This window comes from Rhamphochromis sp. 'chilingali', assembly GCF_963969265.1.
Source record: "Rhamphochromis sp. 'chilingali' genome assembly, chromosome: 1".
Taxonomy (NCBI): Eukaryota; Metazoa; Chordata; class Actinopteri; order Cichliformes; family Cichlidae; genus Rhamphochromis; species Rhamphochromis sp. 'chilingali'.
In genome coordinates, this window is record NC_137929.1 from 50,669,584 (window position 1) to 50,957,941 (window position 288,358).

At 40.1% G+C, this 288,358-nt stretch overlaps 16 protein-coding genes and 5 long non-coding RNA genes across 29 annotated transcripts; 10 read left to right on the plus strand and 11 right to left on the minus strand.

Moving 5' to 3' along the window:
- Positions 1–18,718: 18,718 nt before the first annotated feature.
- LOC308408487 (histone H4-like) lies at positions 18,719–19,546 on the plus strand (the record flags this gene model as incomplete). Its single annotated transcript, XM_080900749.1, has 2 exons — positions 18,719–18,760; positions 19,259–19,546. 2 exons carry the CDS (start codon positions 18,719–18,721, stop codon positions 19,544–19,546), a joined length of 330 nt encoding a protein of 109 aa, XP_080756875.1.
- Positions 19,547–21,181: 1,635 nt separating this feature from the next.
- On the minus strand, positions 21,182–21,966 carry LOC308404761 (histone H3.2). Its single transcript, XM_080894962.1, has one exon. The coding sequence runs from the start codon at positions 21,913–21,915 to the stop codon at positions 21,505–21,507; it is 411 nt and encodes a 136-aa protein (XP_080751088.1). The 5' UTR covers positions 21,916–21,966; the 3' UTR covers positions 21,182–21,504.
- Positions 21,967–22,200: 234 nt separating this feature from the next.
- Positions 22,201–23,175, plus strand: LOC308405847 (zinc finger matrin-type protein 2-like). Its single transcript, XM_080896606.1, has one exon. It carries the CDS (start codon positions 22,262–22,264, stop codon positions 22,919–22,921), a length of 660 nt encoding a protein of 219 aa, XP_080752732.1. The 5' UTR covers positions 22,201–22,261; the 3' UTR covers positions 22,922–23,175.
- A 15,053-nt stretch (positions 23,176–38,228) lies between these two features.
- Positions 38,229–72,591, plus strand: LOC308408489 (uncharacterized protein). The gene is made up of 11 exons (XM_080900781.1): positions 38,229–38,659; positions 44,484–44,822; positions 45,178–45,248; positions 50,542–50,686; positions 50,777–50,846; positions 53,563–53,759; positions 56,649–57,008; positions 57,559–57,983; positions 58,351–58,495; positions 58,586–58,655; positions 71,782–72,591. Exons 1-11 carry the CDS (start codon positions 38,371–38,373, stop codon positions 72,185–72,187), a joined length of 2,517 nt encoding a protein of 838 aa, XP_080756907.1. The 5' UTR covers positions 38,229–38,370; the 3' UTR covers positions 72,188–72,591.
- On the minus strand, positions 45,087–51,466 carry LOC308392208 (uncharacterized protein). The gene is made up of 3 exons (XM_080875142.1): positions 50,040–51,466; positions 48,143–48,218; positions 45,087–47,426 (listed from the first exon to the last, which is right to left on the minus strand). Exons 1-3 carry the CDS (start codon positions 50,287–50,289, stop codon positions 47,342–47,344), a joined length of 411 nt encoding a protein of 136 aa, XP_080731268.1. The 5' UTR covers positions 50,290–51,466; the 3' UTR covers positions 45,087–47,341.
- A 6,891-nt stretch (positions 72,592–79,482) lies between the features above and the next one.
- LOC308404299 (uncharacterized protein) lies at positions 79,483–89,430 on the minus strand. Its single transcript, XM_080894296.1, has 2 exons — positions 88,272–89,430; positions 79,483–79,872 (listed from the first exon to the last, which is right to left on the minus strand). The coding sequence occupies exons 1-2, from the start codon at positions 89,042–89,044 to the stop codon at positions 79,509–79,511; spliced, it is 1,137 nt and encodes a 378-aa protein (XP_080750422.1). The 5' UTR covers positions 89,045–89,430; the 3' UTR covers positions 79,483–79,508.
- LOC308403327 (histone H4) lies at positions 81,195–81,629 on the plus strand. Its single transcript, XM_080892648.1, has one exon. It carries the CDS (start codon positions 81,304–81,306, stop codon positions 81,613–81,615), a length of 312 nt encoding a protein of 103 aa, XP_080748774.1. The 5' UTR covers positions 81,195–81,303; the 3' UTR covers positions 81,616–81,629.
- Positions 83,746–85,624, minus strand: LOC308402733 (histone H3.2). Its single transcript, XM_080891811.1, has one exon. It carries the CDS (start codon positions 85,612–85,614, stop codon positions 85,204–85,206), a length of 411 nt encoding a protein of 136 aa, XP_080747937.1. The 5' UTR covers positions 85,615–85,624; the 3' UTR covers positions 83,746–85,203.
- LOC308411600 (histone H2A-like) lies at positions 85,885–86,480 on the plus strand. The gene has a single exon (XM_080905552.1). The coding sequence runs from the start codon at positions 85,939–85,941 to the stop codon at positions 86,323–86,325; it is 387 nt and encodes a 128-aa protein (XP_080761678.1). The 5' UTR covers positions 85,885–85,938; the 3' UTR covers positions 86,326–86,480.
- A 985-nt stretch (positions 89,431–90,415) lies between the features above and the next one.
- Positions 90,416–91,024, minus strand: LOC308399049 (histone H2B 1/2). Its single transcript, XM_080885996.1, has one exon. It carries the CDS (start codon positions 91,016–91,018, stop codon positions 90,644–90,646), a length of 375 nt encoding a protein of 124 aa, XP_080742122.1. The 5' UTR covers positions 91,019–91,024; the 3' UTR covers positions 90,416–90,643.
- Positions 91,025–104,233: 13,209 nt separating this feature from the next.
- Positions 104,234–106,497, plus strand: LOC308393422 (tripartite motif-containing protein 16-like). The gene has a single exon (XM_080877176.1). The coding sequence runs from the start codon at positions 104,312–104,314 to the stop codon at positions 105,983–105,985; it is 1,674 nt and encodes a 557-aa protein (XP_080733302.1). The 5' UTR covers positions 104,234–104,311; the 3' UTR covers positions 105,986–106,497.
- Positions 106,498–124,605: 18,108 nt separating this feature from the next.
- LOC308395738 (uncharacterized protein) lies at positions 124,606–129,246 on the plus strand. Of its 2 annotated transcripts, XM_080880727.1 has the most exons (6): positions 124,606–124,682; positions 126,558–126,762; positions 126,903–127,004; positions 127,949–128,032; positions 128,594–128,694; positions 128,883–129,246. In XM_080880727.1, exons 3-6 carry the CDS (start codon positions 126,914–126,916, stop codon positions 128,955–128,957), a joined length of 351 nt encoding a protein of 116 aa, XP_080736853.1. In that variant the 5' UTR covers positions 124,606–124,682; positions 126,558–126,762; positions 126,903–126,913; the 3' UTR covers positions 128,958–129,246. The 2 variants fall into 2 exon arrangements, with proteins under 2 accessions (XP_080736853.1, XP_080736852.1); XM_080880726.1 differs by lacking the exon at positions 124,606–124,682 and having other exon boundaries at positions 126,760–127,004.
- Positions 129,247–134,742: 5,496 nt separating this feature from the next.
- LOC308391665 (uncharacterized protein) lies at positions 134,743–142,227 on the plus strand. Of its 4 annotated transcripts, XM_080874321.1 has the most exons (8): positions 134,743–135,085; positions 136,994–137,040; positions 137,208–137,303; positions 137,444–137,545; positions 137,836–138,189; positions 139,153–139,236; positions 139,848–139,948; positions 140,132–142,227. In XM_080874321.1, exons 4-8 carry the CDS (start codon positions 137,455–137,457, stop codon positions 140,189–140,191), a joined length of 690 nt encoding a protein of 229 aa, XP_080730447.1. In that variant the 5' UTR covers positions 134,743–135,085; positions 136,994–137,040; positions 137,208–137,303; positions 137,444–137,454; the 3' UTR covers positions 140,192–142,227. The 4 variants fall into 4 exon arrangements, with proteins under 4 accessions (XP_080730447.1, XP_080730448.1, XP_080730446.1 ...); XM_080874322.1 differs by lacking the exon at positions 136,994–137,040; XM_080874320.1 differs by lacking the exons at positions 134,743–135,085; positions 136,994–137,040; positions 137,208–137,303 and having other exon boundaries at positions 137,310–138,189.
- Positions 137,992–143,075, minus strand: LOC308391684. The gene is made up of 3 exons (XR_013970685.1): positions 143,004–143,075; positions 142,234–142,306; positions 137,992–138,128 (listed from the first exon to the last, which is right to left on the minus strand). It is a non-coding gene; the product is annotated as an uncharacterized lncRNA (long non-coding RNA).
- Positions 143,076–150,338: 7,263 nt separating this feature from the next.
- LOC308406566 lies at positions 150,339–153,097 on the plus strand. Its single transcript, XR_013973569.1, has 4 exons — positions 150,339–150,407; positions 152,258–152,374; positions 152,516–152,617; positions 152,982–153,097. It is a non-coding gene; the product is annotated as an uncharacterized lncRNA (long non-coding RNA).
- A 13,156-nt stretch (positions 153,098–166,253) lies between these two features.
- On the minus strand, positions 166,254–172,945 carry LOC308399863. Its single transcript, XR_013972258.1, has 4 exons — positions 172,896–172,945; positions 171,107–171,139; positions 166,808–166,967; positions 166,254–166,588 (listed from the first exon to the last, which is right to left on the minus strand). It is a non-coding gene; the product is annotated as an uncharacterized lncRNA (long non-coding RNA).
- Positions 172,946–204,359: 31,414 nt separating this feature from the next.
- On the plus strand, positions 204,360–244,703 carry LOC308402176 (uncharacterized protein). 4 transcript variants are annotated; one of them, XM_080890853.1, is made up of 7 exons: positions 235,517–235,656; positions 236,980–237,056; positions 237,495–237,595; positions 238,402–238,761; positions 243,535–243,627; positions 243,712–243,821; positions 243,900–244,703. In XM_080890853.1, exons 3-7 carry the CDS (start codon positions 237,508–237,510, stop codon positions 243,942–243,944), a joined length of 696 nt encoding a protein of 231 aa, XP_080746979.1. In that variant the 5' UTR covers positions 235,517–235,656; positions 236,980–237,056; positions 237,495–237,507; the 3' UTR covers positions 243,945–244,703. The 4 variants fall into 4 exon arrangements, with proteins under 4 accessions (XP_080746981.1, XP_080746982.1, XP_080746979.1 ...); XM_080890854.1 differs by having other exon boundaries at positions 243,715–243,821; XM_080890855.1 differs by lacking the exons at positions 235,517–235,656; positions 236,980–237,056; positions 237,495–237,595; positions 238,402–238,761 and adding exons at positions 204,360–204,516; positions 205,552–205,905.
- Positions 214,157–216,248, minus strand: LOC308402110 (tripartite motif-containing protein 16-like). The gene is made up of 2 exons (XM_080890723.1): positions 214,303–216,248; positions 214,157–214,188 (listed from the first exon to the last, which is right to left on the minus strand). Exon 1 carries the CDS (start codon positions 215,933–215,935, stop codon positions 214,508–214,510), a length of 1,428 nt encoding a protein of 475 aa, XP_080746849.1. The 5' UTR covers positions 215,936–216,248; the 3' UTR covers positions 214,157–214,188; positions 214,303–214,507.
- Positions 220,295–222,180, minus strand: LOC308402260. 2 transcript variants are annotated; one of them, XR_013972720.1, is made up of 3 exons: positions 220,725–220,859; positions 220,481–220,651; positions 220,295–220,401 (listed from the first exon to the last, which is right to left on the minus strand). It is a non-coding gene; the product is annotated as an uncharacterized lncRNA (long non-coding RNA). The 2 variants fall into 2 exon arrangements; XR_013972721.1 differs by lacking the exon at positions 220,295–220,401 and adding an exon at positions 221,538–222,180 and having other exon boundaries at positions 220,522–220,651; positions 220,725–221,073.
- Positions 244,704–256,372: 11,669 nt separating the features above from the next.
- Positions 256,373–257,460, minus strand: LOC308402269. The gene is made up of 3 exons (XR_013972724.1): positions 257,232–257,460; positions 257,029–257,146; positions 256,373–256,897 (listed from the first exon to the last, which is right to left on the minus strand). It is a non-coding gene; the product is annotated as an uncharacterized lncRNA (long non-coding RNA).
- A 17,564-nt stretch (positions 257,461–275,024) lies between these two features.
- LOC308402252 (uncharacterized protein) lies at positions 275,025–276,472 on the minus strand. The gene is made up of 3 exons (XM_080890939.1): positions 276,384–276,472; positions 276,055–276,150; positions 275,025–275,915 (listed from the first exon to the last, which is right to left on the minus strand). The coding sequence occupies exons 1-3, from the start codon at positions 276,453–276,455 to the stop codon at positions 275,676–275,678; spliced, it is 408 nt and encodes a 135-aa protein (XP_080747065.1). The 5' UTR covers positions 276,456–276,472; the 3' UTR covers positions 275,025–275,675.
- Positions 276,473–288,358: the final 11,886 nt, after the last annotated feature.

Genomic DNA, 288,358 nt, shown 5'->3' on the forward strand with positions numbered 1-288,358 from the left:
CTTGGATTTTTCTTTTGCCATATGAAAGAAGTTATGAGTTTATTAAGCTCTTTGAAGAAACTTTTAGGAACATTTGTAGGGAGACATTGAAATAAGTAGATAAACTTAGGCAAAATGTTCATTTTAACAACATTAATTCTCCCTATAAGAGATAATGGAAAATTCATCCATCTCTGAATATTAAGTTTGGTTTGCTCCAACAGTTTGATGTGATTTAGTTTGAATATTTGATCCTTGGATTTACCAATTTGTATACCCAAATATGTAAATCCATTATTACACCACTGTAATGGGTCAGTAAGAGCTCTAATACGGCTATCTTGTATATTTAATGACATAATCTCACTTTTGGTATAGTTTAACTTGTATCCTGAGGCTGCACTGTATTCTTTAAGACACTTCATTAAAGAGGGAATTGATTTAAGAGGGTCCGTTATATACAGTAGGATGTCATCTGCGTATAGAGAAAGTTTATGTTCACTTGTGCCGAATTTGATTCCAGATATGGAGGCATTAGTACGGATGGCAACTGCTAGTGGTTCGATCGCAATCGCAAAGAGCAAGGGGGAACTTGGACAACCTTGTCTGCAACCTCTAGTTAAAGAGAAAGTGCCAGAAAGCACATTATTTGTTATGATATTGGCTCTGGGGGCATTAAAAAGTGTCCTAACATAGCGGGTGAACTTTTCTCTGAAGCCCATGGCTTCCATTGCCTGAAATAGAAAGTTTGGCTCAATCCTGTCAAATGCTTTATTAGCGTCCATGGAGATTATTAGCAGTGGGTCTTGGATTTTTTGAGCAGTATTCAGTATATGGAGCAAACGCCGCACATTATCTGCTCCATGTCTGTTTTTAATGAAGCCTGTTTGGTCGGCATTTATTATCTTAGGCATAATGTCCTCCAATCTAAGTGCAATTATTTTAGATAATATTTTATAATCTGCATTTAAAAGGCTGAGGGGTCTGTAAGAGTCACATCTCTGTTTGTCCTTGCCCGGTTTTGGCAATAATGTGATTGTTGCAATTTCCAATGATTCTGGTAATTTATTATTTTCTAAAGCTTCTTTAATCATATTTGTAAGTGGTGTCAATAATTTATTAGAAAAAGCCTTATAATAATCAACTGGAAATCCATCTGGTCCAGGGGTCTTATTATTTTGTAAACACTTGAGGGCTCGAAGAACCTCCATCTCAGATATATCTGCATCAAGCAGTTCTTTGTCCTCATTATGTAATTTAGGAAGGGTTATTCCATCTATAAATCTTTTTGCAGCAGTACTGTCGACCCCTTGCTCAGATTTATACAGATCTTCATAGAACCGTTTAAACTCTGCATTTATGAGTGCTGATTCATCAAGAAGTTTATCATCTTCCGTTAATATTGTCCGTATAAATTTATCAGATGTTTCTTTCTTAATTTGCCAGGCCAGTAGTTTACTTGTTTTGTTTCCAAATTCGTAGTAGTGATATCTAGTTCTGGCCATGGCTGCTTCTGCTCTGCTGGTGCATAAATTATCATATTGCAACCTTATTTTTGTTAATATATTGAGGTATTCTTCCTTTTTGGTAGCAATATATTCCTGTTCCAAGTTTTTAATGTCAATCTCCAATTTAGTTATCTTCTCTCTGACCTTTTTAACCTTATTGGCACCGTATGACATAACCATACCTCTCATATAGGCTTTGAGGGCTTCCCAAATATTGGCATGTGAAGAGGAGTTTGAATTGGCATCTAGGAATATTTCAATATTAGTGTTCATATATGAAATAAAATCAGAGTCTCCTAGCATATAATTTTTAAACCTCCACCTGTAGGTTACACTTTGCGACATATTGGTGGCCCAGGAAAGTTTAATGGGATTATGGTCTGAAAAAGTAGCTGCTAAGTAGGAGCAATCTATCACTGTTGCCATCATATTTTGTGGTACAAGAAACATATCAATTCTAGAGTGTGTATTATGTACTGGTGAAAAAAAGAAGTCCCTCTGGCCTGGATGGAGGTTTCGCCACACATCAATTATGCCTATATCCTTCATACCTTGGTTCAGTGCTGTTGCTGCCTTGGATAGTGAAGCTGTTTTGGGTGAGGACCGATCCAAAGAGGGGTTTAGGACCAAATTAAAGTTTCCACCCACAATATACTGTCCCTCAATTGTAGCCACTTTCATTATTAAGTTGTTAAAGAATAAAGGATCGTCGTAGTTGGGCCCATATATATTTACCAAAGTTATCTTATTTCTATTTATTTCACAATCTACAAGTAAGAATCTGCCATTTTTGTCCTTTTCAACTGAATTTAGTTGAAAGTTCAGGTGTTTATTAATAAGCAGGGTGACTCCTCTTGCTTTGGAAGTATATGATGAGTAAAAAACATTGCCTACCCAATCTCTTCGTAATTTTAAATGTTCAGCGTCTGTGAGGTGGCTCTCCTGGATAAAAGCGACATCTACACTCTGCCTCTTTAAGTATGTCAGCATTGTTTTCCTCTTAATAGGTGAATTAATCCCTCTAATATTCCAAGATATACAAGTTAGATGACCCTTAATTTAAGTTTTTTTTTTTTTATATATATAAATGTCTTGGACAGGTAAGTGTCATGGTATTGAACTCTGGGGATTTCTGAACACATTCCTGCTTTTCTGAGTTTCGATGTGGTGAAATTCTGTACATGGGTATAATAGTAAGATACAGCCTAGACCAGGGAGCTATCTGAATAGTTGTGTAAGTATGAGTAAAATTTTTGGTAAGAGACCATACATAACCCCAAAACGTTAAAATAAAAACCTGCCTCATAAAACCCCTATAACAAAACCACATTAGGTAGGTAATTCAACTAAACAATAGTGGTGGCCCAGGCAGCTGTTAAGGTTGAAACTTTAGCCACTCTTGGTGAAATATTTACAGCAAAGTACTAAATTTTTACAGTTGGATACAGAACGTAACTGTGTAAGGGACAAATAAACTGGTTGATCAAGATGTAATCACACTCATCCAGTAGGGGATTGATATCATGATCATAAATGCACACAAAATCTGTACTTTTATGAATTCGTACACATTATTTTAACTGAGTAATGAGCAAATATTTATATTAGTTATCAAATACTGGATTACTATAAATCATATCTCCAATTCGTCTGACAAGTGGAGGATGGAGAGTTTCTATGTCAATGCTTGATGTTATAGTCTTTTTTTTTCCCTTCATTTCACCACCACCCCCAAATTTAACAGTGGAGGACTTCTCATCTGAGAGTACAAGGGCGAATTGCTTTGTTGAGATCACATTACATCACTTTAGTCTACTCACTTGGAAGATCTTTCAGATAACGTTGTGCTTCAGCAGGAGTGGGGAAAATTTTGATAGATCCCTGGTGCCTGATGCGAAGTTGCGCTGCGTACATCAGAGCATATTCAATCTCCTTCTCTCGCAGCCTCTGTTTCACGTCACGGAACTTGTCTCTTCTGCATTGCAGGTCTGCGCTGTAATCCGGGAAAAAAGATATTTTCTTATTCTCATATGTCATCTCTCCCTTACTTCTAGCCAGTCGGAGGACTTTCTCTTTGTCTCTGAAGTTCAGAAACTTAGCAATGAGGGGCCGTGGTCTGTCAGACTTCTTCCCGACGCGGTGTACTCTTTCAAGGGTAATGTGTGAGGTGAAGTTATCATTCCCCAGGATTTGTGGTATAAATTTCTCCAAAAATCCCACAGCGTCGCGGCCTTCTGCTTGCTCAGGGATGTTCAGTATCCTCAGGTTGGACCTTCTGCTGCGGTTCTCCAAGTCGTCAATTTTGTCTTTGAGTTGCATTGTAAATTTCTCCATTTTATCGACACGGTTGTGTGTATCTTTAATGTCGTCTTCGTTTGCGCTCACTCGCGCCTCCATCTCCTCAACCTGCTCGGAAAGCGCATTAAGAGAGAATTCAATTTTCGTCAGGGTTATTTGTATGTCGGCCGTTTTTTTGTCAATATGTTTCGTGAGGTCCTCTTTAGTTTCTTTGATAGCATTGAGTAATTTGCTAATTGGCAATTCCTCCTCCCCATCTGCCATATTTCTTGTTGCCAATGTGTGCAGGTGTCCTGTAGTTTTGGCCGTTTTCTTTAGTTTTGAGTGTCGCAAATTATAACTTGCCATACAGAAGTTTCTTTAGTAACTTTGCCTCTTGCTATGGTCCAGAATTGTATGAAGGCAAGTCAGGATAAAGATAGATTCCTGGGCCTACCGCCGGGAGCTCACGAATACACGTCTACTCTCGTCCGCTATCAGCCATCTCTAATTTTTCATGTGTCTGAGCGAACACACAAACCCCTTGAGCATCCCTTGGACCACTGTGAGCAACAGCAGACGTGTGGACTGTGGTCACGCCAGCATCGAATCCATCCAAGTTACATGGTTTATTAAAATAATCAAATCACAGCATTTACATTTATGTTAGACTACTTTTAATTAACTGCTTTAGCCCACTTATAATTAACTGGACTGGCCATCGGGCATACCGGGCATTTGTTCGTTTTTACGGGCCAATGGTTTTGTTGTTGTTCTTGTTTTTGTAACGGTATAAACAGTGAAAGGTGGTGGATTGGCCAGATACTGGCCGATGTGTAAAAATACCTGTAAAAACAACTAAATAACACCAGGATCCTTTTCTATGTAGCTGACAGCTGGTAACTGTGCAGGGGCGGGTCTAGCAAAGTTTTGCCAGGTGGGCAGGTAGGGCATTAACAGGGAAAGGAGGGCACAAAGAAATACACATCTCAAACACCGCTGTCACTCCTAACAGTGAGATACAAATCAATTAAAAATAAAGATATCTGTAGCTTTAATTTGAATAATAATATATGCGGCTTTGAGTTTTTATATGTAGCATTTTAAAACTGAACCCAAGTTTTGTCCAGTTAAAAAATGAATAAAAAATGAAAAGGATTTTAACATTTACATTTTCAGAAAGAAAGTGTTTGAACTCAATAATTTCATTCAAATAAATTTTACCTTTGAATGAAAACAGTCAACTCTTGAGCCACAGGGCGATCGTTGGGAGCTCGCCTTGTAATCGGAAGGTTGCCGGTTCGAGCCCCGGCTTGGACAGCCTCGGTCGTTGTGTCATTGGGCAAGACTTCACCCATTGCCACTGGTGGTCAGACGGCCCGGTGGCGCCAGTGTCCGGCAGCCTCGCCTCTGTCAGTGCACCCCAGGGTGGCTGTGGCTACAATGTAGCTTGCCATCACCAGTGTGTGAATGTGTGTGTGAATGGGTGGATGACTGAATGTAGTTTAAAGCGCTTTGGGGTCCCTAGGGTCTAAGTGAAGCGCTATACAAATACAGGCCATTTACCATTCCTGTTATGCAGTTGTAAAAACTTTTAAAAACAAGAATTCAGTTATTAGTCAAATAAACGATAAAATAATTTTCATTTTTTAAACAGATTTGTCCCAGATCTCTAAATTTCAAGTACTTCAGCTCAATACAGCAGAGGATTGGGAGAATGTCATGTGGTCAGATGAAACCAAAGTAGAACTTTTTGGTATAAACTCAACTCGTCGTGTTTGGAGGAAGAAGAATACTGAGTTGCATCCCAAGAACACCATACCTACTGTGAAGCATGGGGGTGGAAACATCATGCTATGGGGCTGTTTTTCTGCCAAGGGGACAGGACGACTGATCCGTGTTAAGGACAGAATGAATGGGGCCATGTATCGTGAGATTTTGAGCCAAAACCTCCTTCCATCAGTGAGAACTTTGAAGATGAAACGAGGCTGGGTCTTCCAACATGACAATGATCCAAAACACACCGCCCGGGCAACAAAGGAGTGGCTCCGCAAGAAGCATTTGAAAGTCCTGGAGTGGCCTAGCCAGTCTCCAGACCTCAACCCCATAGAAAATCTGTGGCGGGAGTTGAAAGTCCGTGTTGCTCGGCGACAGCCAAAACATCACTGCTCTCGAGAAGATCTGCATGGAGGAATGGGCCAAAATACCAGCTACTGTGTGTGCAAACCTGGTAAAGACCTATAGTAAACGTTTGACCTCTGTTATTGCCAACAAAGGTTATGTTACAAAGTATTGAGTTGTATTTTTGTTATTGACCAAATACTTATTTTCCACCCTGATTTACGAATAAATTCTTTACAAATCCTACCATGTGGATTCATGGATTTTTTTTTTCCCCACATTCTGTCTCTCACAGTTGAAGTGTACCTCTGGTGCAAATTACTGACCTCTGCCATCATTTTAGGTGGGGGAACTTGCACAATCGGTGGCTGACTAAATACTTTTTTGCCCCACTGTAAGAACAGAAGCACTGTCTGTCCAAAACACAGAATCCAGAAGTTCCATCTGCAGCTCTTTCCTCCAGAGTACATCCAATCGACTGGCCATGGTTGCTGCAATGAGCTCCATTCTCGGGATGGTAAAGGATTTAAGAGGAGCAACACGAGCCTTTCCCATAACAAACGCACAGTGTCGTTCTGAACAGATGTTTTCAATCAGCAGATAGGTCACTGTTCCATACCCATCCTCACTGGCATCACAGAAATGGTGCAACTGAGCACTCGTGATTTCTCCAAATCCATCAGGTTTCAGACAACGACTCACTTCAAACTTGCTCAATAGCTGGAGCTGCTGGAGCCATGTTAACCATCTTTTGGAAAACAGCTCTGGTACATTATCGTCCCAGCCGATTCCTTCCTGGCATAGATCTCTTAGGATTTTCTTAGCAGTTAAGACCACAGGACGTCACTTGGTGTTCGCTCGCTCTGTGGTAGAGTATCACTTCCTGTTCCTGCTCAAACACAGTGGTGTTTCTGAGTAGCTTATTTGCTTAGCAATTTAATTAACAACTTTTAAATACATTCTTCTTTCATAGTATAATCTTCACGTGCTTCATCCGAAGCACACTTTCTGTGTACTCACTACCTAATTTATAGCCAAAGTATTCACTCACTGTCTCTGTACTGTCTCGCTAGCTTAGCTTAGCTCGTAGCCGACTCATTAGCACCATGGCTACTTCACCTCTCCCTCCTGCACTTTCTTGCTCATTGTGTCAGATGTTTAGTTACTCCTCAGCCTCCTTTAGCAGTAATGATATCTGTAACAAATGTAGCATATTTGCAGCGCTGGAGGCCAGGATTACTGAATTGGAGACTCTGCTTCGCACCCTTCATTCACCCGTAGCTAGCCAGGCCCCTGTAGCTGGTGCAGACGAAGATAGCGTAGGCCCCGCTAGCTGTTCCCCGGCAGATCCCAAGCAGCTGGGGAAAGAGGGCGGCTGGGTCACGGTGAGGAGGAAGCATAGTCCTAAACAGAAGCCCCAGGTACACCACCAACACGTTCATGTGTCTAACCGTTTTTCCCCACTCGGCGACACACCCGCCGGGGGTCAAACTCTGGTAATTGGCGATTCTGTTCTCAGACATGTGAAGCTAGAGACACCGGCAACCATAGTCAATTGTCTTCCAGGGGCCAGAGCAGGCGACATTGAAGGAAATTTAAAACTGCTGGCTAAGGGTAAACGTAAATTCAGTAAAATCATAATTCACGTCGGCAGTAATGACACCCGGTTACGCCAATCGGAGGTCACTAAAATCAATATTGAATCGGTGTGCAACTTTGCCAAAACAATGTCGGACTCTGTAGTTTTCTCTGGTCCCCTCCCCAATCAGACCAGGAGTGACATGTTTAGCCGCATGTTCTCCTTAAATTGCTGGCTGTCTGAGTGGTGTCCCAGAAACGATGTGGGCTTCATAGATAATTGGCAAACCTTCTGGAGGAAACCTGGTCTTGTTAGGAGAGACGGCATCCATCCCACTTTGGATGGAGCAGCTCTCATTTCTAGAAATATGGACAAATTTATTAAACCCCCCAAAATATGACTATCCAGAGTTGGGACCAGGAAGCAGAGTTGCAGTCTTACACGCCTCTCTGCAGCTTCTCTCCTCCTGCTACCCCCTCAAAAACCCATCTCCATAGAGACTGTGTCAGCTTCCAAAAAGACAAAAAACAAACTAAAAACCAGCAACAAACAACTTAAACATAAACAATTACAAAGAAAGAACAATACAGTATCCACATCTGAACCAAAGAGTAAAACAGTGAAATGTGGATTATTAAATATTAGGTCTCTCTCCTCCAAGTCTCTGTTAGTACTTGACTTAATAATTGATCAACAAATCGATTTACTCTGCCTTACAGAAACCTGGTTGCAGCAGGATGATTATGTTAGTTTAAATGAATCAACACCGCCGAGTCATTCTAACTACCAGAAATCTCAAAGTACAGGCCGAGGGGGCGGTGTGGCAGCAATTTTTCACACCAGCCTATTAATTAATGAAAGACCAAGACAGACTTTTAATTCATTTGAAAGCCTGATGCTTAGCCTCGTCCACCCCAGCTGTGAAACTCAGAAACCAGTCTTACTTGTTATCATATATCATCCACCTGGGCCTTACACAGAGTTTCTGTCTGATTTCTCAGACTTTATATCTAATTTAGTTCTGAGCTCAGATAAAATTATTGTGGGTGATTTTAACATCCATGTAGATGCTAAAAATGACAGCCTCAACATGGCATTTAATCTGTTATTAGACTCAATTGGCTTCTCTCAAAACGTAAAAGAACCCACCCACCACTTTAATCACACTCTAGATCTTGTTTTAACATATGGCATAGAAACTGAACATTTAACAGTGTTTCCTGAAAACCCTCTCCTGTCTGATCATTTCCTGATAACATTTACTTTTACAATAATTGATTACACAGCGGTGAAGAGTAGACTTTATCAAAGTAGATGTCTTTCTGAAAGTGCTGTAACTAAGTTTAAGAATATAATCCACCCACTGTTATCATCTCCAATGCCCTGTACCAACACAGAGCAGAGCAGCTATCTGAACGCTACTCCAACAGAGGTCGATTATCTTGTTAATAATTTCACCTCCTCACTACGTACGACTCTGGATACTGTAGCTCCTGTGAAAACTAAGGCCTCAAATCAGAAGTACCTGACTCCGTGGTATAATTCTCAAACACGTACCCTAAAGCAGATGACTCGTAATCTGGAGAGGAAATGGTGTGTCACAAATCTAGAGGATCATCATTTAGCCTGGAGAAATAGTTTGCTGCTTTATAAGAAAGCCCTCCGCAAAGCCAGAACATCTTACTATTCGTCACTGATTGAAGTAAATAAGAACAACCCCAGGTTTCTCTTCAGCACTGTAGCCAGGCTGACAAAAAGTCAGAGGTCTTTTGAGCCAACCATCCCTTTAACGTTAACTAGTAATGACTTCATGAACTTCTTCACAAATAAAATTTTTATCATTAGAGAAAAAATTACCAATAATCATCCCACAGATGTAATATTATCTACAGCTACTCTTAGTACCATTGATGTTAAGTTAGACTCTTTTTCTCGAATTGATCTTTCTGAGTTAACTTCAATAATTACTTCCTCCAAACCATCAACCTGTCTTTTAGACCCCATTCCTACAAAACTGCTCAAAGAAGTCCTGCCATAAATTAATTCTTCGATCTTAAATATGATCAACCTATCTCTAATGATCGGCTATGTACCACAGGCCTTCAAGCTGGCTGTAGTTAAACCTTTACTCAAAAAGCCATTTCTAGACCCAGCAGTCTTAGCTAATTATAGGCCAATCTCCAACCTTCCTTTCATATCAAAAATCCTTGAAAGAGTAGTTGTCAAACAGCTAACAGATCATCTGCAGAGGAATGGTTTATTTGAAGAGTTTCAGTCAGGTTTCAGAGCTCAGCACAGCACAGAAACAGCTTTAGTGAAGGTTACAAATGATCTTCTTATGGCCTCTGACAGTGGACTCATCTCTGTGCTTGTCCTGCTAGACCTTAGTGCAGCATTCGATACTGTCGACCATAATATCCTATTAGAGCGATTAGAACATGCTGTAGGTATTACAGGTACTGCGCTGCAGTGGTTTGTATCATATCTATCTAATAGACTCCAGTTTGTGCATGTAAATGGAGAGTCCTCTTCACACACTGAGGTTAATTATGGAGTTCCACAGGGTTCAGTGCTAGGACCAATTCTGTTTACATTATACATGCTTCCCTTAGGCAGTATCATTAGAAGACATAGCATACATTTTCACTGCTATGCTGATGACACCCAGCTCTATCTGTCCATGAAGCCAGATGACACACACCAATTAGTTAAACTGCAGGAATGTCTTAAAGACATAAAGACCTGGATGGCCGCTAACTTTCTGCTTCTTAATTCAGATAAAACTGAGGTTATTGTACTCGGCCCTGAAAATCTTAGAAATATGGTATCTAACCAGATTCTTACTCTGGACGGCATTACCTTGGCCTCCAGTAACGCGGTGAGGAACCTTGGAGTCATTTTTGACCAGGACATGTCCTTCAACGCACATATTAAACAAATATGTAAGATTGCTTTCTTCCATTTGCGCAACATCTCTAAAATTAGAAATATCCTGTCTCAGAGTGACGCTGAAAAACTAGTTCATGCATTTATTACTTCCAGGCTGGACTACTGTAATTCATTATTATCAGGATGTCCTAAAAACTCGCTGAAAAGCCTTCAGCTAATCCAAAATGCTGCAGCAAGAGTACTGACAGGGACTAGAAAGAGAGAGCATATTTCTCCTGTTTTGGCTTCCCTTCATTGGCTTCCTGTTAATTCCAGAATTGAATTCAAAATCCTGCTCCTCACATACAAGGTCTTAAATAATCAGGCCCGATCTTATCTTAATGACCTTGTAGTACCATATCACCCTATTAGAGCACTTCACTCTCGCTCTGCAGGCCTACTTGTTGTTCCTAGAGTATTTAAAAGTAGAATGGGAGGCAGAGCCTTCAGTTTTCAGGCCCCTCTTCTGTGGAACCAGCTTCCAGTTTGGATTCGGGAGACAGACACTATCTCTACTTTTAAGATTAGGCTTCAAACTTTCCTTTTTGCTAAAGCATATAGTTAGGGCTGGACCAGGTGACCCTGAATCCTCCCTTAGTTATGCTGCAATAGATGTAGGCTGCCGGGGGATTCCCATGATGCATTGAGTTTTTCCTTTCCAGTCACCTTTCTCACTCACTATGTATTAATAGACCTCTCTGCATTGAATCATATCTGTTATTAACCTCTGTCTCTCTTCCACAGCATGTCTTTATCCTGTCTTCCTTCTCTCACCCCAACCGGTCGCAGCAGATGGCCGCCCCTCCCTGAGCCTGGTTCTGCCGGAGGTTTCTTCCAGTTAAAAGGGAGTTTTTCCTTCCCACTTTGGCGACAGTGGGAGTTTTTCCTTCCCACTGTCGCCAAAGTGCTTGCTCATAGGGGGTCATATGATTGTTGGGTTTTTCTCTGTATCTATGAAGCGCCTTGAGGCGACTTTTGTTGTGATTTGGCGCTATATAAATAAAATTGAATTGAATTGAATTGACTTAGCATTCCAAGAGGATCATACATAGAACTGACAATTGAAAGGATTCCTCTTCTGGTGAGCGGTCTGTCCTTGAGCACAATCTTGAACTTAAAAGAGTCTGATTTTATGCACCACTCCACGCCCAAAAGTCGCTCGATCATTGAGGAATCCAATTCCATGTTCAACTCTTTCATTCCTGTGGCTCTGTGACTTTCAGGAATTGATTCCAGCACTCCAGGATTGTTGGTGATCCACTTTTTCAGCAGAAATCCTCCTTTGGCACACAAAGAAACCACCTCGTGGTACATTAACACTGCTTCCTCATCAGTTTCAACGGACACAAGACAATCGTCCACATAAAAACAGTGCAACAACTTCTTCACAGCTTCCTCACTGTAGAGATGTCCAAAGTCATCCGCACACTTTCTGAGTGCAAAGTTGGCACAACTTGGTGACGAAGTTGCCCCGAAGAGATGTACATTCATCCTGTATTCAGATGTTGGTTGTTCCAGATCACCTTTAGGCCACCAGAGAAATCTCAATAGATCTTTATCTTAAGCTGGAACCATGACTTGATGGAATATGGATTCAATATCTCCCATAATTACAACTGGCTCCTTCCTGAATCTTGTGATCACTCCTATTAAAGAGCTTGTAAGATCAGGTCCTTGTAAGAGTTGGGAGTTTAAAGATGTTCCATGATAACTCACTCCACAGTCAAACACAACTCTGAGTTTCTTCTTGGTCGGATGGTAAACACCATGGTGTGGTATATACCACAGCTTGACATCATTGCGATTGATCTCCTCTTCCGGGACCTTTTCAGCATATCCTTTAGCCAGAAGCTCATTCATGAAGACTTTGTACTCAGTATGAAACACTGTGTCTCTCTCAAATCTCTTTTTTAGAAAGCGCAGACGTTGTTGAACAACTTTCTTATTGTTTGGCATACTGATACTGGCATTCCGAAAAGGTAATGCTATCTGGATATGACCACCCACATATTTGGCAGAGTTAGTCACTATTTCCAGATATCTCTGATCCTCTCTTGACAATCCAACCTGCTCATCAACTTTGCTGTCAGGAAAGTCATTCTTGAACTGTTGCTGCCAAAGCTCCTCCAGCGTGACAACAGAAATTCTGTTGACTGTAACTTGTGGATGCTTCTGATCACCTGTAGCTTCACAGTTTCCTGAAAGTGGTCCATTGATGGTCCAGCCAAGCCTTGTTCTTACGGCATACGGTCCTCCATCAACACTACACACCACTTCCAGAGGTTCCAAGGCTTTGGGAATGTTTGTTCCAATCTGAAGTTCTATTCCTGCATTTATTTGAGGCAAGGTTATGCGTTTTAAATGTGCCCATCCTTCAATATCTCCTGGTGTTGTAATATTTCCTTTATGTACAGGCATGGATTCCTGTGTGTACACTTTTGGCAGTTCCAGAAATTCGTCACCACAAAGAGCGGCAACCTCCAGTCCTGATAAAGTGTTGCTGCTCACAATTCTTTCCTGGCCCATGGTTCTGAGGAGGATGTTTCCTTTCCTTCCCCCAAGGTGAAGTCTGCGCATCAGACTCTCAGTGCAGAAAACTGCTGATTATTTTTCATTTCCATTTCCGCAGGCTTAGGTGTACTCTCCACAACTTGCATAGTGGTGGCAAAGCTTGTTCCTTTATTTCCAGGTCTGCCTTGATACTTGGCTTTACTCATTCCTTTTCAAATTCAAATTTTATTTGTCACGTACACAGTCATACACAGTACGATATGTAGTGAAATGCTTGGACAACTGCTCGTGACCTAAAGAAAACAAAAAAGGAAAAGGCTATGAATAAGATAGGAAATAAATATGAAAAATTAAAAAGGGTAAATTTAACTAGGAAGCAATAAAATATAAATTAAGGTTAAAAATGAAATAACTGTACAACACAAATTAGAATGAAGGGTAAATTTAACTGGGAAAGAATAAGATAAAATATATAAATTAAAGTTGAAAATAAAATAACTGTACAACAAAATACACAATATAGAACTATATAAGAATGTATGAAGAAATATAAATAAATATATACACAATAACAGCAGCTGTACAAGTATTAACTAGAAATGAAGAATATAATGTCCAGTGTTGTGCAATCCACATTATGTCTTCTGCAGTGCAAATATGCTTAAAGTGATTTAAGTGATGAAGTGAAAAACAATGTCCAGAATGTCCAGTGTGTGTGTAAGAACCATATGTGTGGGTCAGTACTGTGTGGTGGTGTGATTGAGAGACCGTATCGCCTGCGGGAAGAAGCTCCTCCTCAGTCTCTGTGTGTTGGTCTTCAGGGAGCGGAATCGCTTCCCTGACCTCAACAGAGAGAACAGTCCGTTGTTGGGATGGCTGAGGTCCTTCACGATCTTCCTGGCCTTGGTCCAGCACCGCCTGCTGTAGATTGAGTGCAGGTCAGATTTTGTTGATAAAGAAAGCGGAGAATCTTGAATATTACCGAATACAGGATCAGTTAATATTCTTATTTGCTTCTCCAAAAAGTCTGCAACATCCATAAATTTGGCTCTTCTTTTATGCCTTTCTTGCAGGTCACAAACATGGCTTCTCCATTTGTCCCTAAATTTATACGGCAATTTTTTAATAATGTTCCTCAGCATCCCTGAGGAACAAACTGTAGTTCTGAAGAGCTTTTACTTCCTCTGTTTTAATTGATGGCCATGAAAGTGCCTTGTCCAGATATGCAGCTGCGACCTTCTGTTCATCGCCATAGTGCTCCTTTAACAGTGATTTGGCCTTGCGATAACCACGATCTGAGTTCATTTGTTGACAGCTTCTCACCAATTCCTTTGCATGGCCTCTTGTGTACTGTTCCAAAAAATATAAACGATCGCTGTTATTTTTCGTATTGCACTCAGCTGCATTCTCAAATGCTTTAATAAATGAATAATATTGAAATGGATCTCCATCAAAATGAGGTATTTCTCTCTTTGGTAAAGAAAAGAGGCTTTGTTGTTGGATTAAGAGTGTTGTTATTTCATTTTGTTTAGTCATTATTCCAATAACATGATTTTGTGGTTCCAGTTCCACCATACCATTTGTATGACAGTCATTTTGTCCATTTGCATCAGATGGGTTTGAAGGAATAACTGAATATTGTCGAGGATGCTTATTTTGAGAAGATTCAGTCAGCACGGCTTGTTGCATGACACATTCCTGGGTTTTATCTTTTCTCCTGTTTTGAGTTTCAGCATTAGTCAATGAATTTTGCTTTGCAGAAATGTGAGGTATAAATTCCAATGCATCAACATTAAGAGTTTGTTTAGATCTTTCACTGGAAATGTATGAATTCATTCCATCTGAAACTTTTAAAGATCCTTTTTTGCTTGTTATACTTTGAGCTTTAAGGACATTTAGTGTAGCCATTTTTCCAGCAATTTCAGTGTCCAATTTTAGCCTTTCCTTTCTTTTACGAAGACGTTCCTCCTTTTCTTCCAGTACATGTTTCTCATCCAATAATTTCTGCTTTATCATTAAAGCTGCCAACTCTGCCTCAGCTTTCATACGAACAGATGAAGTTGAAGATCTTGATGAAGAAGTTTTGTCGCTTTCAATATTTGAAACACTATCACTTGGCTTGATATCATCCTCCACTTCTGTCTCAGTATTTGATGCAACATTGTTTTCCAATAAATTGATTTGCTTTGGACAAACAGCAGGATTTGGTTCTCTTTGATTTATCCAGTTTTGAATTTCATTTAAAAACACATTGGTGTATTTCATGATGCTTGAAAACCATTCCTCTTGTTTTATTACTTCTTCCTCTGGCACCAAAGACAACACCTCAACATGTGAACTTGAAGCCTTTTCGCACAGTGCCTTTAAATCCACCAAATACTGCTTAATTTGAGAAAGATTTTCATTGTGTTGCATGAGCGCTTTCATTTTTTGTATTAGTCCTTTCATTTTATTGACATATATTTTGCATTCATTTTGTAATTTTTCGATTTTATTCAACAATGCCTTTCCAGTCATTTTTCTTTCTCTCTTTCCCCCCAAATCATTAGAGGAACAATCATCACCACCTGTTTGACTCATGATTTTCCCGTTTGTTTGTTCGATTTTTTATTTATTTATTTATTTAATCTTCAGTGATCATCCATTAAAACATATATCCACTGGAAGCCACAATAGACTTTGACCATAAAATCCTTTCAACGTAACGGCACTTTAATTGTCCATTTGAACGTCATCCAAGCAGCATAATTAATAAGACGCAGCGCAGACATCATTCCAAGAGCGCAGCCAAAAACGTTGCACATTTAACCAACATTCATTCCATTCAGTGTCTCCTCTTGAACATCTCAGCGCTAATGCAATGTGGCTTCCTTTTCCACAACCAGACATGCACAGGTATTCTTACCTGCGCTCCTCAGAATTGCGTCAGGTGTGTCGGTGCTGCTGGGCTCACTCATTCAGATGCGCTGCACTTACTTGGCGTCTTTCAGGTTCCTTGATCTGATTTCTTTGATCCTGCTTGCGGCTTGGTTCTCAAGAATGCCGTTTTATGTTGACTAAAGATGTAGCGACTTCCACAGTCGCTAGAGGCCGGGGATGGAGCCTGCCTATTTGCCTGACGCGCTGTCAACTTTACGCAATAATGCCAGAGGTGGAATTGTTTGCTTGTTTATTAAAGTGCTTTGAGAGTTTACAGAGTAATGTCATCGGCTCCTGATTCAGACTCTTACAACGTCACAGGCTCTAATATAACGAAGCGAAACATGTTGTGCAGCGGTCAACAAAAACTACGGCTACCCAGCCCTCCTCTCTGTCAAAATCAAAACCCAGTGAATGACAGACTGACAACGCCCATTTATGTCACCGCTAGCACCCACGTGACTCCCATAACAACCAAACAAATAAAAACCCGGTGATCATCAAAATTCAATACATTCAATTATGGCTCCTACGAATATGGTTACGAAAGAGAATGATAGGATTGCTAGTACGATATTCAAAGAGTCCAGGGAAGGCAAACTACTTACACAAATATGTAATGACGCATCTCTTAGGGATTTATATAGGATCTTAAATCCTCAGACAATTCATTTTACAAGGTTTGACTCATTCTCTAGGATTTATATATCTTCCGAGATTGTAGCTTTAAGATATAATGATTTCGTAACTTTGTGTGGCACTGACCCCCCTTCCACTTATTGGAAATTAAATACGAGCTGTCTAAGTGACGGGGCACTAGTTTTGGAATTAAAGGTAGAAATTGAGAAAGTTTTGCAACTTAAAAAACTCACAACATCTGATGTACAATTGTGGGAGATACTGAAAGAACGGATGCGAAACTTTTTAAAATTTAAATGTACAGAAATAAATTATGCAAAAAATATAAAGTATAACGAACAAGTAAATCAATATATATCGTTGAAGAATAAAAAATTTAGAAAAGAGGATGAAGAGAACAAGATTGAAGAACTTATAAAGTCAGTATTGAAAAAGTAAACAATGAAATATTATTTAACATACAAAAATCTATGGGAGGTATAAATGGTAATAAAGATTATATGATTGGTGCTAACCAAAAGAAACGTAATAATGATTTCATTTCTTCTATAAGAGATGAGGGAGGAAACTCCTTTGTAAAAGAAGTAGATAAAAGGCGAGTTATCAGAAGGCTATGTGCCCATATGTTCTCTCCGTTATCTACAAAAACAAGTGCAGCAAAATACCTGTTAAGTAAAATAGAGCCTCTGGACTCCATCCAATATACCCCACTTTTAGGAAATATTACTAAAGAGGAGGTAGAATGTGCGATCAGTCAGTTAAACATAAACAAAACCCCTGGTTTAGATGGGCTTCCGTCCGAATTTTATAAAATAGTTGTGAATGAAATATCCGAATTTTTAGCTACTGTTTTTAATGAAGGCATGCATGAGGGAACTTTGGGTGATTCCTTTTATAATGGATTAATGTGTTTGCTATATAAGAAAGGGGAAAGAGATAATATAAATAATTATAGACAATTGACAATAATGAATGTTGATTATAAAATATTTGCTAAAATAATTATGAATAGGTTTGAAGAGGTATTAGATAAAATTATAGAAAAAGAGCAAACATGTGCAATAAGAGGTCGTCTGATGTGGGATAACTTATGTACTCTGCGTGAAATAATTTATAGTAGAAAAGATACAGAATTTTTTATATTAAGTCTCGACCAAAGGAAAGCCTTTGATTACATCTCCCACTCTTATTTGTGGGAAGTAATGAAAGCATATAATATGCCTGAAACCTTCATCTCTATGATTAAAGTATTATATAAAAAATCCCTTGTCCAGATAAAAGTAAACGGCAGACTGACCGAACCCTTCCGTGTCGAATGTGGAGTGAAAGAAGGATGTCCTATATGTTCTAGCAATAAATCCGTTACTTAAAACAATCAATAGTGATAGCCGTTTTACTGGATACGCCCTAAATGACACCTACAAGGTGACTGCCCTTGCTTATGCGGATGATGTCTCTGTAATTATTAAAGATCAAAAGGAGCTACCAATACTTAAGGATTTGCTAACAAAATACGAACAAGCTTCTGGTGCTAAGCTAAACCAGGAAAAGACGAAGGAGTTTGGTTAGGACTAAACTTAAAATAACCTGTAATTGCTTTAAAAATTAACAAGGAGATGACGATTTTAGGTATTTGGATTACTAAAAATGATCCATGTCTTTTGAATTGGAAAAAGAAAGAGAGTGAAATAGAAAACGAAGTAGCTGAATGGGACAATAAAAATACAAACTATAAAGCGCGTGTGAATATTGCGAAAACACACGTAGTCTCAAAGTTGTTGTTTCTGGCTACTGTCTTTTCCCCTCCTCACAAAACTGTTATTAAATTAAGTAAATTGTGTACCAACTTGATTTGGGGGACAAACCGCGAAGTAACACAGAGGAAATTAATGTATAAAGGAAAAGAAAATGGAGGATTAGGAGCGCCAGATCTTAGCATTATTTTGATGATTCCTTTTCTAAAAAATGTATATGGCGCATTTGAGCGGAGCACCCACTGGATCCAAGGGAAGAAAGCTTTGTGGAAAAAAATGAAAGGGGGAGCCCGAACGGGAGTGCCATACTTTAAACTTGTGTTTGGGGATCTTGTGGATCAGTGGAAATTGGATGGCTTAAATATTTTACAATTAAACTCAAAACAGATATAAAATAAAATCAATCTAAAAAAAATGAAGGTATGATACAATATAAGGCTGTGGAAAAAGAAGAAAATCAGAAAATAGTTAAAAACATATATGACAAAGTAATATCCGAGAACATGAGAGATACAGTGTGGCTTATCTCTGTCGGACGTCTCCCAGTAAGAGCTGTGGTTCTGTGGAGTTGCTTCGTTACTACTAAGAAATGCCCTATGGAGAATTGTGATGAAGACGAAACTCTTGATCATCTTTTGATATCGTGTTACAGGACGGTTGAAATAAGAAGGAGGATGGAAAAACTAGGTTTTAATATTGAAAATAATATAAAATCAGTAAGATACGGTTTGTTTAAAGAAAAGATGAGTGAAAATAAAAGAAGATTGTTTTGGCTGGCGATGTGCGTTATAAATGTACACATATGGAAAACAAGGGCTAAAGGTGTTATAGAACAAAAAGTGTTAAGTAGTTTCACCGTATGTAAAAACATTGTAACTGAGCTGAGAAGAAGAAAAACGAGAGATATGAAATTAGGAAATGACTTGCCGTGGGAGCTTTTATTATTGTAATATGTAAAATAAGATGCGAATAATTTGTGCATGGTGCTTGTATTATGTGTAATTGTGAATTTTGATATTTAAATAAAGTGATTTAAAAAAAAGAAAAGAAAGGGTGGCAAAGGACTCGGTAAAGGAGGCGCAAAGCGTCACCGTAAAGTTCTCCGTGATAACATCCTGGGCATCACTAAACCGGCCATCCGCCGTCTGGCTCGCCGTGGCGGAGTGAAGCGTATCTCCGGTCTGATCTACGAGGAGACCCGCGGTGTGCTCAAGGTGTTCCTGGAGAACGTCATCCGTGACGCCGTCACCTACACTGAGCACGCTAAGAGGAAGACTGTGACCGCCATGGATGTAGTGTACGCTCTGAAGAGGCAGGGCCGCACTCTGTAAGCAAGTGTACTCTCAGAGGTTGTGAGTGGCTCTTAAAAGATCCGTTAGTTGGTTGAGGACAGTCGCTGGATTTTCTTTAGCTTTCTCAGTCTTCTTGGCCTGGATGTTGGGCAGCACACCACCCTGAGCTATCGTCACTCAGCCCAGCAGCTTGTTCAGCTCTTCGTCGCTGCGGATGGCCAGCTGCAGGTGGCGGGGGACGATCCTGCCTACATATGCTATTCTACGTGCTTTTAAACCATTTAAAATTACAGCTCATAGTTTTATATGTAACTTATATAATGCTAAATTACTATTAAACAAACAGACAAGTATTTTAGACTTTAGTTTACTTCAGCCATATTCCATATAAAAATAGAGCCATAACAAAAGAATATGACTTTACGGACTTAACAACATTACTTCAGTTATAGTACACCAACATCTGTTATATTTTGGCACTAAGGGAACACTGAATGACCTGGTGGTTTTTGTCCATAAAACTACTCATCTAAGATTATCGCAAAGTAAAAGATCTCTCAGCAAAACTATGCAATATTTTAGGCACTACTTCCCCGATCAAATCAGTCAGCTGGGATTTTTTTTCTTCTAAACATGAACTACAGTTACAGAAACAGACATGGACTACTGGTGCCCCACACAACAACTCAATGTCCACTATGTGAAGCAGCCAAACACATGCCTTCTCCTCTCGGTAACCGAGATAAACTGGTGGCATATTGGTTTTACATATTTACTGTCCAGTCTCTCCTGGTGGACATGGCATACAGCAGCATTGTTTAATCTCATTTGAGTCATTGTTACTATGTGCATATTAGTATTGTACAGCACTTTAAAAACACACCTGGTAGACCAAAGTGCTATATAAATAAATAAATGATGATGATGATTGTTGACCTTAGCCATGTTTTTAGTCTTGTGAGAGCACTGAAGCTTCTTTCAGCCTCAGCCGAGGATACTGGGATGACTGAAAGCAGCCCGACAATTGTCACGATAATAAATACTAGTTAATCTATAACAGGGGCAGATCTAGAGAAATTTTTTAAGGTGGCAAAGAAATTAAATGTTGTGGCAAAATCAAAGCCTTTTTTCCCCCAAACACATGCAGGTGGTTACATATGGTTTAAATTATTTTTTGGAAAACAATCACATTGTCACATGCTTAAATTACACAATGTCAGAAATCTACATTGTCATGAACAAAAATTGAAACCTAATTTTTCATGATTTCTTGGATTAACCCACTGAGATCTGCAATACAACCGGCCATTTTTGACTCCTTTTGAGTTTACGTTTGTATTTCACCCTCAAATTGTTTCATTTTATTTTTTTCCCCTTGCCTTGTTTGGTGTCATTCTTTTCAGCTCAACTGGATTTAGTGGTTTTTCCTCACTGACATACTGCATTAGTATTACTGAAATCACATGGATCTTAAAATCCTAGTAGTATTTTTTACAATAAAGAACAAAAAACAAACAAAAAAAAAAAAAAAAAAACAACGACATGTTGAGTAAATGTTTATAACTTGAAATGCAAATATAGGTTTAATATAAATATGACATTCTTGAGTCACCAACATTAGACATAAGTTTAACAGCCTCCGTAAACTAATAGCCTGGCTTGAGGCTGCTGTTTTCTCTGACAGTTCAATCAAAATTAGAAATGCTACTCTGGGAGACTGAGAACTTAATAGTAAATGGTCTGTATTTGTATAGTGCTTTATTTAGTCCTTAAGGACCCCAAAGCGCTTTACACTACATTCAGTCATCCACCCAGTCACACACATTAAGACACTTATGATGAATTCAACGTTGATGCCAACTGTAGTTTCTAGTATAGAAACAGCAAAAACATTTAAGTGCGAATACGACATTAATATAAAAAGAATAAAGGAGCGAGCTCTTGATAGGAGTGAAGTGGCTCTGAAAAGAGCCGTTGTTGGTAGGAGAGCGTGCAGCTTAAGCTCTCTCTCCGCGGATGCGGCGAGCCAGCTGGATGTCTTTGGGCATGATGGTGACCCTTTTGGCGTGGATGGCGCACAGGTTGGTGTCCTCGAAGAGTCCGACCAGGTAAGCCTCGCTGGCCTCCTGCAGAGCCATGACAGCAGAGCTCTGGAAGCGCAGGTCGGTCTTGAAGTCCTGAGCGATCTCGCGGACCAGGCGCTGGAAGGGCAGCTTGCGGATCAGCAGCTCGGTAGATTTCTGGTAACGGCGGATTTCTCGCAGAGCCACGGTACCGGGCCTATAACGGTGAGGTTTCTTGACGCCTCCGGTGGCCGGAGCGCTCTTACGAGCAGCCTTGGTGGCCAGCTGCTTCCTGGGGGCTTTGCCGCCAGTAGACTTGCGAGCGGTCTGCTTGGTTCTTGCCATTCTTCGTCTCTTTTCTTTTAACTGTGCTAACAGCAGAAAATGTAGCAAACAGACGAGACTCGCTGCTCTTAAAGTGTGTGACTGGCTGTGACGCGGTGCCGCTCCGGCTCGTGATTGGTGAGGGGCTCCACGTGGTGCTCAGCACCGTTCAGAGGAGCACGGCCCCGCCTCAGTGTGTGCCTCTCATTGGAGAAAAGTGCATTGAATATGCGCGCTGCCGCAAGCCTCTCTGCGATTGGTGCGTGACGAAGCTGCGCGCGCTCTGCGGAAATATAAGCGAGGCTTTGAGCTGATCGGGCCACATTTTCTCTTAGTCTCGATACTACGAAGAAAAGAACCTGTCAAAATGAGTGGTTGCGGCAAGACCGGAGATTTTTTCCGGTCAAAAGTAAACAAGATGGCGTCAGGCAGCGGGTCGAGTAAAAACGACTTCCGTCGGAAATGGGACAAAGACGAGTACGAGAACCTCGCCCAGAAACGTCTGGTGGAGGAGAGGGAGTACGAGCGGCGAGATGGAAAAACTGCGCCGCCGGTCAAGCGGGACCTCCTGCATCACCGGGACTACAAGGTGGACTTGGAGTCCAAGCTGGGGAAGACCATCATCATCACCAAGACCACACCGCAGGCCGAGATGGGCGGGTATTACTGTAACGTGTGCGACTGTGTGGTCAAAGACTCCATCAACTTCCTGGATCACATCAACGGCAAAAAACATCAGAGGAACCTGGGCATGTCGATGTGGGTGGAGCGCTCGTCTCTTGATCAGGTGAAGAAGAGATTCGAGGTGAACAAGAAGAAGTTGGAGGAGAAGCAGAAGGAGTACAACTTCGAGGAGCGCGTGAAGGAGCTGCGGGAGGAGGAGGAGGAGAAGGCGAAGGTGTACAAGAAGGAGAAGCAGAAGGAGCGGAAGCGACGGGCGGAGGAGGACGTGGACTTCGAGGAGGACGAAGAGATGGCGGCAGTGATGGGCTTCTCTGGCTTCGGCTCGTCCAAGAAGAGCCACTGAAGCTCCGCCTCTCTCAGGCAGGAAGCAGGTTTCTGCCCCGCCCTCTCTACATCAGGCGGAGGTTCGGACTTAGGCGGAGTGGCATTAATGTGGCTAGTTAATAGGTATGCCCTCATTGTCATCTGTTGTGATTTTATTTTGAAAGGATGCTTCCTGTTATGCTGCAGAGTGCACGCGAGAGTTCAATAAACAAAGTCACCTTTTGGTGTGATGTTCCGGTGAAAGCCAATGCACCACGTGTGATTATTCCTCCGTCTAGACAATATAAGTATCTTCAATATTCATGCAGATTCCGCTGGGAGACCCGTCTCTGCTAACAGGTTATGGGCCCAGGAAAACATTGAAGCTACGCCAGGGGAAAGTTTACCACCAGAAAAGTCGCAAAGTACAGCGTGTTCGGTGAGGACTAGCATGCTAAGTTAGCACCATGAGTAAGCGTGCTGGTGAACCCAGTGGCCGATGGGCAAGGTTGGTTTTTGACGGAGATGAGGAGAATTATGAACTTTGGGAGACAAAATTTTTGGGACATCTTAGATTACAAGGTCTAAAAGACACAATATTGAAAAGTGATGAGGACGACGATAAGAATGCCCAGGCCTTTGCAGAGTTAATACAGTTCCTGGATGATAAGAGTTTATCGCTCGTGATGAGAGAAGCTGCCGATGATGGACGCGAGGCACTGAAAATTAAGAGATTATTATGCGGGAAAAGGTAAATCAGGAATTATCAGCCTTTATACTGAACTGACTTCTCTGAAGAAAGCAAGCACTGAGAGCGTCACGGAGTACATCATACGTGCAGAGACATTTATTACAGCCCTGAGAAATGCTGGAGAGACACTTAGTGATGGTCTGCTTGTAGCGATGGTGTTAAAAGGTTTACCAGAAACATTTAAACCTTTTTCTGTTCACATTACGCAAAGTGAATCAGAAATCAAGTTTGCAGAATTTAAAACAAAACTCCGCAGCTATGAGGACACTGAGAAAATGCGCTTAGTGGAACAAGAGGATAACATCATGAAGGCGAGAGTGGAACCCAGCGCGAGACCAGCAGCAGCTGCTAATGACCACAGGAGAGACATGTCAGACATAGTCTGTTTTAAGTGTGGCCAGCGGGGACACAAGGCCAGAGCATGCTGCTACAAACAATGGTGCGGTCACTGTAGGAGCAACACCCATCGAGAGTCGACTTGCAGGAGACGACAACGGAATGATGAAGCACGCATAGCCTCGGAGGAGGGCGGCAACGCAGAGAGCGACGACACCTATGTCTTCCGGATGAGCGATGACTACGAGGAACCTCAACAGCGACAGGACATCAGGACGAAAGGCCTGATGGTGGATACTGGCGCAACATCACACATCCTGAATGATAAAACAGCGTTCAAGAAATTTAATGACGACTTCCAGCCGGGAACACACTGTGTGGAATTAGCTGATGGCACCAGGTGTAAAGGAGTGGCTGAAGGCAGAGGAGATGCAGAGGTGTGCTTGATTGACAGCAGAGGGAGACAGTGTAAAACAACACTGAAAGACGCTCTATGCATTCCCTCATTTCCACAGAATATCTTCTCTGTGAGAGCGGCCACCACGAACGGAGCCACTATCATCTTTAAGAAAGGAAGGAACGTCCTTCAACACAGAGACGGTACAAAGTTCTACATCCATGAGCACAACAGACTTTATTACCTTGAGACTGTAAGTGAGTATGATGATAAGTGTAATAATTGTTTTGATGTGCAGACATGGCACGAAATTTTGGGACATTGCAATCATAGTGACATTCTGAAGTTACAAAATGTGGTTGAAGGTATGAAAATCAAAGGGAAAACTGACAACCAAAGTTTGAAGGTTATGGGACTGCTGTGCTTTTGTGTTCACGGAAACATGGCTCAGCGACAGTGTCCCGGACCGCGCCATTCAGCTCGACCAGCTAACATGCTACCGTGCTGACAGAGTCATCGTCGCGGGAGGTAAGACCCGCGGGGGAGGACTTTGTGTTTACATCAATGATGCCTGGTGTCGCGATGCTGTTGCGGTCTGCAAACACTGCTCACCAGTGCTGGAGTTAATGGTTATTAAGTGCCGGCCATTCTATCTACCGAGGGAATATACAGCCATACTCCTGTGCGCTGTGTACATCCCTCCCTCCTCCAATGTCAACAACAGGAATGAGGCACTGAATGAACTGTACCAGCACATCAGTGAGCAGCAGACAGCCCATCCTGATGCTTTTCTCATCCTGGCTGGGGATTTCAATCATGCAGACTTAAAGTGCGTGTTTCCAAAAATGCAACAACACATAGACTTTCCAACAAGGGGAAATAACACACTGGACTTTGTTTACACCACCCAGAGAGGAGCTTACAAAGCTTTTCCCCTCCCCCACCTCGGCGCCTCAGACCATATCACTGTCATGCTAATGCCTGCTTACAGACCGCTCGTTAAAGTGACCAAACCGGTTCGTAAGCGGATACAAGTGTGGCCAGAGGGGTCTTCAGAGGCTCTACAGGACTGCTTTAATACTACAGACTGGAACATGTTTAAGCAGGCTGCCACCTATAACAACACCACTGACCTCCAGGAGTACGCAGAGACTGTTACTGCCTACATCAACAAGTGTATCGAGGATGTAACAGTCACGAAAACCATAACTGTCCGGGCCAATCAAAAACCATGGATGACAGGAGAGGTCTACAGGCTGCTGAAAGCTCGGAATGTTGCCTTCAGAGTTGGAGACGAGGCAAGCCTGAGGACAGCTAGGGCCAACCTTTCCCGTGGCATCAGAGAGGCTAAGAGACAGTACTCCAGGAAAATATCTCATCACTTCAAAGACAGCAGAGACTCACGGAGCCTGTGGCGAGGCATTCAGACCATCACAGATTACAAGCCCCCACCACAGACCTGTGATAGCACTATCCCCCTGCTGAACGAGCTGAACACTTTCTTTGCTCGCTTTGAAGTCCAAAACAGCACCACTGCACAGAAGACCCCACCCCCTCCTGGTGACCAGGTGATGACTCTGTCACCGGACAGCGTGAGGAGATCCCTCAGCAGGATCAATGCACGTAAAGCTCCGGGTCCTGACAACATTCCTGGTCGTGTACTGAGAGACTGTGCAGTGGAACTCACTGATGTCTTCACAGACATCTTCAACATATCACTCATCCAGGCTGTCGTCCCCACATGTTTTAAAGCCACCACAATCATTCCGGTTCCAAAAAAGTCCTCTCCCTCCTGCTTTAATGACTACCGTCCTGTTGCACTTACTCCCATCCTGATGAAGTGCTTCGAACGACTAGTCATGCAACACATCAAGACTGTCCTGCCCCCCTCCCTGGATCCCTTCCAGTTTGCCTATCGGCCCAACCGCTCAACCGATGATGCCATCTCCACTGCACTCCACTCGGCACTCACACACCTGGACAAAAATGACTCATATGTTCGAATGCTGTTCATAGATTTCAGTTCAGCATTCAACACCATAATCCCCCAACAGCTCATTCAAAAACTGGTCCAGCTGGGGCTCAACACCTCACTGTGCAACTGGCTGTTGGATTTCCTCACCGGAAGACCTCAAGCAGTACGGGTTGGCAGTAATACATCCAGCACCATCATTTTAAACACGGGGGCCCCGCAGGGATGTGTGCTGAGCCCCCTCCTCTTCACTCTGCTGACCCATGACTGCACTCCATCATACAGCTCCAACCTCTTCATCAAGTTTGCGGACGACACAACGGTGGTGGGTCTCATTAGCAACAGGGATGAGACCGACTACAGAAGTGAGGTGAGACGCCTGGCCACGTGGTGTGCTGACAACAATCTCTCTCTGAATGTGGAGAAGACGAAGGAGATTGTTGTGGACTTCAGGAGAATGCACACCCAACATGCTCCTCTGACCATTGACGGAGCGTCTGTGGAGAGAGTGAGCAGCACCAAGTTCTTGGGTGTGCACATCACAGAGGATCTCTCCTGGACGTACAACACCACAGCACTGGCCAAGAAATCACAGCAGCGTCTCTTCTTTCTCCGCAAACTAAGAAGAGCAGGAGCACCAGCCCCCATCATGTACACTTTCTACAGAGGCACCATCGAGAGCATCCTGTCGAGCTGCATCACTGTGTGGTTTGGAGCCTGCAATGCGTCCTGTCATAGGACCCTCCAACGCATAGTGAGAGCTGCAGAGAGGATCATTGGTGTCTCTCTCCCCTCCCTCCAGGACATTTACAGCACCCGTCTCACTAAAAAAGCCCTTTGCATAGCGGCTGATCCCACACACCCAATGCAAAGCTTCTTCAAGCTGCTGCCGTCGGGGAGGAGACTGCGGAGTCTCCAGGCCAGGACCAGCAGGCTGAAGGACAGCTTCATCCATCAGGCTGTCAGGAAGCTTAACTCCCTCCCGATTCTGCCCCCTCTCCCCTCTCTCCTCCACGGTCTCACTGAACTCTGTCACACACACACAAACACACACACTCTCTGACTCACTCACTGGCCTGCACCAGTTACCAGTCACTTTGTGGAGCATTGGACTGCCATTACCTCATAAGACTTTGTTGTTACACTTTCTCTTACCGTACACTACTAAATCTCCATTTGCACTATTTGCCTATTTGCACTACTCTGCCTGGTTTACACTCAATGTCACTTACCCATTATATTGTATATTGTATAGCTTCCTTGTTATATGTAAAATTGTATTTATTTAAATTTTTACTTTTTAATTATTTTACTTGCATTTTTTTAAATCACTTTTATATTTAAATATATTTAAATGTTCATTTGCTATTTATCTAGGGATTGAAGAGTAACGCAATTTCTATTCTCCGTATGTCCTGTACATGTGGAAGAATCGACAAATAAAGTTGACTTTGACTTTGACTTTGACTTTGAACTGTGAGGTGTGTATTCAGGGAAAATTTGTCCAGACTAGGAATAGAAACCCTGACAGGAGAGCTGAGAAACCTCTCGAGCTGGTACATACGGATCTAGCAGGGCCGATAGATCCAGAATCACGAGATGGACACAGATATGCATTATTGTTTACCGATGACTTTTCCGGTGCAGTATTTGTATATTTTCTCAAAAACAAAAGTGAAACAATGCAAGCAACTGAAATCTTTTTGGCCGATACAGCCCCACACGGGAAGGTAAAGTGTATCAGGTCAGACAACGGCACAGAGTTCATGGCACAGAGTTCATGGCAAAGAGTTACCAGGTATTGTTAAACAAACATGGAATAAGACATGAAACTTCAGCCCCATATTCCCCTCACCGGAGTGGTACAGCAGAACGTGGCTGGAGAACACTTTTTGATATGGGAAGGTGCGTGCTTATTGAGAGTGCCATACCAAAAGAATTATGGACGTATGCAGTTCAAACAGCGGCTATTGTGAGAAACAGGTGCTTTAACAACCGGACAGGACAGACACCTTACTTTTTGCTGACTGGGCGGAAGCCCAATCTATCCAGAATGCGAAAGTTTGGGTGTGAGTGTTATGCTTACAAGCAAGACAAGGGTAAGCTGGATTCTAGGTGTACAAAAGGGATTTTTGTAGGCTACGACAAAAACAGTCCAGCATACAAGGTTTATTTCCCAGACAGCGCTAAAGTGCAAAAGTTTAGGCTGGTTAAGTTTGTAACCAAACACAATGAGGAAAAGCAAACACAAACTGATACGACATCTGAGGATGAGGACATACAGGTGAGGGAGAGACCAAACATGGACAGGGAAAGCCCCAGTACCAGTTCACAGGAACCAGATACTGACAACCAACCAGAAGTGAACAGTCAGATGCCACTTAGTGATGAGACTGAAAACTCCAGAAGGTATCCTTCTAGAACAAGAAAGAGACCAGATTATCTAAATGAATATGAGTCAGGAGAAGACATTGATGATCAAGTGCTGACTAACATAGACTACTGTTACAGACTGATAAGTAACTCACCCGTGACATTCAGTGAAGCTGTAAAGTCACCCAACTGTAAAGAGTGGAAAGCAGCTATGGATGAGAAAATGCAATCCTTAAAAGAGAACATCACCTTTACCCTAACAAGCCTACCCGAGGGAAAGAAAGCAGTGGGGGGTAGATGGGTAAATGTGAAGAAAAACAAAAAAAACAAACAAAAACAAAAAAAAAAAAACAGTGGTGATGGATCAGAAAAATATAAAGCACGGTACGTAGCTAAAGGTTACAACCACTGTTTTTGGATAGACTATGATGAAACTTTTTCTCCGACTGCTAACCTGACAAGCATAAGAGTATTGATGCAGTGTGCAATACAAGAAAACCTGATTTTGCATCAGATGGATGTAAAAACTGCATACTTGCATGCACCAATAGATTTTGAAGTTTATGTTGAGCAGCCAGACGGCTATGAAGTAAAAGGAAAAACAGATGAGAAACTGGTCTACAAGCTGGAAAAGTCACTTTATGGGCTTAAACAGTCAGGCCGAAACTGGAACAGGACATTACATGACTATTTGATAGAGAACGGTTTCATGCAGAGTCCTGTAGATCATTGTGTTTACACAAGGAAAACAGGAAAAGAAAAAGTGATCATGATCATATGGGTTGATGATATTATTATTGCAGCCAGTGATGAAAGGGTTCTGAAAACTGTGAAGGGAATGCTAACTGCAAGGTTCAAAATGAAAGATATGGGGAAACTCAAACATTTTCTTGGTATTGATTTTGAGCAAACCAAAGACTGTAAAAATGTCACAAGAGAGATATGTAGAAAACATACTGGAAAGATTTCAAATGCAAGACTGTAAACCAAGATCAACTCCTTGTGAACAAAAGTGGAACTACAATGATGATGCTGAGAAAATGAACAATGTCAGAATGTACAGAGAGGCAGTAGGTAGCCTTATTTACTTGACCTCTTGCACACAACCAGATTTGAGTTTTGTTGTAAGTAAGCTGTCACAGCACTTCAAAGAACCAGCTGTGGAACATTGGACTACTGTGAAACATGTTCTAAGGTATTTGAAACAATCAAAAGACAAGACATTGTGCTACAGGAAAAGTGACAAAGATTTGAGAGTACAAGGTCACAGTGACTCAGACTGGGCTGCAGATGTGACTGACAGGAGGAGTACTACAGGTTACTGCGTAAGCCTGAATGAAGAAGGTACTTTGGTGTCATGGCGAACAAAGAAGCAGCCAACTGTTGCCTTGTCAACTTGTGAAGCAGAGTACATAGCTTTGGCAGCAACAACACAAGAATGTTTGTACTTGACACAACTGTTGCAAAGCATGTATGAGCATCAAAAGGGACCACCAAAGATTTTTGAGGACAATCAAGGGACTATTGCATTGGCAAAGAATCCTGTTAACTAACAGAGGTGTAAGCATATCGATATAAGGTATCATTTTGGGAGATCAACAGTTAATGCTGGAAATTTGATATTGGAATATTGTTCGACAGGTCTGATGGTGGCCGATGTTATGACAAAGCCAGCAACAAAGGGGAAGTTATTGAAGTTTGAGAATGTTTGGAGTGTAAACAAATAATAAAGAAAAAAACTGTTTCTTTTGGAATGCATGTAAAGCTGACAATGTGAGTGCAAGTGGGGGTGTTGAGCTAGTTAATAGGTATGCCCTCATTGTCATCTGTTGTGATTTTATTTTGAAAGGATGCTTCCTGTTATGCTGCAGAGTGCACGCGAGAGTTCAATAAACAAAGTCACCTTTTGGTGTGATGTTCCGGTGAAAGCCAATGCACCACGTGTGATTATTCCTCCATCTAGACAATATAAGTATCTTCAATATTCATGCAGATTCCGCTGGGAGACCCGTCTCTGCTAACATTATTCACAGCCAGACTTTTATTTTGTTAGTCCATTCAGATGTAATCAGCTGCTTCCTGCCGCTTACTGGATGCTGATTAAGTGTTTCTTGAATCCTGCAAGCAGTAAATACAACAGGTCAGAGGTCGGACAGGAAGTAGCTGTCAGCAGTGAGGTGTTTGATTTCCTCGGGTTTGTGTTTGGGCTTCTTCACAGAAAGTTTTGATTCAAACACACAAAACGTAAAACTTTATTTAAAGCACAGCTCAGACAGTTTGATCCCCGTCTGTATCAGCCCCTAGGCATGCTGGGAAATTCAAATTGTAATAAACAGTTTTTGTTTTTGTTTTTTTGTTTTTAAAAAAAAGAGAGACTGGAGGCAAAGCCAGAGCTAAGGCTAAGACCCGCTCATCGTGTCCACAGACTGCTGCGCAAAGGCAACTATGCGGAGCGTGTGGGAGCCGGCGCCCCCGTTTACTTGGCGGCTGTGCTCGAGTACCTGACCACTGAGATCCTGGAGCTGGCTGGCAACGCAGCCCGCGACAACAAGAAGACTCGTATCATCCCGCGCCACCTGCAGCTGGCTGTGCGCAACGACGAGGAGCTCAACAAGCTCCTGGGGGGAGTCACCATCGCTCAGGGTGGTGTGCTGCCCAACATCCAGGCTGTGCTGCTGCCCAAGAAGACCGAGAAGCCCGCCAAGGCCAAGTAAACGCAAAGCGCTCGGCTTCACCAACAACAAAGGCTCTTTTAAGAGCCACACACTTCTCTCTAAGCAAACATTCTTCTTGATGTTAATGTGTTTTTAGCAAGTTGTGTACTGGGAAATGTAGATTATGCATATTGATTTATTTTGAAATGTGCGTTCATTCATGTCATCTTACATAGTCACGGACTGAAATCCACCTTCAAAAAAATACTGTGAGTGCTTAAGCAGAGTGTTTGTTTTATTCACAAGACCAAAATAGAGGGTCTTAATATAAAGTCAAAATAAAACCAAAGCAAAATGCTCTCTGTCTCCTGCTGTGTGGTTAAGGTTCAGTATCACTTAAGCTGCCAAAAGGAGTGGACGCGGAAAAACCGGAGGAGTAGTTGGTTATGTAATCATGCCCCCGTATGCCCCATTATCGTTTGCTTCAAACTTCAGCAGTCTATGGGTGAGACTTAAGTACATCGGAAACGGGGACCCCCCAACCCGTGATTATGTTGCTGAAGAGCTGTTATTGCAAACATCATGGCTGAATGTGCAGGACATATACTCTTTCATTGCTCTGCCCAGTAAACGGGATTTTGAGCTGTGTTTCACCCAAGAGGCGCCTTTACGTCGCTTCTTAGAGATCTCTCTTTCCAACGCATCGCATCCGAAATGGAAAGACTGGCAAGTGGAGTCTTCTGTCCAGGTCGAGGTAGTGACTCTTGTTGTTAAATTCTGGACTGGAAGGATTCCAGACCAAGATATCGAACTATCTCTTAAAAGGTACTGCGAGATTCTTCAACCCCCAGTCAAGCCAGTGGATAAATTCGGATTCTGGTATGGAGTCCGAAAATACAAAGTTCGGATGCGTAGAGGTGAAGCTGGACATATAATCTCCATCCCTAATTCCATCTCGTTGGGCCCCTATAATGGCAGGATTATTTATCCTGGCCAAACGGTGAGGTGCTTCATCTGCCAAGGTCCAGACCACCAGGCGAGAGAATGCCCCACTGTCAAATGTTGGAAATGTGGTGAGTTGGGCCACAAGGCTAAAATTTGCCAAAACGAAAGTGAGTGCTCCCTCTGTGGTGCGAAAGGGCACACCTTCTTTAAATGCCCCAAGTCCTTCGTGAATATACTTAAATCTTCCCAACAACCTCGACTTTCTGACACCATGGATTTCCCTTCCTTGGAGGATCCTTCTCAAGTTATGGATCCCCCCGTGAATGACCAGGTGAGAGAGCCCCCTCCCTCTCCTCCCCCCCCCCTCCTCCGACAGCTGCCTCACTGTCACTCCCAGTTTCGCTTGGATTGGATAACCCACAAGTGGATGATCAGGATAACCAGTCTAGCCCTGTTCAAAATGAGTTACCATCTCCACTGTCTCAGTCAAGTAAAAAAAGTGACGAGAGTGATGAAGAGCTAGATGGTAACCTAATCATAGAGACATCGGATGGTGAGAATGAAAGCGATAGTGACGACGAAGAAATTGACAGCGAGCAGACACCTGATGACGACGGAGATAGCGAGGACCATGGATCCTTCCCTCTCTCAGAGGCGGCATCTCTGGCTCTTGCTTCGCTGCCCGGGGAAACGAAAGTAAAACGGAAGATCATCTTTAGTGGAAGTCACCCGGCCCTCGACGAGCTCGTCAACGAGGATACGAGAGGAAGCAGAAAAAGGAGCGTTTCTGCTTCTAGCTCTGGAAGAGATAAGCGGAAGGATAATAGTTGGTCTGGTAATATTGGTAATATTTCTGAGATGGTCTCCCCTTTAGTCAACCTATGAGTAACATCAAAATAATAACATTTAATGTCAGAGGTCTCCAATCAGATAAGAGCAGGAAAAGGAAGGTTGATTTCTTAAAAAGACTTGATTATGATATTTTGTGCCTTCAAGAGATGAGATTAAAGACACACGTAGATGTATGTGAATTAAATAAAATGTGGAACACTGCCCATTCAATAATATCGATAGGGGAAGACAGCTCTGACGGAGTGGGTATTTTCTTTAAAAAAGATACGGTGAATATAATCAAAAGAAGAGACATAATACCGGGACGACTCCTCCTTGTTGATTGCTGTTATTACGGGCAAAGGTTGCGTATTATTAATGTTTATAATGCACCCGAACGAACGAAAAAGATACAATCATTGAAAAAACTTAAGTATTTATTAGAGATTGGTTTTAATATAATTCTGTGTGGAGATTTTAACATTGTTACTGAAGCAACTGACAGAATATACAAGGTTGAATTTAGAGAATTGCGAGAAAGCAAATTGTTGGTTAAAGTTTGTAAGGAAGCAGCACTTCCTGATTTATATAGGCACTTGCATCCACATACCGTCCATTACACTATATTCGATTCATTAACTAAAACAAGGATTGATAGATTCTACATATCACATAATGTTCAAGGTCTGAAATATGACACTCTTTTAACAGACTTTTCTGATCATACGGTGGTTATGGCAACAGTATCGTTTTGTCCCCATGAATTTTTGAACTATTGGAAATTGAATACATCCTTGTTAGCAGACGAGTTGCTTGTGTCCGAAGTTAAATCTGAAATTAAGAAAATATTACATCTTAAGATTTTTACTACTTCTTTCTCGGAACTCTGGGAGCTCCTTAAACTATGTGTCATTTTTTTTAATTTAAAGCGAGAGAATTAAACCATGCAAAGAATGTGAAATATAATGAAGATGTGAGCAGATATATATATTTAAGAAATAAGAAGGAGAAAGAAGAGGAGGAGGAAAATCAAATGATGTCTCTTAAAGAGGACATTGATCGAGTCAATAGAGAATTTTTATTTAATATGTTGAGACGTACTGACTTTCATGGGAATAGCGATTATATGATAATCAAAAGAAATGTCGAAATGATTTTATTGTCTCAATTAAGGATAAACATGGAAAGTCTGTTTTTAAAGAAGAGGGGAAAAGACAAGTAATTAGAGACTATTGTGCGGAGATGTTTTCATCCATAGCTACAAACAGCGACGTTATTAACAATTTTTTGAGTGAGGTTGAACCATTAGATTCTGTCATTTATGAAACTTTGATTGGAAAAATTAAAAGAGACGAAGTGGAGTCAGTAATTAACCAACTTAGTACCGATAAAACACCTGGTCTGGATGGACTCCCCTCTGAATTTTACAAAATTGTGAGTAAAGAACTGTCTGAATTATTAACTCAGTATTTTAATGAAGGAATAGAAAGAGAAACAATGGGTAAATCGTTTTATGAAGGAGTTATGTGTTTATTATATAAGAAAGGTGATAGAGAAGACATTAACAATTATAGGCAACTGACAATAATGAATGTAGATTATAAAATCTTTGCTAAAATAATTATGTCCAGACTAGAGGGTGTATTAGATATTATCATTGAAAAAGAACAAACATGCGCAATTAAGGGACGACTGATGTGGGATAATTTAAGTATGTTAAGAGAAATTATTTATAATGGAAAGGATTCAGAACTCTGCATCCTAGGCTTAGATCAAAGGAGAGCTTTTGATTCTGTTTCCCACTCTTATTTATGGAAAGTAATGAAAGCTTATAATTTCCCGGACCAATTTATTTCTATTATTCAATTGAGTGCTGCGTTATATGTCCTTGCAATTAACCCCTTATTGAAAAGGATAAATGATGATAAACGGATCAAGGGATACGTCCTTGACAAATCCCATATAATCGCAGCTTTGGCGTATGCAGATGACGTGACGGTGATAATCAGAAACCAAAACGAACGGTCTTCAGTTATGGAGATATTACACCACTACGAACAGGCATTAGGTGCCAAGCTGAACCAAGACAAAACTGAAGGGGTGTGGCTTGGACATCAGTCCAGACAACCTAAAATGATGATCTCTCTATGTAGTGAGATTAAAATTTTGGGTATATGGATTGATAATACTGACTCTCTTTTACTAAATTGGAATAAGAAAGAAAATGAAATCAAAATGGAAATTATGAAATGGGAAAATAAAGATACAAATTATAAAACACGTATTAACATTGTAATAACACACACAATTTCAAAACTTCTTTTCCTTGCTGCAATACTTCCTCCTCCGAGAACAACCGTAATGAAAATAAGTAAGATGTGCATTAAATTTATCTGGGGATCCAATCGAGAAGTGACTAAGAGATAATTTATGTACAAGAGTAGGAAGCACGGGGGTTTGGGAGCCCCAGACTTAGAGATTGTCTTGCGAATCCCTTTTATTAAAATTACTCAAAGCGCAATTTCTCGGGGTGCCCCGTGGGTTCGAGGGAAAGAGGAATTGTGGCAAAAGAAAAGAGGCAGGGCCAGAGCGGGTGTTCCATACCACAGACTTATGTTTGGTGACTTATCAAGTCAATGGGAACATTATAGTTTAAATATTCTCCAAGATAATATGAAAAATATCTATAAAAAAATTAATGAAACCAAAAATGAAGGTGTAATTCAATATAAGTATGCAAATAAAGATGAAAATCTTTCAATAGTTAAAAATATACAAGATAAATTATTATCTGAAAGCATGAGAGACGTGGTATGGCTCATCTAGCTCGGGCGCCTCCCTGTGAGGGCGGTGGTACAGTGGAGTTGTTTTGTTACCACCATGAAATGTCCTATGACAGACTGTGATGAAGATGAGACCCTAGAACATCTTCTATTGGATTGTTATAGGACAACTGAGATCAGGCAGAAGATGACAGAGATTGGCTATGATGTGGATGTTAATATTAAAGCAGTTAAATATGGTTTGTTTAAAGAAAAAATGGGTGAAGACAAAAGGAGACTCTTTTGGTTAGTAATGTGTGTAATAAACACACATATTTGGGAAACCCGTACCAAAGGAGTGTTAGAACAAAAGATGATAGGTAGTGATGTTGTGAGTAAACATATCATTACAGATCTGCGGAGAAGACGAACAATGGACCTGAAACTTGGGAAAGTTTTCCCCTGGAACGAATTAAAACTGTAAGTTTTAAAAGTGGTTTGTGGACTCAGATGCTCGATTGTCCTCCTTGTTCTCCTTTTTCATTAATGAGTGGTGTGTGATCACGGTTTTGTATATGTAATTGTAAGTGTATGTACATTTTATATGTAAGTTTGTTTACTTTAAATAAAGAATTTAAAAAAAGAAAAAAAAGAAAACGTAATATGTTGACGATTTGTCACCTAGCATAAAATGGTATGCTTTGGGAGTGAGAATGTGTTGCAGCACCCGGCTTTCTTTAGACCGCAAAGGCCGGGTCCCGCTGTTTCCGGGCCGGCCAATAATAATGGTGACATTTAACGTATTTTAGCCGATAAATAAAAACTGTAAAATGTATTTATCACCCCCAACAGTCCTTTTGAATGTCTCCCTAATTCTGAGGTCTCAAGGTTGGCAAGTATGGCCACAACACCTCACTTTTTTGCCACATGTATCGCAAATAGGGTTGCCAACTCCCTGAAAAATAAATAAGGGACACCTCGTGGCCAGGGCCGGGCGACCCAGTTGTCTTCACCCTTCCCAGTGTGGTGAATTTTCTAGCTCTTTTTTTGTGTGTGAAATTATTTTTTTAACCATTTGACTTGAAGTTGATTTAAGTAGATGCATATTCTATTCTTTGTGATATGAACACATGTGAAACAAATGATCATTTAGCCATTTATTTTTAGCTCAAAATGACAACATTAACACAGTAAAACAGGTCTCTTTCTTAAACAGAAGCCTGTCATGCTTAACTTTTGAGAATATAAGTAAATCTTTCTTTAAAAGAACTCTGTCCTGCTTAACTTAAAATTATATAAATTAATAGAAAGCAATAGAAAGAAAAATATTCTTGTAACAGTGCACATTTAGTGCATTTAGTACAATTGGCTTCAGTTGAGGTATTATTTCAGCTTTTCTAATGCTAATCAGCTGCTCCTGTTTGTAAACCCGCTTGTTCCCATGATTACGCATCATAACTCATCATCATTATTCATCTATGTATTACTTTTATGTATTAGTGATCTATTTGTTGTAATCATCTATCCTTGCAGTTGTTTATTACACAAAATAAGTTATATTATCACACTTCTGGCCACATAGCGCTGATTTTCACTGCACATGCCCATATTAACTTTTTCCAGCCAGGTGTTTTCCTTTTCCCATTCTTCCCTTTCTCTGAGCGAACAAACATTGCTGCTCTAATGCTGGGCTCACACTGTGCGGTTTTAGGCCCATTTTGAGACGATTTTTGAGTCGTGCGACTGATTTGGTGATCGGCCCGATTTTGGCCTTCATCGTGCGTCGTGTAGTATACGTGGGGTAACGAGAAGCGATTAACACCTCACGACCAGCTCCCGATCATCAATCGCTCGTGACGTGTCACCGCAGCCGCTCACACTGCTCACTCGCAAACACGTAAACGTCGGTGAAAAAGACGGAGCAGCACAGCTGTGCAGCGTGTGATCTGGACACAAGCAATGGAGGCACAACTTGTAGAACTTTGGAAAGCTCATCCGAGCCTTTTCGATGTGGCATCACAAAATGATCACGACCACAACAACCTGAAAATAGTTGGATTTACATTGCTGTTCAATCACAGCTGCCTGATCAGTGTTTTTCATTAGCAATTTAGCAAAGTTGATGTGGTGGTGTGTCTGTGTGAGTGAAAGACAGAGAGAGAGAGCGAGCGACAGATTTTCTGTTATAACCTTCATGTTATGGAGGCACAGTGTGAGCACTCAGGTCGCATCAGAGCATCGGGCCGTATAGTGTGAGACCCTGCATCGTGACCTACCAACTTCTAACCCCTGCGAGTCAATCGTGCAGTTTGAAAATCGCACAGTGTCTGCCCAGCTTTAGGTGTACTGTCGTCCGAGACTTGCACCGCAGTGTCGGCGTTTGTTTCCCTGTTGGCCATGCTTCTTGTTGTGGTCATCTGTTGTCTTCCGGTATTTTCTCCGCAAGCGACCTTTCCTCGACCAATGAGATGAGCGGTAATCTGAATTGTCATACTCGAATTGTCATAAGTGTGCTGTCAGCTCATTGGTCACAAAGCAGGAGAGGGGCTGGGAATTATGTTTTCAAACAAAGCGTTAATTCCATTAACATTTATAGACTACTTTTGATTCTCACTGTATTACGGGACAAAGTGCGTCCCTTATTAGCTCAATACGGGACGTGTACTTTTGTTTCGAAATACAGGTCGATTCCGTATTTTAAGGGACGGTTGGCAACCCTAATCGCAAACCACCACGATTCAGCACAGGAGGGAGGGGGTGAGTAGCTCAAATGTGTTGTTAGCATGTTAGCAGAGCGATGCTACTGTGAACGGAGGAGCTATTTTCTTGATGTGAGCTTCTACTCAGGGTTTTTTCTTCCAGTTCAGAGCAGAAATTTTTTGTTAAGATACTGGTTGTTGTGTTTTTTCTCCACAATTTTAATTATAAGCTAGATACATTGCTGCTAACAGCAACAGGGATGAGTCAGTGAGTCCGTTGGGCTTGTGAATCATGATTCATTAGTCAGTAAAGTGATTCTCGAGTATTGAACGATTCAATTCAACAGACAGATCTGTGTCTACAGTTTGAAACAACTCACATCCAAAAAATGTGAAATGTGGAGCACTGCTTTCAAATGAAAAAGGTGGAAAACAATAACTCACTAAAAACCCCATTCAAAAAAGTAAAATTCTGATATTTTTCAGGATTTTCAAAATGTTTTTTAATGTAGTTTTAAAAATAAGTAAACTTCAAAATCAAATTAGGGATCATATTTTTATGTTATCAATAAAAATTTACTTTGCAGTTTACTTTCCTTTTATTGGTTCTGCTGAGGACGTTCCAGTAGAAACAACCTGACGGAGGAATGTGAGCTATGCAGTGATGTAAGGAGCTCTCTGATTGGTTAGAGAGAAAGCGCGTCACCAGAGTTACTTTAGGCTCTGGTTTCTTGTTGCGCTGCAGAGTACAGGCTGTTGTTTCTGCACGTGGCGTGTTATTCACACTTGTAAAATCTTCAGCTGTGACATATGAAGAATAAGACGTGACAGTAGAGCGACACAGAGTCTTTATCCTCACAGTGCAGCGGTGGATTCAGCCTGTTTAAGGTAACTAACAATGCTAATGCTGTCAGACAGCACTGAGCTGTTACATTCATACACAGTGTCTTTAAAATAGTGATTAAAACGCTGCCTGTAAACAAAGTGCCATCAGACAGGATGTCATCACTAAACTTTCAAACACATCAGATTAAAATGAGCTGACAGCAAATCGTTCCTTGTATTACTGCACAAGGAAAAGACTGGAGATGACAATAATGATTTAATGGAATTTGTTTTCATTACATGTGTGCACACTTTCAATCTGAATGTAAAGTTGTGTGTAGTGTAGTTTTAGAAAATGTAACAGACCAGCACACAACAAATGAGACAACAAGCAAGAAGGATTTAGAAGTTCACAAGTGTTTCTTTCTTAAAGAACAGGCTCTGGTAATACGTGCAGCAATGGCAGAGGCTCGAGCATCCTCCACTGCAACCACTAAACATCCAAGGTATGGACATTGAGGCTGTGGACAGCTACAGGTACCTTGGTGTTCATCTGAACAACAAACTGGACTGGACTCATAACTCAGACGCTCTCTACAGGAAAGGGCAGAGCAGGCTGTACCTGCTCCGGAGACTCAGGTCTTTTGGAGTGGAGGGCCCACTCCTGAAAACCTTCAGTTACTCTGTGGTGGCCTCAGCTATCTTTTATGGTGTGGTCTGCTGGGGCGGCAGCATCTCTGCTGGGGACAGGAAGAGACTGAACAGGCTGATCCGAAGGGCCAGCTCTGTTCTGGGATGCCCTCTGGACCCAGTGGAGGTGGTGAGTGACAGGAGAATGGCGGCTAAGCTGTCATCCCTGTTGGACAACATCTCCCACCCCATGCAAGAGACTCTGACAGCACTGAGCAGCTCCTTCAGTGGCTGCGGCACCCACGGTGTGGGACGGAGAGACTTCGCAGGTCTTTCCTCCCCACTGCTGTCAGATTCCTCAACAAAGACTTTTGCAGCTGATCAAACCCACATGTGCAATAAGACTGTTGGCCCCTCTGGCCAACACCAGTAGGTGGTAGGGTAGTGTCTTGCCCAAGGACACAACGACCAGGATAGCGAGAGCAGGGGAATCGAACCGGCAACCTTCCGGTTACAAGAAAAAGTAAAAGTAAAAGAAAAAGTCACTTTTAAACTAAGAATCACAAAAATCGTGAAGCACAGAAAAAAGGCAACAAATTTGGACTTGACTGTGTCTGCAGAAGTGAGAGGAGGTACTTTTACCCTCCATGAACCATCTGACTCAATTTGCCTTTCCAAACCTTGGTCTCCATGGTCGCACTTCTTTGGTGAAGGAGACTCTGACTTCAACAATAACACTCAGGTATTCCTCCATTTTTAAACATACAAGTATTTTCAAAATAATCTTTTATTCAATATGACTGAAAACAAGTGACTGAGTCCATGAACTCAGCAGTAAAGTGTCTTCTTACAACCACATCTATCGCCATCTGGTGGCCTTTAGAGAGAATACAGCAGCTGATTAGTACTGGCATTAGTACAGGGTGGGATGTACACAGCAGAGATGGAGGAAATCCACTCTGGAGGAGCTGAGTGTAAACTCCACACAAAGAGCCCAGCAGGATTTGAATCAGCAACCTTTTTGCTCTGAGGGGACAGAAACTGGGTCTGTGCTAAAGCACCACCTCTCCAAACATGCTCTGACCTCTGTATGACCTCTGTGTGACCTCTGCTGTTTCACTGTTTAGAGACTTTCCCATGATTTTCAAAGACCGTTCCCATGACAACCTCAGGTTCTCAGTTGACCTCTGTCACCTCAGTTTTCCCTAAAACTAACATTGTCTCATTGATTTGAGATGTAACATCTGAACAGATTCAGGTAAAAGTGACCAGGAACAGCTTCAATGTGTAAACATCTGGAACATCTGTAGAATGATATAAATGTGTAAATCTGTCATTTTGGTCACTTTAGGAAAAGTCTTCAAATGTCAGACAGCATGTACGACTCATACAAGCTGTGACTGAGCACTCCGTTCATGTAACACATGCTGACCACAGTGATAAGCTTCCCTGAAGCAAATACAAAAGCTTCAGATCGACAAACTCGTTACAGCAATGATGTCATCACCCTATTCAGAGTGAACTAGAGCTGCTGTTAGAGAGAGAGTGAAAGAGTGATGCGTTCACTGTTGGCACTAGGGGTCGTGCCTCACATGCAGCTTCATTTATGAAATTAAATACAAAAAGAAATACAAGTATAAATGTCAAATTAAACAAAAATATAACTACAGGGATCCTGAGTGTTTTATAGGTGACGTTCAAGAAGAATCTCTGCAAATCTAACTTTTAAAATAATTTTCAAACAAGAAGCTGCTGAGTGCCGAAATGATTGCTGGTGAGAGAATGAGGATTTTCAGTTTCAACAGTCGTGCTGTGTAAATGTGACCCGTCAGACTCATTTACAACAATCAGCCTTTTTAAGTCTATTTTCAATCTGAGTTCAAACAGTTATGATATGGAATGATTCACAATAAGGGAATATTTCATATATCGGTCCAGTCTTCATTCAATTAATCACAGCTTGAAAGTTTACTCTTATAAGTCAGCTTTCAGATAAATGTAGTGGTGCCAGTATATTAAAAGAACAACATTTGAATATAGAAAACAGAAATAAAAGCACCTTTAATGTTTCCTGAAGATCAGCATTTCAAACAGAGTTAAATTTCACTGCTGTAAAATTTGATTTAAATAAATAAATAGCAGTGAGATAAATTTCACTGTTGACATATTAGATTTTCATTATGTTATTAAAGTGTGATGTCATGAAGTTTATTAGCTAACTGTTGTTTACTTGCTAATCTTAAATTCACATAAAAGAAAGATTTTCTTCATGTCTATCAAACAATGCTGTAGCGGGCACTTTAAGGAAACCTGAAGCCGTGAGTCACAACTGTACAGTGGATATGTGTGGAACCTCTAGCTGCGTTTCCGGCTCACTTCACTAAAGTTAGTTTGACACCGAAACCTCTGGGAGTGACTCCGCCTTTGGGAGGACTCACTCGTCTACCGGGGAGGCACAGCCAGTGTTAGCGAAACAGTGAATAATTGACAGCAGGCTTATCCAATAACAAGCGCGGACGTGAAGCATGAAAAAAGGAAAACAAAAAACAAAAAACAGCCGGCTCCACTCTCCCACATTAATTCACTCGTGCACTTTGAATGTGCCTAATGAAACATGTTTGCTGTAACATCTCCGTGGCTCTGCTGGACTTTACTGTCTGTCTCCCTCGTGGGCTTTACCTGTGCAGGTGAGTTTTATTTTAAATCCTATCGATCTATTTCTTACCCGCTGTTAGATGTTGGAGCTGCTTTAGTTTCAGCTGCTCACAGAGGACGCAGGTCTCAGCTGTCACCAAACCTCTTCTGTCGTGTGAGAAAGTGGATGTTAGTGTTTAGACTCACACACGTTTACATAACAGTTTGTATAATGAAGCTGTGAAGAGAAGAGATTTTATTACTGTATTAACTTTAAAGTGGTGTCAGATAAACATGGACAAACTGCTGTAAAGGTTTATTATTGATTCATTGATTAAAAGTTCTTCTCAGAGTTTTTATTTGTTTATTTTTTAAAGACCATGTATCATTTTTGTACCACTTTACAAGTTTGTGCTACTTTGTGTTGGTCTGTCACAGAAAAACTCAGTGAAAACATTTGAGTTTGTGGTTGTAAGGCGACAAAATGTGTAAAAGTTCAAGGGGTATGAAAACCTTTTCAAGGCACAGTATATGCAGGTATGTGTATGTTTGTTTCATATGCCTGACATGACAGCTCATCATCACCTTGAGAGCATTTTAGTAAGTTTGGGCACACAGATAAAGGCTAATAACACATGAAATTTCACAAATATGTCATATATTTTATTAGGTGCTGTAACAAAGTGGATGAGCAGTTGCAATGCTCTCCCTTTGTCCCATGTGAGTTGACCTTTTTTTTTTTTTTTTTTGCACATTTCTCTGTTTCTATTTATTTGCTTTGATTTGCCATTTGTTGAGTAACATTGCTGCACTCACTATCCCGGGTTTGTCTGTTGCCGGCAAAACAAACATTCTGCAAATTGAGACAAATACCCAGTTACATGTTTCTTTATATTTTATTTCATCACAGATTAAGTCATTTGTTCATACTTTGTTGTTTCTTTCCAGTCTTCGTGTGGGAAACGCCGCCTTCTTCTGTATAGGGTTTATTGCCGGTTGGTGCAAATGGTGCATTATCGCCACCAACTGGTGTGCAGGTGGGAAACGCCTGCCTAGCATTTTGTTGTTTTAAGTCCTGCTGATGTGACATCAAGCGGAGGGGTTTCTTTTTCCATAGAAATGCTTCATTTTGTTTGTTTCAAGTTCTGAAGGGGTTTGTTGAATCTTGTTTATGTAAACGGAGCCATTTAGTTACGTAAATGTGTCAATTAGAAGTGTGAGGAGGTTTTGTGTCTTTTTAATCATCTGTGTAGAGTTTTAGATCCCTCAGTTTAAGTGAGAGGTACAGGCTGGGCTAATTGGAGGGAAATTGATGGCCCTATTTAAAGCCAGATTCAGAGGAGAGGTGAGCTGTGTTACCAGGTCCATGAACTGATGGGTTTTGTTAATCGAGTTACTTTTGGGGAAAGTTTTGTTAAGTTACGTTACACATTACGTTACACATTAAACGGAGTTCATTGTAAATAAATTGCTCACCTCTGCAAACCTGAAATTTCTGTGTAGTCTGCTTCCCTACAACCTTCCCTACAACCTTCCCTACAACCTTCCCTACAACCTTCCTTGACATTCGAGTCGGACTACCTCAACATGTTTGTTTGATTCATTTCTTAATGTGAGAACAATCAGGACACAGTTTGTTTCACAGATGCAGGTTCATATTGTGTGTGTGTGTGATGAACATTTAGCCTAATGTGCTGAACCCAGTGTGTACAACTCTTTTCTGATTGGCTGGTGTAGAAGTGAACAGATCAAACTTTCATCTGTAACCTCTCTGCTCTGTGTTTCCTTTTCAGACCACAAAAACGTCACAGCTGAGTCTGGACACGACGTCATTCTGACATGTCGAGCTCCAAACAACAACAACAGAGTAGTACAATGGAGCAGAGCTGATCTGGAGTCAGAATATGTTCTTTTGTACCGGGACAATCTGTCTATTCCAGAGTACCAGCATCCATCTTTTAAGAACCGGGTGGATCTGCAGGACAGACAGATGAAGGATGGAGACGTGTCTGTGATTCTGAGGGATGTGACGGTCAGTGACACTGGAACATACGAGTGTCATGTCTTTGTGAGAAAAACACTCTCATGGACATCCATCAGCAGCACCATCAACCTTCATGTTGATCCTCCAGGTGAGTGAGTAGAGTTGAGTGTGTGTGTGATCAGAGGTGAAGCTGCTTCCTGGTTGTTGATGTTTGTTTCTAAAGATGTTGTTGATGAGACTTTGTAGAAAGCAGCTGGTCTGAGTGATGTGATCAGAGTGCAGTAGATAATGTCTGACAGCAGTTTGAAGAGGAAATGGATTCTGTTCTGTTCTTCACTCATCACCTACCTGACAGCTGACACCTCACACCTGTTTCTCACCTGCAGGTCAGACAGGAGGACACACAGAGGATGGAGGGAAGGAGGATGGAGTTGGTAGAAGTCATCATGGTCGACTGATGGCTTCTGTTTTATTACTTGCTGTGATCATTCTTGTTTTTGCAGTTGTGATCTCTAAAAAACACAAGAAAGATCCTCCTCTTCATCCTCCTGATGAAGAAGCAAAGAAGGAAATGGTCTGAAGCAAAGCACCATGGAACAAGAGAGAGAGCGAATACATTAAACTAGTTAAAAACGTTTAACTATAAAAATGACATATTTATACGTATAGATAGATAGTTGTATGAGGGTAACATCACGAGGAGAACAAACAGAGTATAAACCAGTGTGTTTCACACTGAATGTGTTCAGGTCGGAGCTGCTGTGTGGACTATTTTAGTTTAATATCAGAAGCTGTTTGAGTGACATTTCATTACCCAGATGGTAACAGCTCCACACCATCTGATAAGTTTTGGTTGGAGATTTATGTAAAGCAAAGAAACTTTGGTTTGGTTGGTTCCTGAAGTGTGTACCTCTGGTGCAAATTACTGACCTCTGTCATCATTTTAAGTGGGGGAACTTGCACAATCTGTGGCTGACTAAATACTTTTTTGCCCCACTGTATGTGGGAATCAGTAACTCAGAAAGTCTGTTTGACATTAAACATGCGGGTCAAACTCAGTTTAAATGTTCTTCTGTGTTTCAGTGTTTCACAGTCTTTGTAAGTGTAGATGGACTTCATCTAAAAGCAGACAGAGACATGAGGAAAGTTTCTCAGGTATCAGAAAGCTGCTTCCACCCCGTGAGCTCCAGATGTGGCCTCAGAATTTCATCTTTTGTTTTTGTGGCCCACATTGGCTGTGATATAGACATCAGTGTGGATTATACGATGATGTTATGACTGATGGATGAGAAACAGGACTTCTGTATTTAAAGTCTGTACTGTACATATTTGTAGGCTGAGCGCTGACCTCATCCACAGAGCACTGAGGTGTGAGAGAGTAACTGAGAGTCAAAGCCGTCTGCACTCTGAGAGGATGATGACTGTACAATTACTTTTTCTGTGGGTTCATTGGTGCTGAAGTTCAGTACAAAACATCAGAGGAATGTTTGCAGCACTTTGTTGAATCTGCTGTGAAGAATTATAGCAGCTCTGAAAGTAATAAAAAAAAAGAAGAAAAAAAAGACCAAATTCAGTACTAGGAAGGTGTACCTAATAATGTGGCCAGTGAGTGTATATGATTGTAATGAAATAAAACTTGTGAACTTGTTTGTATATTTTTGTGGTGTTCAGTGTGTGACAGAGATTTTCTTGTAAAGAGCTGAGCACTCCTGATCCTGTGTGATGTGTGTGAAGTGTAGACATTAAGTTTTCAGTGCTGCAGACTCAGAGGTGGGCAGCCTGTTGTTGCACTTTAATGTGGGTAGATGGCAGCACAGACCACTTCATCTTGGCTGGATCAAATTGAAAACTCACGTTAAGTTTCTTATTAAAGAATAAAACTTGGAGAAAAAAAACAAATGTTTGTATGTGAACAACAACCTGATTTCAAATCTGTGGGTCAGTGAAGAATAAGTACTGAGTATGCACAGAGAAACAGAAACAGAAGCATAGTCCAACTCCCCTGGAGGGCGCGCTAACATTAACACGTGTCTGCTGAAAACAATTTCACTCAAAAAGACACATTGCAGATGAAGGACGTTTATTAATGAAGTAAAGTATCTCCATCATAAAACAAACCACATTTGAACCTGTTAAAATAGAGAAATGTAAATTCATTCATATCTCACAGTGACACAGACAGCTGTAACATCAAACATCACATAAACAGTGATTCATTCCTCTATGAACTTTAAATAAACACATTAAAGAGATTTTGTCTGAGTCCTTCTTTCACTTCAGTCTGACTTCATGAAAACTTGCTGCTGAGCACTTTAGTTATAAAGCAGAGGTTAAAATGATCGTCTGAGTCTCCAGGATTCTCAGGCTGAATGAGGACACATGTTACAGATGTTCTCTTTATGACTCCTGAGACAAAAACTGACCAAACGTTCCTGCAGGTTTTACTTTGTGGCTGAAGTCGACTCATGTTTGTTCTTTGTTATCTCAGACAGGTGTGTTTGTTAGCCACAAGAATTCATGTTTCCATCAGACAGAAACAACCAATGAGGGGCAGACACACACTCACATTTCAGATCTTCTGAGGTTTCCTTCATGAGGAGAACAAACAGAATATAAACCAGTGTGTTTACAGTGAATGTGTCAGGTCTGAGCTGCTGTGTGGACCAGTTAGAGAGCAGCAGCTGGATCCCAGTGGTTGGACTGGTGGACGACTTCAGTGAGGAGTAGATGACATTTGGCTCTGGTAGAAACTCTGCACACACAAACACACAGGAGGAGAATATAAGCACAAAGCAGAGCCTCTCTGTTCTCTTTAGATACAGCAAAGCATCAGGACATGTCAGTGAACGCATCACAGTTACAATAATGTAACTTATTGAACTTTGACACATTTTGTGCTGGTGTGTCAGATCACACAGCATCTGCAGAGACACACAATCTTGTTTTGATACATTTTAACTGCAGGATGAAAAATAAACTGATTAAATAACATCAAATTGCTCCATCTTAACAGGTTACTGGCACCAGAATATTTAGTGGAACTGGTGCTTGTGTCCCAGTCAGTGTGTACATCCTGAGATGCTGCAGCCACAAACCCGTTCACTGTTCCCAGCTCACACTTAAAGACGACTGAATGTTTGCTGTGAGGACTCCTCGATCCTGGGACGACCTGCCTGAAGAAATCTGGCTCGCCTCATCAGTGTCGTCTTTTAAATCCTTGTTAAAGACTAATATATAAACTTTAACTCATCTTATTCATCCAGCTGTTGGAAGTTATTCACCACATGACACTTTGAGTCTGTGTGGCCGTAGTTTGATTCATATTTTACTCTTTGCTCTTTCACTCATCGTCTCTGGGAAGCACTCGTAACGATGGTTTGAAAAGTGACACAAACTTAAAAGTAAAGGAAAAGTTTGATTGTGAGCAACAGATTTATGGTGTTTGTACTAAAAGAAGAGCAGCTGTACCTCTCAGCTCTGACTGTTTTTCCTTCTCTTTGACTGACGTCTTCAGTTCTCACTGCTGAGCCGACTGCAGCTGCATCTGCACAATAAAACACACACACAGGACGTCAGTGCACGATTGACTTTACCCAGAATCCTCTGCAGGAGAAAATGGAAGGTACTCATGTTTAGCTGGACAGAGAAAAGTTACAGGAAGTCGTGATGTCGCTCTGATGTTGTTCAGTTTGTCCTGTACAACATTTTTCTGAAGTCTCATATAAAGACGTCGCTTCTCTGTTTTCTTAACAAAGTGGATTTTCTACAACAGTTTCAATGATAAGAAACAAAATGAATGACATTAGTTATGGAGCCTTTGGTAAATATTCAGAGAACAAGATGGAAAAACAATCAGTTACAGGAGCAAACATCATGCTGGCTTGAACACATATTTGTTGTTGAAGCTTCTCAGTATTTGAAACATGAAGATTTGTTAGTGTTTTTTAATGAGTTCATCTTTTAAACCATTTTAGCCTCGATTGTCCTGTTAAACACTATTTAAACTTCTGTCTCTATAATGCAACAAAGAGTCAAGTTTAGCCTCTCTGCTAACTTCAGGCTAAAAACACTGATGACCTCCAACGCTGCCCCTCAGCCTCCTGGTAGAGGCTCCTATGGACCCAGCAGGGTGACAACAACACCCCATCAAAGGGACAAAGACACTGAGCAGCATGCAAAGAAGCCCACTCACTATAAACAGCATGTAACTAATAAGAACTACAATGGGATCATTGATGGAGCTGGACTGTTGTCAGAGTGCAGCTTAGAGGAGATTCTGAGTTTAGCAAAACCTCCTCATGGCTTAAAAAGTCTAACAAGTGTTAAGATTTCCTGTGAATATTACTGTGAACACTGAGACGCTCACCTGTTTTCAGTGCAGCTCACTTTGTTATTGTTACTCATATAGAATTAAATAAAGTATTCAAATAAAAAGTGTAAATATAGACTTTAATTAGCCAGTTTGTTATGCTGCACCGAACAAACGCACTACTCTCACATCTGGTGTGAGTGACGGCTGTGACGGGACACGAGCTCCAGCTCAACCTCTGACTTTACTGATGAACGAGTGAAAGTGAATTCCTTTGTTTAGTTTATTATTAGAATATGTTTGTTTGTTAGAAAGTGTTATAGATGCTATGTTATGTCCTACAGAGCAAATATTTCATATTCAGCCTTCATGAAGCGACCAGTTAAGTATTAAATCTTCTATAGCAATAATTCATCTTTGACGTTACATTATTTATATCATTTCAATGTATTCTTCATTTCACACATTTACATTGTTCTAAATATAATGTTTAAATAATTTTCATATTATTGAAGTCAGGATTATAACAGAAGGGTCACAATCATGGCTGCAGCAAATATGAAGACGAGGCTCAATCAATATCAAATACAAACAATATTTAAAGTGAGTTACTGACTCTTAAACTTGTAACTTTATTCAGTAAAAACTGTTTATTCTACCAGTGTTGTAATAAAATAAGTTGTACCATCAATAAATAAACAGCTGCTGAGGACTCGTTGGTGTAGCGAAGGACTAATGTCCTAAAGAGTAATATAGCACACACTCCTTCCTGAGACGACTGACATTTCCAACACTTGCACTGTTGACTCTGTGTTGCACACTGCTCAAAATAAAGGGAACTCAAAAATAAGAATCCCAGATCTGAATGAATGAAATATTCTCATTAAATACTTTAGATAGTTGAATGAGTGGAAATCCAATGTAGCAACCCATGGAGGTCTGGATTTGGAGTCACACTCAAAGAGGAAAAACACTCTACAGTAATGTCCTTACAACAAGTCAAAGTGAAGCTCGACAGTGTGTGTGGCCTCCACGTGTCTGTATGACCTACAACACCTGGACATGCTCCTGATGAGGTGGTGGATGGTCTCCTGATGGACCTCCTCTCAGACGTGGACTGAAGCATCTGCCAACTCCTGGACAGTCTGTGGTGCAGTTGGTGGACGGAGCGAGACATGACGTCCCAGATGTGCTGGGTTGAATCAGGTCTGGGGGAACAGCTGGACCAGTCCACAGCATCAATGCCTTCGTCCTGCAGGAAATGCTGACACACTGCAGCCACATGAGGTTCAGCATTGTCTTGCATTAGGAGGAAACCAGAGCTGCCCGCACCAACATATGATCTCACAGGGGGGGTCTGAGGATTTCATCTTAGTACCTAATGGCAGTTAGGCTACCTCTGATGAACACATGGAGGGCTGTGCAGCCCCCCCAAAAGAAATGCCACCCCATACCATAACTGACCCACTGCCAAACCATCATGCTGGAGGATGTTGGAGGCAGCAGAAGGTTCTCCACGCTGTGTCCAGACTCTGTCACGTCTGTCACATGTGCTCAGTGTGATTCTGCTTTCATTGCCAGGGGCAAACTTGCCATCTCGGTGTTCTCTGGCAAATGCCAAACGTCCTGCACGGTGCTGGGCTGTAAACACAACCTCCACCTGTGGACGTCGGGCTCTCATGCCACCCTCTTGGAGTCTGTTTGTAACCATTTGAGCAGACACGTGTACATTTGTGGCCTGCTGGAGGTCATTTTGCTCTGGCAGTGCTCTTCCTGTTCCTCCTTCCACAAAGGTGAAGGCAGCGGTCCTGCTGCTGGGTTGTTGCCCTCCTACGGCCTTCTGATGTACCGGCCTGTCTCCTGGTAGCGCCTCCATGCTCTGGACACTACACTGACACACAGCAAACCTTCCTGCCACAGCTCACATTGATGTGATCCTGGATGAGCTGCACTACCTGAGCCACTTGTGTGGATTGTAGACTTTGTCTCAATCTATCACTAGAGTGAAATCACAGCCAGCATTGAAAAGTGACCAAAACATGAGCCAGAAAGCATCAGCACAGAGAAGGTCTGTGGTCACCACCTGCAGAAACACTCCTTTATTGGGATGTCTTGCTAATAATTCCCACCTGTTGTCTAATCCAACAGTGTGTGGCATTGATTGTCAATCAGTGTTGCTTCCTAAGTGGACAGTTTGATTTCACAGAAGTGTGATTGGCTTGGAGTTACATTGTGTTGTGTAAGTTTTCCCTTTGTTTTTGGAGCAGTGCATTTATTCTGTGTACTATTGTATTTATGTATTATCATTCTTTTCTATCCTTACTAGGGCTGTGCGATATGACCAAAATCTCATATCCTGATATAAAACATCTATCGTCCGATAACGATATAAATCACAAAAATGTAACATTTTCTGTAAATTCTGTGAATCTCGGGCAGCTCGACTTGCTTGAAGTGTTTCCAGCTGCACGTCGTGTACCTGGAGTCGAGTGTTTAACCGATGAAACGATACATTTTTAGACATAAGTTGTAGCTGTTTTGCTTCTCATCCGTAAACACTGCATACTCTTTCACGTGATTCAGTTTATTTTGAAAGGTCTCAACAGGATCTTGAGCTTTATTGTGAAAGGTTTATGTGGAACATAAACAAGCGGACACACGATGGTTTTACAGTTGTTGTTGCTAACGACGACGCATAAAAACAGGCGCTTGTGCGTCCGTAGTGTGGTTATATTGAATATAAGAGAAAGAAATGAATATAGCCACTACAGCGACCGTCAAAACCATGAAAAAATATTGACGTAAACAGTTTATTTTGCGACACCACGAAACAAACGATAGCGTAAACTGAAACGATAGACGTTTTTATATCGTCATCTGATATATATGGTTATATCGAACAGCCCTCATCCTTACTCTCTCTATTCAAGCACAATACTGTTGAACTTATTCTCAGTTTATCTTCTGTATAGTTGTAAACATGTATATTTGAATTTGTTATATTTTCATGTCATTTTACAGTGTTTTTCACCTTTGAAGGAGGACGATGTTTTGTCCCACTGTTACCTGAGTGTGTATTGTTTGGTTGACAATAAAACTCGACTAAAGCAACAGAGTACTGGTACAGTACTAGGTTTGCTAGTACTACATTACTGTATATTGCTCACACAAACACACACACACTCTTCATCAGCAGCAGACAGTCTCTTTGATGTTGATACATTTATCCATAACTGTGTGAAAACAGCACATGTGGAGGTGCAGGGAGGGAAACCCCGGGTTAACTGAGTGAGTTTTATCAACTCATATCAGCTTCATATGACAGAATATCCTGATTACCAATGTTAGCGTCAACTAATCTGAATAACAGAAATATACCCTGGGTATAATAAACCTGCTCTGTAGTGCAGGAGATTCTACTTACAGAGCAGACACAGCACAGATGTTTCCTTCATCGTCCTTCTCACTCATTTCAGCTTTTTCTCATTTCTGTCTCTGACACCAAGTAAAGTCGCCCTCTTCCTCCTTCCTGTTGGTACAAAGAGAGTCGAGGTCAGATACATTAGAAATATATACAACTATTAACACACTGTAACGGTTACTCTCTTCTAACACGTGGTATGAACGCCCTGTTACTTAAAGTTGCTACAAAAACACACAGATAGTTTTTTTTAAAGAATATTTCCAAGATGGACGTCTGATCGACATCACGGATGTTACACCAGTGTCCATTTGATGAACCTCTTCAGCATCACCTGCCTGTCACCCTGTCAGACTTGTTACGACTCATCAAGCGACGTCACCGACCAGCCAATCGGTGACATCACAGTTTAGTACCTGCTCAGATCGCTTGGAAACCCGGCCGAGCAGATACTAAAGAAATACCAGGTGGTGGATGCAAAGCCTGGATGTCACCATGTGGCCCTCTTAAAAATGTATTTAGGTACTTTAAATATACACAACATGTAAACTATAAAAATAATAAATAAAAGTTATAATGCCACTTCTGTCAGCTGTAACTCTCATCTGGACTCTAATTTTACAGTTTTGTTTTTATTATTAAGTGTCAGTGCACTTATGTTAACGACAGTGAATCCTTAAGCTGTCATCATCGATTTTCACCTGTCAGTCTCATTCTGTCCTTTCTGAAAGTCTTCAACAACTCAATTATGATGTGACTGAAAACACAATGAAGACAAAATATTAGATATAAAATAACTGACTGGAATATTAATTCTGTTTTATCAACATATATAAACACATTTAAGGATCTGACTGCAATGTTTAAAAAAAACAAACAAACAAATGAACAGTTATTAATAAATATAACAAACATACAGTCTTTTAGAAAGTAGAGCCGATCAATGTATTTATGGATTATTGGAGTTTTTACAAAACTGATCATTTAAACAGAAGTCATTTCCAATGTTTCTATTTATTTTTATGTGTATTGTCTTTACTTATATTGGTAAGTAGAGTTCAGTGAACATGATTTATGACGGGTTATATAAAATTTAGAAATTAACTGTTTTGCAAAGTATCTCAAATCCTGCGTTATTTGACACGTTTCACATATACACCAACAAGTCATTTACAACAATGTAAATACGGCCAATCATTTTAATGCGGAAACCAGGAAACCAGTTCGGGGCACAACCGTATTTGGCACCGTTACCGTCCCGAGCGAACGTCTTCACGGCGACAAGATGGGTAGCGGTGTTCGTACGTCGCTCTTCGGGATTCTTCTCGTCTGTTATTTCGCGTTTGCGTCAACAGGTGAGTATGTAACTCTTAGATTGCTGATGAATTGATTTGCCGTTATTGGCATATTAAACACACGCAACCGGGACGTAAGCGTGATTAGCGAAGCTCGCCGGTTACCGGGCTTCGAGCGCAAGTTAGCTCGCTAGTTGCGAAGTAGAAGCGGCTCTGTGTGGTGTGAGTTTTCTGTGTGTTTTGCTTAGTCTTAGTATTTGTGTGCAGTTTAAGTGATCATTGTTAGAGCCACCGAGACTTGCTGAACATCGTTTTTCGGCTAAAACCTCACATAACAGAAAACATTCACTTGGCTCAAAGCACGGCTACCTGCCGAGCTAGCGACAGCAAAGCGACACGTCAAGTTAGCATAGCGGTACAAATCAGAGTAGCGGGCAAAAGCGGACTGGTCCCGGATTACTTTCACGTCATAACAGGGGTTTTTAATCCGGGAAACCTGAAGTTGGTACTAATATAATGCTATTAGCATGTGCAGTGCTCTGCTACGGGAGAAAGTTAAGGATAAAAAAGCTCGAAACAGGCGTTTCGACACGGTGTCGCACTTCCGTAACGCGCGCTATGCTAGCGATCAGCGAAGGAGGAGAAGCGCTACCGCGAGTCTTAATGTTCGCGGCGGGTAACAGGTCGGCTGGCTTCACCCCGGCGCACAAATCACAGCTCACTTGACCGCGTTATCTCAGGAGAACAACCAAGCCACTAAAGAAGTACTAAAACTCGAGGAGACGCACAACTGGAGCACTGTTTGCGCGCACTGTGTGTGGATTATTTAACCATCAGAGCCTGGTTAAGGAACAGTCATTTTTTGTCTCGCATCAAGTACCTGCTGAGAACATCACTGTAGTGAAGTTTATCTGAGTTTTCCCCATCCAGAAACTGGATGACAGCGAAGGTCATGGACAAAAGAAAATAGGTCCTGTTGATATTTGGGCTTCGTTCCGCCTGTTCCAATAAGAAGTCATCCCTCACTTGAGAATGCACTCAAACTTTAACATTTCCGCAGCAATTTGCTGAAACAACCTCTGAACCAACAACAAGGATGTAAGACTTCCTAAAACTATAACTTCTTTTTCTAGGAGGTTTCACTTTATGGCAATGTAACGACATCCAACTGTAACTTTGTCACCAAATTAAAACATCACTACTTGACTAGCTGGTTGTAAAGAAAGCGGAGTAACCTGGATCCTGACCAGTGCGCGCTCCCGACGCTGGGGAACGCTCCGTCGGTGATAAATGGCACAACGCTCAACCAGAGCAGCAGCCATGTTTCAGCGCTACAACCAGACGTGAAACACGACCTTCTTATGCCTCTGCGTGTCTGTGTTTTACTTACCCCGACATGCAGAGGCTCTAAAAACATACTAGCAGCTCCTTTGTGCCTGATCCCACACGTCAGCAAACATGAAGACGGTGAAAGCTGCTGATAAGCTTCGTTTTTGTCGACGTCACGATTAAAAACAGGCTCCAATATCCAAAGTTAAGCCCACGTCGATTTCGAGTAAAGGGCATCATTGTTTAAAGCTCCTAGCAAAGCTGTTTTCCACCGTCCACGAACGATAACACAAACGTTAATAACACAAACAGCTTCTCTTCTCACGGAGAGAAACCGTGTAGCGAGCTCACAAAGATTGCAGCGGAAGCGCGTTCCCTGTGTGCCTGCAGAGCGAGCCGATGACCGATAGGGGGCAGTGTACAGTATGGTACATACTACAGCGCGCCCAGGTTGGCACGGAGTCGTGGGCCTGATGTCTGAACTGGGAGCTCATTGCATCATTTAGTCAGCCCTGTCACCTGCATCTATCTGATACTGATTTCTCAGAGGGAGCAGTGTAGCAGATGAAGAGCTGATGGTGAAATCAGGAGCAAAAACTAACGAATGTTGGTTGAATTGAATGTTGGCCTGGTCAACACAAGTTCAATTCAATTTTATTTATATAGCGCGAAATCACAACAACAGTCACCTCAAGGTGCTTTATACTCTAAGGTAGACCCTACAACAATACATGTCCAGGAAGTTCATGTCGTGTTCACAAAGATGATGATTATGTGAACAGAGGTGGACCTACAACATGGCTTCATGTCTACAAACCCACAAAGTCTTACAGCAGTAAGGATGCACCCGTGTCATCCATGTGATCTGCGTGCTCAGAGCCTGGCTCTACAATCACCTGGACACAGAGAAACCTTGATGTAGATGTTTGATGAGCTAAAGTCCACAATATTAAGATTATGTGTATATTTTACTTTAACGATCCCTGTGGGGAAATTACTCTTTCTGCATTTGACCTGTTCACTCAGTGAAGCACTGAGCAGCCACTGAGCAGGCGCCCGGGGAGCAGTGTGTAGGAACGGTACCTTGCTCAGACATACTTCAGGGTAGCCGTTCAGTGGACTTGAACCCCCGACTTTCCGATCATGTGGCGACCACTCTGACTGACAGCCTATACAGACATAAACTTATTATCATAATTTCGTTCTGTGGTCACCAGAAAAACAACCTGAAATAATAACCTGAAAAACATTGCATATTTCTGAGCATAAGAACAAAAACAACAAATATGCAGCTGTTCAAAGGTGTTTGCAAAACATCTTTTTTTTTAAAAACAAAAAAATCCTTTCAAATTGTGTTTTTGTTTGATTTCTAACACTGGGAGCTAAACACAAGTTGTTCTGTTTGCACTGAGATATGTTTAGACTTTGTTCTTTATCAAGAATTTATCGCTTTGTTGTTCGTCTGAATTCTGTGATTCCTTAACAGATTTTAACAGGTCTATGGTCACGTTTGTGTGATTCAACCAGCATAAACCAGAGAGCAGTTGTGTCTGTTCCCCACTCTGATTGGCTGCTGTAGAAGTGACTGTTTCCTCTCTGCTCTGTTGTTACATCTTTCAGACCAGAAAACCATCACGGGTCAGTCTGGACAGAACGCCACGATGACATGTCGAGCTCCAAACAACAACTTCACACTTGTACAGTGGAGCAGAGCTGATCTGGACCCAGAACATGTTGCTGTTTACAAGGGTGGACAGTTCCTTCCAGATCACCAGCATCCATCTTTTAAGAACCGGGTGGATCTGCAGGACAGACAGATGAAGGATGGAGACGTGTCTTTGATTCTGAATAATGCAACGAGTGCTGATAGTGGAAAATACGAATGTCGTGTGTTCAACAGAGGAACTATGCGCAGGAAGAGAGCCCTGTCAAAGATTCCTCCCATCAGCATTATCCACCTGAGTGTTGTTGTTCCTCCAGGTGAGTGAGTAGAGTTGAGTGTGTGTGTGATCAGAGGTGAAGCTGCTTCCTGGTTGTTGATGTTTGTTTCTAAAGATGTTGTTGATGAGACTTTGTAGAAAGCAGCTGGTCTGAGTGATGTGATCAGAGTGCAGTAGATAATGTCTGACAGCAGTTTGAAGAGGAAATGGATTCTGTTCTGTTCTTCACTCATCACCTACCTGACAGCTGACACCTCACACCTGTTTCTCACCTGCAGGTCACACAGGAGGACACACAGAGGATGGAGGGAAGGAGGCAGGAGGGAAGGAGGATGGAGGGAATGAGTTGTCTTGGGAGTTGTTAGCGAGGGTGGCAAGAGGGATGGAGTTGTTGGCAAGGGTGGCTAGAGGGATGGAGTTGTTAGTGTTGGAGACAAGATGGATGGAGTGGTTGGCGAGGGTGGCTAGAGGGATGGAGTGGTTGGCGGGGGTGGCTAGAGGGATGGAGTGGTTGGCGGGGGTGGCTAGAGGGATGGGGTGGTTGTCGTGGGTGGCTAGAGGGATAGAGCTTTTGGCGGTGTTGGCTATAGGGATGGATTGGTTGGCGAGGGTGGTTATAAGGATGGAGTTGTTGGCAGTGGAGACTAGAAGGATGGAGTGGTTGGCGAGGGTGGCTAGAGGGATGGAGTGGTTGGCGAGGATGGCTAGAGGGATCGAGTGGTTGGCGGGGGTGGCTAGAGGGATGGGGTGGTTGTCATGGGTGGCTAGAGGGATAGAGCTTTTGGCGGTGTTGGCTACAGGGATGGATTGGTTGGCGAGGGTGGCTATAAGGATGGAGTTGTTGGCAGTGGAGACTAGATGGATGGAGTGGTTGGAAGAAGTGGCTAGAGGGATGGAGTGGTTGGAAGAAGTGGCTAGAGGGATGGAGTGGTTGGAAGTTGGACTGAAGCATCTGCCAACTCCTGGACAGTCTGTGGTGCAGTTGGTGGACGGAGCGAGACATGACGTCCCAGATGTGCTGGGTTGAATCAGGTCTGGGGAACAGCTGGACCAGTCCACAGCATCAATGCCTTCGTCCTGCAGGAAATGCTGACACACTGCAGCCACATGAGGTTCAGCATTGTCTTGCATTAGGAGGAAACTAGAGCTGCCCGCACCAACATATGATCTCACAGGGGGGTCTGAGGATTTCATCTCAGTACCTAATGGCAGTCAGGCTACCTCTGATGAACACATGGAGGGCTGTGCAGCCCCCCCAAAAGAAATGCCACCCCACACCATAACTGACCCACTGCCAAACCATCATGCTGGAGGATGTTGGAGGCAGCAGAAGGTTCTCCACGCTGTGTCCAGACTCTGTCACATCTGTCACATGTGCTCAGTGTGATTCTGCTTTCATTGCCAGGGGCAAACTTGCCATCTCGGTGTTCTCTGGCAAATGCCAAACGTCCTGCACGGTGCTGGGCTGTAAACACAACCTCCACCTGTGGACGTCGGGCCCTCATGCCACCCTCTTGGAGTCTGTTTGTAACCATTTGAGCAGACACGTGTACATTTGTGGCCTGCTGGAGGTCATTTTGCTCTGGCAGTGCTCTTCCTGTTCCTCCTTCCACAAAGGTGAAGGCAGCGGTCCTGCTGCTGGGTTGTTGCCCTCCTACGGCCTTCTGATGTACCGGCCTGTCTCCTGGTAGCGCCTCCATGCTCTGGACACTACACTGACACACAGCAAACCTTCCTGCCACAGCTCACATTGATGTGATCCTGGATGAGCTGCACTACCTGAGCCACTTGTGTGGATTGTAGACTTCGTCTCAATCTATCACTAGAGTGAAATCACAGCCAGCATTGAAAAGTGACCAAAACATGAGCCAGAAAGCATCAGCACAGAGAAGGTCTGTGGTCACCACCTGCAGAAACACTCCTTTATTGGGATGTCTTGCTAATAATTCCCACCTGTTGTCTAATCCAACAGTGTGTGGCATTGATTGTCAATCAGTGTTGCTTCCTAAGTGGACAGTTTGATTTCACAGAAGTGTGATTGGCTTGGAGTTACATTGTGTTGTGTAAGTTTTCCCTTTGTTTTTGGAGCAGTGCATTTATTCTGTGTACTATTGTATTTATGTATTATCATTCTTTTCTATCCTTACTAGGGCTGTGCGATATGACCAAAATCTCATATCCCGATATAAAACATCTATCGTCCGATAACGATATAAATCACAAAAATGTAACATTTTCTGTAAATTCTGTGAATCTCGGGCAGCTCGACTTGCTTGAAGTGTTTCCAGCTGCACGTCGTGTACCTGGAGTCGAGTGTTTTAACCGATGAAACGATACATTTTTAGACATAAGTTGTAGCTGTTTTGCTTCTCATCCGTAAACACTGCATACTCTTTCACGTGATTCAGTTTATTTTGAAAAGTCTCAACAGGATCTTGAGCTTTATTGTGAAAGGTTTATGTGGAACATAAACAAGCGGACACACGATGGTTTTACAGTTGTTGTTGCTAACGACGACGCATAAAAACAGGCGCTTGTGCGTCCGTAGTGTGGTTATATTGAATATAAGAGAAAGAAATGAATATAGCCACTACAGCGACCGTCAAAACCATGAAAAAATATTGACGTAAACAGTTTATTTTGCGACACCACGAAACAAACGATAGCGTAAACTGAAACGATAGACGTTTTTATATCGTCATCTGATATATATGGTTATATCGAACAGCCCTCATCCTTACTCTCTCTATTCAAGCACAATACTGTTGAACTTATTCTCAGTTTATCTTCTGTATAGTTGTAAACATGTATATTTGAATTTGTTATATTTTCATGTCATTTTACAGTGTTTTTCACCTTTGAAGGAGGACGATGTTTTGTCCCACTGTTACCTGAGTGTGTATTGTTTGGTTGACAATAAAACTCGACTAAAACAACAGAGTACTGGTACAGTACTAGGTTTGCTAGTACTACATTATTGTATATTACACACACACACACACACACACACACACACACACACACACACACACACACACACACACACACACACACACACACACACACACTCTCACTCTTCATCAGCAGCAGACAGTCTCTTTGATGTTGATACATTTATCCATAACTGTGTGAAAACAGCACATGTGGAGGTGCAGGGAGGGAAACCCCGGGTTAACTGAGTGAGTTTTATCAACTCATATCAGCTTCATATGACAGAATATCCTGATTACCAATGTTAGCGTCAACTAATCTGAATAACAGAAATATACCCTGGGTATAATAAACCTGCTCTGTAGTGCAGGAGATTCTACTTACAGAGCAGACACAGCACAGATGTTTCCTTCATCGTCCTTCTCACTCATTTCAGCTTTTTCTCATTTCTGTCTCTGACACCAAGTAAAGTCGCCCTCTTCCTCCTTCCTGTTGGTACAAAGAGAGTCGAGGTCAGATACATTAGAAATATATACAACTATTAACACACTGTAACGGTTACTCTCTTCTAACACGTGGTATGAACGCCCTGTTACTTAAAGTTGCTACAAAAACACACAGATAGTTTTTTTTAAAGAATATTTCCAAGATGGACGTCTGATCGACATCACGGATGTTACACCAGTGTCCATTTGATGAACCTCTTCAGCATCACCTGCGTACCCCTGTTAGACTTTCTAACAAGAAAAACTTTGTGTTTATGAATCATTTTCTCAAAGAATAAAACATTGTAAATATTAAGAGTTGGAGAAAAAAGAAGAAAATGCAGCAGTCCTCCAACAATTTCTTATCCTACTAGTGAAAAAAGTTCCATCCCTGGATTTATAATGCTGATGTCAGGAACAGAGAAGTGATATTTGTACAAAGCCAACATATACAGATGAACATATATATGAAAAGCTTAAACATGTTGTTTACTTCTTTAAATAACAGGCTGCGGTTTCTGCTTTGCATACATGAAGAAGAAGTGCTGCTTTCTCTTCACATTCACATTAGATGTTTAAACTAAAATGAACCCATCCACTCTCATCCACTTCAGTCTGTCTCAGGGACACATGACGCTGTTACGACTCATCGAGCGATGCCACCGACCAGCCAATCGGTGACATCACAGTTTACTACCTGCTCGGATCGCTTGGAAACCCGGCCTAGCAGGTACTAAAGAAATACCTGGTACCAGGTACTGATGACCATTCACACTCACATTCACACCTCTGGGCGATTGAGAATCACCAGTGAACTTAACCCCACTGACTGCATGTCTGTGGACTGTGGGAGGAAGCTGGAGTACCTGAAGAGAACCCACACAAACACAAGGAGAACATGCAAACCCCCCACAGAGACTCCCCGACCAGGTGGTGGATGCAAACGCTCAGTGTCACCATGTGGCCCTCTTAAAAATGTATTTAGGTACTTTAAATATACACAACATGTAAACTATAAAAATAATAAATAAAAGTTATAATGCCACTTATGTCAGCTGTAACTCTCATCTGGACTCTAATTTTACAGTTTTGTTTTTATTATTAAGTGTCAGTGCACTTATGTTAACGACAGTGAATCCTTAAGCTGTCATCATCGATTTTCACCTGTCAGTCTCATTCTGTCCTTTCTGAAAGTCTTCAACAACTCAATTATGATGTGACTGAAAACACAATGAAGACAAAATATTAGATATAAAATAACTGACTGGAATATTAATTCTGTTTTATCAACATATATAAACACATTTAAGGATCTGACTGTTGACTAGCATGCAATGTTAAAAAAAAACTTAAACTAAAACAAACAAACAAATGAACAGTTATAAGTAATAATAATAATAATAATAATAATAATACCAAACATACATTTTTATACAAAGTAGAGCCGATCAATGCATTTATGAATTTATGAATGATCAGTTTTTTCTAAACTTCTAAAGAAGTAATTTCTAATGTTTCTATTTATTTCTATGTGTAATGTCTTTACTTATATTGGTAAGTAGAGTTTAATGAACATGACTTATGACGAGTTATATATAAAATTTAGAAATGAGCTGTTTAGTAAAGTATCTTAAATACTACGTTATTTGACACATTTCACATATTATACACCAACAAGTCATTTACAGCAGTGTTGGCCAATCACTTTTATACAAATACCGGAAACCAGTTCGGGGCACAACCGTATTTGGCGCCGTTACCGTCCCGAGCGAACGTCGTCACAGCGGGGACACCGGACAAGATGGATACCGGAGTTCTTACGTCGCTCTTCGGGATTCTTTTCCTCCGTTATAACGCGTTTGCATCAACAGGTGAGTATGTTACTCTTAGATTGCTGCTGAATTACTTTGCCGTTAGAGCCACCGAGACTCGCCGGACATCATATTTCGGCTGAAACCTCACATAACAGAAAAGATTCACTTCGCTCAAAGTACGGCTAGCGATAGCGAAGCGACACATAACGTTAACATGGCGGTGCAAACCAGAGTAGCCGGCAAAAGCGGACTGGTCCCGAATTACTTTCACATTTATAACAGGGGATTTTAGTCTGGGAAACCTGAAGTCGGTACTAATATAATTCTATTAACACGTGCAGTGCCCTACAACGGGAGAAATTTACGGATAAAAAAAAAACTCGAAAGATACTTTTCGACACCGTGTCGCGCTATGCTATCCATCAGCAGCAAAGGAGGAGAAGCGCTACCGCCGCGAGGCTTAATGTTCGCGGCGGGTCGGCTGGCTTCACCCCTGGCTGCACAAATCACGGTTCACTTGACCGCGTTATGTCAGGAGAACAACAAAGCCACTAAAGAAGTACTAAAACTCGAGCAGACGCACAGCTGTAGCACTGTTTGCTTATATTGTGTGTGGTTGATTTAAACATCAGAGCCTGGTAAGGTAACAGCCTTTTTTTCTCTTGCATCAAGTACCTGCTGAGAACATCACTGAAGTTTATCTGAGTCGTCCCCATCCAGAATCCCTGGCAAGGTCGGGGGCAGATCTAGAAGGTGGCATGTGCCACCCTAAAGTAATCTCCTGCCACCCCGAGTGCCACCCTAGTTTTGCACATGACAATGTTGTTTACTAAAGTAAGATAGCACTTTGAGCCTAGCTACAGTTATCAGTGAATATAAGTTCTAAAACTGAATCTATTGCTTACTGTTACCCAATGTTCCCTCTAATGTTTCATGTGTCTGAGCGAACACACAAACTCCCTGAGCGATCCCTTGGACCGCTGTGAGCAACAGCAGGCGTGTGCACTGTGGTCACGCCGGCATCGAATCCATCCAAGTTACATGGTTTATTAAAATAATCACATTACAACATTTACATTTATGTTAGACTACTTTTAATTAACTGCTTTAGAATGCAATTTTAAAAAAATCTCGTTCATGACTTGTGTAGTATGTTAACACTATTGAAAGTAAAAATAACTTGAACTCCAATTTTGAAAACACAACTTTTTTTTTTTTTATAAAGCTCTGACTTGTAGTATGAGTCTGTGGTCTGGGGGAGAGTCCTGTAAAATACAGTAAATAATGACCGATGTTGGGCAAATAATAATATAGTTACTTCTTCAAAAAAGTTACTGAGTTTTAAATAAACATTTCAAACTATTTACAGAACAATCAGCTGTTCTGCGTCAAATCTGATGCCACACAAATTATTTGTGTCACTCCAAAAATAATTTCTGTCCACTATGAAATAAAGGAGAACATCACAAACCTGATACCTGCAGGCCTGACAACAGGGGATGTATCACTCCTGTAACACCTGTAACATTCAGCAGTCGCCTTATTGTTCTGACACACACAACAAAACTATTGACTACACTAGGGCTGTACGATATGATCACAATTTCATATCCTGATATAAGACATTTATCGTTATTAACCCTCTGGGGTCCACGGACACGCTGCACCTCCAAATCACATGACTGATTTAAGCTGACATAACAACAAGCTGCAGCCACACTCAGTCTCTATTTCAGACAGTGTTAAAACTTATTGCAACACCTGATTGTTCTCTCATTTTAGTTATAGTAGTATTTTTAAATGGTTGTAGAAAATTTAAAAAAAAAAAAAAAAAACAGCAGGTGTATTGGCTGCATTTTTAGATAAATAGTTGAAAATGTTTACAAAATGTACAATATATATTTGCATTTAAAAAAAATAGTACTCGAATTTTATGTTTTTTGCGTGATTTCAGATGAGTTGTGTTAATACAGTATGCCAATTTAAAAAAAAAAAAAAAAAAAAAAAAGCTAAATTCAGACACATGAGGTTGAGCTGAGAAGAATGACACCAAGCAAGACACGGGGAAAAAATAAACAATTTAGAGGTGAAATACACATGTTAAATCAAAAGCAGTTAAAATGGCCAGTTATATGTTGGACCTCAGAGGGTGAACACAAGAAATCATGAAAAATTAGGTTTAAATCTTTGTTCATGGCAATGCAGATTTCTGACATTTTGTGTAAATTCAAGGTTCTTCATTCGTCAGATGCATAATTATACAAGTATAACACAGTGAAATGTGTTATATAAACGCTCCTTGACTTGTGCAAAAGGGGGGAGAGGGGGAGAACATTATAAATAAATATATATATACACATTTGGTGAATGTGCAGTAGTAGCATGTATGCAGCAAGCTTCTCGCAGTGGGGATGATCTCCTCCGCTAGCATATTGACAAAACATACTGCTTCTTCCGTAAACTCGTTGATGTCGACTGCGCATGCTCCGTCTACATCGTTGAGTGCGTCCTGTAGCGTAGCTTCTGATTGGGCAGACCAACGTTTCACCTCCCTCGTGGTTACTTCTTCCCTCCGTATGTTTTGTTTATACTGGGGAATGAGGAAGATGGCGTTGTGGTCAGTCTTCCCGAAAGCCGGGTGTGAGACAGCTTTGTAGCCCTGCTTGTACTGCGTGTAGCAGTGTCCAAAATCCGATCCCCCCTCGTCGGACACCAGACATGCTGGTAGAAATTCGGCATGACTTGTCCGAGGTTCTCTTTATTAAAGTCTCCTGCTACAATGAGGGCTGCGCCCGGGTCCTTGTTTTGAAGCGAACTCAGCACATCATGTAGTTCGGACAAAGCCATACCTGTGTCCGCTTGGGGTGGGATGTAGACCACCGTGGCGATGACCGAGGTGAACTCACGGGGCAGATAGAAAGAGCAGCACTTAATGCTCAGGAATTCCAGATGTGGCGAGCAGCCGCTGCAAAGAGTAGAAATGCACCTGGCATCACACCACTTTCTGTTTACCATGAAACACACTCCTCCACCTTTGGTTTTGTTTGACTCTGCCGTTCTGTCCGCGCGGAGCACAAAGAATGAATCCGACGGAGTTACGGCCTGGTCCCAATGGCGTGTCCAGCGGGGTGGCCAGGGGGGGGGCACAGGCCACCCCCCCAACCAGACTGGCCACCCCAGGTGCCACCCCAAAGGTAAAACAATAAAATTCAATCAAATATCAAATGTACGATTATGTTTTCACGGTGAAGCTCAGATATCCGAGTGTAAGTGAATGCAGCATCGGCTTCTGCGCTATGCGCATCACGTTAGCAAAGGTAGGAGAGCCAAGCACGAAAGACGGCACTGCAGGAAACAATTTTTCGGTGAAAGAAAATGAGGACAGAATAAATGTCCCGGTAAGTAATATTAAGTTTGTTGAGTTTAGTAAACTTCGGTGAAATTAGAATACCAAGGAAAAAAATAACACTTGAAGAATTATTGCAGCCGTCGAATATTTCAGACAGTAGCTACTGAGGGGAGCTAACATAAGAGTTATGAGTTATAAGATATAATCTAAGTCGTAACATTGCTGTATGGAGCTGCAGATTTGGTTGCAGGTTAACATAGCTGGACTGGCCATCGGGCATACCGGTGTTCCAGATCTACTGGCGTTTAGATCAACTGGCGTTGGTCGAACAGATGTGTGGCAGTCTTGCGTTTCAGGAGCTGCTACCGACAAACCAGCACAAAAACGCCAAATGTGTCATCTGTGACACATGTGAGGTTATCACAAACACACTCCGTCAGTCTTGATGCTGTTGAACAACAAAATGTTTAAAAATGTGGCGAGTTTACCTGGTGATATCCTCATGCGCGACGCGATCGCGAAAACAGCAAACAAGTAACACCACGCCGATGTTGTTCACAGGACAGCAAGAGTAAACGATCGGGAGACTCTTGTCGTCGTTATCGTTCCCCTCGCACGGTTTATTTCTCCGGTTTCAGCGTTTTTGCTTCACAACTAAAGCGAGCAGTTTACTTTGTGTACTAACATGGAGTCGAGTCAACCAGCGCCACCTCTGGCCAAGTGCCACAGCCTACAGCCAGATCAACCTGTGACACACATCTGCACCACGTTTGAATTCGTGTCATGCACATTTGTACCTTTCAATTGTGTCTGTTTGTGCGTCATGCAAATAAACCTTTGAAAAGAATGAAATGACACTAATATTTCACTAGTGTTGTAACATCACATGTCGTTAGCGTAGTCTGTCTGCGTCTTTTCTCTGCGAACAAACATGTTAGAGTTGGTTGTTATATGCAGTCTGTATAAGTGTGGTTAATCTAATGAACATTTGTAAGGAGATGGCAGTTACTGTGAATGTACAGCAGGTGATTAGTAATAAACAGCCAGTGAGAGTGGGTGGATATAAGAAAGTCAGTGACTCAGGTGTGTCGCTTGGTTTGTCATCTGTTTGTGAGACTGGAGGAGACGTAGAAATCCTTTGTTTTAAATCTTAGTTAGGAAGATTCCTGTTTGAAAACAAGAACTTTTTGTGAGAAATGCAAGAAGTACATCTGCAGAAAGCACACAGTTACATTCTGTCCATCATGAGGACAAAATTGTAAATGTTGAACATTGGAAAACTGAGAACGTTGGGCAAGTTCAAAAGAAATGTGTTTGTAAGAACGAAAAACCAAATTGTTCCTAAAATAGTTATGTTGTATGTCTGTGTTCTACATGTTTATCTAATGGAAAATAAAGTTGCTATTGTTTCATTGCAGTTTCTTGACAATTCTGAGTGGATTTACACAGTACGGGTCAAAATGACCTGCAACAAAATCAATTTCATTTTTTTGTTCTTCAACATGATACAAGGGTTCATTTCCAAAACTTGCCTATGATCTTCAATTTGTAGCAGATCCACTATCACACAGCAGCTGGAGCAGTTTCAAATGGAGGTCAGTCCAATGCTGCCAACTGTGGCCAAGTACCATAGCCCACTACTAGATTAACTTGTGACACACCTGCTGCTATGATCACATTGAGTAGAGGCTGAGTGGCTGCACTTACCCCTGGTACATCCAAATCTACCCACAAACATGTTGAAAGATGCAATGGCAGCAATGTGGATTGTCAACACTAAAAACAATCGGTAAGCAAAGACAACAGGGATCAATTTTTTCTGTTTATTTAGCACCCACAACATTTGTAGTCACCTTCTGCACAGGGGAAGTCCACACACACCGTGTGGTACCACTTTACACAGAAGGTGCATTCAGTCTGCAAGACTGAATGAGATTGTCAGAGTCATTGTCTGACTGTTTATTACTAATCACCTGCTGTACATTCACAGTAACTGCCATCTCCTTACAAATGTTCATTAGATTAACCACACTTATACAGACTGTATATAACAACCAACTCTAAAATGTTTGTTCGCAGAGAAAAGACGCAGACAGACTACGCTAACGACATGTGATGTTACAACACTAGTGAAATATTAGTGTCATTTCATTCTTTTCAAAGGTTTATTTGCATGACGCACAAACAGACACAATTGAAAGGTACAAATGTGCATGACACGAATTCAAACGTGGTGCAGATGTGTGTCACAGGTTGATCTGGCTGTAGGCTGTGGCACTTGGCCAGAGGTGGCGCTGGTTGACTCGACTCCATGTTAGTGCACAAAGTAAACAGCACGCTTTAGCTGTGAAGCAAAAACGCTGAAACCGGAGAAATAAACCGTGCGAGGGGAACGATAACGACGACAAGAGTCTCCCGATCGTTTACTCTTGCTGTCCTGTGAACAACATCGGCGTGGTGTTACTTGTTTGCTGTTTTCGCGATCGCGTCGCGCATGAGGATATCACCAGGTAAACTCGCCACATTTTTAAACATTTTGTTGTTCAACAGCATCAAATTTGTCGGAGTGTGTTTGTGATAACCTCACATGTGTCACAGATGACACATTTGGCGTTTTTGTGCTGGTTTGTCGGTGGGAGCTCCTGAAACGCAAGACTGCCACACATCTGTTCGACCAACGCCAGTTGATCTAAACGCCAGTAGATCTGGAACACCAGTCCGAGTGTCAGGTGAACTGAACTTCAGGTAAGAAGTTATGACCTGCAGTCTATCTGGGTCAGATATAAACCAAGTTTAGGTGGAGTTTATTTTCGTTGTGCTGACTTTTTACCGTCAGTTGCAATAACTCGTACTGCGTTCTAGCCAGCTTGACGGAGTTTTTAGGTGGGTGGGTTCTATGATGTTACTGATAGTGAAATTTATTTTATTCATAAGGTTAGTTAGTAGAGTTGCCAACGGCTCCTTAAAAACATGGGATGGTCCCTCATTCAGAGAAAATATTACACGTTTCGTATTGAGCTGAGAAGAGACACAGTTTGTCCCGGACTTTAGCTATAATGAAAAAAGACACAAAGCTGGAGTTATTGTGTCGTTACGCTGTCAGTTGCCTCTTCTTCTCTCATTCTCTCCCCCTGCCTCTCCTGTTGCTACTTCAATCATGAAACTCATCAATGATCAGCTGATCGTCTCTCTTGTTTATTTATCGCCCACTTTGCGCCAGAAAGAGGAAACCAGCAGATGTTGCGCTAAACAACAGCAGCACGTTTAAGCTTGATCGGCTGTTGTTAGAATGTATTTAATATTAATTTCTAGTATCAGCTGATGTTTGCTGGAGCCACAGTTGTAAAGCTGCTGGTCATGATGTCAGTTTGGATATGTGGTGAGAGGGAAACATGAAGATGAAACTAGGAGATGTCCTTACTGAATCATCAGAGCTGAACAGGTGATGGAGAAACAGGTTTACCTTTTAGGTGACATGAATGAGTTGAAGTTATGAACTGTTTCTGAGACACAAATAACACCAGGATCCTTTTTTATGTAGCTGACAGCTGGTAACTGTGCAGGGGTGGATCTAGCAAAGTGTTGCCAGGGGGCAGGTAGGGCATTAACAGGGAGAGGGGGGCAAAAAGAAATACTTTTCTTTCTTATTCTCATTTAAAATATCTCGCTTTTATTAAATAATTATCTAAATCTTACAACCAAAGTTTTTATCTGACATAAAATGTATAGAAATCATACATATACCAACAAGACTGTACATCACTGTCACAACAGCATTTGTTTTCATTCAAAGTCTTTATGGTTTTACTACCTGTTGGGCCGGTCTCTAGTCAAAATGCCCGATTTTCTGTCCCAGTCCAGTCCTGCAGGTTAATACTGGCAGCGTCACCATGCCAGCTGACTGTATTTCATCATCAGCCAGTGTTGTTCTTTATCAATATTACCAAAGTTTACCATAAGGCAGCAGAGAAAGTATTTACTTGCTTTCAGGTTTTATTCAAATGTTTATTCAAATTCAAACTTTTTTCCTGTTTCAAAATCAAACACCAGTTTGTGAGAAGATTATCTTCTTTTTTTTAACAGGCAGATAAAGTTTTACATTGGAACTGGCTAATTTGTCAATTGTTTGTTACAAATGTTCGTATTTTAATATTCAAAAATGTTTTTGCCCAAAACATATGTGCACTACATGTCAGTAAAAATGCTATGCAAATATTGCTGTCCTTGAATGCTGAGTAAACACTGACAAAGCACTGATTGTATCTCTTGTACTTTATCAACGCAGTATCTAAAAACTTTGCACCGTAGTGGTTAAAATCTCATTCTAATAAGAGTTAAAAGCGCATTCGGTTATTAGGTTTATAGGATTATTGAATTATGGTTAATGGTTGGTATAATTTTTTTTAAACATTATCTGCCAATTATATCTGCCACCCTTCTCCAAATCTGTGCCCCTACCTGGCCCCCCCAACAAAAATTTTCTAGACACGCCACTGCCTGGTCCGGCACGGTGGGGTCAGCCATGTCTCCGTGAAACACACAATGTCGCTGTCCCTCATGTCACGTTGGAAGGTGACTCTTGCTCTTAGGTCATCGAGCTTGTTCTCCAAAGCAGTCAGGAAGGAAAAATCGCCCCATGTTGTTAAGCTTTCTGGATTTTATATTTATTGGGCTACAGATTTATTCATTATACGGACTACACGGTACATAAACCCAAAATTTCACGTGTTTATCTAAACTGTATAGTTACGTGGACTGCAGAAAATAATTAAGTTGTAGACTATATTTATATGAATAGCATGTATATTGAATCATTTTAACCATATGTAACCCATCCCTTTGTGTTTGAAAAAAAAGACTTTGATTTTGCCGCACATTTGATTTCTTTGCCACCTTAAGAAAATTTCTCTAGATCCGCCCCTGGTCATGGACAAAAGAAAATAGGTCCTGTTGATATTTGGGCTTCGTTCCGCCTGTTCCAATAAGAAGTCATCCCTCACTTGAGAATGCACTCAAACTTTAACATTTCCGCAGCAATTTGCTGAAACAACCTCTGAACCAACAACAAGGATGTAAGACTTCCTAAAACTATAACTTCTTTTTCTAGGAGGTTTCACTTTATGGCAATGTAACGACATCCAACTGTAACTTTGTCACCAAATTAAAACATCACTACTTGACTAGCTGGTTGTAAAGAAAGCGGAGTAACCTGGATCCTGACCAGTGCGCGCTCCCGACGCTGGGGAACGCTCCGTCGGTGATAAATGGCACAACGCTCAACCAGAGCAGCAGCCATGTTTCAGCGCTACAACCAGACGTGAAACACGACCTTCTTATGACTCTGCGTGTCTGTGTTTTACTTACCCCGACATTCAGAGGCTCTAAAAACATACTAGCAGCTCCTTTGTGCCTGATCCCACACGTCAGCAAACATGAAGACGGTGAAAGCTGCTGATAAGCTTCGTTTTTGTCGACGTCACGATTAAAAACAGGCTCCAATATCCAAAGTTAAGCCCACATCGTCTTCGGGTACAGAGCATCCTTGTTTAAAGCTCCTAGCAAAGCTGTTTTCCACCGTCCGCGAACGATAACACAAACAGCTTCTCTTCTCACGGAGAGCAACTGTGTAGCGAGGTCACAAAGATTGCAGCGGAAGCGCGTTGCCTGTGTGCCTGCAGAGCGAGCCGACGATCGATAGGGAGCAGTGTACAGTATGGTACATACTACAGCGCTCCCCCCGGTTGGCACGGAGTCGTGAGCCTGATGTCTGAACTGGGAGCTCATTGCATCATTTAGTCAGCCCCGTCACCTGCATCTATCTGACACTGATTTCTCAGAGGGAGCAGTGTAGCAGATGAAGAGCTGATGGTGAAATCAGGAGCAAAAACTAACGAATGTTGGTTGAATTGAATGTTGGCATTAGAACAAAAACAACAAATATGCAGCTGTTCAAAGGTGTTTGCAAAACATCTTTTTTTTAAAAACAAAAAAATCCTTTCAAATTGTGTTTTTGTTTGATTTCTAACACTGGGAGCTAAACACAAGTTGTTCTGTTTGCACTGAGATATGTTTAGACTTTGTTCTTTATCAAGAATTTATCGCTTTGTTGTTCGTCTGAATTCTGTGATTCCTTAACAGATTTTAACAGGTCTATGGTCACGTTTGTGTGATTCAACCAGCATAAACCAGAGAGCAGTTGTGTCTGTTCCCCACTCTGATTGGCTGATGTTGAAGTGACCGCTTCCTCTCTGCTCTGTTGTTACATCTTTCAGACCAGAAAACCATCACGGGTCAGTCTGGACAGAACGCCACGATGACATGTCGAGCTCCAAACAACAACTTCACACTTGTACAGTGGAGCAGAGCTGATCTGGAGCCAGAACATGTTGCTGTTTACAAGGGTGGACAGTTCCTTCCAGATCACCAGCATCCATCTTTTAAGAACCGAGTGGATCTGCAGGACAGACAGATGAAGGATGGAGACGTGTCTTTGATTCTGAATAATGCGACGAGTGCTGATAGTGGAAAATACAAGTGTCGTGTGTTCAACAGAGGAACTGTGCGCAGGAAGAGAGCCCTGTCAAAGATTCCTCCCATCAGCATTATCCACCTGAGTGTTGTTGATCCTCCAGGTGAGTGAGCAGAGTTGAGTGTGTGTGTGATCAGAGGTGAAGCTGCTTCCTGGTTGTTGATGTTTGTTTCTAAAGATGTTGTTGATGAGACTTTGTAGAAAGCAGCTGGTCTGAGTGATGTGATCAGAGTGCAGTAGATAATGTCTGACAGCAGTTTGAAGAGGAAATGGATTCTGTTCTGTTCTTCACTCATCACCTACCTGACAGCTGACACCTCACACCTGTTTCTCACCTGCAGGTCAGCCAGGAGGACACACAGAGGATGGAGGGAAGGAGGATGGAGGGAAGGAGGATGGATCTGTTGGACTGATAGTCGGTCTGTCTATTTGCGCTGTGCTTCTTGTTGCTGCTGTTGTTGGTTTTTTGATCTACAGAAAACATAAACAACAACAGAATAAGGATTCCTACCAGCCTCCTCGAGCTGAACAGCAGCCTGTTTGAAATGTGTTAGAGCTTCTTTTTTTCCTCATCTGAGTCTCTTGCTTCTCTTCCAGCTTCTCCAAGGTGACACTGAGCATTCAGGTTATAATAATAGTTTTAATAATCAGAATCAGAATCAGAATAGTGTTTATTGGCCAAGTATGCAGACACATACAAGGAATTTGGTTCTGGTAGATGGTGGCTCTCAAGCACAGCAATGTAAATCTCACACACACACACACACGCACGCACGCACGCACACACACACACACACTATGTGCGTCTATATATACACTACACATGCATACACATACATACACAAAGCTGTGTAAACCAACTATAAATAACTCATCTAAACTTATATACATAAAATACAGAAATGAAATGAGGTGGAATGAATACTACAGAATGTACATAATAAACAGAAACAAGAAAAGTGCGAGAGAGCGCAGTACCAAGGCTGCCATCCACGGCGCCATCTTGAATGACCAATAATAATAGTTTTTAAGAAGTAGAAAACTGTCCCAAAGTTAAAGTTGAGCCTTTAGCTCCTCACTCGCTCATCGACCTTCATGAACACCAGCTGAAGTCTTCATAAGTAGTTTAGTTTATCAGACTAAACTTGTCTTTATACTGTGAGCTGTAGCTGCTACTTCCTGCTCTCGACCTCCTGCTGAGCTAATATCAAACTACCTGCTGCTTCACTTTAAACACATAAAACACTCATGTTTATATCACAGAAGCTTCTAATGTTTATTATATTTAGCTTTAAGCACTGCACACTTTTTTACTTTATTATTGCACACTGTATGTAATATATTTATTTCTATGAGCAGGAATCTTGTTTCGTTTTCTTTCTGTAACAATAAATCTGTTTTCATCAGAAACTTTCTGACCTGTTGACTCATTTCATGCAGTTTTCAGGGATTTTCTGTTTATAATGTTTTTTTTTTTATAAAAGAGCCTTCAGATGGTTGTTGTTTTCTGGTGCTTCATGAATAATCTTGAACTGAAGCTGAATAATTTGAGCTGGACTCAAACAAACCTCACTGAGCAGATGTGTAAACTGGATCTAACTCCACTTTCTCTGGTTGGTTAACCAGCAGCTGCTTATCACAGGATTGGCTCAGCTGCTCCAGCCTGATGACCGTGACTCTCTGAGCAGCACAACAGGACTTTACAGTGTTTCCTGTTTCCTTTGAACACTCATCAAAGTGTGGTTGTATGAGGGTAACATCATGAGGAGAACAAACAGAATATAAACCAGTGTGTTTACAGTGAATATGTCAGGTCTGAGCTGCTGTGTGGACCAGTTAGAGAGCAGCAGCTGGAAACAGTCGTCTGAAAACAGATTTATCATCTAAAAGAAGAGCAGCGTCTTTTACTGTAAGCTTCTCTTTAGTGACGATGTCATCCATAACTAATGTCTCTGCAGGATCACTGTCTGCACGGTAAAACGCAAAATGCAGGCAAAATAAATCACATATGGATTTTTTTTATTATTCAAAGAGAACATTTACAGCATAAAAACATCAGGTTGTTGCTGCAGATAACAAAACGTCTACAAATAATTTATTATAATTGATAAAGAACAGATTTGTTGAAACTTTAGTAGCTGAACTGGGAAAGAATGTTGATCCCTTTTGTAATTCAGGGATTTAAAACAATGATTTCCTGACTCTGTCTGTCTGAAATGTAACACTAGTTACATTTCATGCAAAAACTGTTAGGTCAAAGTGGAAGGCAAGGACTGTACAAACATGGCTTGTGCTTGGCCTGACTCATAGAATTAAGCTTAGAGTTTGAATGTGAGAGGACTGTTGTGAAAAAAACAACAACAATTCACTCTAAAGGTCGCCCAGCAAAACATGATAACAACATAATGACTTGTGATCATTTGTCAAGGTTTTCAGAGTTTAAAGGACAGTCTGGATTCTGTTAATCTGACAGTTACAGCCTGCAGTGGATTTGATTTGTTTGGATTTTGGATCTGAGCAAAGATGAGAAAACTGCAGTCTGTCCTCGTGGAGTTTCTTACTTTGATTCAATGAGAAGAGCAGAGCCAGGAAGGAAGAGCCTGGCTTAGAACAAGGACTATGTTCAGGTGTGAACTACACTACAGTAGTGATGGTAAATTTGATTCTTTTTACTGAATCGAGTTTTAATGAGTCACTCACCAAAGTGAATCGGGTTTTTGAGTCATTTGATTCACTGAGTCAGTTGACCAGAGAGTTAAAAAAAAAAGTACATTTTCACTCAAACTTAATTTGTTTCTCTTTTCATGTATATCCTACTGCTAAGATGAATGATTCTAAAAAAAAAAAAAACCCAACTATTTTATAGAGCAAAAAAGAGCAAAAACATTTCTAAAATTAAGCAATTTCCTATCAAAATTGCTTAATAAACATTTATTTTGTTTATTTTTTTTTATTAGTATTCTCCTTAAATGTGTTAAATATATATTTTCTCATCTAAATGTCCACTGAAATGTGCGCCAGGGGGCGGTAATGCGCCTTAACATTGGTTGCCAACCAAGAAGAATAAGAAGCTGTGAGCCAGGAGGGAGGGGGTGAGTGAGTGAGTGTCACTACCCGATCCGTACCGGAAACCCGATCGGTACCCCGCATGCGCAAATCTTACGTCACTTCCTCTCTTTGCCAACATTGCGACATTCAATATATTTGAATGATGCGGTTAGCGCCCAGTTAGCTCCTAGCATTTCTCAACAGCTCTGCCTCCTTTTCGACTGCCCGGGACATTTAAACAATGGATAATCCGTATACAAAGAAATTCATGCTTTTCTCCTCAACAGAGAGCGTCCCCCGATTGAGCAACAGCGCCGTAAAATAAGAAGAATGGCGCCTAATTACAGAGGCCGTGTCCAAATTCATGGGCTGCATCCTCCTGAGGACCCGGCCTTCGCGGTCTACGTGGGCCGGGTCCTCAGAAGGTCGGGTAGGCCGGAAGTAAACGGCCGTGAAATTGGACGGTCTAGCCTTCTGATTAGCGTTATCGCTGTCTCGGTGGAGTTTAATAAACTCAGCCGTCTGCTCCTTGCTATCTAAAATATAACAGGACACTGGCGTAAATTCTCGACTGTCTCATACTTCTGTTTAATCAGTTTTCTGTTTGACGTTTAGTCAGCTGTGTAAAAACCAAGGAGGAACCCACTCGGGGGATTAATAACGTTTTATTTTATCTAATCTAATCAAATAACTTTAATCTCAGCCAAACCGATTTACTCACGAACAAACAAAACACTGAAAAAAAGCCCAACAATAACATTTTTAGGTTGTCTAAGTGACTTATATATTACGTTTAACCCGAGCAGCGAAAGTCCGCGGTGATCTGAAAATGATGTGCCATTCTCGGCCGCATCAGTAACCCTCGAGCTCCCGGCTAGCTATCGAGCTAGGCTTCTGGGTAGCAGAAGCCTCCGAAAACGTCAAAGCACTTTTGCAAATATGCGATATCTTGATAAACCGAGCAGATATTTGATGTTTACAAAGGTACTTAAAATATGTTAAAAGTTTATTTTGTGAACCAGAAAGATTAGTATGAGTAATTTTAAAACTTAGTAGCGGCCGCTATTGTTGGAAACTGGAGTTTGGCTGGGCCGCGCTATGAATTCTGGGATATGGTAGGCCACGAAGGACACACCCGACCCATCCTTCAAATTCGGGGAAAAGGAGGACGCATTTGTCGGCTGCATTCTGAGGAGCCTACGAATTTGGACAGCCTTCTGCGCGTCGCTGTGACGTAATCGGTCTACAAATGCGGCCTCAGGAGGATGCAGCCCATGAATTTGGACGTCTGCTGTTTGTGGAGGTAAAATACGTCCAACTACGCTCAACCATTGTTGTGAGTGCGCACACCAGCGGCTGCAAGACATTTATACAGCCGTATTTCGCACATAACTATGAAAGGCAGAAGAGGAAGTAGTTCCTTTGCATGTAGACAATCCGAATGTTATAGTTTCTTTCCACTGTGTTCCTGTTAATGATAAACTACAAATTTACCCTAAATTACTAAAATATCCATATTTTAATGCGAGAATCGATTCTAGAACATAAATGATTGGTATCGGAGGAATCCATATTTTAGGATCGATCACTACTGCAAACTTAGCTTTTTCTTACTTGGTTTTCAGACACTCCCCCCCCCCCCCCCCCCCTTTTTTTTTTTTCTTCTTTTTTTTTCAAGCGACCTTTTCTGGTATTATTGGAGACTTACTTATGACGGATAGTCCTCCCCAAGCTGCTATCAGGGCAGGAAATTTTCACCCCTACGCGTCCAAAAGGCAAATGAATCGCATTTAGTTTTATGCTGTTTTGTGGATCACAAGGTTTAAAACTATGTTTAAACACCCACTCTCACACACAAAGTAACGCCACCAAAGTGCCGATTTCGGGTTACCTTTGCCGGTCTAGGCCCGGATAAGGTTTGGAATTGTGACATTAGAAAGGAATTTAAGTTGTAGTTCTAAACTACATTTAGGACGTCTTTTACTCTATGTACTTCCACGATGTTATTTCTCTCTCCAACAACGTAGTTTACAATTACATTAGCATGATCAATTATGAAAATTAGGCCGTGATGTTTTTTTTAGCGACTTTTCGGACAGCCAAAAGCGATTTTCCTTACTGAGGAGTTGGCAACACTGCAACCTGTAGATGATCACTAGCTGGAACCCTCATCCTCTCACCCGGGCCACTAACCCCTCCTGTGCCAATAAGTACAGTTATAGTTCATGATTCATTCACAACCGTTCTTCACAGAAACACCTTATGAACTTTGTCTCCTCTCATTGCAGGCATTCAGAAACTTCTGGTTTCGTTCCCTGGCCCGAAAACTCCCTTTTCCCTCACCTCACAGAATCCCTGTGTCCATAGTTATTCTAGTGCCTTATGTTATTTTTTACAGTTCATGTTTTCTACTTGCTTTCAAGTAAATCACACATCTCTCACAGGTCACGTCACACCATGATTCACAGTTGACGGTCAAGCCATCGCTATTACACTCTTTTGTAAATAAAGTCTTGTAAATCCCATTCACCAGTGCCTCCGTGTGTGATCTAAGGAACTGGGCGGGGGGGGGGTTGTCTCTGCACTACTTATGGTACGATAAGGTACAAAAACATATTTAAACACAAGAGTCACCATAAGTGCATGCTTTGTTGTGTAGTGTCATCATGTTTTTGTGAGAGTTTGCTCTTTTTGTAGGGTGGCTACAGTCTGGCTTTCCTCTACAACCGACTCAGATGAAATTCTCTTCATGTGCACCAGTGACTGTAAAAAACCGTAGATGACCTAATAGCTCCCAAAGAATGAAGCCAGTCTATATCGCCACCCGGTGTCTCGCTGCAGCATAGGTTAAACACCCGCCTTCTTCATGATAGCAGATGGGACTGGAGCCAGACTAAAATAAAAAAATTCTCCTCAGATAAATTTTCCTAAAGATTTTTTCATTCATTATCAGCAGTTCTCATGATGCATATTTGTCCTCAAAGGCGCTCCTTTATAACATGTTTGATTCTAATTACTAGCATAATGCTGTTAAATTGGGCTGTGACGTCAGCTTTAACTGGCAGCTGCAGTCACAGAGAAACTTGAGCCTTTCTGTTTGGGAATAGCAGATAGAGCGGGGACGCTGAGAGGAGGTCCAGTGTTTATGTTACAAAACCACGACCGACTGTTTCAACCTGACAGCCTGAGGTGTTCTTCAGTAAACTGGACTGAATATGTGCAAACAGCAGCATGTTTTCTGTCTCTTGCCACAACTGTATTTACATGCTGAAACCGATTACAGCCATTTGGCAGCTTAAGTTCAAAGTTATGTTTAATGTTTTCACTGATCAATAATTTTAGAACTGACAACTGACTCTGTGTGTGTTTGTTTATTTATTTATTTATTTTACTGAGTTTTTATTAAATACTAAGGTAAAAAAAAACAGTCTATGAGCAATACCTCATTAAGAATCATTCAAAGCTACATGTGCAGTACTCCGTACAGCTTACATCCTTAGAGAGTAACCACTTCAAGCATTAACCCTTTGAGGTTCACACCAAGAAAACTGCAATTTAAGAAATAATTCTTTGCATTGTTTATTCCTTTAGAACAACAGCAACAAAGTTTAGATATTTTTTTAACCAACTCCAGCTTCTCGTGTTCCTTCTTCCTGATGTTGCTGTCATTCGGAACCGCTACATCGATCACTACGGCCGTCTTCTTCTGTTTGTCTACCACCACTATGTCCGGTTGGTTAGCCACCACCATTTTGTCCGTCTGTATCTGGAAGTCCCACAGGATCTTAGCTCGGTCATTCTCCACCACTCTTGGGGGCATCTCCCATTTTGACCTCGGGACTTCCAGGTTATACTTGGCACAGATGTTCCTGTACCCTATATATATATAGAGAGAGGGGGTTCAGTCTAATATGTGTGCTCCAGTGAGACATTAGACTTCAGTAAAACTATGCAGTTACCTAATTATGCCCAGTGTTTAATCTCCACTGAGAGCTAAAACTCAGTTTTAAAGCTGTGTGCTGGTGAGCGTAAACTGTGACTATCACCATGTTACATGGGCGCTACAGAAACATGAAACAAGGCAGAATTGTTATTAAAATGATTGCATTGTTGTCCGAAGACATTACTGCTACTAACACATCCATATCTGCCACACAGAGCTCCACATGTACTGCTCATTTAGAACAAATGACTGTCAGCAAACGAGGACACAATCACACAGCCCACTGTCTTTGTTAGATGCGCGCCTGTTTCAGCAAAGTTCACAAACTCCCTCCAACACAACGTCCGGCCCACTGTGCGGCTCCACCAATGAGATCCGAGGGCCCGCGCAGTGGTATTAGCATACAGCCTGTATAAAAAGCGCCGCTCTCGGTCACGGAGCTCATTCGTTACTACAGAGTATCGAGGAACGAAAATGCCTGAACCCGCCAAGTCCGCGCCCAAGAAGGGCTCCAAGAAAGCCGTGACCAAGACCGCCGGCAAGGGCGGCAAGAAGAAGAGAAAGACCAGGAAGGAGAGCTACGCCATCTACGTGTACAAGGTGCTGAAGCAGGTCCACCCCGACACCGGGATCTCCTCCAAAGCCATGAGCATCATGAACTCGTTTGTCAACGACATCTTCGAGCGCATCGCAGCCGAGGCATCTCGCCTGGCACACTATAACAAGCGCTCCACCATCACTTCCAGGGAGATCCAGACCGCAGTGCGCCTCCTTCTCCCCGGTGAGCTGGCCAAGCACGCAGTGTCTGAGGGCACAAAGGCCGTCACCAAGTACACGAGCTCTAAGTAAACTGACTGCATATCATACGTCAACACAACGGCTCTTTTCAGAGCCACACACTAAACTGACGAGCAGAATTCCAACTGTTAAACATGCAGCTCACTGTTACAACTACTGTAATCGCGGATGTGCACCTTTGTGTCACTGGGTGCTATCAATCCGCTGTACCGACCCCCAGTCAACAGAAATGTGTTCCGGTTTTTACTTTGTAGTCACTTTGTCTTTCTAAGAACACAATGCGACTTTTTATTTAACACTTGGTTTTAGTTCAAAGTGTACTTTTCTTCTTCTGACATGCAAAGTTGAGCAGTCATTAGATTAAAATGCTTTGGCACAAAATTAGTAGCAACATTCATGTTGCAGCTTTTCATTGCATGGTCGTGTCTGTATCGTTTCAGTCGTCTGTATTCATCTTGTTGCAGTTTTCTGCTTCTGCTGTGAGGTCCCACCTCCATGCACTTACACAATTATTCGCTAGACGGGTATTTCTTATAAATGATATCATATTAGGGAAATTTTCCTATACATATCTTTGACCTGGAGTAGAATTGATTATGAAATGGAAAGAAAAAATGCTTATGAACTTACAAATTAGCAACCTGATCCGTTTAAGGTAACCCTTTTCCATTTTTATGGAATTTGGAATTAAGAGAATTTGTTCCACTGTGCGAAAAGGCTGGAGTGCAGAAAAACTGGTACAGATGCAGTTACAGTCTACCTGGGCCCCACCAACTATCAGCTAAAGAGAAGAAATAAAAAAAATTGCTGCACATTTTCTAGACCCATCTGTGGTCCTGTCTGTTATATGCAGCACCATGCTCTTGCTTCACTGTTAAAAGTTAGCAACTACATTTTAAAATATGCTATTAAACACATAATACATTTATAGATGCATATTATTATTCATGTATGAAATATTGAGTTCTATTGTTATTTTTAAAGCCTACACTGGCTGTTGTAGTGGAGGGACACATTTTATTCCAAGCTGAGCGCGTACTGCTATTTATTTTACCATGTATTTATTTCATTACTCGTTTCATAACCATTTTGATTCATGTACATTTGAACATATGGAGTTCTGTAGTGTTAAGGCCCTCCCAGCTGGAGGAGAAGAGTCAGTGGCTGCCCTGTGTCCCCCTCCTCAGTACTTTTCCACTAAAGCTGAGGTTGAAAGTTGCGATTTGGTGCGAGCCTCCCTTCGGTTAGACTTAATTTGTCATTAACAAAAGACAACATTTCCACATTTAGAGAGTAGAAGAGTGGGCGGGGCCACTGAGCTTCGAGCGGTCCAGCGAACCGTCTGTTTTCTTTTACGTCCGCCGAGCACAGATAATAACACGGCTCCGTGGGGTTGAGATTCATTCGACTTTGTTCGTTCAGACAAGAAACTTTAACCATGAGTGGACGAGGCAAGGGCGGCAAAGGACTCGGCAAAGGAGGCGCCAAGCGTCACCGTAAAGTTCTCCGTGATAACATCCAGGGCATCACCAAACCGGCCATCCGCCGTCTGGCTCGCCGCGGCGGAGTGAAGCGCATCTCCGGTCTGATCTACGAGGAGACCCGCGGTGTGCTCAAGGTGTTTCTGGAGAACGTCATCCGCGACGCCGTCACCTACACTGAGCACGCTAAGAGGAAGACTGTGACCGCCATGGATGTGGTGTACGCTCTGAAGAGGCAGGGCCGCACTCTGTACGGCTTCGGCGGTTAAACTCCTTCACCCCAATCCATCAAACGGCTCTTTTAAGAGCCACCCACTTTCACTTTGAGAGCTTTGTTCTGCCATCTTGTTGGGTGTGTTTTTTTTTTTTTTTTTTTTTTTTTTTTAATCATGATTCAGGCAAGTCTTGAAAGTTATCAAAATATCTGCCAGTATCCCCCAAGCAACTTCTGAAGTAATACGTTATAACTTAACAATTACCAACTGAGATTCCTAAAATTAACTCTTCATTTTTCTAGAGTCTATAAAATTAAGCGTTTATCATGTGTGCTTTCCTTTCTCCTTAACTGACAGAGCCACAAACTGAACTTAAAGTTACAGACCTATTCAATACCACTATTTCATTAAACTTCCCTATAGCAGGAGTGTAGACCAAACGAAAGAACTGAAAGGTTTCACTGATTAATCAGTTTATTTGTAAATGCCTTTCTGCCACAAATCCGCTTAAAGCAGAAGTACTTATTAGTGATGGGATTTCTGGCTCGGCTAACTAAAAAGAGCCAGCTCTTCAGGTTGTTTTGTTGCTTTAATTTATTAACAATAACAAGAAAATTATTCACAAAAGGAATTACTACTGCAAAATAAAGTGTTTTTATTTATACATGTTTATATATAAATATATGCGGTGGCCCCTGGAGACAAAGCATGTACAAACTCCAAAGCATATTCCTAGCGTTAACTGAACTTCCAAAACAGAGCTACCTAGATCACTTAATTACAGAAATGAAAGCATATGTGTATTGTTTGTGTATTTATACACAAGCACTCATATATATTCAAGTAATTTTTTAAAAAAAAGTTCATTTACCTGCTACTACCACACACTAAATCCGGTCGTTAGTACTTCCTGGCTTGTGTAGCCACTAGGTAACAAAAGCTCAACACCGCGCCGAGCATCCTGGAGCACTTCTGTTGTGTTTTGTACGTGTTTTGGAGTTCGTATGCGCTTTGTCTCTAGGGTCCATCGTAAATATACTTTTATTTATTCACTCCTAATAAAATGTAATAAATCATATATTACAAAAACCAACTATTCAGTTCAACTTTTAACTATTTACATTTTCATCTTTTTCCTTTTAAACAAATTTAAAGTGAAACAACACCAAACACTGCAAACCACAACACAATTAAATATAAATTCTAATATGAAAACAAAAAGATGCATATATTCTGTCATATGGACCTGCATGAATAAACTTTCTGAATCCTTTATCATCTACAACTGAAAATAGTTGTGGATGATTACTATACCTTTCTAATGTGACGTTGTTGTCCGTGGCTCTCTTTCCCCCTCTCTTCCTCCTGATCTGTTCCTGTGCTACTGAGATTGTGACTACCGCCCTCCCCTCCTTCCCAGCGCAAAGCACAACCCACAATCATAAGAAAAGTGAAAGAGAGAGAGAGAGAGAGAGAGAGAGAGAGAGAGAGAAAACAACCCACATCTTGCGATAAGGAGCCGGCTCGCATCGTTCACATCAAAGATCCGGCTCTAAGAGCCATTTCGTTCGCGACTGACACATCACTAGTGCTTATGTAGTAGGTCTTTTTTTTTTTTTTAAGATAACCAACCCACCTTTGATCTAGTACAGCAGGGGTCCCCAATCCCAGTCCACGAGGGCCGGTCCACGAGCCGGTGTCCCTGCAGGTTTTAGATCTCACCCTGGATCAACACACCTGAATCACATGATTAGTTCATTACCAGGCGTCTGGAGAACTTCAAGACATGTTGAGAAGGTAATTTATCCATTTAAGTCAGCTGTGATGGATCAAGGACATCTAAAACCTACAGGGACACCGGCCCACGTCAACTGGGATTGGGGACCGCTGTAGTAGAGGGTGGACATGCGTGGATGAAGCCCTATGAAGCTTTTGAAGCCTCTTCCTGATGTGTGCCTGAAATTTTATTTCCACCAACATGCAACATGTCTGTTTAAACTGCAAACAAAGTATCAAAGGCAACTGTTAATGCTCTGTGATGAAATGACCCACATCGCAAACAAGAAGTTTTGCCAGATTGTCTATGTTGACGTGCTTCCAGGTAAAGAAAAAAAAAAAAGAAAAAAAGGAGAAATATACTTTCCTACATTTGCTATTCTACATGCTTTTAAACAATTTAAAAAGTACAATTCATAGTTTGTGAATTACTTAATGTTTAATTACTATTGAACAAATGACCGACTAAGAATTTTAGACTTTAGTTTACTTCAGTCATATTCCATATAAATCAGGTATCATACAAAAATTAAAAAAAAGCTTGAAATACAATCATGACAATAAAAGAATATGACTTTAAGGACTTAACATTACTTCAGTTATAGGACACTGTGTTGGTTCTGTCACCTGACAATAGGACATAGATGACAAGAATAAAATGGGTAGCTGCTTCAGTGTTTCTGTCAGTTTGTGCAGATCTTGATATTTGTCTCAAAAATGAACCCTATGAATATGTCAGTACCATTAGGATGAAATTGTGTCACCAACATGTTAACGTTAGATAACATTTTAACAGCCTCTGCAAACCAATAATAACATGTGTAGTTTAGAGTATTTTATAGCACATTTAAACAATAGGAGTCTACGCTTTATACGTCAGAGCACTTGGCCTATCATATCATCTAGTACAAAGCACTGAAATGTGATGAGCTTTGGAAAATAATTAATGAAACCAAAAATGAAGGTGTAATTCAATATAAGTATGCAAATGAAGATGAAAATCTTTCAATAGTTAAAAATATACAAGACAAAATATTATCTGAAAGCATGAGAGACGTGGTATGGCTCATCTAGCTCGGGCGCCTCCCTGTGAGGGCGGTGGTACAGTGGAGTTGTTTTGTTACCACCATGAAATGTCCTATGACAGACTGTGATGAAGATGAGACCCTAGAACATCTTCTATTGGATTGTTATAGGACAACTGAGATCAGGCAGAAGATGACAGAGATTGGCTATGATGTGGATGTTAATATTAAAGCAGTTAAATATGGTTTGTTTAAAGAAAAAATGTGTGACGACAAAAGGAGACTCTTTTGGTTAGTAATGTGTGTAATAAACACATATTTGGAAAACCCGTGCCAAAGGAGTACATGAACAAAAGATAAGTAGTGATGTTGTGAGTAAACATATCATTACAGACCTGCGGAGAAGACGAACAATGGACCTGAAACTTGGGAAAGTTTTCCCCTGGAACGAATTAAAACTGTAAGTCTTGTGAACGCTGTGTGGACTCAGATTTTCCTCCTTGTTGTATGTGCTCATGGTTTTGTATATGTAATTGTATGTGTATGTGCATTTTATATGCAAATAAAGTTTAAAAAAAAAGAAAATACATGAATAATTAAAGGAGGAAGCCATTACAACAGCATACAACAATTCATGCTTTTAAAAAAAGAAAAAAATTTTAAAAGAAACGTTTTGTAATGGAAGTCGGTGAATTCCATGTTCATGCCGACTGTAGTTTCTACAATAGAAAGAGCATGAAGATTGAAGTGCGAGTATGAGCTGCTACTACTACTGGACCGAGCTCTTGGTGTGAGTGAGGTGGCTCTGAAAAGAGCCGTTGTTGGTAGGAGAGCGTGCAGCTTAAGCTCTCTCTCCGCGGATGCGGCGAGCCAGCTGGATGTCTTTGGGCATGATGGTGACCCTTTTGGCGTGGATGGCGCACAGGTTGGTATCCTCGAAGAGTCCGACCAGGTAAGCCTCGCTTGCCTCCTGCAGAGCCATGACAGCAGAGCTCTGGAAGCGCAGGTCGGTCTTGAAGTCCTGAGCGATCTCACGGACCAGACGCTGGAAGGGTAGCTTGCGGATAAGCAGCTCGGTGGATTTCTGGTAACGGCGGATCTCGCGCAGAGCCACGGTACCAGGCCTATAACGGTGGGGCTTCTTGACGCCTCCGGTGGCCGGGGCGCTCTTACGGGCGGCCTTGGTGGCCAGCTGCTTCCTGGGGGCTTTGCCGCCAGTGGATTTGCGAGCGGTCTGCTTGGTTCTTGCCATTCTTCCTCACTTTTCTTTCCCTGTGATAAGAGCAGAAAATGTAGCGAACAGAGGAGACTCGCTGCTCTTATAGTGTGTGACTGGCTGTGACGCGGTGCCGCTCCGGCTCGTGATTGGTGACGGGCTCCACGTGGAGCACCGCCCGCCTCGGTGTGTGCTGCTCATTGGAGAAAAGTGCATTGATGTTGCGCGCTGCCGCAAGCCTCTCTGCGATTGGTGCATGACGAAGCTGCGCGCGCTCTGCGGAAATATAAGCGAGGCTTTGAGCTGATCGGACCACATTTTCTCTCAGTCTCGATACTACGAAGAAAAGAACCTGTCAAAATGAGTGGGCGCGGAAAGACCGGAGGCAAAGCCAGAGCTAAGGCCAAGACCCGCTCATCCCGTGCCGGGCTTCAGTTCCCCGTGGGTCGTGTCCACAGGCTGCTGCGTAAAGGTAACTATGCCGAGCGTGTGGGAGCCGGCGCCCCCGTTTACCTGGCAGCTGTGCTCGAGTACCTGACCGCTGAGATCCTGGAGCTGGCTGGCAACGCAGCCCGCGACAACAAGAAGACTCGCATTATCCCACGTCACCTACAGCTGGCTGTGCGCAACGACGAGGAGCTCAACAAGCTCCTGGGGGGAGTCACCATCGCTCAGGGTGGTGTGCTGCCCAACATCCAGGCTGTGCTGCTGCCCAAGAAGACCGAGAAGCCCGCCAAGGCCAAGTAAACGCAAAGCGCTCGGCTTCACCAAAAACAAAGGCTCTTTTAAGAGCCAAACACTTCTCTCTGAGCAAACATCCTTCTTGCTGTTAGTGTTTGTAACAACTTGTGTCCTGGGAAATGTAGATTATGCATCTTGATTTACTTTGAAGTGTACGTTCATGTCATCTTAGTCACGGGCTGAAATCCACCTTCAAAAAAAAAAAAAAAAACTAGAGCTGTGTGCGTTTAGTCTATTCTTTTGTGAATAAAACAAACTTTAGGTCTTGATATAAAACTGAAGCAAAAAGCTCTGTCTCCTGCGTTGTGGTGTGGGGTCGTGTTCAACCTCATTGCTCATCTTACTGATTAAGAATACATTGGATGTCACTAATAGCTTAACTGACTGGACACTCATCATGGTTCACTCGCTTTATAATTAAAACAGTTTCTAAGCTCATGGAAACAGACAACACGCAGTTCAAACCTTGTTAAACACAGGAAAATATAACAACGTGAGGTGGAGAGGGACAGGTGGACTTCTTTGCTACAGAGGGAGGAAAATGTGCAGCTGTTTGCGACGTGTTCAGCGCTGCTGCTGAATTTGGGACATTTTCTCAAGGCACTTACATCTACGCTTAGGGTTTAGTGTCTATTGTGAGTAGAATAAAACAATTCGAAGAATAGAATGTGTTTAGGTTTACTTGGATAATAGGGGGCAGCTGGTGATCAGAAGAACAGGAAATGATTCCTAAGTGTGGGTTTTGTTAGAATGACTTTGTCAACCTGTTTTAAGGACAATAGTGGATTTTTTTTTCTCAAAGCATTTCATGCGACCTTAAAGCTCTCAAGAATGACATTAAGTTGCTGAACCCTGACCTCTGACGTGCCAAATCAGTTGGTTCAGCTATAAACTTTGGTGTGCAACTGTATAGTATGAAAAATGCATTGACAGTGGGGGTCTGCCTGTTATAAAGTGAGTGAAATCTGCCTCAGCCAAGAACAAGAAGCCACAGTTACTAACCTGGGAAGAGGACAGTGGAGGGGGACACAGGGCAGCCCCGGACTCTTCTTCAGCTGGGATATCCAAAGAATCGGTGAGGTCAAGAAGTAAACTCAAGACTATATTTTGAAATAATATATAGTTTTTTAAACCTACAAATGATTAACAGAATGGTTTTATTGTGTTATTATAGGAGTTGTGTCGCCAAATAACAACATAAATCGCCTTGAGGCGACTTATGTTGTGATTTGGCGCTATATAAATAAAATTGAATTGAATTGAAAATAATTTAATTCCCCTCATCCTTCACGCTACAGAACTCCATGGTAAAATAAATAGCAGTACGGGCTCAGCTTGGAGTAAAATGTGTCCTTGAAATCACACAATATCAATTCAACTGGACTAGATTTAGTCAGGTGAGGTTGTAGATTAGAGCATTTCAAGTGGATTATATTAGCTAGGTATCATTAAAATATACAGTGTACTTCCAGTACAACAGCCAGTGTAGGCTTTTAAAAAAAATAGAACTCAATATTTCATACAAGAATAATAACATGCGTCTATGAATGTATTATGTGTTGTTTAATAGAATACTTTAAAATGTAGTTGCTAACTTAAGTTTTTCTTGTATGATGTTTCACAGTAAAAGTGGTGTGATGCTTGTATTACAAAGGTGTGATTGTAAATAGAGTTGTTAATATTTGTATTCTTGTAGTTGCAGACTTGCTTAGACAGCACTAATGTGCACCATGATAAGAAGATAAGATAACCTTTATTAGTCCCACACGTGGGAAATTTGTTTTGTCACAGCAGGAAGTGGACAGTGCAAAAGGGGAAAAAAAGCGCTTTAATAATAGGACATTATTGTGAATGACAAGAGTGGTGAGTGAGTGAGAGGAAGGAGCTCTTGTGTGTTGCTGTGGTGGCTCTGAGAAGAGCCGTTGTTGAGTGTGAGAGCGGTGTCAGCTCACTTCTTCTTGGCTGCTGTGGCCGCCTTCTTGACTTTGGGCTTGGCGGCCTTCTTGGCGGGGGATTTCTTTGTTGCGGGAGCCTTCTTGAGCACCTTCTTGGGGGTCTTTGCTGCTTTCTTGGGGCTTTTGGGCGCTTTCTTGGCCGCCGCTGCGGGCTTCTTGGCCTTCTTGGGCGACTTCTTAGCGGCTGCGGGCTTCTTAGCTGCTGCCTTCTTGGGCGACTTCTTAGCAGCTGCTGCCGGTTTCTTGGCTTTGGCCGCGGCGGGCTTCTTGGCTTTAGGAGCGGCTTTCTTTGCGGGCTTCTTGGCTTTGCTCTCAGTAACCTTCTTGTTCATCTTGAAGGATCCGGAGGCCCCGGTGCCCTTGGTCTGCACCAGAGTGCCCTTCGCCACCAGGCTCTTGATGGCGGTCTTGACGCGGGCCTTGTTCTTGTCCACATCGTAGCCTCCGGCAGCCAGAGCCTTCTTGAGCGCGGCTGCGGACACGCCGCTGCGCTCCTTGGAAGCGGCCACGGTTTTCACAATCAGCTCGCCCACGCTGGGGCCGACCTTCTTGGGCTTGGAAGTGGTCGTCTTCTTCTTCTTGGCCGCCTTGGCCGGGACGGCAGCAGGTGCAGGAGCTTCCTCGGACATTTTCCTCTTTCGCGTCTGATCGAGATTCACGGTACAGTGATGGCAAGTCGGAAGCGCCACGCTGCACTTAAACGCATCATGAGAACCGTTGAGAGTGAAGGCAGCGCGCGCAGCTCTTGCGCGTGCCTCGCAATGCTTCATTTTGTGTTTCGTGTCTCGGGATCAAAGAGCTCAAAGTGAGTGTGAGAGCAGCACTGCAGGTCGACAGTGGAGCCGTCCACAGCGGGCTTGTGTCTCCTCGTGCAGGCCTCGTGTCGGGCTCTCGTGCTCTCTGCTCTCGGTTCGTGGAGCTCCCAAAGCTCGGCGACTCGGTGCGGAGCTCAGCGCTGCTCGGCGGCTTCTTGGACTCTTTTCTCTGCTAAAACCGGTGGAGCCGCAGCAGAGCTCCGTAAAAAGCCTTTTCTAGCTGATACACATGTTTGTTCACGCACTCAGAGTTAAAAGCAGCATCTGGTGAGCGCAGCTGTGGGACAAAGTGACGCTGCGAGCTCCCAGCAAACACACCGATGCTGCTGCAGGCCCACGGAGCAGCGAGACCTGTGTGACAGCTGCTCACTTCTAACCAAAGCACAGTTTCACTCACATTGTTGTACAGAAGCTTCATTAGTGACCTTACAGCAGCTCGCTTCCACACTTTGGCTTTGAGCTTAGTCTGCATTGACTCAGTTTCCTTCTACAGTTACCGACTCTACAACAACAGCAGTGAATGAACACGTGACTACACACATCCACAAACTGATCACTGAGTATCTCAATGTGTAATACTCAATACCTGCTAAAAACACACAGCCATCTCACTGTTAATCACTCTTTCGCTATTAGTCAAAAATTATTTTATCCTTGTATCTATTCTATTTATTATTATCATAATATAATAAGGTTGTTGTTATTATTTGTTATTTATTTTATCCTGCTCTGCCCATGTCGGTGCATTTCCCAGCTCTGGCACTAATAAAGCTTGTCTCATGCCCAGTATATCTGCTCCTCTTTCTGGAGGATTCTGTTATTATCCCACCTACTGAAAAATATGTGACCACAGTTTTTTTTGTGCATAAGTCAAATCCTGAACAGTCACCGGAGTGTGTTTAGTGAGAGACTGAGATGACCAAAAATCCCCTCTGAACACCACAGGAAATCATTCCTACCTACCTCCTGTACAACTCCATCTTATGCACAGCACTTACTACAATAGTTGCATTATATAAAAGGTGGCTATGGAGCCATCAAATTAGGAGTTAGATTGAAGAAAGCTTTGATGGAAATTCCTCTGGGAATTGCAGAAAGCTGGATGTGAAGGACACAGCAGGGCCTGCCTGTGGCATAGGCAGTATAGGCAAATGCTAACAGTGTCATCCATCCAGGGGCACCACAAGTGAGGAAAAAACAATTAAAATGCTTTGTTGCTACTAATTTTGTGCCAAAGCATTTTAATCTAATGACTGCTCAACTTTGCATGTCAGAAGAAGAAAAGTACACTTTGAACTAAAACCAAGTGTTAAATAAAAAGTCGCATTGTGTTCGTAGAAAGACAAAGTGACTACAAAGTAAAAACCGGAACACATTTCTGTTGACTGGGGGTCGGTACAGCGGATTGATAGCACCCAGTGACACAAAGGTGCACATCCGCGATTACAGTAGTTGTAACAGTGAGCTGCATGTTTAACAGTTGGAATTCTGCTCGTCAGTTTAGTGTGTGGCTCTGAAAAGAGCCGTTGTGTTGACGTATGATATGCAGTCAGTTTACTTAGAGCTCGTGTACTTGGTGACGGCCTTTGTGCCCTCAGACACTGCGTGCTTGGCCAGCTCACCGGGGAGAAGGAGGCGCACTGCGGTCTGGATCTCCCTGGAAGTGATGGTGGAGCGCTTGTTGTAGTGTGCCAGGCGAGATGCCTCGGCTGCGATGCGCTCGAAGATGTCGTTGACAAACGAGTTCATGATGCTCATGGCTTTGGAGGAGATCCCGGTGTCGGGGTGGACCTGCTTCAGCACCTTGTACACGTAGATGGCGTAGCTCTCCTTCCTGGTCTTTCTCTTCTTCTTGCCGCCCTTGCCGGCGGTCTTGGTCACGGCTTTCTTGGAGCCCTTCTTGGGCGCGGACTTGGCGGGTTCAGGCATTTTCGTTCCTCGATACTCTGTAATAACGAATGAGCTCCGTGACCGAGAGCGGCGCTTTTTATACAGGCTGTATGCTAATACCACTGCGCGGGCCCTCGGATCTCATTGGTGGAGCCGCACAGTGGGCCGGACGTTGTGTTGGAGGGAGTTTGTGAACTTTGCTGAAACAGGCGCGCATCTAACAAAGACAGTGGGCTGTGTGATTGTGTCCTCGTTTGCTGACAGTCATTTGTTCTAAATGAGCAGTACATGTAGAGCTCTGTGTGGCAGATATGGATGTGTTAGTAGCAGTATTGTCTTCGGACAACAATGCAATCATTTTAATAACAATTCTGCCTTGTTTCATGTTTCTGTAGCGCCCATGTAACATGGTGATAGTCACAGTTTACGCTCACCAGCACACAGCTTTAAAACTGAGTTTTAGCTCTCAGTGGAGATTAAACACTGGGCATAATTAGGTAACTGCATAGTTTTACTGAAGTCTAATGTCTCACTGGAGCACACATATTAGACTGAACCCCCTCTCTCTATATATATATAGGGTACAGGAACATCTGTGCCAAGTATAACCTGGAAGTCCCGAGGTCAAAATGGGAGATGCCCCCAAGGGTGGTGGAGAATGACCGAGCTAAGATCCTGTGGGACTTCCAGATACAGACGGACAAAATGGTGGTGGCTAACCAACCGGACATAGTGGTGGTAGACAAACAGAAGAAGACGGCCGTAGTGATCGATGTAGCGGTTCCGAATGACAGCAACATCAGGAAGAAGGAACACGAGAAGCTGGAGTTGGTTAAAAAATATCTAAACTTTGTTGCTGTTGTTCTAAAGGAATAAACAATGCAAAGAATTATTTCTTAAATTGCAGTTTTCTTGGTGTGAACCTCAAAGGGTTAATGCTTGAAGTGGTTACTCTCTAAGGATGTAAGCTGTACGGAGTACTGCACATGTAGCTTTGAATGATTCTTAATGAGGTATTGCTCATAGACTGTTTTTTTTTACCTTAGTATTTAATAAAAACTCGGTAAAATAAACAAACAAACAAACAAACAAACAAACAAACACACACACACAGAGTCAGTTCTAAAATTATTGATCAGTGAAAACATTAAACATAACTTTGAACTTAAGCTGCCAAATGGCAGCTTAAGTTTTGAACATAAGAACTGAGCTGACCAAAGTTTGTTTAGTTGCAGAAGTTCTTTCAAGCACTAAGCTGCCAGATTTAGCACCTTCTTCCTTTATGTTCTCTCAGCATTGTTGGTGATCAAAACATTGACATGTGTCACTGTGTGGCAGAGTCTGTCAATGGTTGTTCAGAAAAATAAAAAATCACTACTGAGAACTCATAAATGAGACGCGTGGGGCGCTGGTTTGGCTTACAGGTTGAGCAGGTCACGATATTCTGTAAAGATAAATGCAGGACAACCTTTGGTTAAGATTGCTGGTTTTAGGAGTTATTTTGTTGCAGAAGTGATAGTGTTCTCTTCTTGCATTGATGATTGCACGGTTGATCTGGAGCGTTATCATTTGCAGGTTCAGTGGAAATAGTTCCAGTGATTCATTGTATATGTTGCAGTAGTTGCAAAATCTACAAGGAAGGTGCTGCAGCTCCTGAGGTGGTTTATTACAGGCAGCTTTAGGAGTTCCTGTCTTGTGTTTTAAGTGTTGTATTTAAGGGTTTAGTTAAGATGCAAACGTTGTGATCTGCAGTTGTAGGTATTGCTATGGTTTAAGGTTTATTTAATTGCACACAGCAAATCCAGCATGTCCAAATTAACACTGTCGGATTTGATTTCAACACTATTAAAGTGTCTATATGGGTCCACACCAGAGAGTGTTAATTTTTTTATTTTTTTAACTTTTTTCCTTTTTATTTTCACAAATAGTACATAATTACATAACATAATACAGTGTACAATTCAAAACCAAAAAATAAACAAACATAAAACAAACATAAAACAAACAACAAACTGATAACTAAAACACAAAAAAAAAAAAAAAAAAAAAAAAAATAATAATAATAATAATAATAATAATAATAATATTTTATATATATATATATATATATATATAATTCATTCTAAAAAGTGGGAATGTTACTGTTCTGAACTTCTAGAAATTTCTTTTGGAAATAAACATTTACTAAAAAGATGCAATGGTTTTTGAAAACATTTATTCTGAACTGTGCACCACAATTTCAAAACATTTTCTGAAAGATGTAACAGTATACATGTTCTCACTTTCATTAGAATTTTGTTTATCAAAAGGTCTGACATGGTAAATGCAAATAACAGCATTCTCATCACTTATTTCTTCAATACAATATGCATGTCCTTCATTCATCCCTTTGTGGAACTTCAACGCACTTCTGCTCTCCCCCATATTCCATCTTCACAAGCATATCCTGTGCGGAGATCGAATAAAAATTAGTTGACACTAATTAATGGCACAAATAATCCAGTAAACAATTGCAGCACAGTAAAAAAAAAAGGAATCCTCTTTGAGCCATTACTTGTGTAAAGTATTTTCCCAAAAGACAAAGACACAGGCAACAGGTAGTACTGAACTAAATGTAAAACCTCAACCTTTTTAATTTTTACCTAAACCGTGTGCACAAAACTCTGGAGGGATCTATGCTAACGTAGAACCCAGTCAGGACGCCTGCTACTGCTGTTTGCTCGTTTTTGTTTTTTTTATGGGCGATCGTTTTCAGGCTTCAAGTAGCACCATTATACCAACATTTCACATTCTACACATTGTTTTAGGTGTATTTGACCAAAGATTTGACTGAAAATTCACATGCAAGCTTTTTTCAAGGCTGTGGTATTTGCCCGCAAACAATACCTTTCAGCTAGCTAAAACAGAATATTATGCTATCACCGAGCAACATGGCTAATGCCTTTCACACAGCTTTGTCTCAACTCCAAAGAGCCACAGAAGTAAAAGCTAATAATAACAATTGAAACAATCTTTGAAAAAATGACTTACCAAGCATGGCAAACAACTCAAATATGTAGAGCAAAATGTTCTGAAACGGCTTCACTTCAGCTTCGATTGGAGCCGTGCTGGGGGCGGAGTCTGTGAATTTACTCTGTTGGTGTCATAGCCCCTCTAGGAGTTCAGAGTTAAGAGGTCAAGAGTTAATGTTTCCATTTTAACACCTCCAGATTTGACAGAGAAACACTCATTTTTAACACTCGATTTTAACTACTATCATTTTACACCTCAGAGTTACATTAAAAGAATGTGACTCTACTTAGAGTAAAATTAACTCTACTTTTGCAAGAAGACTATTAACACCAAAACATTTAACACTTTTGAATTTGCTGTGCAGGTGTTGTTAGTTTATGTGGAGATGTTACTGTTTGTTTGCATGGTTTGTTTAGCTGGGTTTATCAGTGTTACTTGTTGGCAGAAAAGAGCAAATGCATGGCAGTAAATTTAAATACATTATTTTCTCTTATCGTCTTATATAACCAAAGTCCAGTCTTCTACAATTTAAATGAGGGTGACACATCTTGGCAAAGTTCAGAGTGATACATATTTAAATGTAGGGTGTAGGAAACTTTTTTTTTCTGGAGAAAAACACCATGTTTACAGCTTTAGTGGAGCAGCTGAAGAAGACTGGACTCCAAGCTGCTCCAGCTGATCTCTGCTGGACCTGAAAATGTGGCCTGTGATGTTTGTACTGGGAGGAAGCTGAAAGCCATCAAGTCCTGTTTATCTTGTCCAGCCTCTTACTGTGAGAAACACCTCCAACCTCACTATGATGCAGCTCCAATAAAGAAACACAAGCTGGTGGCCCCCTCCAAGAAGCTCCAGGAGAACATCTGCTCTCGTCATGATGAGGTGATGAAGATTTTCTGTCGTACTGATCAGCATCTGTTAAGCAGGTTTATGTTTTGAGTAGCATTTCTGTTTTTATCGTTTTTTTGGTTTGTTTTTACTGTTTTGTCATCATTATTGTTGCTTTAATTTTTACCAGGAAAGAAACAGATGCAGGGATGCAGTCGTTGTGGATCTACTTTTACCAAACATCTGCAGCATTTTTACATTTAAAAGAGGTCCAATAAGGATTTCTTGATGATCTCTTTAATTATGTCTTTAAATATTTAAATGTTCACAATAATATAACATACTTACTGTGTCATTAAAATATATGAATAGACTTTATGTTGTCATCATAAGTTGGAAATCTTGAATTGCTTATTCAATCAAATATTTGAATCTAAAAGTGTTATGATTTATTAATTTATTTTATTTCATATGTATTTTATTTTTTAAAACCTCTCCACATCTTTCAGAATGGAAACACTGATACAGACAGTTTGCAACTAGCTTGATACTCATGTTTGTGCAAATGTAGTCACATGATCACGCTGCTCTAAACCCGTGTAGTCAGTAGATGGTGATGTTGGACTGTGTTTGTCTTTGTGAACGCTGTAACGTCAGAGTTAGGATGTACTTAGTTTAACACAGAAATATGTGTACGAGTTTTAGTTTAATTAATTATAACTGTTATATAAACCTACAGACGTGACATGAAACTAAATGTTATTTCTTGTTTTTTATTTCCTCTTCAGAGCAAAGCTCAATGCACACTCACAGATTACAAAGACTGTAAAACCTGTGCTGTGCCCTTCATTACTGTGCTGTGTAAATATCTGAGCCAACGAAATAAATGACTGCACTGCATTTGATTGGCTGCTGCTTGTTCTGATCGACACCCCCAGAAAGACACAACACAAAGAGCTGCAATACGTACCAGTTATCAATATTCTGATTGGCTGACCTCCATTCCTATTGTCTCTGCTTTCAACCACACAAATTCCCTCACCACCACCTGTCCCCCTTCAGCTAGAAGTGCAAGTTTTGTACCAGATTTCTCTTAAGAAGAGCTGCAAAGTGGAAGCTCACAATGTGTGAATTTGTGACTCGAGAGGGAGAAGTCAGGCTTTCAGGGCCGAGAGGCCAGCATGAAAGTGAACCCACAAGCAGACTCAAGTCACGGCTGTTTCAACCTCAAGCTGATTTTATTAAATACAGAGAGAGAGCTGTAAAATGTTACAAGGAGGAAACGTCTGAGAGGCTGGATCCATTGTAACAGAGGAGACCGGTATTATTTCCAGTGCAGGTGAGTTGTATTGCAAGGAGAGTAAAGAAGATTGCTTCCTTGGCAGGTCTGCTAGCAACTAAATCAGTCACAGTGTGGTGTTCGGTGTAGCTCATATACCTCTTTGGAACCAGTTTCACCCAATCTTGTCAGAAAGTACACGTTTCTATAGCAACCGGTGTTTCCCAGTCCAAAAAATATACAAATTAAAAATGAATAAATTCTCAACTTCATCATCATATAAAATGATACAAAGAAGTTACAAAGAAGATATTTTTAGTAACTGACTTAATTATATATTATGTGGTTTTTTGTAGTGTCAACATTTTAATGTGGAACTAACAAACAGATTAAATACATTCACATTTCAGTAGAAAAGACGCTAAATGAACTGTAATGGTGCAGGTAGATGCAGTATTCACTGTGTTATTAAATATTAAGAATAAATATATAAGTACCTGAACTTTATTTATGTCCTCACCTGTTATCACATGTCTGTGGCTAAACCAATCACGTCTTTGATCCAGGTGGAGTCGTGTGGCGAATCAGAGCGTCCGACACTCGCCTGGTGTGCGCCGCCGGCAGCAGAAACGGCACTGAGGAGACCAAACTTCTCGTGCTGGACTTTGACCTGGACGAAAAGAAGAAAGAGACGGACTGAGGAGGAAGTGACATCATCAAACGCGGTTAAAGCCCAGATTTTTTTTTTTTTTTAAAGGATTTGGGGGTCGGCTATTTTATTTCATTTTTTTTAAAGAAAAGTAACAGAAACTCATCACACTTTGACTTTTTTGACCAAAGTCCTGACTGGATCCGACTCTTCTCGTCAGTCAAACTGATAGATGTGAATGTTACAGCTCGTCTCTGATTGGCTGGCAGAGGCGGGTGGATGAACCCAGTGTGGATAATTCAAACAGTGTGACTGATAAATCCACAAGGACAAAAAACATGGATGTAAATGGACAAACAAGTGCATTTATTTCAATCAAAATGGCCCAGAGAGGACGGCTTGTAAGAGAAGTGTTGGATTTCTTGAATGTATCCAATGAGAGGAAGAACGAGGGCAAACAATTTGTTTTTGTTTGTTTGTTTGTTTTGCGGCAGAGTTACATGCTTGGTGTTTGGGATTCGTTGGAAACGGTGAAATTCGGGAATTAAAGCTTCTTTTCCCATCATTAAAAAGAGGGAAGACTAAACCCTCGAAACATGTTGGCCACAGGCAGAGCCTCACATCTGCAATGGTTGTAACACTGGAAACTTTGTCAAGCTTTACAGAAACATTATTTTTAAAGAGAGAAAGGCGATTACTCTGGTTTACTGCACGCTAAATCACTCGCAGACGCACATGTCCAAATGATTTATGCCGCAGTTTTACTTGTAGTGCAACAACTTTCTGCCAAAAGCCTAAACATTTTCAAAGGGGTGGCACCGGCTGCTGCTCAGCTCTGGCATTAGCCTGTTTCTGTTGAGACACTGAAGTATTAAAGTGGGGAAAGCACAGGAGTTAACAGTTCAAAAGGTGGCTGACTTCCATTTAGCGCCTTCAGTTTCAGGGTTGTGGTTATTTACTCGCCGTCAGGGCTGGAGGGGGTGGGGGCTGCACACACGAGCTTTTGTAAGTACGGAGTTATTGTTGCTGTTAAACTCATTCTGTGTGTGAGAGAGGCCTTTTTTCTGCTCAGTATTAATGAGAGAGTCTTGAATGTTTTAAAAGCTTAGGCTTCGGTCACGCAGGCTTAGAGAGCAGTTGTTGATACTATGGAAACCTCTGGTTGCTAGGGGAAATTGCATATTCCCCTGACTGGTTGCTAAGTGATTGCTGACTGCTGCTAGGTAGTATTTTATTATATGTATCATTTTTCTTCCTTCTGCACACCTGTCATTCATTCAGCTGTGCAGAGGTTATGAACCACTTACCTGTTGTGAAATTGATCACGAAGGCTGAGCTGCACCACCTTGTGACTGTATTGCTAGCAAATTGTTGTGGTCACCCGTAGTTCGCTTGGAAGTTGCCAACTTGTCTGCAAACACTAGCCAACTGCTCCCCAACACAAAACAGAAAATTTGCTTCTTACTACGTACATTTCAAAAGGTTCAACTTTTATTTCGAAGGTGAACTATCTCTGTTTTCAGTTTGTGTTGTGCTTCTCAGTTTAACAGCTGCATAGTTGGTGATGTTTGCAGACAAGGCGACGCCTTCCTTGCAAACTACAGGCAGTTGCTAGAAACTACTCTCCAACGAGTCTGGGAATACACATTTTTCCATAGCGACCAGTAGTTGCCACGGAATCGTACACCACTCTCTAAGACCTGAATGACTGGGGCCTCTCCTGCCTTTACACATAGCTGCTAACATTAGCATTAACACAGTTTTTAAAATAAAGAAGAGAAAAGTGAAAACGACCCTTGAACACTTCACATGACCTCGGTGAACATTTTCTGCCTCCATGGATAAAATATTTTTATACCTAAGTAATTATGTGCTTTTACTTTAAGTCATATTACAGACATAAAATAAAACCTGTTTTGTTTCTCATTAGAGAACAAAGCAGGTTTTAAAGAGCCACATTTATGCTCTGAGTCTGCTCTCCACATTATGTTTTCCAGCCACCTTTTGATGTCTTTCTATGATTTATCAGATAATCAGCATTAAGTCTGATCAGTGGTTTGTGTATATTTTTTAGGACATTTTTCCACCCTGTATTTTGTATCATTTTTCCCTCTCACCTTCTTGTGCAGGACTAAGTTGATTGATGAGGAGATGTTTAGCAGCCTAGTGTTAGCTACAGTTTTTGTTGTTAAACTTTCCTCAGACTGTGTGTTTATGTAAAGTGCACAAAAACTCTTTCACGTGCATCGACTTTATTGTTATTAGTTTGTACTTTCGTCACGACTTCACATTAGAAACTTGCATTGCACTACATTATATGTTCCATTACTTTTTAAATTTGTGTTTTTCCCAACCCACTGCCGCAGCACATGGGGTCACTCCGCATGTTTTTCTAAGCTTGTGAAATATTTAGAAAAATAAGATAAATAATTAAAAACAATTCCTCTTTACCGATATTAATCCGATAAGCTGCTGTTGCCAGGCAACAACCCACGAGCAAGTTGCTCTATTGTTCATTTCCCCTGACAACAGGTGATACGTTTCAGGCAGGAGAGTTGACCTTTTTGCAGGTGTGAGGCTCTCTGACGATGTAATCATGTAAAATAATGTAAATACAAGAGGATGTACATATTCAGCTTTTTATAAGAACACAGCAGAGAAAATATTGTCGTGGATGGAGGGATGACTCTGAATCAATAAAGATGAGTTTTATAAAGTGCTGACTGCTTGTCTTTTGTGTTTTAAACATTGCTTTTGAAATGTGATGGGAGTTTTCTGCTGCTTTTCTTACAGCTCCTTTGACTTTTATTATGAAAAACTCAAACCAAAGTGACCCAGAAGAATTTGTAACTCAGTTTTATGGTAGTTGGATTTCACTCTTGATGCACACCTGTGTTGTATTAACACTGCAGGTTATGTGTCTGCAATTTACAGATGTCCTCTAAACGTTTCACCTGCAGCTGATCATAAAGAGGAGAGCACCAAATGTCCAAACATGAGTGAGCTGAAGGTGTCTGCCACTGAAACCAAATAATTTAAAAAACAAAAAACAAAAACAAAAACCACTTTAAATGAGGCTGTGGTCAGAGTTTTAGTTAAGCACTTAGTAGTACTTCCTAAATACACGGGGAAACCCACTGATGTTGATGAATGTCCTCACAAAGACGGCCAAATGCCGTGTACACAGAGCTGCTTTGAGGTAAACTCTGGTTTACCAAAGTAAAAGAATGGCTCATACGACCTCAATGAAGTCGTCACTTGAAATTTACAGGTGAGCTGAATGCTGACAAGCACACATCGTTCTCTTCCTTCCTTCCTTGGTCATTTTAATGTTTGTTTACTGCAAACGCTCATATTCAACAAGAGGAAAAGAAACTGGCTAGAAGGGGGACAAGGAGAGGAGGGAGAGAAGGAAAGGAGGAAGGAAAAGATGGGGGAGGAGGGATGGAGGAAGGTAGGAAGGGAAAAAATGGGAGAGGGAAAAGGAAGGAAAAATGGAAGAGGAGGGAAAAAGGAGGAAGGAAAAGATGAAAGAAGAGAGTAAAAGGAAAAATATGAGAAAGGAAGGAGAAGAGACTGACAGATGGAAGTGAACGTAAAGCCACGTTGAACTTGGTAATGTAGCGAGCTCTAACGTCAGCTTGAGGTTTTTCGGACCAACTTCACTGGTACGAGACTGAATCTGATCTCCGTGGAGGAATGTAGAAACTGCGCTTCATTAAAGCAGCGGAAACCCAGACTTTAATGAGTCGAGTTTATTTTAGCAGCGTCTTGGAGTAGACTCTACTACACTCAGAATCCGTTTAAAGGAAGCTTATTTATTCTCAACCAGGATGAGACGAACTCTGACTTTGAATCTCTTCCCACACATCTCCTGTCTGAGCCTCGCACCGAGCTTTCTGCTTCAGTATGTGGGAGTTTGTAGGAGAGCAGATAATATTATGCAACCAGAACTGGCTGCAACACCCCGTACGAGGAAAACTGAAGCATGTAGGTGTTTTTTTTCCTTTTCTCTGAGCTTCATTGATAAAACTAATGAATTAAATCTAAGCTGTGCAGCAGGTCCGTGCTGCTGCTCATCAGTGCTCTGCACATGTGGATGGTTTTCTTCCTGCCTAATGCTCCGACATGAAAGAGTCAGATTTTATGGGCTTTCTATTTTTACAACCTGCTGGAAATGAAAGGTGCAGCGTGAAAGTGTGTGTAGAGTTTGATGTGTGTTTGTAGTAGCCTGATAACGTACCGCCAGCCGACACAACAACAGGCAGACGACTGCAAAATCCCAAACAAAGAGAGCAAAAACAGCTGAAGAGTGAAAAAAATGAACCAGAAAGACCAAAGATGGGAAAGAAGAAAAGACGAAGGAAATGAAGGGAAGAAAGTGGCAGAGGGGAAGAGGAAACAGAAGAGGCAGAAATGGAAGGAATGAAAACATTGATTAGGATACAAAAGAAAGATGAAGGAAAGAAAAACAATTCAAAGAGGAGAAACAAATGAAATATAGGGAAGGACAAGTGAGGAAGGAAATAAAGCAAAGAGAAAAACACATGAAGACAAGCTAAGTAAATGAAGGTGGAAGCAGGAATGATGGAAACACCGAAGACAAAGGAAAGTGGAATAAGATGAAGAAACAAAAGTACATTAATGTGAAGGATAAAAAGAAACAAAAGAGGAAAGAAGAAAAATAAAGTAAATAAGGACAAAGAGGTTATAAAACAGAATAGGATGCAAAGTAAGGAAAAGGTAAATAAAAGAAAGCAAATGAAAAGCCGTGGAGGCTTCAGCTGAGACTGAAGAAGTCATCTATCCATCTTCTGCTTATCCACTCTGGAGTCAGAACACCAGCCCAACATAGTGCTATAATTTGTATCCAGATAATTAAAGTAACTAATTAGTCGCCTTAAGACTGAATTCTGTGATATTTACATGACAAATTAAAGTTGGAGATCTACTAAAAGACAGAGTTAAACTCAGACTCCATCCTATGATTTAATGATTTATATTACAGGGGCCTGTTTTTCTGTCCCCAAAGGGTGACAACATAGAAACGTCCCCACTAAAATAGTAATACGGCTAAATGCACACACATGTACCCCTAGGAAAAAGTGTGTGTGTGTGTACCATGTTTACATACCTGTGTGGGGACCAAAAATTGGAAGTTTACCATACTTGTGGGGACCAACAGCCCTTATGGGCACAGAATAGGTTAGACCAGTGTTTCCCAACCTTTTGGAGCCACGGCACATATTTCACATTAGAAAAATCAAACAGCACATCACCAAACAAAAATGTCTCAAAAAGCATTTTGATCATTTATCTTAGCAAAATAGGCTCAATTTGTCCCCAGTATACCTTTTTTGCTTTCTTCTGACCATCACTCATGACGGCCTTCATGTGGGCTGGAATTTTCTCCAGGACCCAGACTGACTGCTTTTTCTCTTCAAATATTTATCTATTGCTATTATGTGCTGTGTTCTCACAGCATGACTATTATGTAATATCTTCTTCTGTTTGACAACCAACTTAATTAGAACAGGTGGTTGTACCGCCCTCTAGTGGAAGAGAATGTAATTGTTCTGCCTGTTACTCACTGCGGTCACTTGGAGTACTAATCAGGTGAAACCAGATAATCTTCTACGGCACACCTGTGTGCCACGGCACCGTTTTTGGGAAGCACTGGGCTAGTGTTAGGATAAACATCTAGGGAAGGATATGAAAACATGACTGTGTGTGTGTGTGTGTGTGTGTGTGTGTGTGTGTGTGTGTGTGTGTGTGTGTGTGTGTGTGTGTGTGTGTGTGTGTGTGTCCCATATTTTATTTTTGTAGCTTGCACTGAGGGCTGATTGATTATGTATGTTCTGCCTGCAGCACTGCGGTGTGTTTGTTGACCTTCTTGTAAGCGACACACACAGGGAAGCACGAACTGTAGCACGTTATAGGTGAATAACACCAGCGCAGTCTCTAATGCAGCTCAGGCAGCTTTGCAACTCAGCGCCATCACTGTTGTGAGGTGTTCCTGTTATTTTGTCCACCCCATCCTCATATAAAAATAGAGAGAGAGAGGATGGCATTTGTGCTTTCAGTGAGATGAAACAATAATAGCTTACAGACATGAACACACACGTGCATCTATGCTTGTGGACCTTCTGTGACATGATGCGTAATCCACACAGCTGTGAAGGTAAGTCATACCTTAAGAAAACAGTGATTTGAGGTTAAGGGGATTCCTCTGAAGTGGTGCAAAAGTGTGAAACAAGTCAGAAAGAAGTTGTTTAATGTTTGTGTACATGGACATGTCTGGGGATAAATGTATGCTCACCACCTCAATGAACTCAAGCAACAAGGAGCAAAAGTCCTTACTGATGCGAGACCAGTGAAGTCATACAGGAAACAATTACTTCAACTTATTTGTATGTTTGTTTGCTGTTGTGAAACTGTAAGTAAAGAGTGGAAGGTGGATCTAGCTGAGAATCTGCACGTTTTCTGAGCAATGTTTTGTGATTGACATGTCATTAGCTAAAAACTATGAACTAGTTACCACTCTTTCCTGATGCCTGAGTGTAATATACAAAGAGAACCTAATATTTTGTTCAATATGACAACAAACCATTGAGCGGTGAACACATCAGAAAAATGCTTGCTTGATCTTGTCACATGGTCATTGGTCATTTTACCATACACTCCTTTTTGACTTGACCAGTAGTCTTTTCACAATCACAAGGGTATTTAGCAATGACCCTGGTGAAGGCCACAAGGGGAAATGTGTTGGTCACGCATTAAAACTGGTTCCTAATACTTTAAGTTTCACTGGAGTCTTCATGTCATTAGATCTTTGTCTTCGCCATGAACCTTGAAAGTTGTTCCAGAAAGGTTTGTTGCTATTTTAATGTAAAGAACATGGTTATTTCTGTTGCAGCAGCTGTTATAAATGCAAAACTAAAATGCAAGATTCTTTTGAGTAATTAACTTTTTGCAGGAATATCTGTAATTATATGTGCAGACTCTGCTGACTGTTCAAAGCAATGCAGTGGCATTTATCTAGTTCTCATCCTGTTACAGCAACATCGATTACTGCCTATAAAAGCAATAAATAAATAAATAAAAGCAACCAGCATATGTCTGCTAACCTAACCCTGCTCTCTACATATGCTTTGATTAGGTCAGCAGCCTCTGCTGTTCTGACAGTTATTGTTACCTGAGACGTTTCTGTCCAGTGTTCATTAAAGCTGGATTTTTAAAAATTATTTATATAGAAGAAGCAGTAAATAAAAAATGGTTAAACACACAGTTTCACTCTCTAACTGCTCCTCTTCCTGGAGTGAAGCACAGCCTGATAACCTCCCTCTTCTTCCTGCTCTTAAACACAGCACCTCCTCTCTGTCCACGTGTTTCCTCGTTCCCTCCCCTTTAGATCTACAGTTTGAAGATGGGTGTAACCAACATGTGGTGACGTGTAAGAGCTGACAGGCTCCATTCACTGCAGAAACATGTTGTTGAGATCAGAGCTCAGACTACTTTCAGTTATAAGGAAGAGAAACTCACACAGTCACTGACACTGAGAGGAGAAATGGCGCAGAAAGGAGTTCAGCTGGAGAGTGAAACAATTTCTTGTTCCATCTGCTTGGATTTCCTGAAGGATCCGGTGACTACAGCCTGTGGACACAGCTACTGCAGGAACTGTATTAAAAGTTTCTGGGATGAAGAGGACAGGAAGGGAATCCACAGCTGCCCTCAGTGCAGGAAGACTTTCATACCGAGGCCTGTCCTGGAGAAAAACGTCATGTTTGCAGCTTTAGTGGAGCAGCTGAAGAAGAGTGGACTCCAAGCTGCTCCAGCTGATCACTGCTATGCTGGACCTGAAGATGTGGCCTGTGATGTCTGCACTGGGAGGAAGCTGAAAGCTATCAAGTCCTGTTTAGTCTGTCTGGCCTCTTACTGTGAGAAACACCTCCAACCTCACTATGATGCAGCTCCATTAAAGAAACACAAGCTGGTGGCCCCCTCCAAGAAGCTCCAGGAGAACATCTGCTCTCGTCATGATGAGGTGATGAAGATTTTCTGTCGTACTGATCAGCAGAGTATCTGTTATCTCTGCACAATGGATGAACATAAAGGCCATGAAACAGTCCCAGCTGCAGCAGAAAGGACTGAGAAGCAGAAGGAGCTCGAGGTGAGACGACTAAACATCCAGCAGAGAATCCAGGAGCGAGAGAAAGATGTGAAGCTGCTTCAACAGGAGGTGGAGGCCATCAATGGCTCTGCTGATAAAGCAGTGGAGGACAGTGAGAAGATGTTCACTGAGCTGATCCGTCTCATCCAGAAAAGAAGCTCTGATGTGAAGCAGCAGGTCAGATCCCAGCAGGAAACTGAAGTGAGTCGAGTCAAAGAGCTTCAGGACAAGCTGGAGCAGGAGATCGCTGAGCTGAAGAGGAAAGACGGCGAGCTGGAGCAGCTCTCACACACAGAGGATCACAACCAGTTTCTACACAACTACCCCTCACTGTCAGCACTCAGAGAGTCTACACACTCATCCAGCATCAATATTCGTCCTCTGAGCTACTTTGAGGATGTGACAGCAGCTGTGTCAGAGACCAGAGATAAACTACAGGACATTCTGAGAGAGGAATGGACAAACATCTCACTGACAGTCACTGAAGAGGATGTTTTACTGTCACCAGCAGAGCCAAAGACCAGAGCTGGATTCTTAAAATATTCATGTGAAATCACACTGGATCCAAAGACAGCAAACAGACGTCTGTTATTATCTGAGGGGAACAGAAAAGTAAGAAGAATGGAACAACAACAGTCTTATTCTGATCATCCAGACAGATTCACTGTATGGTGTCAGGTCCTGAGTAGAGAGAGTCCGACTGGACGTTGTTACTGGGAGGTGGAGTGGAGAGGGGGAGCAGTTGGTGTTGCAGTCGCATACAAGAATATCAGCAGAGCAGGGGGGGGCAGTGAATGTGGATTTGGAAACAATGACAAATCTTGGGCATTATATTGTTACACAAACAGTTATACATTTATTCACAACAATGTCCCAACTGTCCTCTCAGGTCCTCGGTCCTCCAGAGTAGGAGTGTACCTGGATCACAGAGCAGGTATTCTGTCTTTCTACAGCGTCTCTGAAACCATGACTCTCCTCCACAGAGTCCAGACCACATTCACTCAGCCGCTCTATGCTGGACTTTATATTTGGGGAAATGGAGCCACTGCAGAGTTCATTAAAGTCAAATAGACCTTTGAAATTGTATTCAAATCAATGCAGCACTTTTTCTCTGTTGAATCTTTGTGAACAGATCAGAGTGACATGAGAGAAATTTATTTCAAAACAGTTTCCACTAGACCCCAAAGTAAGTAAAGTAAGTAATTATCATAAACATAATCAAGCAATAATTCAACAGTTTTAGGGTTTCATTGCTTAAACGACAATAACACTGGAACTTTATTTATTTTTATTTCTTAAAGATTTGGATTTTATAGGTGGCCAGTCTTATGTAGTTTAAATAGAACAAACTACATATTATGTAGTTTGTTCTATTTTCTGAATTGGCAGGATTTCTCTTCCTTTCTGTTGTTTATTTACTTCCTTTACATAGAAGAAAATATTGTTTTAATACAAGAAAACCTGCACAAAAAGTAGTTCATGTCTCTCAGTCAGTCCAGTGTGTGATGTCTCGTGAACTGAGTAAGATTGATGGAGGGGAGTTTGTGGCAGAAATTAACTGATAGATTAAACGTTGTGAATAATTCTCAAACTGCTTTGACGCTGTGTTGATGAGAGTAAATCTAAGTTTCATAGTCTTTTAAAATCAATAAAATGATGAATTCTGCGATGGTTTTTATCTTGACCTACAGAAAGCTTTTCATACAGTAGATCTGATATGATCTACTATTCAGGAAACTAGAGAAATATGGAATAAGATGTTTAGCCTATTCCTGGTTAGAAAATGGACAAGTGTGAGTGTAACAATCTAAAACCCAAATTATTCTACAATGCATTTGTATACACACTAGAGAAACTAAAGGCAAGCAGTGATGGGAAATATTGCACAACTAAAATTGCTGCTATTGTGTGCAGTTAATTTGCAATATCATCTCTCATGTGGTTATTTCAATGATAGGATGAATGAATTCATAAATTGGTAAACAAACAGACACATTTACTACATTTCATGAACACCAAACGTTCCAGCAAGAGAGCAAATTTGTAGCTAAAACATGATCTAATGTACTAAGCAGGGCCAGATCTACAGTGGTGGCATGTGCCACCTTACATTAACTTCTTTCCACCCTTGGTGCCTCCCCACTTTTGCATGTGAGTATGTCGTTTATTTAAATAAACTAGAATTAACACTTTGAGCCTAGCTAAATTTAACACTGAATATAAATTCTAAAACTGAATATATTTCATATATATTGCAAAGCTGAATATACTGTACTCTCATGCTCATTAATTTGACTATGTTTCCAATAATTTTTGTTCTTTGCTGACTATGAAGAAAAGTTTTATTATATATTTTATTTGTATTTATTATTATTATTATTTTATTTATGTGTTTTAACAGTCTGGTTTTTTTTTTGCACAGTAAGTGTTTTCCCTGACAGGTGCAATTATATTTTTTATAGGCAAATTGAGAGTGACTACCAGTATAGTTTAATGTGCAGTTGTACCTAATCAAGTGGCCCATGCATGTAGAAGTTTTTGTCCGTAATTGTAGTTTTTACCACAACATCTAGAATACATCCTACTTATCACTGCATGTGTTGAAATTATGACTAAATCCATCTTTTAAACTTTTCTTCTGTAGGAGACATAACCAATCATCTAAAAATATATAAGGTTAATTTCAATATGGCAAAAAAAAAAATGAACATACACAAAGTAAAATTAAATCCAATGTTCATACTGTATAAACCACTGAATACATGAAGTTTACAGGTAGCAACATTCCCAAGATCAAGGTTTTGGTTGTGATATTATTTTCACTCTTCGTGAAATGTTTCTTTGTTCTCTATTATTCGCCTCTGTCAGTGCGCCCCAGGGTGGCTGTGGCTACAATGTAGCTTGCCATCACCAGTGTGTGAATGTGTGTGTGAATGGGTGGATGACTGGATATGTAAAGCGCTTTGGGGTCCTTAGGGACTAGTAAAGCACTATATAAATACAGGCCATTTACCATTTACCATTATTTTAATAGTTTGTATCTCTTTTTGCACTGAGTCCAGTGAAGACGGAGCGCTTCTGACCAGGGGCGATTTTAGCACATTTTAAGCACCCCCAAAGATTTCTTACTTTTTTTGACAATATTTGCTATTTGTGTGACACACTACTAAAAACATAAAAAGCATACAATACCTGGTTGAGCCATAACATTTTAACAACAAATGTATAGATAACCCCCCCCCCTCCCAAAATGGTTTGTTCCAGCTCCCCCCTGCTCTGGCTCTAGCGGTGTTGCTGCCAGAGCGATTAGTGATGGGATTTCCGGCTCTTTTTAGAGAACCGGCTCTTTCGGCTCCCAACCGGCTCTTCAGGTTGTTTTGTTGCTTTAATTAATTTATTATTAACAATAATATAAAATTATGCACAAAAGGAATTACTAATGTAAAAACAAGTGATTTTATGTTTATATATAAATATTTACGGTGGCCCCTAGAGACAAAGCACGTACAAACTCCAAAACACATTTCTAGCGTTAACTGAACTTCCAAAACAGAGCTACCTAGATCACTTAAACTGACAAAGACAAAAAACCTTATTTTACTCGTACAATCTGGAAGTTGTGTCCTTCCTATATTAAAGCTGCTATACAGAATCTGCAAAACAAACTGGGTTGAAACATTTTTGACCCTCTTTAACAACATTCCAACATAACATTATCATTGATTGGGGAGTTTAAAATTAATGATATATTTTTATGTGGTTCAGCAACAACTCTACTAAAACTTATGACTGCCGCAGTACATACATCACATTTGCACAGAAAATGCCAAACGGTTCCCTGGTGGAGTGAGGAGCTGTAAAGAGAAGCAGAGTGCTCTTTTTATATTCTAAAAATGTTTTATGCTAGCTTGTTTCAAAGATTCTGTACTGCAGCTGTAAATGTTTTCCAAAAGCACACATACACTTACCTTATCAGTGTTTCTCAAACTTTTTACAGTGTGTACCACCTGAGAAAATGTCAGTTCTCCCATGTGCCACTATGAAAGCATGAAACTCATAAATCTTAAAACACAAAATTAGTATCTGCAGCAAAGATTTTTTCATACATTGTATACATTCTACCACAGGCAAAGTTGCCTCCATTTTTATAGTTCTTTTATTAATATTTTGTAATAATTTATTTGTAATAATTTTTTTCTGTTTTGGGAGTGTTTTTTTATTTATCTGTATTATACTGTTTACTTTTTACTCACTATTAGCATAATTCATTAACCTTCCCCCCCCCTCCCCGGTCTAAAATAGACCACAGGGATCTGTTAGTTTTAAAACACTAGAATAACTTATAAGAACCTTAAAAAAGTAGATGTTAATAATCATGCCCAAGTTCAATCTTTACGTCAAAAGAATGAAATGTCCACAAAATGTACTTTAATCGCAAAAAAAGATACTTTATTAAGCAATTTAGAAACAACAAATGAAACAGCTCAATCAGTTAATAATATTCACATTCAAAATGTAAGAGTTTAAAGAAAAGTTTAAAAAAATTATCTCTAGTGGGTATAAAAAAAAAGACTATGTCAACCAGAGTCTTCCAGTCTTCTGCTCACTTTGACAATGCCCCCAGGGAAACTGCGAATAATCATTAACTGCAGAGGTTTTTATGATACGAACAACATCTGATGTTAACAATCATCCACCCCCCCCCCCATTTTATGCATAACTGCATTTCATGATTTCTTATAATCTCAAACAGAAATTTATTATTCCCCTTCCGTCATTCAATACATTTTTTTTATTTCTGAGTACTTATTCTATCTTTATCTTTTTAACACCCGTTATTGAACTTTACTTGAACATTAGTGTTTATCAATCACAACACAAATTACTTCTTCCCATTGTTATACATAATCAAATCAAAAACCTTCCTATTTCTGTGTATCTGTGCCTGCTGTTTAGGCTAAATCCTAACACACATACAAGCTTTTGTCTGAGCCGAGGGATCTCAGTCTTATTGATCATATGTAATGTGAGGAACATCTGATTTGGTCTATTTGATGAAACATGTCATGCAAGCAGAAGTGACCATTTTCACCACAGTGCTCATTAGTTATAGAAAAGCAGGTTATACATACCACCCAATTTCATAAATATCTTTAAACAGAACATTTTTTTAAGCATAAACAGAAAATCGATTGACTACAACATTCAAGCATACAGATTTTTTTTTCAAAAGAGATATAAGAAAGACAGATATAACAAGTGTGCTAAAAGCTATTAAAAACAGTATGAATGAAAAATCTTTAGTATCCAAAAGACAAAAAATCAAACCCTTTTATTCCGTTTTTTGAAGCAGCTCAGAGCATGCCATTGCGAGCTTAAAAAAGGGTTTGCCACAAGATTCAAAGATTTGCTCGTTCGTTGCACCTACACACACACACACACACACACACACACACACACACACACACACACACACACAGAGACAGACAGACAGTCAAAAGTGGATGGACAGTTTATAGTAGCTTGTTATTTTGGATAAACAGAAAGCTTAAAAATAATCATTCATAGCACAATTAAAATGAGAGATTTATCTGAAAGGCTAAAAATGTCAAATTTAGCCAAAAGGTGAATATTACTTTGCAACAAAGAAGCCGATGTATTTTAGTTTGTACAGGTTCTAAAGGTAAAATTCACTGTGTTGCAGGTTAGCACAGTTGGATACTTTTTAGAAGTTACCTTATAATAATCACAAAATAACTTAGTGATTTTGTTTTGATGTATTTTTGTCATATTAGTGATATTGGTAAAATATGAATATGTATTATTTTGTGTATTTGATATCATGGCATATAATCCTGTATATCTTTTGCATGTTTTTTTTTCCTTTTTAGCTTGTTTAATTCTACTTATAACAAAGTAGTTAACATGCACACATTTAGCACACAACAACGGCAACAACAGCAACAACTCCCTAATGCAAGAATAAACTTACCACATCTCCGGGCAATTACATAGAAGATTATCACAACCACAACGGCAGCAATGGCAGTGCCAGCAATGATGGCAAGGCGTGTGTTAGCTTGAGAACCTAAAAAATATATGCAAGAAATGGCTTGAAAATAAACTTTTTACTTAAATGCAATTAATCTGATTACGTATAAATTTTCTATGTAATTTTGTAGCAAAAGTACAATGTCAAATATTATACTTGTTGGAATCGGATCAAATGAAACCAAATATTCTGGTTTCTGTTTAAATATTTACTTTACTGGAATACATTCAGTTTATGCCAAGTATATTTTCCTTAATAATTATTTGAATAAATAAACTTTGCAATTGCTATTTTTATTTAGCCTCAATATATAAATAATGTGGTTTCCCAACATAGTTACTTAAACTTCCTGTTGGTTTTGGATCACCAACTGAAACACTTACATCTGTTTAATGTCTGCTGGGATCACACTGAAAGTAAAATAATATTTTTTCACAAAAAGAAGAATTTGTTGTCATAACTGCTCTATTAATATTTAAAAATAAAAATACCACAATCAGAGTAAATTTAGACTTTTTGACATGTTTCTTGGAGCTGTTGAAACAATGTCAGAAATGTTTAACTACTAAAATCCTTTTCTTACTCTCATCTGTTGTTGAACTACTTGTAGTCTAACAATATAACTAAATAAGGTTAGATGTTAGTGGGGAATTAGTTTTCCCCAAAGGTTATCTCAGCCTTCATTCTGTTCTGTGGCTGTAGCTCAGGCCGTAGAGCAGGTCATCTACCGATTGGAAGGATGGTGGTTCGATTCCTGGCTTCCCCTAGGCTGAATACCAAATGGGCATGAGGAAGATACTAACTCCAAATTGCTCTCCGATGCATCCATCGGTGTATGGATGCATGTGGATAATAGTGAGGAAAGCACTTGGAAAAAATGTGCTTCTGCGAACACACACACCATTTCCCATTTACAACCCCTGCTGAGTGCTTTACACTGCTGCCCCTGGGACTTCGACCCAGATAACTGGTAAAACATGGATAAATGCAAGGGCGTAGATTTGGCATGGACGGAAGGGACATGTCCCCACCAATATTCAGCGATTATTGAATTGTCCCCACCAATAATTTGATCTCTTCGAGTAAAGAAAAACAAACCCAATAGAAAGAAAAAAACGATCTGTCAGCGTCTCATTCACCCAGCGGTGCAGAAAGAGTTTAATTACGTTCTCTACTGGAGTCCGACCTCATATGACAAATATGGACAATGTGATTGGCTGTGGCTTTCAGGGAGCTCTGTTTAGCTTTAGCAGCAGAAAGCCTGCGCTGCGAGGAGGAGAGGAGGACGGCAGCAAAAAGGAAGAACCTGGATATAAGAAAGTATTTTTCAAAGAAACCTGTAAGTCACTTAAAGCTAGGGATGGGTATTGATAAGATTTTCACGATTCCGATTCCATTTTTGATTCTGTTTAACGATTCGATTCTTTATTGATTCTCTTATCGATTCTTATTTTTTAAAAAGGAGAACACTAAGGTCGATTAGCTTAGAACTTTGTTTTATATCTTCTCTTTGAACAAGACAGACATTTAGGAGTAACATGGCCTTACAAAGCCTTACAGCCTTACAAAGAGATCCACAGCCTGGCTCTTCAACGGGGTGTCACAGGGTCCCCAGGAAACAAAAATTGTAAATGTAAAATAATAAAATAAATATTCGTCTGTAGCAATAACAAAGTATAACATAAATTATTCTGTAGCAATTACACAAGAATATCCAGTAATGTCCCTGCCTACAATTAAACACATTCACTTACCAAAAATCGGGGGCATCTGCTGTGGCAAATGGGTGCAAGCCTTTAACCACAAACTTAGTCACTGCTCGGTGACATTCGTCTATCCTGGCCTGAAAGGAGACGCTACCGGTAGACTGCAGCGAGAACTGCCAGCATCTGAGCCAGACTCTGTCTGTCTCTCTTATCATGGTCACCTAAATGCACAGTAATGGCAGGTTTTGTAATAAGGCAGATCGCGCTAACACAATATGCACTGTTAGTTGATTATTTACCTGCCGCATTAACGGGAGAGGACATGCAAACGTTACCGCTGCTGCTGGGTTGAGATTCACGAGTCCGGAGCGGAATTAAAAACACGACATTCATTTAAGGTTATCGCGTGTTTTGTGAGCAAATGCTTTTGCATATTCGTAGTGTTTCCTCCCTTAAATGAAATATCTACATTGCAAGTATTGCAAGTTGCCCTGTTGTCGTAAAGTATATCCAAACTTTTGAGCGTTTGAGCTGCTTAGGCGCCGTGTTTCCTGCCAGGTAAATGACGCTCCGCAACGTGGTGACGTCATTCGGGGCGACTGGAATCGATAAGGGAATCGTTTGCAAAAATGGCAAACAATTCCAAGGAATTGAAACAGTGGGAACCGGTTCTCAACAAGAACCGGGTTTTGATACCCATCCCTACTTAAAGCCAAATTAACTCATAAAATGTGTCCGTCATAATAACGTTACAGGCTATGCTAGGCTTTGGCCCACATCAGTCTAAAACTGTATGTACCCATTAATAACGTGTTTTGGAAACTAACTGCACAAGAGGCAGCACTATTAGTTATCTCAGTCTCTCAGAGCAGCATTTCTAATTTTGATTGAAACTATCAGAGAAAACGGCAGACTCGAGCAAGCCAGGATATTAGTTTACTGAGGCTGTTAAAATTATATGTCTAACGTTAAATGTTGGTGACACAATAATTTCATCCTAATGGTACTGACATATTCATAGGGTTAATTTGTGAGACAATATTTTATGAGGTGGTTTTGCAAATATCCACCTTGTAATGCAGTTTGCACAAATTGTTTTAAAAATGCACTCACCCCACAAACATTACTGATGAGTCAAGATCTGCACAAATTGAGAGAAACACTGAAGCAGCTTCACATTTTATTCCTATTGACATGTATGTCCTATTTGTCAGGTGACAGAGGCAGCTCTGCCATGTTGTAGCTCAGACAGAGGTGAAGAGGCAAGGTCAAGGTTCAAGGTTCTTTATTTGTCACATGCATAGTTATACAAGTATAACACACAGTGAAATGTAGCCTGACACACTCCTCGACATGTGCAAAAACGGGGGGGGGGGAGAGGAAGAACATATATATATATATATATATTATATAAGTCTGTGGTCAGACTTCCCAAAAGCCGGGTGTGAGACAGCTTTGTAGCCCTGCTTGTATGGCGTGTAGCAGTGATCCAAAATTTGATCCCCCCTCGTTGGACACGAGACATGCTGGTAAAAGTTTGGCATGACTTGTCTGAGGTTCGCTTTATTAAAGTCTGCTGCTACAATGAGAACTCAGCACATCATGTAATTCGGACATGATGTGCTGAGTTCGCTTCAAAACAAGGACCTGGGCGCAGCCCTCATTGGGAATTCTGATCACAACGCCATCTTCCTCATTCCCCAGTATAAACAAAACATACGGAGGGAAGAAGTAACCACGAGGGAGGTAAAACGGTGGTCTGCCCAATCAGAAGCTACGCTACAAGACGCAGGTGACTGACTGATGATTTGGTGCTATAGATGAACTAGTATTTATCATCATAACAATTGTTAGGCTGCTGATGTAAATTGATTCATTAGTGTATATTTGACAAATAATCTGAATTGACATGTCTCACTTTTTATATGGCACAAATCAATGTGTTATTTTATCAGGTAGCAATATGTCCTAGTGCAGTCAGAGGGGAAGAGCCAGGGCCAAAGGTGAGGCACATCAAGCACAGAATAATAATTTTAATCTGAGGATAAAACGCATGTTCTTAGGATGAAAGATACTGCAGTGATCTCAGAAGACTAAAAGGATGGCTAAGGCCAACAATGACTCAAATGAGATTAAACAATGCTGCTGTGTGTCCACCAGGAGAGACTGGACAGTATAGATGTAAAACCAATATGCCAGCAGTTTATCTCAGTTACCGAGAGGAGCAGGCATGTGTTTGGCTCCTTCACATAGTGGACATTGAGTTGTTGTGTGGGACACCAGTAGTCCATGTCTGTTGCTGTAACAGTTGTTCATGTTTAGAATAAAAAAATCCCAGCTGACTAATTTGATCGGGGCAATAGTGCCTAAAATGTTGCATAATTTTGCTGAAGAGATCTTTTACTTTGTGGTAATCTTAGACGAGTAGTTTTATGGACAAAAACCACCAGGTCATTAAGTGTTCCCTTAGTGCTAATGTGTCAGAGATGTTGGTGTATTATAACTGAAGTAATGTTGTTAAGTCCTTAAAGTCATATTCTTTTATTGTCATGACTGTATTTGAAGCTATTTTTATTTTTGTATGATACCTGATTTATATGGAATGTGGAAGTAAACTAAAGCCTAAAATACTTAGTCAGTCATTTGTTTAATAGTAATTTAACATTATATAGTTCACATAAAAAAACTATGAATTGTAATTTTAAATGGTTTAAAAGCATGCAGAATAGCATTGTGGCAGAGGTGTGGTCCCGGGCGCGGCTGCAGGGGAGGAGTGGTGTAGTGAGCTCAACGGGGCTGTGCTGGAGACGCAGGTGAGAACAGCTGATGGCGTTTGGACTGATGATGGTTTCCTTCCCTTTTATAGTGAGACGGGAGAGGAGCGGAGGGGAGGCTGGAAATCAGCTGAGACCGGAGCTGTCAGACGGTGGTCGGTCATAACAAGTGAAAACTATAAATAAATGTGGCATCTGGCGACAAACAACTGTGCGTGTGTCAATGGAAAATTGTATTTAGTAGTCAGTATAATCTTTTAATTATATGTTTGCATAAGGTAGAACACTGCATGTAATCATTTGTGTTTAGAAGTATATAGTTGGTGACATATTTAAAGAATGTCTCATCCTAGGAAGTCTGTAACAACGGTGTGTACTTCCCAGGGTGTTCTGACTTCACCCCCACATCCTAGGAGCATGGGAAAGGTTGTACCTTGTCTTATTGTTTTACGGTAGGATTAACATAGCTGTGTCAGTTTTAGTCTAAGTGCCTTTTTACATATAGATGAACTGTTGGATTTTCCAGACCAGCAGGTTAAGGGAAGTCGTTTATGGGGTCACACTCTGACACACACACACACACACACACACACACACACACACACACACACACACACACACACACACACACACACACACACACATTCCAATGTAAGGAACAACCACCCACTGAAGTATAAATAAAGACCGGGGTAGTCTCTCATTTGCGAATCTTGGAGCCTCACTCTTGGTGTGTGAGCTCTGGAGGCTACCCTTGCTAGCAAGAAAATCTGTCTGTTTCTCCTCTCTGATTCTCTGCTGAAGAAGTGTTTTAGAATATATCTCTTAACAGCGTGTGTGTACGTGTGTGAAGTGCATTTCACAAGCATATGTAGACAAGTATATTTCTCCTTTTTTTTTTTTTTTTTATCAAGAAGCAAAGACAAAAAGGAAAAAAAAAAGAAAAAGGGCAGAGTTCGGTGGTTGAATCATCCGTCCCCACCAATGCCAAAACCAAATCTACGCCCTTGGATAAATGTTATTTTCATTCATTCTATTCATTTTTAAAAACATTTTTAAATTTAATTATACAAATTGAGTTCAATAAAATGCTCTTACTGGTATTTCCATCCACCGCTGAAGTATTGATGGTTAGAGCCCTGACAGCTGGAGCCTTGACAGCTGGAGCCTTGACAGCAGAAGCACTGACAGCAGAAGTAATGACGGCTGTAGCACTGACGGCTGTAGCACTGACAGATGGAGCTGTTGAAATATTGAGAGAAATATCAAGGTACTGATCCACAATTCTAAATATTTTGATTAAATATTTTTTACTTGTTGCGGACCCTACATCCATTTAAACATTTACTTTATATTGCGCACATTTTAAAGATGTGTAATTCCCTTGGATATACAAAATCATTGATGTTTACACTAGAAAAAAAAATACTGTGTTCAGTGTTGCAGCTGTAAAAACTGTTGGGTAGTAAGCATACATACCTGCTGAGGCTGAATAAGTGAGAAGCAAAAGCAACAGTCCCACTAAAGTCTCCATTGTGCTGAATGAAATCAGAATGCTGACAAATGGCTAAATGCTCGATTGACTAGCGTTTTCTTTGAGCTGCTGTTAGGGTGATGAACTGTTACTGAAAATTGACAAGTATATTTCCTCTTTTGCTTTTGGCAATAATTGCCTAGCTTTCACATTGCTTTATACTTTCTTCCTCATTTTATAGTGTGTCCGTTTGAATTAGATGCATTTATTAGATCATATATGCACACACGAATGAATATCAGTACAGTAAGAAGAGTATAAAATTGTGAGTGTCTGTGAATGAATCAATGCAGCTTAACAGTCGCCTCAAAACCCTTTATATTGTAAATTGGCCTGTATTTGTATAGCGCTTTTCTAGTCCCAAAGGACCCCAAAGCGCTTCACACTACATTCAGTCATCCACCCATTCACACACACATTCAAACACTGGCGATGGCAAGCTACATTGTAGCCACATCTGCCCTGGGGTGGACTGACAGATTGTACCGTAAAGGCTCTGAGATAATACAAAGAAACCCCAACAATCCAATGACCCTCTATGAGCAGTTCTGAATTCAATTCTGGATTTAACAGGGAGCCAATGAAGAGAAGACACTGTGGAAAATATGCGCTTTAATCTTCACCCTGATTCTCAGTCGGACTTGCAACAGGTTGTCTTGCCCATGCACATAGATGACTCTTCAGGACTTGAAATGTTGAAGCTCAAATTCAAATTTTATTTGTCACACACATAATCATACACAGTACAACATGCAGTGAAATGCTCATTGCTGTGCAATGCCCGACCATTAAACTACACTACAGAAATGTTCAAGATTTACAAAATTACAAATTTTACATTTAGAAATTTAGAGAAAATTACAAAAAAAAAATTACAGTTAAATAAGAAAGGGTCTAACAGATGTAAACAATAAATTAAGAATTTAACCTAAGAATTAAAGACTAAACTAAGAGTTCGATGTAAATTATAAAGATAAAAAATAGGATGTCCAAATGAACAATTTAAGAAAGAAATTATAAGAAGTGTGCAAATAAACAGAGTGTGTGTGGTGCTGTGATGTATGAGAGTCCAGTCATAGACCTAACTAGTGTTAGAGGCCATTGCTCTAACACTAGTTAGAGTCCACAGTTTGAGCGGCTTAGAACTTCTGAAGAGCACATTAGCTTACTAAAAACAGTAGCTAGCTAATACTGCCAGATGTATTCAAAATCCTGAAATACAACTGGCAGTGAGGAAACAAAAAAAACAACAACAACAATAATTTGTTTGTCAATATAATAGCTAATCTGTGAGCTAAAAGGAAAGGGACGACCTGACTAGATGTCAGAAATAAATTTGATAATTTTTTAACCCTTTAAAACCGGTCAGAGCAGGCACGCTCCGTTTTGCGCAACTACTTTTAAATCCTTGTAGAACTGCAACCACATAAGCTAGCGCAATCATTTTGTAGTTGTAGTTACATCTTATGCCATCACTTTTATTTATGTAGCAAATACTTAAAACACTTATTAAGATAAAGGGTAACTGACCCAAAACACTTTCTAGTTGATGTAGAGGGAACAATAACCTCAATCTAAATCCTGAACAGTTAATCAGGAACTACAGGTTCATCTTCAGCTTCAGAACCATTTTTGTGCTCAACTGAAAACTCATCATGTGCTTTCATTTTTGATGAGCGCGCGCACACACACACACACACACACACACACACACACAGCAAGTACAACAGATGACCTGACAATGAACAGAGGAAGACAGGTGATTAAATACACACAGGAAGTCGTCAGAGGAAGTGAGAACACGTGAGGAAATGTAATGACACCACAGAGAAGTAAAACCCAACACAATGAGGAAAGAACATAAGAGACTTTCAACAAAAAAAAAAAAAGGAAACATGGAGAAAAACACAGTAATCAGAGAATGAAATTAAATTACACAAAACACTGGGTTGCAGACCCACTACTGTGACACACAGAAAACAACAAAAACAAAAAACGTATGCACTATCGTTATGGTCAGAGGAAGCTTTGTGAAGCTTTGAAACATGTATTAAAGTTTATTACTCAAAACTTTTCAACATGGTCCTGTTTGGTTGCCAAAAATATGTAGAAGGACTCTACAACTTGAAATAAAGTGCTTCATTATGATTGCCCACTGCACAGAGCTGAATTGACAGCTTCAGTTTTTCAGATCCTGGTTTAGCAGATTGCTGCCATCTACTGGCTGGCTGGAGTTTTTATTGTGTTTTCCAGTATCTGCTGCACCACCAAGTTCCGTATTTAGTAACCCGTGTTGAGTTTGATGAGCAGCTCACAGCTGGAGCTCTGTGTGTTCAGTCTGAAGGTTTCAGGTAAACCAGCCTGTAGCTCCAGGCCGGCTGCACAGTTTGTGACAAACATCAGAGCTCCTTCTGTTCACATCAGGCTGCTCTCGTCCTTCCTTCTAGTCCCACATTTATACTGTGAGCAGCTCTGACTGACAACATGCTGTCACACTGAAAACTTCACATCTGCTTCTTCCTCCTCAACAATTCATCTTTACAGTCTGATCTGCAGCTTCAAGGACCTCTCTGCTCCTGACTCTGTGCTGCTTTCATTAATGTTTAGACCTTCTTCATCAAATGTTATGTTAGTTTCTGATGCTACGGTTCAGTTTTCTATGGTGCTGATCATAGGGTGTGCACTGGTTAAATGCTAGTATGGCCCTCAAGCAAATGACAAGGCCAGGTGATGATCTTCCAGTCCTTTAATTGGCAGATTTTGCAGAACACTTACGTAGGTGGGTTTGGCTGTGGTTGTTCTAGAAAACAGAACACAAACTACAATCCCATGTAAACCACAATAATCACATTATTCATATTTCTGCATTTTCTTTTTTTCTCAGAACATAAATCCACACTTGGCTCTGTTGTCAGCTTAATTTTTTGTTGTGATCATGTGGTGACCTCCATGTATTATTATTATTATTATTATTATTATTATTATTATTATTAATAATAATAATAATTATTATTATTATTAATAATTTATTTATTTATTTATTTAATTAATTAATTAATTTCTATTTATTTGCATATTTTATTTATTTATTTTTTATTTAACCTTTATTTAACCAGGAATGTCCCGTTGAGATCAAAGACCTCTTTTTCAAGGGAGTCCTGGCCAAGAGGCAGCACATTTCAAGACAAATACATACGAACAAACAAAGTTAAAATTACACAAAACAATTACACATTATTGAGGCAGCCTGTAGGCCTTTGAGTTTAGTTTTAAAAACATTTAAAGACAACAATTCAGTTAGTTTCCAGTCTTTCTGTAACATGTTCCACGAAAAAGGCGCAGAGTGGACAAAGGCTTTCTTACCCAGCTCTGTGCGGAAAAGGGGAACAGACAACAGCAGCTGATCATTTGAGCGCAAGGAGTAAGAACCACTATTTGTCCTTGTGACCAAAGTACAAATATAAGGAGGCAGCAATCCAAGCATAGCTTTGTAAATAAAAGTGTACCAATGCCCCTGTCTTCTAATGGCCAAAGAAGGCCATTTTACTCTTAAGTACAAATCACAGTGATGGGTCAGGTATTTACAATTGGTAATAAACCTCAAGGAAGCATGATACATCGTGTCCAACATTAGAAGACATGAAGAAGAAGCGTTCATATACAGAATGTCACCATAATCTAACACAGATAAAAAGGTTGCAGTGACAAGACGTTTTTTTACTGCAAAAGAAAAGCACTGTTTATTATGGAAGAAAAAACGAAGTTTAAGTCTCAGTTTCTTTACTAGTCTCTCTATATGTGGTTTAAAGGTGAAGGAGTCATCAATCCAGACACCAAGGTATTTATATTCATGAACTATCTCTATGACATTTCCTTCAAGGGTGGACACCACTGCAATAGGCTCCGGGACCTTCTTTGACTTGGAAAACAACATTAGCTTAGTCTTGTCAGCATTGAGAACTAATTTTAGCTGAATAAGTGAATGCTGGAAAGCAACAAAGGCTTTCTGTAAAGTTTCAATGGCCTGAGCAAGAGATGATCCATAACAGTAAATAACTGTGTCGTCAGCATAAAAATGCAAATTTGTGTCTGAGACATTTTGACCCAAGTCATTGATATATAAAAGGAACAGAAGGGGACCCAAAACTGAGCCCTGTGGCACCCCCTTGTGGACAGCAACAAATTTAGAACAAAGACCTTCAAGTTTAATGCACTGGGTTCTATTTTTCAGATAATTTGAGAACCACGCTGATGCATGTTCTGACAAGCCAAGGCTGAGCAGTCTGTTTTTTAGGACTGCATGATCAACAGTGTCAAAAGCTTTTGAGAGGTCAATAAAGAGTGACGCACAGTACAATTTCTTATCAAGTGCCACAATAATATCATTTATCACTTTCATAGTGGCAGTGTTAGTACTGTGTTTTTTTCCTGAAGCCTGACTGAAATTTGGAGACAATATCATTAGAGTACAAAAACTCTTTCAACTGGTCACAAACTAGAGATTCCAGGATTTTGGATAGAACACACAAATTTGATATTGGCCTATAATTAGTCAACACCGATGGATCACCTCCTTTCAATAAAGGCAAAACGAAAGCTGATTTCCAAACCGCTGGAATTTCTTTGGTTTTAATTGAAAAATTAAATAGAATTGAGAGTGGTTCTGCAATAAAATCAGCTGCCAACTTCAAAAAATAAGGTTCCATCAAGTCTGGACCAGGAGGTTTTCTGTGATCCAAAGCCTTTAAAGCTTTATGCACTTCATAAACACTAAAAGGTACAAAGTTAAAACGGTCTCCAGAAAACATAGAGAGTTCTGGGCAAGTATTTGTTAAAAAAGTTTCTGCAGAAGCAAACAAGGAACCCACTGATAGAAAGTGATCATTAAAACAATTCAAAATTTCAGTTTTATCATTAATTGAGACTGAATCTTTTACAACAGATTTAGGAAAGGTTTGAGTCATTTTATTGGCGGAAAAAGACTTGATTACTTTCCAAAATTTCTGTGGATCATTGAGGTTCTCAGTGGTGACAGACAAAAAGTATTCAGATTTGGCCTTTTTAATAAGAGAAGTACATTTATTTCTAAGCTGTTTGAAAACAGACCAATCAGTGGAAGTATCTGTTTGTCTCGCCTTGTCCCATGCTCTATTACGCTTGTGTATGCTATCTGCGAGTGTCTGCGAAAACCAAGGATTTTCTCGACCTTTAATTCTAACTTTCCGTAAGGGGGCATGTTTATTAACAATTCCCATAAAATTTTCCTTAAAATATGTCCAAGCTAGCTCTACATCTGGTAATAGTCCGATTTTTTCCCAATTAACTAATGACAAATCATGATGAAAAGCCTGTTCATTAAATTGTTTAAGATTCCTTTTGCACACTATGCGTGGCTTACATTTTGGAATTTTAGCATTTCTGCAAACAGCAACGACACAGTGATCACTTAGGTCATTACAGAAAACACCAAGCTAAGAGAATTTATGAGGTACATTTGTTAAAACCAAATCAATTAATGTAGACTTTTCAGGGCATTTAAGATTTGGCCTGGTAGGAAGATAGACTAGCTGGGTAAGATTAATTGAATCGCAGAATTCTTTAAATTCACCAGAAGTTGCATTTAGCCAGTCCCAGTTCAAGTCTCCAGCCATTAGTAGTTCAGTATAATTTAGTTTAGCCAAAAGGTGCTTTAATGAAGATAATGCCTCTTTTGAAGCAGATGGGGGCCTGTAACACCCAGCAATGGTTATCGAAAAAGTATTAGCAATATCTACATTCAAGGCCAAAAACTCCATTTGTTTGCATATCGATTGGGACAGAACAATCGAAGCATTAAATCTTGATTTGACATAAATAGCTACACCGCCTCCTTTTTTTGGCCTATCAGTGCGATATACATTGTACCCATATATGTTAATGTCTTCATTAGTAATAGATTTAGTTAACCAAGTTTCAGAAATTATAACAACATCTGCATCTGTAGATTTAACCCAAATTTTGACCATGTCCATCTTCGGTAGTAGGCTGCGCACATTAAGATGAATATATTTGACACCAGACATTATTTTAAAATCAGAAGGAGTCTGGGAATATTGCAGTTCAGGGCCAGGATTTGGTTGCACATTTCCTGACAAAAGTAGAAGCAAGACAATCAACAACCCCTGTTTCGCCTTTGATTTGGGTTCAATGCTTTGATATGTTGAACCCGAGCTGAAACCTCCATTAAATGGGCAAATGAAATAAGTATGCAAGGCCAGAATAGACTGAAGTTTAGATAAGTCTCTGGGCAAAACATGCATGAAACTAATGTCATGATCCAACTGAGTTGATAACTGCTCTGATTTTTGCAACATTATAGAGCGTGTTCCTTTTTCAAAATTCTCTTGTAGATAAAAATCATTTTCAGAGGTTCCCCTGCTATGTGTCCATAAGCAATTGCTTATCCGAGGGTCCAAAAAGGCCAAGAGGCAAATTAGAATAGTAAATACTGCCATCATCCACAATTTTAGTACTTAACAGAAGTGAACAGTACAGACCTCTGGGTGAAGCAAACCAGTTAGCTCCAGGAAAATGGCACCGGACCAGACCTAAGCCAGTTAACTCCAAAAGGATAGCGCTGGGCCAGGCCTAAGCCGGTTTACTCCTGGAGGACAGTGCAGGGGCAGATCTTAGCCAATTTGCTCCTGTGGGAAGATGCTGGATCGGGCCTAAGCCAATTAGCTCCTGAAGGACGGTGCAGGGCCAGGCCTAAGCCAGTTAGCTCATGGGAGATGGTACAAGGCCGGACCTAGGCCAGTTAGCTCCACAAGGATGGCACAGGGCCAGGCCTAAGCCAGTTAGCTCATGGGAGATGGTACAAGGCTGGTTCTTAGCCTGTTAGCTCCACAAGGATGGCACAGGGCCAGGCCTAAGCCTAAGCCAATTGACTCCTGGAGGACGGTGCAGGGCCAGACCCTAGCCAGTTAGCTCCTGGAAGATGGGATAGAGCCGGGTCTAGGCCAAATAACTCCAGGAGGACGGTACAGGGCCAGGCTAGGCTTGTTAGCTCCAGGAAGATGCATCCATCAACTTCCAAAGCATCTACCAACCACACGTTTTTCCAAACAATCCATGCAATATTAACTGTCTGGTTAAAAAATACGTTAAAAAAATTAGTTAAGAAATACGTTAAGAGATAGATTAAAAAATCTTTTAAAAACAACTAATTAGACGGACACGTAACAAACAAAGAGCATGCTGCCATCTTGAATTCAATATAATATAATATAGTACTTGTGCAACATTCATTTGGTTTAAGTAAAATTCATATAAATGTTTACATCATGAATATCAAGTGAAAAAAAATTTGATCTTTAGACACATTACTTACTTTATACTTAATACATTTTAGATGTATTGTTTGTTGAAGGTAAGAAGAAACTGCTGAAACCATATTGAGTTTGTCTTTGGTTTACACATGATCTGTACTGATCTGATGCAATATGTGATAAAGCTGAATCATCCCTGTGTCTGTAGTGCTCAGTGTTTATCTCATGAAGCAACCAATGAATGCGCAGCAATGAATATTAGAAACTGATTGGACTGGAGTGACTGGTTTTTCAGCGACACATTAATCCTGTTTCCTGCTCGGCTCCAGCGACTCCTTTCACTTTGACAGCGGCAGTTTGGATAATTGTGTCGGAGTCTGGGGTCTTTATCTGTGGTAAGTCTTTTTATTTATTTTTGTTTGTCTTGTTTTTGAGTCAGAGAACGAACAAACAAGAACCTTATAACAAAAAGCAGGTCAACTTCATAATAAATATCATAATCTAACTCCAACCCTGGTGACTCTGATTCAGTGATAGGACTAGATGTTACAATCTCTGATAATGCATAGCTTTAAATGGAGAAAATCTTAAGGGAGGACTGTTACAAGGAAAGGCAGCCCAGAAACTTTACCAGCGGGACACATCGTTGTGTGCCACGACTTCACAGGGTGTTTCGATCTTTTACCCAAGACCAGCCCATTTCTTTCCTTCCTTGGTTAGGTTTTGGTATTAGCCAATAAAATCTCAAATATACAGGACCAATTTAATAATGGAACATTGTATTTGATGCTTCTTTAGAAAGAAACAAGTGTAAACCAATTCTTTTGTATGCTATTGTTTAGTTGTGTATGAACTGAACAGTGTTCCTGGTGAGTATTTAAAGGATCACCACCAACTTTGCCAGAGTCTTTGCACTTTTCTTTAATATATTTAGCAAATAGAGACAACCACAGAGCTGACTGCAGCAGCATCTTTGTTTTTTCTTTCGAACTCAGGAGCCCAGCTGTCTGATATGGCTGAAGATGAAGCACGTTTGCTAAAATTATGAAACATAATTCCAGGATTAAACTGAGTAGTCACGTGCCTGTGTTGAACTGTGACAATCATCAGTGAGCTTTTCAGCTGTTTGGGGCAGGGTCAGTTTCCTCCCCTGACTTTGAAAAGATCCTGGTTTTTGACCCGGTTGACTTTTAAGCTGTAAGGTTTTATTTCTACACTGTTAATGAAAGCTAGAGAGCTTGTTCTGCTTTCAAAGGAAAATGTTGTAGCAGCTCAAGGGGTGAGAGAACTATCCCAAAGACTCACTGTTCACACAAATATAAATGTGCAGACTTACAGTATTATAACACTTATTCCGGTAACGTTGTTCATTTTTAATGTGACTGTAGCTGTTTTTCTGGTATGAGACTGCTCTGCCAGTTAATGAGCTCTGGTAAGCACTGGTTGAATTCCTTACAGCATGGTGTATCAGCTTTAATTAGTTGTGGAAATATGATAGTCAGACAGTACAATTTCAGGAATTTGACTCTAGTCAGTCACTCGAACCACAGAGCAACAACTGTTTAGTACACTATCATTAAGTACATTAAGTGGAATGTATTTATCCCTCCACTGATAAGAATCAAGTTCATCCAGCAGACTCTCACTCCTTCATTTATGTTCAGGACAGGACTATTAATCTGGCAAACCAGGCATTTACCTGATGGGTCAATATAATCTTTTCATAATTGAAATAATCATACAGGCTACAGTTGGCTTAAAGGGTGAGTGACAATCAGCCCTACAAGTACTGCCATCAACCCACTGGTTCATGTTTATTACTCCCCTGCTGTCCCCATGTTCTTGTGCACCTTGTTGGAAGAACTGGTTGGTATATATAGACACACAAAAGCAAAAACAGGATGGAGCTGAAAAAAATAAATAAATACAATTAAATGTTCAAGTTAACTGACGCTTAAGCAGCTGCACCATCAATATTAATTCGAACAACAGCACTGAAACATTCAGAGCATGTGTGCCACAGAAGAGCTGTGTGTGGTGTGCTGGGCAGGAAAAGGCAGCTGGAAGCCTGTAAAAACAAAACGTGCAGAGAAACACCGTAAACAAACATACACTGTTTCACAGCATCTGTGGGCGTGGGGTCTTTTTGTGTCAGAGCAAAAAAAAGGAAAGAAAAAAATTCATTTTTGGGAAACGGCTTAAATATAAATGGGATCAACACTGAAACAACTCCATTGGGACTGAACCTATTTTTTCTGTTATTGCTACAGAGTGGAGAAACTCACTGATCAACAGTACAGGATTTGCAGTCTGGAGATGTTGCTCAGAGGGACGAAGAAACGCATGAAGAAACGCACCACAAAGAAGCTCTGAACGTGAAATCCTTGAAGAGATTTTCTCTTATCTTTGTTTGCACTTGAAAGTTTTTCAAGAAGCAGCACTCTTTTCCAGTGGTCACTGAAATATTTCTTTGAGGTAAGATTTCTTTAATGTTGTTAAAGGAGCAGAAACATTGACATTTAGAATAAAACACATGATGTTATATTAGACTGCTGGGCTGCTTCCTGTGAGATGCAGAGAGTAACAGGAAGCTTGTTTTGCTTGTTGATTTTCAGAGTAATGAGTGATGGCTCTTCAGGAGATCAGTGTGATCTTTACACACAGACCCTCGGCCTTCTCTGCTGCTGTGCTGCTTCTAACACTCGTCCTCTGCAGAGGTGAGTATACAGATGTTTAGCAGAGTCACACTTTATACAAATGATTAAGCTCAGAATCTGAATCATGAAAAACTCAAAGAATATGAATTAAAAACAAAACACTGTGTAACAGACCCAGGACCCTGACACCTTTAGGATTGTAGGTCTGTGTAGTAACCTGTGGTTATTTTTAAATCTCATTCTTTTTGCCTGAAATTAGATTTTCAAAAAAACAAACAAACCATAAAACACACCAATGAAAATATGTTAAACATTTTTACAAATTACAATCAGGATGAGAAATGAGGCAAAAACAAAAAAGGAAAAGAAAAGCACAAACAGTAACAAGGATTAAAAACAGCATTAGACAAATATCGGAGTCAATGTTTAAGAAGAGTGAGCCAGTTTAAACAGATGGGTTATAAGTTCTGACTCAAACGAGGGAAGCGAGTCAGTATTCTTGATATCAGGAGGAAAATAATGCCAGAGCTGAGGAGCAGAGCAACTGAAAGCTCTGCTACCAAGTTAAGCAGAGTTTTACTGTCAACCCAACAATATACACTCAAGTATACAGTGGGATAAAATATTGTCCTCCTGCATCGAAGGTGCAAACTGTAAAAATAAAATGAAAGATTTAAATATATGACTATACAGAAATAAGAGGAACTAGGAATGAATACAACAGTATGGTACCTTAATAGAAATAGAATAAGAAATAGAAAGAATCAGGATGAGCTTAAATACCAACACTGAAGAGCTACAAACTGTTCCTCTGATCACAACACTTTTTTTTTTTAGTGTCTTCATGTTTTCATGTTTCAGTTTTGTAAATTTCCACGTGGTAAAACAAAACTATGTACAGAGCCAAGAGCAGCTTAATTCACTGATATAACATTACATCCGTTTTTAAGTTAATACAAAATATTATTAAAACATATATTATGTTTTGTTTTGTTTCATTTTAGAATCAAAGCCTGAGAAGACAGAAACAATTCAGCAACCTGGAAATGTTCAGACGCCGGATCAGAGTGAAGATACCAAAGAAGCAGGTAAAAATATATATAGAACAGAAACACAAAACCAGTTTTCTAGTCTTGGATTCCTTTTAGTCCAAGACTAAAAGGAATCCAAGACTATGCTCGTTCTATAGAAGTGAAACTGAGTCTGTGTAGTGTTGGCTTAATGAAAGGTAATGGTAGGTAGGAAATGAAATATCAGGCTAACAATACAAACAGTTTTCATCTTAGATCTACTTTGAAAATCTGGAAAACAAAGTAAAATCCTCCCATAAACCTGCAGCTCTTTCAGGTAAACATACTGAGGTTCTGCTTCAAAATGTCAAATATCAGTTTTATCCAGTTCTGGGTTTCGGGGGCTCGAGTCTTTCCTGGTTAACATTGGGCAAAAGGCCCGATGTAACCTGGAGGTCACCAGACTGTAAGTGGAGATAAATGAAATTCTCTGTGCATCAGAAACATGTAAATAAAGTCTGGTGCTCACCTCTCACAGTAACACTAGTTATTTAATGGTTAATTCCATTTCCTGTCTTTAAAATGTGCTCGTTTATATCATTAACACTAAATTGTGTTTGTACTGTTTTTGCACCTTAGGAATTTCTTTGTCAGGCTGGCTAGCAATCGTCGGGGCTGTATTCATCTGTATCTCTCTGATCTCATGGGGATTTATGCTTTATCAGAATTGCAAAGAACCCGTAAGTCTGTCAGAAAAACAGGATTTTCTTTTAAGTGTTGTAAATATAAAATAATGAAAACAAATTTTTATGGTTTGTGTCAGAATATCATTTGCTCTGTCACAGTTTAAAGCAGCTTAAAGTTTCTTAAACTTGTCGTGTTCAGTATAACTCAGTGAATCTTTGAATTGTCTTTCATTTTTAAACAGACCGCCTCAAGCAAAACCAGGAAGTTAATGAGGAAGAAGCTCTCAGCAGGTGAAACTTCTAGCTCAGACTCATGACGACAACAACAGCTGGAAGTTGCAGATCTCAGACTGTGAATCGAAACTCTTTATAACACATCATGGCAATAAACCAGATTTGAAGTCTTCAGTTTGATGATGTTCAGTAAGTTGGCGTCGAGAACAAACAGAGGGGGAAAACACCCAACATAAAAAAGAGAGAAAAGATTTGAATTCAGGGCTTCTGTCCAATATTGATATCCTTCAACTCATTTGAAATATAAATATCATGAGCTGTTAAAAAACCCAGAATGATTTGAATTAAAGTTAAAGGCAAGTAGAAAACAATATTAACGGGATGGGGCTTCATGTTTTGTTTAATAAAGTCTTGTTATCATTTTCATTCACAGTAAAATGGTTTCTGTACTTTTGTTTTCACGCGTCTGCTAAAAAAGCCCCCAAAAGTACACACACACACACAAACACACACACACACATATAGGCCTTATATAGAACAGCTGGCAACTCAGTGGCAGGGGAACAATATGAGAACAGCACCACCAAGGCTGAAGACGGAGCAATACATGAAGAGCATATAGTAGAAGGACACAACCCATAACGGCAGTGCTCAGTGGCTAGTTGATCTGACTGCAGACCACAGCGACCTCCCTGAACAGGGTCCAGTAACCATCATAATGGCAGACATCCAAGAAAGGATCTCCAGTATGAAGAGTTGGACAGCACCAGTCCCCGACATGGTTCATGCCTACTGACTGAAGATCCTGACTGCACTCCATGAGCATCTGGCAGCACAAATGAACCAGCTCCTAGTTAAAGAAAGACACATAGAATGGTTAACCGAAGGCCGGACAGTCCTGATCCGGGGTCCTGGGGGTCCCGGGGTCCTTGAGGATCCAACTACCATCCAACTACCGACCAATAACCTGCCTCAGCACCACGTGGAAGCTCCTGTCAGGCATCATATTGGCTAAGATGAACAGACATATGGGTCAATACATGAGTGGGGCACAGAAAGGGATTGGCAAGAATACCAGTGCAAAACACCAGCAAGACCAGACTGACCAACCTGTGCTCTGCCTGGACTACAAGAAGGCCAATGACCCACGCATGGATCCTGGAATGGACCTGTACAAGATTAACAGGAGCCTTCATCAGGAACTCAATGGGGATGTGGCGTACAACACTAGTAGCCAACTTCAAATCCATAGCACAAGTCACCATCAAGTGCGGAATCTACCAAGCAGATGCTCTGTCCCCACTGCTGTTCTGCATAGGCCTGAATCCCCTCAGTGAGATCAGTGATAAGACTGGCTACGGAAACCGACTATGGAATGGAGCAGTTGTCAGCCATGTTATTGCTCCCCCAAGGGTGATGGAGAATGACTGAGCTAAGATCCTGTGGGACTTCCAGATACAGACGGACAAAATAGTGGTCGCTAACCAACCAGACATAGTGGTGGTAGACAAACAGAAAAAGACGGCCGTAGTGATTGATGTAGCGGTTCTGAATGACAGCAACATCAGGAAGAAGGAACATGAGAAGCTCGAGAAATACCAAGGGCTCAGAAGAGCTCGAGAAGCTGTTTTAATAAGAAGATGTCGAAAAGACGCTCCTCTGGTAGAGGACCCGAATTTGAAGGATGCCTGCAGGGGCGAGCGTGGAATTTAGTTCAACTTTCAGTGAGGAAAAGCGTGAGGCAAATTTAAACTAATTATTGTACTGTTGCCTTTTTATAAAGACCTCTTACTGTACAATATAAAGCTCCTTGAGGCCACTGCTGTTGTGATTTGGTGCTACATAAATAAATTGAATTGAATTGAATTGAATTGAATTAATGTCTGTGGAAAGCTCTGCCCGGTGTTTAAAGCTGGAACTACTCCTGCACCAGCACTTATGTCATCCTGTCTATCTACACTCACATTTATGAACTTTCAGAGGTCAGAATCACTGCTGGTCACAACTGATGATCCAAAACTGAGCTACAGGTTGGTTTATATTGCTTGTTGTGCACTACAGTGTTACAGTGTTGCTGCCTGTCATGCATTTGTTTTATTCACTATTTTAAGACTGTGCATTTTTTAATATACCTGTATGTTTGCTTTTTATCTTCGAATTAATATGTGTTTGGTTTCCATGCTTAGTGTGTGTGTTTTTTTTTCTTTCTTTCTTTAACACAGTGAACAAAAAAAAGTCAGTTCTTCAACGTCATAAACAAAAGCATGAAGTGTTGCATCACATTACAGCTGACTCTGTGCATCAAATGCATCCAAAAGTTTGAAATTACTTTTAAAGCAGCAAAAACATTTTTTAAAAAGACCTGGCTCAATGAAATAAATATTAGTTTTCAGATTTTTCTCACCTCTGGTTAAACATGAAGCTCTCGTGTTCTGGAGACTTTGCTTTGGTTCATTATTGCGGCTCAAGGATCACAGCTAACAAACTCTGATATCATAATGGAAACTTTTTTTCTTTATTCTCATTTTTATTGTTTGTAGGAAATCACACTTAATTATTGACATATTAGTTTTGTTGCTCTAATTTACTACATTTACTGTTGTGACATATTACAATGCACATTACATTCAGGCTAAATTTACATCACATGGGCTTAACTGTGAACACATTTTTGATTATTGCTTTTTAGTCCATGGGAATTATGACCACTTGCTCCCAAATTCTCATCCGGGCTAAATATGCATAAGCAAAGTCATGAAACATGTCTGTGTGTAAAGGCAGCACAATTTGAAACACATATAAACACATATAAAATACATTTTACCGTTTTTTTACCATTTGATACAGTGCTTTCAGTTCGGTACGCATATGTATCAAATAATACCAAATTTTTAATTTGTTTTATCAACTTTTCTTCTGACGATGCTGTCTGTGTCAAGAGCTCAGTGTATCTGCATTCGACTACTCCGCATAGGCTGCACTGTCGAGCGCAGATCCACTTACCCTGGCTGATTGGGACCCACACCCATTTTCACACCTTGGCTCAGGCGATTAGAGGATCATCAGGGGGTCCTTTTGTCCCTCTGTGTGGGGATACTCCCACTAGGTTTAAATCTGGGACTCCCCACCATTTGACCTTAGAACTGAAGAAGCTTCTTGGATGAGAGGCGAAACGTCTTCAAGCAACTTAAAGAAGTCCAGACGCTTTTCTTTGAAAGCTCCTTTGACTACGATGACCTGGATGACTCAGAACCTACACAGACATGTCCACTGAGTGCAGCGCAAGCTAGTGAGACAGAAGCTAAGCTCATTGGTTTTCATGTGAAGTATGACCCTGATGGACAAAAGTAAAACAGTATGTCGGATGTGCCATGCAGTGCTCAATTACATTGGTGGGAACTAGTGTGTTAGCGCAGTTAGCTTGTTAATGTGTTGACGTCATCCAGCCCCACGCACGGGGCGATCCGCGGTAACTCGTTAATGGAGATTTGCCGCGTTATGGCATTAAAGTCATTTTAACGAGATTAACGCTGACAGCACTAGTGGGAACACAATAAATATGACTGCACATTTACGCCGACATCATCCTAGTGCAAAGACAAGTGGAAGCAGACAAAAACAACAAGCATGCCACTAACTTTACCCGAGTCATTTAGACAGCCGTTAGCACATGATTCTCCTTATGGGGACCTGCTATGTTTAATATGCTGCTGAGAATATAGCCCAGAAGAAGCGTATAGTATAGCTTTTATTTTGGAAAGAGCCATTTCTCTGTAATAAACTCTCTTTTCCAAAGATGAGTGATTTCTCGATAAGATAGATTTTTTATTTTGTTGTTTCAGCAACATTAAATTTAAAAACTATTTTTGAGTTAAAATATATATTTATACATGTCACTCTGCAGTGACATGTGACGAGTGCTACGCTGTGGGCTCTTGCTGAATGAAGCTAGGACAGCCACTGATGTTTCTTCATTAGTGACAGTTTTCTTGCGTACACATTTTGAGAAATCCAACACTGAACCAGTTTCACGAAAATTAGCAAGCAGTTTGCTAACTGTAGCATGGGAGATGGGTGGTCTCGTATGGTGTCTTGCGTTGAAATCTGCTGCAATGACCCGGTTACTGCGTTCACCAGATATCAACACAATTTCGATCCACTCTTCACGTGTTAACCTCTTCGACATGTCAATGGCTGTGAACAAAGAGAAACTTGCAAATAACTCATGAAAGAATAAGGTTATGTTGAAACCAAGCACGCCATTGTTTTTCTTGTAACATTAACAATAAGTTTGATGTGTCACATGGCCCTCTTCCTATTGAAAAAACAAAAGTTGTATCCAAGATGGCCGACTTCTAAATGTCCACCATGGTCACCACCCATCTTGAGGAGTTTGCCCCCTCACATATACTAATGTGCCACAAACAGGACTTTAATATCACCAACCATTCCCATGTTATTACGGTATATCCATATAAATGGCCCACCCTGTAGTTTACTGTGTATGAGATCAATGAGAAGCAGGTTAACTGCTTACATGAATTAACTGTGAACTTTTGCTGCAATAGGAGGTGAATGACGTGAGGAGCTGTGTATGAATCTACACTGACACTGCCAAAAACAACGGTGCATTGAATGTGTCATTGTGTTTCTTAAATTTGTAAGGTCTTAGTTCAATCTATAGGATCAAGACATTCTTTTGTCTCTGACCACCTCTCCCGCCACTCTGTGCTGGGGGAGGTTTTATTGCAGATACATCCTACCTGAAAGATCTGTTTCTTCTGTTGTAAGCTTCCTGCTTTTATGACCCTTTTGGTCAGCAGGAGGTCACACACACACACACACACACACACACACACACACACACACACACACACACACACACACACACACACACACACTTTCTTGCACATGCATACATGTGCTTACACATACACACACATAGTGCCTTTTATGGTGGGAGGTGTTTGTGTTGTATTCTGTATTGTAACTATCATGTCAATAAATAGCTGCAAGGGAAGCTGCTCTTTGAAGGATTTTGGGCTGGAGACAGGAGCGTGAGCTCCAAGAGCTGGTTCTTGACCAAAAACTTCCCTCGCTAGCGGGTTGAAGATGTTCTGTTATGTCTTGTTTCATTCGTGATGAATAAGTCTCTAAACTAGCGGGGCTTCTGGAAACACAGACCCAACACAGACCGTGATCTGATCACAAAGACCTCTGATGTTTGTTGTTTGAGGTCAGAAACTCTGCAAATGACCTGGAGCTACAGGCTGGTTCACCTGCAGACTTCAGAGGCTGAACGCACAGAGCTCCAGCTGTGCTGTGTCCTTTCTGTGCAGAATTCATTTGATTTTAAGAAAAATTCATATCAATTTCTGTTAATAAATATCTTTGTTTCGTGCATTACAGTAATGCACATGGTAAACAAAGTCATGCAAAAACGTCACCGATATAGAGGCAGCAGAAAATGAATTACAGATAAAAATACATGTTATGAAAGTTTGACCATATTTGACCCTAAAGAAGAGGTCGGAGTTCCATCTTTCACCAGCAAACACAGTAAGAAATATAGTTTTAAATAAACAGTTTTATATATAATTGCTTTGACTTTCAGGTTGATCTATTGGCCTTAGGGAGAGTTCAGAGGTAAAATGTGACATGATGTTTTAAATCTTTATACGTGTAAATGTTGACATTACACAGTGCTTTTTGTCAATTTTTTAACAGCAAGTCATAAAGTTGACCATGAAGACCTCGGTGGATGTAAATCAAACTTTAGTGGATCATTATAACATGATCCTGCTACAGCCTACAGAGTTTTATCAGAATACATTCAAAACTTTCAGAGCTGTTGTGTTTACAGACAGAATGAAATGCAAATGCTAGGAAAAACGTGAGCTTTTTGTTGAAGATGAGAAGAAACTGCTGAAACCATTTTAAGCTAATTTTTGGTTTACACATGATCTGTACTGATCTGACGCAGTATGTAATAAAGTGAAACCTTCCCTGTGTTTGTCATGATCAGTGTTTACCTGATGAATAGGCTTTGCATCAAGGAATGTTAGAAACTGATCCGACCTGAGTGTCTGGTTTGCAGTGACATGTTTATCCTTGTCTAAGTTCCTGTTACCTACTCGGCTCCAACAAACTCGTTTCACTTTCACAGCAACAGTTTGGATCACTGTGTCGGAGTCTGGGGTCTTTATCTGTGGTAAGTCTTGTTTTTTGTTTTTTTTTGAGTTGGAGAACTCAAAAAACAAGAAACTAATAATGAAAAAAAAATGTGTGATGGAAAAACAAAGGGATTTTTTTCTACATGTTACCGAATAAAGTCAGACTGTTGTTTCTCTGTCAAACCGTGAGCACATACAAGATGATAAATGTTTCTGTCAGTTGTTAAAAGCTCCCACAAAGCTCCAAATGTAGCAGCAAAGTGAGAAAAGCTGTATTTATGTTTATAAAGACTTTGGACTTATCGAGGTGACTTAAAAGAAACTCTGAGCTTTCAGTTATGGTTATGAGCTTAAGTTACACTGATATGGAAAGAGGTTAATTTCAAAATAAAAGGCCATAACCTAACCCCAACCCTGCTGAATAATCTCAGTTAAAGATGATCATTTTAACAAGTGAACACAGTATCACAGTATCTGCTTCTTAAGAAAAATAAATGTAACCTAATTATTTTGGATGTTAGTGTTTTGTTCTGAATATGCAGATTGATGTTTCTGATGAGTGTTTCACGGACCACCATCAGACACTTTTCTTTAATATATTTGTCAAATAGAGTTAAACACTGAGCTGACAACAGACTGTTGCTGATTGGTCTGCTGTTTACACAGTGGGTGGAAAACTCACATGAATCATTTCAGTTTCTCCTTTGAGAATGACTGCTTGATACAAACTCAGGAGCCCAGCTGTCTGAGACGACTGAAGATGAAGCACATTTGTTGAATTTGCATAGATTAAACTGAGTTTGCACCTGTCTGTGTTGAACTGTGTCAATCATCAGTTAACACGACTTTTCAGCTTCCTCAGAAATAATCCTTAAAGTTTGAAGGTGTTTGGGTAAATTCGTCATCAAATCATCAGATTTGTTCTGCTCTCTGTCAATCAAAGCTAGAGAAGAAAATATAGTAACGATTCAAGAGGAAGCACTATGCCAAAGACTCGTGCCTCATTCTGACGTTCATGTTCAGTATCACTTATTCCAGTAATGTGTTGGTGTCTCATAGTTATTGTTCATTTGTAATGTGATTTTCAGCTTAAAACTTTCCTTTTTGCTAAAGCATATAGTTAGGGCTGGACCAGGTAACCCTGAATCCTCCCTTAGTTATGCTGGGTAAATGCAGTAAAATATGTCCAATAATTGACATTTCAGCAGCTGCACCACCAATATTAATACCAACAACAACACTACAGCATTCAACGCATGTGTGCTACAGAAAAAGTCTGTGTGCTTTGGTAAGCAGCTGGAAGCCTGCACAGACAGAAAAGTTTAGAGAAACACTGCAAACAAACACACACTGCCTCACAGCATCTGTGGGATCAGCCTGGACGTTTTGGTCCAGGCTGATCTTTTCTCCCAGTACAAGCCTGACCAGAATATTTAAAATCATCATTCTCTGTTATTGAATCAGTGATGATCTAATGGTCTGTTTACATATAAACTATTTTGAAACTGCTTAATAGCTAAACACTGAAACAGCTTCTTGAATGTGACTTCTGTCACGGTTTGTCTGGGCAAAGGATCCAAATGCTGCGGTGAACAGTGCGTTTATTTACAGTGCAGTAAATATTCACACAAACAATCCCGATGCATTCCCCTGACTCCCGTGCCGTGTCTTCTTCCCCAATAAGTCCGTGCCTCGTGCTCTCCGCTCCCGTGTGTCTGCTCTCCACGTGCTCGCTGGCTTTCCAGGCTCTTTTTGAAAGAAACGATAGAAGCAGCTATCAGGACACTCAACTACTGTGGGCATACACTCACTGGACTTGACACTAACAACACTAATGTGGAGTCTCATGCAACAGTCCAGCGTCAAGGAACGCTCGGACAAACTATTAAATAGCTCCCAGACGAGGCTTGATCAACTTCAGGTGTGTGTGCGTTTCTCGTCCTCAGGTGTGGCCAGGCTCCTGGCTGACAACCCCACCAGGGCTGAGGAAGAGGTGCTCTGCCACACCCACATACACACCCAGCTATACACAAACATTAGGAAGCAGGACAGCAGCACAAAAAATACACGTCCATACTTATTCAAAGACCCTGGGTCCTTCAGACACAGGTCCGTGACAATTTCACTGGAACTGAACCTGTTTTCCTGTTATTGTTACAGAGTGGAGGAACTCATTGATCCACAGTACAGGATCTGCAGTCTGGAGATGATGTTCGGAGTAGACAAATGAAGAAACGCGCCACAGAGAACCTTGAGGTGAGATTTCTTTAATGTTGTTAAAGAATCAGAAACAGTAACATTTAGAATAAAACACATGATGTTATATTAGTCTGCTGGGCTGCTTGCTGTGAGATGCAGAGAGTAACAGGAAGCTTGTTTTGCTTGTTGATTTTCAGAGTAATGAGTGATGGCTCTTCAGGAGATCAGTGTGATCTTCACACACAGACCCTCGGCCTTCTCTGCTGCTGTGCTGCTTCTAACACTCGTCCTCTGCAGAGGTGAGCAAAAACTGCTGAGCATTTAAACTCATCTATGATCATTTTTGGTTGTTTTGTTTAAACATAAAAAAATGGTTCTCAAATTCACAATTTTTTGGAAACTAGCCAGAACGACCAAGAGGACAATATAGAGTTATGAAAGAATGAACGACTGAACATGGCTGGCTGTGTTGTGGGGGCCTTGAAGTTCTTTGGATTTATAACAGAAATGATGCTTCGTTTATTGCTGTGTTTTACAGTTCTGATGTTGTATAAAGTTGTGTGTCTGCTCATCTCTGTCTCCTCAACAGGATCATTTGTAGTGGATGTGACACAGAGCTCCTATCAGGCAGAGGAGAACCACAACATCACACTGGAGTGGACGTTCACCACCAAACCAGACACGTCCATCTCAGCACTGAACATCCTCTGTTACATGAAAAAAGATCAGAAACCCTCAACTCTGTATTATCTGCTTGATGGTGTCGAGTTCTCAGAGGATGAAGAGTTTTCAGGACGAGTCCAGAGTGACAAAGACGCCCTCAGAGAAGGACGAATCAGACTCCAGCTGTCCAGACTCAGGACTGAGGACTCGGGTCTGTACCTGTGTGAGGTGGACACAGGTTATGGCCGCGGCTACAACAGCTGCAGAGTCACCGTCTCTGGTAAGACAATTCATTTATACACATGTGATCACTGTGAGCTGTTAACGTCAATCATGGTTCAAACCTGAGATAAAATTGGTGTGTATAATTGTTACAGGGTTTCAAAGTGATGAACACAAATCTTTAGTTTCCACTTTCATAACAACAGTGTCTTTATAAATATCCTGTTTGATTGATGGAGTTTCAGACACCAGCAGCTGTAGCCCCACTTTCACTGACTCGAACATGAACTGGATCTTCTTCACTGTTCTAGAGCTGATGTTTCCTTTTGGAGCATTTTTAATAGAATTACCAGAAAAACTGTGTAGTTAGAAAATTACATCCATAAACTGCATCACACAGACACACACCTGCTAATTAGTGCTGAGTACAGTAACAGACATATAGGAAGTCTACACAGAGATGATATGAAACTATCCATGGAGACCAACACTGGTTGATGTAGAAGACTGTAAACATGATTATTTCTGCTGTAAGTTGGACTTTTTAACACAAGAGTCTTTGTGGCTTCCACACACGTGAGGCTAATTCTTCATGAAGCTGCTGGTCCAGGTAACATCCCTGAAGGAGGCCTCAGAGTCTGAGTCGACCACAGAAATCCACAGTGTCCAACCTCAGTGACACTGTTACTGAGCAGCTTCATCAGGACATGTGATGAAACCAACACTGAAGAGCTACAAACTGTTTCTCTCATCACAACAGTTTGTTTGTTTTTTGGTTCTTCATTGTGCTTTACACAACTTGTACATTCACCCATTGACACGAGCCCTTTTTGGTCTATACTGTCTCACATGTTCACAGTGTTTAACATTCACACACATTCATACTGTGATGATGCATCACAGACAAAAAAAATATTTAGCACGCAAACTGGGACCGAACTACCGACCTTTTGATTAGTAAGTGACCTGCTCTACCACCTGAGCTAAAATTTAAAAAAATATGTTATTTTTTTAATTTCAGAATCAAAATCTGGGAAGACCGAAACAACTCAGCAACCTGGAAATTTCCAGAGGCCAGATTTGGATGATGTGACCAAAGGCATAAGTAAATATATATATATATATATATATATATATATATATATATTAAAAAAAATAATAATAACTTTACAGTTTACAAAAACACTAAAATCATTCATTTGTTATATTGTTTATACACAGTACAGTCAGGAGATATGGGCCAAATCTGAGCACTGTATTAATTTACCAGAACAGAATACACAGTTTTCTAGAAATGGATTTAGTTCAGTCTCAGACTAAAGAGAGTCTAAGACTAGGCTCGTTCTATGGAAGTGAAACTGAGTCTATATGAACAACAAAGTAAAATCCTCCCATAAACCTGCAGCTCTTTCAGGTAAACATACTGAGGTTCTGCTTCAAAATGTCAAATATCAGTTTTATCCAGTTCTGGGTTTTGGGGCCTCGAGTCTTTCCTGGCTGTCATTGGGCAAAAGGCCCGATGTAAGCTGGAGGTCACCAGACTGTAAGTGGTGATAAATTAAATTCTCTGTGCATCAGAAACATGTAAATAAAGTCTGGTGTTCACCTCCCAGAGTAATACTGCTTATTTAATGGTCAATTCCACTTCCTGTTTTTAAAATGTGCTCGTTTACATCATTAACACTGAATTATGTTTTTCCTGTTTTTGTACCTTAGAATTTTTCCTGGTACTCTGGTTAGCAATCGTCGTGGCTGTATACATCTGTATCTCTCTGGTCTCATGGGGATTTATTGTTTATCAGAATTGTAAAGAACACGTAAGTCTGTCAGAAAAACAGGATTTTCTTGTAAGTTTTGTAAATATAAAATGATCAAAACACATTTTTTGACACATGGTTTGTGTCAGAATATCATTTGCTCTGTCACAGTTTAAAGTTTCTTAAACTTGTCGTGTTCAGTATAACTCAGTGAATCTTTGAATTGTCTTTCATTTTAAACAGAAAACAGACCTCCTCATACAAAACCAGGAAGTTAATGAGGAAGAAGCTCTCAGCAGGTGAACCTTCTAGTTCAGATTCATGATGACAACATCAGCTGGGAGCCGCAGATCTCGGATTGTGAATAGAAACTACTTATAACATCATGAGGAAAAACGAAATTTAAGATTTTCAGTTTGATGCTGTTCAGTAAGTTGGCGCTGAGAACCATTGGAGAGAATAAAAAAAAGCACACAAACAACAGAGAAAAGATTTAAATTCAGGGCTTCAGTCCAATATTGTTATCCTTCAACTCATTTGAATTATAAATATACTGAGAGGTTAAAATAAAAACAGGATCATTTCAAGTAAAACACAAACAGCATTAACAGGATGGAGCTTCATGTTTCATGCTTAATAAACTCTTGTGATGACATTTAAAGAATCAGCATTTTAATTGTTTCTGACGCTGGGAAACAAGAAAGGGTTAGAAGATAAACTGCTGGGTGCTGCTAACAGAAACGTTTCTAATCATTGTTTCAGCTTTATAATCTTAACATAAGTAAAGCATAATATGATGGAATACTCAGAAATATTATAAAATATTTAAAATACTGCAATGTAAAAAATACACAGGGCCTGTGTCACACCCTCATACTCATACTACACGAAAACTGTCTTAGTTTGTCTTGGAGTTGAAAGCTTCATCATGTAGTTGCTGCGATTCTCTCTAGAAGTTAAACAGCTTTAGAAGATTGAAAAAAAAAAGCTTATTTTTTTTCATAAAAACCAAAACCTACAGAGCGCTGGAGGGCTTGTTTCCTTAGGCCTTCCCGGTGGTTAGGAACAAATACAGTCACATGGCAGGATGCTGTAAACGGACTAAACTTCAGTCAGGAGAACAACTGCAATATGTGGTTAGTCATTTATACGTATAATATAATATATATAATAACATAATGCTGCATGGGCTGCGCTGTAGTTACATTGTAAGGTTTTAAAAACTGAGCTTTAAAATGAAAAGTGATGATAAAAACAAGAGAAAGGCTGACAGTGATCACTGACTTTTTTCAGGGGCTTGTTCAAATTAAATAGAACAAGATACAAAGCATTAAAACATGTTAGAAACACAACCGCCTTAATAAATGCAGAGTAGTTTGGAAGCAGCTTTCATCATGTCATCACTTAAAGACCGGATAACCCCCTGTTGTGAATGTTTTAATGCAGTACAGTTGTTATTATTATCATTTGTCACATCCTGTTTATGACAGTTAAAACAAGAAAAACGTTCATATAAGAAATGAAATTGTCTCATGTAAACTGTATGTGGTGTTAAATAGGCCTATACTACCGTACTTTAATGACGGTCATAAGGGTACTTCAAGAGCCATATATTTTATGAGGTGGTACTCATTGTGAAAAGTTTGAGAACCACTGCTTTAGTAAAAATTGAAGTACTGACTTAACTTCTTTACTCAAGTAAAAGTGAGAAAGTACTAGCTCTGACATATTTCTGTTGTCTACATTGTAGACGGTGATTTTGCCTCTAAACAGGAAAATTATTACAGTCAGGGGTTAAAGTGGATTCAGCAGGTGGAGGAACCCTAAAATTGGTTGTAGTGGCTCAGTGGGCAAACAAATCAGGACTCAGAATAATTACTGCTGAGAGCTTCAGTAGATTTTCGTCATGTACAGGCTGTGATCATCCGACCTGCTGCTCTTTGTGGATTTACACAACTTAATTCAACCAGATGTCAGCAGATGTTTGATGAATTGTCCTGGCTCATTTTTCATCCTTTATGCAGACAGTACAACGTTTATACTGTCTTTATGTTAGACAGTATGTAGTTGGTACAAAAGTGAAGTTCAGTCAATGGATCTCAGGATCACCAGTTAAAATTCATATGAATCTCTGCTACACTTGATGTAACCTAACTCTGAGCATGAATCCACAGCCACTGTGCACCAGTCACACACATTAAAGTTGTTTTTGTTTTCTTTGGCTGGCTCAAGCTTAAATACATACAAATACATATAAACGAATTATTGTGCTGCTGCTCTAATAATCTGTGGAAAGCTCTGTGTTACGGGTCCCAAGGATGAAGACCACGATGACAATAAGTTACCTGTAAAAGCAGGTGAAGAGCGGAGTAAGGAAGACACGATGCGTCTCTGCTTTCCTCCAGAACGTGTCTGAGTCTGATTTATTTCACACAAATAAATGCTATAAAACACTAAACATGAGCTTTCAATATACTGTTCAGCTGGTTCCTCATTCACATCAATTACATTCACTTATTTCACAACATCAGTGAAATATACTCTTTTTAACTGGTTCAGTTTCTTAAGTTCACACTTCTTTCCATAACAACTACATTCTTTTATCATATCCATAAACACATCACATTGTCTTCTGCAGTGTCTTACTGGCTAAACAGTTATATTCAATAACAGCATTGGTAAATACATTACATTTGTTCCCTCCAGTAATTTACTGGCAAAATCACTATTTAGTGCATCATGAAACACAGCTTGTTTAATTAACCCGTGAATGCCTCTGTTAGCTACACAGAGTTGCTCAGAGTGCTTGTGTTACACTAGCTAATCTACTCAGTCACTTTCAACATAACTATTCACATTCACATCTCACAGAACTGATTCGATTGGAGCATTACAACACGTTTGCACAGAGCATAGGAGCGCACTGACTCTGCTTCACGAGCGCTCCACCTAACGAGCGGGCTCGCGGTGCGGTCGCACGGGACACTCCTCTGGTTTTCTCCCGCGTTTACATGTAATTAACTCGGGCGGACCGCCTTAACTCTCTCATTCACGTTAACGTGGGTAACCATGGTAACAATAAACAACATTTTCGGTGCGAGCACCATTTACCGACCTGTAAAAGCAGGTGAAGAGCGGAGTAAGGAAGACACGATGCGTCTCTGCTTTCCTCCAGAACGTGTCTGAGGAAGCAGCGGAAGGTGGGCTCCACTTACTGCACCCCCAAACCCCGGAGCAAGCACCAAAGTTCCGCCCTCACTGCTTTCTAACATAAAATGAATCCCTATTACATGGATTTTCTATCCTCTTAAAGAACTGAAAATAAATACATATAGCAATGAAAAATGTCCCGTTACATGAGTGTTTTACACAAAATAACATTAATGTGGTCATTCCCTCACAGGGGTGCCACATCTGCAACGGCACTGCTGTCATCCTGTCTGTCTACACTCACATTTATGACCTTTCAGAATCACCGCTGATGATCCACAATTAAACTACATGTTAGTTGTAATCCAATTTTTTTTTTCAAGTAACAACTAAAGTAAGGGATTACTATTGCAAAAAAGGTAATTAGATTACCATTACTTTCCCATAAGCACGCTGCATTACTGCGTTACTAAAACCTGCCCTACTCCTGCTATACAGGTGAAAATAGAACAACCGGACTGCTGAGTCTTGGATTTTATTTATTTTCTGCTGTGTTTCACTTGCATCTATTTGAAAGACTGACTGTAAACACAAAAACCTATTTTATTTTATGTGCAGAAATGTGCATAAAATAGGATTAAATGTTAAACTAATTTCTTCCAGTCAGAGAATGTTGCATATAATTTAATTTTTGTTTTATGCATTCACACTCCTACCATCTGGAAAAAGGTACCGAAGCATTCGGGCACACACATCCAGATGTGCAACAGCTTTTTTCCACAAGCCATCCGTCTCCTCAACAAAAAGGGACTGGACTGATAAACACACACACGCGCACACACACATATACACACACACACAACATTATCACTCAGCTTAACTTAACTACCTCAAGCATTGAGTCTAAACTGACTAATCAACACAAGCGCAAACACACCGACCCACACCGACCTACACCATCAAACTATCGTATACACCAACCTGTAAATGCTCTTTTGCACAATATTATTACTGGTCTTTTTGCACTAACTTCTTTACTTCCTAGTCTTCCTTAGATAGTTAGATAGTTAGTTTTTTTTTTGTTAATTTATGTTGTAATTTATGTTAGGTCAGTCTGTCTTGTCTCTGCTAGCCAGCTAACTAGGCCTCTTAGTTAGCTAGTTTAGTGTTAACTTATGTTGTAAATTTATGTTGCATGTAGCACTTTGGTCCTGGAGGAACGTTGTTTCGTTTCACTGTGAACTAAATGTATATGGTTGAAGTGACAATAAAGCCAACTTGAACTTGAACTTGAAAGTTAAAATATTAAAACTAATAAAACAAAATTTAAAAACTGACTTTTTCCATTTGATTACATAGTAGATTTGGGTTGAATGATTTATTGCTTTATCACATATTTAGGTTGTAAATCATGTTTTAAAAAAGTAACAAAGTAACTAATTAATTTCGAAAAAGAGTAATCAGTAAAGTAATGGGATTACTTTTTAGGGGAAGTAATCAGTAATTAGTTACTGATCACTGATTACTGATGATACAACACTGATCAGCATAAAGTTAACAAGCAAGTTTGACAAACTGTTACAGCGCAAACATATCAGCACTTTCAGCACCAACTAACACCTGCAGTCACATTTGGCGCCCCCTCCTGTCACTCTGTAATAACTGCAGGAAGAAGGTCTAAATGTGAATGAAAGCAGCACAGAGTCAGGAGCAGAGAGGTCCTTGAAGCTGCAGATCAGACTGTAAAGATGAATTGTTGAGGAGGAAGAAGCAGATGTGAAGTTTTCAGTGTGACAGCATGTTGTCAGTCAGAGCTGCTCACAGTTTAAATGTGGGAGTAGAAGGAAGGACGAGAGCAGTATTACTGCACATCAGCCAGTAGAGGGCAGCGCTCTCATGAACTAACATCTGCGTCCATCATCTCACACATCAGCACTTTGATTGTTTATATTTTATGCTCTAGATTGTTTTAAGGTAACAGTGTCTTCCTAATATACTGAGGATGAGGACCCACTCACCAACAAATAACTTCAGTCTGAGAGCTGAAGTTTGTCTTTCAGCTGAATCAGACGGCTGATTAATTCATAAACAGATGTTTCTGTTATTGTAAATAAATAGTTGTTTCCTGAGTTTGAGCCTCTTCCCGTCTCTCGTTGCTCTTTAATGTGTGAGTCCAGCTGTGACAGTATGTCAGTACATACATCATGTTGGACATCATGTGTATCATAATCAGTGATTGTCTTTTTCTTCTATCATTATTCTATAGTGAACTTATAAATAATGACCGAGACTAGACTTATCATTACTTTGAGTTACAGGTTAATCTGTTGACTTTAGGTAAAAGTCAGAGGTCAAAGGGGTCTTTTTTTAAAATATATTTTAAATCTTGGTACCCTACTTTCTAAATCTTGACCTTACACAGCACACTAGCAAGAATCATATCTAAGTTTTAATGCTTTTCTGCTGAAACCATTTTGAGCTCCTCTTTGTGAAGCTGTCCCTGTGTTTGTAGTGCTCACTGTTTACTGATATATACACCATTAAATGTGCAGCAATGACCTTTAGAAACTGATCAGACAAGAGTTTCTGGTTTGGAGTGACACATTAATTCTTGTCTCAATTTGTTACCTGTTTGGCTCCAGTGACTCATTTCACTTTGACATCGACAGTTTGGATCACTGTGTGAGAGTCTGGGGTCTTCATCTGTGCTAAGTCTTCTTTTTATTTGTTTGTTTGTTTGTTTTGGTGTCAGAGAACTCGACAGACAAGAACCTGCATCTATGTTTGTAAAGAACTGTTCTTGGGGCAAGACTTGACTTGAAGCTCTGAACTGTCTGTGACCCAGTGTTGTATTATTTTTGTGGTTTGTTATTCTTTAGTGCTTAATATGAGTTTGGTGCCTTTGAGTTTTGTCAATGAATTTCCTGTTTTACTTTGAAGGTGTGTGTCTTATGTTGATGTTTCCTCTTTTGCGTCCACCTGGTCCCTTCAGTTAATTTGTATCAGCTGTGTTCCCCTTCTGGTCCTTGTTCCCCGTGTGTTTGCCTCTGTATTTTTCTGCCTCCACAAGTCCTGCACTTGGGTCCTTTTTATCCTGCCTGCCTACACACAGACCATGACATGTACTTTCAGTATTAAGTTAGCTTCAAAATCAAAGGTCATAACCTAACCTTACTGACCAATCAAATCTTAGGTAAAGATGATCAATTAAATAACTGAACAGTTTTAATTAATGCTTCTTTTAAAAAAAAAGTAAGTATAAACTAATTTTGGAGGTGTTTGGTTGATTTTGAGGTTTAGACTAATCAGCTTTGTTCTGCACTCAATCGGAGCCAGAGAGCTCACTTTTTCTACTTTCAAAGGAAAATCTTGTAGTGCTGAAGGGCAGAGGGCACTAGAATCATGGTTCACGCTGGCGTTCATTTGTAGAGTTACAGTGTTATAACCAGTGTTGGGACTAACGCGTTATTAAGTAACGCGTTACAGTAACTACGTTATTAATGTGGTAACGAGCACGGTAACTAGTTATTATGCCAAAATCAGGAACACGTTAGTCGTTACTGGGATTTAGATAGGCTCGTTACTCGTTACTACGTGTGGTGGCTATCGCGGAGCTTCCACAGATTCAGTAACATTAGCAAGTGGTGGAGGCCAGCAGGTGGATGAGAGAAAGCAACACGTTCTCGGGCTGGAGAAAGGGGACGCAGAAGGAAAAGAGACCCGAGGCGGCCGGTCCAAGTGTGAACTGAACTTCAGGTAAGAAGTTATGACCTGCAGTCTTTCTGGGTCAGATATAAACCAAGTTTAGGTGGAGTTTATTTTGGTTATGCTGACTTTTTCCGTACTGCGTGCTAGCTAGCATGACGGAGTTTCTATACAGCTGGGTGGGTGCTATGAAGTTAATGATGTTGAACTTTATTTTGTTCATAAGTTATTAGAGTTGTCAACCGTCCCGTCTGGTATTCAGAGAAAATATTACGCGTTTCTTATTGAGGTGAAAAGGAACAGTTTGTCCCGTAATTCAGCTACAATGAAAAAGACACAAAGCTGGAGTTATTCTGTGTCTTTGCTGCACAGCTGCCTCTTCTTCTCTCATCCTCTCACCCTCCCTCTCCCGTTTCTACTTCAATCATGAAACTGATCAATGATCAGCTGATCGGCTCTCTTGTTTGTTTATCGCCCACTTTGCGCCGAAAGAGGAAACCAGCGGATGTCGCGCTAAACAACAGCAGCACGTTTAAGCTTGATCAGCTGTTGTTAGAATTTATTTAATATTAATTTCTAGTATCAGCTGATGTTTGCTGGAGCCACAGCTGTAAAAAAGCTGCTGGTCATGATATCGGTTTGTATATCTGGTGAGAGGGAAACATGAAGATGAAACTAGGAGATGTCCTTACTGAATCAGAGCTGAACAGGTGATGGAGAAACAGGTTTACCTTTTAGGTGACATGAATGAGTTGAAGGGAAGTTATGAACTGTTTCTGAGAGACAAATAACACCAGGATCCTTTTTTATGTAGCTGACAGCTGGTAACTGTGCAGGTACGGATCTAGCAAAGTTTTGCCAGGGGGGCAGGTAGGGCATTTACAGGGAGAGGTGGGCACAAAGAAATACTTTTCTATCTTATTCTCATTTAAAATGTCTAGCTTTTAAAAAATAATTATCTGAATCTTACAACAAACGATTGATGGATTGATGCATATATACCATCAAAACAGTGTACATCACTGTCACAACAGCGTTTGTTTTCATTCAAAGGCTTTATGATTATTCCTATAATGGTGGGCCGGTCTCTAGTCAAAATGTCCGGGCCAATTTTCTGTCCCAGTCCAGCCATGTATGCAGCTCATCTGCAGTCTGGTGTTACCAACATCTTCCTATTCAGAAGGCAGAATTTCCGAGTTCTGAGTACAATCGAAAGCACCACGACTGCAGTTTTTGTGTTGGATGTAAAAGGCGCACATGACGCTGTGACGTAGGCTAGAATCATGGCAGCAGTCAATGACGGTCCAGGCGTGGGATTTCTCTCGTGGAAATATGCACATTATCTTTTCCTTTCTATTGGTAGGTGGCACAGTGCACTTGTGGCAAGTAAGCAAGCTAGAAGACTGGCAAAGTTATGGAAGCAACACATTAACAAGAGAATTCTGAGTAAAACCAAAGTTACTTTCCCTAGTAACTAGGTACTTTGAAAGTAACGAGTAACTTGAAGTAACTGGGTTACTTTTGAGAGAAGTAACTAGTAATGTAACTAAGTTACTATTTTAAAGTAACTTACCCAACACTGGTTATAACACTTTTTGTTCATTTGTAATGTGAATTGTACCCGTTTGTGTGATATTGAGTGTGACTAACAATGTCCACCATGACTGAGACTGCTGTGCCAGTTGATTAGCTCTGGTCAGAAGTATTGAGTCACTGAGAGACAAGTAGTGTTGCATAATGAACATGTGCTACTGAGTATGTGTCTGTGAGCTAAAAGCAATGATAGTAATGTCACCTATGCAAACATCAGTCCATTCTTGTTGCAGTGGTGTGATGTTTAAGATGACTTTGTGTCGTTTGTCTGGCTTCAGTCACAATAAACAGATAAGCGCACTAAAGGGTTTGCCACTTTGCAGAAAAGCAGGACTCAATTGCAGGACTTCTTTAGCAGAGACAGTGAATTATTTACTGTGAAATCGGTGCAAAAACAACCGTTCCAAAAATTTGACATTCACAGCAGTGTAATCCCAGCTCTCTCAAAAACACTCCATCCACAGCTCCTCCAATTTACAAAGAGTCTCTGAGCTTTCTCCATCTCCACTCCACAGGAGAACACAGGTAAGTAATTCTCTTTTTTTTTTTTTTTTTTTTTGGCCTGTCCCGTTTGGCTCTTTTTCCATCAGAATTGTTGTCTAAAGGCAAAGAAAGATGCCCAACGGATTTACTTTACCAAATTGACCATCCCAGCCTTGCCATAATGGTCTATTTGATTCACCTTTTATTGTTTATTTTATTTTCACTTGCTGAATACGGGACAGATTTGACTGGGGGAAAGAAGGGGAGAAAGAAAGAGGGAAAGAGAAACAGCTGAGAAGAGGGACGGGGGAGAAGGGCAAAAAACAAAAACCAACAGAATGGGCAGAAAAAACAAAAAAAGAAAAAGAAAATGCATATATCGATCACCTGGATCACCTGTTGAGAAAGAAAAAAGAAAACAAGCAGAAGAGAACAAGAGTAATAGAATAAACAACATCACAATGATATATGGGAATATGACAGTAAATACTAAATATTAAACATTATTGTGCAGCACATAAGATCAACAGAACACAGTGTGCTTTGAGGTAGGAGCCAAAAAGGGTGTAGTTTGTGTGTGTGATCACCCGTGTGTACACCTGTGAGCATGGACGCGCTTGTTTTTAAAAGGTTCCTTCATGTAATGATCTGCTAGAGGGTGTGGGGGGGCCACAGCCCCGTCCTCCAGGGCATGAAGCAGGTATGGAGGAGATCAAAACTCCAGACATCCAGAGGCCCCCAGAACACAAGAGACCAAGGAAGACCAACAGAGGGGCAGCCGCGCCACTGTCCCAGAAAGAGCTGAGGAGAGTCCCAGATGAGGGCTCACTCAGCAGCCGCGGAGCAGAAGCCAGGGGGAGTTGCAGTGACGCGCCCGTGAGCTCCGCCGGCAGCCAGCCGTGCCTGAGTGACCGAGCCCCAGGCCGAGAGGCCGGGGACACCCCACCTCCGAAGTGGCCCGAGCGAGCCCCAGGCTCCAGGCCCCGACAAGCGGCCGCCAAGGAGTGAGCCGGTGTGTACCTGGACGCCCATCCCCAGGTAAGTAATTCTCACATAACAAGACTGTCTGTTTGTTATACAACAACCCAGCGCTGACTACAACTTAGATACTCTCCTGAATATTGTCTCTTAACCAGGCAGGAACGTGCAGCCCCGAAACTGAAGCTCAAAGTCCTCACTGCACAAAGACGAGAACACCGGAATGTGCACACACAAAGACACACAGATAGTGAAGGGAGAGAGGGAGAGCTTGAGGAGGACAGAAAGACAGAAATGGCAAGTCAGACCTGGAGAATGACAAAAATACAATATATAAAATACTGCAAAATCATGATGCATTAAAGTGGTGTTTGTGTGGTTGAGAAAGTGAAGACACATTAATGTGTTTGCTGTGATGCAATCAAGGTCAGCCGTTCCTGCCTCCCTCATGCTCAGTGTTTACCTGATAAATAGATCATGGAATGTTAGAAACCTGCAGTGACTCGTTAATCCTTGTTTCAGTTTGTTACCTGCTCGGCTCCAGAGACACATTTCACTTTGACAACAACAGTTTGGATCACTGTGTCGGAATATGGGCTCTTTATCTGTGGTAAGACCTCTTTTTATTTATTTGGTGGGGGGGGGGGGGGGGGGGGGGGGGGGGGGGGGGGGGGGGGGGGTTGTTTTGTTTTCTATACTTATGTTTATAAAGAACTGTTCTTGGAATCATGCAGAGACCTGCAGGACTTTGTCTCATTAAGGTGACTTAAAAGAAACTCTGAGCTTTCAGTTTCAGTTATGTGCTTAAGTTACACTGATATGGAGGATTGTAATTTCAAAATAAAAGATCATAACATAACTCTAACCCTGCTGACTAATCTCACGATCATCATTCAAATAAGTGAACATCGTATCTGATGCTTCTTTAGAAAAAGAAGTGCAACCTAATTATTTTGGATGCTGGTGTTTAGTGGTGTATGAGCTGATTGATGTTCCTGGTGAGTGTTTCATTATTCACCATTAAACACTTTTCTTTATTGTATTTGCCACATAGAGATACAACACAGCTGACTGCAGCAGCAAGGTTGTTTTTTTTTCAGATTTTCTTTCTGTCATGACAGCTACATTAAAAAAGACTCATTGACACAAACTCAGGAGCCCAGCTGTCTGAAACGACAGAAGATGAAGCAGGTTTACTGAATTTATGAAACATAATTCTAAGCTTTAACTGAGTATGGACCTGTCTGTGCTGAATTGTGACAATCATCAGTTACACAATTTTATTTTAGCTTTTTTAGTTAAGACAATTATGGTTACATTCATCAACAAGTCATCAGGTTTGTTCTGCACAGGGGCGGATCTAGAAGGGTGGCATCTCTTGCCACCCCTAGTGCCACCTTTTTGCATATGACAGTGTAGTTTATTAATATAAGATTAGCATTAGCTTAAAGCGCATTACCACGTTGAGCTTAGCTACAGTTAACACTGAATATAAATTCTAAAATTGAATGTATTGCATAGTGCAGTGCTTCTTAAACTTTTCACAATGAGTACCACCTCATAAAATATATGGCTCTTGTATCATCTTTATGACCCACATTAAAGTGATTTGGTTGTTTAGGAAGAGGGGAAAGTTTTGGGAGTGACGGCAGCGGCCCATATTGCCCATATCACAAACCGCCACAAAGTAAAATACGAATGTAAAATCAAAAGTAGTCAAAATGGCCGATAACATTTTGGACCTCAGAGGGTTAACCGAACAACTCGTGAAAAAAGTAGGTTAGAATTTTAGTTCATGACAGATTTCTGACATTTTGTGCAAATTTAAGCAACAATTTGATTTTTTTCTAACAAAAACCAGTGAAAGCGAAGTTAGTTTTGTGTTTATAAATGAACCACACCGTGTTGTGTAGCTTTCTGGATTTTATATTTATTAATAATACAGGCTAAACAAACACACACTGTCTCATAGCATCTATTGGTGTGGAGTCTTTTTGTGTCTCAGGAAGGCAAAAAGGAAAAAAAAAAAAAAAAAAAAAAAAAAAAATATATATATATATATATATATTTATATTAATTAGTATATTTATCATCCAAATTAAAAAGTTGCTTTTCTTTTTACAGCATGTTAGTGATGGGTTATAGTGAGGATGGCATCACTTCTCATTGAAAGCAGAGGCAGTTTTTAATTAGATATTAATAATTAGATATATTATTTATTTATTTATTTAGACTAATAATGGTGACCTGCTTGGACCAAAGCCTCCAGGCTGATTTTTTTTTTGTCCCAGTACAAGCCCGACCAGAATATATCTAAAATCATTACTCTGTTATTTAATAAGTGACGATCTAAAGTTTCATAGTAACTATTTTTAAAAAATGCATAATTGCTCAACACTGAAACAGCTTCTTGAATGTGACTTCACTGGGACTGAACCTGTTTTCCTGTTGATGTTACAGAGTGAAGGAAATCACTGATCAACAGTGCAGGATCTGCAGTCTGGAGATGTTGTTCAGAGTAGACAGATGAAGAAACACATCACAGAGAAGCTCTGAACTTGAAATCCTCGAAGAGAGGTAAGATTTCTTTAATGTTGTTAAAGAATCAGAAACAGTAACATTAAAGAATAAAACACATGATGTTATATTAGTCTGCTGGGCTGCTTGCTGTGAGATGCAGAGAGTAACAGGAAGCTTGTTTTGCTTGTTGATTTTCAGAGTAATGAGTGATGGCTCTTCAGGAGATCAGTGTGATCTTCACACACAGACCCTCGGCCTTCTCTGCTGCTGTGCTGCTTCTAACACTCGTCCTCTGCAGAGGTGAGCAAAAACTGCTGAGCATTTAAACTCATCTATGATCAGAGCAGACACAGATCAGGGTATATGAATTATGATTATTTATATTTTGTACTGTTTACTTTTTGTTGTTTTGTGTAAACAAATGAGTCGAGAAAATGTGATTCTAGGCATCATGATTGTTGGAAACTTCTCAAATCTTTAGGATGAACCAGAACCACCAGGACCAGATTGTGGAGTTATGAATGAATGAATATAGCAGGCTGTGGTGTGGGGGCCTTGAAGCTCTTTGGATTATAACAGAAATGATGCTTCGTTTATTCCTGTGTTTTACTGTCTGATGTTGTATAAAGTTGTGAGTGTGTCTGCTCCTCTGTCTCCTCAACAGGATCATTTGTAGTGGATGTGACACAGAGCTCCTATCAGGCAGAGGAGAACCACAACATCACACTGGAGTGGACGTTCACCACCAAACCAGACACGTCCATCTCAGCACTGAAGATCTCCTGTTACCTGAATACTGATCAAACATACTCAACTCTGTATTTTCTTCGTGGTGGTGTCGAGTTCTCAGAGTTTCAGGATGAAGAGTTTTCAGGACGAGTCCAGAGTGACAAAGACGCCCTCAGAGAAGGACGAATCAGACTCCAGCTGTCCAGACTCAGGACTGAGGACTCGGGTCTGTACCTGTGTGAGGTGGACACAGGTTATGGCCGCGGCTACAGCAGCTGCAGAGTCACCGTCTCTGGTAAGATGATTCATTTATACACATGTGATCACTGTGAGCTGTTAAACTGGATCAAGGTTGGATCCTGACATTGGTGTTTATAAACCTAACATTTCATTTTTTGAAGAGAGAAAAAGAAAAATAGCTCTCTTAAGATAGTTTCCCCCTTCAAAAAACTGTGTCTTTATAAATATCCTGTTTGATTGATGAAGTTTCCGATTCCGGACAAAAATGACCAGAAAAACTGTGTAGTTAGAAACTTACATCCATAAACTGCATCACACAGACACACACCTGCTAATTAGTACTGAGTACAGTAACAGACCTGTAAGAAACAAACCACAGAAATGATATGATGGTAAAAGTATCCATGGAGACCAACACTGGTGTCACGGCTGCCGAGGCGAGCCATGTGGAGTTAGAAGGACCCAAGATGCAGGCAGTGGATGAGATGCCGGTGAGTTTTATTTACAGAGGTGTAGTGGCAAATAAACAGTGGGGCATAACAAATAACTGAAGACACCTAAACTGGGAGAACTAAAAAAAATAACAGACCTGGGAGCATACGACAATGGGATGAGAAGCAGAGAGACGCAGACGAGGAACAGGCCACCGTGGGACAGGCCACCGTGGGACAGGCCACCGTGGGACAGGCCACCGTGGGACAGGCCACCGTGGGACAGGCCACCGTGGGACACCGGGGAACACTGAGCAATACAGACGAACTGGCAACAGGCAGGTGAACACACAGGGCTTAAATACACACACCAGTAATCAGGGGATGAGAGACAGGAGGGCAACACAGCTGGGAGGAATCTGAGCTGACGGGACAGGGGAAACGTAAACTGAGCACACTCACATATGACACAGACCTTCACAATAAAACAGGAAACTCAGACACATGGAACCAGACAAGACATTGAACTAAACAGACAGATTCACAAACAGATGGGGTGACACCATAGACAGACAGATACAGACGCAGACTCAGAGGCAGACCGAATATAACACATAGAACCTAAACAATCATCATCATCATCTAGAAAATGATAACAAACTAAAAGCACTGGGTCACCGACCCAGGACCATGACAACTGGTTCATGTAGAAGACTGTAAACATGATTATTTCTGCTTTAAGTTGGACTTTTTAACACAAGAGTCTTTGTGGCTTACACACACGTGAGGCTAATTCTTCATGGAGCTGCTGGTCCAGGTAACATCCCTGAAGGAGGCCTCAGAGTCTGAGTCGACCACAGAAATCCACAGTGTCCAACCTCAGTGACACTGTTACTGAGCAGCTTCATCAGGACATGTGATGAAACCAACACTGAAGAGCTACAAACTGTTTCTCTCATCACAACAGTTTGTTTGTTTTTTGGTTCTTCATTGTTGGTTTCATGTTTCAGTTTTGTTTCAGTGTTCAGTTTCCACTTGGTAGCAATAAAACTGTGTACAGAGCCGTGCAGCTTAATTCACTGCTACATTACATCAATTTTAAGTTAATAAAACAATTTATTAAACAATATTTTATTTTACTTTATTTTAGAATCAAAGCCTGAGAAGAATGAAACAACTCAGCAACCTGGAAATCTCCAACCACCAAATCTGAATGACGAGACCAGACGTAAAAATAAAGTCTTTACAGTTTACAAAATCATTCTTTCATTGTATTGCTTATACACAGTACAGTCAGGAGATATGGGCCAAATCTGAGAACTGGGTTAATTTACCAGAACAGAAAACACAGTTTTCTAGAAATGGATTTCGTTCAGTCTCAGACTAAAAGGAGTCCAAGACTAGGCTCGTTCTATAGAAGTGAAACTGAGTCTGTGTAGTGTTGGCTTAATGAAAGGTAATGGTCAGTGTTGGGGAGTAATGGAATACATGTACCGCCGTTACGTATTTAAAATACAAAATATGAGTAAATGTATTCCGTTACAGTTACCATTTAAAAAGGTGGTATTTAGAATACAGTTACTTTGTTGAAATAAATGGATTACACGGCGGTATTTTCCTGTTTCATATTGTCGTGGGTCAGGACTGTTTGAGTTTTGTTTGACAGCTATGTTCCTGTGTGTTTCCTGGGTGAGAGAGCGCCTTTTTGTTGTTGTTGTTGTTGTGCTAAGCTACAGAATGCTACAGGCATAGCCCTAAAGAATGTAGCCTCATAGACAGTGTAGTCCGTGTTGCAGGGAGAATGGACCGCCATACCTGTTATGTGTCTTTGAGCGCGAGGTGGGAGAAAAAGGAAGTAGAAAAGTACGAGCAGTCATCGAGCAAAAACGGGAGCTGGAAGCATGTAAATATAATAATAACCACTGCAGCCAAGAAGAGTGCCTGACGAGCCCAGTTGTAAGTAAGCTATTAAGACTCGACTGTACACCGTGTTCATGTTTTCCTCCGAAACAATAAGTTCCGTTGGAGCAGCCTTTCAACGCCTCTCTCTGTCTCTCGCTAGCAAAGTTGACCCAGACAACAAAGTAAAGCTATTTTTTGGCAACGAGCCCGACACAGAACCCGACGTATTAGCCAGAGGTCCCTTTACTACAGTTTACTTTACTACGGTTCGGAGTAACCTTCCCAACACTGGTAATGGTAGGGAGGTAATGAAACATCAGGCTAACAATACAAACAGTTTTCATCTTAGATCATCTTTGAAAATCTGGAAAACAACAAAGTAAAATCCTCCCATAAACCTGCAGCTCTTTCAGGTAAACATACTGAGGTTCTGATTCAAAATGTCAAATATCAGTTTTATCCAGTTCTGGGTTTTGGGGCCTCGAGTCTTCCTGGGGCAAAAGGCCCGATGTAACCTGGAGGTCACCAGACTGTAAGTGGAGATAAATTAAATGAAACATGTAAATAAAGTCTGGTGCTCACCTCTCAGAGTAATACTGGTTATTACCTAATTCCACTTATTGTCTTTAAAATGTGCTCATTTACATCATTAACACTGAATTATGTTTTTACTGTGTTTGTAACTGTGGATTGTCTTTGTAGGCCAGGGAAGAATCGTCATGACTGTATTCATCTGTATCTCTGTGTTCCCGTGGGGATTTATGTTTTATCAGAATTGTACAGAACACGTAAGTCTGTGATTTTCTTGTAAGAGCTGTAAATGTAAAAATATCAGAACATTTAACAGATTTTTACAGTATGTGTCAGAATCATTTGCTCTGTCACAGTTTAAAAGTTTCTTAAACTTGTCATATTCAGTATAACTCAGTGAATCTTTCAATTTTCTTTCATTTTTAAACAGAGGAGGACTTCCTCACGCAAAACCACAAGTTCTTGATGAAGACTTTCTGGACCTCGCTCAGGTTCATGACTGTTAGCATCTCATCTCAGACTGTGAATAGAAACACATAACATCCTGATGATAAACCAGATTTGAAGTTTCCCGTTTTGATGCTGTTCAGTAAGTTGGTGCTGGGAACCAACGGAGGGAAAAACAACAACTTAAACAACAGAGAAAACTGTTGAATTCAGGGCTTCAGACCAACATCGATATCTTTCATCACATTCTGAGATAGAACAGCGGGAGAGTGACAGTCAGAGTAGTGCCTTTCTCATGGACAGAAGCCCGAAACCGTACTAATCACTACTGTCAATAAAAGCACTGCTAAAACGGCAAAGCTGACGTGTCCATCCTTGGATCCTGTGTCACACCCACATTCTCACCTGAGGTTTCAGTGACGTCATCACACCTGTCAAAAATCTGATTTCTAACAAATAGCATTAGTGCAGATCAGCCAGTAGATGGCAGCATCTTGTTAAATCTACCTGCATGAGTTTACAGTATGATAATAATAGCTGAACTGTCTGTACAGTTGTTGTATTGTTTGAGTTTAGTATCAGGTAATTATGATGACAAATAAGAACCAGTTTCCTTATCTGCATGAACTTGGCCACCAAAACCACTTCAGGTGTTTGATGCATATAACTTTGACACATTTTTAATCACTTGTTGTGCTGCTATTTTTAAATGTGTGTGTTTTTGTTTTGTTTGTTTTTTGGTGGTGTGAAGATTGTACAAAGACAAAATATCAAATGTTTGTAGATGTTTATAGTGACGTTTATGCTGGAAACAAGGCAGTAACAGGCTCTGTGCTGCACTGGGTCGGCTCTGATCACATCTGAGGGCAACATTATTTTTTTTTCCACATTGCGTGACTTGATTTTATATATTCAGATGTAACTAACCGTATAAATGTGATGTTGATGATTTTTTTCATGTGAGCTGGTGATGATATAATGTATGTTTCTTTTTATCTGTTTTAGCACATCATCTTAAATCCAACCTGCTTTTCATCATACATGTTGAAACAATGAGAATAAGACAAATTAATCTTTAAATGTTTATTTCTGTAGGACACAACACGACTAAATAGAGTTTAGAAAAATCCACAAAGCAAACAGAGATGTTAAAACAGATGTTAAAATAGACACAGGTTATTGCAGCGGCCACAACAGCTGCAGCGTCACTGTCTCTGAGAACTGAAGGCAGTGGAGCTGCTTTATGGCAGAAATGTGTTAAACAACGAAGCATGACACAAACAATATAAACAGACATGACTCAATATCTGTGCCACTTACATCAATATATACAGATATCCATTGATCTTTGATTACTTAACTATACACCTTTCCAAAACTGTTTGTTTATAAAATCTATAATTATACACAATAAGCACATAAATATTTAATGCCCCACTTCATCCCTTGTTTATTTTAAATACAGCTCAGCTCATCCCTGAACTCATAACTGTCATGTGACAGCTGCGTGCAAGCAAGATAGGACCCAAAGTGCAGACTTATAGAGGAGGAAGGTAAATTCAAACTTAGATTTACTGCAAACACAACCAAAAAACCTAAACTGAAAACTGCAAAAACCTGACAGGCTGACAGGCAGATGACACAGCATGGTAAGATGGTAGATCGCAACACAGACAGAGGAAAACACAGGGCTCAAATACACAGAGGGAGCAATCCGTGAATGAGAGACAGGAGGGAAACACAGCTGGGGCAAATCAGGGCTAACAAGACAGGGGAAGCAAAACCTGATACATTAACATGAGACAGACTTCAAAGTAAAACAGGAAACGTAACACAGATGCGGACTTGATAAGGGGATTCACAGCAACTAAGGAACACCTGTTGGGAAGAGTGTGAGTGAACGAGTGTACAGTAGACCAGCAAACTGCCCACAGTGTATGCCAGCTTTGCCCCAGTGTGAGAGCTGGATTAGCCCTTAAAAATATTGCTTAAGAATCTGTTGTTTTTTTTTTTATTTATTTAGTCCATGTAAATAATTGCATATTTATCTGGACACAAACTGTCAACCTGCAAAACAGATTGTCAAAAATTAGTCTAGTTTTACCAAATACAATATATAACTGTTTCATCTACTTTCAAAAGCACTTCATCAACAGCTTTTTACAAATAAAGTTATTTTCCTGAAAGTTTTACACATTGCAAAGTCAGCCAAGTTGGAAAGGCTTGGAACGGAAAAAAGCCATTAAAGCAATACTGTCGCATTTGCTCTTCATGGATGACATCACTGTCGGAGCCAGAATGCAACACAACTGGTTTTCATCCTGCGGTTAGAGAGTCTTTCAGAAGGAGTGAATAAACTTTGGCAGGTGATATCAATCTGGATTCCTCGCTGGGAGTGTCAGCCGCAGTAACTGCATAGGGCACTGCGTGCTTCATGTAACTGAAGGAAGGGTGAATGGAAAAATGCACTGAAACATTCCTGATAAAAATCTGCTGCCATCCACCAGGACGATGAAGATGAAACCAGAGTGGATGCTTCAGCAGGACGATGATCCCAAATAGGATTTGAAGACAGTTTGTGTGGAAGAATGGGCCAAAATCACACCCAAGTAATGCACCCCACTAGTTTCTCTATAGAGGAGCAGGTTAAATACTTTTCTTAAACTCTTTTATGTTTTACGTCTATGTTTTAATTTCTTTGCATGTTTGGATTGGATTGGTTGTTACTGACATCTGGTTAGAATTTCATGTCAGTAGAACCTTTAGAAATATATTTACTTACAAACTTGGTGGCGTGTTCAATGCTTATTTTACCTGCTGTATAAATGTAAACTATTTCAAGATCTCTTTTTTGGAAGTAGCTCCACTGTGGTCTGTACTGCTTCAATGACAGCAGATTAAATGTGGAAAAACAGGCAATAAATAACACCTTCATCTCTTAATCAGCTGTTTGTGAATGGATGCGTCTGTGTTTATTTAATGTGTGTGTGCTCAGAGTTCTGTGGAAGTAAAAACTACTTTAACATCTTTCCATCTTTTTTCTTTTTTTCCTTGTCATCATTAAGACTTTCTGCAGCTTCACTTTAGCTTTGATTGCTCCACTTCCAGTGTATTTCAAACAACTGGATGGGGTGGGTACAGTATACTCTGCGGTGGGGTTGGGTGGGCTGCCCCAAGTTCTGTGGGACTTGGTGGTGTTGCTATACTGTGGGCCTGGGTCTGGATGGGACTGGGCCCCCTGGGGGAGATGGCCCCAGGGAGGGGCTGCCTGGCACCTTCCTTCCCTCCCCATCCCCGACTGCCTCCCTCTTCCCACTCCACCACAACCACCCACACATGCAGGGCCTTGGGGTGCAGGTGTGTCACCAGGGTGCAGGGGAGGCATTCTGGCTGCCTGTGCCTCAATTTTATTTCACAAACTAGACATCCACATTACTCACACTCTCATAACACATACATATGGACCTTGGGGGTGGGCACGTATGCATTCAACCTCACCTCTCAGTTTTAAATGCATGTAGACATTGAGGGTTGTCGGGAGTTTGAAAAACTACAGTGCATTTAAAACCCACTCATGTGTAGTGTCGCTGTGTGTTGTTCTACAACGCATTTAAAATCCATGTTTTAGTAGCAATAGTTGCCTTGTGATGTAATTCACCTGCAGTGACAAGTGTCGGGCTTGTTTACTTTACCTCAGCAGACAATTGAATCTATCTTTATCCTTGTCTTATCTGCACACAGTCTAACAGTCCAAACTCGCAACTGTTTAAAGCCCAAACTGGCTAAACTGGTCTTGCAGCAGCTCACAGATCAGTTTATCAAGAGAAAAGTGCATCTTTGAGTTTGTGAATCAGCCGACTGCAGGTGTGTAATTTCCTATTTTTATTTCCACATGACATCTTTATAAGCTTTTAAGCAGTCTGTTATCACTGCTTTCGCAGCTTTTGTGTGTTGCTGTACTAACAGCAGTGCGTGGAATCCTTTTTCGTTGTCCAGTATCTATTCTAGTCAACTTTTTTTTACTTCATTAATGTTCAATAGTAAAAACACATAAATGGAAATGAGCAAACAGAACCAAAAAAGAAAAACTGGCATGTAAATGTGAATGAATTATTGTGTCCATTGCAGATGTAAATAATAAGATATTAATTCATTTTGTCCGCTCAGTCGTTACAGTCTCATAGAGAGAGACGTCACAGACAAAACGATCAAAGAAGAGACTACAAGCACTGTTTCCATAGCAAACTGAAACCTTGACTTCAGCAGACTCCTTCAGCTTAAAAGCTCTTTAGAAAGTTTCTGTGTAGAAACTGATTGGATCTTATTATGACATATGTACCTGTATACACTAGACATGTAATCATAGTTACCTTCATAAATTGTGTGTAATCATATACACTCGTATATACTATGCATGCTGACAATGAAGTGTTTATATATGGAGTCACTGTGTTAAGCATTTAACCTGCATGTTCAAATCACATGACCCATATATTTAGGTCATATATATCTCCCAGTATGTTACAAAAAATTTGTGCCACTTGTTGTATGACCAAATGTTGATTAATACTGCTTAAAAATGTAACCCTTTATGACCTACTGTCACTAGTCCAACAAATGGTTAATTCAACTTGGTACTGCTAAGGTATGTGCATATGACCCTTCTTGGCATGCAGCTGCATCTACAGTAACTGTACAGTAGAAGCACGCAGTGGTTCGAGATGGCTGTGCAGCAGAAGCAGGCAGCGGGGTTTGACTGGACTGCTTCATGGCATGGGCCGCTCTTTAGTTGGCTGTACAACAGAGGCATGCCGTTGTTTGGATGGCTGCCAAGCAAGGGCCTGCAACCTTCTCAAGTAGCTATAGGGAAAAACATAAGCCCCTTGAACACCTATAAGAAAAAAAAACAACCCTTACTCAGCATGGATAGCAGCTTATGTCCAGCATGCGTGCCCAAGGAAAGTGTTAGATGGATTAACTGCCTTTCTGTAGACTTTCAGACTCACTTTGGCCATGAAACTATCAAACGGGCCAAATGCAGTGATGGATGAGAGATTGTTCTGCAAGAAGTTATGGTGTCATTTTGTCATGTATATCATAAGTGGAAGATGAAGAGGGAAAAAAACGAGGATGAAATGATACAGGAGGGTGATCCCTGTTCCAATATAAGACGAGGCTGATATATATTGTCTCTCTCTCTTCTTTCTGCTGCTTCTTTCCTGTCTGTCTTTTGTGTGTGTTTGTGCTTTAAGGCTCGACACCCTGGGGTTGCTTCGCTTTTTGGTTGCTTGCTTTCTATGTGTTATTTCCGCTTTTAAATGTACTGTTCTGCTGTTCGTATGATGATGTTTACTAAACTCTGTTCTAAGAATTCTGCTCTTTTCCAGAGGATCATTTTGAGTGATTTGATTGTAATTGGATCTGAAAAGTTGGACCTCCACAGCGTTGGTGGGATAAGGTTATCATATTGGCTTCAAAATTTGCGACCCGACAAAACCGACAAAAATATTAACTCGCTCAGTGAAACAGGAACTGAATGAGAGCAGAAAAACAAGAGGGCAGACTTTTGAGCTCATGTTTAAGGGTTCATATGTTTGTAATGCAGCCTTCTGTTTGCACTGCTTATCCTGTGAGTGTTTATACGGCTGTTTTGTTGTAACTTGTTGTAAATGTCTGGTTCTGTCAAACTGTCATCAACTCACTGACAGCAGCAGTTTCAGCTTTGACAGTCATATTTTAATTTAAGTTCCTGCTTCTAGTTTCAACAATGTCAATTCTTTCCCCTCACTTTATCCAGCCTATCTGCCTCTGTATGTTTGAGTCTTCCTCTTGGTGAACTCTAACATAAACACAGGTTGTGTTATTTATTAAGTAGAGTCATTAAAATGTGCTGGATACAATGGTCTAATGGCATTGATTTAAATTTGTAGATATTTTTGAGCAGGAGTGGTTCTGTTTGGGTGTTGCTGTGAATTTGGAGTGAAAAAACAAACAGAAGATTTCAAAATGAACTGGAATGACATCTGACTTGATTAAGCTAAAAATAATACAAATGATGGACGGATACCTATGAGGGGCCGTACAAGCCAAAATTCATTCTTTCACTCTCACACACATATACTTTATACTTGCATTCCTACATTTTGTTCTCATTTACATGCATTCAATATGCATTTAATCTCACAAATAATATATGTATGTAAGAAGAGAATGCATACATGCCTGAAGAAAATATATGTATGCAAGAGAATAATGTATGTGAATGAAAGAGTGTAGTGGAAACGGAAGCAGTTTAATGAAAACGGAAGAAGAAAAGCTGAATTTGAGTGAACAAAATTCATTGCTGCGTGCAAAAAATATGTGATGTGTTGATGAATCGAGCAGGTATTTGAAGTTTACACAGCGTCATTATCGCATGAAAATATCTTAAAAGTTTATTTTGTGACCCAGAAAGAGTAATATTTCAAACTCCGCCACTCTGTGTTCCTCCACCACTGCCTCGTTTGAGTTTTGGACGAAATGGATTCTGGGATATTGCATTTCGTCATTTCGAGCTGATTGGAGACCAAAACAGGTAATCAGATAGTTTTGCATCCAAGTCTGTGGTTGGCTGGTTTTGTGGCAAAAGTTGAAGTTTCTTCTCCCCCCTCCATGCTCTCAGACACTTGAAAGTGACCCGCGTGTGCTTCTCAGCCAATCACAGCGGTACAGACACCCAGCCTTCCGTTTCCACTATACTCTTTCATTCACATACATTATTCTCTTGCATACATATATTTTCTTCAGGCATGTATGCATTCTCTTCTTATATACATATATTATTTGTGAGATTAAATACATATTGCATGCATGTAAATGAGAGCAAAATGTAGGAATGTATAAATGAAAATGCATGTATGTTAGAGTGCAAATGTGTAAATATGTAGATTAAAATACATGTATAAGAGAGCACAAAATTGCAATGTGTGTGTTAAATATGTGTAAACATGAGAATAAAAATATCTAAATATTTAAATTTTAATAAAACTATGTGAGAGTGAAAGTATATGTGTGTGAAAGAAGAATGTATGTGTGTGAGAGAGAAAGAATGAAATTTGGCTTGTACGGCCCCTCATAGATACCTCTGACATAGATAAACTTCTACAAAAAATACAACTATGAATAGTTGCAATGTCATGTAGGTAATTTGCAGTAATAAATCTGTCTGGCTTTTTTTATTTGACCTCATCACAGTTTAAGGTGCCAAACTTGCCATTGTTTTAACCCCACCTGACCAGTTTATTCAAACAAAAGTGCAAATTTGTGAGATTTTGATGAAGTTTGAATGTATCCCAACTGCAGATTCCTTGAGTTCGTAGATCAGCTGACTGTAGGTGTGTAATGTCACATTTTGTTTCCACCAGACATCTGTGACCTTCTAGCACTCACCTCAACATCTCAAAAGTACTGTTTCAGTAAGAATCCCGGATCATAGTTTTGCCACTTTTGTTCATTTCTTCATTAGTCACAGATGATTTTCTTACAACATGTACCAGTTTTCTTCCTTTACTTAAGACTGAACAGGGGTAACAGGGGGAGAGAAGCTGCAGAGAGGCATGTAAGACTGCAACTCAGCCTCCTGGTCCCAACTCTGGATAGTCATATTTTGGGGGGTTTAATAAATTTGTCCATGTTTCTAGAAATGAGAGCTGCTCCATCCAAAGTGGGATGGATGCCGTCTCTCCTAACAAGACCAGGTTTACTCCAGAAGGTTTGCCAATAGAGCTTTGGAGTTGACGTCACACATCTATGAAGCCCACATCGTTTCTGGGACACCACTCAGACAGACAGCAATTTAAGGAGAACATGTGGCTAAACATGTCGCTCCTGGTCTGATTGGGGAGGGGACCAGAGAAAACTACAGAGTCCGAGATTGTTTTGGCAAAGTTGCACACCGATTCAATATTGATTTTAGTGACCTCCGATTGGCGTAGCCAGGTGTCATTACTGCCAACGTGAATTATGATTTTACTGAATTTACGTTAAATAAATAACGTAAATTCAGTAAAAAAAATAAATAAATAAAATAAATAAAAACACTATTTCATGTCTGTCAAACCCTGTCATCTTTGGCATTTTTCATAGGATCAACCAAGGGAATGTTGACAAATGATGTATTTTGACAGTCTGCTAGTAACAAAGCAACTAAAGAAACATTAAAATTGGTTCTTCACTCAGAAAAATAAAGGTGCCAACTGGAACCAAAAGTAGTTCTTTAGACTGATGCCATAAAACAAGTGGTTCCCAAACTTTTTTTGCTAGCTCCCCCTTTGTTTTACAAGAAAAATGTTCGTGCCCCCCCCCCTCCTGCGCGTGCACGCGCACAAACACATCCTCCAACCACACACACCCTTATTTTGCTCCATTGCGGTTTATTTCACACCTCAAACATTTAGTAAACAATTAAGCAAATACAAGTAATCTGCAATAAATTACAGGTAGTAAGAAAATAAACTACTAACTCTTTTATGCTGCGTTCACACCTACGCAGGTGTTTTTGAAAACGCAGCTGTTTCGTCCACACGTAAACGGCGTTTCGAGTCACAGAAAACGGAGATTTATTAAATCTCTTTTTTTTGCGTTTACTTGTGGACGAGGAATACAGAGTTGGTCACGCAACGTCAAAGGTATGTGCCTTTTTTTCACGTCATGCTGTGCGCCACGTTATTGTTTACATGAGATGAATTGCAGATAGAGACAAAATACTGTTAATCTGACTATCTTTGGTTTTTACACGCTTATATATACACATGCAGTTTCTGTCCCTCCATTAACAAAGGCAGAGGCGTCACGGTGTGATTAGTTGTTTTTTTTTCCTGTGTAATAATATTCAACATTGCAATCAAATCAAAAAATGCCTCTGTGTGCAAAATGGGTCGAAAAACATAAACAACTGTGAGATACTGTTAGTCTGGGATTTAGACAGGGGGAACAAATCATGGCAGGATCAGCCTGATCTTATTTCCCAGCCAACATTTATATGTGGGGCCCATATGGTTTGGAAATGGGCTGAAAAATGGGCCCCATATAGGATTGTCCGCGGGTTCCGTAATGGCCCCACATTAAATGCCCATATAGGTGTTATGTTAGGAAAATCTGGGAACTAAATGGGCCCCAACTGGGCAAAGTACACAGAAACCCACCTGGGCCCCATTTTTCAGTTTGTTGTGGGTTCCATGTGGGAACAACATAGGCTAAAAAGTGGGTTTTAAGTGGGATTGTCCGCGGGTTCCATAATGGCCCCATTTTATAAGCCCATTTTGGTGTTATATTGGTAAAATCTGGGAACTAAATGAACCCCAACTGGGCAAAGTACACTGAAACCCACCTAGGCCCCATTTTTCAAGTTCTTAGTGGGTACAACATGAGGAAAACATGAGCTAAAAAGTTGGAATGGCATTAGCAGTAGGTTCTGTATTTGCATCTTACTTCTAGTTTGAATTGACTAAGTTCTGGCACTGAGTGGGCCCCATGTAGTAAAACAGTCACAAAATCAATTTTTTAGACGGCTAATACGGGTTCTGTGACACAAAGACACCAAATATATTAAAGCTGACCGCAAACAAAATCTAATTTGTAAATAAAACCATTTCAAAAATCACGAGGGTACACAAAACAACATTTTTCACATTTATTTTGTCCAACAACTGTGATTTTACGTAACTGTATTCCAAAGTGCGTAAACGTTTAAAAACTAGAAATGTCAAACTACAGCAAAATTCCTTAGATATTTGGAACTGTAGCAACATGGGGAAAAAGTCAGATGGAAAACTCAAAAGCTTATCTTGAATCAGCAGGGTTTCTTGTTTTGTATTTCTACAGAGCCGTAAGTCTATTTTGTACCCTTGCAGCCCTCGGTCCTCCTCTGTCTTTAGCTCCAGTGAACCACTTTGACAGAGCCTTCTCTGCTTCTTGAAGTTGACTTTTGATGTTAAATAATTCTTCAGTGCCTCTGCAAATGAAGAAGAAGAAAAATGGGCAAGCCAAAGTAAAGTTAATCTTAGCTTACTTCATTTGGTGATGATTTGCAAAGAACAATGTTTATTTCACTTTATTGCCTCAAAAAATATATACAAATTGCATGATAACCAATCTCAATTACACTTTCAAACACTTTATTAAAAAAGTTTAGTTTTCTAAAGTTCAAATGTCTCAAGTGAAACTAACTTACCATACACAACATTAAAAAGACGCAAATCTCTGAACTTTTTTTTCCCATGTCGGCCAAGCATGTTGTACTCCACAGCCAGCTCAGGTGATATGAGGAATTTCATCATCCTTCTTGTGGCATCGTCTACACTTGTTTCCCCTGTATCTGCTACCATGGCAACCTGAGGGGAACATACAAAAAGGACAGATTAGATACTGGCATCTGGTTAGGATGCCTCCCTGGTGACGTGTTTTGGGCACGTCCCACCAGGAAGAGACCCAGAACACCCAGGACATGCTGGAGGGACTATGTTTTTTGGCTGGCCTGGAAATGCCTTGGGATTCCCCCGGAAGAGCTGGGCCAAGTGCCTGGAGAGAGCGAAGTCTGGGCCTCTATACTTAGTACCGGATTGGGTCGAGGGGCAACAGCCTAAGCTTAAGATAATGGTTGCGGTTCCTTAACCCTTATCCCCAATAATATTACGCAGGATAACTGGTAGGTCTGGTAGGTTTTTTCCTCTACTGTATACTATATGAATGTAATCAAGGATTAATAACAGGGGAAAAAAAATTGAAATTTTGCCATTTTTACTAAAGGCAATCAAAATGTACATGAATAAAATATTTAAATTAGTCAATTCAAATTAATAACTCTAAAACACTGAACAAAATCAAGTATTTGACCCTGTGGTTTATTTTCGGACATCTCCTTTCTTCTAAAAGTCCAGGCGTGTTGGGCCCCTGGCAGAGCTCAGGTTTGACGAGACAAGTTTGGAAAAACCTGTCGCAGGCGACTTTTTGGGGGCTAAAGGGATAAAATAAATAGGAATTGGCCAAAATTTGTATAAACTATGAAATAGCAGAACAAAAGTTAAAAAAAAATCTTTATCTGTTATCAGAATCAAATATTTGATTAGAATATTAGAATAAGGGGTGGCTGTAGCTCAGGTGGCAGAGCAGGTCAGCCACTAATCAGAAGGTCGGTGGTTCGATCCCAGGCTGCCTCCTGGCTGCGTGCCAAATATCCTCGGGCAAGATAATAACCCCATGTTTGCCTACTGGTGGTGGTGGTCAGAGGGCCCGGTGGCGCCAGTGTCCGGCAGCCTCGCCTCTGTCAGTGCGCCCCAGGGTGGCTGTGGCTACAATGTAGCTGCCATCACCAGTGTGTGAATGTGTGTGTGAATGGGTGAATGACTGAATGTAGTGTGAAGCGCTTTGAGGTCCTTAGGGACTAGAAAAGCGCTATACAAATGCAGGCCATTTACCATTACCATAAAAAAATTTAACTTTCTGGAAGATTTCTCGTTACATCTGTCATAAAAGTAACAACATCTCAGAAAAGAAACATGATAGCAACAGAAAAATATGATAGCAGTGTAATGTGATGGTCCCTGGCCAGATTTTTACACATAAGCCCTGTGACACAAAAACCACTGAACTCTGACACGCACAGACTGTTTTACTTCGAGCTAATGAAGAAAAATGCTGCTCTGGCATGTAAAAGGGAATTTATTCTTCCATGACCTGAAGCTCCGTAATGCAGCCCTCCAACAGCCAAACTTATCTGTTCTCTGATTGTCTTGATGCATGCTCAATCATCCAGGTAAGTAAATCTCCAAAAGTTGATTCTCTTCATCTGGACGTAGCGCTTGCAGCATTTTCTCCCACTGAAAATGCTACGTCCAGATGAACAGAATCAACTTCTGGAGATGTTCTCTGATTGGATTGTTTAATTGGTGATTGACATGAAATTGACCAATCAGCTAAAAGAAAGAAAAATAGGGTCAAAATTTGGATGTGTAAGTTTAAATCCACACACAGCCAGGAAAGCCGAGCGCAGAGTTGTTTGTAGCACCAATTCAGCCAGAGTGGAGCCAGATGGATTTTCCCTCCATCCACACTGTAAAGTCTATAGACCAGCAAGTGATAAATTAACAGTGTTGTTGGTATTTTCTAAAACAGTTGTATGCAATAGGAATTGCTGTTTATAATCCTCCTGTATATCTGCATGTTGCCTCCCAATTAAAACCTGTGATAATGGAGATTCAAATTCATGTCATACCTATACCAACAGTTATCAAGTATCTGGGTCGACCTTTACTGATGTGCTTAAAGGAAAATTGTTATTTCCATGTATTTTCCTGTTCTGCCTTCAATTTTGAGGACTTCCCCCCACATTTCTAGTTGTGACAGTGCACCTACAACAAAAAAAATCTGCTGTGATTTACATTTGTTGAAAGAGCAATTTTGTAAAATAGTCTATTTTTGTATGCACAGTTTACAAATCTGTCCTGTACAGCATGGACTGATTGCATACTAAAAAGTTGTTGCTTAAAAATAAAACAATAAATTTTTAATTGATAACATCAGCAGAAAGCCTCGTTAATAATTAGATGTACAATTTCTATAGAATACAAAACAACTAAGTTCATTTTTGATCATATCAATACCAGCATATTACACAACTAGTGATGGGATTTTCGTCTCTTTTTAGAAAGCCGGCTCTTTCGGCTCGCAACTGGCTCTTCAGGTTGTTTTGTTGCTTTAATTAATTTATTATTAACAACAATATAAAATTATGCACAAAAGGAATTACTAACGTAAAAAAAGAAACGTGGTTTTATTTATATATGTTTATATATAAATGTATATGGTGGCCCCTAGAGACAAAGCATGTACAAACTACAAAACCCATTTCTAGCATTAACTGAACTTCCAAAACAGAGCTACTAGATCACTTAATTTACACAATTGAAATCATATGTGTATTGTTTGTGTATTTATACACAAGCACTCATATATATTCATAAAAAATTCCAAAAACTGTTCATTTACCTGTTACTACCACACACCAAATCCGGTCGTTGGTACTTCCTGGCTTGTGTAGCCACTAGGTAACAAAAGCTCAACACTGTGCCTAGCATCCTGGAGCACTTCTGTTGTGTTTTGTACATGCTATAGAGTTTTTACGTGTTTTGGGGTTTGTACGTGCTTTGTCTCTATCGGGCACCGTAAATATACTTTTATTTATTCTCTCCACATAAAATGTAATAAATAAATCATATAATACAAAAAACAACTATTTACATTTGAACTTTTAACTATTTAAATTTTCAGCTTTTTCCTTTTAAACAAATTTAAAGTGAAAACAACACAAAACACTGCAAAGCACAACACAAATATAAATTATAATATGAAAACAAAAAGAAGATGCATATTCTCTGTCATATAGACCTGCATGAATAAACTTTCTGAGTCCTTTATCATCTGCAATTGAAAATAGTTGTGCATGATCACTATACCTTTCTAATGTGACGTTGTTGTCCCTGGCTCTCTTTCTGTCTCTCTCCCTCCTGCTCTGTTCCTGTGCTACTGCGTGTGTAACTACCGCCCCTCCCCCCTCTTCCCAGCACAAAGTACTAGGCTTGCTGCGGAGTGAAGCGGGGAAAAGTGCGAGAGAGAGTGAGAGAAAAAAAAAAAAACACATGCTTGTGTCATTCACTTCAAAGAGCCGTTTCATTTTGACCAACACATCACTAACAACCATGATGAAAAACGCTCATCTGCTCCCATCACCATGAGCTGATTAACATTGAGCTGCTGCAGTCAACACCATCAAACTAATTTAGTGTTTAATGTTATGTTATTGAATGCTTTTATTTTTAAATCTTTACCAGCGCTTAAAGACTGTAGATGTTCACACCTGGTGTTAGAAAACCGAGCTCACAGCAGTATTTTTTTTTATAACAGGAAATTTTAATTTTTATTGGTTACCGTGTTTATTACCACTTTTATCAGTAATGTACTTCCTATAAAATATGGATTTAATAAGTTACCGGTTTATTTAAATCAGCTAGTGAACACATCGATCACTTTATTGAACAACACGCCTTACACTCTTGTGAGCTCTGGTTACTAACAGCAGGTGTGAATGTTTGGAGTCCAAAACGCAGATAAAGATTAGAATAACAAGGCAATGTAAAATCAGTTTAATGCAGTTGACAGTAGCAGCTCAGATGGAAATCAGCCAATTGTGAGGAGAGCAGAGGACCAAAACTGTCAGAGTTGTGGGACAAGTGAAGAGAACACTGTTGGCATTATTGTTAGCATAAAAGATGGAAATTTAAATAAATGTTAAATTTTAAAATTGATCATATACACCTGTGTGTGTATATATATATATATATATATATATACACATATACATACATACATACACATTGAATACCAGTAAAAAAAAAATAAAGGATGCCCCAAAGACCATCACTTTTCAAAAATAATAATAATAATAAGTAATACAAATAATATGAAAGTTACTTACATGTCAAAGATGGTGCTTGTGATCTTGAAGAATCTAAACGTGATAAGGAAATGAAAGACAGTGCATGAGAAAATAAAAACATTTGTTTTTTCCCAGGATAATTCAATATAAAAGATTCTCTTACTAATGCATAAAATGAACAGTGTAATTAAAAGTTTGAAAGGCACTGCATGTGTTTATATGATAAACTGACTAATTCAAGCAGCAAACACTAGCAGTGCAAAAATGTATCCAACTAGCTGACAGACTTTAAAGTCACAGGAAGATATATCAAAATGGTGACTTATGCCAGAACAAGTGACTTGACAGACATAAATCCTAAATTCCTTTAAGTAAAAAATTGGTGACATAGTAATAAGTGGTCCCTAGTGGTTTTCAAATTATCACATGGCTTGTTAATTTTTTATTAAATTATTAAGAAGCCAGATGAGTTCAAAACATTTACAAATTACACTATCCACTATACACTAAAGCACTATCCAAACTTCAAATCAAGTGGCAAAATCTCCAAATTAAAAGTACTTGCAAACTATAAAAATTTGATTATACTTAAAAATATGCAAAAACTAATTTAGTGGAATTTTTACCTGCTCAAGAATACATTAAACATGCACTATTTAATTGAAAAGAACAAAATTTGTGTACTTTTAGAAAGGATTATTAAATATTTGGGGATACAAGCCATAAAGAGGGTCTTGTACATTTACGGGCATCTAATTTCCTGGATTTAATGGTTTAAAAGTTTAATAGGTCTTTGAAGTTGATAATAAAATTGAGTCCATTATTAGCTAAAAGAATTTTAAAAAAAGAGCAAAAAAAATGCTTAATATATAATAATTGTTTTAAACTTAAGCTTTGTAATTGTAATTCATGTTCTGCATTTTCCTACTTCACCATCTGATCTGAACAGCTGCACTCTCTTAATTAATTAATGACCTAACATTTCTCAGTAACCAATACCTAGATGGAACAGCACAGTATCTAAGAGAGTGATCAGACAGTGTTTGAGCTAAAGAAGCTGTGTGTTTCTTTTGGGGGCTTTTTGCACACTGATCCACCACCGTTTTCCTATAGTACAATGCATATCTGGTAACATTACCGTAAACGTGACCAGTAGGTTTACGTTCAGATCAGAAAACTGTTTCAGCTGCAGGCTGATTTAAACAATCACCTCATACGCCTCATGTTTTACACCCCTATAAGGTGAGCTTGCTACACTGCACATGAATATTATGTAACATGGTATGACTAGCTCATGTTCAGACATTTAAAATACTGTTCAGCCATCTTGTTTACTGGGTAGTGCATAATGGCCGAGTTAGCTGAGCGGGAATCCACTAAAGCCAAAAAATAATATACATTTTTTAAATTAATTACAAAAACCTTATAGGAAAACCTAAGAAACGGTTGCAGAAGCACAGAAAAAAAAACTGCCGTGTACGTTATAGTGTGTAAATTCAAAAACTGTATAGAGAGAATGGTGCAATGAAAACAGAATAAGATAAGATGAACTTTATTGAGTAGAATATAGGCAGCAAGAGTCAAAGGAGCTTGCAAAGAGCTCCTTTGACTACGATGACCTGGATAACTGAGAACCTTCACAGACATAGGCAGTAAGAGTTTTGTAATTAACTTTAAATTATGTTTGCCAAAGACAATGCAGTAAATTAACCCAGTTCTACCTGCTAGCTAAAGATGTTATGCTTCTCCCCCTTATACCGTTTAGGACGACTATAGAAAGTTACTAAAATAACCATTGATGAAAACGTATCAAACTTTAAGTATTTACCTTTGTCATAGTTTTCGATTCTTTGGTATCCTTTTGTCCTCCATGTTCTCAAACACCAGGGAGAGAAAAGGCCGCAACAGACGAAAGACCGCGAAGACTAGACGCTAGGCGGTGCAATCTGCTCCTCCCTCTTTTTAAACGAGCCAATAGGAGCTGCTCACGTTAAAAACAACTTTATTTAAAAAGTCGTTTTACACCTGATACAAAAATTTTAAAAGTCAAACAATGCACAAGTTTAAAAGAACAATTTTGTTTTTAAAAGTTTAAGCATAGGGATGGTTAATATGTTTAAAAAATTAATATATAATATTTATCAAAAATTGTCACCCAAATCAACATCATAATAAAAATATAATTAATAAAAATATCATAATGATAAGAAGAAGAATAACAGTTTACCTAAAAGCTCTTCTAACATTAGACTGCTTTTGAAAAGTTTCAATAATGTCAATACACCATAAGGACAAGGGAGTTTCACAGTTGAAGTGTGACTGCTTGAAAGACCCCATTCCCTCTCCTTTCCACTAGTTCAAAGATAATATAAATTATTTCTGGTTATATAATTTGAGGGCACAAGTTTGAAGAGTAACATTTTAACAGATTGGTAATATACTTCAGGAGCTTTACTGGATCTGATTAACCAAAACTTCCATCTTCCATGTAGCTAACTGTCTTTTCTCTAATACAGTAGAGTGTGTCTGATCTACTAAAAATCCTCAACTGCATGTTTGCTCAAGTAAATAGTCTTAATTGTTTGAACAACCAGTAATCCTTAATTTGCAAATGCCAAATCTGGATTTTGTCTGTGTAATTCACTTTTATCTTAGGTTTTTTATTTGTATTTTTTGCTTTTCTTTTTTTCTACTCTTGTGTCCGTTTTAATCACTTATTATTGCTGCTGTGACAAGTGAATTTACCTAAGAAGAATTATGAAGTCCTTATTTTATCTTATCTGATCCTCACCATGCAGCCTACCATGCAGAGTGCTGAAAGTTCACATTAAGTACTTAAAATGAAATCTAAAATTAAAAAGTAACCAGTTATTTGGAATAGTGTGCAGAGTGTTTTGAGTAACATTGAATGTTCAAAAACACCAAAGTTCCTATAGTCTCACTTGACAGCTGGGTAGTGTCTGATAACACATAACATCTTGAGGTCTCAGTGTGGACTTTGAGTACATTTGCCAGCCAAGGCTAAATACTGAGAGGGTCAAAAATGAAGGGTAAAGAACATCTGACTGTACGTAAGGGTAGCAAAAGTGATAGACTGAGGTTGTGCCAAATATGTTAAAGTTAGGGTGATTTGTTAGAGAATGGTACCCCATGGGTGCCGTCTGCAGGTTATAAAAGAGAGTTATTTATTCCTTTGGCTCAAACCTTGAAAAGGCAATAGAATCTTTGCAGAAAGTTTTGACGTGGTTCAGCACACACTTCTGGAGCTGAAATTGGTTCTCAATGCTCAATGCAGGGTCTGACTTGCATTTGCCCATGTGTGACCCATGTAGTTCGACCAGGTGGGCCCCACCTATGTCATCGATACTAAAACATATATTGATTACCTAACTTTGCCCCACCTGGGGCACACAACTACAGCCTATCCTTAAATGACTGTGTTTGCCCATTTCTATCCCAGGTGGAAAACCCAAGTGGGTCCAACATGTGTTTCCCATTTTGGACCAAGTTAAGTGTTTCCCATGTTTGACCCAGCTAGGACCTACTAAAAGTGCTCACTTGGGATGGCCCATATGGGTTTAATGTGAAGAACCCAAGTAGGCCCCATACAAAAAGCCCAGTTTGAGACCATGCCCACATGGTACCCATCCAGCCCGAGCAAAAACCAGGTGGGGCCCATATATACATGTTGGCTGGGTTGTATCCCGCTGTGACTTTACTGTATAAAGCGCTAACATCTCCAAAATGTCAGGAGTAGTTAGTCATTACAACGAGTGTTTGAACTAAAAATCAAGAATGTGGGATTCTGTTTGTCCATGATTTGAAGAGCCCAGCGAAAACCAATTCTGCAGGGGAGACCTACCTCGGCACTTGTGCAGGTGAAACCAAAGGGCAGACATGCTTCACCATATTTTCTAGTTTTTGGCTTAGAATGAAGTTGGTTTGGAAACATATTCAGCCATGCTTCATCTCCTGCTTTGCGTTTCTGTGGCCGCCCCGTGCAAGCAGTGTCCTGGATGATTGAGAATGCATCGAGACACATAGCCATTTATTATTGGTTTATTGTAATTTTCGTAGGTGAACTACAAGGTCGTCGAGACCATTCCCCACACCAGAAACATAAACTACAGTCTTTTTATACTGCAGACACTTTACTCACTTACAGTTGTTTATTCACCTTTCAGTCACTTTAATTTTAAAACTGTGTAATTTGTGTATATACTGTATATTCTGTGTATTTATTATCTCACTCTTATTGCCTGTTTATGTCATGTCCTTATCTTCAACGCCATGCTGCTCTGTTGTATGTTAATTGCCCCTTGGGGATAAATAAAGTCTTTGTGATTCTGATTCTGATCCTGACTTCCATCCAATTGTAATTCAATCTAATTGTTTTTCTCCCTCCTCTTCCTCATTTTGTTGGTTCTGTGAACAGAATTAGTGTGAATCTGAATTAATTTGTGCAAACAAGAAAAATCTACAGCTTTTCAGTCAGAGGTGGTCTTGTGATTTAAGCGGGATAGAGTAGATTTATGTGTTGATGCTTCCTGCTTCAGCTCTACGACTGGCTGCTGAGTGATATTTACACCCTGGCTGGATTACAAACTTTAACCACGTGCTGAACTTTGGCCCAGCGTTGATGCGACTTGTTAGTATAATGAACTCTAAGCTAAAAATAGAACAAAATCCTCTAAAAATAACTATGACAACGTCATCTTCAGGTCCACGCAGAATGCTCATTTTAACATTCTTATATTAACAGGATTTCAACATTCACGTCAATCATTCACATAGATATAACTTACCACGTCCTGGTATCTTTCCGTTGTATAGTTCTTGGTGCAAAGGTTATCACGTCATCCAAATCAGTTGGTTGTTTTCTGAACAGATCCAATTCAACGCGTCTTTATAAACACCGGATCTTTATGATAATGTGGCGATACTAAGCTAAAACTCACAAGTATTTATTTGCCATTAATTTGCCACTTTATTGTCAAAATTGTGTATTTTATTCTCGCAATTTTAGACCCTCCAAGCTTTGCCGCTGATTGTTTTCTACCTTCAGTGGTAGATCTAATAGTGTAAACCATTAGATCAAGGCGCATAGAGACCACTTTGACTTTGTTGTGTAATGTTCATTAACAATGAACAAAATTATAAACATTTACAAAGATATCAAAGCGAATTTCTAGATGTTGAGCCCACAGCCTCAAACTGGAGCTGTGGGACTTCATAAACTGGACCAACAAGAAGCAAATGATTTAAAATTAAGAAGAGAGCAGGTATTTTTGCGGTTACAAGTATTTCCAAACAGTTTATCTGAAGAGTATTACGCACGTTGCATGGCGCGTTGTGACGCGTATAAAAGAGCCATCTGAGAGCCGCTCAGCAATCGCTTCGAAGAAAAGAGACCGAGTCGCTCTGTCAGTCTCTGCACCTGTTACTATGTGCGGGTACAGCTCGCTCTGTAGGGAGTCTTCTTGCACTTTTCTACTCATGACTTTAATCCTGTGATCTGCCTTCGTCTTAATCACACCTGTTCAAGGTAAACCGACCTTTTACTTCAACTCTAAGCTCAGCTTAAGGCTAAAACTTTGACTCTTAAATGCCGTAAAAATCTGACATCGATCGGATACCAAATAAATGCACTATTATCGAAACCTTTACCTTTTAATAGCATCTTACCTGGTTGGAGGACTGTGCCCGGATCTCTGATCTGGATACATCATCAAAATACTAAATGTAAAAACATTTTAATGAGCATTAAATACAAAAACTTGTAAACAAAACCGAAACTTTTCAGCTGAAATCTAATTAGAATAAATTCATCTGCAAGTGTGTTGCCTCTTAACCTGGTTAGACTGACACACTGACTGCGTGGCACGAGTGGGCATCCACGCTGCGTGCCGATAATATAAAGTGTATCCTGTAGTTGTGGCTGCAATCCTCATCGAAGTGTGTGAGAATAATGACAACAGCATTGTTAACAGGTATCAGCACCTGTGTCATTTCTTACAGTGTTGAGCATTGTAAGAAAAAACCCTAAACTCTAGTAAAAACCTTGCAGCAGGATTCGTCAGCGCGTTACTGTAAAACTTACAGCAACCTCACTGTAATTTATTTAACAGTTTTACTGTGTTTTTTACATGTAACTACTCAAATTTCTACAGTATCTACTGATGCTATAGATTTTTACAGTAGGGAACAAATTATTTAAACCCCTGCTGATTTTGGAAGATCGGCCACTAACACAGAAATGATTATGATTTCAGTGGTAGGTTTATTTGAACAGTGAGAGACAGAACAGCAACAAAAAAAGAAAACAATTCAGAAAAAGTCATTTCAAAAAAGTTACTTACAACTTACAAAATCACCATGGGCTCAAATATTTTTCCCTGACTGTATTAACAGATTCTCTAATAATTTGGTCTTAAAAACACTGATAGTATTTCCACAGAATTATATATTATTAGTTGAAGCAGTGGGAGCTGGGACTACATGATCATCAGTGTGTGTGCACAAAAAGGTGGCAAACAAGCTTCCTCAAATATTTTCATATAACATACTACAAATACTAGTAGAATTTTTATTTCAAACAAAAAACAAATATATGCACTAACAGTAACAGTAAATACTATTTTATTGCCAAGGCCGAATATTCAGAATCTATATCAGTCCATCGCTACATGAAAAAAAAAAGCAGGAAGTGATACTGTGAACATTTCAGAAACAAACCAACAGGGTGAACGTCAAAAATAGCACAAAGTGATTGTTGACACCAGGTCCAGATCTGCAACAGGGTCAAAGAATGACTGCAAGTGTAATAGAACCAAGAGAGACATCGGCTATCAACACACACGTATCTCTGTCTGTCTGTATGTCTGTCTTATTAAAAAGCTGAAGGTAAAAGATTTGGTTTGAAAGGTTCTCTGTTGGTTCTCTCATTTCCACAGAAGATTCCCATTAATGCCCAGCTGTCTTTATATAACTGTCCTGTTACAGGGTTATGGGGGAAATGACTGTAAAAGGTTTGCACTCACCATGAGCAGCATTTCTCCTGTGACGTTTAACGCCTGTAGTTTTATTTTTAATAAAGGCCAAATATCATTATATAAAGAAATTGTAATGTCTTCTGAAGACATGATTGGCCCGTCTGTGTTGAGATTTAACAGAATTCATTGTGTCTTCAGTCTCTGTGTGTAATGAGGAAGAAGCTCTGGATCCCCACAGACTGTGAATAAGATGTCAGTGTGGATTTCATGCCTTTCCTCATGGCCTCACTGTGGACTCTGATCATCTACCTGAGTTCAGTTAAAGGTAAATAATGTGTTTCTATTACAGACTCTACTTTTAGACCATTTTAGCCAACAATATTTAACAAATGCTAAAGTCACCTGCAGGTCTTGATCCATTCTTTGCATGTTATATATTTTTATTTATGATTTAGAAATGGAGGTGTCCAATTATAGCAGGTCTGCCAAGACCATCACGTTAAAACGCTGCAGTTTCAGAAGAAGCAGAAGTCAGCAAACAAAGACAATTTCACATTTCTCTCTGCTTAACGTGCAAGTCCAGTTGTAAAATACTGAATTGCTGAATATATGTTTTATCATGTTTTTATCTCAAGAAGTAAAATGTTATCTTAATGTCAGTCTTCAATATAATTTGTTTTCATATTTATCAAACCTCAGTGGGAGTGAATGTTTGATGTGAATGTTGAAAAGCTTTTAATATGACAATGTCGTGCTCACAGTTTAACTGGACCAGGTTGAAGCTGAGTTAGTCACCGAACTTAAAGGTTAAATCAGTGCGGTGTTAGCACAAAGCAGACAACTTACCAAAGAACCGATTTCAAAATGTTTCTTTCGACACTTTGTTACAAATTGTTTGTTCCCATTTCTTTGGTTGAGCCTATAAAAATAATACCAAAGCTCAAACACGTTGACGGACATAAAAATGTCTTTGCACAAACAAGATCATTCCCAAATATCTATCAGCTGAAAACTGGGGCTATCTCAGCACGGAGGCCAGTGTGTGCTTAAACTATCTACAGCAGATGAACAGTATCTGAAAGTCACCTCCTTAAGAAATAGGAAAAATCAAAACAAAACAAAGGTCTGACACAGGATCTGACAGATTCATCTGGCCAGTTCATCAGAAATGGTCTCAGCTTTGGTTCAGATCAGTGTGTTTGAGGAGCTCAGTAATGAGTATCTGCAGCCATCTGTAGGAGGGTGGAGGCTATGTCATGGAGTTCAGCTGTATTTCATGGAGATCTTGTCGAACTGATGAATTATGAACAAAGAAAAGTAACATCACATTTTGATCCACCATGCTGTACCATCTGAAAAACAAGGACTAGAAAGTGAGACCATGTTTCTCCCATGCTGATTTCTCTTTATTGGCTCCTGTTTTAAATCCAGACTTGAATTGAAAATCCTTCTAATCACATACAAGGTCTCGAATAATCAGAGATTAGTCAAAACGAGAGTAAAATGTGGAATTATACTGTGGTGGAAGAACATGAAAAACTATCGTGTGGGAGGCTGTCAGAAAGACTGTTTGTTGTGCTTCACAGTTCTGATGTTGTATAAAGTTGTGTGTCTGCTCCTCTGTCTCCTCAACAGGATCATTTGTAGTGGATGTGACACAGAGCTCCTATCAGGCAGAGGAGAACCACAACATCACACTGGAGTGGACGTTCACCACCAAACCAGACACGTCCATCTCAGCACTGAAGATCCGCTGTAGACTGATAACTGATCAAAAACCCTCAACTCTGTATTATCTTTATTATGGTGTCGAGTTCTCAGCGGTTCAGGATGAAGAGTTTTCCGGACGAGTCCAGAGTGACAAAGACGCCCTCAGAGAAGGACGAATCAGACTCCAGCTGTCCAGACTCAGGACTGAGGACTCGGGTCTGTACCTGTGTGAGGTGGACACAGGTTATGGCCGCGGCTACAACAGCTGCAGAGTCACCGTCTCTGGTAAGAGGATTCATTTATAGACATGTGATCACTGTGTATAAAAAAACAAAAACTGCCAATTTCATAGATTTTTATTTGTTTGTTTTGTTTGTTTTTCTTTTTTCCAGATACAGATTTTGCTAAAACCTCAACAACAGAGACATCACTGCAAAATCCAGCTCCTCAGAAAAAGACTCAAACAAATGGTGAGAAAATGCTCCAACTTTTCTCTGCATCATTCCTGCTTGAGTGTTTTTTGGTCCATTTGTGGTGACTATGTTTATTTCTGTATTCATCATCAGCAGGTCGATCCTGGGTCCCTGTGGTGATTGTTGTCATCACCGTAACATTAGTTTTGGCTCTCGCTGGTTTTGCTGCATATTTCTCTCTCCACATCTTGCAGAAACTTAAAGTAAGAAACAAACAAACACAAACATGTTGTTGCTTCTTGCACCGTCAGACTGACTCATTACTCTACTTCTTTCAGCAGAAGCATCCAGAGGATGACGAGACACAAAAACAACCACTATCAGTGTAGCTGCTGTACTCAAAGGAGCGTTGGTCTTAATGGAGCTGAGAGAGATTTATCTTTCCTGGATCTTCACATTTATGTTGGATTCAAACCATCAACCACAGGGAGACACTCGGGCCCAGCAGCACTGAGATCATCATAAGGTCACTCCTACAAAAGGATGTGAGATTGACTTGAACTTTGACCCCAGCTGAAGACTCGAGCTTCATCCAGCTTATTTATCGAGCTCATTTTCACACAAACAAAGTGACGTACAAGAAAACCCAGAGTGGAAGATCAGAGGATGTAAACAGGAAATATTTCTTACAGACGTCTTCAGTCAGAGTTGCTGCTGTCAGACTCTGGAGGATCTGCTTGGAAACATCAAGCAGTGAAACTGATGGATTTCCTCCTTCAATACAAAACTGTGACGTTCAGCCTGGAGAAGAAACACTCCTCTGCCTCACTGTCAGCGTGTTTAATGAATTTACTTACTGGTTGTTTGTTTGTTTGTTTGTTTGTTTGTTTGTTTGTTTGTTTGTTTGTTTGTTTGTTTGTTTGTTTGTTTGTTTGTTTGTTTGTTAAAGGTGAACTTAAACCTTTCAGGGAGACCTCAAAGTGTCTCTGAGGGACTAATTAAAGGGTTAAAATCCTCCCTGATGATCACTGTGCTGGGCTGACATAGATCATTCCCAAACAAGCAGTCTTTTCCATTCCATTTGCATTCATTACAGATGACAGTGGATATTTCCAGCACAGTTCATGTGGAAAGTTCGGGGGGAGTCACCTGAAAATTGTGTTGGTGACACAAAAGACTGGAAAAGCACCAACAAGTTTTAAAGTAGTAGAAAGAGAATTTATGGAGCTCATAAGGAGAACTCATTTGTTTTACTGATCTCACTGTATGAAAGCAGACTTTGTTACCACAGCTGATGAGCTCTGATTGTTTTTTGTTTTCTTTCTTTCATCTTTACTGTCTGAGAGAACCTGAGCTATAAGCTGATTACTTTAAACACCCTTCGTTAATCATCTGCTGCACTTTATAAACATCCAAAACAAGGTGATTTACATCTCTGGATTTTTAATGCTACAAATAATTCATTAAATTTAATGTTAAACTTCCTGCTGGTCAGGACTCGATGTTCAGTCTGTAAAGTTTAGTCTGATTTGTGATCATGTTTTCAGTTTAGTGCTGAGAGTTGCGAGTGTAAAAGTGTCCAACGGTTTTATTTGTTAATTTTTATTAAATCTTTGGATCGTTTTTAAGTCTTAAGTTTTATATTTACAGTGTCTTCACTGTGTTGCTGAACAGACAAACAGGAACTTTAATGCTCCATGTTCATTATGTGTCACTGTAATTAAGTAGAGATGTCTTTTACTACCGAATGTAAGATAGAAGATGTAAGAAATTATAAAATGAAATGAGAGATGATAAAAGCTTCACTTGTTTTACTGGAGATGAAATGTTGATGTTCACCTTAATTCTGACTCATCTTTTCAGTGCAATACCAGAGCTGGACACTAGAGGCCACCGTCTGATTTCTGTTTTAAAGCAGTAAACGTTGTCACTGATTTGTTCCACACATGAGTGTGAGTCTACGCTTCCTACGTACAAACACGTCTCTCCAGCCTCTGTGACTGCTGCAGTCAGTGGGAGTTATTGTTAATGTCCTGCAGGCCTGTAGGGGGCGACAAACAGACTTTAAAAGTAGCTACAGCCCTCGAGGCCTGGAGTTCGACACCCCTGAGCTACAGTGATCAACTTCCTTTTAAAGTGTTTTGAATGAGCGTTTTGTCCATCACCATCAACAGATACAGCAGTCCCCTGTCAATCACAAGTTAGGCCTACCGTAAAGCAGGCCTGTCCTCATGTTCTTTACTCTGATGGGACCATCGTTACCAACTGAAGGTCATGTTGTATCAAATGCTCCTTTTATCTGTTGCTCATGAGGAAAATAAATGACCAGACAAACTAATTCAAAAAGAAAAAAATACAGAGAAAATGACTCTTCTCTCTTTTTTTTAGAGTCGAGTCTTCAGGAGCTAAAGTTTGGAGATCAGTGACAGAGATTTAATTTTGACAGTCTTGAGTTTGAGTTTGCATTCATAAACATTAAAACAAATCTTCTTAACGATGCAGAATTCACTCGGCTCCACAGCTTCAGGATGGAACAGGATGGATCTGTATTAGGTTTGTTTACAGCTGGAGCTGCAGAAACCTATTTGCTGCTTTTTTCTAGACTTGGGCATCACAGTTTGATCAGAGTGTAACTCTGACTTGTTGAGATATTAGAATTACTTCTGTTACAGTCTTATTTTATATTCATGTAGCACAATGAGTACTGTATTTCCATATTGCATTATTAGCCACTGTTAGTAGCCAATCACATTAGATATCTGAGCATCCCTGACTCACTCACCTGTTGCCGTGCGCATCCAGCTCTTCGGTCACCTGACGTCCCAGCTGTCACTGGTAGGACTTGCCTACATGTAGCTGCTGCCTCAGCCTGAATTGGCTACACTTTTGTTGATTGGTGCCACTCATGTTTTGTAAAGATCATTTCCAGATTATTTCCCTGAAGCCTTCCATCGACTCCTGACATATTTTTATTTTGTGCCGTACCTTTATTATTTTACTTGGTAGTAAACAAGTGTGTTTGCAAATTTGGTGACGCTGTTTGTTCAGCATGTAACTTTGTTTTTTTACGATCTTAGCCTTACATCCATTATTGTATTTTTGCTATAAATGCTAATTGTATGATACATTGCAGGAAGTCGGGGCCGAGCGAGCAGCTGATAACTTTATAGCGAGGCCGCCGCTGCTTCTCTGGGCTACGTTTACAGAATATTCCTCTTTGCCTTGTGTTCATTTTACTTTTGCCTTTTTCTTTGTGCTTTTTGCTTTGTTTGGCCTTCTCACTGGAAGTTGGAAGTTTTAGAATAGTAATTGAGCCTTACATGCAATATATGGAAGCCTGTTAATGTATTAAATTATTAAGTTAGATTCAGTGAAGCTATCTGCTCTAAACTGAAGGAATTTTTTTTTTGTTTGTTCATTTGCTTTCTGAATGTTTTGATTTGTAGATTCTCTTTTGTGTGACACCACTGAAGACTGAAGGAGGCCCTTTTTCTAGCTGCAGATCACCAGTGTGTTTCTGCAGTACAGTTAACCACAGAGGATGCATTTGTTTTGGAGTTTAATTACTTTAACAACTTGTGTTTCTTTTATTCAGAAGCTGAAGGCCAAAAGTGGAGGCAACTGTGTGCCTTGGTGGTGGGACCATCTGTGCGCAGTGCTTATTTATGCACTCTTGGTTTGAGTGTGTGAAGATGAGCTGCATGTATGAGTTGGTGATCTTTCTGGACCTTCTCATCTGGTAATCCACAGCTCGGAATTGTGCATGTACAATCAATTCATTGGTTCACTTATTTCGTATTTTAAACAGCTGTCAAAATGTTTATTTTACACTGAACCACGTCTGTCTCAAGTATAACTGACCTGTGCGCCTTCTTCATAATTAACATCGTCTCAACTCAGTATTCTGTGGTTGAAATTCCCAGGGTGACACTGTTAGGTTTTCATTGAATTGTAAAAGTTTTGAGCTCCTAATTGTCCCACCACCATTTTAATGTGTGAGTGTGACATCACAGCAAACATAATGATGGCATTTGGAGAGAAATTGTATTAGAAGCAAAACACTCAAGGGAGAAAAAGGTTTGCTTCAATCTTTTTGGGGGGAGTGGGGGTGTTTCTGCAGTGGGCTTAACTACAGAGGGAGTGTTTTCATGTTTTGGAAATATTAATAACTTTTCTTTTCTTTTTTTTTTTTTTTAGAAGTCTTAGGTGGAGGTGGCTGGGTGTCTTTGATTATGGGACCTTCTTCCACGTTCCATTTTATTACTTTTATCATTAGTAGTGGTATTATTAACCAAATGGTTCAGGTTCTGAAACCCAAGTGAAATGAAATGCTGAGCACAGTTTCTCATGGCTCAGAAGAATTTCTATTCAAGAAAAACATGTTGAAATTTGTAGCAGCAAATATAGAGACAGCCATCCTGAAATGCTACTGGTAGGTTTTTGTGCAGTTTTTTTTTTTTTTTTTTTTGTTATTTATTATTTACATTTTCTTTAATTATAATTTGCACAGGACATAAACGTCCAGCATTTTTCACCAGCAGTAAAGTTTCCTCCACCAAAGCTTTTGTTTTATGTCAAATACAGCTTTTCTCCAATGCAATCATATTTGCTGTGTCAAAAAAAAAAAGGGGAATAGATTTAATAATATTAGTGACTCAGTGGTTAGTAAGTGCATCAAAGCAAGAAGGTCCTGCAAAGAGATAAAGAGTGATGACATTTAACTTTAAAATTGTTTCAGTAAATGACACAGAAAGCAGCGGCCTCGATCATCTACATCAACAAGATGAAACATGTGCTGCTGTAACATTTTCATTCCTGATGAACACAAACTCTTTTCCAGTCTCACTGACCCTCACACAGTCATACAGCATGTTTACTACTAACCTGCTGACTGTGCAGAGCTTTTCCTCTCACTGTTACTGTCAGTCTGTGTTGTGTTTGTAAACTCTTTATATTGTTATAGTTTTACAGTTTTATGTTCTTTGTCTCGCTGCTGTCAACTTTAATGTTCTTGTCTGTGATTGGTCAGATGCTGCCAGCTACACCTTCATGTAAATGTGTTTGCAGCTACTCTGACATCAGTGACCAGCTTAATGTCACTTCTCATCAGGAAGTGTAACTCTGACTTGAGTCTCAGTGCTGTTTCTGTTCTCTGTGTTTTTTCAGTGTTTGGGTTTTTGCTTATATGGTGAATTTCCCTAAAATTCAGACATGATGACAGCCTAACATTGACCATCACTGCATGCAGGAGGAGATTATTGCTGCAGTCTAACTACAGTTTTTTGAGGATGATGTTTGTCAGAAAATCCACTTCTGCTTCACTGACTCAGCAGACTGACACACTTTTTAAATTGAATCAAACATGTTCTGGTTTTCAGAGACAATATAATAAAAAAAAAAAACATTATCAAAGATGAATCATTCAAAGTCTAAGATCAATATGTTTTATATTCAGACAGTCACACCAAGAATCTGTTTTTATCAACACAAACTAACAAGCAGAACTCTTTAACTGATAACTTAACAAGCAGTGAAAACTAAACTATCACATTTCTCAGGACTGAAGAAATGTAGACTCCACTCAGTCCCAAATTCAAACCACCAAAATCTCAGTTGCAGTAATGTGGGTGGAGCAGTTCAACAACAAACTGCAGGTTGGTACCAGAGCCAAAGCTCCGTCCTACAGTCAATATGTTCTTGTACTGATCTGTGTCGTGTCCTTATACTCGCTCTTCTGCTTTCAAGGTAAACAGCTTTTATTTAGAATCACTCTCAGTCACATTAGCAGCTGTGTAGATTATAGACTATCACAGCTGATCAACTAGATTTAATCACATGTTGGTAAATTAATTAAATTCACTGTGAACATTTCTTCTTTGCTGTTTGATGTGTCAGTGACGACAGCTGTCAGCGAATCACTTAAACGGAGCTAAAAGGAGCTGAAAACTGTTGCCTGATGTTTCTCAGGCAAGTTCTGCACTTTTAGGAGCAACTTAATTCTGTTTAACACTGACATTGAATTTTATTTTCAAAAATATTTCTAGAAATTTGAGGTTTACATCTGTGTGTTGAGATTTCATGGAGTGATTAACTGTCTGCAGGCTGATTGTGAAGAGGAGACATGTACTGACTTCAGGCTTCAGACTGTGGGCTCGTTCTCGTCCATCATCTGAGCAGTCATCATGGACTGGTTTCACTCTGTTTCTCTGTGGAATTTTATTCTCAGCTTGGGTTTTGTTAAAGGTTATTTGTTAAATAACTATAATTAACCGATGAGTAGGTTTTAAGTATTGATTCAGTTTCATTTGTTGAATATTTCCAGTGTGACTTTTTTAATGTTCACATGTAATTTATAAAGGATTTATTTCTTTAGTTTAAAAAAGCATAGCAAGTTTCCCGTGACAACGAGTAGAGACACTTTAACTTCCTTTAACTAAAGACCTCAGCAATCATGCATGTAAGAGGAAACAGTGAACTCCCTCAGTTCACATAAGTGGAAGTGAAAATCCTGATCAAACCATAAACAGTAGTTTCCATTTTTCATGTCCACAGTGAAGAGTTTTGCTTTGTTTCTCCAGCAGCACAATCCTGAAACAGTTTCAGAGTCTCTGTGTTTCCAAACTGAGCTGATAAATGTTTACAGTAACATCTGTGTTATTAGTTGATGTTGAGCTCCATCTGCAGGAGGGACACCGTTAAAATGTCACCAGTGTTTAGTTTCTCTCACATTTATCATGTAGCAGATCTCAGTGGGAGTGGATGTTTGCTGTGGATGTTTACAGGCTGAAATAAATAAAATAAAAATAATAAAATAAAATAAAAAAAATCTGATTTGTGGTTAGAAACACTTCGAGTGGGCAGTAAGACTGAAATGAAAGCTGAGCTCATAAGATCCACCTGAGCAGCCATTTTTGTTTTGTGTTTTAACTGTTAATGCTTAGTTAATACTGATCATTATGGTAGTTATAAGGATTTGTTATGATACAGCAGTGAGGATAGAGTTTAAAATCTCTCTCTATATAAATTATAACTGAATGTTTTTTTTCACATTTTCACATTTGATATAAAAAATATATTTAAATCATCATGAAGCTGTTATGTTTTCATGTAAAACAGGACATGATGTCATGTGATAGTATGTTTGGTTTTTTGTTTTTCTCGAAAAATGAACCAGAGTATTAGGAGATAAAATAATAAAATAAGGATTAAATAACAATAATAAAATCCAGAAATATTCATACTGTATCAAACACTCGCCTGATTGTTGACTTCAGTATTCCCTACAAAGGTGAGCTGTCCTGCTTCTTTCTACTTGTTAAACTGCAACTCAACACTGGAGCTGCTGTCTGCAACATCCCGTGGCTATGAAGGCGTCTCTGAAGTCTCTTTGTTGGCCTTACAGCTGATCGAGAGGAGCAGAGACACTGTTGTGTAAAAACTCAACTCTAATCTAACCATCATTCTGTGCATTGTTCACAAGTTAGAACTGGTCTAAGATGCTGCAGATACTCTACAGAGCTGAGTTAACATAACAATATATATGTACTAATCCTCAACCTCTGACGGTCTACTGTTGATTACAGTAAATGGACAGTGTGACTGTCCCTGAGACAGTTAAATAAAGGTGTTTGTTTTTTTATGTTTCTGTGATAGATTCATGTTTAAATTAGCTCATTTATTTGTTGGAAAATGTTAAGATTTATTGGATAAGATAATAAAAAAAGGTATAATTGATTAAAACTTGTCTAAAATATGTGGCAAAATAAGGGTTTTGTTACAGGTGTAAAGTGCTGTAAAGTTTGTCTAAGGTAGAGTTTCTAATGGTCACATGATCATAGTTTAGCTGAGAGGACAACCATGGCAATTTGGGTCTGAACAGAAGTTTTTTCTTCTGTTTCCACAGTCTCTGAAGAAGATGAGAGAGAGAAATAAACTAAATAAACATCAGTATGATGTGTGGCTATTGTTTGAAGGAGCCCTGCATCCCTGTGATTAGATTTGCAGACATGATTAAAGAAGTTATGAAGCTTTTGGTTAGAAAAAGCTGCTGAACTGATAAGAGATGAAGCACGTCTTTATTTTAGACAAACTGATTACACGTGTTGTCTTAAGCAGGATTTGCGGTCCAGCAGAGGCAACACTGTTGGCTCTGCCTTAGGGCAAAGTTACAAAAAAACTCATTTTTTTCTGAATTGTTTTTTTTATTTCCTTTTAGTTTCAATTCACATCCAGAGCAGATTTTCTTATTTCAACTTAGTTTTTATTGCTTAAAAATCTTTCATTTTTATTGGTTAAGTGCTACTTTTATTTGTTTTAATTATTTTAATTTATTGTTGTATACAGGGCAAATGTCAGAGACAAGATATAGGTAAACCAGTCGAGGTGCTACAATAAAAACACTGAAGTTGATTTCACTATAATAATCCAGGATTGTCCAGGCCGCCTGCAGTGACATTAGTTCTCAGCAGAGCTACGCCCATTCTGTGCTAAATGCGTGTCCTGGAAGAGGAAGTGAAAGTGAGTGTTTATCCCTATTGAATGTCATCTGCTTCCAGTCAAGCACAGACTAGACTAGTTCTCAGTAGAAAGACTCAGTTCTCAGTCTGAGTCATTAATGACACAGCACGTTTGTGTTGTGTCATTAATGCATTTCATGTTTCTCCATCATGAAAGTTCAGAGTCACCTACTTCACCTGACAGCTTAGCTTGTTTTTATTTGTCATCAGTCAGACACATTATAATGTCTGAGTCTTCAGTACTGAACAGAAAGTAAGACAGAGCAGAATTAGTTACATGAAGCTGAGACTTGGAGTTTCTACAGAAATAATTCAAATACAAAGTAATTTAGGTGGTGCATTAAAGCACGACAGGCAGGAGGTCTTATGCAACAAAAATACGCTTTTTATCAATTCCCGTCATTACCTAATTCAGTATAAAATTGTACACAGGTTACATTACTCAAGGGAAGGAATTCACAAAATGTATCCAGACTGCTCTCCCTTCTGTGAAAAATGTATGACACATTATGGAAATCTGTTACATAGTTTTGCACTTCGTCCAAGGCTTCAGAGTTTTGAGTGTAACATCTTTACCTATCTGTCTAATATTCTTAAAGTCAAGATTGATCTAAATCCAACAGTAATTACCTTTGGGATCTTTAAAGAAACACAAAGCTTTACAACATGTTCAAAAAAGTCTTATGTCATATGCACTGATCATTGCAAAGAAACTGATCCTGCAGCTTTGGAAAGGCAAGAAGGTTCCTGCACTTCACCTTGAAAAAACAAGATATACCATGAATGGCAATGTTGTTTTGCCTTGTTTTGTTTAGGGAAGGGGGGGGGGGGGCATATGTTCTATTAACTTGTAACAACTGTGATACTTGCTTCTAATAAAAGATATTTGAAACGAAAAAAACAAAAGGAAAGCATGACAGGCACGCAAGCGTCACATTGAGATTTTCCCTTACTTATTTAGGGGGACTTCATAAGCATCTAACCCCACCCTGAATGCAGTAGGCGGAGTCTGTTTTATATAAAGAGCGAGTGAGCCTCACAGGTCATTCATTCAGAGCAAAGCAGTCAGGGACTGATCGGACTGCAGCTTTCCAGAAAACTTTCTTCAGTCAGAAAACGGAATTTTTAATCATCGATCATGTCTCTGAACAACTTCTACTTTAAGGACTCTTCCTTTTTCTCACTCCCGACTTTTCTCCTGTGCTCGACTTTGTTCGTCTGGACTTCTGCACAAGGTTACACTGAATTTTAATCACATACTGGGGGGGGGGGGGGGGGGGGGGGGGGGTGGAAAGCTGAATTGAGTATTATCAGCTGTGCTGTGTTGTCCGTCACTAACAGTGTGACAGCTGTCAGTGAGTTACTTTAAAACCGGAAGAAGCTTAAATCGAGAAGATAGTCAGGCAGGTTCTGACTGTGTGAAGCGACTGCTCTCAGTTTACAGGTTTGTTTATAACGGACACGATGGAGATGATTTATGGCATTATTTTATGCCATTGTTTTTGTCCCTCTATTCTGAGTGCATGAGTGCAAGTGTTGCATTTTGAGGAGACAATTATTTTTGAGTGAAGAAAATTCATTTCTGCGTGCAAATAATGTATTTCAATGTTTGTTATTACACACACAGTAACAGCCCCTCTCACTTAGTTGTTGGCATTTGCTCTGCTCTGTGCTGACAGACATTAGTGGACCTGGTCTCAGTGTGTCCTTCCCGCTCTCAACATCTGTGCTCCCTGCACGCTCAACTCTTTCTGTACACGTTATAAATGCTCCACAAACCAACCAATCATAGATTTGGATGCAAAATTTCTGGTTGGCTGTTTTGGTTTCCAATCAGTTGGCTAGCTACTGAAATGATTTCAGGACGTTTAACTTTTTGTCTGTTTCCAGGTGAGGTTCTGGTGATTGGTTCAAATCTTCCAATCATCGCTGCTCCAGGTGATGATGTCATCCTGCCGTGTCACCTGGAGCCCACGTTCGATGTCCAGGGTATGACGGTGGAGTGGTCCAAACCCAACCTGAAGCCCGACCTGTCAGATGAGTACGTTCACCTATACAGACATGGAAAGGAGGTCCCCGACATGAAGATGGCCTCGTACTTCAGGAGGACGGAGCTGTTCATGGACGACATGAAACACGGGAACATTTCACTGAAGATCCTGAACGTGTCGGAGGAAGACAACGGCAGATACAGATGTTTCATCCCCAAGCTGCAGAGCAGAGCGAAAGCTGCTGTTGTTGAACTTGTAGTCGGTCAGAAGATTTGTTTTGGTGATGTTTGGGGTTGAAAAGTCAAATACTCTGATTTGTCTTTTAATTTTTTTTTGACTGTTTTGTCTTTTAGATCAAAACTTTGCTAAAACCTCAACAACAGAGACGCCGCTGCAAACTCCAGATCCTCAGGACACGACTCCAACAAATGGTGAGAAAACAGTCTGTTATGTTCCCCTAAAAAGGTCCAGGGGATGAGGGGGAAAGTAACAAATGGTGTCAAAGTTGGGGGGGGAAAGGAGACAGGGAGGCAAAATGCTCAACGGGTTTTATTAATGTTTCTAATAATAACCGAACTAAAAGAGATGGACAAGCTGCTATCACCTTTTAAAGGAAGAAAACAACAAAACTCAGCTGTTGGTCAATAAACTGAAAAGCAAGTTAAAAAAAAAGGTTAGTTACCAACCTGCCTGTTTGGTGCCCTGGGTGAACACACCCTCTACTTATTCTGATATTTTATTGTGAATCCTGTTGTCAGAACCATACTGAATTTAACCAGATAAATATTTTATGTAGTGTGTGTGTGTGTGAGAGAGAGTATGCAAATGGATAACAAACAGCCAATATAATTCATTATACATTGAGAATAGCAGACAAATCAACGATATACCTCTTCCAATAAATGGCTAATTAATATTGGGCTGAACACAGTCAAAAAGATTCAATAAGCCACATCAGTGTCTACTGTTTACTATCATAGCCAAGTGGCTAACAAAGGTTAACAGAAGTTTTCACTATTCCTACTAATGAATGTTATCTTGTTTCGGGATACATAATACCTGCAGTTATCCAAAGACACATCTTCTTACATTCATCTTTTGCTCGTTTCTCCTCTTCTTTTCTCTACTTTTCTAAACAGACCTGATGGCTTTGATCTTTTCTTGTCCATCTTCCATCAGTAATTTTGCAGTATCAACATCCAACCCCACAACACAAATTAACAGATCTACACCTTAGTGCACAGATTCGTTTTTTTTTTTTTTGTTTTTTTTAACTGTTCAGGAGACACAGCACGGAGGAGACCATTGTTTGACAATCAGGACGCAGAATATAATGCGCTGTTAAGAAAGAAAAAAAAAATCTGTGAAACGGTGAAGCCATGAAAGGTGAAGCACGTTATAGCGGGGGACCACTGTATCCAGAAATAGATGCACACCTATACGATTTATGGTAAAGTGAGCTGCCTTGTATGTACATGTGTTGAAGTTTCCTTGTTTGTTTTCTCTGAGGCTGAGGCTGGGGGATGGCTTTGTAAGCATCTGGAATGTTGGTATACCAGGTCCAGTGTTATAGTATATTACCTCATCGAAAAGCTCACAGAATCCAGGCAGGACAGCTTTCAGGCTTGCATGGTAAAAATCTCCTGCCACAATTACAGCACAGTACGGGTGCGTCGTTAACTGTTTATTAATGGCTAGCTTAGCATCAGTTTGTGGTGGCACATAAAGTGCTATTATTGTGATTGCTGTGAGCTCTCTTGGCAAGTAGAAGGGTCTACACCGTGGTGTCCAGGCCTCAAGAGCCAGTGTCCTGCAGGTTTTAGCTATCACCCTGGGTCAGCACACTTGAATCAAATGATTAGTTCATTACCAGGCCTCTGGAGAACGTCAAGACATGTTGAGGAAGTAATTTAGTCATTTAAATAAGCTTTGTTGGATCAAGGGCACATCTAAAACCTTCAGGGACACCGGCCCTTGAGACCTGGCGTTCAACACCTGTGGTCTACACCCTAGACCCCTACTCTGCTACCATACACTGTACCAGCATATATTCTATGTTTGGACAGCAGTGGGCAACATTAACTGTGGTGTTGTTACACGGGTTATTGTTCACATACACTAGCAGACCTACTCCACGTTTCTTACTGGACTCTTTGTTCCTGTCCACTCTGAATGATTAGTTCATTACCAGCCAAGTCTCTGTCACAATCATATCACAGTAATCCAAACAACGTGAGGTGATCCGCAGTTGCAGGTCATCCATCTTGTTGTTTACTGACCATGAGTTGGTGAGGAGGAGACTTATAATAGCAGGTCTGTAGGCGGTTAGTGCTTAGCTCTCAGCCCCGCTCTCTCCCCCCTCTTCTGTTTCCCATGCCTCCCTCACCTGCGCCACTTCAGATGTTGTATTGTGAAGTTGAAGTCCCTATTCCTTTGGATCTCAGGGGGGATTGAGTGCCAGTCACTGTTGGCGAAAGTGTGCAGGTTTGTGTGATTAGAACCGTGAGCAGTTCAGTTTTACTGTACTGCTCCTGCTAATTGGAGAAGTGAAATGAAATACACAAGATAAAAAGAAAGCTGCTAAATTGCAACTGCAACTGCTCTCGCCACGATCTTGCAATTGCTATTTTTGCCACCTTTCTTTCATTTTTTGCCATGTTTTACTCTTAATATCTGTCCTACTAACACTGATATCCATATCCAACAAAGGTCGGTCTCTTTGTAGCTTCCTTTTCCTGTTCTGTTTGCCTTCATCTCCCTTAACTCCATGATGCGCTGGTACCCATAAGAAGGTGACCATAAGCCCCATCATAGTAATTCTGTATAATATTTGCTGAACGTCAATCAGAATGTCAGGTCTGCAGGTCTGAGTGACGATCTTGCAAACTAGGCAATGATGAACTCGAGTCGGAGCATATCACAGATCTCAATGGTCTTTCATCTTCAATCCACTGGACCGTAAACTGTATTGAAACCCTTTTTCCCTTTTTCCTTTTTATACTGATAAACAGTCACTAAAGCCTTTCCTTACTTTTGTGTTAAACTCAGGAACAATAAATTCTATCCCACTTTGGTTGGCTGTATTCCTTGATGCATCTGTGTATATTTTGACATAACTGTAACACTGATATGCAGTGTATGTGAGTTTAAGATAAAAGCCCTATCTGTGTTCTTTTGTTCAATAGTGTGAAATCTAATACCGCATTGGGGAGTATCCATAGTGATAGCTCTTCATAACTCTTCAATTCTCTTTTTCTTTTGCAGCAGGGTTGAAAAATTGTCTTTTATGCATGATCTTGACCATATCTTTGTAGACTTGCCCAGTGGTACTAGAGCTCACCTTTCTCTGCCCTTAAGTATTTTTAATTGCTGATAGGAGTCAACTGTACAAAAAAAGGTGGCCCCTAAGGCAGGAGATATGGCAGGACACACCCACACAAGGTCAATTTCAGGAGGAGACCTGTCTAGGGTCGTAACACAGTCCAACTTTTCTCTGCATCATTTCTGTTTAGGTTTTTGTGTAATTGTGGTGACCTTGTCTTTTTTTTACATCAGCAGGTCAATCCAGGGTCCCTGTGGTCGTCGTTGTCATCACCTTATTAATAGTTTGGGCTGGTTTTGCTGCATATTTCTCTCGCCACATTTTAAAAAAACGAAAAGTAAGAAAGAAACACACAACCATGTTGTTGCTTCTTGTGTCATCAGAATGACTTATCACTCAACTTCTTTCAACAGAAATATCCAGAGGATGAAGACACACAAAAACAATCACTACCAGTCTAGCTGCCTTGCTGAAAGGAATGGTAAATGGACTGGTTCTTGTATACTGCTACTCTGTTTGAGGAAAATACACACTTTAAACTTTCACCCCAGAAAAAGACTCAAGCTGCGTCCAACTTATTTATTGAGCACTTTCACATAAATAAAGTGTTATACAAGAAATGATCCTCCCTGATCACCCACTGGACCATCTGGGAACTCTTCTTGTTTAGCACTCGTAATAACACAAACACTAAATCCTCCTTCTTTTGTGCTGTTTTGTAGCAGTGTATACACCTGAGACTGTCACCTGTCTGTCTGTCTGTCCTGCACTCTCTCTCTGTTTCTTTCTCTCTGATTGTGGAATAAAAGTATGAACATGTATTTATAAGTCACACTTGTGTTTGAATCCTGCAGCTTATCACACATTTGATTTCCATGTGTGACGACTGCAAGTGTCCAGAGTGAGGACAGACTGAGGGACCCACTGCTGCACATCATCTGTGAGGCTTTGCACCCCTGATGATCCACCAGGACAAACTCAACAGTGTGTGAGGAAGAGGAGGAGGAAGAGCCAGCAGCAGCTGACAGATGGAGAGAATAGACAGACTGTTCCCTGTTTGTGAAGGACTGCTAGAAAAGTTTAACATAACTAATTGTCTGTCCTGAATCAGTCTTATTAGGTAATGTTCAAATAATTTGATCATTCCAGTGTTTTCAGTGTGGGAGAAAGTACTCAGGGCCTTCAAGTTACACACTATGAAAGGAAGCAACAAGTGTAATATTCAGAAACCTAAAGTATGTATCAGCAGCAGAATGGAGCTAAAAATAAATGTTTGTTTCAGTTCTATGAAGCTTTGAGTATTTTGGATTAGTAGCACTGCTGTGTTTGTTGCATCATATTGCTGTAATTGTTTATATGCTTTAAATATTCTGAGGTAAGTCGATCTATAGTGTTACATCATATTCTATAAGGATGTTATGTGTTTGTAGACTTTCTGCCCAGTTTGACCCATTTAGCAGAAGTCAGCCTGTTTAAGGCTCTGATATCTATTCTGTGTGACTTAAAGCAGTTTTGACATGGTCTGATTTTCTCACCCAATAAAGGAATATTTCATATATCAGTCTACTCTTCATTCTATCAGAAACAGTTATCACAGCTTGTACATTTTCTTTTCACACATATATGTAAGCATTGAGCCAAATGTAATCCCAACATATTAAACGAACAATATTTATCTCTTATGTATAATACATCTGTATATACACTGTCAAAGATACCTGTCTTTGAGTGAAGATTTAAGGTGATAAGAAATATAAACAAGTGCAACTTGAATCTTTGACCCAGAGTTCAAGCTCACTGCTGTAATATATCCTGTAATATACCACAGTGAGATGAAATGAATCAAATGACTGTTCAGCACAGAAATGAAGCCCAACTATCATGTTTCACAGTCCCGTGGTCTCAGCCTCAGATACTGAACTAATCAAAGTGATGTCATGACAAAAATGAACGACCAACAAAACATTTTTTTCTCCTTCATTTCTGTCACACAAAGCTGTATGAAACGTTTCTCGCGGTTAGTATCATGGTTGCTAGGCAACCTGAACAGCACGACGAAGGCTAGACTGTCCCATTCCACAAGCCTCTCACTTCCGCACTTCTCGTACTTATAGTACACACTGTACGTAGTGTGCGTACTTCAAGCGTGCGGTCTCTTAATTGGGACACAGCAACAGAGACCGCACGCTAATGACATCATAAACCCTTGACTTATGTTACATTAACCCTTTAAGACCTACCATAGAACCAAGTCCGCCAGAGCTTATATTATATTTTTACATGCCGTGGAGCCATTTTTGGGAGCATTTCAAGTTGATATACATCAATACAACCATTATAGCCCAAATTTCAATAATATGCATGCATTAAGTGTATAGTGCAAAAAAGTGCAATAAACTACAAAAGAATTGAAAATCCTTTTTGTTTTTTTTAACATATATTTCTAGTTAGAGAAATTTAAGAGGCTTATCCCTCAAAACTGTTAATACAAAAAAGTTGCACAAAATAGTTTCCCACCACTGGAAATTTATTTTGAGTGTCTTCATAATTTTATTTTTGAAATACACCAATCTATACTATGGACAAACTCTGTTGCTGTTATTAGATACCTCCAGAGTCTGTGTGGCCAGCAGCAGTGTTGGTCAGCAGTTACTGATTACTTGAAAAAAGTAATCAGTAACTAATTACTGATTACTTACTACTTTATGCATCAAGCAAAAATGTAATTATATGCAACATTCACTGACTGGAAAAAATTTGTTTAATATTTAAACCTATTTTCTGCACATTCCAGCACATAAATTTATTTATTTATTTTTTGTGTTTACACTCAGTCTTTCAAATAGATGCAAGTAAAACACAGCAGAAAATAAATGAAGTCAAAGACTCAGCGGTCCTTTTGCTCTATTTTCACCTGTAAAGCAGGAGCAGGGTAGGCGGAGGTTTACCCTGGTGCAGGTGTGCCGCAGCGGTCAGTGGAAGGATATGGCAGCTCTGTGAATTTCCCATTACGTCGTTGCGCACTCGATGCTTGCTTGGAAGTTTAGGGTTTTTTTCGCTGTAAAAAGAAGTTTTCTTCCCACGCACAACGGACGCTAATGTTTTTGTCACTTTTTATGGACTCAAACTCAAAGTAAGGTCAGTACTTCCACGCTTTAAACACTGCACGCTCATACTCTCTCCAGTACTCCATGTATTATCCATTGTTGATCTGCACACAGCTGTTGTCACAAACGTCGCACTTGCTTACGTCACTGTCATGAGACATTCTCGCAAAAAAAATCACGGTTTTAGTAACGCAGCAACGCAGTAACGGTAATCTAATTACCGTTTTTGCAATAGTAATCCCTTACTTTACTCGTTACTCAAAAAAGTAACCAGATTACAGTAACGCCTTACTGCCCATCTCTGGCCAGCAGTAAGCACACCTCGCAAACTGAGGGTGAGCTCTCAGCTGAGCTCTGATAGAAGGATTAGACTTCATAGATTTTTATTTCTGATGAAGATATTTGACTTTTTTTCTCAAGCATTTTGGTCAGGCCTTTGTTAGAGCACATTCACATAGTCCCTGTACATTTCTGAATCACACGTCTGAGTCCACAGGTGGCAGCTGTTATTTAAAATAGTTAAAGGACTGAGGAACATTACAGGGAGTCCAGCCAGTGCCCCGTGACTGCACTTACTGAGCAGAATCACATTATAACAGGTTCAAATAAAAAAGCAGCCCTTTTATCAGAATCATCCTGATCTGAAAAGCACACATACAAAGAACTGGGCTCATTTTCTTCACCGTGACACCGGCAGATGAAACCAGCTCCCAGTGACCCCTCCAAACACAGCTTGAACATTTTTTATTTCATTTCATAAGATTGAAAAAAAAAACAGCCAAACATAAAAAAAGACCTGGCTCACCTGACCTGACATCAGAATGGGAACCCTGTTTTACTTTGTTCTCATATTTAATGTTTTAATTTCAATGTTTTGGTGTATTTTTGATTCCTTGTTGTAAAAAAATGTTGTGAGTTCATTAAAAATGTCTTAAATAAATAGTTGATAATTTATAATATAATACATGCCTCCTGGGTAAATAAACAGATCAACACAAATGTTGTGGATTTAACTCCTTTAATGGTCGATAATTATAAAACCAAGTTGAAATCTACGAGGCTAATGTTGCAGAAAAACTATCTTTGTGTCTGTATATAAACATGCACATATATTAATCTAAAGTTAAAATGTTAATGTTTGCATTTTCAGTGTTTCGAGAAAAACAAATATGGAGCAGACCATGTGTAACAGGAAACTTTGACTCTGGTCAGATGTTTACAGTTTTTGTCCTGATGTTCAGTGAATATGTGAATATTTGAGCTTCACCTTGTTTTAAAAACACTGAAATGTTTCATGATTCCTCTTCTGTGTGTCAGGCTGAATGAAAAGACCAAAGTTAGAGATGAAAATGTTTTGTTTGTAAATATCACAACAAACAGGGACGTGGCATACGAACCATGATTTGTGCTCTGATTCCAAAAAAGTTGTGATGTTGTAGAAAATATAAATAAAAACTGTGATTGTCAAATCACATAAACTCATATTTTATTCATAACAAAACATAGAAAACATCAAGTGTTTAATCTGAGACGCTTCACTGTTTATTAAAAGCCATCAGTTTGAAGCTAATGGCAGCAGTTTGGACGAGAGCAAAAATACTTACTAAAAAACAGCTGGACGGATATTTTGTAACTACCTGGCAGGTTAGTAACATGAAATAAAAAGAGTTTCTTAGAGAGGCAGAGCTTCATCTGTCAGCAAAAACCTGTTTCTACTAATCGTGGAACAACTTCAGAATAAAAGTGCAAAGACTTTGAGTTCTTCACTAATATCTACTGTGTGAGATGTTTTTATCTTTAGGTGGAGGAGGACTGATCACTCCTGCTGCTGCAGTGGGTTTCTTGATCTAGCTGATCCTGGGTAGAGCAGGTGGATACTGACTTGGACAGAGGTCAGTCTCTATCAGAGCACTTTCATCAGATCTTACAGTTGCTGTAGTTCCATCTCTACTTTAATGTTATTAAACTTGTGATATTCAGTTGTGTTTTGTTTTCAACAGAGTGACTCCTGCTCACACACTGTGAGGTTTTTTCCCATATTACTAACATGCTAATTTATTTCGTTGTGATTTATTATCAGCCAGACTCATATTTGCTTTAAATGACAAATATATTTAAGACGGAGTGATTTATGTAAGTCTGGGATGGTACGTGTTAACAGCCACTCATAGATCCTACCTGCCGGATCTTCTTTTCATTGATATTGCTGTTATGACTGATGAAGCCGAGCTGGTGAGTTTCTGTGTTAACTAAGTAACACGTTAAAGCTATAAATATGACTATTACTAAACTGTACTGTCATTAATAGTGTTGCTTTGTTAATGTTGTATAGTTGTTTTATTTTGTGTCTTTCAGTTGATTACCTGGCTTCTGTAAAGGCACGGTTACTGTACTGGTGTAAGCTTATGCTTGTGCAATAAAGCTTATAAAAGGCAGCAATCAGATGTCCGAGCCTGAGTACGACACAGTTTCATCAGTTTAAACACACCCTTACGGTGGGAGTTTACTAAATTAAAGCTAGTTAGCTTAGTAAAAATCAGTGTAGAGGCCTTGATGAAGAGAGCCTCAGCATTTGGAAACCAAAAGCTGGACACAAAGAGTCAGAAGGAGAGATCCTGGAAGCTTCTGAAGAGAAGACCTGAACATTTCTTCTTCAGTAGAAGTTTGGATTTTAGCTTTAATCTTAACACCAGTCACTCATTAGAAGCTGTGAGCTGATGTCAGAGTCAGGAATGAAAGGAAGGACACACAGATCCTGATCTGATCACAAAGACCTCTGATGTTTGTCTTTTGAGGTCAGAAACTCTGCAGCTGACCTGGAGCTACAGGCTGGTTCACCTGAAGACTTCAGAGGCTGAACACACAGAGCTCCAGCTGTGCTGTGTCCTTCCGGTGCAATACCAGAGCAAGACGCTAGAGGTCACTGTTTGATTTCTATGTCAAAACATTAAACACACTGACACTGACTTGTTCCACACATGAGTGTGAGTCTCTGCTTCCAGCATACAAACATGTCTCTGTGTGACTGCTGCAGTCAGAGTGGGAGTTCTTACTGTGGGTGAAGGTGTTTCAGGCCTGTATAAAAGGATCCAATGATGTCACACACTCGCTTTTAAAGTGTTTTAAAACTAATCTTATGAATGAAATGAAATACATTTTATGAAAGTTTGATAAAGACGAAGACATCAGAGTTCCAAAGTAACCTGATATGTACAATCCCCATACATCGTTCCCTACATGCTGTCAGTACCATCAATGATATAGTTGTAAATAAACGGCTCTGTATAGCATTATTTTGACTTTCAGGTTTATCTGTTGAATTTAGGAAGAGATCAGAGGACAGTTGTGATATGATATTTAAATCTCTATATTTGACTATGTTGACATCACACAGTGCGCTCATCTGCCCTCGTTTATCACCAATTACCCTCCAGAGGCGATATAAGCTGGAGGAGAGCAGTGTGGGTGTGGGGGAGGCTTCTGGTGGATTTCCACTGTGCTGGTCAGTGTGTGCTTCTGGTCTAGGTGTGGGAAAGGCCTGCTGTGTGTGTGTGTGTGTGACCAACCCCACCATGCGTGGCTTGTTGTGAGTAACTCAACTGAGCAGTGGTTTTGCTTAGGTGACGGCGGCCTCCATTACTTGGTTTGGCCTGCCTGGTTATTGCTTTACCTTTAGAGCTGTTGTGTTTACAGACAGAATGAAATGCAAATGCTACCAAAAACATTTTTAGCTCCTCTTTGGTTTACACATCATCTGTACTGATCTGATGCAATATGCAATCAAGGTCAGCTGTCTCTGCGTTCGTCATGCTCAGGGTTTATCTGATGAATAGACCGAAGAATGTGCAGCAATAAACATTAGAAACTGATCTGACCGGAATGTCTGGTTTGCAGTAACTTGTTAATCGTTGTCTCAGTTTTTGTTTCCTGCTCGGCTCCAGCAACTCGTTTCACTTTGACAGCGACAGTTTGGATCACTGTGTCGGAGTCTGGGGTCTTTATCTGTGGTAAGTCTTCTTTTTATTTGTTTGCTTTTTCTGGGGTTTTTTGTTTGTTTGTTGTTGTTTTGTTGTTTTTTTCAGTCAGGTGACAAACAAATAAGAACCTTATAACAAAACATCAAAATTTGTGATGAAAGCCTGGGATTGTTTTTACATGTTCCTGAATGAATTCTGAATAAAGTCAAACTGTCAGCACATACTGACAGGTTCTTTACTGTTTTGTGATTTCTAGTTCTTGGGTAAGTCATGTCTCATGACGCAGTTTGTTACTCCCATCCTGTGTTCCCTCTGTTTAGTATCAAGTCTGTGCCTGTCGTGTGTTTCCTGTTTTATTTGATAGTCCCTGTCCTGTGTGCAGTGAGTGTTTCATGGGCCACCATTAAACACTTTTCTTTAATGTATTTGCCAAATAAAGATAAAACACAGAGCTGACTGCAGCGGCATGTTTCTTTCTGTCATGACAGCTACATACACACAGACTACTGCTGTTTACAGAGTGGGTGGAGTCAAATCACATCGATTGTTTCGGTTTCTCCTTTGAAAATGACTCTTTAGCACAAACTCAGGAGCCAAGCTGTCTGAAAGTACTAAAGATGAAGCATGTTTACTAAAGTTACTAAACTTATTCTAAAATTAAATTGAGCATTCACCTGTCTGTGTTGAACTGTGACAATCATCAGTTAACACGACTTTTCAGCTGTTTGGGGGCAGAGTCAGTTTGGTCCTCAGACATAATCCTTAAAGTTTGGAGGTGTTTGGTTAAACTCATCATTGAGTCATCTGGTTTGTTCTGCTCTCTGTCAATCAAAGCTAGAGAGCTCGCTTTTTCTACGTTCAAAAGAAAATATAATATTGGCTCCAGGGGAGGGAGCACTATGCCAAAGACTTGTGGTTCATGCTGACATTTATGCTCAATGTTATATCACTTATTGCAGTAATGTTGTGTTGGTGTCTCATGGTTATTGTTCCAGCTTCCAGTTTGGATTCAGGAGACAGGATTGGATTCAGGAGTTTTAAGCCTAATCTTTCAAGATTAGGCTTAAAACTTTCCCTTTTGCTAAAGCTTATAGTTAGGGCTGGACCAGGTGACCCTGAATTGCCCCTTAGTTATGCTGCAATAGACGTAGGTTGCCGGGGATTCCCATGATGCACTGAGTATTTCTTCTTCAGTCACCTTTCTCACTCACTATGTGTTAATAAACCCTGTGCACGAGAAAATACTAACTTCCTGTTTTAAGACCAAATGTAGAGTTTTACGTTTCCGGTAGCTTTATTTTGCGGTCAATCGCTACTGCAAAGGTGGACTCCAAAATCATGTACAAAATACAAAAATGGAAAGATCGCATTAAGTTACAAAGAGCAGAAGGTGGGAACACTCACCATTTCTGTGTCATAAAAAAAAAAAAGTCAAATGATCGGAAGCAGAACTGCTTCACAGAATCAGAAGCACATCTCTGTATAGTGACAGTTCTTATGATTTAAACAGGCAAATGTTCAGCATTCAAACTACAGGTGAACATTAGTGAAAGCCAGATGTTTCCCCCGTAAAGTTGATATCAGCTAGAAATTTCAAGTACACACCTACACAGCATCAACAAACTGTGAATAAAAAGCCACAGGATATAAAAAAAAAAATAATGAATGATTGCTGGTAAGTGTCTCTATATATTAGTATTCATGAAGGGTATGTTGTGACTTACCTTCAAGATTATACAAATACTGAGAAATGTAAAATTTGAATCCTTTCTCTCTTTTGCTCTGAGGCGCAGGACAAAAAATATTGACAAATCGATGAACATAATGTACAGATATATCCGGTAAATGACCAAGACATCATGAGAAATGTAAATCGCCATTTGATTCATCCATTTGGTTGACTTGTTTTCAAAAACCCGACTGTAAACAAGGCGTGAATATCACACTAGAAACGAAGCGCCCTACAGGAGTTTCCCCACCGGAAGTAGCATATGCTAAGGCGCACAGACCTCTCTGCACCGAATCATACTTGTTATTAACCTCTCTTCCACAGCATGTCTTTATCCTGTCTTCCTTCTCTCACCCCAACCGGTCGCAGCAGATGGCCCCGCCCCTCCCTGAACCTGGTTCTGCTGGAGGTTTCTTCCTGTTAAAAGGGAGTTTTTCCTTCCCACTGTTGCCAAAGTGCTTGCTCACAGGGGGTCATATGATTGTTGGGTTTTTCTCTGTATGTATTATTGTTGGGTCTACTTTACAATATAAAGCCTTGAGGCGACTGTTGTTGTGATTTGCCGCTATATAAATAAAATGAATTCTATTGTTTTGAATTGAATTGAATTAAATTCATTTGAACTGAATTGAATGTGTATGCAACACAGACATAAGTAAAAAAAGAAAAAAAAAGGTGGAGTCGAAAATAAAAAAATGCAATAAAATATGTTAAATAACTGACATGTCAGCAGACAAAAAGCGCCAAGAAACACTGTAAACAAACATACACTATCTCACAGCATCTGTGGGTGTGGGGAGTTTTTTTGTGTCACAGGAATAAAAAAGAAACTGAAAAAATCCATTCGTCATGTAAATTAAAAAAAAAGTTTCTTGCAAATAATGGATGTGCTTTATAGCTTTTCTTTTTACAGTATGTTAGAAATGGATTATAGTGAGAATGATGTCACGTCACGTCTCATTGAAAGCTAGATATATTAATATACGAAGATATATTAGTTATTTATTCTTTTTTTTTTTTTTTAAATGATGGTGATCTGCCTGGACAAAAACTTCCAGGCTGATTTTTTTGTCTCAGTACAAGCCTGACCAGAATACATTTAAAATCATTGCCCTCTGTTATGTAATCAGTGATGATCTACAGGTCTCTTTACACATAAACTATTTTGAAATCGCTTAATAGCTAAACACTGAAACAGCTTCTTGAATGTGACTTCACTGGGACTGAACCTGTTTTCCTGTTATTGTTACAGAGTGGAGGAACTCATTGATCAACAGTACAGGATCTGCAGTCTGGAGATGATGTTCAGAGTAGACAGATGAAGAAACACATCACAGAGAAGCTCTGAACTTAAATCCTCAAATAAATGTTCTCTTTTTCTTGTAACTGAAAGTTTTCAGAAAGCAGCACTCGTTTCCAGTGGTCACTAAAATATTTATTTGAGGTAAGATTTCTTTAATGTTGTTAAAGGATCAGAAAAATTTACATTTAGAATAAAACACATGATGTTATATTAGTCTGCTATATTAGGGCTGCTTGCTGTGAGATGCAGAGAGTAACAGGAAGCTTGTTTTGCTTGTTGATTTTCAGAGTAATGAGTGATGGCTCTTCAGGAGATCAGTGTGATCTTCACACACAGACCCTCGGCCTTCTCTGCTGCTGTGCTGCTTCTGACACTCGTCCTCTGCAGAGGTGAGCAAAAACTGCTGAGCATTTAAACTCATCTATGCTCAGAGCAGACACAGATCAGGCTATATGAATTATGATTATTTATTAATTTTGTACTGTTTGTTTTTTGCTTTCTGTAAACAAATAAGGAAAGATTGTTAAAAAATAAATGTGTTAGGGTTCCTGGGTCGGTTGACCCAGTGTTTTGTGTTTTTGGTTATTTGATTTTGTTATTTCATTATATTCTAGCGTTGCTTTACAGGTTTTTCTTAGTTAAGGTCCTCTGGGTGGGGTTTGGTTAGAGTTTTAGTGTTTTGGTTTTCTGTCTGTGTTCCTTTGTTGCTGTCTTCCTTGTCTGCTGTATTTCCACGTCCAGTCAGTGTCTGTGTCTGCCCTGGTCCCACGTCTCTGTTCCCTTTGTAGTGCCTGCATGTGAGTCTGTGTCTTTGTTCAGTCTGTGTTATGTGTTTCCTGTTTTACTTTGAAGGTTTCTGTCTTTTCTCAGTGAGTTCAGGTTACGCTTCTTTGGTCTCGTCAGTTCTGATTTGTCCCAGCTGTGTTTCCCTCCTGTTACTCATTCCCTGATTGCTCCCTCTGTGTATTTAAGCCCTGTGTTTCTCTGTGTCCGTGTCGCGATCTACTGTTTATTTTGCTGTGTGTTTTGTCAGTCCGCCGGCGTTAGTTTATTTTGACTTTTTTCCAGTTATGTTATGTTTGAGTTCAATATTAAAGCTGTTTTGGTTTAAGTTTCTCTCTGGAGACTGCATCTTGGGTCCTATCCCTGTCCGCACACAGCCGTCACCTAACAAAATGTGATTCTAGGCATCATGATTGTTGGAAACAAAATGTTGGAAACGTAAAGCATCTTCAGCAGGAGCCAAAACAACAAGGAGCAGATTATGGCGTTCTGAATAAATGGACAAATATGACAGGCTGTAGTGGGGGCCTTGAAGTTCTTTAGATTTATAACAGAAATGACATTTAATTTATTCCTGTGTTTTACTGTCTGATGTTGTATAAAGTTGTGAGTGTGTCTGCTCCTCTCTGTCTCCTCAACAGGATCATTTGTAGTGGATGTGACACAGATCTCCTATCAGGCAGAGGAGAACCACAACATCACACTGGAGTGGACGTTCACCACCAAACCAGACACGTCCATCTCAGCACTGGAGATCCTCTGTTACATGAATAATGATCATAAACACATAACTCTGTATTTTCTTCATGGTGGTGTCGAGTTCTCAGAGGATGAAGAGTTTTCAGGACGAGTCCAGAGTGACAAAGACGCCCTCAGAGAAGGACGAATCAGACTCCAGCTGTCCAGACTCAGGACTAAGGACTCGGGTCTGTACCTGTGTGAGGTGGACACAGGTTATGGCCGCGGCTACAACAGCTGCAGAGTCACCGTCTCTGGTAAGACAATTCATTTATACACATGTGATCACTGTGAGCTGTTAACGTCAATCATGGTTCAAACCTGAGATAAAATTGGTGTGTATAATTGTTACAGGGTTTCAAAGTGATGAACACAAATCTTTAGTTTCCACTTTCATAAAAACTGTGTCTTTATAAATATCCTGTTTGATTGATGGAGTTTCAGACACCAGCAGCTGTAGCCCCACTTTCACTGATTTGAGTCCATGAACTGGATCTTCTTCACTGTTCTAGAGCTGATGTTTCCTTTTGGAGCATTTTTAATAGAATTACCAGAAAAACTGTGTAGTTAGAAAATTACATCCATAAACTGCATCACACAGACACACACCTGCTAATTAGTGCTGAGTACAGTAACAGACATATAGGAAGTCTACACAGAGATTATATGAAACTATCCATGGAGACCAACACTGGTTCATGTAGAAGACTGTAAACATGGTCATTTCTGCTTTAAGTTGGACTTTTTAACACAAGAGTCTTTGTGGCTTACACACACGTGAGGCTAATTCTTCATGGAGCTGCTGGTCCAGGTAACATCCCTGAAGGAGGCCTCAGAGTATGAGTCGACCACAGAAATCCACAGTGTCCAACCTCAGTGACACTGTTACTGAGCAGCTTCATCAGGACATGTGAGGAAACCAACACTGAAGAGCTACAAACTGTTTCTCTCATCACAACATTGTTTTTGTTTTTGGGTTCTTCATTGTTGGTTTCATGTTTCAGTTTTGTAAGTTTCCACTTGGTAGCAATAAAACTGTGTGAGCAACTTAATTCACTGTTATAATATTAGATCAGTTTTCAATTTATTACAAAGTATTTTTATTTTATTTTATTTTATTTCAGAATCAAGACCTGGGAAGACAGAAGCAACTCAGCAACCTGGAAGTCTCCAACCACCAGAGCTGAAGGAAGAGACCAAAGGTAAAAACAAAATAACTTTACAGTTTAAAAAAATCACTCATTCATTATATTGTTTATATACAGTACAGTCAGGAGATATGGGCCAAATTTGAGAACTGAGTTAATTTACCAGAACAGAAAACACTCCCATCCACTTTTTTTAGAAATGGATTCATTTTAGTCTCAGACTAAAGAGAGTCTAAGACTAGACTCGTTCTATAGAAGTGAAACTGAGTCTGTGTAGTGTTGGCTTAATGAAAGGTAATGGTAGGGAGGTAATGAAACATCAGGCTAACAATACAAACAGTTTTCATCTTAGATCTACTTTGAAAATCTGGAAATCAACAAAGTAAAATCCTCCCATAAACCTGCAGCTCTTTCAGGTAAACATACTGAGGTTCTGCTTCAAAATGTCAAATATCAGTTTTATCCAGTTCTGGGTTTTGGGGGATCGAGTCTTTCCTGGCTGTCATTGGGCAAAAGGCCTGATGTAACCTGGAGGTCACCAGACTGTAAGTGGAGATAAATGAAATTCTGTGTGCATCAGAAACATGTAAATAAAGTCTGGTGTTCACCTCTCACAGTAACACTAGTTATTTAATGGTTAATTCCACTTCCTGTCTTTAAAATGTGCTCGTTTATATCATTAACACTAAATTGTGTTTTTACTGTTTTTTGCACCTTAGGAATTTCTTTCTCAGGCCGGCTAGCAATCGTCGTGGCTGTATTCACCTGTATCTCTTTGATCTCATGGGGATTTCTGTTTTATCAGAATTGCAAAGAACCCGTAAGTCTGTCAGGAAAAAAAAGTATTGTCTTTTAAAAAACCCAACAGGATGAATTGAATTTGAGGTAAAACACAAAACAGCATTAACAGGATGGAGCTTCATGTTTTGTGTTTACATTGTTTAATACACTCTTGTTGGCACTTTTGTTGACAGTAAAACGGTTTCTCTACTTTTTATTTGTCATGTGTGCTGAAAAAGCAAAGTAAGAAAAGTAGTTGGACTGATATTTACACTCGTGTCTCGTTTTAATGCAACATCAAAACAGCAGAAACCTCAGTGAGAAGAACTCTGACTCACATAAAGATTCATCAGTTTGTGACATTCAGAATACAACTAATCACCAAAGCTGCAGATTCTGTGTTATTAATGTGTGTTTTATGGGAGAAACTGGATTTTCTTCTTAGATTTTTCAGTGTCAGCTCATCAGTGAACTGTTCCTCTCACAAAGACTCCAAGACCTCGGTCAGGTTTATGTTCCCAATCCAAAGTTTTTCCCAGGATAGAGCTGCTCTCAGCTGCAGCTGATCCATCTCCTGTGTCTAACCCTCGATCAGAGTCCAGTGTAGAAATACTCCTGTTCTTGTCGTTGTATATAAATCTTTGTTCTATTTTTTTCTCTTTTTAAAAAAATGTTTACTTTTGCTCTATTGCCTGAATTTGTCATCACTCGGATGTGTCCGTGTGTTTATTTCTAAGTAACTCTGTAAGTTTGTCTTTCACTGTTCAGCTCTGCCTCTTGTGTGCTGTATCTCTGCACTGCACACAGCTGTGACAACAACTCAGTGTGAAACACCTGGTTAAACGATGGACATGGAAATATTATCATTTATGCAAAACGATATATAATATATTTTGAATATGTAAACAAAATTAATATAAAAGAATTTAAATTGAATTCAACTGAATTTTGTGTCAAGAAGTTTTTACATCACATGAACATTTAAATATCACAACTCTGACTTCCTGTAACTCGTCCTCCAGTCTGGAATAAATACGACCAATGACAGACTTAAATCAGATTTACACCATGAAGGCTGATGGGGTGATGTCATAACTCCAGTGGGTCGGCTGAATGGACATCCAACACTGTAAACATGTTAACTTGAGAACGAGGAGATGTAGCATTCTCTGACTGATACCACAGGTGTATCTGTGAGGCTGAGGTGTAGCACTGACAGCTGTCAGTAATGTTTGTAAAACACTGCTGTCCTCCTGGGAGCAGCACAGACACAGGCTGTATCCCAATTCAGGGTCTGCAGCCTTAAAGGCCGCATTTTAAGGCCGATTACGTCACAGCGACACGACGAAGGCTGTCCCAATTCGAAGGCTGCTCGAAATGCATCCTTCATTTCACTGAATTTTAAAGATGCGGCGGTGTAGACTTCGTGGCCCAACATATCCCAGAATGCATAGCGCGGGGGTGGGTATGGATAATTTTGCCGAAAAAAAAAACGGCAGATGAGGGGCGCCCGAAGAGTAAACTTTAAGTAAGTACTGAATATTATGTCACTTATTTATGTGCAAATGTTTAATAACGAAGAACATTAAAACATTACTGTTGGCCACATGCCGGCAAAGTTATGTGACATTAGCGACGTTTGTACTAACTTGGTTTTAAAGCCTTTACTTTAAAATACACGCCGTTCAATAGCTGAGCTTAATCTTACAGAGAATGATCAAAGCTCATGTAGAAAGAAACAAACAAATGAACAGATTTTCTCCTTCATTTCTGTCAAACAAAGCTGTATGAAACGTTTCTAGCTGTTAGTATCATGGTTGCTAGGCAACCTGGGCAGTGCAACGGAGGCTAGACCGTCCCATTTCACAAGCCTCGCACTTCCGGCCTTAGCGGCCCTTGAGGATCGTTGAGACTGCGTACTTTAAGGCTGCAGACTCTGAATTGGGATACAGCCACAGTCACAGGATAAAAGATGGATGTGAGATGATATTTATAGGTTTATATGAGAGTTTGAAGCTGACTTGGATTTAAAGAGGTTGAATGTGAGGAATTAGAAGCAGACCTAAAGCATCCTGACTTTATTGACTTATTTTGATTCTAGAGCCCATAATTTGCAAAATAAACAATTACAAATGTCAAAATTTTTATATAGCAGCACCTGGAGATCATGAAGTCACCTGGAAAGTTTATAATGAGGTCATAGTGAGATTGAGGGTCCTTCTGTCATAGACTTCAATATAATCTGGTCTGTTTTTCAAGATAAAGGAGTCTCCCCCTGCTAGTCATTAAAACAAATCCAGGTTTAACCTTTCAGAGCTGAGTGTCAGTCTTTAACAGTGTAACAATGAAACAGACTGAAGAAATAAATCAAAACTCCAATTTCCTTCTAGAAGTCACTAAAAAACACCTGAAGGATTGAAATGTGTCCATGGTGGGAACCAAAGATGGGCAGTAACGCGTTACTTGTAACGCGTTACTGTAATCTGATTACTTTTTTCAAGTAACGAGTAAAATAAGGGATTACTATTGCAAAATCGGTAATTAGATTACCGTTACTTTCCCGTAGGAACGCTGCGTCACTGCGTTACTAAAACCGTGATTTTTTTGCGAGAATGTCTCACGACAGTGACGTAAGCGAGTGCGCTGTTGGTGACAACAGCTGTGTGCAGATCAACAATGGATAATATATCGATTGTGGGAGAGAGTATGAGCGTGCAGCGTTTAAAGCGTGGAAGTACTGACCTTATTTTGAGTTTGATTCTATAAAAAGTGACAAAACATTAGCGTCCGTTGTGCGTGGGAAGAAAACTTTTTACAGCGAAAAAAAACCCCCTAAACTTCCAAGCAAGCACCGAGTGAGCAACGACGTAATGGGAAATTCACAGAGAAACTCGCGGATTCTTCAACTGACCGTGGCACACCTGCACCAGGGTAAACCTCCGCCTACCCCAGTCCTGCTTTACAGGTGAAAATAGAGCAACAGGACCGCTGAGTCTTTGACTTTATTTATTTTCTGCTGTGTTTTACTTGCATCCAGGGGCGGAGCGTGGGGATGGCTTACTGGGCTTAAGCCCGGGTTGTTTTGTTAGAAGCCCGGGGTCTTTTGGAGTTTAATTTTTCATAGTTAGATGCCTGGCTGACAACTGTATAAAACAAAAAGTACACACAATATTCGAAGCACATAGTGCACACTGTGGGAATTTACGACTGTGCGTGAATCCCCCCTGATATTGGTATGATCCGAGCTCAGGCACTAAGCGACTGAGCGAGGGGGCGGGGCAGCTGCTACCTGTGAGTGCGCTGTTGGAGAAACGGAGCCAGCCATACTAAGGAGAGCTTAAGTTTGACCAGGTACCAAAGAAAATCATTCGTACTGTACAAATAATGTAAATATGACGGTGCATCACGAAAGATTGATATGAAACTGATCACTTGACCAATATTATTTTACTTGCTCTTCGAGTGAATCAACAAATGGCGAAATGAAAAGCTGAACAAATGCTATTTTTTTAGAGAGTCTTAGCTTACGTGTGTTTATTTCATATTTTCAGTTCTTACCCTCCCCGACTAAATCGGTTTCAGTTATGTACTGAAATATAAGAATGGACATTAGAGGGTTCTTTCAAAGAAAAAACTCAGGTAAATGTTATTTTATATATAATGCTTTGTATGTTGTTCAGTATATTTGTATGCAAAACAAGAGGGATTTCAGTACACAGCAGGATATTTACATTTGTAACCAGATATTTACACTTTAGGGAGAAAACATAAAACATTTTTACTGTACAACATCAATTTAGAGTAAACTTTTGTTTTAGATAAATATTGAAATATATTTTGAATTAGTTAAATGTCAAAATAAAGAGAGACAGAGCTGTCTATTTTTTATCACTTTCATCATATTAAGGAGTACATATACACTAAGTTTATTGTTAATTAATAAGAAAAGTCCAGACGATTCCATTCTGAGCTGAAGAAGCTTCTGATAGGTTAGTAGAGTCCATGTGAGTAAGTTGGTGGCACACCTGTGGATGCATATAAGGCAAAACACAGAGCCTGTTTCTGTGACATGGGAAAATCAAGAGATGTCAACCAAAACACCAGGAAAAGAACTGTGGAGCTCCATAAGTGTGGCTCAGTTTTGAATACAATTTGGTGCCATTTGCAATTAAGAAATACAGATAGTTTCTCTCTTTACTCTTAAAGTTAACAAATATGTTTTTATATTTATCAATCTAAAAAAATAAACATTTTGTCTGATTTGATGTTACAATTAAAAAAGTGTTTTTATCTGAAGAGTAAATATCTGGTTTCAACTGTATATTTGATGATTGTCAGCACAAAGAGGGAGAGAGAGGAGAACGAGGACAGAACAGATGAACAAGTGCAGGTGAGACACATGTTAGTCAAATGGTTGTTTACCAAAATTATCACCGTATCATAGGTCCTCATCTTGTACCTAGTGTTTCTTTTTAGGTTTGCTATTTTTCAAATTCTATATTTATTAAGTTCTGCAGGCTTGTTTGCACAACAAGGCTAAATAATTATATAAACTTTTCTCAAACTAAATAGTGGACTTTGGTAGAATTAAATAAATAAGTGTAGTGCAGGTCTATGATGATTTTTAGTGCTACTATCATCTAGTTCTGATTGTGGTTATGTCTTGGTTAAGTCCTCAGTAGTCCTGATTTTGAACTGTTGTAGTCCTGTTTTAATTCTGGATCAGTTCTGGGTCTGGTTGAATTGGGGTTTAGTCCTCGTGTCTTGATACAGCCCTGACCTTGTTCTGCCTTGCTGCTTAATTAAAAAACTAGTTTAAGGTGTCCTGCACATGTGATATATATTTTTCCCTATATGAAGTCATTCTTTTTTAAATAAAGCCTATTAATCTTTCAGTCATTTCTACCCCCCCCCCCCCCCCCCCCCCAAAAAAAAAAAAAAAAAAAATCCCACATGCATACTACTCTTTGGGCTAAGCCCCGGGTGTTTCAAATGTCTGGCTCCGCCTCTGCTTGCATCTATTTGAAAGAGTGAGTGTAAACACAAAAAATATTTTATTTTATGTGCTGGAACGTGCAGAAAATAGGTCTAAATATTAAACTAATTTATTCAAGTCAGAGAATGTTGCATATAATTAAATTTTTGCTTGATGCATAAAGTTAAAAGATTAAAACTGATAAAACAAGTTAAAAAAAAGAGACTTTTCCATTTGATTACATTTTGTATGATGGATTATGCAGAAAAAGTAGAATTGGGCTGAAAGATCTATCACTTTATCACCTCTTCAGGTTGCAAATCGTGTTTTTAAAAAGTAACTAAGTAATTATTTACTTTTGAAAATAAGTAATCAGTAAAGTAACGGGATTACTTTTTTGGGGAAGTAATTAGTAATTAGTTACTGATTACTTTTTTCAAGTAACTTGACCAACACTGGTGGGAACTGAACACATTTCCCACCATAGTTCCCACCATAAAGGCATATACTAAAAAAATATTACTATTAGTATTTTTTTTCCAATACCACATACACATTCATGTGTGAAATTCATGTGAATCCCGCACAAACTGCAAACGAACAGATACAGAAAAAGATTATTTATGTGAATATGAATTTAATCAGATTTCAGAGGAAAGTTTACACAACATGACACTGAAAAAAGGTTTTACCAGAAAACTAACTAACTTTCATGAGGCTCAGATTCACGCATGCGCAGATCACCAAGTCCTCCACAAGAAGTTCTGATGTTTGTTTATAAACACTCCCCCACGTGGCTGGGAAAACACAGTCGTTACTGTGTGTGTCGTTACTCCCACGGATACGTTTACTCACTTTTAATACACAGAACCTGACATTACAGGTAACATTCTCAGATTTACATTAATGTGTTTTCATTTATTTCATTAATGTGTTTCACCCATGTCTACCCACTGCAGACATGGATAGTTAGCATATTATTATTCTATGCTAACTACCCAACTCAGAAAAGCTAAGCAAAGCCTCCTTCACAGAGGGAGGAAATCGAGTTAAATGCGCATTTATTGGGGTGAATAAAGCAGAGCATCATCTACCTGGGTGAGGCATGGTGATGGTGTCGTTCGTGTTGGTGGAGCCCACATTAAAGATGACCACCGCAGAGGCGTTGTGGGCTGCAGCGTGGCGGATCTTGTCCTTGTAGGTGCAGTTGCCCCGGGCTATGAGCGCCACCCAGGCCCCGGCCTGAGCGGGCACCGCGAAGCGGGTGTTGGGGTCGCAGGCCTGGCGGTCAAGCGGTGCTGCGGGCAGGACCAACACCCCCTTGGTGTCCCGCTTCGGAGAGTGCTCGCCATATCGCCCGCACTCCGTCTTCTCGGTGCGCAGCTCCGAGGTGGCCGGGTCCACGTAGGTGATGTTGACGAAGGCGGTGAACCACTCCTCCCCCCCCGGCCACGGTGAAGTCCAGGCACAGCAGGTGGACGAAGCAGAAGGAGAGCAGCCACGTAGAGAGGGCCAGGCTGCGGCAGGCCGCCACCAGCGAGCCCGGGGCCATGACGAGCCTCCCCGGGGTGAGAGCGAGCTGGGTGTCGGCAGGTCGGAGGAGCCGCTTCAAAGCTGGAGCCTCCTACTCCACCATGCTACAAGGCAAAACCACCAGGAGCGTGTTTAACTCGCTTATACTCCCCTTTTTTCACACGAAAGAAAAAAAAATCTCTGTTTTTAGCCGCTCCCCTCCACTACTCTCAGGCTACCTAGCAGCAGACGCCTGTTAGCAGTTTCCATTTCCAGCCTCCACCGTTAACTCGATGAGAAACACCCACGAAAAAACTCCTAAATGCGCACAACTGAAAGGAGAAATCACCACAGGAGTGACGCAACGTGAGCCCACCGAAGTGAAGCACCAGGCGGTTGGCTGTTGTGCCAAAATTGAAAATTTTCTGTGTTACAAGTTAAGACCTAAGTTTTGTCATTCCACCCAAATCCACATTCATCTGAGCTCCCTGCTCTCCTGATATTCTTGTATGCAACTGCGACATAAACTGCTATCCCTCTCCACTCCACCTCAAAGTAACAATGTCCAGTCAGACTCTCTCTACTCAGGACCTGATAACATCCTGTGAATCTGTCTGGATGATCAGAATAAGACTGTTGCTGATTCATCAATGTTACTTTTCTGTTCCCCTCAGATAATAATAGATGTGTGTTTGCTGTGTTTGGATCCAGTGTGATTTCACGTGAACATTTTAAGAATCCAGCTCTGGTCTTTGGCTCTGCTGGTGACAGTAAAACATCCACTTCAGTGACTGTCAGTGAGATGTTTGTCCATTCCTCTCTCAGAATGTCCTGTAGTTTATCTCTGGTCTCTGACACAGCTGCTGTCACATCCTCAAAGTAGCTCAGAGGACGAATATTGATGCTGGATGAGTGTGTAGACTCACTGAGTGCTGACAGTGAGGGGTAGTTGTGTAGAAACTGGTTGTGATCCTCTGTGTGTGAGAGCTGCTCCAGCTCGCCGTCTTTCCTCTTCAGCTCAGCGATCTCCTGCTCCAGCTTCTCCTGAAGCTCTTTGACTCGACTCACTTCAGTTTCCTGCTGGGATCTGACCTGCTGCTTCACATCAGAGCTTCTTTTCTGGAGGAGACGGATCAGCTCAGTGAACATCTTCTCACTGTCCTCCACTGCTTTATCAGCAGAGCCAGTGATGGCCTCCACCTCCTGTTGAAGCAGCTTCACATCTTTCTCTCGCTCCTGGATTCTCTGCTGGATGTTTAGTCGTCTCACCTCGAGCTCCTTCTGCTTCTCAGTCCTTTCTGCTGCAGCTGGGACTGTTTCATGGCCTTTATGTTCATCAATTGTGCAGAGATAACAGATACTCTGCTGATCGGTACGACAGAAAATCTTCATCACCTCATCATGACGAGAGCAGATGTTCTCCTGGAGCTTCTTGGAGGGGGTCACCAGCTTGTGTTTTTCAAAGGCAGGAGACTCCAAATGAAGCTGAATGTGTTTCTCACAGTAGGAGATCAGACACACCAGACAGGACTTGATGGCTTTCCGCTTCCTCCCAGTGCAGACATCACAGGCCACATCTTCAGGTCCAGCATAGCAGTGATCAGCTGGAGCAGCTTGGAGTCCAGTCTTCTTCAGCTGCTCCACTAAAGCTGCTAACATGGTGTTTTTCTCCAGGACAGGCCTCGGTGTGAAAGTCTTCCTGCACTGAGGGCAGCTGTGGATTCCCTTCCTGTCCTCTTCATCCCAGAAACCTTTAATACAGTTCCTGCAGTAGCTGTGTCCACAGGGAATAGTAACCGGATCCTTCAGTAGATCCAAACAGATGGAACAAGAGAAGGTTTCTCGGTCCAGCTGAACTCCTTTATGCGCCATTTTTCCTATCAGTGTCAGTGACTGTGTGAGTTTCTCTTCCTTATAACTGAAACTAGTCTGAGCTCTGATCTCAACAACATGTTTCTGCAGTGAATGGAGCCTGTCAGCTCTTACACGTCACCACATGTTGGTTACACCCATCGGCAAACTGCAGATCTGAAGGGGAGGGAACGAGGAAACACGTGGACAGAGAGGAGGTGCTGTGTTTAAGAGCAGGAAGAAGAGGGAGGTTATCAGGCTGTGCTTCACTCCAGGAAGAGGAGCAGTTAGAGAGTGAAACTGTGTGTTTAACCCTTTTATTTACTGCTCACTTCAACTTAAGCTTGTTAACACTTTCTTCTATATAAATAAATAAATCACACTTTGTGTGTTTTTCTTTCTGTGATTTGAGATCATCACATTTTTATTTTATAATTTTTATATGTTATACGCACAAAAGAGCAGTTTTTAAATGTTCAATGTTCAGCTGGAAATGAATGTGAAACTTTGGTGATGATCTCAAATCACAGAAAGACACAAAGTTCTGCTCTCTAGGTGAACCAATCCTTGTCCACCTTCCTCTTGGGCAAAAAAAGTACTGCCTGGAGTACCCAGTGTTGATTGTCCCAAAAGAAATAAACCAACAAAACTTGAAGATCATGTATCACACCAGGAGGGGGTTCTATACAAGCTAATTGATGCCATAAACAGAAGTGGCCAAGTTATTTATAATCAGCACTCTCCCTCTATGACATTTGGGGCAACAGCCACCTCCACTTTTCCAATTTTCCCCCAACTTTCTCCACCACCCCTTCCCAGTTCTTACATTCTGTAGCCTCATCTCCCACGTACACACCCAGATACTTCAACCCTCCCTTTACCACTTCAGCTCACCTGGAAGTCGTGGGAGCCCAGTAAGCCAATCACCCACCGCCAGAGCCTCACTCTTAGCCCGATTCACCTGTGCAGCTAAAAATCTGCAAAAGTTCCCAACAATTATTCCCAACTTATTCACATCTTGGTGACTCCTAACAAATACAATAATATCATCAGCATATGCAGACAAACTAAAAGACATATTGACATCAGATAAAACCAACCCAGTAATGGATGACCTCACATTGTGCAACACTGGTTTGATAGACAGAGCATACCCGACAGTGGACAGCCCAGCCTAATGCCTCTAGTTAATTTAAAAGGTTTACACAAACGACCATTTATTTTCAGTACATTTTCAATTTCCTCGTACAAAACCATAATCTTAGCGATTAAACCAGAGCCGAGACCAAACCTTTCTAGCACACTCCAGAGGTAACGATGCTCAACTCAGCCAAAAGCTTTTTCTTGGTCCAGAGAAATCAGATCAGTATCATAACCCAGTGAACTGGAGACTTCCAAAACACCTCTAACTAATGACACATTGTCGACAATAGACCTACACAGCACACAGTAAGTTTGCCCTGGATGTAAAATTTGATCCATCACCATCTTCAGCCTGTTTGCCAGCACCTTTGATAGCAACTTACAAATATTAACATTATTAATCCCCTCTACGAAGCGAGAAAAACGTGCAGTGTGTTATATTAACATTATTAATCCCCTCTACGAAGCGAGAAAAACGTGCAGTGTGTTAAGCTTGAAACTTTAGTTTTCTGTTTGGTGACAGAGGCTCTTTTGACCCGTTTATTAAACACATGAAGGTGAATACATGACCTGCCAGGACCAGGTTATGTTCGATTTAAAATCGAGTGAATAAATCCACATTTTCACTGATTCTTTTGTATACAAGTTTTTTAGTACGATCGATCTTATAATGCGACTAAAGCTGCTTCCACGGGCTGTGTGACGTTTAACATGTAAACGTATCCAGTTTAAAGTGTCAGAACTCCTGACTGCTGTGAGAGCGGTGCTTCTTCCAGGTTGTAGTAACTGTGTTGCTTCAGCCACTCGCAACATTGCGATCATAAAGCTAGTAAAGTAGTTCTAATAACAGCTCGAAATTTAACTCTACTCAATATAATGTTAATTTCAAAAAGGATGGTTGGATGACTTGTTGTAGAGTCTGACAATGATTCAGAATGAATGATCCCAGTTTTAATTATAATGCACATATTTTAAGATGAACCCTTCAGTTATCAAACCTGAGGCAAAGGTACTTTCCAGAGTTAAAGACGTATTTGCAGCAAAGAAAGTAAAATGTAACACGTGGAGCATTGTTTCAGTTTCTTAATATCCGCATAGAGACAATATGTTTCACTTTAAGCAATTACTGTAGCATTATTCAGTACAGACATTAAAAAATAAAATCATCACATTGCTGACTGGAAAGTCCTCCAGGGCCTGAAGCAGCAAAGCAGCCCCAGAACAAACCTAAAAAGTTCATCTTTTGTTAGTCCACAGAACATTTTCCTAAGAGTCTTGCTGATCATCATAAAGGCCTGCAGTTCTTTACATGTTGTTGTCGGATATTGTGACCTCCTGGATGAGTCATTAATGCGCTCTCGGGGTAGTTTTTGTAGGCCGAACACGTCTGTGAACATTCACCACTGTTCCAATTTTTTCTCCACTAGTACATAATGACTGTCACTGTGTTGCACCGGAGTCCCAAAACCTGAGAAATTACTTTTTTAGACTGAAAGATGTTTGTGTTATTTTTTAAGCTCTTTTAGCACAGGTTGGATTGTCTGCTGCAAAACTGTGTTTTCAAATTGGCTTCCCAATATTAAAAATAGGTAACAGAAAAAAAAAAAAAAAAAACCAACAACCTGGAGACATGTTAGATTAAAATATTGTTTGGGTATTTAATATAATTTAATAAATTCAACACAGACAACATTATTCTGTTGTGATGATCCAGGAAGATTAAGTGTGGTTGATCAAAGTACACGTGTGTTTTATTGTTTCAGGAAGCAGAAGACAGATGAAGAAGGACGTGCACGAGAGGCTGAAGCTCAGCGTGCTCTTTCTGTGTTGACCCTCAGTCTCCATTGTTGTTTTCCTGCTTCTAAAACTTCTCTCATGCAGAGGTAACATTTATAGCAGCACATTTGAGGTTTTCTGTAAACCTTTAAACGAATTTAAGGAGGACTTGACTATTTCACAATTTCATTTCTATCTTTATGCGACAAACTGAGAAGCCATATAAAATTCAGTGCTCATTTACATATCTGACACGGCCTTCCAGATTGTTCCCAGAGCATCAGTGAAATATCGGATCTGTTTCAGGTTATTTTCAGGGAGGACCTCTGCAGCAAGTGGTGGCTCTCCTGGATGATGATGTTGTTTTACCCTGTTCTCTGGAACGTCCTGTGGATGCTTCATAGCTGCAGCTGGAGTGGGCGAGAACTCACCTGACACCAGGATTTATCTACATGTGGGAGAAAAATAAAGAAAACGTGGACGACAAGCAGCCGTCATATGTTGGAAGAACCTCACTGTCCTTTTATAAACCGGAGCATGGAAACATCTCACTGACTCTCTCTAAAGTACAGCTGTCTGATCAAGGACCGTACAGATGTCTCATTCCAAAGCTGGGTCAAAGGTCACATGTACACCTTATTGTAGGTAAGTGGATATCTTTGTAGTACAAATACATAATAAAGTCAGTTTATGGTCCTGACTGCACATTTCTAAATGTACAATACAGTGTTCCCTCCTTTATCGTGGGAGTTACGTTCTAAAACTAACCTGCAATAAGTGAAATCCGTGAAGTAGCCAGCTTTATTTTTTAATATTATTATAGATGTTTTAAGGCTGTAAAATCCCTCACTACACACTTTATACACTTTTCGCAAGCAGGCATGAACATTTTCACACTTTTTTCTCTCGTTTAAACACTTTCAAAGTTCAAACCTTTGTAGAAAAATAAGTCCAGTATTATAGAGCGAAACCAAAGGAACCCATGTTGCCTTTGACGGTGCAAGACGTTTCATCGACACTGTTGTGTTCGTTTGGGAGAAAACTTACAAACATACTGTACAGCATTTCAGAGTAACACTGCTAACAATAGAAGACTTATGTAAATTTGACAAGCTGAACGCTTTCTGTACTGACAGGAGACACGGCACAAGATTGATTGACAATGGTCTACAGCCAATCAAGACGCAGAACACAATGCACGGTTAAAAAAAAAAAAAAAAAAAAAAAAAAAAAAAAGCCTAAATTATATGTTATTATGTTCTTAACATATCTGTTAATTCACTCGAAGTTGGCTTTTATTTTGAAATCCGGTTTCCACATCCATTCCCGTAATACTTTGAATACACAGGGAACGTAAAACAAACTGGAGGCTGGCTTGACTGCAAGTCTCGAATTGGAGGCTGGCTTGACACAAGTTAAACAAAGGTGAAACACAAAGCGACGCCACCACACTAGTGGCGCGTAGGATTCGTCGGTGATAATGAGGGCGACCTAGACACCTCTAGGAGACGGCTGAACAGCGGGGACAGCGGGGAGGTAGAAACAGGACTAGGTAGGGGCCGGGGGCACTGGAACAAGAGGAGATCACGATCAGAGGGATCCAGCAGACAACCAATAATCCTCCGCAGTTGAATTGAATTGCCTTACTTGGTTTCAGATGGAGGGGACAGGTGGAGCGGAAAACCCGGAAGCGGTCGAGGCGTGGGGAGGCAGGCAGGTGAGCGGTGGGCCGGCAGGCCACGTTGTGTAAGCAGCTGGCGGCCCAGGTCCAGGAGGACGGGAGCGAGGGGAACAAGATCTCCACTCCGGGTGCTATCGCTGAGGACAAGAAAAGACAGGTCAGTCATCACACGGCGTTAAGACAAGGTTTAGGATGCTCCACTGAACTAACATGGGAATAGCAGATACTCAGGCGATGAGTGGTTGAGAGCGCAGGTCTGATATACCGCTGGCACGATTGCTCACAGGTGGTCAGCCAGGGAGGGGCAACCGGACTCCGCCTAAAGGAGGAGGAGCCGCTGTCTGAGACCTGCAGGTGCCCAACCAGACCATGGTCGTGTCCAAATTCATGGGCTGCATTCTCCTGAGGACCCGGCCTTCGCGGTCTACGTGGGCCGGGTCCTCAGAAGATCGGGTAGGCCGGAAGTAAACGGCCGTGAAATTGGACGGTCTAGCCTTCTGATTAGCGTCACCGCTGTCTCGGTGGAGTTTAATAAACTCAGCCGTCTGCTCCTTGCTGTCTAAAATATAACAGGACACTGGAGTAAACTCTCGGCCATCTCACACTTCTGTTTAATCAGTTTTCTGTTTGACGTTTAGTCAGCTGTGTAAAAACCAAGGAGGAACCCACCCGGGGGATTAATAAAGTTTTATTTTATCTAATCTAATAACTTTAATCTCAGCCAAACCGATTTACTCACGAACAAACAAAACACTGAAAAAAGCCCAACAATAACATTTTTAGGTTGTCTAAGTGACTTATATAATTACGTTTGTCACGGCCGGGCGGGTTACACACAGTAATTCGGCGTGCCCGTGTGGCGTGCTGGCTAGACCCAAGCGCGGCGAAGGCTAGCGGTGGGTTTGGAGCAGGCACGCAGTTATTCTAGTAACGATCAGTGCACGAAGCGTGGCTTCGGAACGGTCGTTACCGACAGAGAGCGAGCGGAGCCGGGAAGAGAAAAAGGATTGAAGGGATAATCACTCACGGTTGCTGAATCAGGCGGAGACTGACGTCGGCAGAGTTTCGGAGCTCCTGACACGAAGAGAATGATGTCTGAGCGGCGAACAGGTGGGTGGCGTCTCTCTTTTAACCCCGGCCCCGTGATCAGCTGATCACAGCTGATCACCGGCTGACAACGTTTAACCCGAGCAGCGAAAGTCCGCGGTGATCTGAAAATGATGTGCCGGGAGTTGTGCCATTCTCGGCCGCATCAGTAACCCTCGAGCTCCCGGCTAGCTATCGAGCTGGTGGGTAGCAGACGTCTCCGAAAACGTCGAAGCACTTTAGCAAAGATGCGATATCTTGATAAACCGAGCAGATATTTGATGTTTACACAGCTACTTTCTCGCCTGAAAATATGTTAAAAGTTTATTTCGTGACCCAGAAAGATTAATAAGAGTAATTTTTAAAACTTAGTAGCGGCCGCCATTAGCCGGAAACTGGAGCTTGGCTGGGCCGCGCTATGAATTCTGGGATATGGTGGGCCACGAAGGACACACCCGACCCATCCTTCAAATTCGGAAAAAGGAGCACGCATTTGTCGGCTGCATTCGGAGGGGTCTACGAATTTGGACAGCCTTCGGCGCGTCGCTGTGACGTAATCGGTCTACAAATGCGGCCTCAGGAGAATGCAGCCCATGAATTTGGACACGACACATGACACCGCTGACTAATACGGCGGGGTCCCTGTCGGCTCGTAGCCGAAAACTAGCTTTACTTTGTTGTGTGGGTCAACTTTTCTTGCGAGAGACAGAGAGAGGCGTTGAAAGACTGCTCCAACGGAACTTATTGTTTTCGGAGGAAAACACGAACACGGTGTACAGTCGAGTCTTAATAGCTTACTTACAACTGGGCTCGTCAGGCACTCTTCTTGGCTGCAGTGGTTATTATTACATTTACATGCTTCCAGCTGCCGTTTTTGCTCGATGACAACTCGTACCTTTCCACTCCCCTTTTTCTCCCTCCTCGCGCTCACAGACCCATAACGTGTATGGCAGTCCATTCTCCCTGCAACACGGACTACACTGCCCATGATGCTACATTCTTTAGAGCTATGCTTGTAGCATTCTGCCTGTTAGCTTAGCACAACAACAACAACAACGAAAAGGCGCTCTCTCACCCAGGAAACACACAGTCGCAGAGAGAGAGAGAGCGTCGCCCTGTAACCATGGCAACCGTAACGCTGCCGCCTGGAACAACAGAACGTAGCTGTCAAACAAAACCCAAACAGTCCTGACCCGCAACAAAATGAAACAGGAAAGTACCGCAGTGTAATCCATTTATTTCAACAAAGTAACTGTATTCTGAATACCACCTTTTTAAACGGTAACTGTAAGAGAATACAGTTACTCATATTTTGTATTTTAAATACGTAACGGCGGTACATGTATTCCGTTACTCCCCAACACTGACTGTGGAGAAGAGACACAGCAACAACATCACCTGCATAGTCCAACAGAGCAACACCAACCAGAGCAGAGAGATACACAGACATGTTCCAGGTAATAATGACTCACATTCAGAAACAAACTATTTCATTATTTCTATCATTTCTGTTTTAGGTTTTAAAATATTTTTGCTTTCTTCTTGAAAGTGATGTCATCAGGGAATCTGGATTCATTGTCTTTACCATCATTTTTTTTTCTCGCATGGTTTTTCTTGTCGTGGTTTTTCTGTGGAAGTTGAAACAAACCCAAAGTGGTAAGAATTTTATTTTATGTACTGTAATAAAGCAGAGTCTGAAACTTAGGTTTGCATTTAATTCAGCAGGTAGCTGCTGAATTTGTAAGAATCTGTAGGTTTGCTCAAAAAAAGAAGTGGACAGTCTCGAATTTTATGGCAGTTTCATTTTAATAAACAGAGAGAGAATTACAACCAAAACTACAGACATAAAAAAACATTACATAAAAGATATAAATGATCTTGCCAGTTATTGACTGACATAAGTGTTTGATCCACGAATAAAGCATGACCTAGTATTTGGACACTTGCTGGTGAGTACAGCGCTAAGACATTTGTTGTAGTTGGTTACCAGGGCCGTGCAGATATGTTTGAAGGGGCAGGTGGTCAACCGCCCTCTGCACGTGCCTGTTGGCTACCACGTTTGCAAACATCTCAACTGCCTCGTTTGAGTTTTGGACGAAATGCATTCTGGGATATTTGCCTGGGTTTGGCTACAGTGGCTAGCGAGCCAATCGGAATTTTTTCATCCAAGTCTGTGATTGGTTGGTTTTGTGGCACAAATATAACACTGTACAGAAAGAGTTGAATGTGCAGGAGCAGAGATGTTGAGGGTGCGAGCAACACATTGCGAGGGGGTCCGCAGAGATCTGAGAAAGAGCAAATGCAAAACCTGAGCGAGAGGGGCTGTTATTGTGTGTGTATATGGATAAGAGCAAACACCGAAATACATTTTTTGCACGCAGCAATGATTTCTGTTCACTCAAATTTAGCTTTTCTTCACTCAAAATAAATTTCTCCTCAAAATGCAACACTTTGTAAATGATTTTTTACAGGGGCTCAAAATAGTGGCACAAAAATAACGCCATATTTATTGGCTTTATTGAGGATTATTTGTTAATAGATATCAAGTAAAATGGAAGTAAAAGTTCAGTCTGATCTTAAAATATGAGTTTCATGTCTGTGCGTTGAGATTTAACGGCATTATTTACTGGTTATCTCACTCCTGAACCACACCCTCCTCTCCTGTTTGTCTCCTGGTTTAGTTGTCCAATCTGACACAGATGCACTTTTATACCTGTGTCCTGTGGCTGTGTGGTTGGACATTTGCGTGATGTGTTTTTATTTTTCTTTCTTCTTTAGAGTACCAGAGTCTCTGAATGCCTCCATTTGAAAGCGGGTTGCTGCCGACCCTCCATGGAGGGGTTTCCCTCTGGATTTTCATCCTCTGCTTCAGTTTTATTAAAGGTAAATGAATTTCTTTTTATCAGACTCTACTTTGAGTTCATTTTGTATTTAACTGGTAAGTAATACTAACAACCATTTTCCCCATTGAAATGTTTCCAGTATTATTTTTCTAATGATTACATAAAATTTAACAACCCTTCCGGTAATGGCGGCAAAGTGAGGAGACCCGTGCTTCGCGTGCTCAGTTGTTTTTTCTTCTTTAAATACTCTCTATAAGTCCAAATAGAACTTACGTTTAATATAGCTAGCTTGGGATCATAAGAGAACGCTATCATGCCTAAAAAATTGAACAAAGACAAACAAAAAACTACGTTTGAGGCACAAGATGAAAGCGGGGTGGAGGAAGGGCAGATGGACGCTATGCATGAACACGAACAAGAAAAACAACCGGCAAATTCAGATATGCCTTCTACCTTGGACTTATTAAACGCTATTCGTTTGTTCAAGCAAGAGTTCCATACTGAAATGGGCGGAATTATGTCAGCAATAGGAGCTGTTCAAGTTGATATACAAAAATGTGGAGGGCGAATTGACGAGGCTGAAAAAAGAATCTCTAACGCGGAGGACGAAATCACCTTATTGAAAAATGATATGGAAAGTCTTGAAAGACAGGCTAAATTTCTTTCCAAAAAGGTGGAGGACTTGGAAGGAAGAAGTCGGCGTAATAATATTCGGATCCTCGGCATTCCTGAAAAAGAAGAAGGTACAGATCCACGATCTTTCATGGAGAAGTTTATATCGGATACTTTGAAAATTCCCCCTCCTGTCTTGGAGAGAGCGCATAGAATAAATACAAGGCAAAGCTCCATTGCAAACCGATCGAGAGCCTTTATAATTAAGTGCTTAAGCTACAGAGATCGAGAAGGCATTTTGAAAGCCGCTAGGACAATAAAGGAATTGTCGTATAAGGACAACAAGATAGCCTTTCTGCCGGACCTACCTGCAGAGACATATAGACAACAGCGCCAGTATGATGGTGTGAGGAAGAAGCTGCGGGAGATTGGATTATGGAAACACAGGATCATTTACCCGGCGAGGTTGCTTTTGACTAACGAGGAACGTACGCAGGTATTCGATACTCCAGCGGACGTGGACGTCTACATTAAGAGCCTTGAACAAGCACAAAATGCCTGATAAGGCATATGATGGTAGATCAACAACTTTGCTCTAAGTGTATTTACGCACTCTAATGGAAAGAACAATTTATTATATTGCCAAAGGATTACTACATAATGTTGGGCTAGACATTGGCTATTTTGTTTTCTTAATAAGAGTTACTAGTAATTTCACTTATTGTGTTAAATGTGGGAGAGTTAAAACTTGATAAGGTGGATTTATTTCTATTGTCAATATGTATATATATTTTTTTTCTTTTTTTTTTCTCTTTTTCTTTTTTTTATGTAACAACTGTTGCTAAACGCGGGTAATTAGTTCCTCGGCCTAGAGTGGTCATGTTTCAAGAAGAGAACGGAAGTATTTTTGGGGTTAAGGGATACCTGTATGTTCGTATTCAGGCTGGGGGGTGGGAAGGGTTGCTCTCTCAAATCGATAAATGCTCAACATGGTATAATATTTTTCCTTTTTTTTTTTTTTCTGTGTATATATATGTGTGTATTTAGTTAATAGTATAGGTTAATATAAGTAAATATACATGACAGAAGTCTTGATTGACTGTGCTTCTTGGAATTGTAGAGGTTTGCGCACGTTAGTAAAAATAAAACAAGTCACTAGTAGGATTAAGAATTTAAAGGCCAAAATAGTGTTTCTACAAGAAACTCATATGCTAGATAGTGAGACAAATAGAATGAAACGTAGATGGCCAGGTCAAATATTTTCAGCGCCCTACTCCTCCAATTCCAGGGGCGTCATGATAATGATTCATAAATCTATACCTTTTCACGTTGAGCACGTGATTAAGGATAGCAATGGACGTTTTCTAATAATACAAGGTAATCTACTCTCCACTAGACTAAATTTAATTAATATTTATGGCCCAAATGAAGATAATCCAAACTTTTATAGCAATTTATTTCTTAAAATCTCAGACTTACAAGGTAAATGTATAATTGCTGGGGACTTAAATTGTACTCTGAATCCACAGAAGGATAAATCCTCAGGCATGGATAATACTCACAATAGAACACGAAAGGTGATCAAACAATTCATGAAGGAGTTAAATTTAAGTGATATATGGCGAGAGCAAAATCCAACCAAGTTGCAATATTCTTGCTGGTCAGGTACACATAAAGCGTACTCTAGAATAGATTACTTCTTGGTATCAACTGAGTTGGTTCATTTTATAAAAGATTGCCAGTATAAGGAAATAGTAATTTCGGACCATGCAGCCGTTACTTTGACTCTCATAGAACCAAAACTGATCAAGACTCGATTTGAATGGAGGTTTCAACTGAAGTGGATGCAGGATAAACAGTTTCTTGATTATTTAGGTAAGCAAATTAATGAATACTTTGAATATAACTCAGATCAAACATCGGCAAGTGTAAGATGGGAAGCCTTTAAAGCATACTTAAGAGGGCAAATTATAAGCTATACTAGTAATAAAACAAGAGAAAGAAATCAAAGGATAAAATATCTGGAAGTAAGAATAAAAAAGTTAGAAGAGATTAGCTTTCAATCAGGTCAAAACAATGAGTATATTGTAAAAGAACTATTACTGTTGAGAACGCAATATAATGAAATGACAAGTGAAAAAGCAGCTGTTAATTTATTGAGATTAAAGCAACAATTCTATGACCAAGGTGAAAAACCCAGCAAACTCCTGGCATGGCGTATAAAAAAGATGGAATCTGAAAGGGCAATTACAAAATTAGAAAATTCAAATGGTAATACTATAGTAGACCCATTAGAGATAAATAATGCATTTAAAAGATTTTATGAAACGCTATATAACTCTGAACTCAATAATGTAACTAGAATGCAATCTTTATTTCTAGATAAACTTGAAATACCAAAAATTTTAGAAAAAGACAAAGTAAATGTTGATAGGCAAATTAGTATACATGAAATTATAGATGCAATAAACTCCTTAAATGCTGGCAAAACAGCTGGTCCAGATGGATTGCCAATTGACCTTTACAAATATTTTAAAGATAAATTAGCACAGCCCCTCTTAGATATGTATATAGAATGTTTTAATAATGGCAATCTTACTGACTCATTAAGGAAGTCTCTGATAATACTGCTTCCTAAACCTGGAAAACTAAATAATAAGTGTGAAAATATGCGCCCTATAAGCTTAATCAATACAGACACTAAAATTATTTGTAAAATTTTTGCTAAAAGATTAGAAAGTATTCTTCCACTTATTATAGGGGATGATCAAAATGGATTTGTTAAACATAGACAGGGTTTTCATAATGTAAGACGAGTTTTAAACATTCTTCATAATCAAAGTGAGCAGGACGATACAGCCATTCTCTCGCTTGACGCGGAGAAGGCTTTTGATAGAATTGAACGGTCATATCTTTTTGATGTCATTGTTAGATTTGGGTTTGGAAACGTATTTCTGCATTGGATCAAGCTATTACATTGTCATTCTGTGGCTCAGGTTAAGACAAATGAGATAATCTCTGAACAATTTGATATTAAAAGAGGGTGCCCGCAGGGTTCACCTTTATCTCCACTCTTATTTCTTTTAGCTATTGAACCTCTGGCAATAGCTGTTAGAAACAGCAGACAAATACAAGGTGTTAGGATTGGTAGAAAGGAACATAGAATTGCTTTATTTGCTGATGATATCATAATATTTTTAAAGCAATTAAAAAATTCTGTGCCCGCTGTAAAGGATTTATTAGATCAGTTTGGGGTTTTCTCAGGGTATAAAGTTAATGTAACAAAATCGTCATTAATGTTACTTAATCAAGGGTACATTCAAAATGTAAGTCAGAATATATCTGGCTTTACTGTTAACTCTGAATTCATCTATCTAGGTATTAAAATAGTTCCTTCATTAAAAGATGTGGTGGTACTTAACTATAATATAATACTACAGAAAATTTCCAAAGATTTGGAGCGTTGGATAAGTCTACCACTATCTATTATTGGAAGGATAAGCGTTATTAAAATGAATGTATTACCTAGACTGTTGTATATGTTTCAAAATGTCCCACTGGCTCCTCCTGCTGGATTATTTACTAAATTAACATCACTAATCAGAGAGTTTATCTGGAACAAGAAGCAGCCACGTATTCGTTTGTCTTTGTTGTACCTTCCCTTTGATACAGGGGGGTTGAAATGCCCCAACTTTTACTGGTACTATTTGGCTATTCAATTAAGGACAATAAGATTTTATTTTTCATCCCAAAATACCCCGTCATGGGTGGGGATGGAAGCAAATGCTCTTAAAATGCCATTAAATTTGTACTTATATTCTGCGAAATCCAAACAGTTAAAGAAAGAAACAAATAATCCTATAGTTCAAAACATGATTGAAGTCTGGTTTACAATAAAAGAAATGATGAATATTAAGAACAATCTCTCTCAGTTTAGCCCCATCTGGGGAAATGCCTTATTTGTACCAGGAAAGTTGGATGCAGGGTTTCAGGATTGGGCAGTAAAAGGTGTTAAGAAAGTGGGTGATCTGTTTTGTAATGGAGTAATGGTCTCATTTGAGGATTTAGTCTCAAAATTTCAAATCCCCCAAAAACACTTTTTTAAGTATTTACAAATTAGAAGTTTTATTTCATCTATGCAAAATAAATCCCTTAATTTTCCCCAATTAAGTAAGCTAGAGGAGTTTATGGTGAAAAAAGGTGGTAATAAAGGCTTAATTTCAACATTTTATAATTGGATTGTTTCTGCCTCTTCAGAAACATCAGTTTCTAAGTTGGAAGCTTGGAGAAAGGACCTAAATATCAATATTTCTGAGGAGACATGGAAGTTAATTTGCTTAAAAGCACAAAAACAATCGATTAATAGTAATTTAAAATTATTACAATACAATTGGATTATGCAAACATATGTAACACCGGTGAAACTGAATAAATATAATAATAGAATACCAGATACATGTTTTAAATGTGGAGAAGCCCGTGGAACATTTTTTCATTGTATATGGGAATGTAGAATTGTTTGTGCCTTTTGGCAGGAGGTGATGAACAAAATAAACCAAATTTTAAATAAAAAGATCACTTTGGATGTAGAAATGATGCTACTACAAGTGTATCCTAAAAATATTAAATTAACAACCTATCAAATTAAGTTTATGGATTACTGTACATTACAGGCAAAACGTATGATTGCAATAAATTGGAAAACATCAGTTCCTCCTGCTATTGGCGCTTGGATAAACTCCTTGACACAGTGTATGGAAATGGAAAGGATTACGTACTTTCTGAAAAATAAGTTAATATATTTTGATGAAATTTGGAAGCCATTTAAACATTTTTTAAAAGTAGTAAATATAGAACAACTTATGTAGGAGAGTGGAGTAGGAGGAAATTGTTAGCATTGTGCATGCTATTTTTGTTTGTTCCTATTGATTATATTTTCTTCTTTCCCTTTTTTTTTCTTTTTCTCTTGAATTATGTATAAATGCCACATATGGTACAATTGTATATATATTTCATTTGAGCTTGTTTTTTTTTTTTTTTTTTTTTTTTTTCTTTGGTCGGAAGAGAGCAGAGCGGGAGGTGAGGGTGGGGGAAAAGGGTTTCTATTACAACAGCATATTATGGGAAACTACCTTTGAATGTTGTTGAAAAAGTAATAAAAATATTTAAAACAAATTTAACAACCCTCCCATTTTCTAAACAACCAACGAGACTGTCAGGTTACATCAGAGACTCAAGGGAAGAAGGTTGCATTTTTATGCAGTGCACAAAAGGAAGACTAGATGTCTGTAAACACCTGATGACTATGTTAAACACAGCAGTAGTTTGTGTTTCCTCATTGTTCATGTCCACAGTGAAGAGTTCTGCTTTGTTTCTCCAGCAGCACAATCCCGAAACAGTTTCAGAGTCTCTGTGTTTCCAAACTGAGCTGATAAATGTTTACAGTAACATCTGTGTTATTAGTTGATGTTGAGCTCCATCTGCAGGAGGGACACCGTTAAAATGTCATCAGTGTTTAGTTTCTCTCACATTTATCATGGAGCAGATCTCAGTGGGAGTGGATGTTTGCTGTGGATGTTTACAGGCTGAAATCCTTCTAATGTGACATGTTTTCAGAGCTCACATGTAAATTACAACCATCCAGTTTCTTCTTCATGATTTCAAAACATCTCGGTGAATCAAGTTTCCTGTGAGCTGTTTAAATTGACTTTAAATTTTGGTGGATGATCAAACTGTGGCTGCTTAACTGTGCTGACTGCAGAGATACTGAATAAGTCTGATCAACAGATTCATGATGAAAGTCATGGAAACAAAATCATCATCACAGTTATCTTGGTCATCTTCATTTCACTGACTGTGGAAACAAAGTGGATTTATTCAAGTTTAAGTAGCTCATCAGTTGAAAATCAACATTTTTTGTTTAAAAATAGCTGATAACTATTCGCTGATAGCTGCCAACATCTGCGAACAAATATAATTCTATGAAGTTGTTCTATATAGTGTGTAAATGTTAATATAGAGCATTATTAAATTTATTGCTAATGCAATCGTATGGAACATTGACTTCTAAAGGAAATTTTAGATGGCACTCGTCATCAGAAAGGTTGCGGACTCCTGGTCTACAAGGACTGGGTCACTGTCCTCGTGTGGACATTAGAGGAACTGCAGCTGTGGATTTTATGTGAAGCAAATATAAAAGTATTAATTTCACATTAACCTTAATATGTCTAAAAATCAGCTTTAAATGAATTAATTCCCTTTAAAATATAAATAATTCAAATTCAGTGTTTAGTGGCACATATTTTTACTGTGACACATGCTGTAGGTGTGGCTTGTTTCCATCAGTGGCTCTGGAAACACCTTTATGTTGTAAGCACACAAGTTGTCATGGGGATGCGGCCCCATTTGTGAGACTGCTGTATTATTACTTAGTATTCATTTATATGTAAATTTTGTTCTTATTTCAGAACCACAGGCGACAGAAACAACTCAAGCAGAAAAGAAAGAAAGAAAAGCCTGAATTCTTCATAACTTTTATAAACATTATGATCATGCACTCACTATGTCGTTATGTACAGTACAGATAGACCGGGTGATAAATTCGCAGCTGTATGTTTTCACAGTAAGGTAAAACAGTTTATCAGACATGGATTAATCCTAGTCCCAGACTAAAAGGAGCACTAGGATTATTCCACATGTGTGTAAGTCTAACAGAGACAAAGTTTATTTTCTTCTAAGTTTTATAAAAGCTGTAAATATAAGATAATCAGAGCACTTTTAACAGATTTTAGTTTTATTTGTGTCACAGTTTTGAAGTTTGTTAAACTTGTAATATTCAGAATAATGCTGAATTTTAAATTGTCTTTCAGTGTTTAAACAGAGTGACTCCTCCTCACACACAGAAGTGTTGATGGTTTGATGAAGAAGGTTTAAACGTTAATGAAAGCAACACAAAGTCAGGAGCAGAGAGGTCCTTGAAGCTGCAGATCAGACTGTAAAGATTAATTGTTGAGGAGGAAGAAGCAGATGTGAAGTTTTCAGAGTGACAACAGTATAAATGTGGGAGGAGAAGGAAGGACGAGAGCAGCCTGATGTGAACAGACGGAGCTCTGATGTTTGTCACAAACTGTGCAGCCGACCTGGAGCTACAGGCTGGTTTACCTGAAACCTTCAGACTGAACACACAGAGCTCCAGCTGTGAGCTGCTCATCAAACTCAACACGTTTGACTAAATACTGAACGATAGACTCTGATCCAGGGTCAGTGTTTAACATTGCACATGTGCACAATGTCAATGACAAAAAGTTTCAATTTTGTGTTTTGGAAAATGTTTTATTGGTGAGTAGGGCTGCCACTAACAATTATTTTGATAGTCGACTAGTCACCGATTATTTTTGCGATTAATCGACTAATCAGATCATCATCCATTGGACGTAAAACGTACAGCTTATTGCACCAGCATGCATCTGCTCTTATGTAACTTAGCTTACAGCTTTAAGTGTTTAAGGTATGTGCTAACTAAAAAAAAGACAAGATGATAGTTTATTAAACTTTTAATGAAATTTTCAGATTGTCTCTGTCAGGGACCCTGGGTCTGAGCGACCCAGGCCGCTAAATTTGGACACAGGTATGAAACCAGATGCTGCTTCTTCTTCTTTGGGGTTTAACAGCTGGCATCCCTGGACATGCAGTGCTGCCCTCTTCTGTTTCAGTTGGTTATTACACTCTTAAATCCTACTACTTATTCTTGCGTCTTTCAGGATTTTACAAAGCTTCAAATGACATGTCGACAATTAAATTAGTTGTCGACATTTTTAATAGTCGACTAATTGTGGCAGCCCTATTGGTGAATATGTTTTTTTTGCACTACAGTGTTTAAATATATGTTATATTCTAAACTATGCAATATATTTAACCTTGTTAATATAAAGTAATTAAATTAGTTGATCCTTTATGTTTCTGTGAGACTGAAGGAGACAAACTTTGAAGTCACTGATGCTTGAAATACTTCCCATGGGTGGTGCAGCAGAAACTGGACAGCACATAAAATGTTCTGAGAACTTCAGGGGTCTCATCAAGCAGCATAACTGCAGATCAGCCAGTAGATGGCAGCAATCTCCTAAATCAAGACCTGCTTCCACCAACTTTGATTTTTATTATGATTTCTAAATGGTTTATATTTTGTGCGGTAGATTGTTTTGTGATAACAGTGTATTCATAACAAATTGAAGAGATGTTCATGCTGTCTGTATTATTTCATTTTTTTATTTTATTTATTATTTAAGTTTTTTTTTTCTTCACGTTTCACATCAGCTGCTGATTACTGACAGACATCCAGCTGTTCTGTCACATCTGTTTACTGAATGAACTTCAGCTTCTGATGAGAATGGGCAAGGATTTCAGTCTCTAGATGTGCAAAGCTGGTAGAGACATATCCCAAAAGACTGGCAGCTGTAATTGCAGCAAAAGGTGGTTCTTCAAAGTATTGACTCAGGGGGCTGAATAATTATGCACACCCCACTTTGCAGTTATTTATTTGTAAAAAATGTTTGGAATCATGTATGATTTTTGTTCCACTTCTCACGTGTGCACCACTTTGTATTGGTCTTTCATGTGGAATTCCAATAAAATTGATTCATGTTTGTGGCTGTAATGTGACAAAATGTGGAAAAGTTAAAGGGGGCCGAATACTTTTGCAAGCCACTGTAGGCTTTCTTGACTTGACTTGACTTCCTTACAGCCAGACCTCAGTCAGTCAGAGTTGGTACAATGACATCAGGTACAAAGATAGTGAGCACAGCGACTCCCCAAGGCTGTGTGCTCAGTCCACTCTTGTACACGCTCTTCACCAGGATCCCCAATTATACATCAGCGGGATTCTGGTGGAGAGGGTGAAGACCTTCAATATATTTACAGAAGACCAATTATGAGCTATTGAGCCATCGGCCCCCGGGGGCCAACCCCCTGAACTTATAATAGCGTATAATGAACTGTTCCTTGAGCTCCTGTCTTGTTGGTGGACATTTGGTTTTGGACTGTTCCCTGTGCTCCTGTGCCCTTGATGGATATTTTGTTTTGGACCCTGGACCCCAAAGGTTTAATATGAAGTTTATCACACAAAGATGTTTTAGTGCTTTAGTGCATTGAGTTTTTAAGACTACAAAGCTCTTTATCTGAATGCCAACGAGATGTGGAGTCACCGCCGTCTTCCACCCAGGAACAGCTGAACTGTGAACTTTTGTGCTGTCGCTCCCGCGTCGACCTTCTGATCTCTATGGACACTGCCTCCTTGGACTCCAGCATTTTTTTGTTTTGAACTGTTTTTGTATATTTCTGGACTCAGTTTTGGAAAGCTGTTGGCTTTCAGCCCTGATCGTGTCCGTGCCGTCGGGTGAGAAAGGCGACATCTCACTGATTCTGATGTTTTGGCAGGTCCGCGCTTTGTGTTTATGCCCTTTTTGCACTGATGCTATCATGAACTAGCTCTGTGCAGGCAGATAAGGACCCAAATGCAAAACTCATGAGCATGAGTCCAAAACTGAGAAGAAGGTCGATGCGGGAGCGACAGCACAAAAGTTCACTGAACAAAAGTTCACTTTTGTTCAGTGAACTGCAGTTTCAGACACTCCTACAGCATATGACAGTTTTTTGTGTTTGTTTTTTTAAACACGTGTTTTCAAAATTGGAGTTCAAGTTATTTTTACTTCCAACAGTGTTAACATACTACACAGGTCATGAACAAGATTTTTTTTAATTTTCATTGTAAGTGGGCTAAAGCAGTTAATTAAAAGTAGTCTAACATAAATGTAAATGCTGTAATTTGATTATTTTAATAAACCATGTAACTTGGATGGATTTGATGCTGGCGTGACCACAGTGCACACGTCTGCTGTTGCTCACAGTGGTCCAAGGGATCGCTCAGGGAGTTTGTGTATTCGCTCAGATACATGAAAAATTAGAGGGAACATTACCTGGGTTCCCTCTTTACTCTGGCAACTGGTACAAAGATAACAGCGCACAGTCGTCATCAACAGTGTGTGATACAACTGCACATTCAATTCTCCATCTTGGGATTATTTTCTTTTGCTGAGGCATGCACTGTGCAGCGATTTGGGACCTGGAGTAACAATGGAGTTGCGGTATTTGTCCACATCAATTTTGAGGAAATTCATTAAGCTGTTTTCTAACTCTGTTAGACTACACTACACGCTACTATGTCACTGGTGATTACAACACAGCTTCAGTCATACTGTTTCATGACACGGGGCACAAACCCAGTAAACCTCAGTCCCAGAGCCGCAAACAGGAGGTGTGGGACTTTAGCAACTGGATAAACCAGAAGAGATCTGGGAATGTTTTTGTTGTGTCCTCATGGCGACCAATGACACGCCCCAAAATTACGCATGACGTCTTAATTAGATCGTCTCCCTGACAGCCACTCAGCAGTCGCGTTTAGGAGTTTAGGAGAGTTTAGGAGGAAGTCTGAGTTGCCCTGTCAGTCTCTGCACTTGTTGTTATGTCCCGGCTCAGCTCGTCTTCTTACACTTTTCCACTCTGGACTTTAATCTTGTGCTCGGCTTTCTTAATCACACCTGTTCAAGGTAAACCGATGTTTTACTTAAACTCTGCTTTCAGCTTAAAGCTAACTTTAGTGGGTACTATGACTGTCGTGTCTGCAAGGAGTGGGTGAAATAATCGCTGGTTTGTCACAGCAGGTTGGTCCAGAGTTAAACTATTCTCAGCTATGCTGCAAAATATTACTGACGCCTTTAACTTCTAATAGCAGTCCATGCACTTTGAGTGGAAGAAGACTGTGTCATGATTTATGATGTTAATACATATTACAGTAGCTAAATCATAAACATTATTAATGACCAATAAATGATTTATGGTTTCCACTGCGGGTAAAAAGTCATATACTGTTAGTCAACCCCTAAAACAAGACTATAAAATGTGATGTACTGCCAGAGTTCAGTCAGCTACAGTCACTATCATTGCTTACAATAGTGATATTACACACGTAAAATATAGCTACAGTATAACATGGATAGACAGGATTTAGTGAGCTGCAGTCTATACTCCCATGATATCCCAATATCATGTAATAGAGATTTCAGACACATATATTTATTACCGTAAGGAAATAAATCTGCAAACATAAAATCTGCTCAGAATTATTTCTGGACAGCAGCTTATGTTTTAAAACTTACATTCTTCTTTCCTCAGTCTGAGGATCTTTGTTCAAAAGCAATAATAATGACAGATGTGTCTTGTAGTGTAGTTTGTGTGTCGACAAAGTTGTAAAAACCCCGATCTTCCACACAGTCAGAGGCTGCAGATCATTTGCAGTTATTTCAATGTGAACTGCTCTGGGAGAATCACCCCAGAGACTCGTGCTGAATGTAGAGCACAGAAACTAAAGTAATGATACCAAACTTGATATGATACGATTAATGTTCGGCTCATTCTGTCCGACTGAAGCATTTTTTTTCTCTGCTGAGAGGCCAAGAATTCATCTATGAACTATTTATGCAAATTATAGTATAGAATGTGAAGTTATACTGTTGGCTGCTGTTGCTCTGTTATTGGTATCTCAGAATGGTTTATACCTTATTGTAATCTGTACTGATCTGATGCCATGCATCAGCTCACCTGTGTTTGTAGTGTGCTGAAGAACAAATGCTTTTACAAGCTGATCAGACCGGAGCATCTGGTTTCACTCACTGTCATACTCAGCTCCAGCAAACTCCCATAATCTTGAACAAGCTGAACTATAAATTATTGATGCATGCCTCAGTCTTCACTGCTGTTTTGGTGCTTGTAACTTTTCTGTCCTAGAGATAAATACCTATACAGACGTCACTGGATTCAACTGAATTCCAACCATTTGTTTAAGCTTTTCCCACTAATGTGCTGTTTATCAGAGATGAAGACGTCAGCTGCTCCTGCAAACACAGTTGGTAAAATCTTCTCTGCTGGAAAACCGTGATGATGTTTCCAGGTAACAGAGGTTCAGTCAGTTTTACACAGAATTTCATTTAGAAAAGAAAAACTTAGTTTTTTTTAAATCCAGCAACATTTGATTTTTGTCTGATTTTGCCAGATTTGACCACACTTTCCTGTTCAGAATAAATAAAAGCAGATTTATGATGGTTTGTGGGGATTTCTAAAGCATGTTCCTGTAAATTATCTCTGCATGCTGCTCACTGTGTTGTATTTTTCTGATTTCAGTTTAGTTTTCAATCGTTTTAGAGATTTTTAGGTGTTGCTCAGGATTCCCCTCACTCTTGAACTTAGTAGATTTCTGTTGGTTGTTGGTGTTGTTGCTCGCAGCCACCAGCTAACATTAGTAGTTGGTCAGTATCGTAGCGGCTGACATGCTGCTGAACATGCAGCATGTCTGTGTGTTGAGACGTAACAGTTATATTTTTGTCTGCAGCCTGAATGTGAAGATGAAGAAGAAGATCTGGATCATGGATTTCATGCCTTTCCTTGTGGTCCCACTGTGGACTTCAATTCTTCACTTGGATTTTGTTAAAGGTAAATAACGTTTCTATTACGTTCTAGTTCATTGGATTAGCACAGACTCTGTGTTTACCTTATTTACTGTATTTCCATGAATGTTGGCACACATTTCAATAAACCACTGCATCCATTTCACATTTTCCTACAAAGAATTGAAAGCAATGAAATGCAGCTCAATACTTCCACAGCTTTGTATTCACAAGCTGCACGGTTTATTTCGCAGACCAAATTTAATGCTGGGATATTTTAATTTAGTCCTTGCTACTGTCTTGCTTAACATAAGCATTCCTACCAGGTCATGAGTATTTGGTCTTATTTGGAACAAGTTCTGAATGTTGTGGGACAAAGATTTATTTGCTGCTTTGTACATTGTGCAGTTCTGACGTCAACCAAGTCTTTAAATTTAAGAATATTACATTTGAGGAAAAGTGGATTTGCTGGTTCTCTTGAAGTGGTTTTACTTATTATCCTTATTGCTCTTCTTTGCAGAATGTATGTGTTTCCCCACACTTACACAATATATAATTCAAGGAAGTCTAATGGGACAATACTGCGTGTGTACGTATGTGTATATATATATTCTATTGGTCGAATATGCGTGATTCCCAAATATTATCAATTTTGTTTGTACTCAGTTTCAATGTTGATTTATTATAGTCAAACCAAGTTTGTATCCTCAGCAAACAATAAGATTTTCAATTAGTTTGAAATTTCACATGTATGTCAGTAATGTACAATATGGACAGGAGCATGTCAAGAAAAAAAGCTCTGATGTTGTATAAAGTTGTGAGTGTGTCTGCTCCTCTCTGTCTCCTCAACAGGATCATTTGTAGTGGATGTGACACAGAGCTCCTATCATGCAGAGGAGAACCACAACATCACACTGGAGTGGACGTTCACCACCAAACCAGACACGTCCCTCTCATCACTGAAGGTCTTCTGTATCCTGAATAATGGCCATAAATACTGGACTTTTTATCATCTTTTTGATGGTGTCGAGTTCTCAGAGGATCAGGACAAAAAGTTTTCAGGACGAGTCCAGAGTGACAAAGACGCCCTCAGAGAAGGACGACTCAGACTCCAGCTGTCCAGACTCAGGACTGAGGACTCGGGTCTGTACCTGTGTGAGGTGGACACAGGTTATGGCCGCGGCTACAACAGCTGCAGACTCACCGTCTCTGGTAAGACAATTCATTTATACACATGTGATCAATGAACTTGAGATAAGAATGTATATGTAAATGTTACACCAAATAAACAGAAGATTATTGGTTTCGTTTTACAGCTGTACCAGGGGTTATATTTCTTTGTTCTTTGTGTACATTGACTCGTCATCATGTGCTTGAATCTGATGGTAATTAGTGTGAATGCTTTATTATCTTTATCATTATTATTATTATATATTTTTTAAATGGTTTCTTTGAACTCTACAGCTTTTGTCTTTAATTAGTTTAAAACAAGAGTTGGGCACAAGTTTGAATTAATTTTGATCTTCAGTAAACAAACTGTACAAAGACTCAAAGATCATCAGTTTGATCTTTGGGAAAATAAGCATCTTCTTGTTACTTGTCACTGCAAGTTTGTGCCATGTGTCTGTCACTGTGTGAGGAACTTAAAATGTGACGATAATTTAAAAAGAAATTCACATCCTGTTGAACTTTTTATTGACTTTTGATAAACTGAATGCTATTTGATTAAAGACATTAGTACCAACTGTCACGGTCCTGGGTCTCCTGACCCAGCGTTTTTAGTTCTTTGTGATTTTTGTATTATTGTACTTGTGTGTGATTTATTCTATGGCTTCTAGTTTTGATCCCTTGCCCTTCATGTCTCTCTGTGTCCCCTCTGTTCTGTGTAATTGTGTGTCTTTGCATGTTTGAGTTTCTTGTTTTCTGTCACTCTGCATTGTGCATTATGTTCTCATGGTTGGTTTTTTGTTACTCTCTCTAGTCTAGTCTCTTGTGTTCCCAGCTGAGTATTTCCCTGTGTATTTTGGTTCTTAGACCTCTGCCTTATGGTTTATGTCTCTGTATTTCTTAGTTGCTGTCTCCACTGTGTCAAGTTCGCGTCTCTGTGTGATACTTCCTGTTTTACTTTGATGGTCCGTGTCTCATGTGAATGCGTCCTGCTTTGCTTGTCTCGTCAGTCCTGATTTCTCCCAGCTGTGCCCTCCTTCTGTGTCTCATTCCCCTCGTTACTTCCCAGTGTATTTAAACCCTGTGTTTCTCTGAGTCAGTGTCGCGTCGTCCCTCATGCTGTGTGTGGATCTCCCTGTGTCTCCCTGTGAGTTCTTAGTTTATGGTTTCCCAGTTTAGTCTAGTTTTGTATGTTTGTTCTACCAGAAAATAAAGCTGTGTTTTGAGTTCACCTCCCCGAGTCTGTGAGTCCTGCATTTTGGGTCCAACTCCTGCCTGCCGCACAGCGATTCATGACAGTATGACGCGACCAGACATGGACCCAGCAGGCTCCTCCCGGGAAAGCGATTTGGCCCGCATCTTCAGCCTTTGGGAGCGAGTTTCCCATGCCTCGGACATTAAAGCAATGTCCATTGGGATAAACGCCATCGAGCCAATTCTCAAGGGGAATCCCCATCTTCGCGAGCTCTCAGGATTTTCGGGCCTACTGTCCAATCTGCAGAAAGCCAAGGAGACAGTACAAGCTCGCGAGCTCGTCATACCGCAACAGCGACCGCCACAATCGGGAAACGTTTCCACGCCGCTGCCACTGGACTCCTCTCCATCCACCCTCCACTCTGACTGTCACTCACCCGCTGCTTTTCTCGCAGCAATGTGGTCGGAGGATGAGGAGCCGGCCGTGATCTCTCCGTCGTTGCCAGTTTCCTCCATCACCGCACCTCCGGCTTCCCGAAGAAAACGGCATTCACGCCGCCGACACCCACCGCCACAGCCAGACCCCGAGACGTCTGAGTTGCCAGCTGTGGTGAGTGGAAGGGACAATCAAGAGTTTCCTGACTTTGGGACTGTTTATTCCGGGGCTGTGTTTTTTCACTTAGCTGCCCAGCCAGAAGCGCTAGCTCCATCTCCTGTGTCCCCGCTAGCACAGCCATTAACTCCACCACACGCTCCATTTTCACCTCTACCATCGCTTCAGTCATCAGTTCGGTCTGCCACTCAGTCGCCCTTAGTTCCGTCATCCACACTACCACCTGTTTCCCTTCCACCACCACCATCACTACACCCAGCCATTCAGGCTGCTACTCAGTCAGACATTCAACCCATAGCCCTGCCGTTAATATGCTCTATAGCTGAGCCACTAGCCGCCCGACCCGCAGCCACTTCAGCCACTCCTCCACCCGTCACACCTCCACTACAACCATCACTGCAATCCCCAGTGCAGTCTCCAGTGTCCCCAGTGCAGTCTCCAGTGTCCCCAGTGCAGTCTCCAGTGTCCCCAGTGCAGTCTCCAGTGTCCCCAGTGCAGCATCCCTTAGCACAGTCATCCACTCAATCACCAGCTCCACTTTCCCCTCAACTATCACTACCACCTCTAGCTCAGTCTCCTGTGCACTCACCTCTGGTTCATTCTCCTGTGAAGTCATCAACTCCCCTGCCTACTCCGCTCTCACCACCTCCGTTACAACAGACATCAGTTCAGTCCCCTGTGCCAGTGCAGACGCCCTCAGTTCAGTCTCCCGTGCAGTTATCTACTTCACCAACATCAGTAGCTCAGCTCCCACTCTCACCCGTGTCTCCAGTAGCTCAGCTCCCACTCTCACCCGTGTCTCCAGTAGCTCAGCTCCCACTCTCACCCGTGTCTCCAGTAGCTCAGTTAGCTGCCCAGCAGCCTCTCTCTGCTCAGTCTCCTGTGTCGCCAGTTTTGCTCATTCACTCCATGCAGAGAGGTAACTTGATTTCTACTCAGGGTACTTTTCATGGTTTAGCCGCCGTTGGCACAGTTGGCCACTCCAGGGCTTCCCCAGAGGTTAGGTCTCAGTCCCCAGCTGATTCTGGACCCCTGAAGTTTAAGCAGCCCCCTAAGAACTGCACCATGTTCGCATTGCCTGGGCAGAGTCAGTGCTCAGTGCAGCGCCAGTTGTCCTCATGTCCGCCAGAGGACTTCATGCCTGTTGGCTTTGTTTTAGCCTCCGCTGGAGGGTCCGAGGGGCCCGTTCAGCCGCCCGTCTCCGCTGGAGGGTCCGAGGGGCCCGTTCAGCCGCCCGTCTCCGCTGGAGGGTCCGAGGGGCCCGTTCAGCCGCCCGTCTCCGCTGGAGGGTCCGAGGGGCCCGTTCAGCCGCCCGTCTCCGCTGGAGGGTCCGAGGGGCCCGTTCAGCCTCCTGTCTCCGCTGGAGGGTCCGAGGGGCCCGTTCAGCCTCCTGTCTCCGCTGGAGGGTCCGAGGGGCCCGTTCAGCCTCATGCCGCATCAGCTGGAGGGCCCGAGGAGCCTGTCCAGCCGCCACCTGCGACCGCCTCGTCGTCGCCTGGTCCGGCTGCATCTGCCTGTGCTTCTGCTACGCCTGGGCCAGCCGCATCTGCCTGTGCTTCTGCTACGCCTGGTCCGGTCTCAGCCTCTGCAGCTCCGCCTGGTCCAGCCGCGGCCTCTGCAGCTCCGCCTGGTCCAGCCTCCGAGTCTTCGTCCTCGCCTGGTCCGGCCTCAGCCTGTGCTTCGCCTGGTCCGGCCCCCGCATCGCCACCGTCTGGTCCTGCCTCGTCTGGTCCTGCCTCGTCTGGTCCTGCCTCGTCTGGTCCTGTGCCCACCAGGCCATGGCCAGCACGCCTGAGACTGGGGGGCCGCCGCTGCCTTCCGCGCGGTCGGCCCCCTGAACTGCTCCGTCGTCTCCTTCGCCGCCGCCGCTGCCTTCCGCGCGGTCGGCCTCCTGAACTGCTCCGTCGTCTCCTTCGCCGCCGCCATTGCCTTGCGCACGGCCGGCCTCCTGAACTGTTTCCACGTCGCCGCCGTTGCCTTCCGCATGGTCGGCCCCCTGAACTGCTCTGTGTTTGGGTTTTCTTGGGCTCCGGTGTTTGCTGTGCTCTTCTTTTGTTTTCTGTTCCGAGCCCTCCGTCCTGGGCCCCCGCCGCCCGCCCTGGGTTGTTTTCTGTTTGGTTTTGTTTTTCTGTGTTTGGGCTGTCTGGAGCCAGCCCTTGAGGGGGGGGGTACTGTCACGGTCCTGGGTCTCCTGACCCAGCGTTTTTAGTTCTTTGTGATTTTTGTATTATTGTACTTGTGTGTGATTTATTCTATGGCTTCTAGTTTTGATCCCTTGCCCTTCATGTCTCTCTGTGTCCCCTCTGTTCTGTGTAATTGTGTGTCTTTGCATGTTTGAGTTTCTTGTTTTCTGTCACTCTGCATTGTGCATTATGTTCTCATGGTTGGTTTTTTGTTACTCTCTCTAGTCTAGTCTCTTGTGTTCCCAGCTGAGTATTTCCCTGTGTATTTTGGTTCTTAGACCTCTGCCTTATGGTTTATGTCTCTGTATTTCTTAGTTGCTGTCTCCACTGTGTCAAGTTCGCGTTTCTGTGTGATACTTCCTGTTTTACTTTGATGGTCCGTGTCTCATGTGAATGCGTCCTGCTTTGCTTGTCTCGTCAGTCCTGATTTCTCCCAGCTGTGCCCTCCTTCTGTGTCTCATTCCCCTCGTTACTTCCCAGTGTATTTAAACCCTGTGTTTCTCTGAGTCAGTGTCGCGTCGTCCCTCATGCTGTGTGTGGATCTCCCTGTGTCTCCCTGTGAGTTCTTAGTTTATGGTTTCCCAGTTTAGTCTAGTTTTGTATGTTTGTTCTACCAGAAAATAAAGCTGTGTTTTGAGTTCACCTCCCCGAGTCTGTGAGTCCTGCATTTTGGGTCCAACTCCTGCCTGCCGCACAGCGATTCATGACACCAACTTGACATTTCAATGTCGTTCTGTGGTTCAAACATCAAATTGCAAACACTCTGGTTCTTACGTCATATATTTTTATCAACTGATTATGACTCTAATGATTTTTGTGTTTGTCTAGATGCAAACTTTGCTGAAACCTCGACAATGGAAACGCTGCTGCTTTCCAGAAGCCTCCAAACTCCAGATCATCAGGCCACGACTCCAACAAATGGTGAGAAAACAGTCCAACTCTTCTCTGCATCATCCCTGTTTGGGGTTTTGTGTATTTGTAGTGACCTTTTGTTTTCTACATCAGCAGGTCGATCCAGGGTCCCTGTGGTCATCGCTGTCATCACCTTATTATCAGTTGTGGCTCTCGCTGGTTTTGCTGCATTTTTCTCTCGCCACATTTTTCTGAAGCTAAAAGTAAGAAACAAACAAACACAAACATGTTGTTGCTTCTTGTGTTGTCAGACTGACTCATTACTCTACATTTTTCAACAGAAGCATCCAGAGGATGAGACACAAAAACAACCACTACAAGTCTAGCTGCTTTACTCAAAGTAATAATGGTCTTAATGGAGCTGAGAGTGTTAGAGATTTATCTTTGCTGGATCTTCGCAGTCAGGTCAGGGATTCAAACCAGCAACCACACTCAGGTCCAGCAATAAATTTAATTTATTTTTTTTAATTTAATGTAATCTACCCTACCACTTTGTGGACCGGGGAGCTAAATACCAGATTCCTCCAAACTTCAAGAATTTTCTATGCATCATTTTTGTTTGGTTGAGTTTTTGTGATTGTCATTTTTTAATGTTTTTAGTTGGTTTATTTACTGACTGACAACCTGGCTTATTCACCTTCTTTTAACAGAAGCATTTAGAAGATGAAGATTTTTCTGGATTTATTGCTTTTGTTTGTCTGTATAAACTTTGTTGTGCCATCAGTGTGGTCATCACATCATAATGTTTTATTACTGTTGTATTTTATTTATTTATGCCTGATGGTAGTCCAATTTTTTTTTTTTTTTTTTTTTAGTGTTGTTTTTTTTGTTATTGTACTGAATGAAAGTTCTGTTTGTAGTTTTTGTACATCTGTTGGGTTTCAGGGATATTAAAATGCACTACAGGCTTTTTCAACTGATTCCAATTATAAATCAGAATCAGAATACTTTATTAATCCCAAAGGAAATTATGGGTTACAGCATGTGAGTTAACTAAAGTGCTTGAACTGTTCAGATTAAAGTGCTGGATGAACATCAAATCTGCATACATGCTGCTACTACTGCACATTCACTGTGTGTGTGTGTGTGTGTGTGCCCCCCCCCCCTCCTTTTTTTGCACAAGTCGAGGAGCGCGTCAGGTTACATTTCCCTGTGTGTTATACTTGTATAACTATGCATGTGACAAATAAAGAACCTTGAAATCTCACTTGTGGTTAGTAACACTTTGAGTTGTCAGTAAGTTGTTTTGGTTTCTTTTTCTTTGGTCAGAAGTTTTCAAAAACACAAGTTACACAAAATGTTGTATCACCAGAACACCACACAGCCAATCAGTAACAAGAAAAATTATTATAATAACTTGAACACAGCTATTCTAAGTTAAAGCCAAGGAATAACATCGGTTTTAAGATATGTTTCAAAATCAGCCAACAAGGGGCCAGCCTAACCTGGGCAGGGAGATCATCAGTTTGATGCGATGACTGAAAAGACTCAATGATGCTGGTTCTCAGTCTGGTTTGAGGGACAGACAGGGGCAGCTGGTCCATGGACCTTAGTGATCTTGATGGAACACATGAGGAACTCAGATATGAATGATCCATTAAAAGTTTTAAGAAGTAATATCTTAAACTCAAAACAGACATTTATACCAAAATGGTGGAAATATGCATATTTGACTCCAAAGTTCATCACTAATGGAGTACCATATGGCTGCAGTGGGCCCAGGTCCAACAGAGAAGCAGCTCACACACGGAAACCACTGGGTCTGAGCACAATAACTTTAGTTTTACTTTCTTTTTTTTTTTTTTTTTTTTTTTCTTTTTTTTTTTAAATGACATCAGAAACAGCAGTATGCGACATTACGTGATGGCAGAGCTTCAGTTCATCCTTTGTCATTTTTTTTTTTTTTTTAATAAATAGGACAGGGGGAATGAATGAGAGAAAGAGGGGGAGAGAAAGAAAGAAAACCAAAGGGGAGAAGAGACGGTGAGAAGGGGGGGGGAAGAGAGAGAAAAAAAAAAAAAAAGAACTCCTGGGTCACCTGTATGGAGAAAAAAAAACAAACAAAAAAAACAAACAGAGGAGACAGCAAACAACAAAGAGCAACATAATAATAGAGAAAACAAAGCACCATCACAATAAACTAGCTAGCCATAGATATCAATATTTACCAAATAATAAACGATATTGTGCAGCACGCAAGATAGACAGCGCACAGTGTGCTTTGAGGTAGCAGCCAAGAAAGCTTTAGTCCGCGTCTGTGAATACCTATGTGTGCATACCTGTGTGGATCAGCATGCTTGCATTCCAAAGGTTTCTCCATGTAATGATCTGCTAGGGAGTGTGGGGGGGCCACAGCCCCGTCCTCCAGGGTGTGAAGCAGGTATGGAGGAGATCAAAACTCCAGACATCCAGAGGCCCCCAGAACACAAGAGACCATGGAAGACCAACAGAGGGGCAGCCGCGCCACTGTTCCAGTAAGAGCTGAGGAGAGTCCCAGATGAGGGCTCGCCCAGCAGCCGCGGAGCAGAAGTCAGGGGGAGTTGCAGTGACGCGCCCGTGAGCTCCGCCGGCCCCCAGCTGCGCCTGAGTGACCGAGCCCCAGGCCGAGAGGCCGGGGGCACCCCACCTCCAAAGGGGGCCCGAGCGAGCCCCAGGCCCCAGGCCCCGACAAGCGGCCGCCAAGGAGTGAGCCGGTGTGTACCCAGACGCCCACCCCCAGACACAAAGAACCACCGACACACCGACACCTGAGGGAGTCCGCCACCGGCAGGGGAAGTGGTGGTGGGTGGAGATAGGCCTCCAAACCTTGGAGGGCCTGAGGTGTCCCCAGAGAGGTGGTGTCTGATACCCAACCTGACATATAGACACAGACATACAGGCACACACAGACACAAACATCCATTCCCACCCTCATGCTCTCATATGCACTCACTCCACACTCAACCAACGTGGAGACAGACATAAAGAGACGCTGTACACACAATCACACTCCCCAAGCGTACTCTACAAACCGGGTCTAGGTACCCTTGCCCCTGGAGGGGGGAATTGCACCCAGACCCAGGTGGTGTTACCCTTTTCCCTGCGGTGGGGAGAGGCAGACCACCCCGACTCCGCAGCAGCAGGGAGGCCCCACACCCCAGACCGCAGTCGGACGGCCAACTTTAGTTTTACTTTCATTGAAAATAAAAAAAAAAATAATTAAGGCCATCTGTGCTTTGATGTCTTTTAGACAGTCCAATAGTGTTTTCAGGAAGCTGACATTATTTCTCTTTTAGGCGTATATAATGTGAGGGTTCTGAATCTTTCTGAAATGTTAAAACCAACAAAATGGAGACATAACTTTCTTAGCAGCACCTTTACTCTCCACACACATCAACAACAACAACACTTTCTGTGCACAGCCCCCATGAGACTTCACTCACCACTCAGGAGTCAGAAAATCAATGAAACAGGTGATTGCAGGAAAACCAACGAGGTAGAGTCACATGAACACTCATGATGCTCATAGACACCTCTGTGTGTTGTTTCCAAGCTCCTAAGACCACATTCAATAAACACACATCCATTCACAAATAGATGATTAAGGAATGAAGGTGCTGTTTCAAGAATGCCTGTTTGTCCACATTTCACCTGCTTTCATTGAAGTTGTGTAGACCACAGTGGATCTACGTCTTCGTGAGCCAAAAAATAAGATGTAGAAATATTTTACACCACTTTATGTAACCCAGATTGTCTATTTATCTTTATTAGGCGAATGTTTAAACTGTTCACATGCTGGTGACTTGTTTCAGTTAGTGGTGTTAAAACCTCTTGAAATTTTATTTTTGTACTGCATGACTTATATGAAGTATAGTCTAACCATCTGTAACAGATATACACACACAACAGGGATTTGTTTGGTCTTGTTCAACCACTTTCAGCTATGTCAAAACAAGACTGGGCGATGCTGACACCACTCCAAAATCAGTGCAAATCTCCTTCAGCCTCAGGACAGGAAAAGCCATTTCTCACAGAACTTCCTAACACAGAATCATTTGAAAATAAACTGAAAACAAAACATTTTAGTAGCAAATAAATAAGTACATGTAACATGGTAACAACATAATGATATAACACTCTGACACCTCTGTTATTGACAACGAAAGAGTGGGTTTGCAAAATGTCAAATCTTTGAGCTTGGATGAGACTAAAAGTGCAATATGCAGTAAAAAAAAACAAAAAAAAAAAAAAACGGCCTGAAGATAGTTCAGGTTGATAAGTTGGAGAAATGAGGTATTGAGACAGCAGCTCTGTGTATTCGTTCTCTTAAGGTTTCAGGGAAACTGGCCTGTAGCTCCATTAGGACAACATAAGCTGTCCACCTGTTAACTTCAGTCCTCAAACTGAATGAGAAGATCCTCATGCTCAGACCTTCTTCATCAAGTTCTTTGCACTGGTGTGTGAGGATGAGTCATTCTGTATGAAACAAATCTTTAGGAAAAAGAACCATCATGCAATGTTTTTTAACACATGTGAGCACTGAAAACATTAGAAAAGTGTTATGTTTGTGTGTCTTCCGAGACAGTCATTAAAAACGGTCACAATAAAAATCATTCAGACCTAAACTCTGCTCTAATATCGACATGTTACAACTCCAGAGTCAGCGCCATCAAATCAGTTTTTAAAGAATTTAGAGAGAAACATGTTAATGCAGTGTATGGACGGCACACTGGCACACTGAAAAGGAAACGAATATTTTGATGTGTTCACCTGTTGCTCAGGTGTGGAAGAAAGCATATCATGTTTTTGTCATGTATGTGCGTGGGTGTGCATTCCCATGCTCTGAATCAAGAGATAAGACCTGTAGATTTTTCCCAACACATCAACATCCAGACAAGAGTAGCTGGGTGAGCAATTACAGACATGCAATCTACAGGCTATTAGATCTATTAATAAAATTTGGAGGACCCAAATCACTGGAGGCAGGTCGAACAAAGAACAAGTGAGATTTTAGAAGTGTAGAAGGCCAGAAAACAACAAATGCACAAAAGAAGGAGCACAAACAGGAGCCTCAGTTAAATTGACAGAAGCAGTCAAAAAGACATCAAGACAAAGACGTGGAGCATAACTGCATAAGAAACAGAAGGCGGAGTCACAAATAAACCAGGAAGTAAAAACAGGGAAGCCACAACCCAGACTCGACTCCAAACCTGAAGTCTTTAATGACAAAACCATTATTTCAGAAAAGTTCAGGAATGTCACTCAGTGAGGTGGGGATCAGTTTAGCATACACCTTGGTGACTTATGAAGGTGTGTGTATTTGTTTGTTTTTGTTTCCTGGAAACAGGAGAATTCAACACTATTGTCACCATGGTGAAATATCAACAACACTTAGCACATAGCCCCACCCCTCATATTTATGTCTGAGCCATTCTTAAAAGGTTTTGCTTTTACTTTTAATTGGGACATGGTCATTTCACTGACGGTTTAAAAACACATGGTTTTTTGACTAAAGGAGACCAATGTGATCAACAATATGGAGGACCACAAGAGCCACGCACATGCTTAATAATTAATTGTAGAATAAATTCTGCATTTGTAAATTCATTTTCGAATTCCAATTTAATAAATTGATTTTCAAAATGCTTTTTAAAATGGTAATGCACCACCTGGTCCATGAGACGAGGAAAGTGGTGAGGGGCTCTGAACAAGCAGAATGACAAGGCCATTTGTTCCTTGGACTCTGAAGATAAGGGAAACTGCCAAGAGCCCTTGATCAATCCAGCATTATGAAATTCACTCTGGCACAGCTGGCTGCCGGCAGAGCCCACAGGCATGTCACTGCAAACCCCTCTGGCCTCTGCTCGGTGGTTCCTGGGTAACCCCTCATCTGGGGCTCTTCCCAGGAGGGTGGCACGGTTACCGTTTGGTGGTCCTCCTTGGGTTCTCGTACTCTGGGGCCTCTGGATGTCTGGGGCCTGGATCTCCTCCATACCTGCTTCATGTCCTCAGGGACGGGGCTATGGCTCCCCACACTCTCTAGCAGATCGTTACATGGAGAAACCTTTTGAATACAAGCGTGCTGATCCACACAGGTGTGCACACGAGTGTTCACAGACACAAACACGTTTCTTGGCTGCTAACTTAAAGCACATTGTGCACTGTTGATCTTGCGTACTGCACAATAACATTTGATATTTAGTATCTACTGTTATTTACTGTTAGCTTGTTTATTGTGATTGTGTTGTTTTTATTATGTTGCTCTTTATTAATTGTTTTCTTTTCTGTCTTTTTCTTCTCTCGACAGGTGATCCAGGTGTTTTTTTCTTCCCCCCTTTCTCACTATCTCCTCTCTCCTCTGTTTGTCTTTCTCTCCCTCTTTTTCTTTCAGTTTTTTTCTCCTTGTCCCCCAGCCATATCTGTCCCATCTGTAACAAGCGAAAATAAAAATAAAATAAATTCAACAAGATGAACACCACCACAGCAGCAGTTTCTTTCTTTAAAAAAGAAAGAAAAGGTTACTGCAAAAATAATAAAATGATTTATTGTTAGTGTTGAAAAGTATCTTCATGATATTTCACAGACAGAAGCTGGAATTAGATTTAATTTACTCATTTCTGATGCCACAAACATGAATTCATGATCAGTTATATATTAAAGTGGATTCCTCTTGTGTGACCTCATGTCTGCTGTGTTTTTGTAAAGACTTATAAAAATGTGTTACCTTAAACTTTGGTCTCTTTATTTAAATCTGGTGTTTGGAGATTTTGGGGCTGTTGAGTCGTTTCTGCTTCTGAAAATTAAGAACAGTGACACAAACTTCTTGGTCATAAATATTTTCTGAATTTGATCGATGATCTTTTATTGGAATGTATTCATATAAAACTGAGTTTGTAGACATTTGATTATTATGAGCTTTTAAATTTCTCTGATGTTTGTTTGATCCTCACTGAAAATTCAGACCTGTTCATACTTCTACATGTTTCTCACAATATAAATCCACACTCGGCTCTGAAGTCAGCTGACTTCATGTTTCTACCAGGGACTGAAACATGAAGTCAGGACAGAAGAAGCACAAACTGCAGTTCCTCTAATGTCCACACGAGGTTTCAAAAGTGACTCGGTGCTCACAGACTGCTGTTAAAATGTTTCACTGTACAGCAGAAATAAACACGTTTACATCCTGATACAAAGACTGATTTGGTCTTTGTGGTTAGTGTTATATATAAAATGTGTGTGTACAATTTATTTGTGTTATTTTAATAATATAATTTAATAATAACATTTATATGAATCTGTATTCTGATTCTAAAGTTTTGTTGTTTAGCACTAGTAAACTGTGTCGATGTGATTGTTTCATTTAAATGCTCCCAGAAGCACCAATGACACAAACAGCTGCCTGAGTTTAGACCCTGCCGACTTCATTATTATTCAAACAGGATGTTGAAACTATCAAACAACTAAACATTATGTTTACAAATATATTTTATCTTTGGATCCAACCTTGATCTATTTTAACAGCTCACAGTGATCACATGTGTATAAATGAATTGTCTTACCAGAGACTCAGTCCTGAGTCTGGACAGCTGGAGTCTGATTCGTCCTTCTTCTTCTTTGTCACTCTGGACTCGTCCTGAAAACTCTTCATCCTCTGAGAACTCGACACCATCATGTAGGTAATACAGAGTTAAGTGTTTATGGTCATTATTCAGTCTTTACACAACATCAGAACTCCTTTCACAGTGAATCAGAGACAACGCTGTGAAAAATCACTGATTTGTTGGTTGATTTGTTCAAAAAGATCAGAAACAAATCTACAAACTACAAAATCAACAATAATAATCTCGTGAAGTTTGGAAAAAACAGAGACTCTAAAACAGTTTCATGATTGTTCTGCTGGGGAAAAAGCAAATTTCTGTGAACCTGAAAAACTATGAAACACAAACTACTTTAGTCATGTTTGGTGTTTGCTGACATCTAGTGTTCTTCTTGTGATGGCGCAAAAAGGAAAACTCCTTTGAGCCTCTGCTGTAACATGACACTGTCTCTTTTGGGGTTTTGAAAGCTGGATATTTTTTTAAATTCCATGTGAGCATTAGAAAAATAATACTGGAAATATTTCAACACGGAAAATGGCTGTTTGCATTACTTACCAGTTATATACTAAATGAACGCAAAGTAGTTGTCACCTTTAATGAAACTGAAGAGTGAAACAGAGTGGGTTAGGGTTAACCCATGGAGGGGGTTCACTCTCACCATGGTCTCTTGTGTTCTGAGGGCCTCTGGATGTCTGGAGTTTTGATCTCCTCCATACCTGCTTCACACCCTGGAGGACGGGGCTGTGCCCCCCCCCCCCCCCCCACATACACACCCTCTAGCAGATCATTACATGAAGGAACCTTTTAAATACAAGCGCGCTCATACTCACAGTTATACACACGGGTGCTCACACACACAAACTACACCCTTTTTGGCTCCTACTTCAAAGCACACTGTGCGCTGTCGATCTTACGTGCTGCACAATAATATTTAATATTTAGTATTTACTGTTATATTCACATATATCATCATGATGTATGTTTTATGTTGCTTTTTTTTTTTGCTTGTTTTCTCTTTGTTTTTTCTCAACAGGTGATCCAGGTGATTGATATATGTATTTTTGTCTGCTTATTTTGTTGGTTTGTGGTTTTTGCCCTTTATCCCCGTCCCTCTTCACTGCTGTTTTTCTTTCCCTACCTCTCTTTCTTTTCCACAGTCATGTCTGTCTTGTATTTAGCAAAGTGAAAATAAAACAAACAATAAAAGGTGAATCAAATAGACCATTACGGCAAGGCTGGGATGGTCAATTTGGTAAAGTAAATCCGTTGGGCATCTTTCTTCGCCTTTAGACAATAATTCTGATGGCAAAAGAGCCAAACGGGACAGGCAAGAAAAAAAAATGCCCAACAGTTTTTAATTTGCCAAGTGGATCATTACAGCATTGCCATACTGGTCCACTTGATTAATCCTTGTTATTTATTTATTATATTTATTTTAAGTTTTAAGTTATTGCGAATGCAATAGAGATGACCGGGGATAGGAAAAGGAAAGATGTAGACAAGAGAAGTTCAAGAAAAGGAGAGTGCAGAGGCTAATCCTACACTTGAAGCCACTGAGGTGGTCATTGGTGGGGTGACGCAATGCTGCCACTTTTATGAATGAAACCTGTTACAGTCCAATAACTCACTGTATACTTACGACTGTGTAACCGCATCAGACACCACCTCCATTGTCAAGTTTGCTGACAACACTGTTGTGGTGGGCCTGATCTCTGACAACACCGAAAAGGCCCACCTGGAGGAGATTGCGAACCTGGAGAATTGGTGTCAGGAGAACAACCGCTTCCTAAACGTCAGCAAGACCAAGGAGCTCATGGACTAAAGTCTCTGTTACTGTAGTGAGTGATGCTCTTTAATTTTAACCTTTTAATTTTAACCTCTGTTGCAATAACTTTTTAAACAAAAATGTTTAATAACAAAGTCAGCTGCAGTTTGAACAAAAACACAATGATGCTGATGTTCACCATAAAAACATCATACAAGCAGAACTCTGCAGACTTTAGTGAGACAGTAGAACATCACAATAAAGTTTAGTAAAAAAAAAAAAATGTTTCTGTAGTTTCATGTGGTAGAAACAAAAGTCCAAAAAGTCAGTTTCTGCTTCAGTGACCCAGCAGACTGACAGTTAATCCAACAATGAAGCTTTTCTTTAAAGTGCTGAGAATCAAATATGGTTAGGTTTTAAGACACATGAAAAATCAACAAATAAAATCATAGTTTAAGATCTATATGTTTTATATTCAGACATTCAACCAGAGACAAATAATTAATGACCAAACAAGTTTTTGTTCATTTGTGATGTGATTCACTTTGCTTTCAAGTTTCGAAAGAGTGTTTTTACCACAACAAACCTTAAACAAAGAAGCACCATTTAAAAAAAAACAAAACAAAAAAACAGAACAATCAAGCAGTCATTAGTTCCTGTATTTAACTAGAGTTGTTTTTCATGACATTGTAAAAAGGCTAATGCAAAGAGGAAATGTAGACTCTGCTCACTTTCAAACCACTCAAATCCCAGTTGCAGTAATGTGGGTGGAGTACTCCAACAACAAACTGCAGGTTGGTACCAGGTATTTAATCTTAAATCTCATGTAAGGAATCAAAAACGAAAAGGAAAAATCACTGAAGAGGAGCCCCTGGTGGACCCATGACTGACTCACAACTTCCTTATAATTTTACACACTTCTGTGAAAATGAAATAATACTGCTTTCATTTTCTCCTATTCATAAATATGATCAATATGAAAAAGCTATTTAAACTTAATTCCCAGATTACAGCAAACGATATCCGGCTCGGACAGTCTCGGTCGTTGTGTCCTTGGGCAAGACACTTCACCTACCGCCTACTGGTGTTGGCCAGAGGGGCCAGATGTCGTCCATCTTCATAAAGATGGACGGCTGGTGTTTGAGAACCAAAATCCATCTTATCACTTTCGTACACGAGTCTTTGTGGATGAACTGATCAAAGGGAATGTCTCGCTTAAAATATTCAAAGTGAAACTCTCTGATGAAGGAACGTACAGATGCTTCATTCCCTGGATACGTGAAGAAGCTTCCATTGTTCTCACTGTTGGTGAGTCTAAACATTTAAACAAACCTGATTTAAAGAAGCTTTATGATCAGTGGAAAAGAGTTTACAATACCTTCTTCCCCCTTCATCAGCTTCAGCATCTACACCCGTCATGAAGGTGATGTCAAATGACAGCAGGAGGATGGTGTTACAGTGTGAGTCTGCAGGCTGGTATCCAGAGCCTGAGCTGCTGTGGTTGGACGGTGAGGGAAACCTCCTCTCTGCTGGACCTACAGAGACCCTCAGAGGTCCTGATGACCTCTATACTGTCAGCAGCAGAGTGACTGTGGAGAAGAGACACAGCAACAACATCACCTGCAGAGTCCAACAGAGGAACACCAACCAGAGCAGAGAGACACACATACATATTCCAGGTAATAATGACTCATGTTTAAGAAACATAAATTTGCTGTATTATAATAAAAAAATTGCCTTGTGACCAGTTTTATATAATTTTCTTTTTTTTCTTTTTGTCTTTTCAGACAATTTTACAACTGATACCATAACCACTGTTCAAGTTATCATTCTCACTGTAGTAGTGGTTGTTTGCTTTCTGATTTTTCTTGTTGTTTCTATTAAATGGAAGTTCAGACCAAAGGAAACTGGTAGGTTGTTAATTAATTTATCTTCTCTTTACAAGAAACTCAGAATCTGCAACACACTATTTTGCTTTAGTACTACTATATGTCACTGAATTACATAAAGGCCGGTTGAAATTTGTTCCTCTTTATTCCAGCTTTTTTCTGATTTGTGTTTCCTCTGAAAAATCATAAAATGCATACGTTTCAGTCGATTGCTGTGAAAGGATCTTTTTTTTCTTTTTTTTTTTTTTTTTTTTAGTTTTTTTTATTTTATTTACAGTGCTATTTAAATCAGTGTTTGCAAAAGTTATTTGCCATGGGTGGAATTATGATATTTTACTAGGAAATCTCAGGTGAGGAATTAAAAGCAGAAGGATAAATGAATGAAGAGGAACCCCTTGTGAAACCATGGAAGACTATACTTAAAACTGACTTGAAACTCTGTTCTAATTCTTATCTGTTATTTCAGGAAAAATGAAATAATGCAGTTTAAATTTTCTCCTATTCATGTTTATGACCATTATGAAAAAGCTATTTACACTTAATTCCCAGATTACAGCAAACAATATCCAAGTCTAGCAAATATTTACACAAATAGTAACTTTGCTGTTTATCTGTATTTTTAGACAACAGGAATGATGGACGTCAACAGAAAAAAGAAGAAAATGACATCCAATCCTTGATGAGTATAAAACTAATCTCAACAAAGGGACTGCTGGAATTTGAGAAAAAAATGCAATGAGTGAGGTAATCAAAGAAAATGACGAAACTGAAAACAGAACAGAACCCATCCCTTTTTCTTTTTTTTTTCTTTTTTTAGTGTCATCTAAAAGCTAAATGTTTAAATCCAATCCAATATGGTGTATCAAGTTTAGTTGTTAATAACTGATGTCAGTATGCAGCATTGAGCATGTCACTGTATGGATTACTGTTACCTGGATCAGCTAATTCTGGTGGTTCCAAAGTCTCAACTGAATGACCAGAATGGCTTTTTCAGTTATACCCCCTGACCACGTTAATATGCCACTGCCTGTTATATAAAATGCAGGATAAAAATAATTTTCTTCCTTTGCTTTTAACTTTAAATGAGCGATGTCTACTTCCTTGTATTTATTGTTGTTTTTATTGTTTTGCTTTTCAATTTTTTTAGGTTTTGTTGATCTTGTTTATTAAAACGCTCTATAAATCAAACTGAATTTGACTGATTTTCTGTTGGGATGCTTTCTTTCACATTTGACTCAACGCACAACTGAGAACACACACAAAGTCTACATATAATAATAGATTGACTGACACATACCACATAGTACACAGATGATCAGACACAGAGACCTAACTATAGACCTAACGCCTAACTATATAGGCTAAAACATATTCTAATGTAAACGCTGTATTCTGGGAAGACATAGATGATGTGTGACATTTGGGGGGCTACATATTCATGCTGGATAGAAGTTGTCTATAAAGCCAGATGCTCCAGAGGTGTTTGGTAGTGATGGGCAGATGAAGCTTCATGAAGCACTGAAGCTTTTCATCCAATTGGTTCACCCCAGCGCAAAGCTTCTTGAAGCTTCATTTGCTCTAGCAGGACACCTACTGGACGTAAAAATATTAGTTGGCATGAATTTGAAGAGTGTGGCCTTTTGCACACAGCCTGTAAATGTCAACAACAAAAGGAGTGTGTAAAACATGTATATTGTAGTGATGGCAGTATACTTTGTATATTTATACTGGCAGTACGGAAAATGATTATTTGGAAATGCTTAAAATGATCATTTACTGTGAGGTGAGGTGTGGTTGGGGTGTGGACGGTAGTTGTGCTTTTGTAACGTTGAGGTATGGACAGCTACACACTGAGGCGTCAGTCCTGCCCATATTTTATTCAGTAAAAACTAAATTTTCACTGCTTCTATAACCTTTAGTGGGGAGAACATAGCTAGGATTTAATGATTTAACGAATCTTTTGAATCCTTTGTCCTCCACAATGCTAAATGGCTGGGAGTCCTCAATCACCATGCTAACCAGGTCTTCATCTATTGGAGATTGTTCTCCTGAGGAAAGACAATAAAGACAAAGCACAAATATAAATATCACACACGTAACTTATTACAGTTGTATAATATTGTTATATCATTTAGTAACATTACTGCATGCTATATTATCATTGCATTTGATGGCTCACCTGGTCTTGCTCCACAATCGGTGTTCCCCTTATTCTCATGCAAAGCTCTGTAGTGCCTGAGCATGGATGAGGTGTTGTTGTTATATCCCAGCTCCCTGGCACATTGCAAACACTTCACCTTGTACAAAAGTAAAGTTGCTTAACATAACTTGTATTGCACCATCAGTATTATGAAAATACATCTTCTGTAGAAATTTACATACCTTGTTGGAAGGAATAAGATCAAAATGTTCCCACACAGGGGAGGACATCCTCCTCTTCTTAGCTGGTTCCATTCTCTTCTGACTTTCTCTCCTCACTCTCATAAACCTCCAAACTGTCTCCAAACTCTCACTAACCGCAACTCTCCATCAAACACCCACATTTTGAATCAAGTCTGAGGGGTTTATATCGCTGTCATATCTCGCGGCAAAGTTCGAACCACTTCATGAACCAGTCACGTGGTAGAGCCGGGCAGCGAGGCTTCGGACGTCATCATTTTCAGCTCCTCCCATAAATGAAGCAAGCCTCGATACGCGCATCGCGGAAACGCCCCCTCCATTACTCGACACAAGCTTCGAAGCCTCGATACAGAACGTCACATCACTAGTGTTTGGGTTAAATGTAAATGTGAGAGAAACTTTGCTTTGTCTGATGTTCAGCATCCAACTCTGCTTACGAGCATGAAACAAGCATTTCAAATTGACTGGTAGGTTATCTCTGTCTTGTTGATTCAATGGATACAATAAACACACATCACTACAATTTTATCTTCTTAGCGTTTATATGGTGCAATTTGCATGAACACAGGAGCTGGAGGAGAGAGGACCAAGCAGCAGCACATAACTCTTAACAAACATAACTCATGGGAACCTGCAGGCAACAATACTACAATAATACAATGTTACAATTATTTAAACAGCCTGACATTTGTTCCACACATTTTACTGAAATAAGAGAAAATATGACAAACATACCGTAACACATCTTGTTCTCTAGGAACCAAGTGAGCCAACAGGCAGAGTGAGAAGACCGCAGGACAAATTAAACTACTCTAGCTAAACACATTACTTTATGTATTTATGTATGTGTTATAAATATTGTTTTATATGATTAATGTATATCCCTTTCATTAATGTAGCATATGTTAAAACAAATATTAGCTGACCCAAAGCACTTTCATGTAAAAGTAGAGGAAACAATAACTTCAATCAAAATCCTGAAACATCCATCAGTAGCTATTGGTTCATCTTCAGCTACAGAACATTTTTTTTCTGTACCTAAAACTCATCATGTATTTTAATTTTTGATGAGCTTGCACAGAGAAACAGCAGGAATGAAAATCAGCACTTACAAATCTCAGGCCATGATCCTAAGCCAGAAAAGAGTCAAGGCCTCACTCTGACTCTGGGATGAGTTTCTGCTCCAAGTGGAGGAGTTTAAGTATCTCTGGGCCTTGTGGGGGAGAGGGGCACAGGAGATCAATAGACAGATTGGGACCATGACTGCAGTGATGTGGATGCTACAATGGTCCGTCGTGGTGAAGAGAGCTGTGCATAAAAGCAAAGCTCTCAATTTAGATCCCTACTCTCACCTGTGGTCACAGTGTTTGCCTGGTTTTTGGTCTGTTTCTGGTGACCATGTTTTTCTTTTGAGCTGCTTGAGCAGGTCGATCCAGGGTCTCTGTGGTCATCAATGTCATCGAAGGTTTTGCTGCATATTTCTCTCGCTACATTTTTCAGAAACTAAAAGTAAGAAACAAACAAACACAAACATGATTTAAATTTGTTCATGTATGCCTCGTCAAAGGGGTCAAAGGTCATCAGCCAGGCTGGTCAGACACAGATGGAGACCGTTCGCATTAACACCTGAGACCATCTTAGAGCAGAGATCCAGGTCACCATCAAACTCCATAACATGTGACTTACGGACAAGAAATCACCATGACGACAAGTCGCTGAGCTGAGCTTTTCAACATCTGAACATGAAGTAAAAATATTCTGATCATTTCCAGCTCTGAGTTTTTATTCTGTGAGTCTACAAGAGTAACTCTGAATGATTCACAGCACAAAACATTCTTCTTTATATTTATCTGTGTCTTTGTGAGGAAATGAAAAGAAAAACAGCCTGAATGGAGGAAGTGAGCCGAGGAGCAGAGATGTAAAAATGGTTTGAGATCACGTTTGAGGAAGTCATGTGGAAGAAAGTCCTGTGATGTGATGTGTTTGCAAAGTATGACAAACATGTGTGTCCTACAGGTCCAGCTGACCCAAACACTACACCACCCTGTGTGGGGAAAAATTTTATCACTATGTGGAAATTATCAAAAGCGATTTAAGAAACTTTTTTATGAACAATTATTACAATAGAAATGTTATTTATAAGATTGCAGATTATTTCAGCTGCATTAACTTAAATTCAGAACCAGGAAATTTTACATTTTATTCTACAAGTTATTTTCCGCCACTAGTCAAAGGAAGAGAGTTGTGTAGTCTTTAGGTTGAGGGTAACTTGTTGTTTTTTGATTTTGCTCTTTTATTTCCTTCCTACAATAAACCAAATGAAAGCAGCCAGCATGGCAGACAGAGGAGCTGTTAGTGCTGTTAGACCCTGTATAGTGCTCAGCATGGCTTTTCCGCAACTCTTTACTTCTCCACTCAAAGTTGATCTCTGAGGTTGGACCTGATCAGCAGCTGTTAAATGTCAGCCATCTGGACTTTCATAATATTAAATATTACAGTTATAAATGAATCATACAGTTAAAGCTTGATAAAATCTGTTGTTCAACAGCTGAGTCACTACAGCAGTGATACAGATGTACAAAAAATTACTATTATTTTTCTACTTAATCATCTCACCAGTGACGTTGAGTCGACATCTTCCAACACTGAAGCCATAATCAGTGTCCACCTCACACAGGTACAGACCCGAGTCATCAGTCCTGAGTCTGGACAGCTGGAGTCTGATTCGTCCTTCACTGAGGGCGTCTTTGTCACTCTGGACTCGTCCTGAAAACTTTTCATCCTGAGACTCTGACACCTCAACACCTTCATGAACCTGATACAGGACTGAGAGTTTATCACTGATGAAGAGTTCACAGAGGATGTTGAGAGTTTTGGTGGATCCGTCAGGTTTGGTGGTGAACGTCCACTCCAGTGTGATGTTGTGGTTCTCCTCTGCCTGATAGCAGGTCTGTGTCACATTGACTACAAATGATCCTGTTGAGGAGACAGAGAGGGAAAGAGAGGAGCAGACACACTGAGAACTGGAACAAATCTGTTGTTGAGCTTTATTTGGAGTTCATAAAGTGAAGCTGTAAACTAACCAGACACACATGAGGTGAGGATGATGAGCAGCAGGATCCTGCAGATCATCTTCTCCCTGTGAGAGGAGACAGAGGTGAAGAGTCATCAACACATGAGGTCAAAGGTCAGTCAGTACAGTTAGAAGAAGGAAAATCTCCACTCACAAAACTTTCTGATCCAATGAGCCTGCAGGCAGCAACAAACCATTCAGAATGTATTTATTGTTTTTGGTTTTCATCAGCTGTGAAAAGCACTGAGTGTGTTTCAGGTAAATATGCACATTTTTATTTAAATTCAAAAGTTATTGTCATACATGTATAAAACATGTAAAGTAACACTTTTAATCAGAGTGTAGCATCAAGCCATTAAAATGTCTGAGATGTTGATGTGGTCCCTGAAGTAGCAGAGCGGGTTGATAATGAAATGAGCATCAGGAGCCCCAGAGGGTCAACCATGGTTTTACAGTTAGAGGCCAATCTCAGTTTTCTCTCCTCATCTTTTCAGACTGTTTTTGACTAGTTTTGAATTTGGCTAGGGTCAGTGTCACTGCTGGTAACATTAGGATCTCACAGGTAGTCCAACTCCTTAGGATATCACATCAGTGAGTTCCATTACAAGAAGGTTTGCTGTGTCTCTCAGCACAGTCTACAGAGCATGGAGGACATTCAAGGACAGGCAGGTACTCTAGGACAGGTGGGCAGGGTCAAAGAAGGTCTTTAAACCATCAGCAGTTCAAATGTCTGATGTTTTGTGCACAGAGCAACAGGATGAGCACTGCCAGAGCTAAAAAATGATCTCCAGCAGGTCACTGGTGAATGTCTCTGAGCAACAACCAGAAACAGAATTCATGAGGGTGCCTGAGAAACCAATACCCTCTAGTGGGCCCTGTGCTTACTGCCCAGCACTGTGGAGCCTGACTGACATTTGCCACAGAATACCAGAATTGTCAGGTCCACCAGTTGTATTTGCCTCCATGTTTGATTACAACACTGTCAGTGGGTGTACTGAGTTGCTGTGTGTGCTCATTGTGGAAAAGCAGGAACTCTAAGCAGTCTTACTCATGTTCATTGAATAAATAGTAAGTTTGTTCTGGAAGTTGTTTAAATGTTTTATTCATGAAGACTTTTAGTGACAGCAGGAGAGTCTCTCAGATTGACAGTAAATATTTTTATGAAATGTGTCTTTTAATCGGAGTAACAGAAGAGAAACAAAACACACTGTATCAGGCTTTGGATATGAAGGATTTTAGGTTGACCGTCCAGAAGTTTAATAAAGAATAAAGTATATGACAACAACAAAAAATGTAGAACAAAAAATAATGCATTGTTGTGTTAATGTAGTTCCAGGATTAAGTGACCACCATGTCATATTATTCCTGACAACAGGAAGACAATCTATACAAAAGTCTGAATAATGTATAAACATAAATCATTCAAATATTTTTCTTTGTGGTTATACTCGTGTAATGATTGATGATTTTACATGTTTTACAACTCCAGCAGACTGAATAGTTCAAAGTTTGCTTGGTTTTATGCTGGTGCATATCTGAGTATCAGATGGTGCCACAGGTCAGACTCCAGCAGCTCTGTCTGGAAACAGCAGACAGAGGAAACCTGCACCACAGGCGCTGATACTGCAATGCTTTGAAAAAGCATATGTTTGAGGTAAGATTTCATTTTCTGTACTGTCACAATCCTGGCTGAAAGGGAAGAGCAAAATAAGAAGACCACATGACTGATATGAAACATAAATGTATTTAATAATGCAGCAGGTTTTATTAGTCAGTCTGTTTCAGTGTGATGAAGAATGTGTTCATAGCATTTCTCTCAATATCTCATTCAGGGGTCGTCACTGAGGTGTGTAGCTGCTGTCCAAAGAGTTTCAGTGAGTTAAACACCCCCCACAAGCATCTATATGAAGACTGTGGAGGAAGTCAGTGAATGTTCTCCTGAGCAGTGTTGGGCAAGTTACTTTGAAAAAGTAATTAATCATAGTTATTAATTACTTCTTCAAAAAAGGAACTGAGTTAGTAACTGAGTTACAATATTCTAAAAGTAATAAATTACTTGAAAAGTAACTATTGTGTTACTTTAAAAAAAAAATGTTTAACCCTCTGGGGTCCAGGGTATTATTGGCCATTTTTAACGACTTTTGATTTTCCCTCCACATTTTACCTTTAAAAACTATTTACTTTGCCTTGTTTGGTATCATCTTTTTTAGCACAACCTCACGTGTCTGAATTTACAGTCATGTTTTCATTTTGACATACTGTAATAACACAGTTGATCTCAAATCAAACACTAGGTACGAGATACATACCTATGATACAGTGATACTTTTGGTAAACAACCATTTGACTAACATGTGTGTCTCACCTGCTCTTGTTCCCTCTCTCTCCCTCTCTGTTCCTCTCTCTCCCTCTTTGTGCTGACAATCAAGCCAAACACCAACATCATCAAATATACAGTTGAAACCAGATATTTACACACTCTTCAGATAAACACAAACACTTTTTAATTGTAACATCAAATCAGACTAAATGTTTATTTTTTTAGATTGATGAATATAAAAAACATATTTGTTAACTTTAAGAGTAAAGAGAGAAACTATCTGTATTTCTTAATTATAAATGGCACCAAATTGTATTCAAAACTGAGCCACACTTATGGAGCTCCACAATTCTTTTCCTGGTGTTTTGGTTGACATCTCTTGATTTTCCCATTTCAAAGAAACAGGCTCTGTGTTTTGCCTTATATGCATCCACAGGTGTGCCACCAATTTATCCAAATGGACTCTAGTAACCTATCAGAAGCTTCTTCAGCTCAGAATGCAGTGAAAAAAATATGTTGTTGGATTTACTTAATTCAATGGTGGACATTTGTTGCACACAGATGTTTTGCTTTGGCAGCAACTTAAACAATTGAGTTAAATTAACACAATTTATTCATGTTCAATAAGCCTGTGCAATTTGTGTTGATAAAATGTGACTTAAACATGTTTTGATGAAGTAATTTGAGCTCTTGGAATATTTTAATCCTTCACAATTTTCTCACTTTATCCCAACACCATTCAATAACTTTTACCCAATACTACTTGGTCACTTAAATACTACATGTTATCTTCAAATTACATTTTGCTATTATATTCTAGTATCAAATACACAATTTTCAAATGTAGGCCTTATAACAGATTGTATTGTTCTCTTCCAAGATGGTTGCTGGCATCCACCAGTAACCTTTCAAAACGAAATGTCTAATTTCACTGCATTGACAGTAGGTAAAGAATTAAACTGACATTACTCCTCCACTGAATCTACATAAATCAACAGTTAAATAATGTCAGTTCTTCCGTGTTCTCTGGAATCAATCACAGCAAAGAAATTAGACTGTTTCTTTTGAAAAATGTTGGGAAAGAACAAATCAAAACATTCTATTTAAGGCCTCTGACGTCAAGATTCAGTTAAACAACAATTATAACTAAACAATTTGAGATAATGTTAGTTTCCATTAACATTAAATTAGGTTACTGAATTGGCAAACACCTTCCTATTAACATTACCCATTTTACCCCAATAACTAAAGAAATTAGCACTTGCAGGTCAAAACCTTTATTCAAGAGACGCAAAAATAACATTGATACAGTGACTGTCAAAAATTACAGCACTGATCATACTGTGACATCTTGGTTCAAAACAGCACACTTAGAAATATTCAACGTTCTTTACTTCAACTGAATGAAACTGAAAATACCATTTCACACGACCCATATGGGATATTTAGACTGTATAACTGTTCACGCTACATCTCTTCACTAGTAAAAGAAAAAAATACAAAGAGAAATTTAAAAATGCTGCCAAACAGACCAACAGAGAACTTGTACAGAGCAAAAGGAAAAACAAACAACAACAAAAAAAACGGCTCGTCCTCATGGCAGTTGCAGAGTATATAAAAATGAACCCTGCGATCTGTTCCTGGAATTAAGCTTCAAAAATGCAGCAGAACAAGTGTGAGATTTAAATCTCCTCTCACCTAGAGCTGATCACCTTGCATGCATAACAGTGAGCTTTCCTTGCAGGAGCAGTTTTGTCTTAGTTGTGAGCTTTTCTTGAGAGCTGAGTTGCATCCAACTCCATTACCACCCTTTGAATCACCTCAAAAGTGCAGCAGAGCTGCGATGGGTAACTCATGTTGAAGGAATAAAAAAGGTCCAAACAGCATGGCTACTGCAAAGGTCACGTTATCCAGATCTTGAAGAACTACTATACCCTCGATGATGATGCCAACATCAGAAAAGTCATTGCCTGGTGCATCCTCTGGAGACAGATGTTCATTGTGGTTTTCTCAATCTGTGCAGTGGCCTCAGTCAAGTCCTGGTTAAACACAAAACATTTCTTTAAGATTCCTTTTTAAACTCATCTCTTTTGAATCTACCAGTTCTAATGTTAGAGTAATTTAAACCAATGCAAGCAACATAGTAAATAGCTATAGCCAAAGAGTGGCCTGCCATGCTGCCATTCATGGTCTAACAGAGTTTCTAAGACAGAGTGAAAAACATAATAATTTCAAATGCTTTACATTAGTTTTTGTTAGAAAGACACCGGCCCATCATAAATCCAGGTTATGTCACTCAGAAGATGTTAGAATTTAGACTTTCAGCCCCACAATTTGGTTAGCTGTTGGTCAGTTGGTCTTTTTTTTTTTTTCAAACAAACGCTAATGTAAATATTGGTGGGATTTTCCTTTGTTCACTAGAATGACAAATTTAAAGTTTTTTCACACTGATGTGACCCCTAATACAGGGGTGGGGGTGACCGTTTCTAAATCATTTAGCTGCTTAAATGCTAATGCTGCTGCTTGTTCATAGCACAACATGTAAACAAAATGAGGAAGCACATGCTCTGACACGTTTGAAATTTCCCCTTGTGGGACCAATAAAGGTATATCAAATGAAATTTGTAGCATTGCAAACAGTGTTTTTAACGGCTTTATGAGCAGAAATGCAACGCACCCGGTTCCTTCCTGAAGCTCCAGTTGGCACATTGATCTCACTACAGTCAACATTTAAAAGTAGTTTGAGCTGTACCCTCGAACTGCTCACATTTCATCGCCTCATACTAACCAAACAAGCTAAATAACAGCAGCTTTTTATTCTTTAACATTTCATCACAAGTGTCGCAAAAGATTTCTTTTACTTTATTTTCAGCAGCTGTTTTCACTTTTTACTCACCCAGTTTTCTGGATTTACATGATTTCATCCAGCTGTTGAAACTTTTGCAGATAAACTAAACACAGCAGGAAACACTAACACCCTAGTGTAACATGTTACATATTTTAATAATAAATGGCTCTTAAATCATGTTAGAATAAAGAAACCAATTGTAAAGTTTTACAGGTAAGAACATGGATAATCTCCCTGAAATTGTTTAAACAGGCTGTTGACAACTTTACTGAACCTTTTATTTATTTAACTATATGTTCATGATTTTTTTCTTTTTACTTGGTTGTGACTTATTGTGTCTTTTTACATCATTATATCTTTCTTGGCTATTATATGACTTCATTTTCTGGTTTATTTTATTCATTTAGGTGTACTTTGTATTGTATTGAACTGCAGTTTGTACAGGATAAACAGTGTAAGTGTGGTCATTTTCTTTGCTGTTTGGCTCATGAAGAAGTAAAGGTGGTCTATGACATTTAAATGACAGCAGATTAAATGATGGAAAAACAGGCAGTCTTCAGATAGCACTTTCATTTCATAGCCAGCTGTTTGTGCATGTCCAGTAAATATGCATGAACCCTGTTTAGTTCTATAGGACTACAATTTCCTTCACTATCATTCTTCAATTTTGTTTTTGGGGGTCTCGTCATGATAAAACACAAGGCAGCTGCACCTAAACTTTATTTGCACGTCTTCCAATGAAATTCCATTAAATGAACAGTAGATGTCAGTAAACACTGACTGTTCTCATCATTCAAAGCACATCCGGTGATTTTACCTTGTGTGATATTTCAGACTGGATTTCGCTGCACATTTCTTACAAATCATTAACGTTTTTTTTTACTAACTAATCTTTAAATTATGAGGGTAACTATAGCAACATTCAGCAGTTGTTCAATGTGAGTAATCCTTCTTCCCAGCAGCTCCTTAAAACTCCACCCTCACTGTGAGCATATTTGGTGCATTCATTGCAATTTCATGTCATAAAAACACCAAAATACATTATCTTAGTGTCTCTAGTAACAAACAACTAAGTAATGCATAAGCACATTTTATGCAAAACTTGTATTTTAATCTTTCCACAATCATTTGTTCTTTTAACCTTTAATTATCTTGATATTTTTGACCCTTTAAAGGACTAAACTGACTGCTTGAGAAAAACAGTACCAGAATCTGGACACTAAATGTCACAGCTATTTACACCACTGGTTACATACTGGTCTGAGCATGCCCACGTTCTTTTCAGCATCTCTTCTCTCGCATGTGTAGTAGTCTAAACATTTGTTAGGTTATATATATTTTAAGCTAAGAATGTTAAGAACTGTGTGGAACCATATATTATATTATATATAATCATGTGGAACAACCACATGAATATATGGTCCACCAACAGGATACTGGGTGACACACAGAGAGACCAGAAGGATAGACACAACAACAATAACTGAGCTGAACCTGAGTGTGTTAAGGCTGCTGAAGCGGTGAACCAGGATCCGGTCCAGCCAGCAGGACATGACTCACAGGAAGCTCACAAACTGCCCACAAAGAGGAAAAAAACACTGGGGATCATATCCACTGTGACCCTCCATGTTCAGGCTCCACTTTCCTCTAAATCCTCATTTAACACCACATTGAGCCACAACCACCGGCTTTACAAACTGCACGGATTAAATGTGCATGTTTGATTACCCCGGCTTTATTGCTTTCATTATTGTGTTTGGTGTTATTTGTCACCATGGTGATATCAATTTCCAAGACTGTAATTGTTACAGCCGGTGCGGTTTCACCTTATTTACCTGGTCACTCTTTTTTTTTGTCGTCTCATCCTGTTCTTGTCACCATCTCATAACTGACTGATCTCAGAGCAACGCTTGCTTTAATAAAGTCAGCATCCATCAAAGGTTTTCTGAATGGAATATCATGGAGGAAGCTGTTGCTACAAAAACGTTGTGTTTAAAAAGACAAAATCAGAGCAAGGTTGGCTTAAAGGGGGAGGAGCCAGAGCAGCTTGTTACAAGCAGAGTGTCTGTGAAGGTTCTCTGTCATCCCGGTCATCGTAGTAAGGAGCTTGGAAAGCAGAGGTTAAACTGAGCGATCCTGTTCCATGTAAAACATTATACTGTACATGTGCTCATAACCAGAGCATTTTTTAACACTAACAGTAAGCCAGCAGGGCTTTCCCTTTCAGTTGTGATATTAGGACACATGTTTCATTTCACTCAGTGTCACAGCTGTACTTACTAACTGTACTCTCACTGATGTTATGGGGAAATTTTGGACCCTGGGCCTGTACCAGTGTCCAAAAATAACAGTCATTCTGAATGTGAAGCTGCTCTAGTCAAGTCCTAGAATAAAACATGGAAATATGGCGTTTTATTCGAGCACTATGAAAAAACAGACTATAAATGTGAATGAATTACTTTGTCATCATTAAGTTTGCAGATGACACCACGGTGATTGGCCTCATCAGTGACAATGGAGCATGGAGCCATGAGAAACTGTGCTCAGCATTTCATTTCACTTGGGTTTCTGAACCTGAACCATTTGGTTAATAATACCACTACTAATGATAAAAGTAATAACATGGAATGTGGAAGAAGGTCCCATAATCAAAGACACCCAGCCACCTCCACCTAAGACTTCTAAAAAAAAAAAAAAAGAAAAGAAAAGTTATTAATATTTCCAAAACATGAAAACACTCCCTCTGTAGTTCAGCCCACTGCAGAAACACCCCCACTCCCCCCAAAAAGATTGAAGCAGACCTTTTTCTCCCTTGTTTTACTTCTAATACAATTTCTCTCCAAATGCCATCATTATGTTTGCTGTGATGTCACACTCACACATTAAAATGGCGGTGCGACAATTAGGAGCTCAAAACTTTTACAATTCAATGAAAACCTGACAGTGTCACCCTGGGAATTTCAACCACAGAATACTGAGTTGAGACGATGTTAATTATGAAGAAGGCGCACAGGTCAGTTATACTTGAGACAGACGTGGTTCAGTGTAAAATAAACATTTTGACAGCTGTTTAAAATACGAAATAAGTGAACCAATGAATTGATTGTACATGCACAATTCCGAGCTGTGGATTACCAGATGAGAAGGTCCAGAAAGATCACCAACTCATACATGCAGCTCATCTTCACACACTCAAACCAAGAGTGCATAAATAAGCACTGCGCACAGATGGTCCCACCACCAAGGCACACAGTTGCCTCCACTTTTGGCCTTCAGCTTCTGAATAAAAGAAACACAAGTTGTTAAAGTAATTAAACTCCAAAACAAATGCATCCTCTGTGGTTAACTGTACTGCAGAAACACACTGGTGATCTGCAGCTAGAAAAAGGGCCTCCTTCAGTCTTCAGTGGTGTCACACAAAAGAGAATCTACAAATCAAAACATTCAGAAAGCAAATGAACAAACAAAAAAAAATTCCTTCAGTTTAGAGCAGATAGCTTCACTGAATCTAACTTAATAATTTAATACATTAACAGGCTTCCATATATTGCATGTAAGGCTCAATTGCTATTCTAAAACTTCCAACTTCCAGTGAGAAGGCCAAACAAAGCAAAAAGCACAAAGAAAAAGGCAAAAGTAAAATGAACACAAGGCAAAGAGGAATATTCTGTAAACGTAGCCCAGAGAAGCAGCGGCGGCCTCGCTATAAAGTTATCAGCTGCTCGCTCGGCCCCGACTTCCTGCAATGTATCATACAATTAGCATTTATAGCAAAAATACAATAATGGATGTAAGGCTAAGATCGTAAAAAAACAAAGTTACATGCTGACCAAACAGCGTCACCAAATTTGCAAACACACTTGTTTACTACCAAGTAAAATAATAAAGGTACGGCACAAAATAAAAATATGTCAGGAGTCGATGGAAGGCTTCAGGGAAATAATCTGGAAATGATCTTTACAAAACATGAGTGGCACCAATCAACAAAAGTGTAGCCAATTCAGGCTGAGGCAGCAGCTACATGTAGGCAAGTCCTACCAGTGACAGCTGGGACGTCAGGTGACCGAAGAGCTGGATGCGCACGGCAACAGGTGAGTGAGTCAGGGATGCTCAGATATCTAATGTGATTGGCTACTAACAGTGGCTAATAATGCAATATGGAAATACAGTACTCATTGTGCTACATGAATATAAAATAAGACTGTAACAGAAGTAATGCTAATATCTCAACAAGTCAGAGTTACACTCTGATCAAACTGTGATGCCCAAGTCTAGAAAAAAGCAGCAAATAGGTTTCTGCAGCTCCAGCTGTAAACAAACCTAATACAGATCCATCCTGTATTATCCTGAAGCTGTGGAGCCGAGTGAATTCTGCATCGTTAAGAAGATTTGTTTTAATGTTTATGAATGCAAACTCAAACTCAAGACTGTCAAAATTAAATCTCTGTCACTGATCTCCAAACTTTAGCTCCTGAAGAATCGACTCTAAAAAAAAGAGAGAAGAGTCATTTTCTCTGTATTTTTTTCTTTTTGAATTAGTTTGTCTGGTCATTTATTTTCCTCATGAGCAACAGATAAAAGGAGCATTTGATACAACATGACCTTCAGTTGGTAACGATGGTCCCATCAGAGTAAAGAACATGAGGACAGGCCTGCTTTACGGTAGGCCTAACTTGTGATTGACAGGGGACTGCTGTATCTGTTGATGGTGATGGACAAAACGCTCATTCAAAACACTTTAAAAGGAAGTTGATCACTGTAGCTCAGGGGTGTCGAACTCCAGGCCTCGAGGGCTGTAGCTACTTTTAAAGTCTGTTTGTCGCCCCCTACAGGCCTGCAGGACATTAACAATAACTCCCACTGACTGCAGCAGTCACAGAGGCTGCAGAGACATGTTTGTATGTAGGAAGCGTAGACTCACACTCATGTGTGGAACAAATCAGTGACAACGTTTACTGCTTTAAAACAAAAATCAGAAGGTGGCCTCTAGTGTCCAGCTCTGGTATTGCACTGAAAAGATGAGTCAGAATTAAGGTGAACATCAACATTTCATCTCCAGTAAAACAAGTGAAGCTTTTATCATCTCTCATTTAATTTTACAATTTCTTACATCTTCTATCTTACATTCGGTAGTAAAAGACATCTCTACTTAATTACAGTGACACATAATGAACATGGAGCATTAAAGTTCCTGTTTGTCTGTTCAGCAACACAGTGAAGACACTGTAAATATAAAACTTAAGACTTAAAAACGATCCAAAGATTTAATAAAAATTAACAAATAAAACCGTTGGACACTTTTACACTCGCAACTCTCAGCACTAAACTGAAAACATGATCACAAATCAGACTAAACTTTACAGACTGAACATCGAGTCCTGACCAGCAGGAAGTTTAACATTAAACTTAATGAATTATTTGTAGCTTTAAAAATCCAGAGATGTAAATCACCTTGTTTTGGATGTTTATAAAGTGCAGCAGATGATTAACGAAGGGTGTTTAAAGTAATCAGCTTATAGCTCAGGTTCTCTCAGACAGTAAAGATGAAAGAAAGAAAACAAAAAACAATCAGAGCTCATCAGCTGTGGTAACAAAGTCTGCTTTCATACAGTGAGATCAGTAAAACAAAGGAGTTCTCCTTATGAGCTCCATAAATTCTCTTTCTATTACTTTAAAACTTGTTGGTGCTTTTCCAGTCTTTTGTGTCACCAACACAATTTTCAGGTGACTCCCCCCGAACTTTCCACATGAACTGTGCTGGAAATATCCACTTCCATCTGTAATGAATGCAAATGGAATGGAAAAGACTGCTTGTTTGGGAATGATCTATGTCAGCCCAGCACAGTGATCATCAGGGAAGATTGTAACCCTTTAATTAGTCCCTCAGAGACACTTTGAGGTCTCACTGAAAGGTTTAAGTTCACCTTTAACAAACAAACAACCAGTAAGTAAATTCATTAAACATGCTGACAGTGAGGCAGAGGAGTGTTTCTTCTCCAGGCTGAACTTCACAGTTTTGTACTGAAGGAGGAAATCCATCAGTTTCACTGCTGTTTCCAAGCAGATCCTCCAGAGTCTGACAGCAGCAACTCTGACTGAAGACGTCTGTAAGAAATATTTCCTGTTTAGATCCTCTGATCTTCCACTCTGGGTTTTCTTGTACGTCACTTTGTTTGTGTGAAAATGAGCTCAATAAATAAGCTGGATGAGGCTCGAGTCTTCAGCTGGGGTCAAAGTTCAAGTCAATCTCACATCCTTTTGTAGGAGTGACCTTATGATGATCTCAGTGCTGCTGGGCCCGAGTGTCTCCCTGTGGTTGATGGTTTGAATCTAACATAAATGTGAAGATCCAGGAAAGATAAATCTCTCTCAGCTCCATTAAGACCAACGCTCCTTTGAGTACAGCAGCTAGACTGATAGTGGTTGTTTTTGTGTCTCGTCATCCTCTGGATGCTTCTGCTGAAAGAAGTAGAATAATGAGTCAGTCTGACGGTGCAAGAAGCAACAACATGTTTGTGTTTGTTTGTTTCTTACTTTAAGTTTCTGCAAGATGTGGAGAGAGAAATATGCAGCAAAACCAGCGAGAGCCAAAACTAATGGTACGGTGATGACAACAATGACCACAGGGACCCAGGATCGACCTGCTGATGTAGAAAAAAAAAAAAAGAACAAGAAAAGAGCTCACCACAAATACACAACCCAAAGAAGAATGATGCAGAGAACAGTTGGACTGTCTTCTCACCATGTCTCTGAGTCACATCCTCAGGATCTGGAGTTGGGAAAAGCAGCAGTGTACTCGTTGTTGAGGTTTTAGCAAATTTTGCATCTAGAAAACCACAAAAATCAGTTGAGTCATAATAGGTACAAGAATAAAGACGTAAGAACCAGAATGTTGACATTTGAGTTTTGAATCACAGAATAACATTGAAATGTTCAAGTTGGTGCTAATGTCCAAAAGGATGTCAACGTGAATTTCTTTTAAATTATCGTCACATTTTAAGCAGCTCACATGGTGATGGCACAAACTTGCAGTCACACAACAACACGCTGCTCTTTTCCCCACAGATCAAACTGATGATCTTTGAGTTTTTTGGATCTTCAGTAAACAAACTGCACAATGACTCAAACTTGTGCCCAACTCTTGTTTTAAAGTCATTGAAGATGAAAAATTTGAACACAACTATGCATGTATATAGAATGGAAATATGTGTGTACAAGAAAAAAAAAATACTCGTAACAGCTGTGAAAAGAGAAAAATTATTTTTGTTTCATGTTAGATTTATAAGTACATTCTTATCTCAATTTCTGGTCTAAGATCACAGTGATCACATGTGTATAAATGAATCGTCTTACCAGAGACGGTGAGTCTGCAGCTGTTGTAGCCGCGGCCATAACCTGTGTCCACCTCACACAGGTACAGACCCGAGTCCTCAGTCCTGAGTCTGGACAGCTGGAGTCTGATTCGTCCTTCTCTGAGGGCGTCTTTGTCACTCTGGACTCGTCCTGAAAACTCTTCATCCTCTGAGAACTTGACACCATCACGAAGATAATACAGAGTTAAGTCATTATTCAGGCTACAGAGGATCTTCAGTGCTGAGATGGACGTGTCTGGTTTGGTGGTGAACGTCCACTCCAGTGTGATGTTGTGGTTCTCCTCTGCCTGATAGGAGCTCTGTGTCACATCCACTACAAATGATCCTGTTGAGGAGACAGAGAGGAGCAGACACACTCACAACTTTAGACAACTTGTTTTTCCCCCCCTGACATGTTTCTGTCCATATTGTACATTACTGACATATATTCTACCAATAGTAAACTGACAATAAATAACATTGAATTACAGTATCTGAAATTATGTTTCTTGAGTAAGCACAAACTATCCTGGATTCCACATGTTAAAGTAAGTTAAAAGGCAAAATTTCAAAGTCTCTCACAACGCTCTGTAAAGTTAAAATCTCTGAAATCAAACATTATTATATACTCTGTTCTATTATACTTCAGTATATGATATACTGTGTAAATGTGGGGAGACACCTGTAAACACACCATCCAATATACATTCAGCAACAAAGAACAACAAGGATCATAAATAAAACCAACACAAAAGAATCATCAAATCTACTTTTCCTTAAATGTCATATTTTTAAATTTAAAGACGGTTGACAATGTTCAAAGCAGAAAACAAATATTTGGTCCACAACATTCAGAACTTGTTCAAAATAACACCAAATACTAATGACCTGAGAGGAATCCATAGCCAGTAGTACGGACTAATGTAAAATATCACAGTATTACAGTCACAGGAGTTGGTGTGTGGGATACCTGTAAAGGTGATGAATTATACTGAAGTCTTTTCTTCATTTTTACAGCTAAAGTAACCCAAGCTTAAAATTTTAATCAAGGTGTTTGTCACATAGAAATAACTCCATATGAAGCAATGTCCAAACACAGTAACCATTCTGAGATACTAGTAGAACAACAGCCAACAGTATAACTCCACGTTTTACTCTGGCCATCCTTGTTCCACCTACAGATGATTTAATCCAAATATTTCCAACATTTTGTGTTCAAGCTTCAGCTCGGCCTCCAGTCTTTTTGTCAATGACACGTCTCCAAACCTACATCTCACCACCATCTTTTAAAATGTGTAAACTAATGTATAAAACAAAATTCAACTAGAAATATAAATGTAAAAGACTGCTGTCATTTTATATTTATAAAATGTCCATAACAGTGCTGGATTTACCTCAAAGCACTCCACATGGAGAACATTATTTTACTTGTTTAAAAAAAAAAATAGTTTGAGAAATAAACTGTGCAGCGTGTGAATATAAAGCCATGGAACTATTGAGCTGTCCTTCATTGCATTCTTTGTAGGAAAATGTGAAACGATGCAGTGATTTATTGAAATGTCTGCTAACATTCATGAAAATACACTGAAAAAAATGTTTTGTTCAATTTACTCAATTTTTTTATGACAAGTGGTTGCACGAAATAAATTTGTTTGAATCCAGAAATATTTTTTAAGTACACTGAATTTAATTTAAGCGAGTAAAACCAACATATATTTTTAAGCTACTTTAACTTAACTGTTGTGGATACGTCTTAGTCAAATATTATTAGTAAGTCCAACTAAGGTCGTGTTAAATGTACCAGAATAATTTGTTTCCTTTACACTTATGTCCCAAACTTATATTCAAATCAATCAAATTGTTAATTTCTCTCTATTTCAATTAAGTTAAGTTTACTTAAAAAATATTGCTTACCCTGATTTGTAGTTTTTAAAAACGTCAATAATGAAAACTACAACATTCTTTCACATCATTTATTAATGCAAAATTTGTTGCAAACAGAATAAGAATCCACATCTCTAAGAAAAATTGCTGCAATTTGTATAATACAAATTACAAAACTTTTGCCTATGAACTAGTAGCTTTAAAAAGCTGTATTCAAACAAAACAGAAACAACAGACAAGAGAAATGTTAACCAATGTTTCTCTTCCTCTAAAAAAGAAAAAAAAAACTCCTTACATAAAAGAATAAAATACTGCCAGCAGTATAAAGTATCACAATTAGAAACTGATGCATCCACAAACTAACCAGTTTCAGACTTGCTGTTCTGCGATCCATATTTAGAAATTGCATTTTAATAAGGTAATTAGACTTAAAATTAAACTTGTGTTTTCCTTACTGCTTATTGACCACTGTCTTTCCATTCTAGTCCTTCCTTGAAGATTCTGAATGTTTTACATATTTTCTGACCTAACATACTCGCTTCAAAACAATTAATAGTCTTTAAAGTGTTACCAGTGTGCTGCAGTGTGGTAATCATGAATGGTTTTTTTTTGTTTGTTTTTTTAATTCGGTTGAGTTAACACTGATTATACGCAGGGCAGCAGCTATAACTGAATAATTACAAAGTTGCTCTTCAAGCTACTCAAATGTACCACACGTGAAACATTCATTATTGAAAGTTAAAATGTTCAATCAAAACATAACACAGAACAAATGATGGTTGTACAAGAGTTTCACTCCTATTCACAAGAGCACCAGTCATTGGTAATTTACATAACAGCATTCTCTTGATGTGTGGTTTTAGAAATCTTCCTATCCAGTAGCAATTTTGTTCTTCAGCCCAAAGACTTTGGGGGAGAGCTTTTCACCATCCAATCCCATCAACACTTTCTAAATGAATTCATAATAGTCCTTCAATTCCTTGGGGAAGGCTAGGTTTAGTGCATAGATTACTCCAAGCATCAATGCACAAGCTTGGGCCAGAGATCCAATGTTGTCCATGACTATCTCCCCTTCAACAAATATTCCAATGTCATCATAATGTCCATTTTGTCCATCCTCCTTGTTGATGACATAAATGCCCATGGTGTGCTTCTTCAGGTCTCTCTGGATATCATCTCCTTCAATGTCCTAAACATTTAATAAAAAGGTAAAAGAAAAAACAATTAACTCTACAATTAAATTCCAATCTAGTCGTTTGTGTTTGTGTGTGTGTGTGTGTGTGTGTGTGTGTATAGATGACTTGCTTACAATGACTTAAATGACTTACAAAGAACTCCCGAATAAGGCTTCCGTCCTCTTCACCAAGGTAGAGGCAAAGTGCCCTGAGAACTGCTTCCCTTTTCACTTTAACATCACTTTCAGCCTGTTTAAAGAGAGTTGCTGATTAAACCAATTTGGAAAAAAGAACAATGTCTGAAATTCGCAATAAGTAAATTTTATCATATGTCAGTTCAAACATAGTAAATAAAATTTATATATGAAATTTCAAAATTTAGATTGCTTGGCTGGTCACCTAAAACGGCTTATTGGACTCACCAGTGACCTGCCACTTAAGACAAAAGAAATCCAAATAGAATTTGCAATATTCAGATTTACCTCTTGCATGATCTGCAAGTGGTGGGCAAGTTTCTGCCCAGAAACACCGCCCTTCTTCTGGAAAACTGTCATCAACTGAGGTGTAATTCTGTCTAGAGCTGGGCGATAGAACGATAACGATATGTATCGCGATATAACTTTTACTCGATAGAGAAATTAAGCTATCGCGATAGACCTCGCCGCTCTTGTCCTCTTTAAAAAAAAAAAAAAAAAAAAAAAGGTCAGCCAATCCAAATTCAGTAGCGCAGAGCCGAACCAATCACAGCCGCAGCGTCACGTCACGTGACTTGTTACGTACAGCACAAGTGCCAAGCCGCACGTGTGTTTGTTTGGGAAGCAGCCAGCGCATAATGGAGGAAATGAGTGTGCCGACTAGAAAAATCAACCGAGCGTGACCGAAGAGAAAACAGATGATGGTTCCAATGCCGGAGAGATTGTCGAACGGAAGAGCCATAGAAGTTCCGTAGTGTGAAGGTATTTCGGCTATTTCAAGTCTGACAAAAAACAGAGTAGCGCGCACTGTAAATTGTGCCGAAAGCAAGTCTGGAAATACAATGAACTGGTGCATGCGTCACACTGTGCGCCGCGTTATTGTTTCGGTGAAATGAATTTCTACAATACTGTTACTGTTAATTCTACTCTCTGCAGTGTTTAAATGCTTACATATACACACAGTTACTGTCCCTCCACACATACGACTCGGTTCTGCTTCTATGCCCCAGCTTTGTTTACTTTTTCCCACCGAGGCTTCTAGACTTCTGATTGGCCAACATTTCGGCACGGTTAGGAATCTAGCGCCACCTGCTGCTTTGGCATGTTCATAGCAGCGTTTTCCTTCATTTCTGCCTTTATGTGTGGACGGGATTATTTTTTAAAACGAAAACGGAAAATCTCCGTTTTCAAAAATACCCGTGTACGTGTGGACGTAGCCTCAGTCTCTGACTGGAAGCGCTAATTCGTCATTCGGCTTTTGTCAGACTAAAGTAACTGTTAAAACTGTTTGAAAAGCTCAGCTATACAACAAGGAGAGATTGAGAATTTCCTTTTAGTTCTCAGTTTATTTGATATTGACAAAAGTTAGTCAGTTTTGTCTATTCTTCTGTAAAACAAACTAAGATTTATTTTTAGAATTAATATTTTGTTTCTAAGTGGAACTGACAATTTAGTCTGTTTCGTTTGTTCTATTTTGAAACTTAAACGCTTTAGCGGCTGCCTTTTGTGTAGTTTGCAATATTTGCCTTTATTTATCTGAAAAAGTCTCATGCTCCTTAAGTACATCTACCCTGTTGAACTTATTATGGGAAATAAATATTTAAAAACAAGCTGCTGATTATTTCACATTTTACTTGTGAGCAACGGCACATTTAAATCTTACAAATATAGTTATTTGGCTTATATCGTGATAGATATCGTTATCGCCTGAAATGAAAAAAACATCGTGATATGAAAAAAATCTCATATCGCCCAGCTCTAATTCTGTCTAACTGTGCCGCGAAGGTCATCTCCAGTTGAAGTGTTGTAATACACTGGAATTCAGCATTTACCTGTATCACACACACACACACACACACACACACACACACACACACACACACACACACACACAAAAAAGAAGACTGGTGCTTAATCATTGGTATGATTATTTTGTTATTTCTTCATTAAATGCTACAATGCAATTGCCATCACTTCATAAAGCATGATTATCATATGGGTTAGTATACAGTGCATGAAGGATGTTACTACTGTTAATCAAAGAAGAAATGAATGGCATCAGTCCATTTAACGGGTTTAAAGGGTTTTAAAAAGCAGATATTTGTCTGTTTCAGGTGGTTGGCAACACATTTTCCTGTGCTCTTTGTCCACTGGTGGGAGTGTCTCACCTGTGAGGTCAGCGGGGCAGAACTCTGCCATCAGCAACAGAGAGCAGAGAAAATTTAGATGTGCAACTAAAAACATGCTTGCCATGTAAGCCCCAAACATCTCTGAAATTGCTCTGCAAACTTCAGAGTACTTATACTTCAGGAGTCCTGTGGGTACCGTAAAGACTCATGTATGCAAACAAACCACATTTTTTTTTGCAATCTGATCCTTTTTCTCTTGGCTGTTTCCTTCAGGGATCACCACAGTGAATGATCCACCTCCATCTAACCCTATGCTCTGCATCCTCTTAACTCACAAGAACTAAATTCCTGTTTTTCATTTCACTTTCGCAAGTTTTTTTTTTTCTTTTGTCCTGGATAAAAGAAATTTAATCATATATATTAATTGATATTAATTAATATCAATATTAATAATCACAAGAACCCTTAAGATGAGATAGATAAACTTGTCCCTGCAATACTGTGACAAATACTGTTGTGATAAATATGTAAGGAATTTGCATGTACTTACCAAAATAACACCATCTTCTTGAATAAACAGTAACACATAAGGGGAAGAAAATCTGCCAGAAAAGGAAGACAAATAAAAAAAATAAACTTTAGAAAGACAAACAATTACCGTTTCCAAGCCATTAGTGCATTACTTCATGATACTCCCTTGTAACAAAACAAATCTTACTTGTGCCTCTGTGCAAACTACAGATGGCACGATACCACTTTTTTATGTCCGATACCGATATCATAAATTTGATTATCTGCCGATGCCGATATGAATCCGATATAGTGTATTTTATAATAAATAAAACTGTTTTTATAAATATTTTGCTGCATTTTGTATAAGTTCATACTCAGTTTTAAAAACAAAACATTAAAGCTATTCTGTTATACCTGTATGCAAAAAATACACTGCACCCAAAATATTTTATACTTCAGCAATACTGATCAACCTAAAAAACTTACACCATCCTCCTTATTCAGGTATTCTAAACAGTACATAGAAATATTAAACTAACTAATAGGACTGCCAACTCCCAGCAAAAATATTAGGAAACCACCCCGCACCCTTCGCCTGATAATCCTTAATTGACGTAATCTACTTTAATGCACAGAAATCAATTATTTTTCTATAATAATTTGATTCAACATTTTTCTTCAATACAGTTGCAGACAGCGCAGACAGCGTACCTTCCCAAAGGAAAAAGTGCTATATGTACTACTATTACTAGGGCATATATTAGACTTAATATTTACTACATACAATAATGGATCTCTATACATTTAACCAGATCACCACTTTGGTAGTAAGATTTAGAATAATTATTTATTAAAAGCTAGACATTTTAAATGAGAATAAGAAAGAAATTATGTCTTTGTGTCTCCCTTTCCCTGTTAATGCCCTACCTGGCCCCCTGGCAAAACTTTGCTAGATCCGCCCCTGCACAGTTACCAGATGTCAGCTACTTAGAAAAGGATCCTGGTGTTATTTGTCTCTCATAAACAGTTCATAACTTCCCTTCAACTCATTCATGTGACCTAAAATGTAAACCTGTTTCTTCATTACCTGTTCAGCTCTAATGATTCAGTAAAAACTTCTCCTGGTTTCACCTTCATGTTTCCTTCTCACCACATATCCAAACTATCATGACCAGCAGCTATTACGGCTGTGGCTCCAGAAAACATAAGCGGATACTAGAAGTAATATTAAAAAAATTCTAGCAACAGCTTATCAAGCTTAAACGTGCTGCTGTTGTTTATCTGCCGTTTTCCTCTTTCTAGCGCAAACTGGGTGACTAACAAATGAGAGAGACTAGCGACAGAAAAGCCGATCACCTGATAATCGATCAGTTTCATGATTGAAGTAGCAACAGGAGAGGGAGGGGGGAGAATGAGGGAAGAAGTTTTAGCTGTTCAGCATGAAGACACCGAATAACTCCAGCTTTGTGTCTTTTTTCATTCTAGCTGAAGTATAAAACAAATCGCTTCCTTTCCCCCTCAATACAAAACTCCGACAGCCAGTCCAGCTGTGGCTCCATACATCGGTTGTTAAGCTCAACATGGAAATACTATGCAAACATAAAGAGATGAACTTACACACTTGCTTTACTTCTCTGTGTTAGTTTTCTCTGAGATTAAATGCAGCGGTTTGGAAGCACGTAGCGAGGCTTTAAATGCTAAACCAGACCGCTGACAGGTCTCACACTCAACAGCTCTATCAAGTGAAGCAACTTCTTTTCTGAGTTAATTTCAGTTCTGACAAACATCACTCTCAGTGCCTTTTGATCTCACATTTTTGGCAACCACTGAGTTATTCTCCTCCACAGTCTACAACCATTATTTTTTTCTGCACAAAAGACGTTGTGCAACGCCAATCCTACTTATTTCCTACTGCACCCCTGACTGTGCAGGTGCGTTCAGAAGCCCCCTCCCCCGCCCGACTATTCCTTAATGCCAATGTTGTGGCGGGAGGGACGATTTCTCAACTTAAAACTGCAGGCGACTGTACAGTGAACTTTACAGCTAACTACAGAGAAATTGCCTCGTTCCATAATTTGTTAGTACAAAGTGTGCCACAAGAACTAAGCTAAAAACATATGACATTTTAACGCATCAATACAATTACTCTTTTAATAGAGCAGTAGCTAATAGAGCACATAGCTAGCTTAAGTCAAATTCATGACAAAGTTCAGAGGTGTACAACTACTTAGACTTCTTTCTCCATGTGCACACGTCTTAAAGAGTCAACATGCTTTGACTGAGGTAAAAAAATAAAACAAAAACGACCGTAAAAGGTTTACTTACCGAAGCTAGACCACCTTTATATGAAGTTGTGCGATTAACTTGAGCCCGCTTGCAGCACACAAAGAGTCCGCTTCTTCAGTCCGCGTGCAAAATGGTGGCCTGTCCTAACGCATGCGCAAAATGGCCCAGCAGGAGGCTATGAAAAACATACTTAAGCATTTTGAGCTACATTTAATTAACTAAAATTAATTGGATTAAAACGCAGGGAATGTATTCTGGAGTTACTCGAATTATATATGTAGACAGGAATTACTCATTTGAATTGAAAAGATATACCAAAATATAATATGCTATATTTAAAAGGAGATAATATCACTTCTTTCAGTGTACAGTAATTAAGAAAAATACAGAGTCTTTACTAACTGGAAACTTACCTCAGCTAAATGAGGAGAAGACTGAAGTTCTTGTTTGTGCTCCTATAAATTTTGTACCTAGTGTTATGGAAAACTTGGGTCCACTTGCTACATTTGCCAAACCGTCTATCAGGAGCCTTGGTGTTAGTATTGACTCAGCTCTGACTTTGGATGCCCATGTAAAATCTTTGGTTCGCTCCGGTTTTTAATCACTTGAGAAATATTGCCGAGTCGCACTCCGAATTAGAAATTGTCATTCATGCATTTGTTTCATCTCGTCTGGACTATTGTAATTCTTTGTTTACTTGTTTATGTAAAGCCTCTTTGGAGCATCTGCAAGTTGTTCAGAACGCTGCTCAAAGCTTCTGACCAAGTCCTCCAAGTACTCCCATGTCACACCCCTGCTGATTCAGCTTCGCTGGCTCCCCGTTAAATTCTGAATCCAGTTTAAGTCCATGGACAAGCACCAACATATATGAGTGAACTTTTACATCCATACATTCTCAGCAGGTCCCTGAGGTCATGTGACCAGGGCTTGCTTGCTCAATACCTACAATCGATTTTAGCATCAGTTAAAAAAAGACAAACTAAAAGTAGAGTCGGTAATAGAAACACATTATTTACCTCTAACTGAACCCAAGCGGAGCATTAAAGTCCACAGTGGGACCATGAAGAAAGCCATGAAATCCATGTTGTCATCTTGTTAACAGTCTGTGGGGAACCAGATCTTCTTCTTCCTCATCATCATCACATTCAGGCTGCAGACAAAAAGATAACTGTTACGTCTCAACACAGACATGCTGCCCAGTTTATATTGACACTTTGATTGTAAAACGACATGATGAATAAAATTTAGTTCAGCAGCTACGATGCTGACCAACTACTAATGTTAGCTGGTGGCTGAGAGCAACAACTACACCAACAAAAATCTACTAGATCTAAGAATGCGAGGGGAAACCTGAGTGACACCTAATATTTCTGATTTATTGAAAACTACACTGAAATCAGAAAAATATAAGACAGTAAGAACGTCAGTGAGCAGCATACAGAGATAATTTACAGGAACATGCTTTAGAAATCCACACATACCATGATATATGTTTTTATTTATTCTGAACATGAAACTGTTGTCAAATCTGCCAAAATCAAATGTTGCTGGATTAAAACCTGCTTTTTCCTTAAATGTAATTGGGTGTAGGAGACTGACTGATCCTCTGCTACATGGAAACATCATCATGGATTTCTGGCAGTGAATATTTTACCAATTGTGTTTGCAAGAGGAGTTGACTTCTTGAGCTCTGGTAAACATCACATTAGCGTGAAAGCCATAAATTAATGACTGAAATTTGGTTGAATCCAGTGACGTCAGTAAAGAGATTTACCTCTAGGACAGAAGTGTTACCAGAACAGCATTGAAGGCTCAGGCATGCATCAATCATTTATAATACTTTAGTTCAGTTTGTTCATGATTATGAGAGTCTGCTGGAGCCGAGCAGGAAACAAATCTGAGACAGAGGCAGTATGATACTGAGTCAAACCAGACGCTCCGGTCAGATCACCTTGTAGGTAGAGACTGCATTATTTGTTCTTCAGCTAAACTGCACGCTACAAACACAGGTCATTTATGGACTCAGTGCATAAGATCACTACAAATCGCCCTGAGGTGTAAACCATTCTGAGATACATTTCTGAAATACCAAAACACAAATTTGTCAACGCACAATCCACACTACAAGGCACATCTGTCATTTTTATTGCTTCTGAACAAAAAACAAAGATCCTCAGATTGAAGGAAATAAGAATGTGGGTTTTAAAGCATCAGCTGTTGTCCAGAAATAATTTTGTGCAATTTCATGTTTGCAGATTTATTTCCAGACAATGATTTTTATGGGCAGTGAAAACCATAAATCACATAAAATCATAAATTTTATTCATTAAAAATGACCACGGTTATATGTATTATGTTATATGTATTAACATAACAAATCGTGACACAGACTTCTTATACTCAAAGTGCATGGGCTGCTAGTGTTAAAGGTGTGGGTAATATTTTGCAGCATAGGTGAGAATAGTTTAACTCTGGACTTACCTGCTGTGACAAACCAGCGATTATTTCACCCACTCCTTAAACATGAACTTGCAGACACGACAGTCATAGTTTCACGAAATATTTAACTTTTTCCTGTCATACCTGTGTTTTAGGTATATAAAGTCCCAAAACTTAACCGAAAAGGGTCAGGGGATCACGACGTTTTACGCTTTTTTGCGTGCGAAAGTTTGCTTTCAGCTGAAAGCAGAGTTTAAGTAAAACATCGGTTTACCTTGAACAGGTATGATTAAGACGAAACCCGAGCACAGAATTACAGTTTTTTACAGTCGCTAACAAGCGCCTACCCATACTTCAGATACTTTTTCTAAACTCTTAACACAGACCCACACCTACAAAACACAATTGGCCAAATGGATAATATCCTTCCCAAAAATACACTTTGTTAAATATATACTAACTCCTCATTTCAAAATTAGAACACATCTTTCTCTGCACACACTAACTGTACAAAAACACTATAAATCTGACTCAAAATGAAATTAGTCTGTCAAAGAATAACACTTGTTTTCACTTCACAAGGTACATGCAGTCAATCAAAGTACACCAGGTTTCAAAATACTGGCTATTATTGACATTACAAAAACTGCATAGACTTTTATGTTTCAGTGTCACAGGTATTTGCATGCGAAACATGCAATCCACCATATTGACACCAGAAATGTCTTGGTTGGTAACTGTATGTCCACATGTACAGTAATGTTCACATTCAAAAGTTTACTACAGGAGGTACAGTAGAAACACGGTATGATAGGACAGAGAAAGTTTTACAGTATTGCTTACAGTGAACAAAATATCCATGAAACACACAAGAGCATTCTGAACAAAAAAACAACAGCAAAAAGCCAAGATAAAAAGGGGGGAGGGGGAGGGGGGCTAAAAAAAGACAAAAAATTTGCATCTAATCCCTGCGATCTTCAGGGTTAGGCCACATGTTTTCATCAACATCACATCTGATGTTACCCAAGTCGATGCACCTGGGATAAAACCGCCTGGTATGTCGAATCCACCCTTGGCAATCGTCAACTGTGATGTCCCTGGAGCCAGCATCCATGGCTTCAAGGAGGGACATCTGGTCATGTGGCTGATGGTCATAAACCTTCCACCTCCATGCAGAAAAAAACTCCTCTATGGGGTTGAGGAAAGGTGAATAGGGTGGAAGGAAGAGACTTACCAGTCTTGGGTGGACTTCAAACCATGTTGTTATTGCTTGCGAGTGATGGAAAGCCACATTGTCCCAGGTAATTACAAAGGTCCTCATGTTTTCACCCTCCTGACCCTGCTCTGGAACCAGGCGCTGGTGGAGATCATTGAGAAAGGCAAGCAAGCGCTCTGTATTATAGGGTCCAACCTGACATCTGTGAAGGAGTAATCCTGCATTTGCAATTGCTGCACACATGGTAATGTTTGCCCCTCTCTGTCCTGGCACATCAACTGTGGCCCTTTTTCCAATTACATTTCGTCCACGTCGACGCCTTTTGGCCAGATTGAATCCTGCCTCATCGATGTATATGAATTCATGAGGGGCTTGGTTGGCCTCCAATTCCATAACTCTCTGAAACAAAGTTTATGTAAGTCATGTTATTACTGTATACCATACTGTACTGTAACCTAGTATTGTGTAGGTTACCTACTTGCAAAGTGCAAAGCTTATAGAACTGGACATTGGATTGAATATACACTATACCTGGACATATTGTCGTCGTAGCTCATTGACCCCCTCACTGTTCCTCTCAAAGGGAACAGTGTAGATCTGCTTCATCCGCACTCTGTGTTTGGACAATGTCCGCGTAATGGTTGTGAGGCTGATTCTATCAATATTGTCAAATATCTCATGGCCCGCCACAATTCTAGTTTGAATTTCACGCAGTTTTATTGAATTATTTGCAGTAACCATTTCTACAATGGCAAGCTCCTGATCATTACTGAGGAGCTTTCCTCTTCCCCCAGAGGGTGGAAGACGTTGCATTCTTTAGAAAGACAAAAAATTCAACATATGCATTACTGTATGACCATATTGACATGTCAAGTGAGAATAGAAACAATCCATGTAAAATGCAATACTTACCTGTTGGTTTGTTGAAAGATGCGTATAATGGAGGCAACCGTTGACCGCCTCAAATTGGGCTGCACTCTTTCACCAGCGTCTCTTACTGAAAGACCATGGTTGATTACATGGTCAATGATAGTGGCACGGATTTCATCACTGACTACTGTTCTTGCAGCCCTTGGAATGCCACCACCACGCATTCTTACACCTCTACCTTGCCCTCTCCTTGGGCCTGCTCTTCTCCCTGGGCCCCTTGCTCTTACTCTTCCTCGACCAGACATTACAGTGTTTGTCTTTTTCTTGTTTCCAAAAACATCACTCCTCAAGGTCTTGCCTTATAAACCCCACTGAGTCTAAGCCAGAATGGAAGAAGCTGTGGTTGGCCCAATTTACCCAACATAAATCAGCTGTGTGTCAATTATTCAATTGTTTGTTTATTATCAGCTGAGATATATTTTTGATATTGATATTGTTTTTGTACTGATATCATTGCAGAAGCAGAGGTTTTTATACTGTATCTAAGGTTTGGAATATTGTTTTTGCTATTGTGGGATGTTGTGTGTTAACATTCGTAGATACTACAAGAACAGTCCATAGTTTTGTTGGGAGGTATAACTTGTCTGTTAAGAAAATGTAAGCATTGTGGAAATGTGTTCACTGACTGCATATTGGGTGAACACGACATGAAATGTGTGAATGGTATGGCCACAACAGACCGATCCTGTGCTAATTGTGTTTAGAGTTTTGCAAATGTGACAACTGTTTGGACAAACGCTTGTTAGCGACTGTAAAAAACTGTAAAGCCCGTAGTGAAAGAAAATTAGCTTTTTCACATCCGCCAGTATGTGATTAAAATTCAGTGTAATCTACACTAACATGCAGCTGGAAACACCCGCTTACACTGTACAGAAGTCCAAGCTGATCAAAGGAGAAACTCCACAGTGAGAAGCAGTCCTTAAAGTAGAAGTTGTTCAGGGACATTAAAGACGATCAAAAGTTCGGTTTGCTGACTGAAGCGAAGCTGCAGTCCAATCTGTCCCTACCAGCTTCGCGCGAATTGACTAAATGCGCTGTGAGGCTCAGGTTTATGAGGTCTGGGCGGGATTTAAGAAGTCCTATGACGCGTAAAGGGAGCACTCAAGGGCGTAGATTTGGTTTTGATATTGGTGGGGACGGATGATTCAACCACCGAACCCTGCCCTGTTTTCTTTTTTTTTCCTTTTTTCCTTTTTGTCAAGCAGGTGAATTCTGTACATTAATATGAATAGACATCTGACTATTTTACAGAATAGACAATATAAACATATTTAAAATTAAAGGAGTTTGGAATGTACATTGTTCCTTGGTTTAGTGTCTGGAAGAGAGTCCTGTCTCAGTCAATTATAGATGATGTGAGAGGGCGGGTGTGTGTGTTTAGGGCCCGGATGGCTTGGGGATAGAAGCTCCTCTTGAGTCTCTCTGTCCTTCTACCAGATTGCAGAAGTTGGAACAGTTTGTTGCCAGGATGGGACGGGTCCTTCAGTATCTGTGCTGCTCTAGTCCGGCATCTCCTGGTGTAGGTGTCCTGAAGTGGGGGGAGAGCAATCCTGCAGCAGCGTTCTGCTGTACGGATCACTCTCTGGAGAGCTTTTTGGTCCTTCACACAGCTGTTCCCAAACCACGATGTCATGTTCTGTATGAGGATGCTCTCCACAGCGCCTGTATAGAAAATCCTGAGGATCTTTGGAGAGACCCTGAACTTCCTCAGTTGTCGTAGGTGGTACAGGCGCTGCCTAGCCTTTTTGGTCTGGACCTGAATGTGGGCAGCCCATGTCAGGTCTGAGGAGATGTGGACACCAAGATACTTGAAGGACTGCCCCCTCTCCACTGGAGCTCCATTGATGATAATGGGCTTGTAGTCTCTGTGCGATGTGAATTATATTATATGTGAATTATATTATATGTGAATTATATAATGTTAAATTACTATTAAACAAATGACTGACTAAGTATTTTAGGCTTTAGTTTACTTCAGCCATATTCCATATAAATCAGGTATCATACAAAAATAAAAATAAAAAAGTTTCAAATACAGTCATGACAATAAAAGAATATGACTTTAAGGACTTAACATCATTACTTCAGTTATAGTACACCAACATCTGTTATACTTTGGCACTAAGGGAACACTGAATGACCTGGTGGTTTTTGTCCATAAAACTACTCGTCTAAGATTACCACAGAGTAAAAGATCTCTCAGCAAAATTATGCAACATTTTAGGCACTACTGCCCCTATCAAATCAGTGAGCTGGGATTTTTTATTCTAAACATGAACTACTGTTACAGCAACAGACATGGATTACTGGTGCCCCACACAACAACTCAATGTCCACTATGTGAAGGAGCCAAACACATGCCTGCTCCTCTCGTTAGCTGAGATAAACTGCTGGCATATTTGTTTTACATCTATACTGTCCAGTCTCTGCTGGTCGACGTGGCATACAGCAGCATTGTTTAATCTCATTTGAGTCACTGTTAACCTTGTTTTTAGTCTTCTGAGAGCACTGAAGCTTCCTTCAGCCTCAGTACATGTGTTTTATCCTCAGATTACAATTATTATTATGTGCTTGCTTTGCCTCACCTTTGGCCCTGGCTCCTCCCCTCTGACTGCACTAGGACATATTGCCACCTGATAAAATAACACATGGATTCGTGCCATATAAAAAGTGAGACATGTCAATTCAGATTATTTGTCAAATATACACTAATGAATCAATTTACATCAGCAGCCTAACAACTGTCATGA

Excerpts from the sequence above, each read along its gene's own strand:
- LOC308404761 (XM_080894962.1), bottom strand. The coding sequence starts at position 21,915 with ATGGCAAGAACCAAGCAGACCGCTCGCAAGTCTACTGGCGGCAAAGCC.
- LOC308405847 (XM_080896606.1), top strand. The coding sequence starts at position 22,262 with ATGAGTGGTTGCGGCAAGACCGGAGATTTTTTCCGGTCAAAAGTAAAC.
- LOC308408489 (XM_080900781.1), top strand. The coding sequence starts at position 38,371 with ATGAGCGGTAATCTGAATTGTCATACTCGAATTGTCATAAGTGTGCTG. Across the intron at positions 50,847-53,562 it reads ATGTACCGGCCTGTCTCCTG|CCAACAAGTCATTTACAACA; the intron begins GTAGCGCCTCCA and ends TTCACATATACA. Across the intron at positions 57,009-57,558 it reads GAGTGTTGTTGTTCCTCCAG|GGATGGATTGGTTGGCGAGG; the intron begins GTGAGTGAGTAG and ends TGTTGGCTATAG.
- LOC308392208 (XM_080875142.1), bottom strand. The coding sequence starts at position 50,289 with ATGCAAGACAATGCTGAACCTCATGTGGCTGCAGTGTGTCAGCATTTC. Across the intron at positions 48,219-50,039 it reads CTCATCAGGAGCATGTCCAG|ATGCAGCTGCAGTCGGCTCA; the intron begins GTGTTGTAGGTC and ends TTTATTGTGCAG. Across the intron at positions 47,427-48,142 it reads AAAACAGTCAGAGCTGAGAG|AGTTTCTACCAGAGCCAAAT; the intron begins GTACAGCTGCTC and ends TTGTGTGTGCAG.
- LOC308403327 (XM_080892648.1), top strand. The coding sequence starts at position 81,304 with ATGAGTGGACGAGGCAAGGGCGGCAAAGGACTCGGCAAAGGAGGCGCC.
- LOC308402733 (XM_080891811.1), bottom strand. The coding sequence starts at position 85,614 with ATGGCAAGAACCAAGCAGACCGCTCGCAAATCCACTGGCGGCAAAGCC.
- LOC308411600 (XM_080905552.1), top strand. The coding sequence starts at position 85,939 with ATGAGTGGGCGCGGAAAGACCGGAGGCAAAGCCAGAGCTAAGGCCAAG.
- LOC308404299 (XM_080894296.1), bottom strand. The coding sequence starts at position 89,044 with ATGAAGCATTGCGAGGCACGCGCAAGAGCTGCGCGCGCTGCCTTCACT. Across the intron at positions 79,873-88,271 it reads GCCACAGCAGCCAAGAAGAA|ACACTGCGTGCTTGGCCAGC; the intron begins GTGAGCTGACAC and ends TTGTGCCCTCAG.
- LOC308399049 (XM_080885996.1), bottom strand. The coding sequence starts at position 91,018 with ATGCCTGAACCCGCCAAGTCCGCGCCCAAGAAGGGCTCCAAGAAAGCC.
- LOC308393422 (XM_080877176.1), top strand. The coding sequence starts at position 104,312 with ATGGCGCAGAAAGGAGTTCAGCTGGAGAGTGAAACAATTTCTTGTTCC.
- LOC308395738 (XM_080880727.1), top strand. The coding sequence starts at position 126,914 with ATGGCTCTTCAGGAGATCAGTGTGATCTTTACACACAGACCCTCGGCC. Across the intron at positions 128,033-128,593 it reads TGAAGATACCAAAGAAGCAG|GAATTTCTTTGTCAGGCTGG; the intron begins GTAAAAATATAT and ends TTTGCACCTTAG. Across the intron at positions 128,695-128,882 it reads ATCAGAATTGCAAAGAACCC|ACCGCCTCAAGCAAAACCAG; the intron begins GTAAGTCTGTCA and ends ATTTTTAAACAG.
- LOC308391665 (XM_080874320.1), top strand. The coding sequence starts at position 137,703 with ATGGCTGGCTGTGTTGTGGGGGCCTTGAAGTTCTTTGGATTTATAACA. Across the intron at positions 138,190-139,152 it reads CTGCAGAGTCACCGTCTCTG|AATCAAAATCTGGGAAGACC; the intron begins GTAAGACAATTC and ends TTTTAATTTCAG. Across the intron at positions 139,237-139,847 it reads TGATGTGACCAAAGGCATAA|AATTTTTCCTGGTACTCTGG; the intron begins GTAAATATATAT and ends TTTGTACCTTAG.
- LOC308402110 (XM_080890723.1), bottom strand. The coding sequence starts at position 215,935 with ATGGCGCATAAAGGAGTTCAGCTGGACCGAGAAACCTTCTCTTGTTCC.
- LOC308402176 (XM_080890853.1), top strand. The coding sequence starts at position 237,508 with ATGAAGAAGAAGATCTGGATCATGGATTTCATGCCTTTCCTTGTGGTC. Across the intron at positions 243,628-243,711 it reads GGCCACGACTCCAACAAATG|CAGGTCGATCCAGGGTCCCT; the intron begins GTGAGAAAACAG and ends TTTCTACATCAG. Across the intron at positions 243,822-243,899 it reads ACATTTTTCTGAAGCTAAAA|AAGCATCCAGAGGATGAGAC; the intron begins GTAAGAAACAAA and ends ATTTTTCAACAG.
- LOC308402252 (XM_080890939.1), bottom strand. The coding sequence starts at position 276,455 with ATGACAGTTTTCCAGAAGAAGGGCGGTGTTTCTGGGCAGAAACTTGCC. Across the intron at positions 276,151-276,383 it reads ACTTGCAGATCATGCAAGAG|GCTGAAAGTGATGTTAAAGT; the intron begins GTAAATCTGAAT and ends CTCTTTAAACAG. Across the intron at positions 275,916-276,054 it reads GCCTTATTCGGGAGTTCTTT|GACATTGAAGGAGATGATAT; the intron begins GTAAGTCATTTA and ends TTAAATGTTTAG.